Below are 232,961 nucleotides of genomic sequence, written 5' to 3' on the forward strand. Positions count from 1 at the left end.
TTGATATCGGCAGCTCTGGGCCCCTCTTCAGGGTTTGGAGGTAAGGGGAGTGAATTGGAACAGTTGCCTTCATCACCATGCCACCCACTACCAACTTTGGAAATACTCCCTAGGTACAGGGCCATGGTCAGCCTGGGGAAGGAAGGGGAGAAGAGGTGGGCCATCTGACCAACTGAGGAGGAAAGCAGTCTTTTGAGTGGCCGCTGGGTGGCGCTCATGTCTGCTGAGGATGGTACTGATCAAGCATCAAACCCAGCAATTCTCAAACTTGCTCTGGCGACATGATCACCTGGGGACTTTTCAAAACAGACTGCAGCCTCCCCAGAGTTTCTCATCAGAAGGTCTGGGGTCAACGATTTGCATTTCCAGCAAGTCCCTAGGAGGTGCTGATGCTGCTGGTCCTAAAACCACTGCTTTGGGCCATATCATAAAGGAAGACCTACTACCTTCTTTCAGATGTCACACCCCCAGGGTTCAAAAGCCCAGCAGGCTGTCTGGCTTGAGTTCCACCTGCTGCAGCCTGCGACTGTTCCCACTTGATCCGTTGGAAGAGGGTGGGATGAAGCGGCCACTGGTGTCTGTTCACAGCCAACCAGGAAAGCCCCTCTCAGCTCTGCATTCTTGCAGCCCTACCCTGATGGATCTGTGACCTTGGCCATGTTGCAGCAGTGGCCCAGGTACCTGGATCCTCTTCCTGGAGGGGGACTAGTTACATTTACCAGCCTGTTCTCCCACCACCTTCTATGTGCCTTGGGACAGCTCTGCTATATGCTCGTCAACCCCAGCCAGAGCACAGTACCCAGCTCCGTAGTATTCTAGGCCTCCCATGATCCCTGTCTCCTTCCCACCTAGGCAACACCAGTCCCACACCCTGCCCTCTGCCCCGAGCAAGTGCCACTAGTAATTCTAAGCAGCCCAGTGTTTGGAGGCCACTTGGGCTCCTGGAACCAGGTGGCCCATGAATGTGGGTTACCAGAATATTCTAGAAACAGAGAAGTTGCCTTAACTTACTGCTTATAGGGAAGCGATAAGTATGCCTCTTTCCTTAGCTGATTTCGCTGGAAACCCAGCTTCATGTACCACAGGGCTTGACAATAAAGGAATTGTATTAAGGACTATGTTCTGCTGATCTGTCTTTTGCTCCTGTAAGGGAATCCCAGGCTATTGGCTCACCAAATGCACTGTGATCCTATAGAAGCCTCCACGCTGGTCATGGCTCCCCTATTAGCAACCCACTGACCCCATTGGTTAGGGTCCTGCTCACCCTGCATCCATCAGCTCTCATCATTTGTTCGTCTGGAAGGACCTCTCCTGCTCACAGGTATCATTAGCTCCTGCTCTGGCTGCAAGTGAGAGCCAGGCTCAAACAAGTGTGTTTGGATTGGGTTCTGCTTAAAGTCTTCCACCTTCCGTCTATTGGTGTTTTCACACCATTCCTACAAGACTTGCCTGCCTGTGTTAAGAAGCCTGCATTTGGCTTCTCCCTGCTCAGACCACACACACTCACCCTCTCTGGCTGTAGCAGGTGCGGAGTGTGGCGGGAGGTCTGGACACAGGGCTCCCTCTGGCTGACTTGCATCCTGGATCCCAAGCCACCTCAATCCAGCGAATCTAATAGACTTTCTCCCCCTGGCACCATCTGATCCATTTCCATCCCCAAATCTAGATTTGGAAACTTCCCCTGCCAGCTTACCTGGCAAAAAGCTGAAAGGAAGTGCATACTTTGTCTTTAATGACATAAAATACTCATTTTCTTTAATTCACTCCTCTTTCTAGAAAATTTGGTTGGTGGGGAACCCAAAGAGTATTTTGGTAATCTGGGCTCAAGGGAATCCCAAGACAGAAGAACTGGGGGGGTGAGGCCCAGGAGGCAGCCAGGAGCCAAACTACTTGCCTGTTTGAACTTGAGGTGGGCCTGGCCACTTGCTATGTAAGCAGATTGAGCCACCTGAGGAAGTCCCCAAGCAAGGACCCACCTTGCAGGGTAGTCTGCTTCCCTGTGTCTCTGGGGCCACTTTGGGCAATGTTCAGTTGTTCCCCGAACAACCACAACAGAGTCCTCTATGGTATGGATGTAAACAGGGAATGGCCAAGCCTAGGACATATTCATGGTCCCATTGGCCTGGGACATCTGCTCACCTCTGCTATCACTGTGTGTGTGTGTGTGTGTGTGTGTGTGTGCACATGATACTTGCACATACACGCACAAGCACACAAACATACCCGAGGAGGGACAAGCGCCACTCCTCCCCCTTCTCTGCTGCAAACAGGCATTGCTGCTGGTGGTTTGCAACCACTGTCTAAACATCCCTAGCAGCCCACGAGGGCCTTGTCAAGGCAGGCAGGCAGCAGGAGGTGGTTGCTGAAGCAACACCAGGCTCCCCTTGGTGGCTGCTGCTGGCCTGTCAGCTGCCACCACTTCCCTGAAGGTGTCAATGCCTCATGGCAGCCCCACGGGCTGGGCTGTCTTTGCTGGGGACCTTGGATTCCACTACTTCCCCACAACTGAAAATAGAGAGGCTGATGGGGTTGCTAGGGTTTGGGTAAGCGTCCCCAGAAGACCCATATGTTAAAATCATGATTGCCAGCTTGTGGCACTACTGGGAGGTGGTGGAACCTGCAGGAGGTGGGGCCTAGTGGGAGGAAGTTAGGTCATTAGGGGTGTGCCCTTGAAGGGGATATTGTGACCCAGGCCTCTTCCTGTCTCTTCTTTGCTCCCCATTGCCAGAAGGTGAGCAGCTTCCTCCACATACACTCCAGCCATGATATACTACCTCACAACAAGCCCAAGCCATGGGGCCAACAGTCTGAAACCAAGAGCCAAAATAAACCTTCCTCCATAGAAGTTTTATAGTTATGGAAAGCTGACTAGCCCAGGGGTGAGGAACAACTTCCATTAGACTTTTGAAATATTGAGAGTAGCTCATGAACCTCTAATTCTGCTTTAAAGAACCCCAAGCTGGGGATTAGAGATCAAATTCAGCGTGTGCTCCCTGAGTGGGACCCTTTCAGGGTCTCTTGCCAGGAAAAAAAAAGAATATATTAAGAACATACTTGGGGGGCTGGGAATTCAAACGGGGGGGGCATGGGGGTCGGGAAGGAAAGGACAAGGGCTTCCCATGTCATTAAGTGATAGAACACAGGCCACTGCTCATGTTGACTGCCTGTTGGAGGGCCCCTGCTCTGGACCTTGGGCCAGGCTAAATCCCACAACTTTGTAACCAGAGGAAAACTCTCTGGGCCACAGGAACCAGCCACAGACTACTGTGCAGTTTTCCTCCCCAGGTTTCTCTCTCTGCTGTGCCCAGGGCTACCAAGGGAAACTGGTCAGTACCCCAGGTTCATCCCAGGGAGCTCTCAGGTCTCTAGAAGTTCCAGGTGGGCAGCTTCGAGCAGGAGACACCTGTGGACCATTATTATTCTTTTGGTTAGCTTAAGCAAACAATCGTCCTTCTCATAGCTGTCTTTAAACACAGCAAAACCCAGATGGCTAAATCAATAGTCTCCCAATCTTCGCTGAATGCTTTAAGAAGAGACCATCACAATGCCAATAATTTTGTGTCCAAAATGACATTTATTTGATTTGTCTTCCCTGTTGCTGCTGTGGGTTATTGAATGCTGCTGCTGAGCCAGCCCAGGGCTGAGCTGAGGCATGGGGAAGCTTGTCCACTCTGCAGTTTAATCCTCTCTCAAAACACCAAACTGCCCTTCCTAGCTTGCTCTCCCTTGTCCCTGGCTTTGGGCCTGGGCGATGATCTTCCTTGGGTCGCACCTTTGGTTTGGGGATCCTGATTCCACCAACTTCTTGCTGAGCACCTATACTGATCCAGGAACTGTCTGGACGCCTACACACATTCTTTTATCTTAGCCTCCCAGCAAATCTGTAAAATAGCATTATCCTCATTTTGCAGATGACAAAACCAAGACAAGTTCAGTGGCTGCTCCAAGGTTCATGTGGACACCAAATGCATGGTGGAAATAAATCTAGCTCTTCCAGTTCCCAGACCGGTGCTCCTGCCGTCCACACCATGGTACATCTCGAACATGAAGTTCGGGCATCCAGACAGCCAAGAAGATCATTTTGGTCAGGAGGAACCTAGACGAGAGTTTATGAAAGCATTTTGGAAGCTGTGAAGCTCAATACAAACAAAAGAAGCGTTTCAGTTATGCCATGCTGGTCTCTGCCACTCTCCTGCGCGTGAGCACCAATACCAGACAGTACAGTCATCTATCTATTTGGTGCAGAGAATTAGTCATCTACCTCTCCAGGGTGAGAGTGTCATGCTGGGTGAATGGCAAGGACACTCCTTCTCCCCCCAGTAAACCTCATTACCTATCAGGGCTAGCTGATTTCCCAGAGTGTCATTCAAATCCATCTCCCAGTGGTTCCATCATTTCTCACCCAAAACATTGCAGCACCCCGTCCCCTCTGCCCACTCTCCACACTGCAGTCAGTCATCTTCCTAAAGGCCAGGGCCAAGCCTATCACACCCTGGCTCACAGCTTCTCAGGCAGCTCCCATTGCTCTCAGCTGGAAGTTCAAGCTCTCTGACCTGGTCTGCAAGGATGAATTCTGGTGAGGGCTGCCCACTGCAGACACGCCCCCTCACCCTGTGCTCAGCCACCACACAGACACTCCTCCTTCCCCTCCTTCCCAGGTTAACTCTTCCATCTTCAGTTCTTAGCTTAGAGGGTACTTTCTCCAGAGGGCATCCCCCCATGCAAGTTGGGGTTGGCTCCTGTCCCCACTGGATTGCTGGCTGTGGTCCAAGGTTGGGCACACATCTTCCACCACTGTATTGTCCGTGCTTGGTGGGTGCTGAGCTATTTGGCAGTCACTCATGATTCATCCTTTCTCACTTGTCTTTGCTGAGCACAGATGCAGGGAGGTTCTCCCACATCTCAAGGGAATGAAGAGGGCAAAACAGGGTTCCCCAGAGTCATCTTAAACCCATCTCCATGGACAGGAGAACCCAGAACCCATCCCAGAAGACTCGAGCATCACCATTAGAAGACCCAAGGAAAACAGAGGCCCGTCTGCTGCCCCACCAGGGCTCCTGCCTTCCATGGCTCTACCAGGGTGTGGTGCTAGAAGAGGATTCAGTGTGTTCCACGGCCCTGTGAGCTACCAGCAGACAGCACACTGTCCCTGCTGGGATGCCCCAGCAGATATGCCCACAGCCTGGAGAGAAAAGCAAGAGCAAGAATTGACTGAGACAAAGTGGCTTCCCTCAGGTCAATTGGTCAGCAGATAATAGCTTTCCTGCCCCCAGCCATAACCAGCTCCTGCTTTTTGGGCCCCCAAATCCTTCTCAAGTCAATCTCCTGGGGAGGCTCTCGGAGACCCCATTCCAGCTGGACTCTTTGAGAGAGGGTCACTCCAGATTCAGGGAACAGTAACTAGAGGCTTTGAAACATAACAGCTGCAGATAAGAGTTCCAAAGACTGGTGTTTGGGGACAATTCTGAAGATGTGACTATTCCCTTGAGAGAGGAGATAAAGGAGTTTGGAGCTGCCCCTCCTCCTATTGCCTTCAGACCTGAGTGCACATTCATGCCTCCTCCTGCCCCCATTCCAGGGACAAGTGACACAGCAATGACCCTGGGCAAGAGCTCAGAGCTGCCTCATCTGTAACTCATCCCTATGGTGTTGACTATGACAACTAAGGAAAGCTGTAAAACAGAACCCCAACCACAGCAGTGGGGGCAGCCCTCCCTGTGGCCATCCTCAGACTGTGATTTCGGGGCTGTCTTGGAGAATGTCTCAGAGCTGCCCTGGAAGGGTTCTTAAGCTCTCTGCACTCTCTAGAAGAGACATCAGGCTCAAAGGAACCCTGAGAGTATCAGAGATGTGCTCCTCGCCCCTCACATGGGGTTGACCACTTCTGGGGAGACAGCCGCTGAGATGAGGCCCTGGTCTCTCATGTGGAGGGCTCAGGCCTCATTTGGACTGACCCCTGATCTAGGCTTGCATATCAGGTCACCCAAGGAGTCAGGATTCCTTAGGTACCCACAGAGGGGACTGAGACCCTTCCCACACCCGTGGGGAACCAGGACCCTGGGAGGGAGATGAGGTCCCCGCTGGGGAAATGTCCTGGATGTCCTAAGACTGGAGTCCGGGGACTCTTGGGGCCCTTCACACCAACCAGTATAATGAACAGATCAGTCACAGCTAGATGAACAAAATGCACCATGAAGAGACAGTCTGCTTGTGCTTTTGACGCGTTACCAATTTTTATTTAAAAACATGCTAAAAACATGGTGCTCAATAAAGCCGGGACCGGGATGAAGGGGACGCACATGTAGGGCACTGCAGGCAGAAAAGTGCATTTGAAACCAACAAGCGTGCACTCCAGGCTCTCCTGTGCTGCCCGGGGACAGCGGGCAGGGTGTGGACAGGAGGCCCACACTCCTCAGAGACACCATTCGAGGCAGGGAGGCCAGGACCCACCCTGGACCACTGCCTCACAGTGGTAGAGAAAAGGGAAATGGGAGAATGGAACACCAGAGGGGTCGCTGGGCTCTGAAGGGCTGAGGGGGAAAGAACAGACCCCAAGCACCTGGCACCCAGCTCCCATCCTGTGCCATGTCCCTGCTAGTTAGCACCTCCACCCGAGGGTGGGCAGGGGGCTGGAGAGGAGGAGACAGCCACTCCATCCGTCTGTCTACTCTGTAGCCACCCAAACCTGGAGGCCTGGCTACCTAGTTCCAAGTCCAACCAGAACACGTGCGAGGGGGTCTGGGGTGTGTTCAGCGACCTTTCCAGGGCGAGGGCCCAAGATGCAGGCCCAGGCTGGTAGGAAGGCTGGTGGCACTGATCCAGCTCAGAGAGCGTGGCTGCGCAGGGGAGACCTGCACCCTGACACCCACCGCCAGCCACCCCAAGGCAGTTCTCAGCCGTGAGTTCACCTCCTCGGCACGATGGCTTCAAGGAAAGGCTGAGTCACATTAGGCATTCCCTTGAAGTCGCCTGCAAACCCTAAGGGACTTTGTGAGTCAGGTCTGTAAATTGCTTGCATCAGACCTAATTGAACTCACTCTGACTTTGGCAAGGGAGGGAATTCACTCGGCGGGATTTGGCCCCAATGAGATCACAGTAGGGAGAAATGGAGAAGACACTGAGCCACCTTCCTGGCCTTCCAGGTAGTGTGGGAACCATTCTGCAGGATGGTCAAGGGCTCAGGAGAACTCCTGCCCTGGCATGGAGACTTCCACCCCACGTAGACTCAGCAACATGAAGGAACAGGTGAGGCAAAAAGGCAGTTTGGGGACTTGTGGACAATGTTTGCACATGGACGGATGAGGAGGGGAGGTCAGTGGGGGGGAGGAGGGACTGCGGCAAAGGCTCCAGAGCAAGAGGCCACCCTGAAGCACTCCAGAAACAAGATTGCCAGGGAGGCTAGACACCCCCTAACATACTAGGCTTTTGCTGTGGATAGTAACAAAAATTAAGAATTGCATTGATAGGCATAAATGAATGAACCCATCCCCACCACCAAAAACATAGGCACCAGGTCTCACTGTGCTCCAACACTCATTGCTGAGTGTCTGCATTTGGGGCCCTAGGGAGGCAGCTGCTGCTCCTTACCAGAACAGGCCAGAGCAGCTCTACTCACGTTGCCCCACACGCCCCAGGACCCACCCCGCTGCGATGTCCATCAGTGCCAGGCTCTTGTCTCAGGGAAGTGGTTTTCACTCTGTCCTACTTACTGAGACCACTCTGTTTTCCACTCCCACCCCCAAAACATGAATCCTAAACACACCAAAAGTCCTGCGCTCCTGGTCCCGATTTCTATGTTAGTGAAGGTGAGTGGAGAGTGACTGGTTGGCTGGTGGCCGTTTCAGCTCTGGGAACAGACAAAGCAGGTGGAGTTTGGTGAGAGATCTAGACAATGAGCAGGGAAAGGCGGCTGCCCACACAAGGCCCCACCCAGTGACATGCCTGGCCCCTAGAGAGCCCCGAGGTGACCTTTTCAAGCTCAGTCCTGTGGATTCTTGAGTTTTTAAACTATAAAACATTAAACAGAGGAGCCCCAGTTCTGGCGGGGATGCCCTGCTATAGCTGAAAACCCGCCTGTTGGTCTCCGCACCCAGGTCTGTGTGTGCCAGGACCGACTGCTCTTTTCCTGGGACCTCTGTGACAAGATCCCCCAACCTCTGGGGTTTTCTGTATCTCATCTCCTTGGGATGATACAAGATGTGGTGGCCACCCACCCCTATGCGGACAGCAATGAATCCCCGAAAGGAGATGAGGGCCCTGGGAGCCACGTGGTCCTGTCCCTCCTCCCCCAGCAAGGCAGTCAGCTGGGATAATCTGGCAGGGACAGTCATGTGTGCCAGTTCAGCCTCCCCCTCCTGATGGGCCTGGGTCCTCTGCCACCATCTGAGCAGCTGACCATGAGGACTGCTTCCCTCTCCTAAGGTAAGTGACAATGAATGTGAGCAGGTTCCTGAACTAGAGGGGTGTGTCTCAGAGTCTGCGGCAGGAATGTCTGTGAAAGTAACAGGGGTTATGGGACCTGGGCATGAGTCGGAAGGGAAGCCACCTAGGCCAGCAGAGGGAGGAAGAAGGCCACACTAAAAACTGCTCACCAGTGAAAAGCACAAGGCTCTGTCAGCTTTGGCCACAGTCTTGGAAAAGCCCTTCACCAGCCACCTACCCAGGAGGACCCCCAGCCCACCCCACCACTGCTCTGGCCTCCCTGGCTCAGTCAGCAAATGCCACTGCCCCTGTGCAGGACGCCCTGTCATGCCCACATGATGCTCCTTTGTCTTTCCTGCCTTTCCTGGGCCCCTATTCACAGATGCCAGGCCTCAGAGGGCCGCATGCTAGCCATCCCCCCTCCTTCCTGGTACATCTCAGGCAGAGCCTGGTGCATCCCACCCAACAGCTTCAGGAGTCTCTGGATGGAAACTGGACGGACGTCCCGTCTCCCCTCCCTTCCCCACCCATAGGAGAAGGAAATTCAAACTGTTAAAGAAATCAACACAGTAAAAAGTTATAAATCAGAAAAGCTAACCCTAAACTTATCTGAGAGATAATATTCCTGAATAATCGTAATCAGAGTAAAATAAAATAAAAAAGTTACGCTGTAAGGTATAAAAAGCCTGGGCAAGATGCTCCAGCGGGCGGCGGTCGGACCCGCCCTGGCCAGCTCTCCGGCTGGGCGGTATGGACGGCAGTGGCCTCCGCAGGGGCAGACTCTCCCCCGGGGGGGGGGGGGGAGACACTCTGCTCCCCACCCCACCTGGGGACAAAGTGTCAGTGTGAGGAAGGCAGCAGGTAGGAACCCATCAGTGCTGGAGACTTCCTCCTTGGCGTCCCCCAGCCCACCCTGTCGTCTTTGGCAAATCGCAGGTGCAGGAATCCAGGTGTCCAGTGCCCCAAGGTCTCTGCGTGCTGCCTCCCACTGGGCCCTCCGCCCTCGGAGAAGTCTGAGGCTGAGGTGGGTGGGCAGGGGGAGGGCAGACTGGGGAGGTGGGGCAGGGATGGCAGTCTGGAGGGCACAGGCAGGGGACGAAGTTCAGATCCTCTTCCCTGGCACAGCATCCGGGTGGGACTGGGCGCCCCCGCCAGCCCGCTCACGCATCATATTTTTTACCCGTCCGGTGGATGTGCTGGAACAGGGTCATGGAGAAGGCCATGCCCAAGATCTGAAAGACAAGGGGAGGGGCTTAGATGGTGGCTCCAGCAGCCCAGGATCTGGCCTCAGCCTTGGGAGCCCTGGGAACGTCACAGGGCACCCAGCACAAGTGGAACTAAACATGCATGTGCTGGGAAATGCTCTGGGGTGAAGAGCCAGCCCAGGTTACCAGGGGACACAGCACAGGGACACACAGGTGGACTCCAGCTCAGCTGCTCAGAGCTCTGCGTACAGAGCCCCTCTGCCACTGCCCCCCTCCACAGATGACACGTCAGAGGCTGGTGTGAAGGCTGAAGGCATGAAGGATCCGACCCTGAATGACTCAGGAGCCAACAAGAACCACGGGGAAAGAGGGAGGTGGTGGCGATGACAGATGAAATTCACACCGAGTCTCATGCTTAGTTCTAGAACACTGGACATGAGGCCTCAGGCAGAGGTGCTTGGGACAATGTTAGTACTTGTTTGTGTCCTTTGACCTCAATCTGAAAGGGGGTGGTGACCTGGACAAGCACAGGAGGAAGAAGGGGGGCAGCTGTGGCTTCCTGGTCACCACATAGTCTGCCACTGCTCAAGTCGTAAAGCTGGTGGCCAGGAGACACTGTGTGTGTCTTCTCTGGCTCGAGTGCAACTAGAAGATCATATCGAACGACACCAACACCAACAGCCTGGTGCCAGCAAGCGCAGAGCGCGATCTTGCTCATCCCACCCCAGCTGGATGACAACTGCTGGATAGAGCCCCGCCGTGCGCCAACAGGTGACTTAATGCCCCCCTCCTCGGGTCAGGTGCAGTAGAGGTGCTCCGTGGCTCCTCGGGACGCCCCTCACCTGCATAATGAGGATGCACATCCCCACGGTGCCCAGCACGTGCTTATTCTCATCAAACCACATCTTCACTTTTTCGTAGCAGCCCTGGGGAGCGAGACGCAGGTGAAGGTCCCGGCATGACATGAGCTCCCCCAGCTCAGCCCCACTTCACTTTCCCTGCCAGGCCCTGTCCTCACCCACACCTCCTGGCCCTCGCTGACCCTCCATTCTGGTCCTCCTTCCTGTGAGCAGCCTCACCCCACCCAAGGTTCCCCCTACAAGGTACACAGCCACAGACCCCCTTCAACCCTTAACCTGGGACTCTCCCAACTTGGGGCCCAGCATGTGTGGGCGAGTGTGTACACACACCCCTGCCTTTTGACTCCACCCTGGTGTCCCCGCCCACTCCCCAGAGAGCCCATCCTTGTGCCTGTGCCCGTCATCCCCGTGCCAGGCCCTGCACCACGTGGCAGACCCCAGGACTCACCGTTTTCCACAGGGGCGTGGTGGCATTTCGCCCACAGCCCTGGGAGTTCTCCATGCAGCAGCGGTCGGGAACTGTGTTCTCCCCCAGGACTGGGTACCAGTCCGTGTAGTCAGTGACCCCACAGCAGTGCATCTGCCCAGCAGAGATGGAAGGAGTGGTGAGAAGCACCCAGCCAGCCCTGCCCACCCAGGCCGTCCCCTGCCTGGGCCAACCCCAACCCCTTGAAGCAGCCGTGCTGAGGTTCAGGTCAGAAGACAAAGGGCCTTCTTCTGGCCCTTCCTTGGGCTGTGGTAGAGCCCTGGGGGAGGCAAGCAACTGTTCCAGTCCCCTGCTCACCCAACAGCACCTCCAGCTCTTTGCTTTGTGGTGCAGACCAACCATCCCAAGTTGGTGGCTCGTAGGTCCACTGGCCAGTTCTCAGGGCTTAAAGTGGGGTGTCGGGAATACTGATTATTTTCCTCTTAGAATCAGAGCTTGTTGCCTGAGCCGAGCACAATCATAGCGGCCAATCCTTGTGAGATAAATCCTACAGTTCACCCCAAAGCCAAGCCACTCCCAGAGCTCCCTCAGGCCTGTCCACTCCTGTGTCCGGGCCCCCTGGCCTCCGTGCTCACCTCCTCATCCCTCTTCTGCTGTATCCCATGGTATAATGCCTGATCCATTTGTTCAGGCAAACGCCACCTGGATAGGTGGCCTGAAGGCCCGGCCACCACCCCGCCTTCCGCTGGCCTTGCCCTCACCTCGGCCTGGATGATGTTCCAGGCGTTCTTGAGCCCCACGTTGTTCTCGGTGTTGTACAGCCGCAGCCCTTCCTTCAGGTCCTTCTTGGCGTTCTCGTTCACCTGGGAGGTGAGCACCGCAGGTTGGAGGGGGCCAGGATACGGTGTCCGTCCCTGACCCGGGCCAGGCCGGCCAGGACTGGGCAGGGGGCTCCCGGGTGGGGGAGGGAAGGCAGCAGGGATGGGGGCAGGGTGCTTGGGCTTCAGTCTGCCCCAGGAGCATCATCACCTGCCACCTCTAGAGCCAGCACTGCCACAGGACGAGGAGAGCAGGCGGCACGCCCCCAACGCCTGCCCAGGACCACCACCCACACCAGCCACTCTGTCCTGACATCTTCCCCACACACTGCCCCACACCCTGGGCAAACAGGGTGGCCGATCAGTCGCTCTGATCTTATGGCCACCTCTCGAGCAAGTACCGTGGCCTCTCTCTCCTCAGCTTTACCAGTGCTATTGGAATAAGAAAGTCCATTTTGTGAGAATTCAAGGACAAGAATTCTTATAAAGAACCAAGAACAGGGCTGACACAGAAATCTCCTCATGCTGTTTCTTTTCCCTTTCACAGATGCAGAACTAAAGAGTTATTGTTCCGAATCCTAATGACACCTGTAACTTTCTGTGTAGTTTGGGCAACTGCTTCCAGAACCAGGAAACAGACATGCATATAGGTATAGGGAGCAGATCAGCAAAAGGGCCTCGAAGCCCAAGAAACCGGCACATGGGTGGCCGCTCTGCAACACCACTGAGAAGATGCTCCAAGTGGCCACAAACCACCCGTCCTCGGAAGGTGGCTGGGGCTCACTCTGGCCATCCTTCTAATCTGAGGTGCTGTCTGAGAGCAGCGGTCTCTCCTGGAAGGTCTCTGGGGATGTAGCTACTCTCTACTGTTAACCCTACTCGACCAGAGTCCCCTGGAAAGTGCCTCCGGTATGGGGGAGCTCCCTGGAGGGCGAGGCAGTCGACTGCCACCCTGGGTAACTTGGGATTCTACTTCTTAAGACTATATACCACATCGAAGTCCCCAACTGGCTCCAAACTCACCTCACCTTCCATCCAGGTCTTTCCTGGCTGCCTTTCCTAACTCCTGGGTCAATTCACTTTCTTCACAGGTAGAATCTGTCTACACTGTCCTCTGGCCAGGGGAAGGACCCTGGCTTGTCCCAGCCCAACCCCTGGGCCGTGACGGCTATGAAATTCTGTTCACCACTCCCTTGCTGGAAGGCTTACCTTGTCCATGTAGACAAAGAAGAGGATGAGCAAAATCAACTCTGCAAGCAGGATGATCAACAGGACGATGAAAAACTGGAAAGAAAAAGTCCAGGCATGGGCACAGGATAATGGTGATGGCCAGGGGCAGGTGCAAATGAGGGACGTGGGAAGGCAGCACCCAGGCAGGGTATCCCAGGTCTGGGAGGGGCCACCTCCTCCCAGGGAAACCCAGAGAGACCGCGAGTCTAAGGGGAGAGGGTCAACTCGGGTCAGGCACAGAACATTCTAGAAGCAATTTCCCTGGGCTCAGGTTGGGCACCCGTTGGCTTATGTTCTAGGTCTTGCCCATTTCTATTGCCCAAGTTCAGGGAGACCTGGAGTTCAGAGGGCTGGGGACAGGGGGCCCAACTCACACTGAGGAGGAGGCACTTGTTTTCCTTGATGGCCCCCAGACAGCCGAGGAAGCCGGTCACCATGACAATGGTTCCTATGGCAATGACTAGGTTGGCTGCAGACAGCGAGGGGAAGCTGGGGGAGAAGGTGGCAAAGTTGCCTTGGGACACGGAGAGCCAGATGCCCACTCCAAGCAGCCCGCAGCCACAGAGCTGGAGAGAAAGGAAAAGCTCATTAGACCCACACTTACACGCCTGTCCCTGGAAATCCAAGGGCTGCATGTCCCCAGCCCTGAGACACAAGACAGGTGAGAGCAGGGCCAGCAGCCAGGTTATGGTCACAGACCCAAAGCACGAGACCTAGATGAATCCCACCAATCCGTGCCTCAGCCTCCCCATTTGGTGAAGGGGATTAGACCAGATTCATGAACCTCATCAGTTCACGCTCAGGATCAAATTAAATAAGACAGAGGCAAAGCAGGCCACAAACACCTCAAAGGTCCTAGATAGAAACAAGCACTGAGGCTGTTCCACTAGATAGAAAAGAGGCCCCACCAGGACAGAGGCCAGGAGAGGGGCATGTGGCCAGGGGAAGCACGTGAGGACTTGTCTCTGCACTGGGAGAGAACGTCGGGGTCTGGTTTCTCAGAAGGAAAACTTGCTGCGGGTATGTCCTGTTGCCCAACCAGAAGAGCCATTTGCCACTGTTCTCAGAAGCCTGAAGAACAAATTTCCCCAGACAGAGGGAGAAAAGCTCTCACGGGGCCAGCTGAGGGGCTGCCGAAGTACAGGAGGTGGGAGTTCACGGCTGCCCTCGGTACCCCTCAAACTAAGCCAGCCACCAGCGTGATGGACCCCAAAACTGACCCTCCTCCCCGCACCTCTGGGCTGTGACAGAAGCCAGCAGCTCCGCCTGGAGAAGCTTCCCTTTCATTGGCGGTAGATCTCAACATCTGCCTCATTATATGCTCCATGTAGCCGATACTCCCCGCTCCCTGCACTGGCTCAGGGGACATGTACTGAGTTTGAGGAGCCAATCAATCTGTCAACCAATCTTCATTATCTACAGCGTGCATCACCCCACACCAGAAAAGCTACAGGCACTTTAGAGACCTGCCTTCCAGGGGCCTCCATTCTGGCTGGAAGGGGGGAATAAAAACACAGCATCTACCACCCTGGGGCAGTACACGCTGGTGCCAAAGAAATGCTACAGGGGTCCAGAGGAGGAGATGAACTTGGGGTAGGATAGAGGGTAAAGAACATTCCACACAAGGAAAATTGTAGATGGTAAGGGCTTGGGAGTCACAGATTTTATACTCAGCTTCAGCCTGTCCTGGCTATAAGATCTCTTGAAAACTTATTGAATTAAAATAATATTACCCTCCTACTGGACTGTTGGGAGAACTCAAGTGAACTAAAGTATGTGAAGTGGCCAATGCCAGGCACCATTTGCTGAGAAGGAATTTACTGAGCATCTACTATGTACCTGGAACTGTACTCATGGCTGTGGCCCCTTGAAGCAAACACAGACCCTGTTTTCAAGTTGTTCTCGTTCAGGGATAAACCACAGATGTGGCCAAGACAAGGTAGTTCACAATCAGGCAAAGAGTCATATGCCCAGGAAAGTGAAGGGAAAGGGCAGCAGTGCCCCTGGGGGACAGCATTTCCTTCACTCATTCAGCCCACAAACCCACACTGGGCACGGAGTTACTAAGTGCTGGCCCTGTCCTACGCACTGGGAAGATGGCAGGAAACAGTCCCAGCACACTCTGCCTTCATGAAGAGATTCCTATGGGGACATAAATACGACACTAGCAAAGAGATGAGTTTTCAATGATATAAACCAGGAAGAGAAATAAGGATGTGAAAGAGTTTGAAAGTCACTGGATACAGGATGGGAAAAGAAGGATCATGGAAAAGGTGGCATGTGAGGAGCAACCCAAAAGAGAGGGAGAGTGAGCCACAGAGACATGTGGAGATGGAATGTTCTAGAAAGGGTACAACAAGTGCAAAGGCTGTACAGGTTGTAAAGAGCCTGGCCAGCCAAGCTGCCAGTGGCTGCAACACAGTAAGTGAGGAGTAAGCACGGTAGGGGACGAAGGAGGCGGGGTGGCCCGGGGACAGATGAGACAGGATCTGGCAGGTAGGTAGATGTGGGTGTTCTCAGCGTGTTCCTGCAGCTGCAGAATGACACCATCTGATTGATGTCTTCAGGTGACTGTGGCTGATGTTCTGAGAAAAGACCCTGGAGGGCAAAGGAGGCAGCCAGAGAGCAAGGAGGAGCTACTGGGGGGGGGGGGGGGGCTAAGAGCAGGTTGTGACATCCCTGGTGGTTCTGGAGGAGCAGTGAGAAACGGTCCAGTGTGACACGGACAGTATTGACAGGACTTGCTGGGCCCTGAAGAATAAGCAAGACTTTGATAAGTGGGGAAACTGAAAGGGGGCCCAGGCCATGCATGGAGGGAAAAATAAGATAGGGGATATCTCCATGTGTTACTAAATCAGAGATGGTTCAAGGAGCCATAGGAGATCAGTTAAGTAAGTTGAACAACTGCCTGGGTCCCCCTCACGGTGGAGAGCAGCCCCAGGTGGAACCAGGTCAAGGTTCCCCAGGAATGCACTTGGCTGAAACCAGGCATCATAGAGCTTTGGAGGGGGCAATGGGTGTCACCACCCTCTATGACCACTAGGTGGCGCTCCAGCCCGGCTCAGAAGCTCTTTGAATTTTCCCTTGACATGTGAAACTTGCATCCAACTTGTCAACTGACTTTCTTCAAATCTGGTCAGTTTCTGTGCTGCCGTCTCAATTTTTCTTTCATTAATCATACCCTGAAAAATTCATGATTTTCAGGTTGAAGATTTATAGCTAAAAGTCAGACACTGGAATGAGAAAGCTGAAAACTGATATAGCAGGCACTTGCCACCAGTAGAACAGCCTGTGAAACAGACTTGACTTTGGGACCCATGGAGTTGCAGGATGCCCCCACCACCCTGCAGATGGAGATGCATAGGTGTCCCAGGCCCCAGAGCCTGGAGGTCCTCGGAGCATAGCCCTTCTGCTCACTGGGAGCTGGCCGGGGGTCCCTTCTGCACCTGAGTCTCCATTTCCCCGGGGTGGCAGGCAGGGACCTGCTGTGATGCCTAGCAGCCCCTCCCTGGGAAACCTCAACAGTTCAGAACTTTCTGGGGACTGGTCATCTCTTTCAATTCGTTCTCCAACTTCACGTTCCACATTCTCTGACGTGTTCTGCAAGCTTCTCAGACACCCTGTCCAGATGCCTCCTACTGGGGGAACAGAGCCAATGCCTTGTCCCCACACCTTGCTTCCCTTCTCACCACGGTCCCACGAGGCCCCAGGCTGAGACCCAGGCAAGATCTGCTGCCTGTGAGTGCAGCAGTCCCTGTCCATAAGCAGCCTGTCCCTAAGTCCTGACAAGCCTCCTCTCACAGCCCTCACGCCTGTTCCCTGCTTCCCATGAAGCCGCACCCCCAGCTCTGGGGCATCGCACACAAATGTCTGTTGCTCAATGAGGCCTGCACGGGGCAAGGTGGTACCACACACATCCCCGCTGCCACACTCCTGTATCTTCAGGGTCTCCTGCTAAAATGAACCCTCTGTCCCCAGTTTTGGAAAACCTAGCACCAGCAGAGCCTCCAGGCAAGAAGAAAACACAAAGATCAGGCCTTAATTTAACAGACAGGGAACCTGCAGGGGGATGGACACATGGCCAGGCTGGAATGGGACTTCGCCTCCTGAGTGTGCGGGCAGGCTCCTACACCGTCTCCTCCCCAGGAGACCTGCGAGCATTTGCTACATCTGGAGAGGTCCCGCGGCACTCCCTGCCTCTGGTTTCTGTTTCTCGGCCCACATAGAGCTGCCTGGATCTTCTTTCCAAATGCCTCTTGCCACACTGCTCCCTGGTGTGACCTTAAGATTCTGTAGCTCTCCAAGGCCCAATTCCTTTAAACTGTGGGATTTAGACTAGATCACTGCTCGGGGCCCTTCCAGCATGATCCCAGCCAAGTCTCAGCCAACTGCTCTCATCCCCTAGGCCAGTGGTTCTCCAGCAAGAGCAGTTGCTCCCAGGGGGGCACGCAGCAGGGCTGGAGACATTTTTGGTTATGCTCCTGGCATGCAGGGGGCAGAGTCCACACATACTGCTAAACACCCACAGTGCTCAGGACAATCCCCCACAGTAAAGAAAGGCCTGGCTCAAATTGTCAATAGAATTCCCCATGCCAGGCACCCCCCACCCCCGGCTGTCAACTCCTTGGGAAGACAGCTGTGGGGAAAGGAGAGCTGGCTAAAGACAGGGCTGGTTCTGAAGGAGATGTCACGACACCCGAAAAGTGCTGGAGGTGTCCAGATGGGGCAGGAGCAGGTGGCTGTGAGCAGGGGGAGCAGTGGACAGCAGAAACAGGTCTGTTGTAGAGTTGGACAGCAAAGCCTGCCCTGGACAGGCGGGAGGTCAAGAGGACAGTACAGGGGACAGGGAGAGGGTGAGGCAGGGGTGGAAGAGGAGAGGAGCAGGGCAGGGAAGTGGCCCCATGTAGAGGGAGCCAAGCACAGGAAGGAGGCACGGCCTGGGGCGGCACATTCCACTCAATGCCAGAAGCTTAGCGGGTGGCATTCGGGAAAATTCCCTTCCCAAACCAGAGGTTTGTCTCAGCTGTGATGACCGGGCTATAATCAAGTCCGAGGCTGGAGAATCTGGGGCGAGGCAGGGTGACTCAGGGAATTGGGACCCAGCCAATGTCAGCAACGACTGGCCCGAGGTCACCAGCCACCCCTGGTGTGGTCCAGGCCTGGCCAGTGCCCTTCTCCAAGCAGGGTCAGGCTTAGGGAACCTTCTGAGCAACAAGCCTCCCCTTCCCCTTGCCCACGTCCCCAACTGAGGCCATTGCAAAATAGCTTCCATTAAGGCTCCAAATAAATCCACATCCAAATCTGAGAAGATAAATTCTACCCTTGCATTTGCCCAGAACCTCTGTGAGGGCCGGGTTTGGTGTCTGTTTTGTTCGTGGTTACATCCCTGTGGCCTTGAACAGCACCTGACTCTTAGCCATGCTGGGCCTCCCCTTTTCCAGAGGTATCCTGTCTCTGGAGCTCGCAAGCCAATGAGACACCCAAGGGTGTCCCTCAGCTCCCTGGGGCCCACCCAACACATGCACAGCAGGTAAACCGAGGCCCAGGCAGGCTGTGTCGGGCTGCAGGCCAGCTCTCCACACGCCCTCACTTATTAAGGCAGTGCTCATCAGCCTCACGTCCCCACAGCCTTTCTCCTCATCTTCAATTTAAATCATATTGATTTGTAGTCTTAATATATGGATCTGCCATGTGTCCTTATGTATGGGCCACCTGGGCACCATTTCTCCAGCAATAGGGCCTGCACACTGTCCTCCCTCCTGACATCTACCCCAACCTGCCTGAGCTCAGGACAGCCACTACCCATATCCTCTCACAGCCCAGTCTCTCACCAGTGTGCAGGTGGCTCCTCCCGGGAATGACCTGGACTGCACATCAGGGGCCCCCAACCTTTGGGTAGACGTGACCCACCCTCACCAAACATGATCCAGGATCCAGGTCCATGGATCATCCATTTTCTTCCACCATAAGGTCCAGAACATGTCTGGAATACTCAACATTTGTTCCATGGATGGATAGATGAAGAGGCAGATGGACAGATGGACAAATGGAAGAGGGTTTAGGTGGGTACAGGACCAGATCTGGACACCTACAACCACTTGAAAACGAAGCCCTCTATGCGTCCGTCCTATCCTCCCAACTAGAACCCCCAGTGCCCCCAAGTTCCTGCCACCCCCCCTCTTCAGCTCCTCACTGGCCTGGGGTGGTGCCTGCTCACTAGGCAGCCCCGTCAGAGCCCTGGGCACCCTCCTGTGCTCACAGGGCCTCGTCAGACAGCAGGCCTGGGGGGCCTGACGTCCCTGGGAACTCCCCAGCTCAGCCCTGCCACCCCTTACACCCTCAGCCCCTGTGTACTTGCAGGAACTTCTCAAACGCCAGCTATCAGCCCTCCCCATTGCTTTCAATGAGCAGGGACAGGCCCAGAGTTTAATGGCATTTAATAAATTAGTAGATATGGAAAATAAAAGAAAACCAAACCGGCTTTAATTTCACAGCTCGACGTGCTGTCTGATAACGAACCGCCCCACCCAGGGAGAGGCCAACCTGCCAAGAGCGTCGCTGCAGAGGGCGAGAGACCATCTATCAGCTCCAGGAGAGGGGCTGCTACTTTGTATTTCAGACGGCCCCTGCCTCCAGGGGCCCCGGCCGCTCATTCATTCTCAAAGCCATAAAGGGAGACACAGGCGGGACTGGGAATGAGGGGAGAGCAGGATCCTGCTTCCAATTCTGCACGGAGGGAAATGAAGGGACAAAGTCACAGATATGGCTTTGCCAAAGTCACCCAGCAGGCAGGAGGGTCACAGCTCTGCAGAGCGGGCGGTAACCATGCTGGGCACCCAGGTCTCAGTGTTGGCCATCTGACGAGCACCCCTTCCTCTTTATTGCATAACCCTGCTCAAGAATTCTTTCTACTAACTCAAGAACCCACTTCCCTGAGGCTAACGGGCATCCATCCTCATTTTGCCCAAGAAGCTCACCAAGAGGCAAGTGGGACAGGCCTTTAAATATTTGACGATGTGTATCTAACGACGTTCTTTCCCAAGTCTCCTCCTAGCCCATTTAAGGGCTTTTACATCTTTCACCTCTGAGTCACCCTCCACTATTCATCTCTCTCTCAAACTGAAAGTCAGACTCCAGCTACAGGAAGACCAGCTCAAGAGTACCAAGATACCACTCTACCCTCCCACACTCTGAGCTCTATACTTCTCCTAATCCAGCCTAAGCCCCATCAGCTTGGCTGGTAGCCACGGCTGTTTTCTCACACTGTTCACACATAATTTAAAGCCAAGTGGCATTATTCCTTGGTCATTCTCTTTGGGACCCTTTTTTTTTTCTCTCTCTCTCAAAGTCTTCACAACGATACTTCTCAGCTCCCAATTCACCAGCTTATAGGTGACAGGGAGATCACACCCATATTTCTGAGCCTAATTTTCCTCCAAATAAACATGACGTAAAGCATTTGCATATCTACAACCCAGTTACATTTGATTATTCCAGAATGGGATTACTCTCTTAAATAAGATGGCCTAAGAGACAACACTGAAACGCTGTCAGAGGCTAGGGACAGTGTCAGGAGCTACCCATCTCTGTGCTCTTACGACCCCTGAATCGTAGGATCTGAGGGGGCCAGTTCTCTCCAGCAAGCTCTGTCACCCTTCCCCAGTTCACCCAGAGCCCCCATCAGCCAACAGGGATGCCCAGGAGACTCCACTGAAAGCCCAGGAGCATGGGGGGTGAGGAGCGCAGGGCAAGGGGGCTCCTTAAGGTGGAGGACAGCTCCTGGCCACCCTCTACCGCGCTCAGGCCCTGGGAAGAGGGGCCCATGTCCAGTCAATCAGCAGCAGTCCCGGCTGCTCGAAGGGCTTGGTGTCCTCTCGTCCAGGGAGGGGCAAGCTGCCTGGGCCGGAGCACGTCCCATCTTTCTGGCCTCAGCACAGGGCATCTGCCCTTCTGAGGGCCTCACTCCACCTCAGTGTCTCTGGACTCTAGGGAGGCCCAGCCCTGAGGGCAGGAGACTTGGGCCTCAAAGCCCGGGCAGGGGGCTGAGAAACGCCGGTCCCTGTAGAGTGAGGCCTGGCGCTGTCCTCACACAGCTCACCCTCTGCCTGGGGGAAAGGGGAGGAGGTCAACGGAGCCACAGTGCTCACCCCACGCCCCGCAACCCCCACACCCCCAGGCCTCTGAACCCCCACATCGGACAGCAGCAGGCCCCAGGACAAGTGTCTCAGGAGACAGCTTCTCTCCACCTTCTCCAACTGACCCACAGGCCTGCGCCCTGGGGGGGGCCTGAAAAGGGAGGTGGAGGCAAGATCTGAAGCCCTCCGAGGGCCCACGTGGGGCTGAGGCTGAGGGACGGCCCCAGAAGGACCACAAGATGACGTGTGGCCAGGATGCCAGAGAGCAGTGGATGATACAGCGCACCTGCCAGCCTCGTAAAGGAGGAGCGATCATTCACCAGTCCATAAACATCGACTGCCGCCGCCACAGCCCGCCAGGGCAGAACCACGCTCCCCTCCCGACCGTCCCACACGTGACGCCTGGTGTGCAAATGTGACTGGGCTCAGTGGGTGTAGAGAAGGCACAAAGGGGCACACTGTGACTCCATAGTCCCAAGCTCCTCTCGACCCATTCAGCTCTGCCCACGGCTGTCAGTAGGAGGCTGTGGCCTGTGGACTCCGAGATTCGGCTTCAGGCCCTGATGGACCAAGCGAGCAACAGGACCCAGCTGGTTCCCGTCCTGACTTGAGAAGTCAGTGACTGACATTGTCAGGGCAGGCACGGGGAAGAACATCCCAAGAGGGAGGGTGACGATCGCGATCAGACCCTCCATGGGAGGCCCGTGTCCTCATAGCTAGTCCCAGGACTGCCCTGTGCTGGACAGTGGGATGATGATGACCCTGGACACACATTTTCTCTACCCTCTGGAACTTGTCAACACTCAACAGGAAATGGCCCAGAATTCAGGCCATCCCAGCCCAGAGTCTGATGCAAAGGGGGTGCCCTCCCTGCTGAAGTGGAATGGGGAGGGGGGCAGATATGCAGCTCTCACCGTCCAGCCCCCAGGGGCCATGGCTGCCAGAGTTCCTGTGCCTGGTGAGGACACAGCCTCGGGCCACAGCACGAAGCACTGTCCCAACTCCCAAGGTCGCCGTGAAGTGGGAGGGAAGCACCAAGGACTCAAGAGAGCTCATCAGAGGGGTCTGGAGAACGGGTTTTTCAATCACCATGATCATTTTTTTTCTCCTCCCTGCATTTGTTTTATTTTGAGTGTCTGGGGAGAGAGGCTTTCCTGACATCAAAGCTCAGAGAACTCTGCAGCCAGGGCTGCCGGGGGAGACAGGGATGGGCTGAAGAAACCAGCCTTCAAGGACCACATGAAAACCGGCCGCCACTGGGCTCTCCCCAGGAAGGCAGAACCGCCAGCAGCCCAGCTCTAAGGACCTGGCACCCAGGGGAGCAGTGAGGTGCTAGGCAGCCCTGGCAAGTCACTAGACCTTCCTAAGTTTTCCTCTGTTGAGAGCGAGGAGAGTGCCGGGATGTCGCACAGCAGTGGGACACTTGCCCAGCGCTGGTGAGGTCCCAGATTCCATCCCCAGCATTGCGAAAAGCAAAGAGTGAGGGAGAGAAAAGCACCTCCCCAGCACTTGGGAACACTGAGGGCAAACAGGATCACGCCCACCATGTCCTTTACGTTCCTCAGAATGCACTACTGCACCAGGTACTGCACTTTTATTCAAGCTTCTGGAAGCGGGGACAGGACAAGGATGCCTTGAATTCACATTACATAGTTCTGCAAAGAGCTCAAGTCGTCTGGAGACTATAACTCATCCTTCAGGTCAGGAATGGTGATGGGATGGGATTGGGGACACTCTCCTGTCTGGGGAAAGTTGTTCCCCCCTCCCAGACATGAGAAGTCATACAACAAAGACACTTTGTCCCTGAGTGCCTTCATTCTACTGTTCATTCCAACTATCAGAGGGGAGCCCTTTAATAATCCAACTTGGCGCTGGGCGTGGTGGCACATCCCTGAAATCCCAGTGGCTGGGGAGGCTGAGGTTCCTGGATCATTAATTCAAAGCCAGCCTTAGCAAAAGTGAGGTGCTAAGCAACTCAGTGAGACCCTGTCTCTAAATAAAATATAAAATATTTAGTGGTCAAGTGCTCCCCAGTTCAATCCCTGGTACCCTAAAAATAAATAATACTGCAACACGGGCCATCTTCCTCAGCCCACATTACACATACAGATATGGGGAAAGACTGTGGTTGACAACCAAGTCCATCTCTGTCCCCAAGACAGCCACCCACACACTCTTGCTCTAACCCTTTGACGTGGCTAACACAGGCTTTGCCTTCTCTCTAGGGATCTGATACCCACAGCCTGATTATCTGCACTGCCAGCCAGGAGCTGTGTCCACCCACGCCAGGATTTTGGCATTCCTGACATGCTTTGTAGGGGACACAGGCCAGTTAAGTTCAGGTCTCTCTGCCAGAGATGGTCTCAGCACCAACTTAAGTAACAACCTGAGATCCTTCCCTGTCTGTGCCAAGCTCTGCCTACCTCCTGGTGCTCCTGACAGAGGGGAGACAGGGGCCCGCCCTCTGCTTTTCAATATGTGCACCCCAGTGCAGGTCACCTGCCTGGAAGCTGCCCATCTGCGGTGTCACTAGGCACACTCATTCAAGGTCACAGAGCTCTCCACAAGTAGCCATGCCTTGCTCGCAGCACCCAAGGCCAGACACCATCTTCAGCCCACCCTGCCCTGCTGCTGCACGGGGTGAACTCAGGCGCTCTCAAGGACGGACTGCGCCAGCCTGGCTCTGCTGCTGCTGCGCCTCTGGTGCCCACCGAATCCTCTCAACCCACGGAGGGGCTATTTTGGATCCCCATTTAGAGATGAGAGAAGAAAAGCACAGAGATGTTACGTGGTGAAGAAACCCAGGAAGTCTGACTTCAGCAGCCGCGTTCTTGCCCCTCACTCGACACGGCAGAGACCCTCGTCATCCCCTGGCTTTTTCTCAAATATGCCAGAAAAGTGTCATCAGGACGTGGCCCTACTTTGAGAAAGGAAGGCTAGCTGTGGTGTACCACCCATAAGCAGGCCTCGGGCCTGGACAGTCACAGGAGTCTCCCAGCCTAGTAGGACAGTAGGAGGTCTAGTCTAATCTGGTTTAGTAGTTTAAAGTCACAAAGACCAGTAGGACAGCATAAGACAAGCACTGCTCGTGACAAAGGTGGTAATGATGCAGTGGTGCCGAGGGTGGTGACGAGGCTGACACTTCTCTCTGAGTCAGGTGCTGTGACAAACCCTTTCCACAAATGCCATGGAAAGCAGTTACTATTATTTTCCCCATTTCACAAATGAGGACACTAAGGATCAGAGAAGTTGAATGTGTCACCTAAGCTCACGCGTGGAGTTGGCAGAGCGGGATTTTAATCCAGTTTGCTGGGACCCTGAATCTAATGATAATAACCTCCATGGGTCTCCTACAGCCCTGGAAAAATTCAAAACCACACTGGAGTAAACATTTTCCACAATTTTCTACCTCAGTATGAGTCGAGGGAGGTGGGGAGCCAGAAGCACAGGCCCAGAGTGAGGGAGAAGCAAGTGGCGGGGCCCTGCAAGGGGGGCTTGCCTGGGGGGCCTGGCACCACAGTGTGGGTCCAGGGGGACAAGGGACACATGCTGGATGCAGGGCACCTGGAGGGAAAAGGACAAGTGTCGGGGTCCAGGCTACAGGAAGGGTGTGGACAGGGGGTGCATGTGTAGGGGGTGGAGATGACCCAGACTAGGTGGTCCCCCCACTTTGCTGACTGTGCAGAGTTATGAAAATCACTGGTGGTACCTCTGCAAGAAGAAACAAGAAGGAACAAAAGAAAATAGTGTGGAGTTTCCCTTTTTGCTCCTCTATCTCTACAAACAGAAGCGCGTGTGCAAATGACAACCATCCGTTGCCATTTGTCTTCCAGAGAGTACTTCCACAAACGCTATCTCTGCAAATGGCCACAACGATCTTACAAGGAGTTGTTATCCCGTGTTATGGATGAGGAGCCCAGAGCCCAGCAGAGCCCAGCCTTGATCTCCATGATACCTAGAGCTGGCAGACAGGGCAGGCAAGGACATTACAAATAGTCACAGGGACACAGAGTGTCAGAGGAAGGAAGGCACAGAAGCATCTCAAAGGTTTCCTACTTTTTGGAAAGGGATACAGGGACAGCCTGCTTAGGCGCCTGCCTCACAGGGAGATGTCTGCGCTGAGCTCAGCCCCTGGTGGCTGCTGCAGCCCAGGAGGCTGTGCGATGGGGTCTCCCCTGGGAACACACAAGTGAGCTGGACCTACTAGACTAAGAGGCACCACAGTGTAGAACATGGGTCAATTCTGGACTATGGGTCAGAGACGGCCATGAACAACTCTGGCCTCAAGCCAGGTAGACCTGGTTCAAGTCCCCGCCCAGGCTCCTCATTTACCGGCTGGGGGATTCTCTAGTGCTTATTTTTTAAATGAGGGTTTAATGGTTCCTACCACACAGAGTTGTAGTCAGAATTAAATGAGATTCATGAAAATAAACTTCCTAGCATGGTGCCTTGTACACAGCCATAAATGGGAGCCATTATTAGTATTTATGGCCTACCGTCGTCATTCACCCAGGTGACGGAGACCAGGCAGAGCAGCTGTAAGCCAGTGGCGGAGAGGGGCAGGAAGGTGCTGCTGGGTTGGACCCCCGGGGCTTTCCCAGCCCCAAGCCCATGCACCACGTGGCCAGGGGCTGGCCTCCCTGAGCCCTGGTCACCCGAGCAAAGGCAGCACGCACCCACCCAGACAGGCTTGACTCACTGCCGGCCTCCCGGTCCCCAGCCACCCATCTCCGGGAGGCAGCTCGCTTTCCCGATTTGCAGCAGGCTTTCTTTTGGCAGGGAGCTGCTGCCGTCTGTGCTCTGGACCGTAAAACAAGTTTTCATCAATAAATTAAGATAAGCCGAAAGCCAGCTCCAGAGGAGGCGGGCTGAGGCAGGCAGGCTGGGGGGCAGGCGGGAGAAAAGTCACTCTGTGACCCAGAAGGGACCATTGTGAATCCCAAGCCAGACTGGTGTTTCCCACCCCTTCTTGCTGGATCCCAGGTGTCCGAATGGAGCAGGGCTTCTCAGGGAGGGAGAGATTCAGCAAGGCACTGTTACATCCTGGGAGCCACGAGCAGTGACAGGTAAAGGCCAGTCCTCAGCAATGCTCGGGGCCACCATCATGATCTAGATTCTGTGTTAGACAAACTAACTCATTCGGACATTTGCCTGCCCAATTACTGACACTATAAAACCTCCTCTAAGAGTAAAAATGTTCTCAGAGTACCTGGCCCCTCCTCACTGAGAACCCCCATTCCTCCAAGTGCACCTTCCACACCTGGGCCTCCAGATCTTGCAGCCTCTCTCCTCCCCAGGGCACTCTCCTCCACTTCCTCCCCAACCCTACTTCCTCCCCAGCCCTGGGGCCCTCAAGGCCCAGCACAAACCCTGGCTCCTCCCAACCAACAGTCTCTACCCATCACCCTGGAAACTTCTCCCACCTGGCGAGGGCTGACCTTTGCAGGGTACGTGCTTTGTCTGCAGATGGCTGCAGCGGGCAGGAGCCCCCCTCAGACTTCTCCATGCACAATGCTGGGCACAGAGTGGCCTCCTTTGGATAGAGCCAAATATCCACCTCAGGAGCACCCATGAAGGAGGGAAGGGGGTCAGCAGAGCAAAGCAAGCAACAGGGCACCCCCTCACCCCACACGTTAGCGCACAACCTCCTCAGGCCCTGACACCCTAAGCAGGCAGCGGCATATGGCAGGAGAAGGGCCATCTGTCTGTCCACCACCACACGCAGTGAAGAGCACATCTTGCATATGTTTATGAGTTAACAGACAGGTCAGCCTTCAGGTAAAGGAGCGTAAAGAAGCCCAGTAAGCACAGCACACAAACCAGATGCCATCCATCAGCTGCGTAACCTGGGGCACATCAACAGGCCCTCTGAGCCCCCATCTATAAAACACAGGTCAACCAGTAACGCCCAAAGCCCTTTCCAGTGCTAAGATCCTCTGCCTTCACTCCCCTGACTCCATCCTGGCGGTGAGACAGGAAAGGTAAGACAGCTGCCATCAGCCCAGGTTACAGGCAGGCAGGCTGAGGCCCCCAGAGTAAGTGACTTGCCCTCAGAACTGGGAGGCTGGAACCGGGCCCCGCTGCCATCGGAATAGTGGTCCCACTTTTCTCAGGGATGAAGGAAGGAAATGGTATCCACCAGGCACCAGGTGAGCCAGCCTGAGCCATGCCAAGTCATTTACCTCAACCCCAGGTCAGATGACATCATGATGCAAGTCCCTCGGCTAAGGAAACGAAGACTCAAAAAATCAACTTGCTTAGTATCCCACGGTCAAGGTCTGACACCACAGATTGGCCGCCTGAGGCCCTGACGATCTAAATATACAGAGAGGGAAGATGGTAGGTTTCAGGCCACAATGACATTAAATCAAGACTGCTAATTATACCCCAACCTGGAGATAAATCAGAATTGACTGCTGCTGAGCCCAAGCACTTCCCATACCAAGCGAAGTCATGTGAGCCCATGTGAAATCCAGTGTAGGCTGGGGGAGACTCAGGGGACCCCAGGCTCTGAGGCAGAGCCCAACTTCTCCCTCCTCTACCCCAGCCCCACAGCAAGGATAATTGCTCCCATCACCACAGCCTGAAGGGGGGAAACGATGCCATTTTATAAAGGGTAACAGGGCGTTGGGGGTGGGTGACCTACACGTTAAATTGCGAGCTGGCAGGAGAAGCTGAGAACAAAGTTCAGTGAACGGAACAGAAACATATTGACAATAGCAAAAAGAAACAATTACTACGCATTTTTTCATATGAGATCTGAAGAATAAATTTGCTCTTGCTTTTGCTTATTCAACAGAAACGGAGGAAGGAAAAAAAAAGGAGGGGGGGGCAGTAGCCGGAGAGACGAGGAGGACGCGGCAGAGTGCAGACGCTTGCACTTTGTGGCCCAGCATTTCCCCTCAGCTCTCAAAAGAGAGTGTTTTTTGAGATGCAGACAGGCAAAGGAGTCCAAAGAAGCAACATTGAACGTGGAGGGACTTAGGGTGCTGCCTCCCGGTACCCACACAAACTAACAGGGGGCGGTGCCATGCCCACCCATTTGGCAGCTTGAGATCTCTGGAAGTAGAAATTACTTCTTAAAAAGAGGTTTTACTTGGAGATGGTACCTTCAAAATTCCTGGCACCAGCTGCTCCACGGAGCTAGCACCTGGCTTCATTTCAGGAAAACTCTGACCTCCTTTGCAAAAGCAAACCTCCAAGGTAATCCTACAGAATTCTGCCTTTTCTGCAGAAGGCATCTCACCAAGATCCAGAAACCCACCACCACCCAGAAGGACAGAGAGGGCAGGAGCCCCTTCGGTGGGAGGTGGTGGAATTGCACACCAAGGTCTTAGGCAGTCATGCGGAGCACCGTGTCATCAGCCTGTGGAAGCTGGAGATCCCAGGACATAGGTCAGGATCTTGTCACCTGCACCAGGTACACGTCCCTGAGGACACCTCAAGTCTCCGTTTCTCAGCTCATCAGGAGGATGGTAATGATGGTTTCCTAGTGTGCCCCCATGGCTTCTCAAGTCAAAACACCCAAGACACTCTGCACCCAAAGTACTTCCTTCCCATGTATCACATGCACCCTGAATGGCATCCTCTGAATCAAGTGTCTGTCCTCATCTCCTGAAAACGTGCTTCTCCTATCACGGCCCCTCTCTCAGGGCTGCGTCTCTTGATCTGTTCTTCTACCTGAGAATTGAAACTTGGACCTGGGACCAGTAAAGAAAGTCCACACTCTGGACTCAACACCTGGGCTCTGAATCCCAGCTCCACCCCGACCAGAAGTAATTTTGTATCACTTGGCCTGAATCCCATCTGTAGAATGGGAATCACAATGCTGCGACACCCAAAATGCATTCAGTACTTCCCCAGAAGGTTGTAGTGAAGAACCAATGGGAGCAAATGTCTAAGGCTCTTAAAACAAGAATACGGCATAACACAGAACAAGCACTCATAAACCTACCGACATCGTGAGTGTCAACCTTCCACAGCCCACGCCCCTCCAGTCCTAGCCTGTGGCCCTGCAGACATCCTGGGCCCCTCCTTCCTCTCCACTCCCACATGCATCTCTGGTTCCATCCCTTTGGCTGAACACTGGAAAGGCGTCCCTGTTGGTGACCCCACCTCCTCTCTGCTACGGCCACAATCCAAACACTCTGTGCCGTATATGTCACACCTCACCTTTCAAGATCCCAGAGGCCCAATCGCCCACAGGATGTGGCTGGAGCTCCTCAGCGTGGTGTTCATTCAAGACTTTCAACAGGCTCATTTTCCTTGAGTTTGCCTCCATATCCTACAGTCAGTACCTGTCCTGGGCATGCACGCCCCGTCTCTGGGCCTGTGCTCCCTCCTCTATTCCTCTCTACAGCACGCCCTTCCTTCCACTCCCACCACTCAGCAATGCCTGTCACTGCTCTGAGGCCTATCACCTCCACTTCCTGCCCCCAGGGCATCCGATACCCTCCGCACAGGCACTTAACACATCTTGCCTGCTGATGTTGGGCTTGTTGGACTTGCGCCTCTCTGCAGGCAGGACCATGTCTTGCTGACTTGCTTCTCCTACAGTGCCTCACACAGAGCAGGCTCCCAAAAGACAGTTTCAAGCGGAACTGTATGTTCACAAGAAGGCAAATCACAGTGGCTTGGGACTATGGATGGTACAACCAGCCCATACCTGGAACCCTGAGGAAAAGGCCCCTTACATGCTGCCGAGAATCATTAGAGTCAAGCACGTCCCAATTTTCTTTTTTAACTTTTTTATTTGTTATTTTTTGATATACATCACAGTAGAATGTATTTTGACATATGTACATGGAGTATAACTTCCTGTTCTTGTGGTGGTACATGTGGAGTTACACTGGACATGTGTTCATATATGAACATAGGAAAGTTATGTCTGTTTCATTCCACTGTCTCTCCTATTCCGATTCCCCCTCCATTCTCTTCATTCCCCTTTTTCGAATCCAATAAACTTCTATTCTCCCCGCCACACACACACACTTATTGTGTGTTAGAATCTGCATATCAGAGAGCCCATTCAGCCTTTGGTTTTTGGGGATTGGCTTATTTCACTTAGCACAATAGTCTTCAGATCCATCCATTTCCCGGCAAATACCAAATTTTCATTATTTTTTATGGCTGAGTAATATTCTATTGTGTGTGTGTGTACACATACATATATATCACATTTTATCTATCCATTCTTCTGTTGAAGGGCATCTAGGTTTGTTCCTAGGTTTGTTTGTGAACTGAACAGCTATCAACATTGATGTGGCTATATCACTATAGTATGCTTGTTTTAAGTCCTTTGGGTATATGTTGAGGAGTGGGAAGCAAGTCCCACTTCTATGAACACCAAGGACATCAGAATTCTCCTCTGGTACAAAACAAACAAGAAGTTGTTTTATCAATGGGAACAAATCCCCACCCCCACCCCCAGGTGTGTGATAATGAGGGCTGCTGAGGGGCTTCCTCCAGGTAACTCAGATGCGCAATCCTGCTTTCTTTCCCTAGTTATTTATTAAGCACAAGCTATGCCAAGAACCAGGACTAGCAGCACTGGGCAGTCAAAGTGTTCTGAGGGAGCTGACGCTGTGGGACAAAAGTGGGACAGCGTGACTCTGTGCTGCAGTCTCATGCAGTCACTTGCCAACTTTTCATCTCCATTTGGATGTCCTACACGCCTTTTTTTTTTTTTTTTTGGTGTTGTTACCTTTTAGGGTAGATCCTTCCATTCTTCTTTGGCATATGTATATATACATGCGCACACACCACATACTCATTCAACATGATTATTTTACTTACTGGGAGTTATACCCTAATATTATTGTGCCATCTTCTTTTTAAACTTAACTATGGGCCTTCAGCATTTTCTTCTAGGATTCATCTTACAACTGTGTTTTACACGGGGTTCACAGGCATCTTAGGATGACGGGGTTCACAACAGGAATCTCTGTGCTCAAGCCACAGGGAGCCTAAGAGTCATCAGCAATGCTTCCCGCTCCTCACACCCCACCTCATCCATCAGGAAGGGCTTCCAGCTCTGACTCTAAGTCCCACCTCCAGTGGCTATGGTTTGGAGGGACAGCATGTAGACCAAATCCCAAGCCCCTTTCTGTGGCCTAGGAACCCTGGCCTCTGCCTTCCTGGCTCCTCCCTGCTGTGTCCCACCCACTGGCCTGTTAGGTCCCGAGGCACACCACACTATCTGCACCCATTGTTTCCTCTGTCCAGAATCTTCTTCTGGTAATCACCTGTTCATGAGGGAGCCATATGGTTGATTCTTTGGTTTCTGTTTTACTGTACTGGGGATTGAGACCAGAGGTGCTCCACCACCGGGCTACATCCTTTCTTGTTTTTTGTTTTTTGAGATTGCTTCTAAGTTACCAAGCCTGGCCTTGAACTTGCAATCCTCCTACCTCAGACTCCCAAGTAGCTAAGGTTCCAGGTGTGCCCCACTGCAACTGGTGGATGGCTCATGTTATCCTTTAAGTTTCCCTTGCTTCTTCCCACCCATTTATTTATTGTTGTCTGTCTTCCCTGCTGACTGTGAGCACTGTGGGAGCTGATTCTTGACTTAGTCCTTGTCTCCCTAGGGTGCTGCACTGGGCCAGCCCATAGTATAGACTCAATAAATATCTGAAAGAGGACAGTAGGATGGAGGAGGCCAGAACCTGGAAATCTTCTGTTCTGGGGAACTTTCCTCTAAAGCACACAGTTTTAGTGTCACACACAAATATTTGACAACCAACCCCATCATGCACAATTATAATGCACCAATTAAAACTACGGAAAAATAAAACTTAAAAAATAATAAAAACAGAAACAATTAAAAAGTGCCATTTAACCTGTGTGGACTGACTTTCTAGCACATCACCTAGATCCCAGGACAGGTAGCAGGGATCAGAGCTACAACGGAGAGAAAATGCTGAAGGATATGAAAAGCTCTAGCCACAAGGAATGAGAAGCACATGGGCTAGGAGCCAAGGGGATCCAAACCACAGCTCTTGTGTGCAACCTTAGGAAAGTGAATGAAAAAAAAAAAAAAGTCACTTAACCTCTCTATGCCTAATTCCTCAATTACAAAATTAGAATCAGCCCCAAACTCATGAGCTGAATGAGCATAGTGCCTGGTATAGTGGACGTTCAGGAAAAAACAGCATTTTTTCAAGGAATGCTGGAAGCTCCGGCCACACTCTCTTTCTAATCAAAGTAGTCTGTCCTCTGGCTCCCCAGGTGCTGGTCTGCCTAGGTGTCACCATCACTTCCATGTCAGCCACCTTCACCTCAGCATCTCACCTAAGAACAAGAGGCACTGGGGGGGTGTGGTGGCACTGCTGGGGGCTCTGGGAGGAGCCTACCATGTTGCCCACTAAGATCGTGAATGCATTTGAACCAAGATTCTGCTGGCAGTTCCCAAGGGAGAACTGGCCCCAGATGGACCTGTCACTCTCAACCATGGCCGGGGGTGGGGATGGGCAGGCACCTGGGAGCAGGCACCTGGCACAGGGGCAGGCCATGGTTACTCAAGGCATCTTGGGTTCTACAGTTATCCCAAGCTCCTTACAGCCTTGGTGGGAAGGAAAAGAGAGGAGTCCTCCGTATCACCTGACATCTTTTTTTTTAATATTTATTTTTTAGTTGTAGTTGGAAACAATACCTTTATTGATTCATTTTTCTGTGGTGCTGAGGCTCAAACCCCGGGCCTTGCACGTGCTAGGTGAGCGTTCTACAGCTAAGTCACAACCAGGTGTGCCCCACTGCAACTGGTGACCTCAAACACAACACAGCTACTAAAAACACCCCCACTTATTGCTCCCTGAAGATGACAAGCTACTGCCCAGGCCAGAGATGCTCACTGTGGTCTCCCTCCTTCCAGCCACTAAGGGTCTGCTCTTTCCTCCCCCACATCCAAGAAGCAGAAGCTAGGGTGATTTTGAGTCCCAGAATAAAACTCTCGGTGGGGAGGACATGTCCCCATCCCACAGAACTCAGTCACAAAATGAACCTTGCCTTTCTGAACCCCTAAAGTCTGTAGGCTGGAACACCCGGAGGCCGGCTCAGCCCACACCTGGATCAAGCCACACATACACATGGCTCAACTCCCAACTAGCTGTGGAGACCCCTGGACTTGTCAACCCCATTCCCACACCTCTCTACCTCTCAGTTATTTTTTCTAGAACTGCTTTTACCATGCTATTCTCATGCTGAGAGGCTTCAATGGCTCTCAGTGCCCATGTGGGGAGCCCAAATCTCCATGAGCCTCAAAGTCCTCGATGAGCCTCAAAGTCCTCCTCCCTGAGCCTCAAAGTCCTCCATAAGCAGCTTCTTCATCTCCCAGCAGAGCTCAATGTGAACCATTTCACTCCAGCAAAATAAGGAGGGGAGGTTTTCAGGCCCCTGTTCACACCAAGCCTGCGTCTGACCCACCCTGCCGGATGGGTCAAGCTGCTCCACCTTCTGCGGCACCTTTCTCTGGTAAAGAGCCAAAGGAGCCGAAGGAAGGGATCTGACCCTCTCCATCTCTGGGCACCTGCAGCATAAGCCCTCTGCCCTGAGTATCCTGAGTCATCACACTCGGTGGCTAGGAAGATGCCGTCCCAGTAAGTGAGAAGGGCAGGAGAATGGGGACAGACAGCAGGCTGCCACAGGGAACCTGCTGAGATGCCATCAAAAAGGGAGACAGGAGGGAGCAGCAGAGGGGCCGGGCTTTAATAGGAGAGCTTGTTGGGCATAATTTATTCCCACAGTGTCTCCGCGGGTTTCAGCTAGTTGAGTTTATAATGGAACAAGCAGTCAGTGTTGTTCTTGGATGCTGCGGCTCCGTGACGGGGGAGTGCATGCTGCAGAGATGCGGCCATAAAGCAGGGGATGGCCCGTGGGGGCCACGACACTCCACGGGGACCAGGTTTTACAGCCCTGGAAAGAGGAGGTTCCAAGAAACCCATGAGCATGGCCTATAAATCTCAGCAGGAAGTAGAGCAGGATCCTGTACTGGGGGGCGGGGAGGGAATGGGGTGAGACAGAGGAGAAAATCAGGCCAAGACCCCAGGGCACTGAGGAAAAGCAGCAGAAAACTGCCCCCATGGCTACCCGAGGCCCCTAGGAAAGTACAGGGCTAGACACCCATCCAGACCCTCTGCAGAGAGGGTAAGACATCATGCCACCAGCAGGCTGGGGTGGCACAGGAGAGGCCAAAGCTGAGGGATGCGGAGAGGGAGCTCTCCACTGTTGCTCACAGGCCTGGAGAACAGCACTAGTCACTGGAAGCCTGGTGGAGAAGGGTGTCCCAACTCCTCAGACCATGGGGGGGCTTGCAAGGGGAGGAAAAGGAAGTCCGAGCCTTCGATGCTGCCTGCCTGGCACCTTCCACCAACTCATGCTCACACTCAACAAGGCCATGTTCTCCCTGGGTCTCGGCAACTCTCCAGGGAATACCAGCTACCTTCTTCACTAGCTCCAGGGCTGTCCCAGAGGGTCCTCCCGGGGGAATGGCACTGTCAGGGAAGTGGCCCATAGCAGACTCCACTGTATTTCTGGAGCCAGCCCTCCCTCATGACCACCTCAAGGTCTGGCTTCACGATGGCTTCTGCCCTGCTTTAGGCCATGCGGGATACCCCTAACGCTGGGATTTTTCGGCAGTCCTCCTGAAAGAGTGAATCTGGCCTCCAAAGTCAAGATCAGGGGCGCCGCTGGGGAGCTTATCTGACCTCCTGAAGGGATTAGCGCCCGGCTCAAGAAATTCGAATCAGCCAACAAGGCCGAATTTAACCTCGTCCATCCTCCCAACCCCAGCCAGGGCACTCCAAAAATCGACAATTACGCTAGAGGCAGCTCTCACTGAAGCCCGTCATCAGCTATTTATAAGCCACCCACCTTCTTCGGGGAACCGGACACCTCCCATCTCATCACGGTGCTGGTGCCTAGAGCCAGATATGTGGCCTTGGCCTCGGGGACTCTACGGCACTGGGCGCTCCTGCACAGGGCTCCTGCAGGAGTTGCCTTCCCCAGATCCTGTCATCTCTGATGCATGGAGAGCCAGGCTCAGCAGGGTCTTACCTTTTCAGGGTGTCTCCTTATGAAGACCCAGAGCCTGTTACCATATGGCGTTCAGCTCCTCCAGCTTTTCTACCAGCTTAGTGCTGGGTCTCAGGATAGGGTACCCCCAGCCCCTTCCAGCTGTACCTCTCCCCACAGCTCTCCTCCACCTCCTCCGCTCCTAATAGATCCTGGCTCCTGGCGACCCAATAAATCTAAAGATAAATGCAGGACTGCAAAAGGATCAGGAGTGAGAACATTGATGTAAATGGAGGGCGGGGCTAGTCTGAGCATCTGGAGTGGCCCCCACCATCTGCAAACAAGGTGGGTGAACAGCTAACAGCCCCAGCTCCAAGGACACACCAGGCAAGAGACAGATTGTGCATCAGCTCAAAGAAACTGACCAGCATACATCCTGACAACTAGCACCTCTCACATCAAAGATACAAAGGGTGCCCAGCTTAGTTTCTAAATGATCCACCCATTCCCTCCAGTGGCCTCCATCTCCCCGACTTGCGAGGAGTCTAAGAATTCCCACCACTGCCAAACCATCCAGGGTTTGTTTATTGGCCTGCACAAAGACTTCACCTGAAATCTGTCTGTCTAAGAGACACTTGCCTTATCCTCAGGACAACCAAGGAGAAAAAGGTACGAGGGCTTCCCGGTTACCAAGCTAGACACCCAGGAAGTTAGTTTTGAAAATCAGTCACCCTCCTGCTACCCAAAAAAAGTGAAATCTCATTGATGGTTCCAAGAAATGGACACAGACCTGGCGATGACCTCCGATATCAGCTCATAATGGCCACATTCCTTTGGGGTGGCATGGGGACAATCTCATGAACATGGTGGCAAAGGGCTGAGTGGGGAGAAAGTGCTAGAGAAGTTTAATAATAGAGCTGGGTTGGCCTCGGCCCATTTCCTTTTTCAGTTGCCCTGATGGGCTGCTCCCATTACGCGATGGGGCTGGTGGCAGGGCAAGTCAGCTGCTGGAGATTCAAACCCGGGTCAGCCCGGGGACCGTGTCTCCTGAGGCCACCTCTGTGAAGGGTCTGCCTGCCACAGTCAGATGAGGCCCATGCACAGCCCATTCAGCTTGCCTAACACAGCCTCTATAAAAAGCCCAGCGCTGAGGGACAGAGCCAGGCCGGAAGCCCCAAGGTTGACTGTCCCCGTACACATCAGCCCTCCAGCCCGGCCACGTGCCTTGCTCCTCATTGTCTCTCCTGACTGTAGACTGCTATTTTGGGTTCTGGGGGACAAAGGGGAGCTGATGGCTGCAGCAGGAAGCCCACAGGGTGGGCAGGTTGGTGTCAAAGCAGCTCTCCTGGCCTCGGGGCAGCTGCTGCTCTCTGTCCAACCTCTCCTCCCAGTCCCCTGGAAACCAACAAATACAATTCACTCAACAGTCAAACCACGCATGTCCGCGAAGCACCCACCCCACGCAGTAGTTACTAATGACAGAGAAATGGTCCTGTGAGATACGTGATACGTGCTTGTCATCATTCATGGATCATTCACAGACACAAATGGGTGGGACAGGGGAGAGCGCGGCTGCAAGCAGGGCCCCCGGGCACCCGGGTTCATCTGTGACTCGCCTCCCACATCTGTTAAATGGGTTCACCAGTAAAATCCTCCTCAAGGTCATCACAAAGCTAAAGTATGTTATACACAAGAAGTACCCGAAATCACGTCTGGTACTTAGTAACTGTTCTGCAAGTGATAAATACTGTCACTATCATCCTCTTTGTCACTGACATTATCATCATCATCATCAGTATGGACAAGAGAGAACACAGAAAACATTTATTGAGGCTGAGTTTTTGGTGAAGAAACTTGTTGAACTTGTAGCCTAGGGCCTGCACCTGGACACAGGGCTGGTTTAGAAGGCACTTGTGAGCCTGACCCAGGGAAGGAGCAGGGCTAGGCACCGGCGTCCGGTTACCCACGGACTCGCAGGGGCTTCTCCCTCGCTTCTCCACACCTCTAGCAAGGACTCCCTCTGCATTTAGGCTTGTAATCTTGGATGTGGGACAGAAGGAACAAGGTCAAGGAGAAGGGCCTCTAAAAACTGGGAAAGAAACTGGGGTCCCAAATAGTAAGCACCTGGTCCAAAGTGAGCCCCACCGAGGCAGGGTCTCAAAGGGAATTGCTACCATCACCCACATTTAACAGAATGAGGCCTGAGCTCTAGGTACCGGGTTGAGGGTTCCACTGTATTATTCCACTTCAACTCACGCCAGTCCTAGGAGCAGGCACTGTTACCCAAGAGTCACTATGGGGCCACCCTGGATGACATCTGAGCCCTTCACTCCCCTGTTGATGGGCATCAGAATCTCCTGAGTAGCTTTTCCACATTGCAGATACCAGGTCCCACACTGGACTACAATGCATCTGGGTCCCCAGAGCCATACCCACACCTGCTGGGGTTTCTAAGAGTCCCACAGGCGATGGGACATCCAGCCAGCAGGGCGCTCCACTGGGCCAACACGTGGCAGACGGAAACACTCTGAAGGTCAGGCTGCCTCCGGGACCTGACATGCTGCAGCCCTTTCCCCACACCATCTTCAGAACAAACACCTTGTCATTGTGACCACCAACATCCTACCTCCAATGACTGGCTCCTGGGAGAAGTGGCCAGCTCCCAGTCCCCACCTGTCACCCTGGGGACCTTCAATGAAGGGTACCATGTTCTACTAGACTTCATCCTGGGAAGATCGGTGGCCTGTGTTCTCTGAGCTTTGGTGTCACTGCACAAACCCCATTTCAGGGTGTTCTGCAGACTGCACGGCCGGCAGCAGGTACCGGTCCCCGCCACCCATGATCCCACTGCATCCTCAGTGCCACCTGTGAGGTGGGCATCTTCATCAACCCCACTTACTCGGAGTTGAGGAAGCTGTCCCAGTGAGAAGCTTGGCAAGTCAGGCCCAGATCTAAGACCTCTAGCACCAGGCTGCCCTGCAGCCCCGAGACTCACTCTCGCACTGCTCACTGAGCCAGCAGAGCTGGGCCTGACCAAACAGCCTGCGTGGCCTTCCCGCCCCCCGCCGCCTGTTTTTATTTGGTTTTCTTAAGAACTGGTGTCTGTTTGGTGTCTGGACTTGCAGCAAGTGAACCATCCCCTGAAGTCCCAGGAGCACCTCTGAGAGGCGGGCCAGGGCACCGTGAGCCCATTTTCTAGAGGGTGGAGGAGACCCCCACACACCACCCCACAGCAATTTCCTGGGAGAATGGCACAAACCAGGTCTCCCAAAGCCAGTTCAGGATTCGCCATATAATTGTTAAACCCTTCTCCCAGACGACCCTGAGATTGCCCCAATGCCTACCCACCCACCCTCCCTACAAGATGGGTATCTGTTGGCTCTTGGGGGGAGAGAGTAGCAAGACCCCAGCAAGCAAGTAGGGTCGGTAGCTCAGCCCGAAAGGCACCTCGCTCCGCTCCCTTCAGTTTAAAATAGGCCACAAGGATGCCTGCCAATGCTCTTGGCAAACAGCAGGGTTATATTTCTGGCTCCACACCGTGGAACGCTGGACCGGGGAAGGCTTCCCAGACCAACAGCTGACTCCGGCTGTGACGACAAGCCGTCCTGAGTCGGCCCAGGCCCAGCTCGCGCCCTGCGTGTGTAAGTAGGAGGGGTTCTGTCCCCACCCCAGCACTCCAGGAGCACAGGGACAGCTATATAAGGACATGGGGCTGGGGGGAGCCCAGGGGCTGGGGTTTCTCCCAGGCCCTGGCCAGGGCTCCCGCTCTCGCAGGCATGCGCACACACCTGCTGCGGATGAACATTCCTGCGTGCCATTCCCTGGCCTGGAATGGGCTTCCCCCTCTCGCTGCCATCACAATACCCTCCAGACACAGAGCTGGCCTCACCTGCTGCAGAAGCTGGGCCAGGGGCTCCACTCCTTTCCAGTCACACTGGCACCAGAGGGCATGGGAATCTTGGTGCCCACGAGGAACTGGTATGGGAACTGGAGGCGTTGGCCCGAGAGGCCTCCGCACATGTCAAGGAACACGGGGACAGGTTTTAAATGCGGGAAGAACTGCTGTAGTTCAGTGGCTACGCTCATTCCATGAGGCTCTGAAGGGCAGAACAGGGACCAAGTGGTAAAACCAAAAGATAAAAGGCAATCTTTCAACCTCACTCACCCAGACTCCAAAGCTGAGCAGGTCTCTGCCCCTGGGAATCTGAGAAGAAAACCCAGGACCCTCTGCCAGGACCTCTGCTCTGGGGAGGGGCTGTCCCATGAGCTACTGTGGTCCAGCCACTTTCTGCTCTATGCTTCTGTGTCTCGACATGAGCTCCCTTGGAGCAGGGCCCCTCCCAGGCGTTCTCCCATCCCACTCTGAACCCAAGCATGGTGCCAACTGGCTGCGCAGTCCTCCAGGGGCCGATAGCTGGAGGTCCCGGTCAGCGGTGGGAGACCCCAGGCAGCCAAGAGTGTCCCACTGTCCTGTGGTCCTTCTGTCCTTAAAACTAAAGGTGTCCTTTGCAAGAAAAGCACGTCCTCCCTCACGGATGTCTAGAAACCCACCAAAAGGTGAACAGTGGTTCTCTCTGGATAGCAGCACTGTGAGAGATTTTAACTTATGCTATTTTTATACCTCTTTGTTCTTCCCAATATTCTGCAATGACTACATACTAGTTTTATATCAAAAATAAACTTTATTTTTAAAGAATCCACTTATTTCTCCCCTTTCAGGCACGCCTGTCATTTGTCAAGATCAGCACTCAGAGCCCTCCAGCCTGCCCCCCACCCTTTCAACACCCTGTACACTCACACACACCAGGGAGAAGGTGGCAACACAAGGCATTTCATTTCTAGAGCAAGTCACTGCTGGGAAGGTAACGGCCCTTGGTTTCTTTGTGCTGGTCAGGTACTGGACCCTGAGGACAGGGTATGGCACCCAGTGGTGCATACTGAATGCTCACTCTCTTTCTTACTGGTCCCTGCTATTGTTTTTCATACCACCAAGCCTCCCTAACCATCTCCAAAGACAGCCTTCAATCTTTCAAATTCTGCAATCACCCAGGAACCCCCCACAGCAGGAAGCCCACAGTCAGGAAGTCCTTCTGAACTCGAACTTGGGAGTGGGTGGTGCTAGATCAAAGCACGGTGGGAGGGGGTGGGGGAGATGAGGCAGAAAGGAAAGGGAGGCTGAGAGGAGATGTAAGAGCCCCTGAAACCGAGCATGGGCCATCCCCACGCGCCACCTCTTCACCTCGGTCCAACCTGAGTGCCCCCTGCCAGGCTCCAAGCCCCTTCTCCAGGGCAGGGTGACATGCCTGTCACAGCCATTAGCCTGGCTGTTCCCCAGGCCTGGCAGCCTACAATCAGCTCAGAAGTCCAAGGGCCAAGCTCTGCATACCTCTCACGATGCATCACAGCACCAAGAAAGGGTTCGGTGTCAAAGATGTGGTGTCCTGAGCCAGCAGCCAGGGATGGTCACTACCCATGGCTGCTGAGAAGCTGACCTCAGCACGGGCAGGCTGCGCTGCGGGTGGGCGTGGCGACAGAGCTTCTTGTGGCTTCTCTGTGCAGTGGGAAGGCTTTCCTATGTGCGTGGAAATGGCACTGCCCTCAGGCGGCTCCATCTCTAACTGGGGAAACTCCCACGCTCGTGAAACACCAGATTCCCAAAAGACGGGTGAAAAAGTGAGACATGAGGGTGACTCCCAAAGAGCCATGAGCTCCACTCCAGAAAAGCAGGGCTGACAGGGGACTGGATCAAAGCCCGAGAGATCATGAAGGACAACGGTGCCAACACAGACCCATCTAGCAGACCCTGCAAGAGAACCTCAGGCATCCCTTGAAGCAGAAAGAATCATGTGAGGGAAAAACAAAGGGCAGCTCACTTTAAGCATCGGGCACAGGCAGAGCTCATTACCATGCAGGGTGGCACCAGATCAAAACACGAGGAAGATCAGGAGAACGCAGGGAAGGGCACGGATGAGAGGACCACAGGGGGCCACAGGGCCTGCAGTGGCGCTGGTGCACACTGACCTTCACAGATGGCCCTGTGGGAGACGACCCACCATCAGGGCTTTGCCAACCTGGTGAGGGGAGTCCTAATCCCTTCAAAGAATTAAAGACATGGTCATTTCTCCTTATTTAAAATGAAAACCTGAGGCTGGCGTGGAGCTCGGTGGTAGAGCACTTGCCATGCCAGAGCCCTGGGTTACATTCCCAGAACCACAAAAACAAAATAAAAAATAAAAGTGGCATGTTTTAAGCCCGCCCCACCTCTGGGCTTGGTAAGAGGACAGTGGCTGTCGCCAGCACTGATCCCGACACAGGGTGAGGAAAAATACGTGCAGGACGGGAGTCCAACACCAGGGTTCAGGTCCCAACTCTGCCTCCGACTGGAGGTTCGAGTACACTAAACAGCTTCTGGGGCTGTTTCCACTTTCCTAAAACAGAGAGCTGGATGTCACCCCTATCAGGTTGACCAGGGATTAAACCAAACAACATATGTGAACCCTGGGATAGTGCCTGTCAGACGGAGGTGCTGGGTACCTAGCTGCTCACCTGGTGAGTAAGTTAGGTATGAATTCTGCCTTCAGGAATGTGGCGCACCCCCAAACAACCAAGGTGTGAGCGAACAGTGTTCAGGATTGCAGGAGAGTGGTAGAGCAAAAGAGGGCCTTGGAGGTTCCACCCTGAGCCGCTCAGGAATTTTTGTGGAAGGGCATTTGAGATAAAGTTTTTAAGAAAGCAGGTGGGCCTGTCACATGCACTGATAACTGGTCTGGAAGGAATCATGGTCCACACAGGAAGGAAGTAGGGCAGGAAGAGAATCAGAGCACTTCCTGTGGGTCACACTGAACACTCACTGACAGGTTAGAACAGGGATCAGGGAGGAGGACTTGATGGGTCTTCAGGGTGCCTGGAGTCATCCAGAAAGGGAATGGAGGGGCTGGGATTGTGGCTCAGAAGTAGAGAATTCGCCTCGCATGCGAGAGGCGCTGGGTTCAATCCTCACACCACATAAAAATAAACAAACAAAACAAAGGTATTGTGTCCAACTACAACTAAAAAAATAATAAAAGAAAGTGAATGGATTCCAGGCCCGGTGGCACATACCTGTAATCCCATGACTCCAGAGCCTACCGCATGAGGATCGTGAGTTGAAAGCCAGCCTCAGCAATGGCGAGGCACTACGCAACTCAGTGAGACCCTGTCTCTAAATAAATGTAAAATAAGGTTGGGAATGTGGCTCAGTGATGGAGTGCCCCTGAGTTCAATCCCTGGTAACCTCCCCAAAAACAGAAAAGAAAAAGAAAGCAAATGGAAGTCGGAGGGTCAGGTGACACAGATGGAGACACATGAACTCTGCTGGCTTCTGCATGGCTGAGGCCCTGGGAGGGAAAATCTGGCAGTTTCATGGCAAGTGAATGAAGAGGAACTGGGAACAGAGAGGTCAAGGAAGAAAAGGGCAGGCTGTGAATGAGCCCTGACCTAGGAAATGGCAGCAAAAAGGGACAGATGGGATGGGGAGGGGCTGAGAGAGGTTCCAGCCTGGGAGCTGGGCAGGTGCAGAGACCCATTACCAAACCAATAACAGAGGACAAAGGGGGCTTTTGAGGCAAGAGATGAAACACATTTGAAGGTCCAGTGGAGATGCACATGGAGACACAGGGATACGGCTGGAGACATAGTGAGGGAGCATCCTTCCCTGGTTCAGCCACACACTATGTCACCTCCAAGTCAAATCCTCTGAGAATGGGGGTGCAGCCAAACTGTGGCTTAATCATACTACGCCTCAGTATTATCATTCAAAACCTGAATGAACTATGCCATCACACAGGATCACTGTCAGGAGCAAATGTCATGGATGTGATAATGCTCAGGAAACTACAAAAGCACTTTTAAATTAAGATGCTATCATCAGAACAGAGCTGAACCAACAGGCTGGACAAGGACAGAGAGAGGAGCAAGTGAGGGCAGGGGACCAGAGAGAGAATCTGCTGGAATACGAGGTCCAGGGCAAGCAGCCTCCTGGGGAAGGTAGAAAGAAAGATGCAAAACCAGAGCACATCTCAAAAGTCAAAGGAAAGCACAGCTTCCCCAAGAAAGGGCTATGGGAAGTGACACGCACCTGCGCTGCCTGCCCTCCCCAGCACTAGCCAATGTCCGTCCCCCAGGCATGGCTCCTCCAAATACGGCCAGAAAGGTAATGGATCCCACTACAATCAGAAAGGTGAGTGGGTGTGAGCCATGGAGGGAATTCTGGAAGGTAATGAGGGGTGTGAGTGTCCATGTGAGGGTGAGCTCATCCAAATCCCCAGGGGACAACCATCCCCATGAGAGGCAGTCAGGAAGCCATTAGCTCCCTGATTAAAATGAAGTGACTGTTGTTCTAATCCAGAGAGGTCAGGAGAATCTATTGAAGAGGGGCAGGCCGACAGGCAGTCTGTCATTTGATTAAGATGCAGTCTTCTAATCCATCACTCGCCATGCGCTGCTGCGCTCCCCCACAGGCACGCACGCAGGGCTGGCACAGACAGCCAGAGCCGACAGGCAGGGGGTCTGCAGGTAGGCAGGGGTCAGCTGGGGGCATTTCTGCAGGAAGTAAAGGAACTTCTCTTTGCACCCCATGAGTCAAGGAGCCCAGCAGTGGGAAAACAAATAGCCCAGAGTGATGTCAACAGGGGAAGCGGCAAGCATATCCTGCACCTGGAGATCAATGGAGAAGGGCTGGCTTAAACCCAGCACCGGGGCTTACCACAGTCGGCACCTTAGGGGGGAGCCTGTCCTCAAAGCCAGTGACGAACAAAGAAGAAAAATGACCGTGGGGATGAAGTGAGACTGACCTGCAGACAAGATCACATCTGCTCAGTGGCTACCATATTGGGGGACTCTGCAGACTGGAAAAGCCCATTTCAACTGAGGTGTCCACCTGCCTGGTGAGCCCCTGAGGAGGCTCTTACCTGCTGTTTTGGTCTGACACCCTCTGAGGACTCCTGTGGTTTCTCTCGCCCTGAAGACTTAGAGAATCAGAAGCAGAAAGGACCACCGAGAGTCTTCGGGGCCCATGGCCTGTCCCCACGATGGCCTACACTCCAAGCCTCACAGGTGGTTGGTGAGCATCACTCTTTCCTTTGGGGACAGGTAGGCCAGGCAAAGTCCATCACTCATAACCAGCAGAAGCTCAATCTCCTCCGACTCTTCCTTTAGTCCATTCTCAGGGCCACTGTCAAATCATTTCTGCTGCAAACTTCATTGCTCAGGGACAGGCCCAGGACAAGCTCACAGGCATCTCCAAGATGGCTTCTCCATAAACTCAATGACCTTTCCTGCAGTGAACATTTACTGAGCACTGTCTATGTTCCCAAGTCAGCTGCTCCTCTTGTCTGCTCCAGACAGAGCCATGCGCTTCCTTCTGCCAGTTCACCCAGGCCGCGCTCCCCAGAGTACTCAGTATCCTGAGAACCAGGAACACCCTGCAGAACACCTAGCTGGAAGCCACCCCACCTCACCCGGAAACCACTGTCCACAGAAGGGGAACAGGCACAGCTTGTCCCCTGGCCTTAGGAAGAAATGAAGGCTCAAGGCAGTGCTTGCCGCCAGCCCCAGGGGAACAGTCCATCCTGGCAGGATGGCCAGGAGGTACTTGGAGAGGGGAGCTGGGGAAGATGCCAGGTTGTTCTGAACAGCCACCAATTCGGTTTCTCTCTGCCCTACCCCAAATGAGGCTATTATTAGGGCCAGGCATGGCAGGATCACGACCAGGAACAATGTGGACACGCTGACCCAGAGAACATATGTGGATGGACCAGGATACTGTTCCCTGGCACTGCCAGGAGAATGGGCATGGAATCCCATACTTTTCAAGTGGAAAATTCTGCCAGATATCCATCTGCTTCCTTTCTCCCCACTGTAGGGAACAGCCTCATGGGAAAGTGGTACTCAAGCCCTTCTACCACAGGCAGCCACAGTCCTCCTGACCTCAGCATGGCTGCCATAGCCCTGAAGGCGAGGTGCTGTCCACGGCCCCACAGTCAGAGGACAGTAGAGGAGGCAGTCTCAGTGCTTGATATACATCTAAGAAGGTTGCCCAAGTCTATCCAGCAAAGACCCCAGTGCTGAAACTAGAGACCCTCCACCAACTCAAAAATGCACAAATAAGTTGCAGAATGGGTCTTGGAGCTGACTCTGCATCATGGGCCTGCCAGCCACACCTAGGTGTTGGGAGCAAAGGCTGCTTAGGGGTTAGGAGATGCAGCCTGAGCCCCCTCCATCCCTTTCTTTTGACCACTGTGGCTCTAAGTCTACCAACCTACAGCAAGGCAGAGAGGACAGGGTCAGGCAGCCCTTTCCCTACTCGGTTTTCAGGTTGCCAGGAATACCAGAGAGGTATTCCAAGGTCATATGGCAAATCAAGGGCAAACCCTGCCCCTGCCTTGCTCCTTTTCCCTCCAGCACATCTAGGCTGCCCCTCAACTCACTTCTATCCTTTGGAAGCATGTGTAAAAGATTTGAGAAAAAGAAAACTGAAAACCTTCTCTCCTGAGTCAAAAGTCACATTTTTAGGGTGAAGCCCAGAACAGTTCCCAGTACATCCTTCCTGTGCCCCTGGGAGAAGCCTGTGAGCCGGAACTATGCTTGGCACCTTGCTGGTCTGTTCCACCGGCTGGCAGGTGCAAGAAACGTGCCTTGGTCCAGGCATCTGCTCACTTGCTTGGCTGCCCCAGGATGGTCCGATCAGAGTGGTGCCGAGTTCCAGAACCAGGCGCTGCCAGCGGAAAGCAGAGGAACGGCGCCCTCTGGGGCTGGAAAAGAGCACGGGTGGCACCTGGGGACTCCATTTTCCTCGTCTTAGCACCTGCATGAGTCAGGTTACAGCACACAGATCCGCTGTCTCCAAAAGCCTACTCTGAGGAACTGCAGGACCTTTGGAAAGACCTGGATGCCCAGGGTTGAGAAATGAAGGCAAAGCAGAGGGAGGCCTGGCACGAGCAGGTAGATGACCGGCCACAGATAGTCCTGGGGGCTGCAAGGCAAAGCTGGGTCCAGTGTCCTCGGAAGGAACAGGGGAGGGAAGAACCCTGCTAGGAGGCCCCTCAGGGCTCCCGACTCTCATAGAGAGAAGAAGGTTCCAGAATCTGGCTGCGCAGTACAAACCAGTACAAATGGAGTAGACCACACAACCTCTCTTCTCGGCCTTGGCTCCAGCAGGATCTGGCTCCCACTAGCCTTTTTCCCCCATTACCCGGGCTCTCACACCCATGACTAAAGAGGCTATCAACCACATGGTCCCCTTTAGGGGGTGGCTCAAGGCTCACCATCTGGTGGGAACGGCTGCCACTGATGCTCACTGTCTGCCTGTGGCTTAGGGTCCCATGGGATGTGGGGGGTGGGGCTCAAAAGTGCGTTCTCCCAAAGCCAGCCCTGCCAGGCTACTCCTCAGGGGACCCAGCACGTGCTGCCAGCTGCCTCTCTTGCCCCATATGTGTACCTCATGCGGGGGGGGGGGGGGGGGGGCTAAAACACGGCCTGGGGGCTGTATCTGGTGGAGTGTAAAGACCTAGCCTCCTACCAGGGGGGCACAGAGTTAGCAGACACAGCCTCCACCCCACACACCTCCCAAGACATCCACAGGCTTGGAGAGAGGGTGAGGGGCTCCGGAGGGTCCAGAGGAAAAGGGAGGCTCAGTTCACGTATCCATGGGCCCAGGGTCCATGCAGCTGACAGCGTCTTGGAGAGCAGGCAAGAGTCTGGGTCAAGAAGACTGAGTCCCAAATGGCTGCGAGTAAACTGTTGGTGTCAAAAAGAGCATCGCATGAGCAGCTGTCACCTTGGAGGAAACTACTCAGTACTAAGCACCTCCAATGGTGCCTGCTCCTAAGGCTAACGCCCAGGGGAACAGTCCACAGCAGGCAGGCTGCAGGACACAGCCTTACCCCAGGGCCAGGCCCCAGGAGCTTATGCGTGAAGACAAGGCCAGGCTGCGAAGCCCCGGTTCCTGGGAGTGCAGAACTGGTGCAGGTCGGGGTAGAGGAGCCCCAGCATGGCTGGCAGCACAATCCTACAAGTCTTCTCAGAGGCAGCGGACTCAGCTCAGTCAACTGCATGTCGTGGACAAGCAGGCCAGGCTCTCCAGCTGTCTGACAGCCAGAATCCAAGGAGACAGGAAATCAATAGGGTCCTCACTTGCCTCCTTGGCCAGACCTGGGCAGGGCCAGCTGGTGGAGAGGGAGCTGGGGGAGCGGGGACAGAGGCAGGGGCCTAATGCCTGGTGCTGTTCCGGCTGGCTGGACCCTCACTGAGGCTTCTTTGGTTGAGATCTGGGCCCACGCTAAGCTGCTTAGCCAACAACCCTCTCTCACAGCTCAGGGTCAGCCTTGAGGGAATGCAGGGCAGCACAGCCACCACCAACTCCTGAGAAAACCTGAGCAAGCCACTTAGCCTCTGAGAGCCTCTTTACACGCAAAACAAAGGACTGCAGCAGTCCCTGCCCCAGGGCTGGTGGTGGGAATTCAATGGAGTAGCTCCAAGCTCTGCCAATGCAGGTGAGGATGGGTGGAATCATGGGTTCCACCTGGAGATGCAGAACTCAACCACTGCATTGTAACTTGGGCACAAACTCAGGCACAAGAAAGGAGATGGGAACACTCTGGAAAAGGATGACACATCCCTATTTGTTAGAGCCAGAGTCTCAGCACGTTGCCAGGCTGGTCCCAATTCCTGGGCTCAAGTAGTCTCCTGTCTCGGCTGCCCCAGTAGCTGGGACTACAGGCATGTGCCACCACACTCAGCATGGGTGATTTTTTCTACATTGGGTTTTAAGGACCAACAGTGATATCCTTCCTGCCCCGAACCCTAAACACACTACTCACCCACACCCCAATTTTCTCAGGGGATTCAGAGGCTGAGCTAGGTAGGAGGCCTGGGGACTAGCTGTTTGGATGCCTGCTGCAGAGTCTCAAATGGTAAAAAAATGTGTGCAGGGTATGGGCTGCAGCCACCACAGATATGTGAAGCCAGCAGTCTATGTGCCCAAAACCCCATGAGAACAGGACCAGGCCTTGAAGGGACATTGGAGACCATAGATAGAGTCACGGACACTAAAGCCCAGAGAGGAGAGGGCATAGCTCACCCCAAACACCAGGGCACACTCAGGGCAGGGCTGGCACTCCCCAATACAGCAAGCTGCCCCTCCGCCCAGGACGCGAATTACACCTGGTGGCAGCTGGAGCCCCTCGTGCCTCCATTACAACCCCCACACAGGGGCCTGTGCTGTGCTGTGAATTGGGGAACAGAGAAGGGTGGGGGCCTGGCTGGGCTGTCCCCATGTCTGGGCTGCTGGTGGGCCTCGCTAGTTGGTGGCTGAGAATCTGTGGTCCCTGCTAGAGGTGAGGGCAGGAGGGAAGCCGAGTGCTGAGGGGAAGACTGGCAGGCATCCCAGAGCTCCAGGCACCCGGCAGAAGCCATGCCAAGACTCAGCCGTGCCCACTCCAATCGAGAGGGGCAGGTGGCAGATGCCCTTCCACACTGCAGGCAGGGCCCTCTGTGCCATCTCCAGCCCCACCCCAGCTCATGGCTTCGCGTGAGCGACTTCCCAACTGCTCAGACCAGCTACCTGTGCAAGAGTCTCCCTGCCTCCTGAGAACTGTTCTGCGGGGGGAAGTTCTAGAATCACACCACTCCTGCGGGCTGAGGAAGGCTTCAGAGGCCCCTGAAGCTGTCCTTGGGAACACCCGAGGTGGCAGGGAGGAGGCAAGAAGGATAGACAGCTCCCAGGATTAGCTGACCCTGCCCACAAGGGGCAGGAGGAGCTCTAGAATTGAGGGAAAGTGGGTAACTTCTCTCCTCCTCCAGGGTCCATGGCCCCCCACCTGCTGGAGCCCCGACTCCTAAGCAGCTCCCTGGCAAGGCCAGTGAGGAGGGGGCAGGGGAGATGACTTTGCCCTCCACGGATCATCAGCCAGGACACAGTCCAACTAGCCACATTCCTTTCTATACTGAGCAGAGTGACACACCACAGCCCCAGGCTGGCAGTGTCCTGCCCACCTCCCCAGCCCTCCTGGGCAAGGCTAGACCTCCACCCAAGGTCAGGGCCTATCCCAGGCCAAAAGCCCACACCCACCACACTGGTCACAACCGGGGTGAAGGCATCCAGGAATTCCAGGGCTCCTGAGGGCCACCTCCCATCCCAGCTGACAGAGAAAACACCAGGGCAGAAGGAAAGTGCCTGTCTGAGCAATGCAGGCCACTGTCAAAATGCAGGGCCACCAAGGAAGGGCCACCTAGTCTGACCATCTTCCAGTCCTTCTATGTATACGCAGTCATACAAAACTCAGGAACATACCATATTCTAGATTTCCTCCTTAAAAATGGCACCATGGGGTGGTAGCTACGTGACTCTATCTCAGTTCCCCCTTATCTTTAGGGGACACATTCCAAGACCCCCAGTGGATGCCTAAAACCTTAGATAGCACCTGTGGGTACTGTTTTTCCCTAGGGTGAAGTTTATTTCATAAATCAGGCGGGATAAGAGATGAACAACAATGATATTAAAACTACTCTGACAATATGCTAGTAAAAGCCACGTGAACCCTCTCTCTCAAAGCATCTTCATTCCTTGCTATCCTACAGTAACACTTTTGGATGCGGCTGGCACACAGGTAACACACCTGGAGAACAAAGGGAGAGACAGGGGGAGCACCAGACACCAGAAAGTCAACCTCACGTACAACAGACGAGGTGGTGAACACTGTGCCCAAGTCATTTAATACGTTCCCAGATACATGTCATGCTTTATTTAACTGCTGTCCTAATGCAGTACAATTAAATGGCTCTTAACTCTCCTTTATTCTAAACTGCTCTTTAATGAGCACCCTAACACAGGGCATACGTGATAGCATTTCCGACTCTTCCCTTAGAATGAGGCTTGAAGGTACAATTCTTACCAGAGCAGGTACAAGTCTTAGGAGCATGTTGAAGGGTCCTGCTGCCCTCAGGAGAGCTGCTTTCCACAAAGGTACTGACACCTCAACACTGCCCCCAGCACTGCATTACAATTACCAGCTTTTAGAAATCCCCCGTGCACTCTCGAGCGTGTAACTCGTGGTAGAGCATGCACTTAGGATGCACGAGGCCCTGGATCCACCCCCAGTTCACAACAGACCTAAAAATAATCATCTCTGTGCATTTGAAAAGCAGGGAAATAGCATACTATTTATGTCATACTTTGGGTTTCTCTGATTACTAGTGATGTTCTGCATTCTTCCTCATGTTTGTTGATCAGTAATATGTCTTCTTACACAAACCTAATTACAGCAGCATCCAGCAAACCACAATTCTCAAACGTCCAAGCCATTTTAGTGCTATATTATGATACACAAAATACATCACAGGAATTAATATTGTGCTTGTATTTTACAGCACAGTAGATAGGCTGGAATGGCGCAAGGAACACCAGATTTGAAGTCACACAGCCCTGAGTTAAACATCTACCCCCTCATGTACCAACTGTGTGACCTAGGGAAAGTGACTTAACCTCTCTTATCCTGGATGTCACCTGCTGTGGATCTGTAAAATGGACTGACAACAGTAACTACCTTCCAGGGTCCCCCCCATGAAATCAGGGTGGGTGGTACCAGTAGGCCCTTGGCCATGAGCGCTCAGCTGCAGTGCCCAATGAGAGGCGACGATGGCCCCCTGAGTGGCCCCACGTACAAAGCTCCTACCCTGAGAGACAGGACAGAAGAGGCAGACGCAGGACTGGCCTGTGTTGTGACAATGCTAACTCACAGCGGGGCATGAGGAGAGTCTTCCCACTGGGTCCACTTTACCAAGAGGGCCCATCCTGTGGGGGCAGAGGATGGGACCCATGGCCTGGCTTTTCCTCCCCCAGGGGACCAGAAAAAGACTCAGCACCCCCATGAGCTTCCCAAGGCAGCAGGAGGCTGGGCGGGTCATCTCCACGGAGAGGTTCCCAGCCCTGGGTAGAGGCTTCAGTCCTAGAGGAAGACAGCGGCAGGAAGGAGAGAGGCTGCGGGGATCCCGGTGTCCCACCAGGGAGAGGCTGGCGTGCAGGAGGAGGCTGGCCGCGGCCACGGGAGAGGAGAGCCGTTGAAGTCAACCAGGAGGCCAGCCGCCATGCGCTGGCCCCCCTTCTCAGAGGCTGACACAGGGGGCACATCTTGCTCCAACATGAGAACAAAGACTCAGGGCCAGGAAGCCTGGAGCCTTGGCTCCCACTGCTGCCCCACCCCCAGGAACAGCAAAGGGGAAAGATGAGGGTCCCTCGGATGTCAGCGTACCCTTTAAACAGGAAGCAAGCCTTTCCATGTCCAGGGAGGCCCCTCCCCCAGTCAGAACCTAGCCTACCCCCAAAGCCACAAAGGGGCCAGGAGGAAGAGCCATCAGTCACCCTGCCTGTCATACCACCACCAAGAGTGGGAGATCAACACTGAAGCCAGGGCTTCAGACCTGGTTTCAAATCCTGGTTTCCTCATTACCCAGCTGGAGGAGCTCAGGCAAGTTACCTAACCTCTCTGAGCCTTTGTTCCACACACCTACAACATGGGAATGAGGACAGAATTCTCCCCACTGAATTGGTGAGGTTGAGTGAGGTGAGGCAGGTGTGATGCCTGGAATGTTCAACCCCCTCCCCAGCCGGCAGGAAGGAAGCACACACTCAGTAAGAGCCATCGCTGGTGTGGCCCTAGGGGACTGGGCTGTGACTCCTCGTGTCACTTCCAAGGGACCAGAGTCCTCCAGGACTGCTCCCCCGCTGGCCCCACATTCTGGTCCAAGCCTGCAGTGGGGCCTTCTGACTCCAAATGTGCCCCTTCAGAGTTCTAAAAGGAGCATGCGCAAGGCCTTGGGTGCAGTCCCCAGCACTACAGAGAAAGATCCCTGAAAGAAGCTAAGGGTGAAATAAAACCCTCCAGAAGGGAGAGGGGGTGAGAGGAGACGACATCGAGGAGCCGTCGAATGCCAGCAAACCGGTGACAGTTACACAAGGCCTATGGCACAGTCTCTACTCAGGTGCATGTTTTAAAATCTCAACAATAAAACGTTAGAAGGGGGAAAGGCATGAGAAGGACAGCACCGACCTGCCCGGCCCCACCTGCCCACCCCCTCCTGGTACCTAGGGTCCTGGGGAGGCCACTCTGCCCACTCTCGAGTCGGCTCTTTTGCCTTGGATTCCATTTCACGACCTTCAAATCCCCGGGGCTCTCCTCACAGCTCAGCTCCTGCCTTATCTCCTCATCTGCCCCCTTCCCATCTGACCCGGCAGAAGCTCCAGTGACCGGGTCTCCTAGGTTTCCGTTCCAGCCATGCTGTCTGCACTGACCTCTGGGTAACCCTCCCAGTTCTGACCAAAGCAAGCTCAGGGCAGCCGGCGAGGAGGTCTTCAGAAGCCACCATGGCTGCTACTTCTAAAGCCAAAGAAGAGCCCCCTCTCCAGACCTGGGTGCCAGTTCCCAGCGCAGCAGCACAGCAGAGCGCAAAAACCAGGTGACGGCCTGGCACGCGCTCCCCACCCACAGGGGCCGGGCAGCGGAAGACCAAGGCAGCAGTGACCTCATGACTGAGGATCACGACAAGACCCCAGAGCAGGAGGTGCTGCTTCTCAGGAGTTCCTGGAGTGAGGGGGCAGCATTTGCAGGCAGGCCCTGACTTGGGCAGGGGCTATGTCCAGGTCCCCAGGAGGATGGGAACGCAGAGCCCTGGCCCCTCTCTTCCTACCCCAGCACCCAGGGCTGGGGCTCTCCCCTCTTTCCCATAGGGAAGGGGATGAGCTTGCTCTGCTCCCAGGCAGCAGAAGCTAGGACCAGGAGACGAACGGGAGCTCTCGGGTCTGAGTCCCGCCAGGCCAGGGGCCTACGGGAAAATCTCCTACTTCTTTTTGACGCTGAGAAGACAGTCACCTGACCCTCCTTCAGGAAGAGTCATGCCCTCGACGAAACCAGCAAGAAAACAAAACAAGAAACACCTTGGGGATGGAGGCTTGATGGGCCTCGCGGTCCAGCCCCACAATCCACCAACATTTTCTGGGCACAGCAGCAGGCCCACTGGCCACTAGCAGCTGAGTGCACATGGCACATCTGCTCTGCTGTCAAATGCCTCAGCTAACTTCTCTCAAAGGGCCCTCAAAGTAGGGTGGTGTCCTCTTCATCCCACTTTTTCACGTGGGAAAATGAGGGCATGTGACTTAACCCCCAGAGCAGAGAATAAAGGATGGTTGGTGGGGGACGGAGACCCAGGAGTCCCAGCTCCCAGGTAGGGCTCTACACATGAGACAGGAGGAGCAGCCCTGGGGCTCAGTTTTCCTAGCCAGCAAAGGGGAAGCCAGCCCTGATAACTCAATGACATTCACAAAGGGCACCGTGGGAACAGACCAAAGCCACAAACCACAATTCAGTACAAAGCAAGCTGGCCCGGCAGCTGCAGGATGCTCCACCCCACGTGTCCTGGGGTGGGGCAGGACAAAACCATGAGAGTGCCCAGGGAGGAATGTGTCATGCCACACTGATGGTTGAGCTCAGCAGAGGCCAGGACAGGATGCAGACTGAGGACCAGGGGGCCAAGCTCAGCTCAGTTGGCTGCTTCCGACCACGACCCTCAGGCAGCTCATTCGGCTTCCCCAAACCTCAATTTTCTTACCTGTAAACAGGGAGAATGCATCTCCTTTGCAGGAGAGATAAAAGTGCTTTGTAAACTGTGAGCAGCATGAAAAACCAAGGGAATATTCTAGTCTTCCTCTTGAAGATAGGAGAGAGAAGAAGTGGGGAGAGAGAGGGAAGATGAGAGGAGGCTCCCGAGGATCCGCGATGAGGCGGAGATGAGACGCTGAGACCCAACCTGCTGGCTTCGGAGCCGAGCCTTTTCATCATCGCAGAAAACCCAACCTGCACAAATGTATGCCGAGTTCATAAACATGATTAAAATGGTTGTTTGCAAAATCCATACCAGAGGAACGAGCTGCAGATGGCGGCTGTGACGCCCTTCCGCTTCGGGCAACAGCTGGCTGTGTGGACACAGGGACAGCTGGAGGGAGGCGTGCTAGAGCTCATTTTTGGCCTGGGAAGGTGGGGGGGGGGGGGATGCAGACCCTGCCATCTTTTCACGTGGGAAGGGGAGACTTCCCAAAGTCGAACCCCTGAGCCATAAATCTGCCCTTTGCCCCAGAGACGTCAACGCGGTTTTCAACCAGCCCAACCAGGAGGGCAGCCATGCTCAGAGGGGGAACAGTAGGGCTCAGTCCAATTCTGAGACTGTCCTTAGGGAGCAAGGAGGGAAGGGACCCAGCAGGGCCATATCTGAGTTCTCTCTCAGCCAGAGGGACCTCCTGTTCTGAGGCCAACAGGTAACCCTGGCCTCAGGAGAAAGAAGACGCAGGTACCAGAACCTTCTCTCACCCTCACAGAGTGCTTTGGAGGGCACCTATCAGGCGAGTGGGCATCGCCTGGCTGATCTTGAGCCATCAGGAGGCAGAAGCCCAGGACTACATGTGTCACTGACTTTCTACTAGAGCAGCCAACTCAGGACACATTTTAAATGTGACAAAAGGGACAATGTTGATCCCTAAGCTCTGGGCCTAAATTCAAGCTGACCCCTCTCTTTCGTTATATTTTGCTGCTTCAACCCCTTCTCTCCCCTGGCCACATCCCACCCAAGCTTCAGCTGAGCCCCACCTTCTCCAGGAAGCCCTCACCAATGACCCGTCCACAGCTGGGGCCTCCCTACAAATACTCAGACGGTACCACCCACTGCCTCAACTGCTACCCAGCCACTCCACATATCTGTCCAGGTCTGTCTGACAATCAGGTACTCCCTGGGGCAGGGCCACAGCTGTGTGACACTTCTCAAAGGTTCCCAAAGCAAGAGGAACCCAGAGAGCCCCGGATGATAACATCCAGGGTGGGAGCGGAGCTTGCAGAGCTCCTCACAAACATGCAGAATGAGCCGTGCCCCTTCTCCTGCGGGCCTGGAGAAGTGTCATCAGCCTGCCACCAAAATATACCAACGCCTGGGTGTGGAGATACTGCCCAGCCAATGCTGGGGAGCACAGAATGGGCTGAGTAGTCTCTTCTCTACTCCCACCCCCATTTTTTCTGGGCCCAGCAAGCTCCAACTAAACTCTTAGTAAATACCAAAGGGCTGTGAAATTCAGACCCAGCCAACATATGCCAGCCGTTCTGCACTGATTATCTTATTTAATAGGGGACAAACACAGCTACCTGGACAAGCACAGGCCCCAGAGACAGGCACTGGTGTGCAGCCTGGGGCAAGTTACCAAACCTCTCTGAGCTTCAGCTGCTTCTTGTGCAAAATGGCAGGTCTACCGCTTCTCTCTCTAGTTTGCTTCTGAAATAAGGTGTACAAAGTGTTGACCAAGTGTCTGGCACTCTCAGAAAGAACTAGATAAATGATAATTAGCATTATATGCTTATACCAATCCCTTGGGTACTACTGTCTTCTCTCTGCCAATGAGGGTGAAGCTCAGAGATGTAGACAGCTGGCTCAGAGTCATAGAGCCGCTGCCTGGGGGCAGGATGGGGGATTCAAGGCTGGGTCTGCTGACTTCGGGCATACGGTTCTTCACAACACAGAGGACACAAAAGGGGCAGAGAGGGCAGCCAAGCATGTCCTCAGCTCTGGGGAGACTGGCAGTCTCAAGTCACAGGGACAGAGTAGCTGTGGGACTATGGGTCGGGTATCTCCTTCCCAGATTCAGCAGCCCCACCCCCACCCCGATGAATCCTGGAACATGAGTCTGCATTTGAGAGGAGTGGATGGTATCCCCCAGATTAAGTCCTACTGCCAAAGTCCCCCAAAGCTAGTCAGATTGGTGCCTGTCTTCGCCACGCAGGCAAACTAAACAGGCACATTGGCCTCCAAAATTTCTATTCCCTGGAAAAACCATGGTCTTCAAAATACTGACTGCAGGGCCAGCAATCGTCAGGAAGTGGGGAGACGAGATGCCGGGGCATTTTCCAAACTTAGTAGGTAGAGAAAAGCATACACATGTGCCCATCACACTCAGTCTTGTGACTGAGACCCTGTTTACATGGGCCTCAAGGGAGCCAGGGACTTTCACAAGCATGACCTCCTTTGATCTGTAGGACTGCCCTGAGAAGGGTGGACTTTTGTCCCATTTTACACATGAGGAAGCTGAGATGACATCAGCCAGTCTTTTCAGCGTCACACAACTAGCAAAGAAAATGCTAGGACTGACGTAAAGCCCCGGTCTCGTGCTTCGGGCCAGCACTCTCTCCACTACAAGTCTGGCCTCTCATTTGTTCACTGACCCTTCACTCCACACACCCCTTCATTCACTCATCTCTATTTGTTTCTTAAACTGCGACAGCTCATGGCCTCCATCACTACCTCTCCTGCTACCTGAGAAAACCTGGGAAGCAATCATGATATTTTTCTTTTCTCCCAGAACTGCCAGAATGCAGCCCTCTGCAGGCCCCCTGAGCAGCCTCAGCGACTCACCCTGGAGGAAGCCCGGAGAGCAGCACAGACTGTTCCACACTCCGCTCACACTGCAGCCCCTCCACAGGACAATGCAGCTAAAAGCGGTTTTTTTTTTTTTTTTTTTTTTTAGATATCTGAGCCTCCCAGAAATCTGGCTCTCAGCGTGTTATTTTAGGAGAGGCAAAGAATGGGAAAGATGATAAAGTAGCCCTCACCCAGCTCAAAGGAAGGTGCACTTAGTCAATTAATGGTGGTATTTACTGAGCATCCACTCCGGTGCCCAGGGCTATAGGGCAGGGGTAGGTAGGAGGAAACCACAAAAGAGGAGGAAACAAAGGTTCCTTGAGGGGCAATGGTCTGGTTGAGGGCAGGAGGCAGGCACTTGTAGAAGAGCAGCTCAGGCAGGAAGCACCCCAGCCCATCTGCAATACAGATGTTAAGTACACCTGAGAAATGCAGGAAGACAAGGGGCCTTCTAAAAACGGAGACAAACAAAATTTCATTCAGATCATGGAATTTAAGTTAGATATCAAAAGATGGCCAGGATTTAAATCTGTGATGGTACAGAAAGGAATTACCCCTGTACTCCCAGCAGCTTGGGAGGCTGAAGCAGGAGGATCACAAGTTCAAAGCCAACCTCAGCAACGTAGCAAGGCCCTAAGCAATTTAGAGACCCTGTCTCTAAATAAAATATTTAAAAGGGCTGGGAGTGTAGCTCAGTGGTTAAGTGCCCCTGGGTTCAGTCCCTGGTACCTAAAAAAAATATAAAAGAAGGAAATGGGAATTACCTGTACTACCTTCTCAACACCACAGCTAATAGCAAAAGCTTGGCTTGATCCCTCCTTCCCAGATCTTAGCTAAATATTTCATCTTTGTCATAGGCCCTGGGCCAAGGTTCCAGGATGGGAAAGAGAGCAATAAATTATATCTGTGAGAACATCCCAGCCCTTGACACATGGGCTCACGCACACTCCATTTGTCCCCACTGTTGTGAAGTGACAACGCTAGGGCCTCAGAGCTGAGGGTGCTGGAAGGAACCTGGCTCTTGCTACTCAGCTTTGGAACTATCCCCAGCAGAGACCTGGCCAGGATAGCACAGCCTCTCTAGCCCACAACCTCAGAGAAAGGCACTCCCCAGTCAGCCCAACCAGAACAGCTCTCATCTTTGAGATCTGATGTATTTCTTAAAAGATGAAACTCTCTCTGCCCCATGACCAGCAATTTTGCTCCTAGGTATATGCCCTAGAGAAAATTCTAATTGTGCACAGAGAAAATGGACATGGTCAAGAACCTGATCATGAGAGCTGGGTGGGGTGGGCCATCCTTCCTCACGTGAGAAAGTCAGCCATGGAGAAGTAAAAGGACACTTGTTTCTGGGTGGCTCTGGGGGCCAGATCGAGGGCCAAGAGGAAAGAACTTCCTATAGCTCTGATGTCCCCAGATGGAGTGGGCAGCCTTAGGAGGCAGAGAGTGTCCACCTGCCTGTGACCACGTGGAAGAGCTGAAGCTAGGCATCCTCCATCGTCAGGGCGAGGGCCAGGGCCATGAGAGACCATGTGACCACTCCAAAAGCCAAGGGACTGGACACATCAGCATCACCTGGGGATCCCATTGAACAAACAGATCCCAACTCCACTCCCGACAGAGGACTCCCCCTCTGAGGGTGGGAACCTCAAGTGTCTGGCTCTGCAAGCTCCCCAGGTGATTCTGGTCTATAGTGAGGCTCAAAGCCACCAGATTTGGTGTTCTTTAAGTTTTCTCCTAGTTCACGAGCCAATGGAGGGGAGTTGGGGGAAAGAAGAGACGCTTCAGGGCAGGGAACTTGCTTCCCCTGGTTCCCAGTTACCCTGATGATACCACTCAAATCCTCCTTGCTCTGCTCTCACCCCATTTCCTTTCTTATCTCTTGGTGAAAACAAACAAACAAGGCTGCAGTTATTGGAAGGATTTTCAGAAATAAGTTAATCTCATGGTAAAAAAAGAAAAACAAGGGCTGGGGCTGTAGCTCAGAGGTAGAGCACTTGCCTAGCATGTGTGAAGCACTGGGTTTGATCCTCAGCACCACATTAAACAATAAATAGATAAAATAAAGGCATTGTGTCCATCTACAACTAAAAAAAAAAATTTTAAAAAAAAGAAAAGAAAAACAAATCTGATCACGGAAGCCAGAGATCAGGAGAGAAAATATTTTCAAAGAAAATCACTCATTTCCCAAGACTGACATCACAGGTCCAAGGAATAGTCCCTGGTTTGTGAGGGCACCCTGATAGCTAGAAAGTCTGGCCTTGGCCGACAGTCCCTGGCCTCCATCCCACTTCACCAGGAAGAGATACTGTGGTCAAGGATCATGTTTGCTGTCCGCGGGCCCAGACGAATCCTATCAAAAAGTCCAGAAATGCAGCTCGTGACCAGGCAGAACTGGCTTCTGGTGGAGCTGTGACTGAGGCCCTGCAGACTTCCAGTCCCTCCCATGGCACCCCCTGATTAGGCTGCTGTGTGCATAATAAGCGAGGGGCTCCTGGGGAGAGGGGAGAGGCCGCCCTGGCCTGAGACAGTCCCAGGCACAGGGAACATGGTGCAGTCACAGAGTAGCCAACTCCACTGGCTGGGTACCACATGACAGCGGGTGAGGAGGCAGTGGTGGGAGGAGTCCTGGAGGCCACGGGGCCCCCAAAGTGAAAGGCCCTGCCCAGTGCCAACAAGAAACCGGAGCCGGGAGATCATCTGAAGACGCCGCCTGCCTGCGCCCTGGAGCGAACCCCTTCCAGGCTCCAAAGTGAACATCTGCCACACTGGCCCAGGGACAGCCAGTTCCACGTGAATTTCCACCCCACCCCACCCCCTCCCTCCAGCCTCTGTCCATTGAGGTCTTCAGGGTGGGCTGGCATGGGGGACAGGTAGGTCAGCTGGGATGCGTGGATTTGGCTACTGCTCCCTCCCAGCCCTCACCCAAGGCATCCCTGCCTAGTGAAGTGGGGCTGAGGCCAGAGACTATCTGGGCCAAGGACAGAGCCAGGCCCTGCCTAGAAGAGCCTGTCCACATGGGCTCCCCATCTCAGTGCAGGTTTGGTGTCTGCAGGGGTGCCAGCAGGACCTGGGTCTCCTGCCTGGAGAAATTCTAAGGGCCGAATGCATTGTTGGGAATCTAAGGCCCCCAGAGCAGCAGCAATGTCTGGCTCGAGGTCACAGAGCCAGGGAACCTGGGCCTGCCCCACTTCCCTTCATTCTCCTCTCCTGCTCACATTTCTGCACCTGCTGTTCTGTGGCCTTCTGCGAGGATAAGAGGCTCCACAGGAGAAAGAGAGAAAGAACGCACGGCATTCCCTGAAGAGAAATTAAAATTATTTTTAAAAAACCACAATCCTTACACACCCAGGCGTGCACTCTTGACTAAGCACTGCTCCCAATTACAGGCATCTTTCACTTGCCAGGCAGGAGGTTTATGTAGGTCATGCTGGGCTCTTGACAGCACAATCCCCATGCCCCAATCTCTCAACCTCCAGACAGAGAGGACCCACAGATCTTCAATGTAGTGGGGCCTCCAGAGGGGATCAGGAAAGCCCCATGGACGCCTGAAGGGGCTCCCAGGTGACCAAAGAGCTGGCAAGTCTTCCAAGAGTTTCCTTGGGGAAACTGAGGTTCAACAGCAGACACAGAACATAAGAGAGAACCAGAATGTAGTGGAGACGGAAGGAGAGGGTCAGGGCAGTTAGTGGGGACAGGCCAGGGTGGACTCATGCCCACTAGTTCCCAGGGCAGCCTGGGGGAAACCTGAGGCGTGAGGCAGAGTCTCTATGGGCTTAGGAATCCCCCCTCCATCCCGAGTCTCTAAGACCAGATCCCAAAGGGTCGAAGGGCATTCAGTAAGCACCTATTCTTGCAGAGACAAGTGACATGTTCTCTTAGAATATTAGTTTCAGGGCAAAAATTGGAAGGTTCTGGTGGGTGCTACCCTACCATCGAAAAAAGCCACCTGTTGGCAGTAGGGAAAAGAAAAGAGGAGAGGGAAAAGCCTTGAGATAGTTCACAGACCAAAGCTCCCGAGGGAGGGAAGCTTAGCTGCAGAACTATAGCTCAGAACCACGGCTATCCAACCACTCTCCCAGATGAGCACCAGGAAGGCTTGGAAACTAAACCTGCCTCCTGGACTCCAAAAATGTCCACCCTCTTAGACAATCTGTGATGCCTGTGACCTATGCTGAGTCTCTCAAGCATCTCCCACCAAAGTCCAAGCAGGCTCTGAGCCAGTCTCAGGGAGGGACAAGTGGTGAGGATGTTTTCATGGCCCAAGCAGTCCACAGATTCTCAGCCCCACAGAGATAAATACCAGCCAGATGACAGGAGGAGAGGAAAAGATGGGGGAATAAACAAAGAAAAAGATCCACATACTGCTCCATATTGTCCGTGTCTCCTGCCCAGGGAACAAACCCTGGATCCTCCTCAAATATAAGAAGTCAACGTACCCAGCCCAAGGGAGCCGCAGCTGCCTCTGACAGCCTGCTCCACTGCAGGGGGTGGGGTGGCTTGAGGAGGTCAAGTTGATGCAGCAGATGAAGACCCTTCCTGAGCAGTCAATGGCACAGGCCAGGTAGCCTCTCAGGAAGGGGCTTCGTCTGCATATAGCCCCAACTGTACCTGGCAGGAGCAAGGCCTGCCCCCCCAGCCCGCTCTGAGTCCAGCTAAAGGCAGGAGGGACCCAGCACAGAGCTCCACCTCCATAAACCAGCCCAGGCCCTGGGCCCAGGGCTTTCCGTCTAGCCAGTGCCCTCGACTGCATAGACAGGTCCTGGTGAAAGTCACTTGCCAGAGAGCCCCAAAAGGTTAGGTCAGAGGTAAGAGAAGCGGTCTGACCACTGGAGGAAGTGGATGGGACCGGCTGGGGAAAGCTAACCAGGTGCCGAAACATGAGCGAAACCAGCTGCAACTCCTTCTCCAGTCTCCAGCTTGGGTCAGAACCTGTAGAGCAAGGGCTGCACAGGCTGGGCCGTTCACAGACCAATGCACACTCTAGGGCCAACCAGGAAGGAAGGCTGGTGAGACCCCTGATCCCACAGGCCTTGGGTGTGAGATGTGATCAGCTCCTGCCTCCTGCACCCACAGAACCTGAGGATGCCCTGTGTAGTGGGCTGAATGGTGACTCCAAGGACAGGTCCACTGACCCCTGGAGCCGTGGGTGGTCCCTTATATGGAAAAGAATGTTTGCAGGTATAAGTTAAAGAACTCAAGGCAAGAAGATCATGCTGGATGGCTTGGGTGGCCCCTAAATGCCATTATGAATGTCCTCAAAGGAGAAAGGAGAGGGAGACAGATGCACAGAGGATAAAGTCATGGGATCAAAGAGGCAGAGACCAGGTGACAAGGCCACAAATCAAGAAATGCCATCATCTACCAGAAGCAAGAAAGGGTCCTCTCCTAGAGCCTCTGAGGGAAGCATGGCCCTGCAGACGCCTCAACTTCAGATTTCTAGCTCCCCAACCATGAGAGAATCCATTTCTGTTGTTTTTAGCCACAAAATTGTGGTGAAGTGTTAAGCAGTCCTGGGAAACCCACACACCCTTGAGTGAGCGATGGCCAGTTTCCTCCAAGAAAACTGATGCTTGGGCACCAGTTCATGCCCCAACTGAGAAGGGAGCAGACGGGTGCCACTCCGTGGTCCAGCAGCAGCAAGATCTTGGTACTGAGCCAGAACCACTCCCTGTTGGGTCTGCCCGTCAACAGGGACACCTTTTCCTGAGAGCATCCACCCCAGGAAGTGAGAAGGTAGGATCAGGAGGTGGGAAGCACATGGCCAATGAAACCCAGTGCTTGGGAGAGTCTGGGAGCTTCCTCTTGTTACTGTGTAGCCTCATTACCCAAGACCCCAGAGGTGTTGGAGACTATATTGGTGGATAAAATGGAGACTATACAAGTGCTATGTCACAAGTTGATTGTAAGAATATTTTTTAAATGCATGTTAAACATTTAATAGTGCCTGGCACATAGTAATTGCTCAATAAATAGTGGCTATCTTTGCTATGTCCTTGAAAGGAGCCATAAGGCTCAAATGAGGAATGTGTATGAAGGTGTTTTCCAAACCAGGAAGCACCCCACAAATGCTAGTCATTGTTAGATCCTTATTATAACCTCAGCGGAAGTCAGGCTTTTCACCACCTCAGCCCACATGAGCAGAACCAACTGTCCCTGTTTACTAAGATCCCAAGGGCCTGCCAATGGACCTCCTCCTGTCTTCAGGTGTCCCAAAGGTGCTAGGCCCCAGCTGCAAATGAACACCCAAGTCCCTTGCCTTACATAGGTCTGGCACAAGTAAGACACAGATCAGCTGCAGCAAGACGCCAGGGGACAGGTGGTGTAAAACTCCACAGCCCAGCACGCAAGCCAGCCCGCCACATGAAACTCATTTGTGTGAACACCTGTCCATGTCCTTATTTCCTACTCCTAGATACCTGGGCTCCGTGGTCCTGCTGATGGCACTAACTTGCTGCTCTCCAGACACTTGGCACGTGTCACCCTCACCTGGGGGTCTCCCCACAGCACAGCTCTGCCTCTTAGCACCTGCTGTAGGTGTCTCGGGGATGTCAAGGGGGCACAGACTATGGGAACCATGCACAAGATGGGCTGCCCCAGAGCTCTCAGAAGCCAGCCCCCATAGAGAGGTTGAGGCGGTTTTCCAAAGCCTGCCCCCAGCAGCATAAATCATCCCAGGCTGTGCACATTCCTGGGGGACACATTCAGCCCAGGACACATGCGTGGCAGATGACTTCTAAAGCTGCTCTGTGGCTCTGAGTGTCCCTGTGTTGGTTGAAACTGCTGCTGGCTTCAGCTCCTGCATTTAATTTTTCACCACTAAACAATCCCTCGGATTTGCCCACTGTGCTGTTTGCTGCCAGCGTCCAGGGACTCAGATACTACACGCTACAGGGTTGGGTGAGAGGCCTGGGGGACAAGGACTCAACTGTGGCCTCTGCTGATTCTTTTAGCTGGGAATTCAGCCTGGTCACAGACTCTCTGATAAGCATAGGAGGGGGAGACACTCCCTTCTACTTCCCTGGACTTCAGAAAACCACTCAGCCCTTACCTTCCCACTAATGTGAAGGGGAGGGGGCTGTTTTCCTACCTCTTTTAAGCTCCGGAACAAGCATGAGTCAGGCAACATGTAGGGATGCATTGCTCATCTTCCCATGAGGATGCAACCACGGGCCAACATCCCACAGGGACCAGTCTTGGTTGGCAGCTGCCTGAAAACTGCCCCCAGTCCAGTGCCTGCAAGCATGATTCCTGTTCTGCTCAAAAGCAGTCAAACTTGACCTTGAGTGTGCCGACCTTCCCCTGCAGGGGCACTGGTCCCTGAAGTCTTCACTTCTAAAAAGATGTGGCAAGTGCTGCTGAGCCCAGGACTAGCTGCTCCTGTGTGTGCATGGCTGACAGTAAGTCCTCTTGAGCCCCATTGCCAGGTCCCCTAAGCAGGCCTGGAGGTGGCAAGAGCCCAGAGACACCAGAAGAAAGAGCCAGCCCTAGCCTGAAGTCACTCACCTCGCTCACCTGGGGTCAGATAAAGCATGGCCAGAGTCCTCAACTCTAGGCAGGGTGTCTCTCCTGGGTACTGTTATAGCTTCTCATGTTTACCTCCAACATAGCTTTGCCACACCAGGTCAGGATGACTGATTCCTTGTCTGCCTCTTCCCACTGGAATGGAAGCTCCCCGACCACAGAGGCTGAGTGCCCTCTGAGTATCTGTACCCCAGAGAGCAGCAGCACTGACTTTAGTGAGAGAGAGAGTGAAGCTCTCACCACCCCCGGGGTGAGCACCAACCACTTCCCGTGACCGCCTGGCAACCCTGACCACAGCTCTGCTCCCCACAGCAGCCCACCCCACAAGATGGACTTGCTTTCACCAGACAGGAAGCGTACCACTGAAGCGAAGCTGACAGAACTGGGGAATCTGTCAGGGGGCCTGCGCTGACGTCAAACCGGACTCGACAGCTGTCATTTCCCCAGCCCATCACACGGCCATCCTGGCACAATCCTGTGTCTGGCTGTGAGCAGACGCTCAGCCTCGTCTGTGATCCCCCGGCTGCTCGGAGACATTGCTGGGAGCCTGCTCCCCCTGGGCACAGCCTCCTCGGACAAGAGGCCAGGGACAGCTCCTCCCCAGCCAGGCTGCTAGGACTACAGCCCTCGGTAGGGGGCTGGCCTGACTTCCAAGCCTCTGCCACCAACCTGTTGTGATTTCTTGGGCAAGTCCCTTTCCTTCCCTGGGTCCCAGCTTCCTCGGTGTGAGTGGGAGGGACAGATTCACTGTGCTCCACACACTCCCCTGAGGACCACTCATCTCTGAGCTCCGACTGTGCTTCACCAGCTTATGAAGGTGCCCAGTGCACTGTCCTCGGCCAGGGTCTGCTGCCCAGTAGAAAGCCTTGCTGTCCCATCCATAAGTCACAAGGAGTCCCAAGGGGAACCAGAAGTCACAACAGGACTGTGTCACCTGGTGCCTCCCATATGAAGAGACAGAGGGGCCAGCTTCCCGCATCACAGCTAACAAGTAGGCGGGTCGGGTCTGAAGAAGTTGGGGATTCTTGTTAGAAAAAAGGAGGAACGTCCACATCCTGCTTATCAATTGGGGCGAAATTCTTTTATAAAGCATTGATTAAGACGGGTCCCACCTAAAGCGGCACAGATCCATCTGGACATAGAGAAACAGACGAGGTAGCAGTTTTTGACCCTGGCTACACATAGGAATTCCCCAGGGAGTTCTTCGATGCCCAGAACGCACCCCACACCAATTAAACCAGAATATCTGAAGATGGAAGCCAGCATCCATATTTTGTTTTAAATCTACCACGTGACTTCAATGTGCGGAGAAGACTGAAAGCCATCCAGATGCCTGGCTGCCCATCAGCCCCTAGGCTAATCACTCTCTAACAAGCTACGGCTCCTGCTGCCGCCCCAACCTCGCGGAATCGGCACTCAGCCTTGAAACATGCCCAGTCCCATTTTCTCATCAGGGCTTGACCCAGTGCCCGGAGTAGTGTTCCTCTCCCCATTTTACAGGTGAGGAGATGATGACTGATGGTAGGAACTGCTGGGGAGACAGGTCTGTACCTGGGGAGCTGGTCTCAGATTCATTTTCTTACTGTAAGGCAAGGCAGACACACAGACAAGCCAGAGCATGGGCACACTGACCACTATGGCACTGTGGGTGGCTCTGAAGCCTGTTCCCCTGGCCCAGAGCATGGTCTCGGCAAACTGCAGAGGAAACAGTCCATAGAAACCAGGTTTGGAGCAGGCCAAGAAACAAACGAGGGCCCTGCCCCACAACTCCACAGGACTTCAACACGACAGCTCCCAGCCTACTCCTGACAAGTTCATTTGTGACAATCTCCATCCAGGGCTGGCCATGCTGGAGAAGGCCTTGGCAGCGAGCTACATTCAAATCAGCCGGGTAAAGGGCACGGAATTTCACTGTAATTGGTCATGTTTGTTCCAAGGATGACGACTATAGCGCATTTCTCATGTTAATGTCGTCCAACTACCCGTGTACTGCAATTACTCCGCATCGATTTTAAAGCCGACTTAGCACAATAGCGACTTCTAATTTGTAAGCAAAACCTCGGCGACATAAATCAAACTGTTAGAGGCAACGCCACTGCCGCATGCTAATGGAGAGTTAATAGACAGGGGAGGGCAGCTAGGGCACTGGGCTTCCTGCAGGTTGTCACCTGCCCCATGGACTGGCACTCCCCTGCCCACATTCCACTCCTCAGCCTGGGTCTGATGGGCACTTTCTGGTGGTGACTTCCCAGATTTGATGGCCCCAGCTGTGATTGACAGCCCCCTCCAATGTAGACCAAATCCCACAGTGAGGCAGTGAGGACAGAGGTCAGCTGGTCCTGCCTCCCAGCATGCAGCCTGGGGGATGATTTAAAGAAAGAGCTCTAAATCGTAGGAGGAGGATCAGAGAGGCCGGCACTGGTGAACCTCAGTCTCTGGTCCTGACTGCCAATTCATATTTATTGAGGACCCACTGGAAAAAGGGCCCTGCATTAGCTATGCCCTTGGCAGGAACATGGGCCTAGGAAGCCAGGACATGAAATGAGCTATCCATCACCCGAGTCCACCCATGATCTAATCAGCATCACCTCTGGGCACAGCGGGCTCAGGAAAGGCAGCCAGGTTTAGGGAATAGATGGGAGGCTGAGGGCCAAGACCCCTGTGTGTCCATCCAGATGCAGCTCCACGGAGGCTGGGGTTGGCCTATTTGCCTGGCAAAGGAAAACCTTGGGCCTGGGGACTTGTGCTGACAAATGCCCAGGAAGTACTTGTTACACCCCTGCCTTCTGGTCCAATCTGAGCAGGGTTTTCAAGCTGCCAGCTGCTGCTGCTCCTGACTCTGGAAGTACAATTCCACACCCCAAACCATACCCAGCCTCACCAGGACAGGCAAGGCCCCGCACGCAGGAAATGGAGATCTCCACTCACATGCCCCCTCATAGGACACTGAGATAGCCCCTCCCTTCCACACCCTGGCAGGGCCAAGCTCAATGCTGCCCCTGGAGCATGGTAAAGCTCAATAAATGTTGAAAGAATTTTGAGGAAAGATAGTACAGAACTCTACACAGTTCTAAGCAGAGTACCCAAGGCAGCCTCTCATTGTCTTTCCAGTACACATTCACTCAGTCTTCCTTAAACAGCATGTTTTATGACACCAAAAAAGGGTTTGATTAGGTAATAGGATATCTTTTAATACTGCCCTTTAACACACACACACACACACACACACAAACTGGCTTAATATGTCAAGGTACACTAGCCATGACAATTCCACCTTTGTCCTTCCCAGCATAAGTAGGTATCTGAATGAATGAATGAATGAATGAGTAGAATGAGTAAAGGACAGGGTGTGAACCTAGGTAGCAGCCCCAACAGAACTGTCCTACCAACCACCTACGATCAAAAGAACTGTGTCTTTCTCAGCTGTGTCCTCATAGTGGCAACTAGGCCCACAAACCTGTGGCTTCTCTCCCCTCCTCCACCCCCAAGAGCCAACAGACTTGCAAAGGTCAGCCGGATGCCGAGTCTCCAGGGCTTTCCTGTCACAGGACTGTAAAAGGCAACTTGAAATATCTCTCCACATCTTTGGAAAAGATCAACGGCTGAAGGATGGCTCCAGAGTCATCACCATCTCACAGGAAAAAGGCCAATGTGTTCCTCATCCAAGACCTGTGATGGGCAGGAACCTGTCCTTCCAAGGGAAGAACCCAGAAATGGCAGCCATTCTTAGCCCTGCCTTCCCACCTGGGAGCCCCCCTGCTGGGCAGCTCTCCTCAACAGGAAAGGAAGTGGGTCTCATATGACACTGAGATAGCCCCCCTGCCCACCAGCAGAATCAGCCCCACCGGCCAGGGGAGCAGGGCTACGTCTCCAGGCTTGGGTCCTCCTGGCAGTTTCAGGAAAACACATTAATAACCAATTCCTCTGCAGACTTCTCCCATGCCTCCACCTCCCAGAAAATGTCTCAGGTTCAGCTCGACACATGTCACCTCTGCCTGCTCCAAAGAAGCCCCTCAACCAACATCTGCTGAGCTCTGTGCCTCAAACAGTCCTGCTGGAGAGACTGGAAGTGAGCGTCAGCCTCTGGGGTCCCATCTGGGAACTTGCAGCTTCCAGCCAGGTGCTTGCCAGCACCAGACCTACTGCAGGACATTGGGGATGAGGCCGAGCATCTTGCTGACCCCAAGAATGCTTTACTCTTTGGTGCTTTGCCAGCCTGGGACAGAAAAAGACAAAAGTGGTGGTTAGGAGAACAGAAAGCAAACACAAGATAGCACAGGTAGCATGCTTAGACCAGGGTGAGCACAGGTGAGCTCTCAGCATCAGCAGCTGCCATAGGTAACTATTATTAAGGTCTCTTTCAAGGAACTTCAAGATTCATTCCTTTTACCATCCCTTCCCCCTTTCCTTCATTCCTCCTGGCTTATCCGAATCCCCATGCCACAGACAAATCCGTGTAGTCTTCAAATGGATCTCGTGTTACCCAGCTGTCTGTCTGGTTGAGTCTTTTGCTCCTGACATGAGAGGCACTGACATCCCCCCACCATCCTCACAGATGGCCCATCTTGGCCAGGTGGCCAACAGCACTGGGCAGTGGGGACGGGCACTGTGGCTGAGTAGACACAGCTCCCTCACCAGGTGCTACTCAATGGAGACAAACTCATCATCATGACAAATGAAGGCAGCAGCTAGCCTTCCTCCAGTGCCATGCTGGGACATGTCCTGCATGTCCACAGCAACCCCGCAGGTGGGATGCATGTCACAGTCACTGTTCATAGGAGGAAACAAACTAAGCAGAGAGGTTAAGCACACCTGCTCCATCACACAGCCAAGAGTGGCACACGCCAAGGCTGTCGGGTGCCAAGTGCACACTACGCTATCCAGCCTCCCCAGCCTGTGACAGGAGGGAAGAGCCACCTGCAAAATCCTTGTCCCTGGCACGTCACTCTCCATTAGGACTTTTGTATCACAACATCACAGACACCACAGAAATCAGACATTCAACAAGGGTGGCCGTCTGGCTGGCTGAATGGTCCTGACAGCCAACAGGTCCACTGGGGCTCCCCATTCTTCCTGAGCCCTCTTTTGGGGGTTCCAGCTGTAGTGTGGGGGATGGACTGCCAGAGGCTGAAGGAAGAAAAGAAATATCAGGTTGTTTTTTTTTAATGACCCAGATTCTACCCAGATGCATTTGTTATTGGCAGCGCAGAGCCAATGGAGCTAGGAACTCGGCAGCTGGTGATGTCTTAATCACTGTGGACAGGGAGGGAGAGGGGGCCTGAGGTGCCCGAGCAGGCAGGCGCACCACCCAGTACCACCACCTGAGGCGCCCGCACTGGCCGCCCGGCCCCTGGCAGTGTCTCTCCCTGCCCTTTCTGCTTTTTCCTCCCCTCTTCCTCCTGCCCACTCCCAGGTCCGGCTTTTATCTTTCACTCCATCGCTGCCAAGGCACCGAGTAGAACGGCCAGTTGGAAGGCTGGGGAGTGTGGGCCCAAGGCAGCCCCCCACCCCACCCCTGCCAGGTCAGGGCTCTCTGGCTAATGCAAGCCCCAGGGGCCTCCTCCTGCCCCTCCTTTAGAAAACTCAGCAAGAGGTTTCAAATCTGGTTTAAGCATGCAGTCCCCAGTGAGCCTCCTAAAAGCCTAAAACACCCCACCTTGGATTCCTCCCCCACCTCCGGGCCGGCGGCTGTGATCTCCAAGCACTCAGTGGCTGTGAGCTCATTCCTCATCTGTCCTTCTCTCCCGGCCCTGAAGGAAGCTGGGGGAGGGGTGGGAGGTCCAGAATGCCTCCTGTGAGGAGAAACCAAAACAAAGCCTAGAGAAGACAGAGCCCCACCAAGGAAGCGGAGACTAGGAACAGAATGCAGGCACCCACACCCTAAGTCTCAACACATGTTCCCTTGCTGTCCTGCCAAGCGGGGCTGTGCCACCCTAGCAGGTACCATCTGCCCCTGCAAAACTCACACACCTGATGGTGCCTGCCAACGAGCCAAAACCTCTTCAGGCAGTGCTTCCATGATTCCTTGGGCCAACCTAGAAAGTATTATTTATCATCCCATTTTGTAGATTATGAGGTCAAGGCTCTAAGAGTAGAGCACAGTGTCAGTCCATTTTTTCACTACAGTAGCAAAATACCTGAAGCCAGCTAACTTTATTTTTAAAAAGAAGTTTAATCTGCTCGCAGTTCTGGAGGCTCAAGGGCAAGGTGCCAGCACTGGTCCTGCTCTGCTGAGGCCCTCATGGTGGATGGCACCACAATGGTAGAAGCTCATATGGAAATAAAGACATCACGTCTCCAAACAAGAAGTGAGAGAGAGACTCAGAGATTGGGCTTGCTCTTAGGAGGGCTCAGGGGTTCCACGAGGGCTACCTTATTTCCTTCTGAGGGTAGCTCCCCCATGACCTATAAACCTTCCACTCAGCCTTAAGTTCAGGTTCTTAAGGGCTCCACACCATCTCTGAGCACTGCCACTCTATGGAACAAGTTCCCAATATGTGACACTCAAGCTGTATCCCACCCTCACAAGCCCCTTGCTCTGCAGTACCCAGGGTCAGCAGTGAAGCCAAGAACCCAACCCTCCCTCTGGCTCCAGAGCAGGGCTTTTCCCATAATATGACCTTGCACTGCCCCAGACAGCTAGAGAAGCCCTGGGAGCAGGTAGGGGTGTGTTGCCAGGTGCTGGGGTGCAGGACCACAGGGATGCAGGAGGGAGACCGCTGAAGCCAGGGGAATTCGATGCCTGGAGTTCTGGCTTTCTTCTCCCCCTGGGCCCAAATGAAAACTGTCTCTTAATTTCCTGGGAAAGTGAAGGGGAAAGAAATATGCCCGCACAGATGCAGGGGAAGGTCTGGAGTGACCCCCATCACTCCTCTCAAAGACCAGGCTGTCACCCAAACTAGGGCCCCACTGCTGCCTCAAGGACCCGGGCCTCTAGAAATCATGCTCCTGGCACATCAGAGGAGACGGGGTAGCTCATTCCAGGTGAGGCTAGCAGGGTCTTCCCCGTGGAGCACCCACAGCGACACACAAACATCAAAGACTGGTCACCTGATGTTGGTCACCCGACTGTGAGCTCTAACCCCAACCCAGGGACCCCAGGCTGCATTCACGCCTCAGACCCTGGCAACCAAGGTCAGAGGCATCAGCCCCAGGGTCCAGCAAAGGCTGCTGTCCTAAACACAGTGCAGCAGAGAACACAGAAGGGACAGAGTCATGAATAAGGAATTGAAACACCAAAAAGAAAGAGAAAACAAAGTGACTAACTCCAGGAAGTGGAACGGCAAGGCCAAGGCCATCTGCTGAGAAGCTGCTTGCTGTTCTTCTACCCCATGCCCCTCTCCCCCAGCCCCTCCTCCACCTGCCCATTTTGGGTCCTCAGCGTCTGCCAGGGCAGTGGGCCGTGGGGTAGTGGCCTGGCCTAGCCTTTCACAAGGGCCTAGGAAGCCTATAAGAGGCCCTGGAGAGGAACCTCAGAGATCACTAAAAGAGCCAAGGGGGTCTGTAACTAATGGCAGGGTCAGGGCCTTGAGAAGGGAGGTTCCTACTTCCCCAAGATGCCTGTCATTCTGTAGAAAAGCCAGCCCAGGTGTCAGGCTGGGACAGCTGATGCACCCTAGGGATCCACATGGCCGGAGGTGGAAGCCAGAACCACCTCCTGACCACCCAAAGATGAATGGTTCCCGTGGTTTGCCAGGGTGACTCTGGGTCCTGTGGGCTCCACGACAGCCAACCAGGTCTATTCCTGTGAGACCTGGACTTCCCTCTCTGTAACTAAGTTTTTCTAAAAGCAAAAGTTAGGCCATGAACCCTCCAGGAAACTTCCCTGCAAAGAAGATGAGTCTTAAGATTCTTCACGGGCCCCAGAGATGGTGTAAAACCCTGGTCCCTGGGAAGACTGAGCTGGAAAAGCTCTCCAGCTCCTCCCATCCAGCCCCTGGCTCCAGGCAGGTCCCCTTGCACCAGCCTGACCAATGAGTGCCCAGCATGGATTTGGGTATTTTCTGGGGGAATGAAAAAGAGATATGGCTTCACAGTGACGTGAGAGCCCCACTCAATGTCCTGTCCCAAGAGCCTGTCTCTGCTTCTTGATGGTTAAAGCAGAAACCAGCCAGAGGATAATCCGCCTGGCTCTAGTATCCCCCCAGGGCAGATAAACAAAAGCAAGCAAATTTGTTCCAATGCCTGTCAATCAAAGCACCAGACATCCACACTGGGAGATCATCCCATTCAGACTGGGGCTGTGATGGGGGCAGGGAAGACCCTGATCACTAACTGAGGTTACTTCCCTGCCCTGGATCATAGGAAGGAGCTGAGGCCAGGCACCACCCAGAAAGGAGCAGGGCCAAGGGATAGAGATAATGGGTCAGCTGTGGGGAACATGCCACCTTGGTACCTGAGGGGTTTTCATGGTCATCTGGTAAACCCCCACACAAAAGGAAGGAATGCCAGACAGAAGCAGTCCTGCAGAATCTGCACTGGGCCAACCCATATTCTCCCCTCTGACAGAACCCTGTGCCCGGCCCACCACAGACCCTGGGAATGTGAGAAGGGTGAGGCCCTCCCACCATCACACTCCCTGGGTAGCCCAGGAGTGGGGTTCCCTGGCCTGTCACACCCTACAGGTGCCTCAGGAGACAAAGGCTGGAAGCACGATCACAGGCTTGGTTGGCTGCCAAGGAACAAGACTCCAAAGCTCTAGGACCTTTCAGACACTGGGAGGAGGAAAGGTTGTGACCTAACAGACAAAGAACCTGAAGCCACGGAGAGACCGAGCTCCTGATTCACATAAACAGAGTCCTTAAGTAGACGTGCAGAGAAGTTTCACGAACACCACCTCATGGTACGCTCCTGACAACTCTCCCACACTGGTCAGGCAAGTTCTAAGACTAGTGTCCCACTCTGCAGGCCAGAAGCTGAATTCCAAGGTCCTCACAGGAAGCAATGGTGGTGCTGGAGGACAGGCTCAGGCGCTCTCCCCACGCCCACCTTCCTTGAGACCACGTCAGAAAAAGGACGGAGGCAGGCTCTGAGGGGAAAGGAGATGCCACCAGCCACCGTGAAGAAAGAGACAGGGGACGGGGCCTCGAGATGAAACACCACCACCTGTGAGCGGGGTGGCAGGGGTGGCAGGGAGGGCAGAACCGTTCCTGAATCACATCAGAAGGCCACCCTGCGGGGGAGGCAGCCTGGTTTTGAGCCATGAGTTTAGTGGAGGATTTTTGTTTTGTGTTTTTGGGGGGGAGGGGGTTGTTTTCTAAAAGGTGGCAGCTGGACTATGAGCCAAAGCCAGGGGATGAGGGAGGCAGATGTCACTTGCCCCACTTGGGCTGCCCTAGATACAAGTGGGTGGTTAAGAGGGCAAAGGCAGAGGCGGGAGGCCATGCAGTGTGAAAAGCAGCTCCGCCACTCAGGGGGCTTGGGGAAAGCAGGGGGGGAGGAGGAAGCCCTTCCTAAGGGTGACTGCCAGGGAAGGGGGGGGGGCACTGAAACCGTCATAATTAAGGCTTCTAACAATAGGAAGGAGCCTCCACAGTTCTGTGTGTCAAACAAGGTGCCGAGCTGCTCTCCCAGTGAAGCTGCTTAATAAGGCAGCCCGCCCCCTCATTACCTGCTCGGCAGGCATGACAGCCCTCCTAGGCAGGGGAGGTGGGGGCAGGGGGAAGCCAACCAACTGTGGCTGCTGCGGAGTCCCCATCTCCTACTCAGCCCAGAAACAACTCTGGTTCCTTTCTAGCCCAGGTGGGATCTGGAGTAATAGGAAGATCCTCTCCCTGCCACTAGACAAGGACACCAAGATCCAGGAGTCATGAGCCTTCAGGGGTATGTCCACCGAGAACCCTGGAGCTCCTGTGCTCAGATCCAGGTCAGTGACAGTGGCTGCTCCCTCTCAGCTATGAGCTCCAGGGACCACAGAATCCAGGGCAGCTTCTGATGTTCAGGCCGTGAGTTCCAGTACCCCCAGGACACCATCCTGTCCAGTAGGTCCTTCTCTCACCCAGGGCCTCAGTCTCCCTACCTATGAGACGTGAAGGAATCGTCCCTAGATCAGCTTTCCACCAAAGCTGCCATGAAAGGAAGAGGACTGAGCATCTCGAACATCAGCTCCTCAAAGCCACAAAGGAAGCCAATGACCCAGGAAAGGCACAGAACGTCACTACTCCACCAACTGACAGAGGCTGGACCAGTCTACCACTTTTCCAGATGTGGAAACAGAGACTCAGAAGGAAGGGACTTGCTCGAGTCACACAGCCAGTCACACACCAGAGACAAGAAGCCAAGTCTCTGGACCCGTCCGTGGCGCATCTCCATTCTGCCTCTTTGATCCCAAGTACAACTGAGAGTGAACTGGTGACTCCAATCCTTCTAGGGAGGAAATGCTGGTTAAGGGGCTAAGCACCCAGGACCTCACATGCTGTTGGAGTGGTGCCCAGACCCAACCTGCCCCACCCATCCCCTACAGGTTGGGAGCTGTCTCCATTTAGGAAAGAAGGGAGAAAAGGAATCAGCAATGCTGAGAATCTTGTCAATATTCCTCCCACAGTTCCTGATTCAGACCGGCAGCCCTCTACGTGTGGCTTTTGTGAAACATGCACTTTTCACAGAGACTCCCCTCCTCCCAGCAGGCAGACTGAGAAAGGGGCCCCCAAAGGGGGCTGGGAGGGGAGGGGAGGGGGGAGGGGGGAGGGGAGCTGGGGCCTCCCCAAGCTCTCTGTAGCTGCCATAAATGGTAACAAATGGAGCACCTTGCACACACAGCTCCTCTGAGAGCATCCATCTTCCTTCCCCCAACCTCCTCAACAACCTGGCCTCGAGCCCCAGGGACCAGTCACATAAGGTGTCCTAAATGGCTCAGACATCACAGAGCTCCTGCCCACAGCCCAGGCTCATGGGTCTGACAAGCTGCCACTCTGATTTGGGTCTGAAGGGCCCCTGCCAACAAGCAGGGGTGCCTCCCTTGAAAGTGGGGGCCGTCAGGCTGCAGGACACACCTGACCTCAATGTATGGAGCTCTGAAGGTTCACGACCTTCCCAAAAGCAACTGTGGCTTCCTGCGGATAGACCCCCGAGACTACCAGCCCTGGCCGGTCACCAGGCTCCCGGAGATCTTCCCCACCTGGCACCTGCAAGACTCTTCTCAAGAGGATCCAAAGAGCCATTCCTAAAAGGGTCTTCTCCAACCAGTCAGTTGCTCCATCCCCGGAATTCCCTGCACGCCACAGATCTGGTTCTTTGTGCTGGCCCCTTTCTCTGACTTCGGGCCTCTCCTCATTGTTCTGTGGGAGAAATATGCCTCCCCCTCTTCCATCCTTCCCATTCCCTCTCACCTGATGTGCCTCCTGCCTTCTCCCAAACTGTATGTCTTCCTCCCTCTAGACCCTGTAGCCCTCTCCTCTCTGCCCTCCAGACGCCCAGCAGAACCTGCCTCTTCCACACAGCCTGTTCCCCACACAAGGCAGAGGGTAGGTGCTGGACAGGGACACTCAGCCCTCCCTCCGAGGTTAGGCAAGAGCAATCAGATCCGTGCCTGGTGCTCACCTGCACCTGCTCTCCTCTGTCCACACGCTCACCTCAGGGTACCTCGCTCATTCATCAGGCCTGCACGGTGACGACAGTGAACATGAACATGAAGTCACTGACAGGCAGCTGGTCCTGTTCCCCTGTTCCAAGTTCTGGCCTGGCTGACTTCAGACTCCCCTTCCCCCTGTGCCTGGAGGGCTGCCTCTCATCCTCTCCACCGGGCTGATCCTACTCCTCTGTGTCAAGTCACAGCCTTTCATTGTTGTCTTCGCCCTCACTTCCAAAAGGACTTACAGAGACTTCCATTAGCAGGATCATCAAGATAAGATACAATGAGTCAGACATTCCTGATTAGAACTATTAGTAGAGAGAAAACTTAGTATGAGCTCCCGGAAGCCAAGGCAAACAGGGAAACGTGGTGGGCTGTAGAGCAACAGGCACTGGTGTGAGTGCCTCCTAAGTGTGAGCTGTAGTGCTTAGGAACTCTCACCTGAGTTACCCCTGCTGCCTTATGATGCTGGGTGAAGAATCCAAGGATCAGATTGTGAGAACCTCAGGAAGAAGCACTAACCCTGGTCTGACCAACTGCAAACCGGGGCACTTTCTGGTAGGCTACACTGCTTTCCCCAATACTTAGGTGGAAAAGATTGGATACTTCCAATCTTAACTGGAATACAGAGACAATGAGTTCTCATCCTCTGTTAGTGCACCCCAGGCACACATCAGGACTCATGGGTTGATCACTGAGGACACTTTTCTTGGAATTCAGTCTCTGGAGTAAGGAACACTGAAAAACTACAGGGTAGGAGTGAAATGAGGCATCCACCACCAGGGGGCAATGGTTAGTCCAGCCAGGAAGCAATCCCCAGGCTGACACTAGGGAAGGGTGTGGAGTAGGTGCTGATACCCTAGGATCCATTATCATGGTTTGCCAAGAGCCACCCTGAAAGGTGTCCTGGTTTGGGGGACCCTGGAAACCCTGTCCCAAGTGACTCAAACATAATAACCCAGCCAGATGCGGAGTACAGATGAGAGGGAGCACAGACACTGTGTGTCTCACAGGAACAGTCAGGGATGGTGGTTCAAGACAACAGAGCTGTAGCATGGCCAGGAAGCCACTGCTCTACCTCCTGGGCCTCAGGGATGCTCAAGAGGAGGTGGGGAAGATACACCTATGAGGAGAAACAGACATCGGCAGCCCGATGTCACCTGGCCTCGGTGGGCGAATCACTTCAGCAGACATCAGTTGTTCTTGCCGGCCTAGCTGCCTGCCCCTTCCCTGGGTATCAGCACTGCCAATCTTTCCCCCACGCAGAAAGCCTAGTCCTGCCAATTGAGCTGCTCTGCTCACCCCTGGCCAAGGGCAGGCAAGTGACCCAGATAGACCTTCTCTCCTGGGAAGCCAACTCTTGAGCAGTGAGCTTCAGGGGCCAAAAGTAGCAGGAGCCGAAGCATCCCAACAGAGTCAGAGTCCAAGTGGTAGAAGTCTTCACACCCCATATCTGGATCCCCTAGGCAGCCCTGGCTCCTGCCTCCGCTGTGGCCTGTTGCTCAATCTTGTCTGTGTGTCCTTCACAGATAGAAAACACACAGTTACCAAAACAGGGGTGTCAGTACCAAAAGAAGGGGAAAGAAGGCTGGATCAGAAAAACAAGAGATCTGAAATGTGTTACACCCCATGAAATGCCCAACAACCCTGCTGAAATTTATTCATAGATAAATCAGTAGATGTAAACCTGCTTTTCTAATTCAACCAAGGTTGGTATGTGGTGCCTGCAATCTAAGAGCCAGAATCAATCCAAGGAAACAGGTTGCTTAAAAAGAGGATGACAGCTATGCCCGAGAGCCACACGCACATGGAGGGAAAATACCTAAACATACACACATACATATTTATACTGTGAATATGTTTTCAATACTTTATGTACCTACATATGATAACATATATGATGTTTATATGCACATACACATTTACATGTAAGTTCTATTTTGGGCTAAATGTTAGTGTCCCTCCCACCAAAAAAAAAAAAAAAATTCAACCACTGCATTCCTAACCCCCAATAAGATAGTATTAGAGGGCAAGGCCATTGAAAGGTGACTAGGAGGCCTCTCAGCGTCACCAGTTGCTGTGTGTGCGCAGAGAACCGAGCTAGCTCACAATAAACACCTCTTTGCAGCTTAAAAAAAAAAAAAAGAAAGAAAGAAAGGTGATTGGGACATGAGGGGAGAACCCTCATGAATGGAATCAGTGTCCTTATAAAAAGGACTCTGGAGAACTCTCTTGCATTTTCCATTACATGAGAATACAAGAAAGAAGAGGGCAGTCTGCAGCTGGATGAAGGCCCTCACCAGAACCCAACCATGCTGGCACCTTGATCTCAGACTTCCGGCCTCCAGAACTGTGAGAAGAAAGTTCCTGTTGTTTATAAGCCTCCTGGTCTATGGTACAGCTGTGTTGCAGCAGCATGAATGGAAGCGAATACTGTGTCTATATACACATGTGTACACACACAGATAGAACCACATGCACACACATCTGTGTCTTTGTATGGGTGTGTCTCTGGGTACACGCCTGGGGGGGGGGGGGCTCTGAGACCTCACAACCTGGGGTGCCTCAGGGGAAACTGCAAGAGTGGAACCAGACCAGGGGGAGGAAAAGAGACCCACCTCAAGCACTTCTTCTTCCCTCCATATCACCCAAAGAACCTCCACACACAGACCACCTGGCCCTGAGCCCTTCCTTTTGGTTTTGTCTGCAAACATGTCTACACTGTGACCACAGGACCCCTACCCCCAGAAGGATGAGCAGTAGACCAAAGAACATACCACCCACCACCCTTCCACATAAGCACGGGTCACCAGGAGTCCGTAGCATGTGACTGAACAGGATTTTATTGGGGGCTCTGTGCCGGTCCGGCTGGCAGTCCCTCCACACCTGGCCTCATTCTCTGACACAGAGAGAAACGAACTCCAGTCCTGCCTCTCATTTCCTTTTCTGCCTAAGGATGAATCTAATCTTACTTTCCTCTTTTGTCTTTCCTTTCATGGACTCTTCCCACCCCTTTCTGAGAACAGAATCATTTTTCTGAACAGTCTACTTAATTTTAACTCCCCACAGAAAGGGAAACTGAGGCACAGCCTGACAAACAGACTTCTCCACATCATTAATAATCATGGTGTGTCAAAGTAATCAGGACCAGTACCAAAGGCCTACCTGGAGCCAGATTCCAGGAGAGGAGGTCAGCCCCATGGCCAGATGGCCAAACTCCATGGGTCCTCAGCACCTCTAAAAATGCAGTGGATGGAGACAGCCGTATTTCCCAGAACCCCCAGGGAGAGTGCTGTTCATGGGTAGACAGAATTCACTGATGAATCTCTAGGGGACAGACCCAGGAGGGTCTTTCTAGAACAAAGATAGATGTCATAAAGCTGCTTTCCAGGACAGTAAGTATGGGTAGTTGCAGCATCCTGTTAGGCTAAGGAGAATATATGCTCCTTCCCCACAGCATGAATCCTCTCCTTCACCTAGACCTGCAAGAGTTAAAGAATATCACCTGGAAGGGTGCCTGCCCAAGTCCCTGAGCTTATCCCACATTCTGTTCAGTTCACAGTCCACCTATAAATCCATGCACATTTACTGAGCACATACTATGAGCAAGCCAGGCAGAGATGATAAGGCACTCCACTCCCTCCTCTGCTCACGGCCTTGGGTGGGGATGACTTTGAGAGCCGCTATCTTCATCTACACAGCAGATACCACTGACTGCCTGAGGGGGCCATGAAGATTTAAAGCTTAGAAGATGCTAGCAGAGGGGCAACCAAGAAACAAAAATATAAACAATATATAAAAGACCCCATGGTTATAAAAGTAAACCCTGCCATATGAGCTACGTAGAGCTAAAATCATCAACAGAGCGATATGCAGGGCCATGCTGTTGAAAGGCTGAAAAAACAGTATTTTTTCATTTGGGGTATACACATAAAAAAACACCCAAGTAGCTCATGGGCCTTCATGAACGCAACTGATCACCCACTGAACTGAAAACATCCCTGAAGACCACAGATGGCTACTTTTTAACTAACTTCCATTTGAGGCTGGGGCTGGGAGAAAGAAGGCACAAATTGTCAACTGAGTCATATCCACATACACATAACCACGTTATGCTCTACTAGAAACACAGATCCCAAAGCAGCATAATAAAAAGTTAACAGAGGAGGAGCGCTGGTCAGGATGACTTCCCAGAGAAGATCACAGAAAGAATACTGGCTTTGGGGCTCAGCTGACCTGGGTTCAAATTTCAGCTCTGCCACTTTCTAGCTCAGTGACTTGGAGCAAGATCCCTCACTTTTGCAAGCTCCTTCTTCTCAGAGGCAGAGTGACAATCACCTCTTATCCTCATCTGGGAGACCAGATGAGGTCATCTAGGACAACACCCCACACAGTGCCCAACTATTTGCTAGTGTCATTCTCCATCACCACACTGTGACAAGGAATGGCTGCAGGTCCATATTCTGCGTACAGAGCACAGCTGAACCCTGGAGGACAGTGAGGTAGGCAAGGACAGAAGATCAGGATTCTCTACATAGCAAAATATGTCAGACCTTCATAGAGAACATGATAAAACTCTAGAGAAAGACATTAAAGAAGGTCTAATACATACAGAAGTATACAGTGTTCATGGACAGAAACACATGAGTGGAATACAATTTGTATTCGTGAATAAACACAAAGATGGCAATTTTCCCAGAGTTAATCAATAGATTCAATGAAAGGCCAATTAATTAAAATACCAACAGTGTTAGAGGGGAGGGGACTGATTGATTTTTGGTGAATATTCCAACTGATTCCAGAATTTATACTATAGAATAAAAGGCTAAGAACAGTCAAATACTCTTGAAAAACACCATGAGAGTTTCTGCCCTACCAGATATTGAGACTTAATACTTGGAAAGTGTAGTAACTAAGACAGCAATTATTATTGCCTGGCACCCAAACAGACAGCTATCCCAATGAAAAGACTCAGGCACACGTGGAAACACAGGCAGCATCACAGACCTACAGGGAAAAGGCCGTACAGGTGGCTGATGAAGTGAGGACAACTGATACTTACATGGGAAAAGGAAACCAAGGCCCTATCCCATTTCATACACAAATAACAGTTTCAGATATTAAGGACTTTAGTCTTAAGAGAAAAACTTTCAGAAATAAATATAAAAACGGATCCTTATTTATTTATTCATTCAATAGTTTACAAATGCTTATTATGCTGTAGCAAGCACTACCCTATTACCAGTATATAAAGACATCCGTGAAATATGTATTTCTTAAATAATACATGAAAGTATGATCTAACAAAGAGAAGAAACTGATAAAATTGACTATATTACAACAATCAATTTCTGTTATCAAAAGACTCTCTGAAGAAAGTGGACAGACAAAATGAACTCGAAGCTACAAACTGTATTTGAAGGCTGGTGGGTGTACCTCAGTGGTAGAGCTGTTATCTAATAGGTACAAAGCCCTGCATTCAGTCCCCAAGCACCAAAATAAATAAATATGTTTAATTGACAAGAGGTTAGTATCCAAAACATAAATAAAACCCTAAAAATTAAGAGGAAAAGGCAAACAACAGAAAAATTGACAAAAGATGTAATCAGGCATTCACAAAAGAAGAAAGAATGGTTAATAAATATTTGGAAAGAGGTTCACTAGTAAACAGAGAAGCCCCAATTAAAGACATTATAATAGATCATTTCACACCCACTATATTGGATAATGCCCCAAATTTTTCATTTCAATTGACACTCCACTGGTAAAATGTTTGTTGATACATCCACACTGGAAAACAACTTGACCTTATCTAGCAAAGCTGAGAAGCACACATCCTAAAGACCAGCAATGCCATTCCTTACTATATACCTAGAGCAGCACTTCTCAAAATATGGTCCATGGAAATGCTGACAAACATTTTTAGCAATTTGCTATGGTTAGAGTATCCCAGGATGTTGACCAGTTGATTCATTCAGGTGTCACTGAGCTCAGTGAGTTCTTCAGGAGAGTCACATGTGATCTGAGCTGTGAACTCATCATGCACAGCAGAACCACCCCTGAGAACTGGAAATTTCAAAAGTTGGTCCCTCACCAAAGGGACTTCCTGAGTCACTGGCCTAGAGAAATTCTGGGATAGGTCCAGCAAAAGACCTAAAAAAGAATGTTCACCAGAGCATTGTTGGAAAAGAGGAAACAGCCCAAATGCTCATAACTAGAACACACTGCAGCCCGTTCACATCATGGAATACTACAGAGCAGGAAAAATGAATGTGCTACGGTCACATCTACCAAAGTGAACGGAGCAAGAAATACAAAGTTGAATTTTTTTTTAATATATTTGGAATAATTCTATCTATTTCAAGTTTAAAAACAGGCCAAACCAAATAATGTGGCACTTAAGGATGCCTACCTATGTGAAATATACTTCACACAGAATTCAAGGGTGATGATTCGCCCTGGGGGCTCACACTGGGGATGTGCTCAAGGAAAGACACATGGAGGCTTATGAGTACATGGAATGTTCTATTTCATAAGCAGGGTAATGGGTATATGTCCATTTAACTATTATTTAAATCACATGAGTTTATATGTGTTTCACAAACTGGAAACCCTTGACATAACTGTATTCTGGCTGGTGAAGTAGCCTGCACCTGAGTTCTGTATGTCCTGTTCTGTATGTCCTGTCTCTTGCTCAGCCCCAATCACAGACCAAGAGGCTCAACAGAGCCCAGCATCTTCAGGGACACAGTATGCCAGGAAGTCCCTGGGGACCCGACAATGTGACCACAGTCCAGCTGGTCCAATCCTGGCCTCTCTCATTATACCAAGTAGGTCAGCTACAGAGAGAGCTACAGAGAAGTGTAGAACATGGCAGATGCAGCTGCCAGTCCTAGGATCAGAGACCACTCTCCCCCTTGCTTCCTATCTCCTCCCTCCCTGGACTTCCCTGCTTCCCCAGTTCTTTTCTTTCTTTATTTTATTTTTTTTTGGGGGGGGGGATAGATAGAACTGGAGACTGAACCCAGAGGCACTTTACCACTGAGCTACATCCTCAGTTCTTTTTATTTTTGAGGCAAGGTCTTGCTATGCTGAGGCTGGCCTTGAATTTGTTATCCTCCTGCCTCAGCCTCGAAAGTTGCTGGGAATAGAGGTGTGCACCACTGCACCTGTCTCTGCTTTTCCATTCTCCCTAAGACCAGATGTTCAGAACAACCCCTGGTCCCAGAATTACTTGGGCCTCTTTTAAGGCTCCAAAACCCTATCCAGAATTGTTATTCCAAGGTCCATGCTCCAGCCCCTGGGCACCCAACTGCCTGTTCACATGGGCTCACTATGAGAACTGCAAGAAAGCTAAGTGCAGCTACTGCACGTGGAAGCTAAAGCATGGAGCAGCACATGTTCAGAATGCCCTCATGTGAGCCTCATCAGAGCCCTGCGGAAAAGTTGGTACAGGCACAGATAAGGAAACCCAGGTGCCCACAGTTAGGGCACAACTTCTGCACAGGGCTTCATTCCTGGGACTCCCTCTGAGTGAGTCAAGGGGCAGGAGGTTGTGGAATCTGTTCTCATAAGAAGCTGCTTGGTCAATAGGAATGTGCACCCTAGTGAGGAACCCCTAAAGCAGACAGAAAGCTCTCAAAGGCAGAAGAATTGTCTCCCTTCTCCTAGGACCGTCACCCACCCACCATCATCACTAATACAGTGTCTCCTACATGGCAACGATGCAACTGCCCAAGGCCAGGCAGAAGATCTAAGATCCCAGAGTCCCCCCCTTCCCACACTTCTCCAAGTCCCCTGAGAGCATCTGAAGCTGGCTGGGACCCATGGGAAGATAAGACAGACCCCATTGGGAGTGAACCAGGGACTCACTAAGTTAGTAGAGATTTCAGATCCCCCAGAAGTCCCATGGCTAGTGAGACAAAGAGCAGGACCTGGAAGCAAGATCTCGACCTTGTGCTGTTCCCCCAGCTGCAGATCTGCTCACCCGCCTGACCGTGTGCCATTTTTAACATCCCTGCCAGGATCAGCCCCCAACCCCCCACCACGTCTGCTGGCAGATTAGCTTTCAAATGTGAGCAGGGACAAAGCTGGCTCAGAAGACTTAACTCTGCCCGATGGGTTTAGCCCGGCTTCAAAGCTTCCTAACTGGAACCAAATAAGCGGGCATATCGCAGCTGGAAGGGAGAGGCCGGAAAGGGGGAGAAAACAGGGCATCTCTCTAAAGCTGGATTACCTACAGCAACAGCTTGCAGCCTGAGTGACACAGCAAGACCTGTCATGGTGGTCAACGCCAGAAAAACAAGCTAGTCATTTCCTAGGAGCCCCGAGACCCACTAGAGAGCCTCCCCAGGCCCTGGCACATACCCTCCCGCAAGCCAGTACCCTGCCAACTTCAGAGCCCATCCCAACCAATCAATCCCATCTGATGGGCCCCTTTGCTTCTCTGTATTCAGCCCACTTCCAGTGTGCGGGGGTCCTGCCCCTCCCATCAGGCTGCTGGCTCCCTCTTGACACAGACTCTAGGTTGACTTGCTCTCCATCTCTCTCCACCCTTCTCAGTTTCCTGGACCCTTAGTCTCATTGAATCAGCAAACTTTTATTCATCCTTCAACTCCAAATGTCACTTGCTCTACTTTGATATCTGTGTCCCACACCTATTGGGCAGTATTCATCTATTAAGTAGCCCTACTAAGCATCTACCACTCAGAACTATAATTATTTCTTTATGTGGCCAACTCCTCCATAGAACTCTGAATGGCTCAGTGGCCTGACTTACAGCAGGCACTCAATAAATGCACACAGTACATACTGGCCACAGAGAATCCATTAGTCCTTTCAACAGAAGAAAAACAGAAAAGCCACAGTTCACTGACTCTTGTTTTCCTAAACCACAAGGGGAAAAGAAACTGACGCTCTTTTTTTCCTTCCCTTTCTTTCTGGTGGGAGTCAACACTTCAGAGAGGAAGCTTCAGAGAGTAACCAGGTAGCGCTGGAGAGGGGAAAGGTTGAGTGGAGTCAGGCAATCAGGAAGCTGCACCCAGGCCTGCTGCTGCTCACCCTGAACGCTAGGGAAGCAGGAGGTGCCCCCTTGCACACTGGCCTCTCCCTGGCAGCCCTGTGTTCAAATGCTAAGTGCAAGACAGGCCAGATGACCTCTCCATTCCACAACTTCCTGGCACGAGAAAACTGATCTGCCCTAAGTGAGCCCAGTCGGCCCCTGTCCTCACCAACTGGAGGCTCCTGCGCACGCAGCGGGCATTCAGCAAATAGTTGCAGCGTGAGTGAATGGACTCAATTGGGACCCCAACACCCTTGTAAGCCACAGAAGGCTAGGGCCACAGAGCCCGCGGCCAAGTTCAGCCAAGGGCAGCCAGGCACACAGGGGTAGAAGTAGCGAAGGGCGAGGCCACTCCGCTCAGAGTGGAGGTCAGCGGTGTTTTCTGCGCTCTCGCTGCCAGGCCAGGTGGCAGAGCCAGGGGCCCTTCTCCCAAGGTGGAAGGAGTTGCTCAGCCCATTTCAGCTGGGGCTTTCTCTCTCCTCTCTTCTCTTCCTCCCCACCCCCTCTTGACTGACACCAATGCTGGCTCTGACATGATTTAAAAATAGATATTAAGACAAGGAAGTTTAATTTTTAATGCTTTGGAAAGGAAGTGAACACAGAGCTGGCATTCTCTCATGGGCCCCATCCAGGGGTCTCTCAGGGTATGTGCCAGGCCCTTCATCTTGTTCCCTTGCTCCCCAGCACAGCCAGGCCTGACCCACCCTGAGGACTGTCTTGCAGCAGTCCTCTAAGAGGCCAGCCTCCGTCTCTCCATCTGAGCCTCTAACTGCCTCCTGCTCCCAGGTCCAGGCTCATCTCTGCTGCTGAGAAAGGCCAGGTGGGGCCGGCAGGGGCCAGGTCTGAACTTGTACTCTCTGCTGGGACCCCTCAAACCCACTCGTTACCAGAAGATACCCCACACACTCCCTGCGACACTCCAGACCACCCAGTGTGGAGCCCACAGAAGCCCTGATGAGCCAGCCACGTCAGTGCGGAAAACACGCCACCAAGGCTGCTGGAGAGCCCTGACAATGCCTGCTCCCAACGCCAGTGAACGGTCGGAGAGAAGCCTGACCCCACTTAAGGGAGGCTAATCAGGGCCTGTCCCGGCACCCTGCCCGTGGCAGCCCGTGCCAGCCTTGCCCCTGCCCCAGCAGGCACACTGACCGCTGTCTCCTCCACTAATTGGCCTTTATTAAGGGAGCCATCCACAAGGAATAGCTTTCCAGTGGGGCCAGAATGTCACTGTCTGCCAGCCATGATTTAAAGTGATGGGACAGCTCTGCTGGCAAGCACGAAAAATGACCGTTACACTGAGTGGCAATTATGGCAGCCACCTACCTTCACCCCTCCAGAGCAGACAGCAACTCGATTTGGGTTGCGAGAAGCTGGGCCGGGATCATGATTGGCTGTCCCAAGAAAAGGGACACAGGCCCCAGCACTCAGAGGTGCCTTTTGCAGCTTATCCCTATACTCACTCTCTCCTCGACTCACAATCAAAGTCTCCTTGGCTTTCCTGGAGAAGCTTAATTTCACTTAATCTCTAGCTGGAATATTCTATCAGACAGCCATGCAAGGACCCAAGAAAGATGGGGGACAAAAGGGATAAAGAGGAAAGGGGACTCAGACCCCCTCCTCTACTCTCACCATCTGTATCAGGCCCTCAGAAATGCTGCCCTCCTGGGTGCCCCAAACTCCCACAGTGCACTGGGCTGCCAAAGTGGCCAGCACTGTCTGGCTGAAGTCAGCAGTGCCTGGACCCCCACCAGCAGGCAGGCGCCCAGCAGCCCGGGAGGTACCTGCCCTTTTCTTAGTAAGGAGGAGGAGGAGCACAGCTGTACAGCTCCTCCTCAACCTGCCCCCAGTGATGTCACCCAGGCCCTCACCAATGCTAACACCCTGCAAGCTCCACCCAGTGGTGAGGAAGCAAGCACTCACAGACTGTGAGAAGGCTGCCTTATATGCTTCACCTCTCCTCCGCCCAGGAACCTTCCCAGTGCTGGGAGGAGGCAGGGGCGTGGCCCAGTGGGGGTCTGGAGAACTACCAGATGGCTTTGGGATCTATGGGAAGAACTCTTGTCTATTGATCGCAGGTCTCAAGTTCAACCCTAATGTCTCAGAAATGCCTCCTTTTGGGATCTGAGCCATGAGACTAAAACCAGTGATGCTACAGAATTCCTACCAACTGCTCCTGGTCCTGCTGGGCTGGGCTTAACCATCCCTCTCCTTCAGCAGGTCCTGTTCTCTGGCCCCCAAGGATGTGTGCTCTGCGGCAGCAGAAGAGAACTCCCAGGGACCCTGATACATCCACACACTGCCAGCCTTTGATGCTTTCTGCTTTCATTCAGTTCTTTCCTCTGATCTTTCCCCTCACTAACTACAAGAAATCTTCACTTGAGGAGGCAAGTGACCCACCTTCCCCAAATCCTGGCCAATGTCCTGCTCCACCTGCCCCTCCATCCCCCAACAAACACTGGCAAACACTTAGATACACAAGCATTCATTTCTCCTCTGCTAAATTTCCCATCTTTCCTGAGATCTAAGCCTTATTTATCATCTCACATGCTCCTAGCATAGAAGAACTGGGTCTTTGAGACTCAATTTTCCCAGCTTGAGTCATGGGAATTCTGAATATATCAAGTAATCAAAAAAGTCAGGGACCAGGGGGGAGCAACTCCTTGCCTGGTAAGAGAACATAGTCGGCATCTTCTAATTAGGACGAGACAGCAAGTTCTCTCACTATAGATCATAAAGGAAGGACGTTTCATCAACTAGCTCATTAACTGCTGCCAAGCTTTTAAGGGAAGATGGAAAGAATCACTTGTCACCCCACAGCTAAGCTAGGAGAGACTTTATTACAGGCAAGTTTGATACCTAACTTCTCATCCCTATTAAGTGAGACTTGGAATTCCTACCTCATAAAAACATGTTGGAGATTCACAGCTACATCTTCCCATTTATTCACATCCAAATATATCACGAGTACCTACTATGTGCAGGTCACAGGCCAGGGTACTAGTTTGCTAGGAGGTCCCCAAGTCAAGTTGGAATCATGCTGAAGGAACCACAAGCGGATATACCATCTGCGGCCAGAAGGTGGCGGGGTGGGGGTGGGGGTGGGGAGGCACAGCGCGGAGTGGAGAGTTACTGGCCAAATGCACGGAGCATCCCCACAGGGTTAAGTGTTAATATGTGTAAGGTGAGACAAAACAGAAAAGTGGGTTATAGCTATGAAAAAGGACAGAAGAAAGCTGTGAACAACAAAGGACAGCATTCTGATGGACCCAGGATTCATGGAAATACACACTAGTGCTTGGCTGGCACAGATGTTGGCAAACAAGTCAAAGGACCAAAAGGCACTTGCCCACAAGGCAGCTACAAAGTCATTCTTGACATTCCAATGGTTCTCACCACCAGAAAAATAATTAGAATCGCTGCCCTAGCTTCCATAGAATCCTAACCACAGGACAGGTAGCATCCTTCCTAATAACAGTTGGGGTGGCCGGAGGTCCTAGCCCATAGACACATCTGAGGAAACCCAATTTAAGTAATATTAGACAATTCTCTCTAGAAAAGAAACAGGTGCCTCCTCTGCCCCAGGATGTCACATAGTTAATGAGATGAGATGAGGGCAGTGAGGAAGACCATTGTAACAGCCCTCTCTGGACTGGAAAGGAAGCCCAGATTTTAAAGAAGAGAGTGAGTTGCCCAAGGTCACACAAGAAGCTAACAAAGAACCAATATCAAAATCTTGTCTTCTTCCTTCAAAACCCAGAGTGTTCCCTTCTGTGAGAGAAGTCACCCACCCTACACACACTTCTCAAAAAGTTTTCCAGCTAAAGTAGGTCAGTCTATACAAAAGCTGAGCCCCAGTGAACAACTACTTCTACTCAACCTCACTCAGAATGACTTTTTCCTGTCCCCAGCTCTCCTCTTGGACCATGCACAGGCAAGCAGCTGACAGCCTCCAGCGGGCAGGACAGAGCCTGGGGCTGAGCCAAACATCTGTGCTGACTATAGTCTGGCCTCTGGTGAAGAAAGGCAGAGGCAGCAGTTAGGATGAAAGGAACAGTTAGAGATGAATTTAAGTTTTCATCTAATTTGCCTAACTAGTACTTCTTGTGCACACATGTACTTTAGTATCCCACAGAGGACAGAGAACGATTTCGAGACACCCCATCTACTGACAGTTTCTCTAGAAAATAGTCTCACCAAGGACAGGAGCACCACTTTCTCCCTTTGTTCCTTCCAGTCCCCGGGGGCGCTCAGAGCCTGGGAATGCTTTACCAGTCTGCCCTCTGCCCAGTCCACTGCAATCCCTCAAAAGCAGCGAGTCACCCATGGCAGCATGCCCCCAGCCCTCCCTTCCCACACCAGCCCCAACTCAACCTGGGATAGGGGCTCCTCCTCCTCTTCCTAGGATTCACTGAAAAGAATGGGACCTCTACACTCCCATCTTTCCTGCTCCCAAAAAAAAATGCTGCAGATTGAATTCTTGTGCATTCTGGAGTGATACAAGAAGAAACTCTGAAAACCACTCTCACCTGTGCTATCTCCAATGCAGGGTCACAGCTGTTAAAATTTCTGACCCCACACCCACTGCTGCAGGTTCCCTGGGCTCAAGCACTTCCAGCATGGATTTTCTTATTGAGAATTAAGTAGTGGCAAACTTTGCCAGCCTCCTAGGAGTACAGCAAGTCTCTCCTAGAACACAGGCAAGTTGGAGCCCTCGTCAGCCACCAATGAGAGGGAGAGAGGAAGAAAAAGATGCATGAAAGGGGGTGGGGGACAATTTTTTTTTTAAAGCACTTACCGTTGTGCAGACAGGGGAGCAATGCAGCACGGAGGAGAAAGCGGGTATTCACGCTATGATAAGCAAAGAGGAGGAGAGGAGGGCAAAGGGAGGAATCAACGCAAGGACTTACCCAGAATATCAAATTGAAGAGGAACATCATGTACTTCAAGCAGCAGAGGCAGCCCCTGGCCATGTTGCACTTCTTAAATTCTAGGAGGAACACAAAGGACAGGTCCAGGTAAAACACCACGTACTTGCTGCCTTTGGGTGCATTGTACTTGTCGGTCTTAACGCCGGCCTCCGCGCGGCTCTGGCCCCGGGAGCCCGCGGTGCCGTAGAAGGCGCCGGCCGTGAAGCCGCGGCCAAACGGACGACCGGAGGTGGACGGCTTGCCAAAGTCCGAGTCCTTGCTGTCCAAAGATGGACTCCGGTGAATCGAAGAATCCTCGCTACTCGACTTCTCCATGCTCGCGTCGTTCCCAGGGGGCGCGAGGAGCGGGGGGCATCGCTCCCAGAGTGGGACGGAAGGGGCGCCCAAGTCGGGCGCGGGCTGCAGGCAGGCTGGCGAGCCTGCGGAGCTTTGCACGCCCCCTCTCTGCACCCGGCGCACTCCCGGACGAAACCTGCTCCCGGGGGCCGCTGCTTATGGGACGGCACCCCGCTCCCGGCCGGCTGGCCCGGGAGGGCTCTGCGGCACTGCACGGTTCTATCTATGCGCGCTCTCGAACGCTCTCCGGGAACCGGTTCGCCTGCGTAACTTGGCCTCTTAGGGGAGGCTGTAATTTGATTTCTCTTTCCAGAGCGACAGCACGCCTCCCGGCTGCACCCACCGCTCCACGCGAGGCCGAAGGGCGCCGAGATCCAGGCTCCCTGGGCACACCTCTCCTAGTCCAGTCCCAGCCCTGAGCCCGAGCACTTTGCAGGCGCTCGGCCTCCTCTAGCTCCACGACTTTGCGGAGCTGCTGCCGGCCCTGGGCTTCCCGGGCACAACGGCAGGCAGTGCCTAGGGATCCGCCGCAGCTGCAACCGCTGGGCTTTCCCTGCGAAATCCCAGCCCCGACTCCAGACTCCGAAATCGCCTGGAGCCCCCTCCCCGGATCCTCAGCCCCACCCCCTGCTTTGCATTTGACCAATGGGCATGAGGCCTGCCTGGCTCCGTTTGGAGAGCCACCCCCCCCCCCCAATGACACAATATCTTTAATAGGATTAGCGTTCTGCTGTGTGCCTATACAAGTGCGCTGCGAACCCTCGCTAAATGTCAAGGGCTCTGCAGCTGGGGGTGAACCAGAACCTTCATCGGAAAGCGCTGGCATCTTTAACTCAAGAAAGAGGGCGGCGAGAGAAGGGGGATGGCTGGAGGCACCAATGACCCAAAGAAGCCGAAGGAAAGGTCTGGGGAGAAGCACTGGAGAGGGCACGAAATGTGGCCACTGTCAAGCTGGCCGCCGCCTCCTGCAAACACCGGAGCCGGTCGGCCTGGGGCACATGTTCTCCTGGCTCTATCTACTCATACGCCTCCCCCCCACACACACACACACACACCACACATACACACACGCGCGCGCACACACACACACACACACACCACGCTTTTGCACACGTGGGGCTGGCTAGAGCGGACAGGGAGAAGAGATCGCAGGGTAGGCAAGAGGTGTGGGAAAGCGTTTGGGGGCCTCCGCGGGTGCGCCGCCCTCCCCGCCCCCTCTGCGCGCACACGTACGCGCGGCTCCGCGAGGCTCCTGCAGCTGCGCGAACCCCCGCCCCCGCATTCCCGGGTGGGACGCCGCGCCACTGGGGCTCTGGCTGGGTTCTAAGGGGCAGGTGGCAGAAGTGGGGTCCTGCCTTGCTCCCCGCAGCCTGCCTATACCAAGAGTGAAGCAATGTAGGAGTACTCATAGACATAGGCTGGGTCCTCTCAGAGTAGCGAGGAGTGCATGAAAGGAGGTGGTCAGAGAAACAGCAGGAGGAATGCGCTTGCCGAGGGTTTCAGACGGACCACAGCAACACTTTATTGTCTGGAAAAACACTGCGACTAGGGCAGCTTCCCTTAGGCTCATGTAGAAGTCTTCATTGATATCCTGTGACCACCACAGTTTGCAAATGATGGAGACTAGAAGGCTTGAGGGGCGGGGATCCCATCCCTCTTCTTCCACCATCCTTGTAGCTCCGCAAGAGAACTGACGGTACTACTAGAGCAGGAGCTAAGTTTAAATGGGCTCTGAAACCCCAGACCTTACTCTGGGCTTGGTTTCTGGGAGGCACTGCACAGAGATGGCTGGATGGAAGCCTCCATACCCTACTTGAGGTTGGGTGTGAAATGCCCAGCCTTGCATCCTCCCAGGCATTTATTCCACACCAGATACTGTGTGCTAAGCACCAGGGGCAAGCCCCTGAGGAAACATACAAGATGTGCCCCTGCCCTTCAGGGGCCCACAATCCAGTCACAAAGACAGGAGGGTATTAATCACCCAGCAGATGGGCAGAACTGAGCTGGCCATGGCTGCAGGGTAAAGGAGATATGAATTCCATCCAGAGGGACTTCAAAACCCTCATCACAGTTCACCAAAGTGACTCTGTACTAGAATCTGCACCAGGCAGACCTGCATCCTAGAGGTGAAAGCTGTCAGATTCTGAGGGCAGCTCAGCCTCTTTAAAGGAGCCTGCAAGGTTTTACTTGTCTGAGCTTCTTCCCAACACAAGTGGGAATAAAGCCTACTGTGTATTGCAGCCTCCAGTAAAGTGCTCTCTCCTGCTCAGCACAGTGGTCCTGTGGATGCTATCTACAGATGAAGGGGCAGGTGTTTAACTGGCTCCGACTGAACACCACTCAATTGGAATGGCTAACACCTTTTGTCCTCTTCTGCTTCACCTGGCAGGCCCACTACAGAGGGGCTCATGGCTGTCACTTGATTCTCACAATGTTACTTCCTGGGTTCAGGGAAAGATTGTTTGCCAGCTAGACTAGGAATCAGGAGACTGCCATTCCCTTCCAGCTCATCCTAACTATGTTATCAAGGACAAGGTAATCTGCCTTTCTGCATTGCCATTTCCTCCTTGTCAATCAAGAGCCTCCTGCAGGTGTTGTGTGAAGGGAGCTGGTGGTGGTGATTCATTTACTCATTTAATCCTCGTTACAACCATACCAGATAGGTGTGGTTATTAACCCATTTTACAGACAGGAAACTGTGTAATTTCAAACAAAGAGGGTATGCCCTGGACACCAAGAAGGTGCTGTTATGACCTGGGCATGGAGCCACTTGGTGTTACCAAGCGTCCTACCAAGCTGGCCCCCTCTACTTTCTAATTGCTTTCCAGTTCTCTCATCCCCAATTCACACCTGGGTTCAGCTGGAACAGTCTCCTGATTGCCCCTGGATTGTTCCACCTTCGTGTCTGATCAAAAATGAATGTGTGCCAGGCGCGGTGGCACATGCCTGTAATCCCAGCAGTTCAGGAGACTGAAGCAGGAGAATCAAAAGTTCAAAGCCAGCTTCAACATTTAGCAAGACCCTAAGTAACTCAGCGAGACCCTGTCTCTAAATAAAATACAGAAAGGGCTGAGGATGTAGCTCAGTGGTTAAGCACCCCTGGGTTCAATCCCTGGTACCAAAAAAAAAAAAAAAAAAAGAATATGTGCCACTGTTTCCTTATAAGCTTAAGGGCCTGAGGGCCAGAAGACAGGGAGACAACAGGCAGAAGAAGCTGTTCAATGTCAACAGTTCTGCTCCCTCCTGGTCACACTTGTCAAAGCCACATTCAAGTCCCACTTGTCAGTTTTTGAACAGAGCTACAGTTAAGTCCCATCAGGACACTGGCATAGTCACTATCAGAATAATAAGAGCAACTTTGGTTAAGTCCTTATATGTACCAGAAGCCAAGTTTCCCTCATAGTGACTTATTTACTCATTTAATCCTCATTACAACCATACAAGATAGGTGTGGTTATTAACCCATTTTACAGACAAGGAGACTGTGTGATTTCAGACAAATCATGTGCTATACTCTCTTGGACTTTAAACACATTTCCTGCCCTTGGAAATCTTCCCAGCCTAACAGAATCTTAAAGCACAATGGGGAACCTGAATTAGTGTGCCCTGATCCAAGTTCATTATTTGAAAGAGCCCTGAGTAAGGAGCCAAAGGGAGAGAAGAAATGAATGGGGCAGTATGTCTGGACTGCTAATCAGTGGAGGTGAGCAACCATGGAGATGGCCTGAGAAATCTTAAAGAGGATAGAAGGACCAAAGGATGCAGGTAAATGGAGTGTGGAAGACAGGGAGCAAGTCCTGTCTGAGGACAAGGCTGTAGAGGAGTGTCTGAAAGTCAGGCTTAGCTAGAACACAACCCACCTCCACCCCATCCCCATGAACAGACCATTCATAGATGGCAGATTGTTCACTGTGAGCAGGACACTGAGCAAGGACCCACCAGGAGAAAGGAGGCAAACCAGCTAAAGAGACCAGTCTCCTTCCCCGACTCCACACATACCTAGAGAAGCCCCAAACAGTGATCCACAGTGCACTCACACAGAAGGACAAGCAAGGAGCTGTTCTGTGGCCCTGCCTTTGGAGAAGGACATTCTAAAGTGGGTGGGCACAGGAAGAAAGAGGGACAGAGGACACTCTAGAAAGGATTAGGTGTGGTCCATTCAGCAGGCCTGAATGAAATGGGAGAATATGCCTGTGAATCAACTTGAGCTAGTTTACAAGGTCTTGCAAGATGCATGCAAAGTCTAGACTGCATCCTGCAGTTCCTTCCCAAGCAGTAAAGGAATGTCATCACACCAGGGCCCTAAAGAGATGGGCTGACAACGGGATAAGGCAAGGCAAGGCAAGGGATAGACAGGCAGGTTTCAAGGGTTGCCACAGTTCCTTAGACATGGGGTACAGAAGGACCAACCAGGTAGAAACTGTGATGTGAGACACCATCTCTCCTGTCCTCTCCCATTCCTCCACAGCCCACCAGGCCCAGGAGGGCCAGAAGGCACAGGCAGCCTTGCGGGTTTCTTCAAGCATTTGAACAAGGCAGACCTACTTGGCTTTTTTTTTTTTTTAACAAAAAAAAAAAGTGAAGCAAGTACAGAATTCTCAGAGGGGAGGAAGAAAAGTGAATGTGTGAAATCAACATGCAACATCTCTGCTAACTGGCAACCAGGGAGCTGCAGGCTTCCAAGTAAATGCCAAGCTCTCTGTGCCTCTCCCTGAATTTCTGGGGCTTCAGAGTAAGACAGAGCTCAGTCTTTGGTCCTTCCCTCATCCACACACAGTCTCAGCCAAGGGGCCAGTCCAGTCTCAGCCAAGGGGCCAGTCCAGATCCCCAGGCTGACCTGTGCTGAAGGTCCTGTATGTAGCATGTATAGCTTGCAAGGCTTCTCACATCCCCAAGACTCAAACAAGGCAAGCTGCCCCCACCGGGCTGGAGTTAGATGACTCCCAAAGTTCAACCTGCTATGCAAAGGAACGTTTGAGATAGGCCACCGCAGGAGGACCAGGGAGAGTTACTCACCTTGCTCCAGTGTTTAAACTCTAAACTTGGGATCTTCTTTGGCTATATAGGAAATGCTTTCAGTGCTGAACAAACCACTCAGGAATGGGGCCAAAGGGGAAGAAGGATGAGGAAGATGAGGTCCCTAGGAGGGGCCACCTCCCAGAGGTTTACAAGACGGACTAATAAGAAGTGGATGGTGGCAGGGGCCACTCTCCTATTTGCTAAGGAAATGAAATGGCTAGGACACTGATTCAGAATGGTTGGTAACAATGACAAGTGAAGGAGTCAGGGTAGAGAAGAACAAAAGGTACTTTTGGGGAGCATGGGGGGTTTTTGAGGAGGGGTGGTGTTTTTTGTTTTCTGTTTTTTAGTTTCTGAGATCAGTGAAGAAAACCATCAAAGCTTGGTTTAATGGGAGGGTGAACAATTTGAGGGAGGGATGGACTGCTCAGGGTACATGATAAAGGGTTCTAGGGACCTCCTCTCCTGGAGAGAGGTAGCTCCTTCATCCTCTTCAGCACTTAATTAGACTGCAATGACAGTGCACCCACCTGTCTCTGCTGTGGTCCCTGGGCTTTAGAAAGATGGCCAGGATTCCCCCGCACCCCTAGTGCCTGTCACAGTAACCACCAATGGCAGGTGTTGGAGAGGAGAAAGAAAGACCACTATGCCTAAGCCTTATGTTCTCCTCAAGGACAGCTTGAGAGTCCCAACTTCATTCCCTAAAGAATGGGACCCAAGCCAGAATCTATGGAATTGTTCCTAGAAAGCAGACATCTGAGGGCATCAGAAACTGATGAGGAAGCCCAGGAAATGTAAATGCCTGGCACATAACAGAATGCAAATGCCGTGAGGTCGACCAATTTGTTTTCAGCCACATCCACAGCACATGTCATAACCTGGAATTGATGGATAAATGGACAGATGAACAAATAAACAAATGTATGGATCCAGAGAGCCATTTTTGGAGGAAAAGTTGGGCAAGATAGAAGGGTGGAAAATAAGAAGACTGAGATATGAGCAAGACAGAGGACAAGGCTGCTTCTGGACCCCTGCCCATTCCGGTGGGCTGAACCTTGTGGAAGGGCTCCAAGGGCAGGACAGCAGGGGCACCTCTGCCTACCACTCAGTCCCTGGGAACTTGGGCAAATGCCCTAGTGTTGTGTCACATCTCAAAGTCCCCAGAGCAAAGCTGCCTCCTGGCTGTGGCCAGCCCCCATCAGAAGCTATTGAGAAGGTGTGGCTATATACCGGCACCCACCTGGGACAGGTGAACATGCTGGTCAGAGCAGGCACTAGTGCCTCTGGTTGGGTCAGCAAGCTGCGCTCTGAAGAAACAGGGCCACAGCAATTGACCAGCCATCAGACTTCCAGCCCAGCATGAGTGCTGAAAGGGTGGCTTCCACACCAAGAGGAGCCAGGCAAGAGGTGTGGATAGACTGCCACAGAGTTAATCTCAGGACCCTGAAATCAGCTCCACATGCCCTAGTGACTGCGATCAGCTGGCCCCATATGCCTCCATGCCTTCACAGATCCCACCCATACCACCATCCTGCACAACCACAGTGAATAGAGCTCCGGCAAAACAGCAGGATAGACACACTCCAGCCTAGACCTAGAGTGAGTTACCCAACTGCTGGGTAACCTAGGATGTCATATCTGTATTTCTTTGTCTATAAAATGGAGATGATAATACATGCCTTCCCAAGGGGTATGTAAAAAATTAGAGATTAGAAGTTATGAATGTAACACACATAGCACAAAGTCTGGACAGTAGAAATTGTCTAATGAATTGAGGCACCATTATCACTGTCAACAACAATAATTAGTATGATAAATAGGGTCTCCAACTCATTACAACCTGGTTGAACAGAGAAAGAAACACAATAACCCATAATGTCCTGTGGCCCATTTTAAGGGTGAATGCCACGGTGCTTCCTCCTCTGCATGCTGATACCTGCACGTCTACTACTCTGCTCATCCCTGAGTTCTCAGGAGTTCACAAAGGTCTCTTCTGGTCTCCTGGCGAACCCCCTATGACAAAATGAAATCCCCCTCCCAGCCATGATATGCCTTTTTCTCCCACAAACTCATCACAGTTTGAAAGTACATGTTTCTCTGAGTGACAATCTGTGTCTGATTCTGCCCCTAGACCATCAGCAGCAGGATTGATCTGTCTTTGTCACCACTGTATACCCACTGCCAGAACCATGCCTGGTCTACAGGGCAACCCAAGAAACACTTGATGAACAAGTGAACAGGAGCTCAAGGAGGAAGTGTGCACAGCAGGCCCGAGTCACCAGGAAGGGCTAGAGGGCCTTCGGGTTTATAGGGTCACCTCTAGCCACCTAAGGAACAAAGCCTTAGGATGTAATTTCCTGTGGGATCCATAGTTCCTTAAGAACAAAGCAAGGAGGGGACTAGTTGGTCCTGTAAGGACCCTTGAGCCCTGAGCTTCCCACCTTATAAAATGGGGCCTGACTTAGGTCTTGGAGATGTGTAGGGAGGACAGGGGAAGTGCATCCTCGGAGGGGAAGAGTCAAGCAAAGTGGGGAGTGCAGAAGAAGGCCTGGGCTGTCTGGGAAGTGCAGACAAAATGAAACTGCACAGAAAGGGCACCTAAAGGAAGGTGGATCTGGAGAAGAGATTACCCTGGTACCGGTTAAAACTGCACAGGTGCGTGCTCACCCCTCCTCCCCCTCAGCTCCACCCACAGCATGTTTATTGGCCAGTGCTCCCAATAAAATGATCCCACATCAAACTCCTCTTCGCCTCCTGGGGCACGTGGCTCCCTTCCCTGAAGCCCCCTTTCCCTACACCCTGACTGGCTAACGTCAACAGTCCAATGGGCGACAGCCTGGCTATAGCCTCCTCCGTGGGTCTCCTTCAGTAACACCCTGAGTTGAACCTGCCATGATGTAGCCTGTTCCCTGACCTCCCCCACCCCAAACTGTGAGCTCACAGAGAGCAAGGACTGTCCATCATCTTTGTCTTCCGAGCACCTGCCATGGTGTGTAGCACACGGGTGCTCTGAAATCTCTACCAGATACATGAAATGACAGTTTTGTGAGGACCTCTGTGGGTGTCCAGTACAAGGTGAAGGCAGCTCTTTAGAAAAACTGAGTGTTGGCTTGGAGCAAGGAGCCTTTCCACAGATAGCAAGAACTGCTACTCCTCTAGGACACTAATCTCTTCCTCCAGCATGTTCCCAGACAGGGGGAGATAACAGAGGCTGAGCTCTGAATAAAGAGCCACCTACCCTATGCTTTCAGGTCCTTTTTTCCAAGAAGGTCCCAAACCAGCCCCATCTTTCATCCCAAGGCCAATCAGTATCCCTGTCAGATCCCCAGAAGGGCCTGGTGTGCGAGGCATTGTGCTGGACCGACAGACATACCTGCACCCACACTCAGTGCCAACACTGAGCCATTCACCCTGGGAAACAGAGGAGAAAGAAAGCATTTGTTATTAGTACTTATCAAGGAGGGCAGGTGGCTTCGGGAGGATGAGATAAGGCAGACCGCCGGGCATAGGGAAGTGTGATGAAGCCTGAGGTTTATTGCCATGCACCAGTGGAAATTTACTGACCCAGCAAATCCAATATTCCTAAACCGCTCCATGGAGGACACCGACTTGCAGGCCGGGACGGCGCTCTCTGACCCAGCATCCAGCCTGCCTGTGAAGCCAGCAATGCAGCTGGGCCCCTTCTGCTGATTTTAGGAGCTGCTACCAGCTGCCTCCCCTTCCCTCTCTACCTCCACTGAGCCTGGGCATGTCAGGTTTGGCACTGGAGCCACCCTGGGGAAGGACAGAGCATAAGTAGCACTCAACAATGCTCTAAAGTTAAGAAAGTGCCCCGATTGCACCCTGCTCCGAAGCCGTCAGAGGATGGGAACGTGTGTGAGTTCTACCCAGGTTGATGGACTTGGGGAGTCTGGATGGGTGGTCAGGGGACAAATGTTCTGGGTGTCTTATGACTCACAAGTCTCACAATGCCTAAGTCACTTGGGATCTCTGACCCTTCTTGGGTCACTGTAAAATGAGGCAGGGCACCAGCCATCTCCTGATTCTGCCCTGCTTTCCTCCTCTCATTTGTGGCTTGTCGTATCATTCAAGATACCTCCAGCTGAAGGGGACCTCCTGAAAGCACCCCATCCACCCCAAACCTGGAGATATCTTTGCTCATCTCCAGGTCACAACCATGCCCTTTTATAAGCAATTTGGGCTACCAAAACTCTTAGAATTCTAGAAAGTTCTTTCCAAAGTCTCTCTTAGGCGACTCGGGTAGAGGTTCATTCCTACTGTAACCTAATTGTATATGATGTGTACCCAGCCACAGTTCACCAAACCACACTTCCCCAACACGGACCCAGAATACAGAGGCCATGCACACATGCCACCTGAAGTCAGAGCATGTGCATGTTCCCTGTCACAGGCTCCTTCCCTGTGACTGCCTCCTGCCTGCCAGTCTCCTTACTCCCTGCACTCCCCCTTCCCCATCCTCCTTCTCATTCATTCTGCCATATGCTGCCACCATTACTGTCCCAAGAAATGCCACATTGCCTCCTTCATCACCTCAAAATCCTCCCTGGCTGCCTGTGGATTTAAACAACAACACTCAAGCTTGCTATTCGAGACCTTCATTGAACATTGTTAGCCTTATTTCCACAAACCCCTGACCTGCGCCCTGTGCTTTGAGCAATCCAAGCTCCCCGGTGAATGCCCCCACTTCTGTGGCTCCGTACTCTGGCTCATGCACTGCCCATCCCCTCAGTGGTGTCCCCCACAAATCTCTGCCTTTAGAGACTCATCTCAAATGCCACATCCTCCATGAAGGATCCCCAACACTAAAAAGCCCTCTTCTTGTTCTGAACCTCTCTTTTAGCCACCAATTTTACTCTGCATTGTTATCACAGATATTTTCGTGAATGTCTTTTCTTTATACAAGAGCCACAGAATCTCCACACAGGAGGAACTCACCAGCCCAGCCTGATGATAGGTGATGGACACTTAAGAATACAAGATCACCTCAACACATGTGTGAGATGCCCCCCAACAATGCCCTCTGCCTAACTGGTAGGCACTCACCTTGATGGATCCCCACCTTTTGTCCTCTTCTAGGGAGTCCCTCTCTAGGGTCACCTACCAGATTCATCCATGTACCAAAACCACAGGGCAACCCAGATCCAGCATGAAGTTCAGAGAATATGGCTGGACTCTGTGAGGCCCAGCATGTCTGGGTGGCCTTGGCTACTCATCCCCCCACCTCTGGCCCCAAAAGGTGCTTCCACATTCCAGCCTGGCTGGGTGTCAGGCACACTTGTTCCTCCCCTCCCTCACACTGCTGCCAGAGGAAATGCCAGCCTGCAGCCACAGAGGGTCAGACAAAGCACAAGCAAGCACTGAGCTTCCTGCTCCCTTCCTATACCTCCAAGGCCTGAGGCAGAGCAGCACCCTGGCCTAGCCTCCATCCTTCCAAAAATGCAGAGTCTACCTCCCTACCCGGTTTGCATCTTAAAGGAGTAAGCACAAGGCAAACGCACCCAGACTGCAAGATCCAGGCAGAATGAAGAGCTGGGAGCCCCACTCCAGCTGTGTCACCTGGGAAGGAGACTTACAGCTCTCTGAGCACAGGACACTAGTGCTGAATGAATGAATGAGCACACTTCCATTTCCTCATCTGCAAAATGGCATTAGGTGTGATAGTGAGGGCCAGTAAGACAATGTCTGTGGAACTACTCTATCAAATGCAAGGTACTATCCTTGGAACCTTCCATACACACACACACACACTCCAGCCAGCCAGTACATTCATAGGTGTTCAATCAAAGGACACCCACACTGACTAATGGATGACTGTGGTGCTCCTTAGTACCCGCTCTGAGCCCTGTCTTGGTTCGCCACAGTGGATGTTACCAAGGAACATTCTGCTCCATCTGCATTTTAGGAACAACAAGATGAACGAGCAGCAGTTCAAGTGCACCTGGGTGTGGTACAGATTGTGAGTGCTCAGAGGTCTGGCCTTTGGGGAAGGCTGCTTGGAGAAGGTGGGGTAGGGGTTAGGCTTGCACAGTATCCTACCAAGAGGTAGGCAGAGGAGTCCTGAGCGAGCAAAGACATGTTCCTTGTGACTCCTTTAGCTTTTTCCAAGGGGTCTTCAGGCTTAGGATCACATCTGATCCTCACCACAACCTACAAGGTAAGCAGGGAAGGTATCCCAGTTTATAAATGAGAAACAGAAGCCCAAAGAGAGAAGAGGGCTGATTCAGGCTGGACATGGAATCTACCTCTCCAAGACTTTCAAAACAGAGATCATTCCCTACACTTAGCTTTATCTGAGACTAGAGCTGTACCCTGCTTTTATGTATGAAGCTGATCCCTACTGAGACACACACATACCCATCTTGCAGGCTTAGAGGGTTTCTTAAAGAAAGAGAGAGAGATTATGCATTAGAATTACCCAGTCAGGACAACAAGGGAATTCAGTCCCACCCTGAGACTGAAGCCCTGTCAATCCTGAAAGATAGACAAGTGGCCCACTGCCCATCCAACACTAACCTTCTTCACCACCTATCCAGTGTCGTCCGTAGGCTCCTTCTAACTTCATATAGCATGATCGCAAAATGAGAGGAAACAGAGGCCCTACCCTCCAGAATCATTGCCATCACCAGGTATGGAGGAGACACATTAGCAGAGGGCTGGTAAATGTTTAACCACCAGCTGTCCAGGGGGAAGCCCTGATTTGTAGTGCTTGCCAATGGCCACAGTGTAAATACTCCCACCATGGCCAATTTCAAGCTGCTGATGGCTTAGCAGCCAGCTGGCCAATTCTCCGATTATTTACTAATAGGCTCTCAAGAGGCTGTTCAAGTAGACTCCAGCAAACCACTGTAACAAACCCATCTCTTTTTTTTTTCTAATAATAATTTCTAAAAATATATTTTTAGTTGTTGACAGACATTTATTTTATTTATTTATATGTGAGGCTGAGAATTGAACCCCAGTGCCTCACACTTGCTAGGCAAGCATTCTACCACTGAGTTACAACTCCAGTCCCAAACCCATCCCTTGCCTCCAAAAGAAACTGAGAGTCAACCCAGCACCACTCTGTCCCCTCTTCTCCAGCAGTAAAAGTTTTAGTGTTTAAGGTTTGAGGAATAGCAATGAAGGCTGGACCAAGCACAGAGGGATAAGAATGTGACAGCCTTTATCTGGTTCCCTGGTATCTCCTCGTGGGAAGCCTAATAACCAGAGAAAGGTAGCTGAAACTAGCTCCTGTACTGCAGTGATCCCATCACAGGAGTCACACCAGGCTCCTGCTCTGCACAAAATCCTCTAATGCTTCCCATCACTCTCAGAGTGAAAGAAAAAGTGCTTATAAAAATTTGCACAAGCTAGCTAGATTCAGTGGCACTGTAATCCCAAAGCCTCGGGAGGCTGAGGCAGGAGGACTACAAATTCAAAGCCAGCTTTAGCAATGTAGCAAGACAGTATACAACTTTGCGAGACCCGGTCTCTAAATAAAAATATTTAAAATGGACTGGGGATGTGGCTCAGTGGTTCAATCTAGGGTTCAATCTCTGGGATCAGAAAAGAAAAAAAAAGAATTTGCACAATTTACACATACATACCAGACCCACTCGCTCTCTCCACTCCAGCCACATCATCCTCCATGCTGTTTCTTACACTACAGCCTTTACTTTGGCTGTTCCATCTTCTTGGAACATTCTTCCACTACATCTCTGCATTGCCAACTCTCTCCTCCTTTAAGCCTTCGCTCAAATGTCATCTCAATGAGGCCTTCCCTGACCAGATTGTTTAAAATTGTAGCTCCCTCGGCACACTCAATCTCCCTTACACTCTTCTGCTTTTTCCATAGCTGGTATTTCCAATATACAATACAATTTATGTTTTCATTACATTGATTGTTTATGATGTCTCCACCCATGAGAACTGAGCTTTATGAGGACAGGGATTTTGATCAACTTCACTCATTGCTGTTTTCCCGTGGCCAAGATCAGAGCTTTACACATGGTCGGTGTTCAATAGATATTTTTGAATGACTGAATGAGTGCCTGGAGCTGGTCTCCGCCAAAGCCATGTTGGCTTCCCAGGAGCAGGCAGCTGGGGCATGAGGGAGTCCAGTGGTTAGTGCCTACCTAGCTGGGACTCCAGGTGCCTGTGTTCTGGGCCTGCCCTGCCACCTGTGACCTGGCACAGCTGCACCTGCATCCCAACTCTGCACTTCGTTTTCTCTCTTCATTTAGACTGTAATGGGACCCCCACATAGCTAACCCTGGGCAGTACCAAGGGCCAAGGCAGAGGCCAAACAGGACACCAAGTCCAAAGGCCTCTGAGCTCTACAGTAGGAGGCTCTGAGGTCAGATCCAAAGCATTCCCCTAAAAGATGTCGTAAAGGCACCAGCCACACCTGAACCCCCAACCACATTGATTCCTCAAACCCCAGCTCTGGGTCTAGAAGAAAACGCTGTCCACTCCAGTGGTTAGTGTCAGCAGAGCCCCATCGCCGGGTGGTTGCCCCATAATGCCTCAGATGGGCTCCCCACATGCACAACGGCCAGCTCACACTGCTATTTTAAGCTCCATGGGCCAGCTGTAGCACGTAGCCACAGCGGGCTAGCGGCCCGGGAGGAGGTAGAGACACTAACTCAGTAAGGAGTGCTGACCTGGGGACCTCCCAGAGGCGGGGACTGGTCATCCCCTTAACACCAGCCCTTCTCTGCAGGGACTGGAAACTCCCAATCCACACCCTCAAACTTCCAGGCCATGGGGAAAGTGAGTCAGGAGCTTCACTGGGCACGCCCAGATTCCATTTCTGAAAGTGACCCCCTGAATCTCTACGGCAAAATGACTCCTAGCCCCACCCTGCCAACCCCTAGAAATTCCAACAAAGCAAGAGCTAGCTAAGAACCCATCTTCCAGGTCCTAACAACATGAGAGACAACAGAAGTGCAGGCTAAAGAGAGGAGTTAAGTAGCTGTTATCTGAGAGTGGCTTCTCCATGGAACCCCTGCCCACTTCCTCTCTGCCCTCCAGGACTGTGGACTGTGCTAGGTACACAGCCACACTCAGCAAAGACTTGTTGATTATGTGACTGTTTCTAAATGCATAGAAATCAACTATGACAAAAGTGGACTAGAGGTCACCTACTCTTTATTACTTTGATCATTATCATCATCTACATTTCTACTGCATCACTGAACCCAAAACTGAAAATAAAGACCATAGAACCAAGAAACCAACAGAACTTAAAAACAAAATCCTGCCATCCATGGAGATCTACTACAGGACAACTCCAGTAAGAAAGTTATTCTGTACTTTCCTTGAACTGAGCCCCCTAAAGTTGTGCAATATGGCATCCCTGTTCCAAACCACCTTTTCACCATGGGACATCCGAGCAACCAGGAGCTGGCTTGAGAAAGGATGCAAAGGACAGGAACTATTAGTCTAGCTACTCCTACACCCAACCTCATGCTGCAGGACATCAGCAAAACCACCCAGGACACACACCTGGGATGACAAGCAGCATCCTGCAGCTCTAATTGCCCCGTTTAAGCAATATCAGCTTGGAGTAAGGGAAAAGGAGAGCCAGAAGTGCTATGATTAGGGAACTTGAGACCTCTCTCCTTGCTACCCATCTAGTTCAAAACAGAAGCAGCCACCCAGACCTTAAAGAAATAGATCCACTACCAGGAGGTATAATTATTGGATTTTCCTGTTGGAGAGAGGATCCCAGAAGCTAAGGGCCTTCAGAGATCCTTTGGTGCACTTTTTCCTTTCTTTCTTTGGCTTCAATCAATCCAGACACTCCTCTGAGCCTTTGTTGCAAAGGCAATGACAACATCCTGCATTTATAGAAAAATATATGTTGTTGAGGGCCACCGCTTAGAAGGCTGCTGACTGATCTAACTGGCTCTTCCTTCACTACTCAATTAGCGGCTAATGTCCCTCCACTCCAGCAAGCCTGCCACAACCACAGTCTCTTAGGCAGAAGGTTCTTATGGCCACCCTTCAGTTCATCTTCTGAAGATGTATTTGCAAACAATTACCAAAGTGACCCTGTCATTAGTCTGAAATCACACCAGCTGGGCAGATGACCCTGGCCTAAACCCCCACCCTGTCTAGAGAAGGGACATATTTGCCAAAGTCACTCTGCTCAGCCCAAGGCTCGCTCACAGATAGAGATGTAGGTAGAGAAAGGGAAGGAAGAGAAGAACCAAAGGGTGACATCACTCCAAAGGTGATGTTCTTCAGGGCACCAAGGGGCCCCACCCTCCCAGAAGCCTTCTCTGGCCACTTGGCCACTGTGGTCTCTCCCTCTCACGCAGATCCTGAGTGCAGCACTGCAGGGCTCTGCCTTTGATTAGGTTGTGCACCCTCTAACCCCCGAAAGCTGGGGTCCCCACACGTTCCTGCCATCAGCCCCCAGACAGCTTTCAGCCTCTCCTCAGAGATCGTCTGTCTCCATTCTGTTTCTGCCTCCGCTCTTGTCTGGCTGGCCGAGCCTCGGGGAGGGCTACGTGGCTTCACACTCAGCTCCCCACCAGCCTGTCCCAATTCTAGGCTTCAAATTAGCTTGCCTTCCCTTGGCATGGAGGCTCCTCGGGCTGATGGCCCAGTTACAGATCCCCACCTCCTCCCAGCCCAGCACACCTCCTTCCTGCTCTCCCCCTCACTGTCCTCTGTCACACTGACTCAGCCTGGACACCATTTGAGTAGACACCATTTGTCTTTGCAAATGGACCGTCAGCTGTAGAGAAAAAGGGTGCTCACTCATCAAAAATCTCCTTTAGAACCTACCACATCCTAGTCAGGTGACAGTGACTCAGTGAGCACTGATGAATGGGTGGTTGGGCAGGTGGGCGAGTGGGTGGCTGGATGGATGGATAGATGGATAGAGGGAGAGATGGAAGGATGGAGGGATGATGGATGAATAGAGGGAGGGATGGAGGGATGGACAGAGGGAGGGAGAGAGGGATGGGTGGAGAAATCTAGCATAGCCAAACATTCTGGTGGTAACTAGCATAAATAAAAAGAAGAGTGGGGAGCGGAAAAGTAATAGAAAAGAAGAGACTTATTCACACAAGGCAAAGAACAAGGCCGTGGCTCAGAGGGCCACAGACCACAGGGAGCCTGGGGGTGCACCACAGCACTCTTGTGCCCCAGCCCACCAAGCCTCTATCAGGAACCAGGAAGAGTAAACAAGCAGTTTCCATCAGCAAAGCATCTCCCAAGCTGAAAGTCTGTCTGATCTGGATGAATTACTTGAGTCATCAACTTCCCTAATCTGCCCCCAAGCCCTCCTTCAGAAAGGGGCCCAGAGCCCCTTTCTGCCTGGCAGGAAGGGCTGGGAGATCAGGGAGCAAGAACCTCTGTTCCTCAGGACAGAAAGTCCAGTCTACCCCACATCACACACAGACCCCCCAAAGACTTCTAAGCCCCCTCATGGCCCTCCAAGACACAAAGGTTCCAGCACACAAATACACATACACACACACAAACACACACAAACACACACACAGGCACTCGCACCAACTATGGCAACATCCCTCAGTCGGCCTGGCTTCTGGCTGTGGCTTATCTTGAGCTCAGTCACCCATGCGACATCAAAGAAAGCCTGACAAATTCAGCAGCAGGTGGAAAGAATCTGGGAGAAAGACCAAAGCAAACTGCTAGGGGCAGACAGACAGTGCAGGACAGAGGGAGGGAGGAGGTACAGGAGATGTGGTCAGAAGAAGCTGGTTTGGGTCCCAGTTCTGTTGTCTCTTAGGAATGATGTAACTTTGGGCACTGAACCTCTGGAGCTTCAGTTTCCCCATCTGCAAACTGGGCACAAAACCTGCCTCCCTACTGGACCATCCTAGGATGAAATGAGCTCATTCAGCCACTTATGTCCAATCTCCTCCCCTCTGCAGAAATCCTCTGAGTAGTAGCCGCAAGAGTAACAATCACACCCTGTAGCACAAGGCTCTTCCTTCCTGAGACCCCACCTGCCTGTCTCTACTTTCCACCTTAGTGACACGGAGGGGGAAGACGTGGGTCCAATCCCCACAGCAGCACGCAACTCCCAGCTCTTCCCCTTGATGTGTTAACTTCTGTGCACCTCAGTTTCTCCATCTGAATGATGACTACCATAAACACCCAACAGCGTACAGTTTATGATCTACATGCATACAGTGCCTGATTCAGTACCTGGCACACAGTACACTTAATAAACAGTACAGAATATTTCTTTTAATTATCATCGTCATCATGATCCTGGCTAATGGAATTAGTTCTTCCCTCCGGAGCTGTAAAGCAGAGGCCTGATTCCTCTCCCAGGTGCCAGCCTCTCACACAGAAGGAGACAGCATCACATGTCCCAGCATTCGCTCCTCCCCAAGCAAACATTCACACTTCTCTCCATGGATACTCACACGCAGCTACAGATCCTCTGCCACCCTGCCCACCCCCCTCCTTGCCTTTCCCAGTCTGTCAATGCTCTCCCTAAAATACATGGCCTGAACCCCTTCATCTGACCCATGCAGCACCCAGCACCCACCAGAACATCCAGTATACTGGAGGTGCACAGAAACACCTGGTGACCAAGTAGTCAATGAATGAGCTGAGCGCTCTATTTCATGGAATCTAAAACTGCAAAAGGCAACAGGCTGTGACATCTCTTGGTCTGGACGCTATGTTTCCATCTCTGACTCCCTTCACCATGCACCAGACCATGTTGGCAGACACAGACCCAGAGCAGCCAGAACCACCAGGGTCTCTTGCATCCTAAAGTCTGAGCCATCTTAAGTCACAGCTCTCCTTTTGATGTTTCTGCAGTTTTCTAATCCTATGTGTAGGACTATCATAATGAGTGGAAACATTTGCCCCATTACCATTCAACTTGATAGTTTTGCTTCATTATTACTATGCATTTGTGTTTAAAGATCTGATTCTAGCGTCTAATGTTTTGGTAAATTCTTTCTCTCAACATTCAGAAGATCACAGAAATTTTATGCTGAAATGCAAATTTAATGCCCTCCTTGGCCAAATGAGGAAACTGAGGTCCAGAGTATCAAAGTAAGATGCCCAACGACACATGCAATTTTGTGGCAGAACTGAGATTTGAGCCCTGGGTCCCTCCCCTTCAGCCCAAAAGACTAATACTAATTCTGTAAAATCCAGCATTTTAATATCTATTCTCTTCAGTCCTCATAAAGACCCTGTAAGAAAGACATGCCTTCCCGAGTGCACAGATGAAAGAAAGGAAAGTTCCAGTAACTCATCTTAGGCCAGGCAGACTCAGCATGTCACCAAGCTGGGAAGAGACCTGCTCTGTCATTCTGGAAGCCCTGCCCTAGGCCTTCTGTCTAAAAGCCAAAGAACATGGGACACCTCTAACCAGATGTTCAACAGAAATGCCCCCCAACAGATCTCAATCTAAATTCCTTTTCTTCCCTTCCCATTTCTCCTCCAGTATTTTCTACTCTGTTAATAGCATGACCACTAATGTGGTCACTTAAACTAGAAACCTAGAGGGATTTCCCAGCCTCCTTCTATTCCCAGACTCCGTTTTGCCCCACAGATCTGAGCAAGTCTCCATGCCTAGAGTCCATCTATCACCCTCTCATAATGCCATTTCCTTGGCCAGGTCCTCAATCTATCTCCTTTGGACTATTACAAAACCTCCTTCCTGCTCTCCCCACAATCCCTCTCACTTTCTGAACACCTTCTACCATATTTGTACTTGCAATCATCTTTTTAAAATAAAGTTGGTCTTATGTTGCTTCAACTTAAAATCTTACTGGTTTTATTCCACATTATTTTAAAGAATACAAAAGTATTTTCCCACAACCTGGCAGGCTCCTCCACTAAGCTCCTGTGCATCCTGCAAGACCCAACTCAATCCTCACCTCCTCTTCTTTTGGTTCCTCCCTCCTGACTTCCTTCTGGTTAGCCTTGCAGTGCCCCCGGGATAGCACTTCTCACACTGTATTTCCTTCGTGTGCCTTTTGATCCCTTTTCAAAGGGAGCTCCCTGAGCAGGACATGGCATCTCTGAATCTCCAGCTCTTGGTCATGAATTTGCTAATTCATTCAATTTGTTAATTTACTAAACCCTAAAAACACTCAATGAATATTGTTGAATAATTCAGCAAATTCACAAATCAGGGCTCTGTTTATATTTATTATGAAAAGTAGTCCTCTGCTAACCTAAGTAAAAGTTCATTTTAGAAGGAGCATGTAAAGATACTTAAAGGGTCCCAATAAAGGATGCATGAAATCCAAGCTTCTGGGTTGATTGGTACTTCGTTTGGAGGTATCAATGACAATAAAGAAGGGGAAAATCCAATTTCAAGAAATAAAGAGTCTGAGTTATAATAGATGTCAGTGTGACTATGACCCAAGTGAATTCATCTGATAATTGTTTCCATTTGCTTTAATCTGTAGCAACTCCCAAATGGATGCTTTTCAAACCACAGGTTGTGACCCAATCGTAGGTTATGAAATTAGTTGGGTCAGCAGTGTATTTTTAAAAATAGAACAAATGAAAGCATTTGGATTTATGGCAAGCCCAATTCCCCTGGGCATTTCCTAGTGCCCCATGAACAAACTGTGGCCCCCAACCACAGCCTGGTCTATGCCCATAGGCTACTAGTACTGAAGTGGTTTGCACAGAGGGAGGGAAGGAAGAAGCGAAGATCAAACAACAAAAAAAATTACAACTTACTCACACAATAAAAAGTTATGCATCATCCATGAGACATTTTCTCAGGTGTAGCTGTGTGTGCATATTCATGTTATCATGAAGTTTAACAAACAAGCCCCCAGGTCTTTAGTAGGGACGTGATAGCCTACAGAGTCTAACTGTGCCCGTGAGAATATGCACTTTTGAGGCATGAAATTTAAAGCTGGTTACTTTCTATTGGAGGCCACACCTGGCCAGGAAGGTTTACCCAGCTGCAGGAAATATACTTGGATTCACTCTTCAAGACGGAAATGTGCTTAATGGATGCCAAAAAGTTACGTGGACCATGAGAAGAGACAAATTGAGTCTTGTCAGTTTGGAAATGTGTCCCTCGGGCATTTGATCTGATGACATCATCCACTGGGCAGAACTCTGGCTAGGAATTTGGACTTAAGGTACTTGCCTGCAAAATGGGGAGAACAGTGCCCAAAATCTTGAATGTGCAATATATAACATAGACTTTTTATTTGTGTATTCATTATGTGATTGCTGGAACAAATCAAAATTGTTTTTTAAAAAAATGCATGAAGTTAGCTTGGTATAGAACTATACCCTCGTAATCTATTAAATTAGAGAAAACAAATTTTTCATTGAGCCAGTATTTTACCCATGACAAATTCTACTCAGTTGTTTGTCTCATGTGTCTGTAGTAGATACCACCTTCTACTGGTTTCTTCAAAACAGAAGGGAAACATCGTGCCCTCATGCATCTAAAGTCTGTGCAGGGAACATGAGGCCCCATCTCCTGTTTCATTCCGGGCAGAATGAGAGGAATGGGCTCAAAATGCAACAGGAAGCCTGCAGAATGGAGCTGTTAAAGACAGAACAGTTGACCCAAGCAGGTGCTAGCTACCCCCCTGGGCCAGTTAAGCCCACCCCACCTGGAGTCAGCGCCAGGCCGGGTGTCAGGGTGTGTAATGTGCCCTGCATGGCTGCTCATGGTCCCATCCTTCCTAGATGACTTTGGGAGGTGCCTTCCTGTCTGCGGCATCCATGGTTCCAGGATGAGAGAGGACGATGGCTGTGGGGTTGCCACAAACAATCAGATCTCCCCCAGGCCCCGTGGCCTATTTCCAGCTCCTGCTAGTTCCTGTCTAATGCCAGCGTCATCGGAGGAATCCAGGGCATCCTGGGCCCAGCATTGTTCAAATCATGCATTCCTCTTCATAAAAAGCTACTGAATAACTCTCATTCCTCTGCTCTCCCAGGAGAAACCACATCAGAGGATAAGCAACCAGATCCTTCTGTGTGGTGGAGACAAAGGGGGACAGCGGGCGGGAGCCATAGGGCATCTCCAATGTTGTCCATCAGGTCCCCTGTGACGGACATACAGACATGTCAAGAAGGCTTGCCTGCCCCTACCCATTGGCTAAACCCACCCTCCAAACACAATGGCCAAGAGGAAGTGTGAGAGGCCAGAGTCCCACCTGCACCCTCAACCTAGACACATGGCTTTCTTTTATGTGTGTATAGTGACACTGGGAATTAAACTCAGGGCACTCAACCACTGAGCACCATCCCCAGTCCAATTTTGTATTTTATTTAGAGACAGGGTCTCACTGAATTGCTTAGCACCTCATTAAACTGCTGAGGCTGGCTTTAACTCGCCATCCTCCTGCTTCCTCCTCCTGAGTAGCTGGGATTATAGGCCTGTGCCATCATGCCCGGCCTGGACACACGGTTTTCTAAATGTCACCGTTTCTACACCCCCATCCTTCTAATTCTTTGTGAGAATTGCAACTAAACTCCGGGAAGGGAAGAAAAGAACCAGAGTTCAGGGAGAGTCTCCTAAATGTCAGGCACGGGGTTAGTGACAAAGACCTCTATCTCTAAGGGTGAGCAGCCACAGCTAAAGACAGAAACGCAAATGGAGAGAAAACAGGCAACAAACATTATGCTAAGCACTGTAGGGAGAAGGGGACAGCCAGGGAAGGACGGGGAAAGGTCAGGAGAAAAGATCAGAAGGACAGAGGTAAGAAGAGCACAGAGGGAAGGGCCGGCGTGGCCCCGCCTGACCAGCGCCACCATGTTCCAACTCCACATCCTGCATCACCCACCTGTCCTCTGGCCCACCACACCAACCAGGGAGGGGGCTCCCTTTGAACCCTTTCTGTGATGAGGGATTTTACCCCTTTTCTTCTTAGTTGTGAAAACCATGAGAACGCTGAAAGTCAAGGATTTTACAGATAACTGAACCTCCATTGTTTACTCATCAGGTTAGTTTTAAATTTTTTTTTTCTAATTAAACAAGGTTCCCCAGTGCTGGAAAGAGTGTGGCCCATCTCCTCAGGTCTGCACCTCCCTGCACCTCTTCTTGGTGGTTCCTAAGGGACCTCCCCTTCTCCTCATCTGGCCCTTTCCATCCAGGGTCCTCTTCATGCAAATGCTGGTTATCTTTCCAACATTCAGTTCTGTTTATTTCACTTCCTGCCAAAGCACTTCGACAGCTCCAGTTTCAAGCAAAAGTCTGGTGTGTGGTGGGAATTCTGCAGGCCCAATGGACACAATTCTCAGTCAAGTGGTGGAGTGCAGGGTGGCAGGGGGATGTAAAGACAAGCTTTTCTTGGGATTTTTCTCTAGAGAAGTGATAGCTTCTCTACTGTGACCAAGAGTCCAAGCCACCAAGCGAAAAAAATGGCTTAGTGGTAGTGAAGTTACTCAACTGCTTATTCTTTGTATGTGTGTATGTAGTTCTGGGAACCGAACCCAGGACCTTATGCATGCTAGGCAAACACTCTACCACAGAGCCATATCCCCAGCCCTCAACTACTTATTCTCTTAACCTTTTATTGTGCTTGGATCAAGAAACAAAATATTTTAATCAATCAACAGGTGTTGACTGGGCACCCTCGAAGGAGGCCAGCAGAAGGGGGCAGGCATGGTTTGTGGACATTACAATCCCCTGGTGTACTTAACTCAGGTAACAGCGATGAGATGCCTGGTTCATACCAGCTGCTTGCAGTTGGCAGGAAGGATACACTTCCTCATGTCTTTGCACATACATCCTGGAAGGAATGTAGGCCCTGCTCTGGGGCACTCTTAGTTCTCTGGGAAGCCTCTTTTTTTTTCCCCCAATCCAGGCAAAATTAAACATTCTCTCCTACACTTTCAAAGCTCTCCATATTAAGACTCTCATTGTATATTGCTGAGAATCTTGATGCTGAGACTGGAGAGCAGAGAGGAATGGGGGTGGTTATTCTTCATCTGTGAATTCCAGAACCTAGAACAGTGCCTGAATCACAGCAGGTGATACAGGAATGAATAAGTAAGTGGACAAACAGGTGCGTGTGAGAAGCTCTCCAGGCAGTGAAGGCCCACAGAGGTGAAGGCTGGGACAAACCCCCATCCCGAGGTTCTTTAGACCCTCCAAGGCTCAGATGGGTAGCATACATTCCAGAAAGGAGAAAGGAGCAGGATGCAAGTCTAAGCATTGCCTGGGTGCCAGCATGGGTCTGTTTAATATGCAGCGTGCAGATCCCCAGAAATCAATGCTCATTTTTAAAACACTGCTGCCCAGAGCCACCCTCTCTGCTTGAGTCCAGGGTCGGTGTTAAGTATCTTTCTATTTATAAAGCAACTCGCCGCAGCGCTGCAGTGTGGTCCCACACGCAGCCATGGAGGTGGGGCACAGTGGGAGAAACTGAGGCTGCAAAGCCAGACACCAGAGATACTGGGTGTTTCTGCACCAGGGAGAGTCCCTTGTGAGAGGGGCTCTTCCCCAGTGCTGGGCCCTCTCACTAGAGGCTCCGACCTGCTGAAAAGTGCAGTTCTCTCTGGGCTTCTGTGATGTGCTGAGCTCAGCCAGATAGGTTGGGTCTTTCAATGTGGTTCTCTTAAGTGCTTAGGGGAATGAGCCCAGAGAGACAGAAAGGTAGATCCGTCTGTCTTTCCACGTGCAGGCTCTGACCTTCCCAGCATGCACTGGCTCTGGGTCTCACCCCTTCTCCAAGGCAGCCACTCTCCAGCTCTGAGGCCATCCCAGTCTGCCGGGCACCCGCCTGGGTGTCAACCTCCCATTCCTTCTGTCTCTCTGTCTCACCCTTCTGGACGGCCAGAAGCCCAGACACCCTGAGGCCTCCAAGGCCAGAACAGATTCATTGATCTTGAGTTCCTCCAATTCTGGCATCACCCCCCGGAGAGGGGCTTCCCCTGCTCCGAGGGGCTTCCCCTGCTCCGAGGTCCCTCAAACCAGTCTATCACACATGCTGTCCCCAGCTTCATGAGCAGCGGCCATATTTACAGAGCACAGTAGACGTCAAAGGCCTTCACATCACACCAGGCCCAAAGCTGGTTTTTGCTGCCAGTCCTCCTAGCCACCTCCTTCGAAAACCAGGAGGGAAAGACAAGAAGGCAGCCACCTGATGCCACCAGAACAGGAGGTTGCCTGAATCTTGGTCATATCCATGAAAACCATGCCAAGCAACCAGGTGCTGGGCCTGCGACAGGAGACCTGTGCCCAGCACAGCATCGGGGGCCGCCTCCTCCCTAACGGAATCACAGAAGGCAGAATCAGAAGGCAACCTAGAAGTCAGCCAGGCATACACCCTCGGTACAAATGAGGGGGAAATGAGGTTCCAGAGGGGGAAACAACCACGGTCACCCAGCCAGGGAGTAAGTAACAAGACAAATAGGAAAACCCCGTTTCCTGTTGCCCTGGTCCATATGCTTCCCACTATGCTCCACTCACTCAGCATTTATCAGGCAGAGACCTGCCAGGCGCTATACTTGGCATATGGACTCAATTTAAGACATAATTGGTCCCTGTTTTCAAGCAGCTTATAATTTAAGGAGGAAAAGGGACAGGGTAAGGTAAGAAGGAAAAAGGGCAGGAGGGAGATTTCAAACAAACAAAAAATTTAACAAACTCTTTAAACAGCTCAAGATGTGCAACCCTCCACGATACCAGGAAGGGCACAGAGGAAGTGGCTCCTTCCAGCTGGGAGGCACCTTGCTGGACTATGGTGAGGGGCAGTCTACCTGGCACCAAGAAGAAAGAGCACCCCAGGGAGAGCAAGTGGCATGGGCAAGGCACGGAGGACCAGAAGTGGGTGGCAGACTCACAAAAGCACAAGAAGAGCAGCATGGCTGTCACAGACAGCTTGTGAGGCCAGAGGGCAGGGCTGCAGACACACGGAGTCTTCGCTGCCCCCAAGGCAACAAGGAACAGCTGGGCTTCTCCACCGGGCCAGGCGAGGGTCCTCCGCACACCAAGCACAGGAATCAGGTCAGTGAGCATGCCACTTCATAGGACGGCAAAGGACTAGTTAGGATAACCAGGTCAGTGAGCACAACCGCTCCGTAGGACAGCACAGGCCCAGTTAAGAAGCTCTTGTAACAGCAAGTACCTGGACTGGGAAGGCAGGATCTAGAGCTGACATGGAGGTGGGACAACAGAATCTGAACGTGGGGGGTCAAGAGGATCGGCAGAGAATGCCTCCTACGTTCCTGGAGGCAGGGAGGGCCCAGCAGGGTGGTAACATCTCTCACAGGGATCATCCTCTTCCTTTAATAGATGCGCCTGCCTGGTGCAGTTAGTTACCTTTCCATGGCTACCTGCCTGAGACAGCTTCGTATTCCCCACAGGTTCAATCAATACCTAAAGCTGACACTGATCACAAAGCAAGCAGGCTTCCCAAGCTGAATAACACCTTCCTAAGTGACAGCGCTGATGGATCTGGTACAAGAGTGGGTCACAGTCACACAACTGGCCCGTCTAACTGCTAACTCAAGCCCGTCTCCCAATCTTCATCTCTAGACAGTGATTCTCAACAGAAGTGGGCAGCAGGAAGCCGCAAGCCAGGGCCGCAGAAGGCAAGTGAAGACCCTCAAGGTTAGACTCCCATGACGAGGACTCTGCACACCAGGGCAGGCTCACAAACTGCTCTGAAGTTCTCCAGGTGACCAGAAGGCTTGTGGCAGACTAAGACCTCCCCAATTTTTATACCCTCTCATTCTAAAAGAAACAGGTCAGCAAAGCCAGGCAGTGGTCCATAGCTAGGAATGGCCACAGAGGGGAGGCCTGACCCTGTCCGTGCTGACTCCCGAGGCTGGCTCCAGAGCTGAGAGAGAAGACAGAGCAAAGCCTGCGTCGGGAGCACTGCACGGCCGCCTGCAGCAGCAGCACCCTGAGAGCAGAGGCTGGGCTGGGGCGGGGCACTGTGATGGATGGATCTTGCTTTGCTGGCTGCTACCAGAGGGCCAGGGAGGAAGAGGAGAAATGAAAAGGCTGGGAGATATTTTCCCTATGATTTGTGCTGCTCGAGATGCCCTGTAGCAATATTTATCCTGCAGCTCTGTCCCACTTTCGTTTATTATCCAGCTTAGCCTGAGTTATCACAGCCAGGACGGGACCCATAAACTAGCCACCTGACACCTTTGGGACCGCACACCGTATTTTAAAATCTCCAAGAGCAGCTTTGACCCTCGAGGGAAATTTAAAGAAAGAGGTGCACCCCTCATGCCCTGGGGACCATGGCCACTCTGGAAGCAGACACATTCCCAGATTTTCAGCCCAGAACCTGAACTATCCACACCGTCCTTGTCTGTATCGAGTCATCATCTGGCCACTGCAGGGCCTTAAGGCACAGTTTTCAAAGGCCCAGGACATTTCTGGGTTGGAATTTTAATCATCTTTCAATAGCAATTCATTAAAATGTTTGCCAGTAAATAAATGAATGAATGCTGAATTTACTGGACATCTTCTATTACAGCCAGCCCACCATACCTATGGGCTCCACATCTGCAGATGCAACCAACCTCAGATCAAAAAAAAGAGATTTGAAAAGAAAACACTGCATCTGTACTGAACCTGTAGACTTTTTCTTCTTATCATTTTCCCTACACAATAAAATATAATGACTATTTATACAGCATTTACATTGTAGCAGGTACTAAAAGTAACCTAGAATAACGAACAGTATATGGGAGGACTGTATAGGGTATATGCAAATACTAGACCATTTTACTCAAGGGACTTGAACATCTGTAGCTTTGGTGTCTGAGGCAGGGCCTGGAACCAATTCCATGTGGACACTGAGGGACAACTATGTATATTAGATCTGTGCTGGGCAAAGGTTAAAAGTGTAAGACCAAGTCCTCAATGATTCTATCAATGGGATCAATTCCTAGAGACACACAGGATGTATAACTCGCAATACAGAAAGGAAAGAATGGGCCTGATGGGGTAAGGGGAGGGGACAATAGGGGCTATCAGGTTACCCTGGGTCAGGGGACTCTGGAGATAAGTGTTGGCATCAAGGAAAACGTGACAAGAAGGTGAACAGTAATTCCCAGACTGATAGCAAAGAGTTTCTAAAGATCATGAATTCTATGACTGTTATGGTTAGATATGAGATGTTCCTGAAAAGGTCACGTGTGAGACTACACAAGAAACTTTAGAGTGAAATGATTGTTATGGAAGCCTGAATCTAATCAGTGCATTAATCCAGTAGTGTGGGCAGGTAGGGTGTGGCTGGAGAAGGTGGGTCACTAGGGACGTGCCTTTGGGGTATATATTTTGTCTCTGGTGAACAGAGCTCTCTATACTTCCTTATGGCTATGTCCTGAGCTGCCTTCCTCCTCCACACTCTTCCACCATGATGTTCTGCATCACCCTGGGCCAAGAGCAATGGAGTTGCCATCTAGGGACTGAGACCTCTGAAACCATGAACAACAAATAAACTTTTCCTCCTTTAAAACTGTTCTTCTCCCCCTTCAAAATATCAATGAAATTCTTTACAGAACTAGAAAAAAAACAGTCCTAAAATTAATTTGGAAGAATAAAAGACCCAGAACAGCCAAAGCTAATTTTAAGCCAAAAAAGCAAAGCTGGAGGCATCACAATACCTGACTTCAAATTAAAGTACAGAGCTATAGTAACAAAAACTGCATGGCACTGGCATCAAAAAACAGACACATAAGCCAATGGTACAGAAGACACAGAGACAAAACCCACACAATACAGTCATCTGATTCTTGACAAAGGTGCCAAAAACATACACAGGAGAAAAGACAGTCTTTTTAATAAATGGTGCTGAGACAACTGGTTATTCACATGTAGAAGAATAAAACTAGACCCTTATATCTCACATCCTGCACAAAACTCAAAATGGATCAAAGACCTCAGAATTAGACCAAAAATTAACAACTCCTAGAAGAAAACATAGGATCAACACTCTAGCTTTTAGGTAGGGGCAACAACTTTCTCAAAAGAACCTTTAAATAGCTCAGGAAATAATGCCAAGAGTTAGTTAATAAATGGGATGGCATCAGATTAAAAAGCTCTGCACAGCAAAGGAAATAATTAAGAATGTGAAGAGAGAACTTACAGAATGGTAGAAAATCTTTGCTAGTTACTCTTCTGACAGAGGATTAATATCTAGAATATATAAAGAGCTCAAAAAACTTAACATCAAAAAACCATATATAATCCAATTAATAAATGGACAAATGAATCAAACAGATACTTTACAGAAGAAGAAATACAAATATATGAAAAAATGTTCAACATCATTAGCAATTAGGGAAATGCAAATCAAAACTACACTAAGATTTCATCTCACGCCAGTCAGAATGGCAATTATCAAGAATACAAACAATAATAAATGCTGGAAAGGATGTGGAGAAAAAGGAACAATTTTACACTGTTCATGTTATACAACCACTATGGAAATCAACATGGAAGTTCCTCAAAACATTGAGCATGGAACCACCATATGACCCTGCTATACCAATTCCTCAATATTTATTCTAAAGAATTAAGGTCATCACACTACAGTGATACATGCATACCCACGTTTACAGCAGCACAATTCACAATAGCCCAACTACAGAACCAGCCTAGGTGTCCACCAATAGATGAATAAATAAAGAAAATGTGAGATGTGTATGTGTATATGTATGTGTGTGTCTATAATATATATATATATATATATTAATTTTATATATCCATATATACATAGATAGATAGATAGATAAAATCAAATTTTGCTCAGCCATAAAGAAAATTTAGATCATGTCATTTCCAAGAAAATGGGTGGAACTTGAGACCATTATGTTAAGCAAAATAAGTCAAACTCAGAAGGTCAAGGGTCACAGGTTTTCTCTCTTGTGTGGAATATAGAAACGAAAAAGGGGGGAAAAAAGGTGAAAGGACAGGGATCTCCTGAAAATCCAAGGGAGACGAATAGAGGCAAGGGATCAGGGGGCAGGAGGAGGGATATTAGCCAAACTATATTGTTATATTGCATGCACGTGACTATGTACAAATAAATCCCATCATTAAGCACAACTCTAACACACCCATAAAAAACATGGAAAAAATAAAAATTGTTCTTGTGTGGTCTTCTGGTTACAAGCAACAAAAAACCTGACTAAAACAATGATCTAGTTACACAGCTTACAGGAGTGCACCAAAGTAGAAGGAAAAAAAGACAAGTCCTCATCCTTAATAGAGCTTCATTCTGATTTGAGGACACAGTGGCAACAATAAAGTGGGGTGTGTGTGTGTGTGTGTGTGTGTGTGTGTGTGTGTGAGGGGGGTGGGGTGGAGAGAGAGAGAAGGGCTAGGTAGAATACTGAAGAGGGATAGGGGAACAGGAAGGAATCTGGGGGCAGGGGAGCTACTGTGTGCAGGTCAGGGAAGGTCTGAGCAGGGCAGCGGCAGGGAGACAGTGATGAGGAATGGTGGCTGGGACCAGGGCTGCTGCAGGAGGAGGAGGAAGACGAGGATCGATGCTGGTGGATCTCAAGGAAACAGCCTGGGAGGAGATTCCAGGCACGCTTTTGTACACTAAGAGGTCTATTAGTCATCCAAGTGGAGCTGTGGATCCAGTGATTTTATGAGCCAAAGAACTTTTGAAATGAAGTGGCTTTAAGGAATGTTAACCCCAGAGTCCTGACCCAGCAGGTGATGATGTGACGGTGGGGCTGGAAACCTTCTTGGCAGCTCCCCAGCAGGTGCCACTGACACACTGACCTTTCTGCTCTGCTCAGGGGTCTGTGTCATCGTCCCCACTATCTGACTGGTTTGGTTGGGGGGCGGGACCTGACCTATGCAGCTGTCCCACTCTACAGAGCAGGACTCTGAGGCCAGGAGAAGCCAGACCACCTGCCCAAGGCTACTCGCCAGCTGGAAGCAGAGCTGAAATGGGTGATTTCTTCCATATGCCCCACAGATCCCTCAAATTAGATTCGTTCTCAGCAACAACAACAAGGAAAAAAGGAAACACTGCTTCTAAAATTTTTTCTTAAAAGTTGCCTTTGAAGTCTGAGGATTTTTTTCCTCAGCAATGTATGTTACAGGCAAAATCCAAGCTGGACACAGATAGGTACGTCTGATGCAGGAATGTAGGTTTGGGATAGAAAGCTGGAGTAACTGCAAAGTTTGTTTCCATAAAAGAGAAGGAAAATACTGAGCCAATACATGGACCAATGTGGATATGTCAGAAGGCTCTGGAATATTCCCTGCAAACACTATAAACAAGATAAATGGAGAAAAAATTCAGATTTAAATGACATTTATTGAGCACCTTCTACTTCCCGGCTGTTCTTCTGCTGCATTCAATCCTCACAGCAACCCTGCCAGACAGGTATTATTATTCCCAGATGAAGGATGTGGAACTTGGAAAAGTAAAGGGACTTGCTCAAGGTCATAGCAGCTAGAAAACAGCAGAGACGGAGTTCAGGACATCCCTCACCCCACCCCAGCCCCAAACATCCTGACTTCTAACTGAGATCCCTCTCCCCTGCCACGCTGCCTCAGGGAAATGAAGGAAGAAGGGGCCCCATCAGGTCCAAGGGGCTGGTGAATGTGACTCAGGAAACAGAACCCATCTCCAGGCTCCCTGGAATCCTTCACCTCCTCCCTGCCCCAGGACAGCCAGAAGTCACCCTGTCCACCATGATAGCTCACAGGGCCATCTTCATCCTCCCTTCAAATACTGTTCAAAACTGCCTCCTCTATCAAGTCTTCCAAACTCCCTGGCTCACTTGGCTCGACCTCCTCCAAGCTCATGGGCTTGGAAGCACCTACCGAGCACCTGGGTTTCATCCTGCAGACCCTCAACCCTCAGATCTGCAGCCCTTCTCAACTGTAATTCCACACATCCTCACTGATGCCTGTGGCTCTGAGTTCTGAAAATGATGTCACATTGCTGTTAAACAGCACACTGCCATCCTCCTGGGCTGCCATACTGTCACCTCACGTGGTCTTTATCGTCATTGGGGGTGGCAGGAAGGGAAGGTATGCATACTGCTATGGGACAACTGAAGAGATACGGAGGTGCTATGCTTTGGATAAGTGTCCCACAAAGACCCAGACATCGATGCTTGGTCGTCAGCCCGTGGTGCTCTTGGGAGATGGTGGAGCCTTTAGGAGGTGGGGCCTCATGGGAGGAACTTGGGTCACTGGAGGGTGCCCTGAAAGGGATATTAGGACCCTGCCCATCTCTCTCTCTCTCTCTCTCTCTCTCTCTCTCTCTCTCTCTCTCTCTCTCCTTCCCAGCCACCGTGAGGTACAAAGGTTTCCTCTGCCATGTGCCCCCCAATGATGTGCTGCCTTGCCACCATCCCAAAGGCAATGAAACCGACTTACCATGGACTAAAACCTCCAAAACTCTGAGCCAAAATAAATCTCTTTCCTTATTAAGTTGATTATCTCAGATATTTTGTTAAAATAACACAAGGCAGACTAACATAGAAGAATGAAGGATTTTTCCAAGGACATCAGGCTAATTAATATCGGAACCAGAACTAAAAATCAGAGCTTCTCTTTCCACTAGACCACAGAAACTCCCTCTCTCCGCCCCAACTTCCCAGAGCAGGGACTTCCACTCCTCCTTCCAGAGGAAAAGTCAACTGGACCTTCCGGCAGCCTTGAGGCCAAATTACCCCCAGCTACCTGAAACAGAGTGGGCACCTTCTGCACATTAAGGGGAAAACAGCACTTTACAGAGAAAGAAGGCAGCCATGTGCCTAGGCCTTTGCCCCTCTCCAGTGTTACAAGTCTAGAAGCTGCAATGGTTGGTGAAGTCTCCCGTGTAGGTAGAAAGAAAGCCAGCTTCCTCTTCTCTGACGACACTCCATAAAACGTCCTAAACAGGGAGCCTGTTGCCAGAGGATCTGGACCAAGAGAAATGACAAGATAAGCATGCATACACTTCATGTTCCGGCTCCGTTGAATGCCACATGAGATCACCACCTTATATTTCTCTACTACCTTCCTCCTGAGTCACATCCAAACCTGAGCTCATCCATCTGTACACCAACGCTGGCCAGGAGAGGAGGTGGGACTGTCGACACACCGCATCTTATTCATTTGGCCAGTAAGCTCTTTACTGATAGAGACGCACAGAGACAGAGGGGGCAGGGAGTCGCCTTGTCTTCCCAGAGAGATGGGGAAGAGGATTTTGAGGCTTACCAAATCCTTCCCACTCAGAACCCAATTCCTCCCCAACCCTATAATCTCTCTTGAGACATCAATCAGCAAAGAGATTGGATGCAGCCATTCACGAGCAAGTATTAATGTATCAGCAGACAGAAAGGAGGGGGGGGGGGGCGTGTGGAGAGGTATAGGAGGAAAGAGACAGAAAATAAATATGTGATTCCCAGGCTCTGGCAGCTCCCACTATGTGACATCCTCTGACTACCCCTTATATCCTCTTATTAGACTGGGTCCTGAATTTGTTACTTGGGCTGGACACTGAACAGCTTCAGGCAGGCCCCAGTCCTGTTTCCCCTGCAGCACCTGGCACAGGCTGGGAACTCATCCATGTTGGCTCCCCTCTTGGTCTTGAATTGGAAGAAGCATAAAGAAGAAGGATAGAGGGGAAATTTTGATGAATACCTTATCAACTAAATCGGTTTGAAGCATCTGAAAGAAGTTGATAGAGCGTAAAGGGTTGAGGACTTTTCTGATGATACAGAGAAAATGGTTCTTTGCCAAGGATGGTCAGTGCAACCCCTGCCTGTCAGGGAACTAAGCTCAAGGGTGTGGTGGGTTCTCCAAGCCTGTATGTCCAGAATCATTTTTTTGGTGCGTAGTATGTGATATGAGGGCTGCCTCCTGCTACTGCTCTGCCCCTGGACTCCAGGTCATGCCTCCATCCTCAAAAGCCTGAAATCCTGGCCTACAGAATCAGACCCAGAGCTCCCAAAGAAGCCAGTGGGATGGGGATAAGGCTGGTCGGTACACAATGCCCCAGACAAGGACTCCACAGATCCAGTGGGGGTACCCTCACCAGAGTGATGCCAGCTAAGGCCCTGGAGGAAACTCAGTCAGCCCTGGTCTCTGCACTCCAGGTCAGCAGTCAAATCTGTCCCCTGGCAGCACCTAGCTCCTGCCATCCAAGTCATAAAGGAGCTCAGAGGAGGCCATGCTCACAGCATGGCGGCAGCAGCTACTTGAACACGGAACCAGACAGAGGTTTTAGAGGACTGTGCCCCAAATCCAGTCTATCATGGCCCCCACATCCACCCAGCCCATCTCTATCCCTCTCAGGCTGAACCTTGGGTGGATCCCACCACTAGCTTTTCCTGAGCACCTACGTGAATAACACTATCCTGACCATTAAGGGGGAAGAGAGATGCCAAAGTACAAACGATATAACCCCAACCTCCAGAGGCTTCCAGTTTTTCTCTGTTCTACCAATCAATACTACACTCAAGTTACATGTTTATCATCCTTAAAAATACATCTCTGTGTCTTCACTGACTGGCAGAGTAGATAGATCCCTCAATGAAAGGGCTAAAAACCCCAATCTACGCTCAAAATCCCATTCCTGCTATTCAACATCACTTGTTCATTAGCAAAATAAAATGAAATCCATGGTGAGATACCACTATGTAGTCACCAGAAATGGCTAAACCAAAAACAGCAGAAAATGCCAAACAATGGGATGAACATGGGCCACCCAGAACTTTCATATACTGCTACTGGGAGTACAACCTGGTATAATTGCTTTGAAAAACTGATGATATCTTCAACAGTGGAATGCTGTACACCCATATTTTATGTCTCAGTAATTTCACTTTTTGCTGTAAACCAACAGAAATTAGCTTTGATGAAAAAGTATATTGAACATCCATAGACGCATTACTTTAATCAAAACCTGGGGCTGGGAATACAACATAGTGTCAGAGCACTTGCCTAGCAAGTGTGAGGCCCTGGATTCAATCCTTAGCACCACACAAAAAATTAAAAAGTAACCCAAATCTGGAAACTACCAAAATATCTACAACAGTTCAAAGGTTAAATTGATTATAGTACAGACCCATGGTAAAACACTATGCATCACTGAAAATTAATAAACTACCAGGCCAGGTGCAGTAGTGCATGCCTCCAATCCCAGTGGCTTAGGAGGCTGAGACAAAGAGGATTGCAAGCTCGAAGCCAGCCTCAGCAACTTATCAAGACCCTAAGCAACTCAGTAGGGCCACTCAGCAAGACCCTGTCTCTAAATAAAATATTTTTTTTAAAGGGTGGAACCGGGAGCAGTGGCACATCCCTGAATCTTAGTGGCTCAGGAAGCTGAGGCAGGAGGAATTTAAGTTCCAAGCCAGCCTCAGCAAAAGCAAGGCTGCAAGCAATTCAGTAAGACCCTGTCTCTAAATAAAATACAAAACAGGGCTGGGGATGTGGCTCAGTGGTTGAGTGCCCCTGAGTTCAATCCCTGATACCAAAAAAAAAAAAAAAAAGCTGGGGATGTGGCTCAGTGGTTAAGTACTCCTAGGTTCAATCCCCAGTACAATAAAAAAAAATTTTTAATAAACTTCTGCCACTTGCAGAATGGATGAATCTCATTTTTTTAAATGTTCTTTTTTTAAAAAAAAAATTTTTAGTCATAGATGGACACAATACCTTTATTTATTTTTATGTGGTGCTGAAGATCAACCCAGTGTCTCACAAAGCACTCTACCACCGAGCTACAACCTAGGTGAACCCAATGCCTCACACATGCTAGGCAAGCGCTCCACCACTGAGCTATTATAGCCCCAGCCCTAAATGTTCTTTTTGAAGCAAGACACAACAAAGAACACACTGTATGATCTCACTTATGTGAAGTTCAAAAACTAATCTATGCTATTAGATGCCAGGATAGAGGTTACCCTTGATCTAGAAAAACTGGAAACCGGTATGAGGATGAGGATGACTTTGGAGGTGCTGGTAACACTGTTTCTTAATCTGGCCCCATGGATGTGTTCCCTTTACAAAAATTCATTGAGTGCTATATTTTTGAATGCATGTTGTATTTCAATAGGAGGTTAGAACAATTTTCTGTTTCTGTCCATCGACTCACTCCTGTAGGCCTTTCAAGAAAGGAACAAAGTTGTTTATGTAAAATAAATCACTGATCATCAGTATATGTAGTACTAGTGTTTTTTCATCTCCAAAACGAATCATATGAGATGATCTCTAAGGAACATCCAGCTCTCGATAGTGTAATGCTTTGATCCTATTCTTAGTAAAACCTCATTAATCAGTAATAAGAAATCCTTCCCAAATTAGTGAAAAGTGCAAAATATGGAACATTTGTTTAAGGAAAAGCAGTGTTACAGCTTTCAAGAACTAAGAGCATTACAAATTAAAATCTAAATGTCTGCTAAATTGAAGCTAATGAAAAAAGTACGATATAGTTTAAGCTGACACTTCTGAAATTGCCTTGAATATTATTGAAATCCTGCATCCTGTCCACGGTAGGTCTTTATTTCAATCATTTTCATCCAGCGGAGTTATGAAGGCCAAATTACTACACCTGCTGTATTATAAGTGACCAAATTAGAGCATTTTGAGGGTCACACTAAGATGTCTGTCGGTCCAACACCCTGGCCACTTCAACCCCAGCCCTAATAGACTGAAGTGTTCAGCAAAGCGGAGCCCAGCAGGAGCCCCAGGGTTGATCCCACTCCTTAAGGACTGTCCTTTGCATGAGGCTGCCTTGGAACATGACCGACACACAGATTACTTAGGAGACTTAAGACACCCCTGGGAGCTCGACAACACCAATGATGGCAGTGGATTCTAGCAGGCAGCGGGACGGGAGTTCTAGGCGCCATCATAAATAAAACCTCTGCCCAGTGGCTAAGCTCACGGGCGCCTCACAAATACACACACAGATCGACTGCAGCTCCCTAGAAGCCTTGGAAGCTGACAAACACAGGCGCCTCCTCCCTGACTGTCCCCCGCCCCAATCACGGCTCAGCAGGCAACTCTCTTCCAGCCTCAGGGTCTCCTCCTTGCACAGTGGGAGACACGCTCTCGACCCCAGCCAGGCTTCTCAGCGGGGCTTCTCAGCGGTAACAAAGAACCCACTCACTAACACTTGAAATCTTCCTGGACTCCCCTACCAAACAAGAGAGCACGCGGAACAATGACTCAAAGGAAGCAATTTTCCAGAGGTCAAGTTGCAATCCAAAGAGCAACACCTGCCCAAGGAATTGGCATTTCATAAAGTTTACAGAAAAATGAGTGAATGAACCCTGATTCCAAGCGAAGCCCCATTAATCAGGAATAAGACAACCCCTGTGCCCCCACTAACAGTGGGTGAGCAACAGGGGTAGTGACCAAGTGTTTGGCTTGGGAAAGTAATTCGCAGGGTTTACATGCACTAAGGCCTATAGACCTTCATTCCCTCAGAAAAAGAGAGCGGCCCAGTTAGGCCTCCCTTCCCCCAGCCCCGGGCTGTGAGCGAACTCCCCTCCTCCTCCTCCGGGCCCCACCACCTGTCTCTGGACCAAATACAGATCACACAGAGGCATTTCCTGAGCTCTGCAAGCTCGCTGACCCGGGAGGTTAATCCTACCCTTCTATGGCCAGGCTACAAGATGATGAGACTCCCTCCAGTGAGGGACCACGGAATCCTAGAATTTCAGGGCTTTAAGAGATCTGAGAAACCAGTCAGTTCAAGGCTCCAAAATGTCCAGGTCACAAAGCAGTCACAAAGCAGAAACGGAAAGGCCAGCATTCAGGGTTTGGTCCTCTGGCACTTGGCCCAAGGCGCTGTACTAGACCTAAGACGCCATGCAGGGCCCATTGCAGGTGGAGAGCAGAGGGCTGTATGGAGAAGGCTGGTCTAGAGGGGAAGAGTGTGTGACTAGAGAGCAGCACCCACTGGGAACAAAGGACAGGGGTGTGCAGTTAAATTTATTTGCCAACCTGCCACTACACACTGCATCCCTGAAGTCACCTAAGGATGATCCTCCAGCACCTTGATCAAAATATGTCTGGGTGTCATTCTCCCCTGGGTGGCCTGGAACAAGTGCAGAGCCAGGGAGAGCAGTTATTCCTATGGGAAGAAAAGAAACCGAGTTCAATAGTGAAGGAGACCACAGAACTGGGGGCAAAATTCTGAAAACGCAACTTTAATTTCGACATGGCAACTACTTATTGAATGTCTGCTATTCCTTTATTGCACAAGTATGCATTAAATACCCACTGTGTGCAGGGCACAGTGGGGCTTCCCAACCAATGACACATGCCACGCAGTGAAAAGTGACTGCCTCTCCTACTGAACAATGATATATCAGCTTCCTTTCAGCTCTGCAGACTGTGTGTTCAAAAAACAGACATAAACACACCTCCCAGGATTGTTTTGCGAGGCAAAGGTGAAAATTCATATGCAAGTACATAGGACAAAGACAGCCCCATGTTAGTATACAGCTGTCATGGTTGCCTTTCTCCCCTTTTCTTCCATTAGGGACTTACCCAAGGAGAACTACAGCCCCAGCACTGTAAAGGTAAAATTTCTAAGCTGATTCTAAGCTGCAAGAGTCTGAGTTAAAGTGTAAAAGATTGGGCATTGTAAAGTTTCTAAATTGAAAGGCTTGGGCTAAAAATAATAATAATAGGCCAGGTATTGTTAAAATTCCTCTGCTACCCCCGGAACCTGTAACCTCTGTAGCTGTTAGAACAATACCTGAACTGCCCAGTAAATATTTCCATTGATTCCCTGGTTGTTTATTAGCTAAGGGCTCCAAATAGCTCAGACGTAGGCATTGCAGGACCTAAACCAATCAGTTTGAATGTGTACCCCACTTAGGAGCACCAATCACCCCTGTCCAATCTGTTCCCGCCAATGTATGCACTAATCATGGCTCAGGGTTGTTGTTCAATTTTCCCGCGCCTAAAGATGATTTGTTCTGATGTATGCAAAGCCCCCCACCCTCTCCAAAAAGTGTACTTAAGCTCTGCTTGACCTCTGCTCTGGGCTCTGGGCTGCTCTCCCTTCCTGAGTGAGCCTTGAGCCCCAGCATGCTGGTTCAATAAAACTTCCCCCCCTGCAATTGCATGAGGCTGGTCTCTTGTGTGGTCTCTCGCTCCGACGCTCCGCCGGACCCTTACAGCACCAATGTCCTTCCCCAGAGGACTTCCGTGCCTTTCCTCCCACTGGCCCTTCTCCCCAATTCAACCCCAACCTCCAAGCCAGGAACTGTGGCAGGGGAGGGTGTCAGGCTGCAAAGATGGGAGAAGAGGGAAGAGCTGCCTCATAAATTGGAGGTAAGAGCCCAGGCAGGGCATTAATGATAACAGGTGAGTCTCTAATATCCATAGGCAGCAGCTAGCACCAGAGATTTTCTGTATCCTCCAGGGCAGAGCAAGGGATTACCAGCGATGTGTTATCAGCTCCAATTCTTCCTGCCAGGAGTCAAGTATAATACCTCAGTAACACGGTCATGTTGATGCTAGCCACACAGAGATATGCAAATTATACACAGAGCACAGGGAGCGCACACTGACATCTGCTTCCTACTCCAGGATGCAAAACTCAGAAAAATTCTCTGGGCAGCAAAGAACACACCTGGGAGGCAGAGGCCCAAGAGTAACAATCTGCAACCTAGGCTCAGCAGTTTAAAGACTTTATTGGCGCAAACCACCATTCTTGGTATGGCAGAAGGAAATGGAGGAAAACGCAAAATGAGAGTGTCACAGTTTCTAGCCACACATGGTATCTAGGTTCTAGGGTTAAGGTACGCACATGAACACTGCACCAAAGTGTGGCAAGTGGCAAAACAGAGGACAACACAAAAGATAGAGAAGATGAAAAGAAGAGACCATCATGTTCAATTATGGGGCTTCTTAGCTATTTCACTGCTGTGATGAAAGGACCTGACCAGAATTGTAGAGGAGGAAAAGTTTATTTAGGGGCTCATAGTTTCAGAAGTCTCAGTCCATAAATGGCTGGCTCTATTCCTCGAGGCTAAGTGAGGCAGAAGAGTGTGGCAGAAGGAAACAGCTTGCGTGATGATGAGGAAGCAGAGAGAGACTCCACTCTCCAGATGCAAATATATACCCCAAAGCCACGCCCCCAGTTCCCATCTCTTGCAGCCACACCCCACCTGCCTCCAGTCACCACCTAGTTAATCCCATCAGGGATTAATTCACTGATTAGGTTAAGGCTATAACCCAATCATTTCTCCTCCAAACCTTCTTACATTGTCTCACACGTGAGCTTTTGGGGGACAACTCACATCCAAACCATAACAGCGAGACATTCACACTGGCCCTTAAGTGGCTGGTAGGGCTTTTTAAGGACAGCCAGGGGCTGACTGGGGAATGAGGTGAAGGAACAGCTTGAGCTCAAGGGAGAAAAGCATCCACCCATCAGTTCACAGTTGTCAGGCAGTTCCTAGGTGCTGAGGACAGCAACAAAGAGTTTGAACAAGCATGGGAATGCTCAGAATAGACGTGGGGTGGGGTGGGGGGCATTGAAAGGGATGCCATGGAAGAAGCTTGAAGAAGAGAGATCAACCATTGCCTTCCCAGACCCCGCCTCCCGTCATACACAAAGGTCAACATGGGAAGGAAGGAGAAGTCCCTGACCTCTGCGATCCTGACGCCCTCACATGGTTGCCCTACCAAGCAGGGTACACAGTGCCCAGACACCTGCCTCAGCTCTTTGGAGGGGATGGAGCTTTAAGCCTCCACCCAGGAAGCCTGGGAGAGAAGTGCGACATGTAGCCTAGAGCCTGGTATAGCCATAACTTGTCTCTCTAACTTCCCTTAAATCTACCCAAGGGACCTATTAGCTCTGCTGAGAAAGTGCTGAGGGGAAAGAAAACGGTCCTCCTCTGGCCCTAAAGCAGGGATGGATTAAAGGAGCCAGAAAGCTGAAAATTCTCTCTTTACTTTTGTCCCCATTCATTACCTCTGGTCTCAGCTGTCACATCATCCCCACAGCTGACAGAGCAGGAGTACTTACATGGGCCCATCCACTGGACTCTGGGACCCTCAGGCGCCTCTCCAGGTAGAAGGAAGTTGACAAGCTCCCAGCTGTGGTTCACTAGGACACCTCTGCTATGACGGAAGCCCATGTCTCTTGTTCTGACTTTCACCATCACCCCAATCCATTATTCAACCTCCAGCTGCACACAGCACCACTCTGGGAGTAGTGAAGAGCAAGTAAAACAAACATAGAACTAAAAAATCTCAACACAAGAGCGCAAGAGGGACTGAGGGCTGCACGTTGCAGGTGGGACAAGAACATTTTCTCCAAGCAAGCCCCCCACTAGGCCCTCCCCATACTCCTTCTGAGGTGGTAAGTTCCAGGGGCTCCAGATGTTCTTTAAGATCCCATTCACTTCAACAAACAGTGCTGGGGCACCGTCATATCCACATGCAACAAATGAAGTTGGACCCCCTACCTCACACCATACGCAACAACTAACTCAAAATGGACCACAGACCTAAATGTTGGGACGTAAACTATATAACTCTTAGAAGAAAACATAGGACTAACTCTGTGATCTTGGGTTAGGCAATGGTGTCTTGGATAATAATCCAAAATTGCAAGTGATGAAAGAAAATATGGTTAAATTGGGCTTTATCAAAATAAAAAATTCTTATGCTACAAATAAAACCTCTGAAAGTAAAACCCATAGAATATGAGAAAATATTTGCAAATCATATCTCTATTAAAGGGCTTATAACCAGAATATATAGAGTTCTTCAGATTCAATTTAAAAAACCTCAATTTTAAAATGGGCAAAGTATATGAATAAACATTTTCTCCAAAGAACATATACAACAAGGATGTGGGAAAAAAGGCACACTTATACATTGATGGTAGGACTGCAAATTGGTGCAGCCATTATGGAAAGCAGTATGGAGAATCCTTGGAAAACTGGGAATGAAACCACCATTTGACCCAGTTATACCACTCCTTGGTCTATACCCAAAGGACTTAAAAACAGCATATACAGGGATACAGCCACATCAATGTTTATAGCAGCACAATTCACAATAGCTAAACTGTGGAACCAACTTAGATGCCCTTCAGTAGATGAATGGATAAAGAAAATGTGGTATTATATAGATAGATAGATAGATAGATATAGATGTATATATATATATATATATATATATACATATATATATACATGTATATATATATATACATACACACACATAGACATACATACATACATATATATAATCACATTTTCTTTATCAAGGCATTTGCAGGTAAATGGATGGAGTTGGAGAATGTAATACTAAGTGAAGTTAGTCAATCCCAAAAAAACAAATGCCAAATGTTTTCTCTGATTTAAGGATGCTGATTCATAATGGGGTTGGGGGTGGGGGGCATGGATAGGGCAAAGGGGAGGGAGGGGAATGGAGTGGGGATGGGGGTAGGAAAGACAGTGGAATGAGATGGACATCATTACCCTAAATACATATATGAAGACATGAATGACATGACTCTACTTTGTGTACAACCAGAGATATAAAAAATTGTGCTCGTATAATAGGAATTGTAGGGCTGGGATTGTGGCTCAGCAGCAGAGCGTTTGCCTCACATGTATGAGGCACTGGGTTTGATCCTCAGCACCACATAAAAATAAAAAAATAAAATAAAGGTATTGTGTTCATCTTTAACTAAAAAAATATAAATTATAATGCATTCTGCTGACATATATAACAAATTAAAATTTTAAAAATAAATAAAATTTTTTTTAAAAAAGAACATATACAAGTGGCAAATAAGTACATGAATAGATAGATGTTTAACACATTCCTCCTCAAAGAAATGCAAACCAAAACTATGACGAGATACCATTTCATATCCACAAGAGTGGCTCCAAAAAGACTGACAATCAAGTGGGCAAGAATGTGGAGTAATTGGAACTGAATCCTCCATAAACTCCTGGCAGAAATTTAAAATGTGCAGCCACTTAGGAAAACAGTTTGATGGTTCCTCAAAAAGTTAAAACACATGGTTACCACATAACTCAGCAATTCCATTTCTAGGTATATACCCAAGAGAAATGACGACATGTCCACCCAAAAACCTATACACAATTGTTCACTGAAGCATTATTTATAAAAGCCAAAGAACTGAAACAATCCAAATGTCCATCAAGTGATGAATGGATAAACAAGATGTGGCACACACCCATGGAATGAAATATTATTCAGTAACAAAAAGGATATACGCTAAACATGGATGAACCTTGAAATCATTATCTACTAAAAGAAGCCAAATACAAAACACCTCATACTGTGTAGCTCCACTTGCTGGACATGTCCAGAACAGGCCATCCATAGAGAGAGAATGTAGATGAGTGTTGCCCAAGGTTGCGAGTGGGGTGAGGGTTGGAGGGAAATAGGGAATGACTGAGAATGCATATCAGGTTTCTTTTGGGGGTGATAAAAATGTTCAAAGATAGAATAGGGTAAGAGTTACATAACCCTAAACATACTAAAGTCCGTTTGTTGGGGCTGCCTTATCAAAGTGTCACACACTGAGTTGCTTAAACTACAGAAATTTATTTTCTCCTGATTCTGAAGGCAAGGAGTACAAGGTCAAGGTGTGAGCAAGGCCAGTTCCTCCCTGTCTTGGTTTGTAGACAGTTTAGACAGCTGTACCCTCCCTTGGTCTTCACATGGTCCTTCTGTGTGTGGGTCCTGATCTGTTCTTGTAGGGACACTAGTCTCATCAGATGACAGCCCACCCTCATGACCTTAATTACTCCTCTAAAGACTCTATTTCCAATACAGCCACAGTCTGAGATATGTGCAATTAGGATTTCGACATATGAATCTGTGGTGAACAGTCAGTAAAACTGTTCTTAAAAATCTCATCTCAGGGCTGGGGTTGTGGCTCAGTGGTAGAACACTTGCCAAGCACGTGTGAGGCACTGGGTTCGATTCTCGGCACCACATACAAATGAACAAAATAAAAGACCAAATAAAATAACACTAACTTTGTTTAAAAAAAAAAAAAAAAAAACACCTCATCCACAAATCCTAGAGATCAGCTAGCCCAGACCCTCATCTCACAGGTGGGGACTGAGGCCCAGGAAAAGGAGCTGCATGCTCAAGGTCACAGCTGGTCAGAGGCAGGCTGAGGGCAGAAGGCAGAACTGCCACTTGTCTGGGCTCTTTCTTCTACACTCTCCTGCTGCCTTACCTCTGGGGCCCAGGAACAGAACAGACAATGATAGGAAACATAAGAAAACTTTAAACTTAAAGAGAAAAATGCCTAAAAACTTAGATCATGTGCAATCAAAGTTCCCATGCGCTCCATGGCTTGGGGGCAGGGGGTGCAGACAGCAAGGCTCTGCGGAGGCCCTGGAAGAGACCTGCGCAGTGACAAGTGGAGGGTCCGTGAGCACATTCAACTCTAATTCCATATCTGTCATGTGCCAGGCAAAGTAGGAGCACGTTCCTCTGCAAGATGTGGTTTTTCAGAAGAGTTGGCACTTCAGCTAATCCCTGCAGAATGGGCTGAATGCCACCAGGATGAGGGCTTTCCAAGCAAAAGGGGCCATGTGACCAAAAGCACAAAGGCAGGTAATTTCCAGATCTGTTCAGGAAATAGCAAGTTGGCCGGTACAGTGGAAGCATATGCTTTCTACAAGACACAGTGGGGGATAACAAAGCAAAGGCAGGCTGGGGTCAAACTCTGGGGAGCCTTGCATGCTACACTTAGAAGCATGGCCTACAGATGAGCAACAGGGAGCCACTGAAGGTTCAGGAGCAGGAGAGTGACCTGAGCAGAGGCGTGCTAGGGAAAGGTGGCTCCGCCCACAGCAGTGACAGTGGGATTCCACTTCAACAGTTCTCCTATGATGCATTCACAGGACAAGGAGAATGTTAACACAGAGACCTGCTCCAATGGGAGTCCAGAAAGCGGGAAGCTCCGCTTCTAGGGGCTTGCTTAGATTTATCTCAATTAGGCTTAGTTGAGGAAAGGAAGAAAAGGGAACTCTGTGCCTGGAACTGAAAGGCAGCCAACTCTTGGAGCCCGTGTTGTGATCTCGTGCTGACAGCCCTTCATCTTTCCTTTTCTTTTTCTTTGTAGATAAAGGGAGGGGTAGGAAGGGAAGAAAGACACAATGGAGTTGCTCAGTGAACAAAAGCTCTGGTTCCTTCTCACACTTCATTTTTATCAGGTGTGCTGCTCCGACAGCACCCTATAATCATATCTGAGGCAGGGATGCAGCCCATAACTTACAATTCAGTCGTAAATGCATCCTGGACGGTGGTAGTCCCTGCCTGCCAATGTCTGCCCAGCGTACATCTGATCAGGGGGAAGGAGCGGGCCCAGTGCACACAGAGAAGAGGAGAACATGTCTAAGAAATCGGGGAGCTTGACTCAAGTCCAGGCCAGTCCCCTCATGACCTTGGGCAAGACATGTGACCTCTCATTTCCTTAGTCTGCACTGACAACACACACAGCTGTGGTCGGTCATTCAGTGTCTGGTGTGCTAAGGACCACTGTAGGTTTTTGTGCTTTACAAACACACTAAGAGGTGGTTGTCTCCCCATTTTACACATGGGGAAACTGGGGTTCAGAGGTTAAATAGGTGAGTCAAGGTCATAAGGCTAACCTTGAACCCAGATCTGTTTCAGCAGAACCCATGTTCTTAAATGACACCACTCATACTTGAACTAAGTGGAAATAAGACCTGCTCTGCTCTCCCCTACCTGCTTGCTACGAGGCTCAGAGGGGAGAATCACACTCAGTACTACAAGGGTACTGTCCTCGTCAATGCTGCAGTGCCTCGAGGCCATAAGGTGGTGGCCCTCAAATGGGCTAGACCTCACCTCCACTGGGTCCCTTACCCAGGGTCCTTTTCCTCCACTACTCCACCTTCACTCCTGGGCCCACAGTTGCTTCCTCCAGTCATTGCCAAGAATGCTTGAGGTCCCCGGATTCCATTTGACTCTTAGAAGCCAAGCCCAGGAACCCTTGGTTGCAGTACCACCAGGAAAATGTGGACATCCATCCCCATTAGCACCCTCACTCTTGAGCCCTGGCTCCTGCCTCAGGCCCCTCACCCTCCTGGTCTGGAGGGGATTTTGTGAGCAAAGGCAGGGAAGGACTCTGGTGCAGGGTCCTGCACTGAGCAGGCAGCCTTTCTGGATGGCTATTCACAAGCAGATCTCTGCCCTGTGCCACACAACCCTCCATCCTTCAATTCCACTTTCCCTTCCTCTCGAGGAGCCATCAAATGGCAGAGGTACCTAAGACACGCATCCTGAGGCTGCTGACACAAGCAGGGAGGAGGCAGACCTGTTATTAATGGAGGGAAATTGGACCTGACATTGTCAGTGATCTGAAACCTCCCAGCTGAGAAAAGCTTTGTTTTTTTAATAAATAATAAATAACATGGGGTGTTTATTTCCCTCAAGAGCCGTATTTCTTAAGTATCACTCGCCTCGTACGTCATGGCTGTCATCTGGGGAGACCAAGGAGCAAGGCAGAGTTTTCAAGTCCCTTCTCCTTCCTGAGAAGTTCAAAGCCCATCAGACAGACACCCCTTCATCTTCCCCGCAGCTCTAGGAGAGGGGGGAAAGGAGGGGAGCCTGGCAACTCTGCCTCCAGAGTGCCTGCAATAAATACTTGCTAACTGCCCAAGGGGGACAATTCCCTCATGGTGCAGATGGGAAAACAGAGGAAACGAAATTTACTCAGCACCCACCTAATCCAATCTTCCCAGTTCCAACTCTATGGCTCATACCGCCTCTCAGTCAAGCTACTCTGCTCAGAGGCACTAGGAAAGCCAGGTATGGACTCATTCTGCCAGACAGACACAGACACCCCATCTCATCACTGTGATTAGAAAAGTACATGGAGAATAACAACTTCATAATGTGTCTCACTTAGCTCCAACATCCAGAAAGGAGAAGCCTCCCAATCCGCTAAGTGCAGAGCAGATCAATTATCGCTGCCCAGGCACTTTCGGAGCAGCCTATCTTGTGTCTCACCAGTGTCACTGACCAAATGGTACTTTGTATTTTAATTCTGCATGCAGATCACTTCCCCTACCCCCCACGATTTTTATTAATTTTATGATCCCTGTATCCCTCAAAGTGCCCAGCATGATATCTTGCCCTTAATACACAAAGCAGGGGTCACAAACTGGCATCCCCAGACCAAATCCAGCCCACAGACACATTTTGTTTGTGCTACACCATGCTTTAATTTTTTCTTAATTTTTTGCCAACAGCTAAAAATCAGAAATTCAAACTTCACTTGAAAAAAATGAAAGACTCTGGGAACAAAAAGACTCATGTAGAACACTCAACTGTGACAGTCCACTAACCCTCAAGAAATTCCAGCCAGCTTACATCTGTAGAGGGCGGAGGAAGGTTCTAGAAAATGGGCTCATTGTGATCACGTTCCACCACCCTGATTCCATGTACTGATTACAAGAGGGATCCTAACATCATTGAAAGTCCACAGTGGAGGCAGTTTCTGCTACTCAGACCTGGAGTCCAGATGCTTACAGGACCTGAGTTGCATTTAAGTATTTATTTAAAACAAAAGAATCATGTCTTCCATTTGTACTTAAGCATTAGCTCTTCTTTTGCATAGCCAAATATTTGCAATTATGTTCTACGCTGAGCATTCTGCTGCAAAACAACAACAGGACATAGAGGGTGGGGGGAAGAAGAAGAAAGAGAAAGAGAAGTTCTGGCAATTCCAGGACACATTTTGGTGTGGTGACAGTCAGATGGACTTGAATAGCAGGAGCTGTCAGAGGGGGCTCCTGCTCTTCAATTTCTCTCCGACCCCACCACCCTGTCCCCTACCCCTCATTGGAGTTTGGAGCCTTGCCTCAAGCTGACTATCACTGAATGGATGAGCTATGGTCATTTCAGACTACAAAGTGAGAATGGGTGACCTCTAGACCACTTTCTCTTGCTCTGAGTGGGGTCAGAAATGGGGGGGGGTGCCCTTGGAAATTACTGAATGAGTGAAACAAGGTACCCTCAGTAGAGGCACCTAGGCCAGCAGGCTTCAAAGTCAGAGTCACAGCAAAAATGCAGTTACTGGCCTTTAAAATGGGGCCTCTGCCACCAGACTGACTCAAGGGCAGTTTGTAAGGACAGACGGGACCATGATCTGGTCTAAATCCGGGGCTGCTCTCAGGCACCTGACTTCCGGCTGGTATTTAACAACCCATAATGAGATCTCCCATTACTCTAGGAAAGAATGAAAGAATGCCTGGCTTCTTTAATTGCCCTAAGAAAAGAGCACAAAGACTGGGGGGGGTGGGCGGGGGTAGGGAGAAAGAGAGAGACAGACACACGTACATAGACACATGCAAATATATATTAGTATAATCATCAATGTATATTAATGCAGTTTCCTGCAATTATTATTTAAGTAAGTTAAAACTGTGAACAAACTAGTAGGAAAACTGATAAATACTCAATGATTCCTAGGTAGTCATTTAAAAGTCTAATTTTGATGATTATGTAGCTTGAGGTAGAATATTAAATAAAACAAACAGAATGCAAAATCCTACCTACATTATGACTACAACAATGTAAAAATTATGTTTGCCAGTAAACACAGACCCATGGCATTTTGGAAAATGGAAAGTTGATTTGTCGCAATGACAGTTGTGAGGTCTTTTCCCCCTTATTTTTTTTTTGATTTGTGTTCTTATTATACAGCATTATTCACACAATTGCACTCTGTTAAAATGAGGGGCCACTGGTGACCCTGAAATAAACTCACACAATCCAAGAGCAGGCAGCGATGATGGCTTGGTGGGAGCTGCTTCCTCACTGAGGGCCTTGTGTGACCGGGTCAGGTACAAGGTAGAAGTGTCACCAGCCAATCTGCAGACATGGGAGTTTGCAGAGCATTCAAAGATGGTACCCCCTGCACCCCACCCACCCCTAGGGAAGAAAGCTCAGCGTTTCCCGACGAGCACCGACATCACGTGGTCCTGGTTCCCCACCCATCAATGTATGGGACCCTCTGCAGCTCTGTCATTTACACCGTTGGTCCCAGAGTGCTGGTCTTTTTTAGGTGGACACAGTACCTTTATCTTATTTATTTTTATGTAGTGCTGAGGATCAAACCCAGTGCCTCACAAATGCTAGGCGAGCACTCTACCACTGAGCCAGGACTCCAGATCTTTTGATACAGTCAGTATGAGGAGGAAAGACCGCTGAGAATGATAGGGTCACCTTGTGACACAATAATGTCATAACCTGCCCCCTGGGAGCCCCCAAGACTGTCTTTTACTCATTCATTTTAATACACATTTCATCATGGACATTGCTGGGGCCTTAGAAACTGGAGGGAGAGGCTCCAAAGGATAGAAGGACCATCCCTGGACCTTCCAAATCCCAGTCCACCATGGCTTCAGGCCAGCCCCTTGGTGGAGCCCGGGTGTTGGGGTCATGTGGACACCCAGAAGACCTGACCCCACAGTGGCCTCCTGGGTGACTGGACACTGGGGGCTGTGAAGTGGCAGCTGCTTTAATGTAAACTGTGACTGAGAGCTGGCGCCTGGGAAGACAGAGAAACTTTCCTACTACCTCCAGTTTCCAATATGATCAGACTCCCCAGGGAGAGATTTCCTGCTATGAACTCCCCAGGGGATGAGAGCTAGAGAAGGAAAACACCTCCACAGAGAGCTGTCTGAGCCAAGCGGCCAAATCACACCCCAAATCCAGCAAGCCTCCTATTTGCAGGGAAATGTACTTAGACTTGATGGCTAGGCTTTTTCATTTTCAATTCCAAAGACTGGTTTAGCTTAAGCAAAAAGAAAAAGGAAGGAAGGAGGAAAGCAAGGAGAGAGAAATTTCATTCATTGCTGCCCTACTGTGTTACATACATGGATTTGCGGAAGAGTCCCCAGGAAAGGAAGGCACCCGCCCAACAAGTAAGGGTGGCAAGAAGGCAACCAAGCCAATCAGGTCAGGAAACCATAAGGACATGTGCAGCCCTGGGGCCACCCAACTGGTGGCACCTGCCATGAGGGGAGGTGGTAAGGAAGGGCTAGAGGGGCCAAGAGGGACCAAATGGGAAGGCCGGTGGCAGGCAGGAGGCCCATCCTCCTGTAAGCAATCTCCACCCCAGGGTTATTTCCAGGCACTTTTTCCTGTGAGAAAAGAATGGCAGGAATGCAGCCCAGTCATTACCCAAATCCACCCTAGGATGGGCTCCATGCCCGATTACATACAGTGGGGGGAGCCCTCCGGAGCCTGGAATCAGAAAATCCACTTAATAAATTCACACTGGCAGCCAGAAACTAGTGACATAGGTAATGCAATAGGAGGGCCTCCGTCAAAACCAAATACTCGCAGGCAGGCACACACGTGCACACACACAACACACACATACGCACACGTGTAACCGTACACACACTCCCATGTTCCATAAGCGTGTGACAGAATGCTACAAACCACATGGAGAGGTGGCCAGAAACACTCCTGGATTTTTATAGCTCTTCGGGGACCTGATCTCCAGGAAGTGCTAGCAATTGCAATCCAATTGTGTCCCTGGCTAGAGAAGCCGGCTGGAGACTGGAGACTGTGCACAGGGAGGAAGAACTTCATTGGGAAAAAATGTTGACAGAGTTTAATGTCAAGCGGAAGGACAAAGGCTTGGATGGAGGAGCCTTACTGAGAAATCAGGCATTCTGAGTGCTCCAGCAATTTGCATGGAGCCGTGCAGGGAGTATTGAGTTAAAAGGCACAGGAGGGGGCTGGATCCCCAAGGCCAGGACAGCCTGGGGTAAGGAAGGGGCAGCACGCAGCCTTTCTCCTGCAGTGCCTGGAACTTGGCACAGCCCATAAGTGGGAATTGGCTAAGGTAACCCCCAGCTAGAAGGAGGGCTCTGAAAGACTGAGACATCCCCAAAACACACTCTTCTCCAAAAAAAAATAAAAATAAAATGGTGGAGAAGGAAAATCAGTGCTGACTGAGCACCTAGCATGGGCCAAGCACAGGACGGCTGTAATTTTAAGAACCAGCAGCAACACAGGTATATTAACCTCATGTGGTAGACAAGACACCTGAGAATCAGGGAGTCCCCCAACCTTGGTTACACCTCCAGAGTCCAGATACCCCATGCTCCATTTGAGGTTTGTCATCAGTTTTTCCAAAGTGTATCCTCCTCATTCCAGTCCCCCTCAAAACAACACAGCGACCAACAACAAATACTAGCTCACCAAGGGCTCAAGTCAAGTTGCTTCATCTCTCCGGGCATCAGCTGCCCCTTGTGTAAGGATCAGGGGATGCTTGAGGTACTTACTGAGGTCCCTTTCTGGGGTAAGTAAGCCCCTACCCAACTCAGAGGGACTGAGATGACCGGGGAGTCTGAGACATTCTCTGAACCCCAGATAAACATAAGAGCCCCAGTGAGCCTCTCCAACACCCCACTTTTTGTGCTACATTCTAATAGTAGAATTCCAACAGTACATTCTAACACCTAATAGTAGGTGTTCTTCTCTGTCTCCTTCAGCCTGTACCCCTCTGTCCAGAGCCATGTCTAGCACACCACATTCATTAAACAGCTGGTTGACTGCGTGAATGACCGCTGAATCCATGAATGAGTGGACAAAAGCTCCTCACAGGAAGGCGTGCTTCCAAAAAAGTACCTTCTGAAGATCTGTTCACTGGGAGACTTCCCACAAGTGGGAGAGCTGGACCTTCCCAGCCCAACTCTGCATTAAAATCACCAGCAAAACTTTTCAAAATGCAGATTTCTGCCCCCATTCCCAGATTTTAAGACTCAGAAGATCTGGGATGGGGGCCCAGGAGTCTGAATTATTAAAAAAGCTTCCCAGATGTCTCCAACTCAGAGCCAGGTCTGGAATCACTGATGTCTATTACTTGGCTAACACTCCCTCAGTCCTGCAGTGGGACTGGATGAAGCTAAGAAACAAAAACAAAATAAGTGATTCTCTCCTATGGTCTTTTATATAAAGGGCTCAAGTAACTTCTTAGGCTGTGACACCCACCCACCGCTACCTATTGGAATGAGACAGATGGCAATGTTCCTCTTCTTCTGAGAGCAGGCAAACTGAGACCTGGCCAGCAAAGAGGTCCCTCTTTTCATCTCACCCTTGAGCTCTTGAAGAGGGCAATTCATTAAAACCTTCAAGGACTCCAGTGGGTTTCAGTAGAAAAGAAAGAAAAGGCTAGGTACGCATTTGGCTAGATGATGCCAACACCAGGGTTGGCATCTCTCCACCCCAGGGAGGCTGGAGCAGAACACACAGGTCCTTTGCAGCTCACACACCCAAGTCTGACCCCCACTGAGATGTCAAGCCAGCAGGCCAGAAGGAACAGAGACTCTTCCTCTCCAGCCTTGCCCATCGCCACATCCTGGAGATAGGCGAGGGGCTGCTCATTTATTCATTCATGGAAATTACAGCAACGCTGAGCCGAGCCAAGTCCAGGAGTAGAGTCAGCTGGTGATGAAGGGAGAGTTTAACCATTCCTATTCTTTTCAATCAAAAGTAACTCTCCAACACAGACACATGCTCAGAGGCTGAAGCCGAGCCCCCCAGACCCCACAACTTCCCCAAGAGCCAGGGGGAAGACATCACCCTGAGCCCCCTCCCTCAGCCACCGGAGACAGCTCCTTCGAAGGCAGGAGCTAAAGTTACCCCAGCCAGACACACCCGAGGCCCCTCTTCTCCTCATCCCCCTCCTTCCACCCAGTGTTGGATGAGATTGATGGAGCCGGGACAGCTGCAGCAGTGGGGAGGGGGTTGGAGGTGGACAACAGCTGGACAGAGGGAGGGCCCTTCCCCCACTCGGGCAGAGTCCCAGCCAGAGCTGGAGCGTAAGGAGAGAGACACAGTCTCCTCCACACACGACTCTTTAAGGATGGAATGTAAGCACTCAGCTCCACTTTGACCTTGTTCCTCTGTCCCTCCTGGTCCTCCACAGGCAGGCAGGTGTCTCTGGATTCCACAAATAGCAGGGCCACTCACTCACCAGTATGGAAGGCACCGCAGCAGCAGCCCCCATTCTGTACCCATCCACACCACAGCCCCCACCCACATGGGAATTCAGGCCTCACCACTGCCAGCCACCCCCATGCCTTGGAGGAAGAAGGCCAGGATCCTGACCCCTCCACCCAAGAATGTGGGAAGCAGTACAACACCCCAACAGTGCAGGTGCTACTGAACATCCATGGGTATGGCTTTGTCGCAAATCAAGCTGTGACTCATGACAGATTGGGGACCAAATCCTGGTTCTACTAAAAAGCTGTATGGCTTTGATTTCCAGTTTCTTGGTCTGCAAAATTTGCTTTACAGGACAGGTTTTAGAAGTATAGGGACAATATCCTGGTCCATGACAGACATCCACCACATGCCGGACCTCAGTTTCCTCATTTGCAAAATGACTGGCTGGACTAGAGGGCCTCACAGGTTCCTCCCCTCTAAAATCCACTCTGCCTCTGAGCCAGTAACGCTGGGACGTGTGCCCTTCATTTCTTCTCTCTGAAGGGAATTGCTGCTCAAAATGCCTTCCTGGTTCTGCAGCGCCTCCCAGATAAATGAGGCCCTCACACTTTACCCCTCCTCCTCGGCCACGCAGACCCTGCACTCCACCCCCAAGCGTGCCTAGATGTGCCTCTCAAGGGCAGCCGTGACCTGCCTCCCCACATACACGTACAACAATGAATACAGCTCAGCAATTCCTCACTAAGAACAAATCAGTCACATCACACCTCACGCCAAAAGTGGCCCCCTGGAGTGTGGCGACACTGCCGGTAAAAACTATGGTCCAGAAGGGTACTGTCCAACATGGCAGCCACTATCAGTAGGTGACCATTTACACTTAAGTTTGTATTAATCAAAGATAAACAAAATTTAAAAACTCCTCAGGTGCACTAGCCACCCTTCAAATGCTCGGTAGCCACGTGTGGCTAATGATGACCACACGGTAGGGTGCAGAACAGAGAGCAGTGGGTGTCAAGGCACTGAGCCAACAGATGCTCTCTGTAGGGACAGATCAGGCCCTAGGGGCCCACAATGAACCCAAAGGGGACAGAGAGGAAAGGAGTGGTCACCACCCTGAAAGAGGAAGACACCACCAGGATTCAGGTTCCTGTAGGCTCACCAACCACACCCTTCCATGGGGGTCTCCCTGGCCCCGACACCCAGCAGGATGTACCAGGCAGCTGTCACATCACACTTCATTTTTGGGATGCATGGGACGCCTGTCATTCTCTCCAGCCCTTGGCAGACTCCTGGCCCTTTCTAGCTCAAGGTCTGCACCTTATCCCGGGACAGGGAGCCCTGCTACCCGGCTGCCGCCCCGAAACACCCCCATGCCCCACCTGAGTCTCAGGCTACAATAGGACCTTCAGAGGGCCAGGCCTCCCCTGCTTCCAGCCCAGATGGAAATACCTAGCCACAAACTCAGGCAGAAGGGAAGGAAGAAGCAAAAGGGAGAGAAAACTGGGTTTAATGAAGCACCTACTACATTCAAGGTTCACTTACATTTTCCTATTTGATGTCCAAAAAATGCCACAAGGTAGATGTGGTTAAACCCACTGTCCAGACAAGACTAAGCTCAAGACAGGTGACTTGTGTAAATCAGTATCACATTCTGATGCAAATTCAGAAACACTTGGCTCTGACATTTACACCCCTCAGAGGCCACAGTGTCCTCTGATAAGATATGAAGGAAGACCAGGCATGGTCACTGGAGACCCCTGGGACCCTCCAAAAACCCAGAAGTAGGAGGATCAAGACCGAGGGCATTTTGCATTTCTGGTGAAGAAAGTCCATGGGACACAGCAGGTAAAGAACAAGGAGGGAGGAAAAACAAAACAGAAGAGAGAACCAAAAAGTAAGATCAAGGAAGAGCACAGAGACATCTGAACTTAATTACTTCAGGTGTAATTAATTCTTTGTGCAATTGTTTGTCTAATGCCTGTCTTCCTTAGGCACCATGAAAGCAAAGATGCTGTCTTGTTCACAGTGGTGTTCCTAACACAGTAGGTGCTCAATAAATTTCTGTAAGGAAAGATGAAGGGTGGAAGACAGATGATAGACAGAATGCAAAACACAACATCAAGGAACTAGGGGGAAAGAAAAGTCCCCTTTTCTACTTTTTCAGAGACCACCATATACACAGGGTTTTCCTGACCTCAGCTCCCTGAAGGCCTTCTTGGGGAGAAGTCCAGAAAAAGCAGTCCTCCTCCTATTGGCCCCAGCACCTTGCCCAGCACCCTGGGGCCCTGTCTGCCCCCTTGGACATCAGTTGCAACTCCTAATCATCACAAGCTGTAAATGTAGGCTGGGTCTGGGCAACAGAGAACTGGAAGTTTTTCTGGTGGCAATCTTCCCACTTTTACAGATGATGAGACTGAGTCCAAGAAGAGAGTGGGCTTGGTTGGGCATGCACAGCATCAAAGTGGAGAAAAGTTTCTCATGCCTGTGTCTAAAGGAGCTTAATACCGAAAGACCACCGCCAAGCCCGAGTGCCCCATGGCCTGCTCTCAAGGCCGGCCAGAGCCTGCAGCCCATCTGTCTCTTCCGCCTGCCAAGAGGCCTTCCCTCCCCTGTGCCCATGTTAATGAAGCCCACTGCAGGTGATCTCAGAACATTGCACCAGGGGGAGGTTCTGCTGGCTGTGGCACTAGGCCTTTAATTTCCTATTTCCCAGCCTGACACCCTAATGGTCTGGGCCCTTTCTGCTCTGAGCCCCAGGTGGTCATACATCACCTTGGCTGATGCCAGCCATGCCTTCCCCCAGCCATCTGGACAGAGAAATGAGGAAAGAGCAGGACAGGATGATTCTGGCGGAGAGCATTGCTGGGACACTACGGACACCTGGTCCCTGCCCTGCCCGCCCTCGCTGTGCATGTGCTACTAGGAATCAGGGCCGTGAGCATGTAGCTCTCTCTTTTTCAAGGTCTCAGTATCCCCCTACACAGCTGAGAATCCTCCGCCCCAAAGGCAGTGCGGGTTGTGTTGAGACAAGTGTTCCTTTGCCACCAGGTAAAAAAGAAGGAGAAAATCCATAACCATCCCAGTGAAGCGCCTTCCTATAGGACAGGGCCTCTCACCAATCAAGTTGGTGCATTAACACTGTTGACATAAAAAGGCCATTTCCTGAGTGAGAGCACTGCAAATGAACAGGGCAGAGCAAGGGCACCTGGACTGGCCCATAGAAGCCACCACAGCAGAGCCAAGAGCCAGGCTTAGAGAGGGCTGATTGCAAGAGCCTAAAGGTGACTGCAAGACACTGAGGGCCCCAAGCACAGGGCAAGTGTGGCCTACTGAGGACCTCACTGAACCAGCAGTGAGCCAACATGCCTTCCACCAAAGGACACCTGGGCTGCCACACAAAGTCACGCTGTGGAGGGAGTCCGGGAGCACCTGAGGAATGAATGTGATATGGGATAATAAGGAGGACCCAGCATCACAGCTACGGAACAGCCTCAGTCTAATCATGAAGAGACACCAGACAAACCCAAAGTGAGGCACCATCTGAAAAGTAACTGACAGTAACCTTCAATACTGTCAAGGTCAGGAAAGACAAGGAAAAACCAAGAACTGACATGCTACAGGGGCCTAAGGAAACATGACGTCTAAATGCAGTGCAGGATCCTGGTACAGAAAGAACATTAGGCAGAAAAGAAGTGAATCCAAATAAAGGTTGTAACTTAGTTAATAATAATATACTGATGTTATTCTTGGTTTCCACAATGTAATACTATGTATACCTAGTAAGTTACCAACAACCAAACAAAGCAAGAGAACATGTATGCATGTGTATATAAGTGTACACACAAGTGTAGACATTGCTACCAGGGCACAGAATGAGCATACACATGCATACAGCCTGCACATATAGACATGCTACCAGGGCACAGATGTGTTCACATGTGCATGCTGCCCACATGGATATGTACCAGGACACAGAATGCATGAACACCTGTGTATGCCACACACACAGACATGCTTCCAGGGCCACATGTGCAGCCATGTAAGTTTGTAAGAGAGCATGGTGGGTGGGGTGGGGGTGGGGGAGGCAAAAAGAGGGAGGAAAAATGCCCTTTTGCTGTTTAGGCAGCATGCTGAGCTGCGGATCTGATTTTCACAAAAGGATTACTAGATTACATTCTTTACCACAGGCAGCTGTCCCTGTCAAATAAATAATCACCGCCTTGCATTTCTATATCACCTTTCATCCCCAGCCCTTTCCCCACATCTAGGACCAGCCTGGGAATGGCTTCAGCCCCTCTCAGAAAAGGGTGGAAGGAGAAGCAGGGGAGGGGGCAGCCCGCACAAAGGACACCAGCCTGAACCCACGAGGCTTCAAGAGAGGGAGGCTGGGGGCCAGCCAGAGAAAAGCTCCTCAGTGCCAAGAGGGAAGCCCCCGGTAGGAGCCCTCTGGATGAATAAAGCTGTGGTCATGGAGCAGGGCAGGCAGCAGGCTCCAGGGTGGGCCTCACTGAGCAGCAGCAGGGCGGAGCGATAATCGGTCCTCAGGTGTGAGTGTGTGAAGCTGGCAAGGGCCTTAGGGGCTCAGTGCCTTTGTCTCCTGGTCGGTACAAATGTGCCTATCACACAGGAGGCCTAGGAGCATCCACCCGCACCAAATCTTGCTATTCACCTGCTGGCCAGGTGAGAAAGAGGCAGATGGAGAAAGTGGGCTTTGGGACCTGGTGGAAAATGTAGACACCTATTGGTTCCAAGGACAGAAATTCCAAGTTCTCCCAAGTGGCTGACTGTCACAGGTCTCCTATTGAGCAGCACAGGAAGGGGCCCTTGTATTTAAACCTCAGGTGGCTGTGATGCTATTGCTGCCCAGAGGAAAGGCAAGGGCAGCCAAGAGAGCAGGGTGGGTGTGGGCTGGGGTGGAGCTAAGGATGGGCAGCCCCACCCCAGAGGGAAGCCTCTGGGCCACAGGGCCAATGTTGCCCCAGCAATAAGATATCTGGACCCCACTTCTGGGGTACTAACAGTCTAGTTGGAGAGACAACTGCACACTGAAACATCAGGTCTCAACAGGAAGGCGGGGCAATCATCATCACAAGCCCAGGGTGAATGAGGACCAGGTCAAACGCCACAGGTACTACTGTGAGGGAGGACTCCTGCCGGCCCTGGAAAGATGTGTGGGACTCAGTGGCAGGGACAGGAGGAAGGGAGGCAGGCACCGAGATGAGGAGCATCATCACAGCAAGCCGCAGAGGCAGGCAGACATCCATCACAGCCGTGTTGAGGAACAAGGGGAATGGGCTGGAAGAGCCATCTGAAGCCACCCTGAGAAGGGCCGGGCTGCAGTCTGTGAGTCAGGACACCTGTGTGCCTACAGCTCGGGCACAACTGCACTTAGTCGAGAGGGCTGGGGAAGCCGGGAGGGGAAGGCTTTGGCATCCAGAAGCAAGTTTTAAGTGGACGGGGTGAGAGTTCTTTTTGAACTTCCTCATGACACAGGATATTTGACAGCTGATAGAGACTGGACCCTTCAGTCACCTTGGGTGATACAAAACTCAGACCTCCCCTTTGGCCAGGACCCCTAAAGCCCTTGATCCTCATCAAGCGAATCCCATGGCTCCCCTCTGGCCTCTTGCACAGGAACCCAAAGTCCCCTTTGGGCTCCACTGTGAACCCACCAGTGGACACAGTCATTCCCCACAGCTTCTTTTTGGCATCCCCCACTAAACCCTGAAACTCCATTGGTCCTTCCTCCAAACGCATCCAAATTTCCCTCAAATCTTCCAAATAAAACCCCAAATTTCTCTTTGACCTCCAAATTTCCAATGGTCCTTTCCCAGGAAGTCAGTATGTCCTTTTGCTTTCACCCACAGGACCTCAGAGCTGCTTCGTGCATTTGCCCCCCATAAACCTTGCCCCCGGGTCTCCAACACCTAACCCCCAAACACCCCTATGTCCTCCCACCACAAACTCCTGGCCACGCTTTAACTTCCGATAGCAAACTACAGATCTTCCTCCTTCAAATTCCCCCAACAAAGCCTAAACTCTCCTGGAGCCTTCAACATCCAACATCCCATGCCAATCTAAAATCCCTCCCGCTCTCCATTTGAAAGCCTCAGTTTCCTTTCAGGGACCTTTCTTCACGCTGGGAATGCCAAGGGCAGTACTTGCCAGCCCATCTGAGGCAGATGTCAGGCTTTTTATTTCCCATTTTTCCTGGCCCTGCAGTGTAGGACAGCGATGTTTTACACCACACCTGACTCTTCTTGAGATCTTTAACAACACCCACATTGACCTGTACTCTGTCAATAAGTTTCAGGGGGAAAAAAAAAAACAACAACAGAATTTCCTTGGTTCCAGCAATCAAATTCTAAGACTCCCAGAAGCTGTCCTAGGCAACACCCAACGACCTCAAATGCCATGACATGTCAACTGCCAGGACCACTTCTAAATGCTCACTCTCCATTTTTGGACTCACCTTGCTGCAGATCAAGCCTGGTCCACACCACCCCTGGAGTACCTCTAGCCTCGATAACCCCACTCCAGGCCATCCTGGTGGCTGCTCTGAGATGCCCGCCATGTAAGGCTTTCCCAGGAACATGGGTGACCAAGAGCTACAGTGCTGCAAACAAATTCTACAGCAAGCGACCAGCCAGAGGACCCTATGGTCACTGCATGGGATGATGTGGGTGGGATGATGTGGGTGCTACAGCCCGAGCCCTCGGTGGGTCAGCTGCAGGGACTGGAGACTCACCAGCAGTGAAGGGAGCAAAAAACCTGAGGGGCTGCATGGGGCTGAAGGAATCCCAGGCTGATTACCAGGTCAAGGGCCATACCAAGGAAGGGCAGGAGGTGGGTCAAGCTAGACAACCCCACCATCTCTAAGCTATCCCACCCTAAGAGCCAGGTCCCTGGGAGCAAAGTCCCTCCTGCTGCACAGTAAGGGGACATAGGCACAGTAAGGCTGGCCTCTGAGGAGGTGAGGAAAGGAGGGGAGGGAGGAGGTGTGAACAGAAAAGGAGAAAATCTAATTAAAGCTGGTTCCTGCTCAGCCACCTGCTAAAAACCACAGCTCACCCAAGACTTGGGCGGAAGGATCACTAAAAACACTGCCAAAGATTCCTCTCCTCAGCCTCAGACAGACGAAGGCAGAGAACAGCAAGCAGGGCCTTCCCTAGATCCACACCCCACCCCCAAAGAAAAAGGCCCCAGAAGCTGAAACCTGAGCGGATGCCAAGGGGCAGCAGGAGGCAATTTGCAGCAAGGAAAACTGAGCCCTCCGGCCAGATGTGGGCCCTGGGCAGGGGGCCGGCCAGTGCTAAGCAGCACGCTGTGTAGACTGAGGTACCCCCTCCTCGGGCCCTCTACACCCTGGAGCCCTAGGCTCTGAGCTGGGGAGCAGAGAGCCGATTCCTGGCTCCCCAGAGGAGAGTGGAGGAGGACCTACCCAGCCTGCAGGGCAGGTGGCTCTAGACCAGGAAAGGGCATGGTGAGAGGGATGGAGAGAAAGTGAAGCAAAGGAAGAAGGAGGAAGAGGAAGGAAAAGAAGAAACAGGGGAGGGGAAGGCACAAGAAGAGGTCTGCTTGGCTAGAGCAGGCAGGAGGGGCAGAGCAGGGTGCTGGGGCCTCTTCCACCTGACACATTGGCCCAGCTGAGCTCCTTCCTCTAACATTTGTGAGCCAGCAGGAGACAAAGGGCACTCTCCTTCTCGGCATGGCCTGCCCCTCAAAGCTTCCAGCCCTCCAGGCACGCTCTCCCGCCTGCTCGGCACTGAGGGGCTTCCTCACTCCTAACAGGTAGGCCGGCTTCCCAGCCTCCTGCCAGACCCAGCCCCAGCAGAGGGCCAGACGCTTGGGCAGGGGACAGATGGGTAATCACACCATGAGGCCAGAGGTCAGAGTCCTCCAAACCAGAGTAAAAGCCACTAGGCACTGCCACCTACCATCCATCCACAGATGACAGATGCAGCACCAGGCTGCTGAGAGGAGAGGTGAGGCCCAAGGAGGGGAAGGACCAGCCTCAAGGTCACAAAGCCAGTGAGTGGGACAGCCAGACTCAGATACCTGACTGCCAGCTCTGTGCTCTCCTGCCCCATACCACCTTCTTCAGAGTCCGGGGCCTGTAGGCCCTGGCCAAGGAAACCACACTGCTCCATCTCTTGAGAATCAAGGAGGCTGAGAAAGATGAGGGAAGGAAGTTGAGCCCCCTAAAGAGCCAAATGCAGAAATCCGTGTGACAAGAGGTGGAATTATTTCCCTTGAAAAAAGAAATTAATAAAAAGCCCTCCCTTACCAGACCCCAGGGGTATTTGGCTATAAGCTGATGTAATAGAGAGGAGAGGCCAAGGGGAGAGGAGCCCCCGCCCCCACCCCCAGCAAGCCTACTGCCAGAGCACGACGGGGAAGCTGCAGCTGGAGCTGGGGGCGGGGTGGAGAAGACAGGCCAGGCAGGATGTTGGAGCCTGGGATGGAGTGGAGCCTGCTGTCTGGCTGGAAAGCAGAAGCCTTTGAACCAGTAACCAGGGCTTAGCGCTACCTTAGGGCCCAAACACAGGCCTGGCATGGTTGTGGGGTGCCCAGAGCAGAGCATGTGAGAGGCATCAATGTCTACAATTAAACTTGGAGGATGTGAAGCCAGGTGGGAGGCGGAAAGCAGCGGGCAGGGTCCTGGGATAGTCGGGAGGTCAGGACAAGGACTTGAGCTCCAGAGGCAGATAGCTGGGGTCTTCCAGTGAGAGGGGAATGAAGACCTGGGATGACCCAGGGAGCAGGACCCAGGGACAAGTAGGCAAGGCCAGGGCCCAGCTTCCCATGGACTCCTCCCCCAACTGACCGAGATCTGATGAAGCTGCCATGCCCACACAGGGCCCTGAGTCTGCAGCCCAGATAGAGTGGAGGTGGGGCAGAGGAGCAGGCCCCCAAGAAGGCCCGTCTTGGAGAGGGAAAAAGGATGAAGGAGAGCCCAGAACTATGCCCACTACCAATAAGTAGCCTTGGAAGCTACAGGACCTTGCAGAAACAGGCAAATAAGACACAGGCCCTAACCACAGCAGCCTTCCTGAAGGAAGAGGGCAAGGGAGTGCCAGCCAAAGCCTGCCTGACTCAGATAAGCCCAATACAAGCTCAAGAGGCCAACTCGGTGCCCACCACGCCAGCCCTCCTATGCTCAATGCCTTCATGGTGCAACTGGCCAGTGGAAGGAGATTGATGGACCTGGTAGCTCCACAGAGCAGTGTGGGCCGCTTCTCTAGTCCCACACCAGGAGTAAGTCCCAGCTGACCTTCCCCCACCCCAGTCTCCAGCTTGTGGTACACAATGGTGAGGTGCTCAGAAACGGGGGCAGCAGCAGGTTGACACCTCTTCATTCCAGTCACCATGTTTATCATCCTGTCTTTGAAATGCTGGACACATCCTTAACTCTCTGAGCCTCAAGTTCCTCATCGGTAAAGGGGAGATACTCCAGTACCTGACACAGGGCTGCTGGGATGACTCAGTAAGACCCCCAAAGTTGAGGAAGAACTGAGTGAGCAGGAATGACATACAAGGGCTTGAGAATGACCCTGATGAGAGGCACGTGACTCATCACCGGCCTCTGGTGCCCACCTGTCTGGATTCAAGGCCCTGCTCATCCAGGACCAGCTGTGCACAACAGGATAAGACACTACACCTGGAAGCTGTTGGGAGGCTTAGAGTCCGGAGTCGGTGTCACGCAGTGCTCTGTAAGAGTTTGCTATCATTAGGTATCATTTTTGATGAGGAGCATGTCCTTGTCACAGACTGCTGTCCCTTCATCACCATGCCCATCAATATCACCACAGGCCACCAAGCTGGGGGCACCTGGGGGAATAATCCCACTTTCCTCAGAGACACTGGGTCTCAGCTTCTGGTCCCTTTGCCACATGGGAAACCCAGCCAAGGCCTGGTGATAAACACTTGCCTGACAGAGGGAGCTGTTAAAAAGAGTCTAGGCCACATGGAAGGGTCCTGAAGGGCCACCTTGCAGCCTGGCACAGTATACTGGGGCCACTTCCCAAGAGTACTGAAGGAGATTCAGATTCAGCTCTCAGAGGGCTGGCCCGGCTTCACCCCAGCTCCTACCCATGCTGGACCCAGTGAGAGTGGAATTGGAGTCCCTGGGCCAGCCAAGTGACGGATGATCCACCCAGAGCAAGGGCTTGACTGGACGAAAACCCAATATTCCAAAGAAACTGGTAGGTTGCCTGCTGCCATCTAGTGGCAGGCACACATAAGAGCAGGCAACAAGCTGAAGACGGTCAGCAAGGTCTCTGGACCACGGGCTGCGCACAACCAGGCAGAACCTTGAGTATCAGGAGGATAAAATGGTGCAAAAGGTAACAAAAACCAAAGGCCTATGGGCTACCCTCCCAGGGATCTGGGGAGCACAGTTCACATTGCGGTGGTGCAATGGTCTGCAGCCTCCGGTTGCCCTGCTTGACCTCATGCTGCTCCTTCCTCCCTTCTCGACATGGACGGTTTGCCTGGGCAAACACTGCTGCCTCTCCACACTGCACCACCCTCCCTCACTTTCCACCCTGGGCCGTCATCACTTGATTTTATGTCCATCTTTTCCACCAGACCAGCTCTTAGTTTGTGGTCACATAAACGAGCTGAGCGGCTGGCTCCACAGGCCACACCAAGCAGGGCCTCAGAGCCTCAAATGCTTCCCACCTCCTGTTCTGGAAGCTGCAGGGCCCTAAACAGTCATTTACCATGCCACTGTCCTTGGGCCTCCCTCAGTCCTTCCAGAAGGCCCATCTGTCGGCCGGCTCACCTGTGGGCCTTGGGAACCAGGTGACCTTCCATCACAACAAGGCAACTCGGAGCAGAAGCAAGCAGGTCTCACAGAAACGAGGCTGGTTTTCCTGTCCAATTGGCAGGATAGGCGGAAACAGGAGACCCGGGGTCCAGCCTTGGCTGGCCCCAGCTGGCCATGTCACATGCAAGGCAAGTTTTTTCCCTCTTCAAACCTAAAAATGTCCATGTTTGTACATGAAGGATCATCACTTAATTCAAACTAAAGTGTCCATGACTGATGACAGCTAACGGTACAGTTGTTCCCATAATACACTCGTCTTGAGAGGGTACAAAGTCTCAACTCAGCACTCATTCATTCAATAATAAAAACTGCACTGAGCGGCTGGGGTTGTGGCTCAGTGGCAGAGCACTTGACTATGTGAGGCACTGGGTTAGATCCTAGCACCACATAAAACAAACAAATGAATTAATTAAAGGTATTGTGTCCATCTGCAATTTAAAATATTTTGAAAAAGAAAAACACTGAGCACACATGCTGGGGGCGGGGGGAGACTGCTATTTTTAGCAATGTGACTTGTTTAGCTGTTTCTAGTCACAGCCTGCAGAGGGAGGCCAACGAGAAAGGCCAAGGGCCTGTGACCTGCCCAGAGGCTGAGGCCCAGCAAGATCAGGGCGGCCATCCCTCACATTACGCCTTCTAGGTGCTGTTCCAAGGATCCGCCCCTCCTGACAGACCCAGGAGCTGAGCCTACCTGCAACTGAGGAAACCAAAACCCAGGCAGGTTCCAGCCCTGAACTTGCCAGGAGTTACAACGCCAGTGTCACGTAGGTGTTGCCCCTGGGCAGCCTCTGGCTCTTACCCTTGTGCCATGGTGTGTGATCGCCATTGCCATTCCCTCTCCTCCCTTCACCCATCTAACTTCATGGCACCTGATCCGTGGACACCTCCACCCACCCCACTTGAGGTTCCTGAGCCGCCCCTTACTCAAGACTGTACGCCACAGTTAATCAGCCACCCGAGTGGGAAAAGCCAATGCTGTCCACTTATGCAGCGTCATTTTAGGGCAACCTGAACTCATTTTGTTTGAGATGATCCATCGGATGGTATCATTTATTTTGGAGTTTTGGCAATGAGAAAAGTAAAAATTTTAAAAAGAATAATTGGAAAGAAAAGGTCTGGAAGTTCTGGAAGGACCCAGAATCCACACTAAATTCTACCTGTAATCTCCCCTGGGAAGGACACTAGGGGGTGGGAGATGGGTGGGAATAGGGACTCCTACCTTTTACTCTAGTTCTTTCATGTCATTTGATTTTCTTACAGCAAATACGTTTTCATACAATAGTTGGGTCACTGTTTAAAATAAACCCAGCATTCACACAGACATCCGAACCCTGCCCCTGTAGGAAGGTGCCTGTGGGCTAGGTCTCCAGGACAGAGGCCTGGAGGAGAGGAGGCCTTGGCTTTCTGCAGGGTGGGTGGGGCTCGGTACGGAGGCAGATGGTAAAGTGGTTTCTGGAACACAGGGACGAACTCTCAGCCCCCCAAAATACCTCTTCCATCTGCTCAGTCATGCCTGGAATTCCTTCACTGAGGGACCGGCTTTGATTCCAGTCAGAAATAGGTCTGAAACCATAAACCCACCCGAGAGACACAGAACGATGGCTTCTAGTCACCCTTGGAGGGAACAGGGTGCTGGGAAGCAGGTTCCTATCAGGCCTCCACAGGATCCTGCAGAAGGGCGGGGGGTTCAGGCCCCCAAGATGAGGAAGAGGGTTCGTGCCAGCCTGCAGGGAGGCACCTTGTCACCTGAACAGCGTGGAAGGAGACGGCACAGACCAGGCAGGGAAGGCAAGGCTGAGGGCCACAGCCGCGCGGGGGGAGAATCTGAGTGTGAAGAGCTCCCACAGAGGTGGGCACGGAGGCGCCTGCCAGACTGGATGGGGAAAAGCAGCTTTCTAGAACCAGGGAAGGGGAGGCCCCACACCAGGCTGGACCCAGCCTCGCTGGAGGCCTGCCCAGCAATCTGGGCATTTTAAACAGAATCTAGACAAATGGAGCCCCGTTTTGAGAAATTTGAATAGAGTGGTGGAAAAAGTTTAGAACAGGGCCAAGAGAATGTGGAATGTCAAAGCTGAAGGAGGAGGCTCAGCGCCATCAGCCATCAGGAAATGCAAGTCAAGCCCTAATGAGATGCCACTTCACACCTAGGACAGCCAGGTGTGTGTGAGTGTGTGTGTGAGTGTGTGTGTGTGTGTGTGTGTGTTTCATGGGAAATAACAAGTGTTGGCAAGGAGGTGGAGAAACTGGAACCTGCACACATTGCTGGTGGAAATGAAAAATGGCCCTGCTGCTGGAGAGAAGTCTGGCTCTTCCTCAACATGTAAAACATAGAATTACCAGACCATCCAGCAATCCACTCCTAGCTATATACCCAACAGAACAGAAAACAGGTGTCCAAACAAGAACCTTGTATTGGAGTGTTCACAACAGCTCTATTCATAATAGTCAAAGTCCATCAACAGATAAATAGATAAAATGTTGAACATATACGTGATGGAATATTACTTGGCCATAAAAAGGAAGTACTGTTCCATGCTACAACATGGATGAATAGAAGATATATCCTAAATGAAATAAGCCAAATACAAAAGGTCACATATGGTATGATTGTATGTATGAAGCATCCAGAGAAAGCAAATTCACATACTGACAGCAAATTAGTGGATGTCAGTGGTTGGGGTGGGGGGCTTCGGGATGATAACTAAGGGGCACAGTTTCTATTGGGGAATATTGTGGAGCTAAGTAGTGGTGATGGTTTTACAACACAGTGAATCACTTAATGCCTCTAGACTGAACATTTAAAATGGTTACAATGGTACATTTTATGTATATGTATTGTTATCACAATAAAAAGTCTTTAAAAATGAAGAGGACTTCAGGAGAGGCATGACACCTGGTCAGGCCATCCACTGGGTCAGAGGCCAGGGCTTGTTCTGGAGCTTGTTCTAGAGCCTCCCAGAAGGCAAACTCAAGAACATGGTCACACCATGGCCGACTTCCTCACGCGTGGCCACATGCAGGCACTGCCCCCGAGGGTTTAGAGCATCCAGCATTTTCTCTGAACATCACAACAAACTCATGTGTGGGTGCAAGTAGCACTTTCATTTTCAGGTGGAAAACCTGAGGCTTAGCTCAGGGAGGTAAGGAGCCCACAGTATCTGGTCAGTGGAGAGGCTGAGATTCAAATCTGTGCACCGAGCTGTAGCTCCCAGCTATGGCTATCCTCAAACCAGACACTGGGGTGGGGGGTCGGAGAGACGGAGCTCACCAGGTCCAGTTCTCACAGGCTTGCAGGAGACCCTTGGCCACCTACTGGGTCTTGCAGTGCCTCAGTGTCCTCCTCTCTGAAAACTGGAATAACACCATCAACATTGAAGGCCTACTGAGGCGAAAGATGAGATGATGGGTGTGCCTAGCAGCTCCTGGCACATAAAAGGGGTTCCAGAAATATTCAGTTCCTCCCTCACCCCAAAGTGGAGCAGACTGCCTTAGCAGGTAGACAGGCATGGGGGTGGGGTCCCGCAGAGAGCTACTCAGAAAGGACAAGTCTCAGACAGGGATTGGCCCAGATGACCTTGAAGGTGTGACCCCCGAACTGTGATGTGCCTGTACTCTGAGACCCTTCCCCACGTCTGGGCTTCATAGAGGAGAACAGGAAGTGATTCAAGGGTACTGGGATCCTAAAGGCATCAAGGTTACCAGGAAAGAAAAAAAAGAAAAGGTGTAAAGGAATAGAAGGCTAGGAACAGCAGAAATAAAGTTTGCCAATAAAAATAGAAGGAGCGTCCATTTTTAGAGCGTTCTCAGTGTGCCAGACGCTCTGCTAAGCATTTTACATAGATTATCTCACTGAGTCCTCACATCTCTGGGGGGCAGGCTATTATTAACCCCATCTTCCCAATCAGGATGCTGAAGCTGCAAGAGGTTAAAAGGTCTGTTCAAGGTCACGCAGCTAGGAAGTGTCCACTCTGCCAGTCCTGAGTACCAGTCTCCAGAAATGCCGTCACCTGATTCAGTCACCAGACTTTCAGGGTGAGGCCCTGGCTCCCTCTGCCTGGCTCCTGCCCTCTGTGTTCCGTCACTGGAGGTCTCTGCAGAGCAGATAATCGGCCCCAAGCAACAGAATCCTTCCCCGGCCTCGCTGTGGCCAGGAAGCCGAAGCTAGAAGCTGATGCTAGGAAGAAAATGTGAGAGTCTCTGGTAAATATTTGGGAACTTTCTGTTAAACAGAGAAAAATAAATAGGGGAGCTTCTGTTTTCAGCAGCTCCACCAGTTTTAGGGAGAAACCACGGTCCGCTCATGCTGCTGCCCAACACTGTCAGGGCCTATGGGTGTGCTGCTGTGTGGGCAAGAGGGGCTCGGGTTTCCCATGCTGGTGGGGTATGGCCAGTCACTGGGCACATGGCTGGTGGCACTTGGAGCAGCCTGGGGATGTTCCAGAAGCAGCAAGGAAGTGGCTTTCTGGCATCCCCCTAGCACTACCCTGAAGGAACCACAGGGACGTCATGCTGCCTACAAACCCCCCCAACCCCGTTATCAAGTGCCTGCCACTGATCAGTAGCCCATGCAAGGCAGAGGCCACAGAAAAGCCATCCAAAGAGGGGCCAGTGTCAGGCTCAGGGCCCACATTCTGCCCAAGGGAGGAAGGAGGACACTGGTGGGCAGGGGGAAGGACTCCGCTCTGCCTGGTTCCACCATCCCCCCTCTGAGCCTTGGAACTCCAGTTCATGCAAGAGACCCTGTGATGTTATTCTCCAGCCACTTCCTAGGGAACGATGAGGATGCAAGAGGCAAACTCCAAAAGGATGCAGAGGTCTTACCCTTCTCTTAAGCTGGTATTTGAGGACCGTAATGTATCAGACACTATGGTAAACCTTACATAGAACATCGCATTTGCTTTTCATAACAGCCCGACCAGGGGTTAACCCCATCACCACCATTTCAAAAAAGGACAAATGCAGGGAGCCGTGGCGCACGCCTGTAATCCCAGCAGCTCAGGAGGCTGAGGCAGGAGGATTGAGAGTTCAAGGCCAGCCTCAGCAAAAGTGAGGCGCTAAGCAACTCAGTGAAACCCTGTCTCTAAATAAAATACAAAATAAGGCTGGGGATGTGGCTCAGTGGTTGAGTGCTTCTGAGTTCAATCCCCGGTAGCAAAAAAAAAAAAAAAAAAAGTGGACAAACTGTCAAAGAATTAAGTGACCATGCAATGGAATCAGGAAGCAGAGCCACATGGTCTGACCTCAGAATCCCTCACTTTTAACCAAGATCCTTGACCACTTCCTAAAGCAGACCCTCAGGATCTGGGAAAGAATCATTAAACAGGGCTGGGGTTGTGGCTCAACAGTAGAGTACTAGCCTAGCACCTGCAAGGCCCTGGGTTCCATCCTCAGCACCATATAAAAAAATGAATAAATAAAATAAAGGTATTATGTCCAACGACAACTAAAAAATGAATTTTAAAAAAGAGTCATTAAACATAATTGTTAGCCTCAGAACATTTTCAACCTGATAAGGGAAATGGACAAATGGCCCCAATGCACAGGAATCTACCTGTGAGCTTACAGGTGTTGTGATGGGCATCCATCATTTTTATCACAGTCAGGCACTGAAGAGATGCTGGGAAGGAGAAGAGTGGGACTTTAATTCTAAAATACGAGGGTGCACAACAGCCAAAAGGTAGACACACCCGATGACCAAGGATGGATGGATGGACAGATAGAGGGACAGATGGGTGAACAAACTGGTATACACACACAATGGATTATTATTTAGCAATAAAAATAAAATTCTGACACTTGCTACAACATCAGTGATCCTTGAAGATACTATGCTGAGTGAAATAAGCCAGATACATTGTATGCTTCCACTTCCATGAGGTACCTAGAACAGTCGAACACAGAGACAGAAGTTAGGAAAAATGGTTACAAGGAGTTGAAGGAAGTGGGAGATGAAAGTGATTGTGAATGCTACTCAGTATCGGTTTAGGAAGATGAACTGCTCTGGAGATGAATGGCAGAGACAGCTGAACAATGATGTGAAGGCATTTAATTCCACAGGCCAGTGCACTTAACATGGTACATTTTGTGTTATGTGTATTCCACAACAATAAAAAACAATTTTAAAAGACAAATAATATGCTGGTAGTGATGGTGAAGATCTGCTGGACTTGAACATTTTTTGTCTTTGCCTCATCCAATGATGGACAGAGCGCAGAGTGGTAACCCGGGCAACCTTGGAGTGGGTGGCGTCTGGCTCATCAGAAAGCCAGGAAGGTATTTCCTGAGAGAACGTGGGTACTCAATCTTGTGCTATGGCCTCCGTCAAGATACCTGGGAAACAGGCCCTCTGGGCTTTGAAAGATTATTCCCTACTGAGTTTCAACAGAAACCAGGTGAGAACCAGAAGGAAGGCTGAGGAATCCAACTGGCTGAACTAGAGGAGAGAGGGTGTTCAGGGCACCTGAAATAATGACCACAGAACCATATTCCTGGCTCAGAGGGAACTGGAGGGACCCCTCCTCCAACAATCTTATAAGTATTTTTAGATCAGTAGGATAGCTACTGGTCCCTTAGTATGGACGCACAGCTAAAGAACTAGCTCATCTGATCCCTACAACACACTATAGGTTTCATTTTGGCACCCTACCCATTTTATACAGCAGTGGGGCTCCAGGAAGTCAGGAGGCAGGCTCACAAGTCACCATCCTCATCACCCAGGATCTGAAACTCTCTAATCCAAAACCTAATTTCTTTATTGTTTTTTTAATATCTTTTTAGTTGTAGAGGGACATAATACCTTTATTTATTTTTTTTTTTATTGGGGTGCTGAGTGTTGAACCCAGTGCCTCATACATGATAGGCAAGTGCTCTACCACTGAGCCACAACCCAGCCCAAAACCTATTTTCTTTTTTTATTTGTTCCTTTTAGTTATACATTATAGTAGAATGGATTTTGACATATCATGCATACATGGAGTACAACTTCTCATTCTTGTGGTTGTATATGATGTGGAGTTTCATTGGTTGTGTATTCATACACGAGCATAGGAAAGTTATGTCTGATTCACTCTACCGTCTTTCCCATTCCCCTCCCCCTTCCCTACCCCCATCCCCCACTCCAATCTGGTGAACCTCCACTCCTCCCCATCTTTTTTTGCCTCAGCATCTGCATATCAGAGAGAACATTCAGCCTTTAGTTTTTTGGAACTGGCTTATTTCACATAACACGATAATCTCTAGTTCCATCCATTTACTGGCAAGTGTTATAATTTCATCCTTATTTATGGCTGAGTAATATTGCATTGATGAATTGTCCATTCATCTATTGAAGGGCACCTAGGTTGGTTCCACAACTTAGTTATTGTGAATTGAGCTGCTATGAACATTGATGTGGCCATGTCATTATAGTATGCTGATTTTAAGTCCTTTGGGTATATGCCAAGGAGTGGGATAACTGGGTCAAATGGTGGTTCCAGTCCATGTTTTCTGAATCTCCATATTGCTTTCCAGAATGGCTGCACCAATCTGTAGTCCCACCAGCAATGTATGAATGTGCCTTTTCCCTCACATCCTCACCAACATTTATTGTTACTTGTACTCTTGATAATTATCATTCTGACTGGAATGAGATGGAATCTTAGTGTAGTTTTAATTTGCATTGCTTTAATTGCTAGGATGTTAACATTTTTTCATATATGTGTTGGCCCATAATATTTCTTCTTCTATTAGGAGTCTGTTTAGTTCCTTTACCTATTATTGATTGGGTTATTTGGTTTTTGTTTGTTTGTTTGTTTTGGTGTTAAGTTTTTTGAGTTCTTTTTATATCCTGGGGATTAATGCTCTATCTGAGGTGCAGGTGGCAAAGCTTTTCTCCCATTCTGTAGGCTCTCTCTTCCTGTTCTTGATTGTTTCCTTTGCTGTGAAGAAGCTTTTTAGTTTGATACCATCCTATTAATTGATTCTTAATTTTACTTCTTGCACTTCAAGAGTCTTGTTGAGGAATTCAGTTCCTAAACCAACACGATAGAGATTTGGGCCTACTTTTTCTTCTAGCAGGGTCTCTGGTATAATGCCTAAGTCTTTGATCCACTTTAAGTATTGTGCAGGGTAAGAGTTAGGGGTCTAATTTCATTTTATTACATATGAATTTCCAGTTTTCCCAGCACCATTTGTTAAAGCAACTATCTTTTCTATAATGTATGTTTATGGTACCTTTAACTAGTATGAGATAACTATATTAATGTGGGTTTGACTCTGTGTTTTCTATTCTGTACCATTGGTCTTCATGTCTGCCAAAATCTATTTTCTTAAACACTATAGATATGTTTGCCCTGATTTAAACATATCTATCTACTCTTTTATTTCTATTTTGTGAGACAGGGTCTTGCTATATTTCCCAGGCTGGCCCTGAACTCCTGAGTACAGGCAATCCTCCTTCCTCAGCCTCCCCAGTGGCTGGAACCACAGGGAAGCCCACCTGGCAGCTACCATTTTCTTTGTGCACCTGGATGTGGCTCAGCAGAAAAGCACTTGCCTAACATGTGCAAGGCCCTAGGTTCAATCCCCAGCACCGCAAAAAATAATTATTATGTATATGCCCCCATACATATATACACACATACTCGTATGTCTTCATATGTAAAACCCAGTGCCTCATACATGATAGGCAAGCGCTCTACCACTGAACCACAACCCCAGCCAAAACCTATTTTCTTTTTTTTTTTTATTTGTTCCTTTTAGTTAGTTAGTTAGTTAGTTATTTTTAATACAACACTCCAAGGAAGTGTCTGTTGTTTGGAGTGAATACTGTCATAAAGGCCAGTCAGTATTTATCCAAATAACACGAATTGCGCCCTAAGCACCAGAAGCTATGCCAAGTTCTGATCAATAATCCACAAAACACAGGCTGTTGTTCTGCAGCTAGGATCCCAGGTGTTCTCCAGGCTCACTTGAGGGTCGGCTTCAAGCTCACTGCCCCACAAGGCTGTGAAACAGCCAGTGTCCCACTTGCCCATCCTCCCTGGGAAGCCGGGCCAGCTTGGTACTACCCGACAGGCCACAGCACACAGTGTCACTTTACATGGAGCCATTTAAGGCAGGAGCAGAAAATGTTTCCATCTGACAAAGACCCTATGAACTATAGAGAGGGGAAAATCAATTGGGATCACATGAGTGGAAAGGAGCTTAAATTAGGGCTTTCTGTTAGAGTGAGAAACATGTCTCTTGTCACAGGGTTCGGGAAACACAGCCAATAAAAACAATACATATTTTTTAAAAATCGTCCTTTAGTTGTAAATTTACATCCAATTAAGGGAGAAAGCTGGAGGGGAAGAATGTGTTGGAGAAGGAAAGGAACCGAGAGGCCTCCCTGAACACATCTGTCACCTCTATGGAAGAAAGCTTCAGGCCCTCACTTCACAAGGCGGTGACGTGCCCGCCACGCACTGAACACCCTCGGGCCTCTGAGACTCCCAGGGCACTCCCCATTTCTCTGTTATTACTCACTCAAGAAATTTTAGGAATTATGTAAAAGAAAAATCACTAATAACCACTAACGCCATTAGCATTTCTGAGGCAGTTCCTCTTTCTTCTTCACTTTGTAAAAAAAAAAAAAAAAAAAAAAAAACTAGGAATTATGGTATATACAGCTTACATCTTATAGGATTTGCTTAACATTTTTCAGAAATATTCTTGTGAGTCATTATAAATAAGTTTTGAATGTGATTTTTTTTAAAGGCTGCTCAACAGACCATCAAATGATTCAAAAACTATTTAAATTTATTTTTAACTGATACATAAAAACAAAAATCGTACATATTTATGGGGTACCATGTGATGTTTCGATACATGTATGCATTGTGTAATGTTTAAATCAGGGAAGACATATCTATCTCCTCAAACATTTATCATTTCTTTACAGTGAAAACATTCAAAATTCTTTCTTATGGCTTTTTGAAATATATAATACATTACCATTATCTACAGTCACCTGACATGCAATAGCATACTAGAACTTCTTACGTCTATCTAACTATAACTTAATGTATCCAAATTTACGTACCTAGTTTTCTACTGTTGGACATTTGGTATGCTTACAATTTTTAACTATTGTAAATAATATTGCAATGAAGACATATAAAAACTTCTTCCAAGGAACAGGATTATGAATGAATTTTCTAGGACTCTGGATACAAACTGCCAAAAAATTGTACTAAAAATATTTCTAAGGAATGTTGCATTTTTGCAACTCCAGACATAAATGGCACTACATCTCAGCATTTTCTACATAGACCAGTTGAAATCGTGCTGACAGCTGAATCAGTCCTGTGGGCTAAGAATTCCCCCACTTCTGTTCTGAAGTGTCTTCTGCTGGTTGCTGATCTACCAGCTGAAAATATTCTTCCAAGTTATCAGGCAACTCCACGGTTAACACCAAGCGTACCACAGCTTGTGTCAAGTTCATTAACACCACACCTGTTTCCTCCATCTTGCCGTAAATCAGGGGGCACAGGGGCTGAAGCTTGCTCACCTCTACATCCCCCTCTAACATCTTCCACCCTTTTTGGGGGGAAGTGCTAGTGGCTGAACCTAGGGGTGCTCTGCACTGAATGACATTCCCAGTCCTTTACAGTTTCTATTTGAGACAGGGTCTCACTAAGTTGCTCAGACTTGCCTTGAATTTAAGATTCCCCCATCTCAGCCTCCCAAGTAGCTGGGAACACAAGTGCTTACCACTGCACTCAGCCTCAAACTGTTTTAAATTCTTCCACACTCCCCCTTCTCCTGCGTCCCTCCCTAGGAAGTCATATGTCACAAGACTTTGAAGCAAGAAGGATCTGAGACCTTGGGAAAGCTCCTCACCACCTCCCCACCCCTCCACCACCACCCCCTTTTTTTTTTTTTTTTGCTATCCTGGGGTTTAAACCAGGGACCCTTTACCACTGAGCTATATCTCCTGCCCGTTTTTATTTTTTGAGATAGAGTATCACTAAGTTGCCCACGCTGGCCTTGAACTTGAGATCCTCCTGCCTCAGTCTCCCCAGTTTCTGGGATTATAGGTGGGGCTCCTTACCCTCTTATGCTTCAGCTTTCTCATCCATAAAATAGGGGTAACAATACCTCCTTCTAAGAGTTACTGGAAGGCTTAAGTTAGATAATGCATATACTTAGTAACCATGTCAGGAACCTAGAAAATACACAATAAATGATAGCTTCTTATGAAGAAAAAAAATCATAATACATAACAACAAACCCACCAAAAAATTGCTTAATCCTCTACCACTGGAGGAGATTAAAGACTCACAGCTGTCTCTCTCATCTGACACTCATCCAGCCCTGGATGCCTGTGGAGAGACTCAGAACCTTCAAGTACCATGCCAAACCCCCTGAACCTCAGACCCAGGGCAAGGGAGGGCTGGCAAAGCTGGTTCTGGGACAGTAGGCAGGCAGCTGGTCAGCGTGGAGTCACGGAAGCTCTGGGTCAGCTGTGCACAAAGGAGGGGTGAGAACAAGCTACAGGGAAACCAAACAGAAACAGCCAGAAAGCAGCCCAACCAGAACATGGAGAACATGCAGGAAGGTAGTTCAAGGTGCCATGAGCTCCTCCCCACAAGGAGCAAACAGGTGACTGGTACTGTCAGCGCTCCTTGGCTGACCCCAGCCAAATCTGCTATTGTTCACCGACGATCCTGGAGTTGAGTCACTGCGGCATTGTCCACCCTCTCTATCAGCAGGAAGCAGCTGGAGAGACCAACAGCAAGTGCAGGAAACTTTGGCCTCCACCAGATCCCCTCCCTGTTTGGGAGGCCCAGCATCCTGTCTGCCTGTCCTCCAGGGACCCCTACCCACCCCTGATGCATCCACAATTTGAAGACAAACCCTATTGCCCATTTCCATTTGCCTGGAGAGACACAAGCTCTTTGTGTGGCATTTTGGTGACTTTCCTAGAAGGGAGGTGGGTCTCCTGGATTCCAGTAAATAGAAACCAAGATAAAAGAAAATAGGCAGTAGACAAGAAAACAATTACATTAAATTCATTTGGAAAGGACGGCCCATAGCAAGGAGATAATCTTTTCTCTGGACTGAAAACAAGAGCAAGCTTCTGACCTCCTCACTGCCACAGTATATTGGACAGAACTGAGGTGCACAGCTCTCTGGATGTATAAATGTATATAAATTTGACCTGGCTCTCGATGCTCAGATGGAGCACCCAAAAAATTCTTGCTGAGATTTAGGATCAACTCAAAAAAGCAGCAGGGTGGTTCATAGGTTCGTGTCAGGCAGAACCAAGCCTAGTCTTGCCTGTAACCCTCAGTAGCTGTGTCACTGATAGAGTGTAAGTGCCATCACATCTGTCAATCAAGGTTTGCAAAGTCTAGTACCTACAGGAGCCAGGTGGAAAATATAAGCTTGTGAGGCCACCTGGGTACAAGCACACCTTCCCCTCAAGGTATAAAGACTGAAGGACCAGGAAAGTCCACAGGCCCCACACGATGGTGGAGGCTGAGACTCAGCTCCAGCCAACTGTTGCTGTGGAGCAGTACAGTGTACTGTACTGTGTAGTTCAGTTTGCTTCCAACTTTCCACAGCCCAAATCCCTATTTTTGTGGAAAAAAAAATCTTTCCAGCATTTAAATGTGGGCTCTAAAACACAGCAGCATTAGTTGGGCCAGAACAGAATATATCAGTGACCTGGATAGGACCTAAGAACCAAGATCAGACCTAAGGGCTAAGAGACGGCGACCTAAGTTCTAAACCTTAGGCTCCTCACCTGTACAATGAGAGCAAATAACAGAGCCTCATGTTGGGAGGATCAGGTAGCTTTAGGCTTGTCCAGCACTTCCCACGGCCTGACACACAGAGGGCACTTGATAAATGGCAACTATTAACTTGGGAGAGATGAAAGGGACTTCAGGAAGACCCACTCTAACCTTCCATTCTCCAAAAAGGAAACTTCACTCAGGGGTCCTGAACCATGATTTGCAAAAAAGCCATTGGCAAGAGCTCGGCAGGACCCAGGTCCGCTGACTCCCACCTCTTCCCAATACAGACTGGAAATATCCCCTGTCACTGGGCAGGTGTTCCTCACGAGGGCTGGTCTTCCAACTGTCATGGCCAACTCCGGTTGCCCCCAGGAATGTGTCGTGCACACATTTTTGCCCCTCCTGCAGCATCCACGAGGTGATGGGGGCTCAGTTCATATGATCTGACTGAGTGGCTCCCGTCTCACCCCACATTCTGATTTATACTGAGTGTGTTCTAGGGCCGCACCCTGTGCCAAGCTCACTCTCCTGCCCTATCTCAGTCTGGGCATGAGAGGGGGCAGTGACATCAACAGGTATAAAAGATAAAGAGGGGACAGGGAAGGCCAGAAGGGACATGATTTGTGCCTGGAGCCAGAGTGTGGGCTGGGTAGCTGGGGGAGCTGAGAGTAGGCTGGGAAGAAAGGCTGGGTCCAGGGCAGGCCAAGGAACCCAGGCATGAGTGATGAGGCCCTGCTGGCCTGCGGGTTTCTGCCTCAGGGCAGGTGTCATCAGCCCTCTCTGGGACAGGTCCTGTGGGTTAGCCAGCCAGGTTCTAAAGCACTGAGCTACACTTCCTGAGATGAACCTGAGTACCTCAAGGTTGTGCCCTGGCTTGGCCTGGCTCCTGGCCCCAGGATTCCTGTTTGAACTTGTTCTTACTCAGAGACATCCCACCTGGCTCCTGTAGGTACTAGACTTTGCAAACCTTGATTGACAGGATCTGGAGTTATGGCCTCGGAATTCCTCCTATTCCTCCAAAGCATACATTAAAGCTTACCAATTAACACCAGCTGGAAAGCAAACCTTAGCTGGAAAGAGGCAGCCAGGGAAAGGAAGAACAAATGAGCCCAGGCAACACACTTCCCAAGGAAAGCAATTCAAGTCATAGGACTTTTACAGCCAAAAGGACCTTAGGGACCATCTGGTACAAACCCCTTGCGTTACAGTGAGGAGCAGGGCCCATAAAGGAGTAGACATGCCCAAGGTCACACAGCCAGCTAATGCAGACAGACACCAGACTCCCTGGCCGCTGGCTGCCAGCCTGCGCCCTCTCCAAGGCAGCACTTCCCCGTTTCATCCTTTCAACTAAGAACACTTCCAACACTGCAGCAAAGAATGTGTCACACACCTCACCCCCTCCCCCCAGAAGCTCCCAGAAAATCCACACTAACAAAAGCCCAAGGTCACCACACCTTTTGGCACAGGTTTCTCTCCTGGCTCTCACTGCAGGAGGTAGCTGAAAGAAGGGAGAGAAAGGCTACAAAGAGGAGGGGCATGCACTCCCACAGGGAGTCAGCAGGCTGATGGGAAAACACACACACACACCACGTGGTCAAGTGAGAGGATTTCACAGCAAAGCACTGGGAAGGCAGGGAGTGACAGGGAGCTCCCGCAGGCCTTCCAGGCCTCCAGGTCAGGTCCCCTCCCCTCCTGCAAAGAACAGACTAGGAAACGCCCCAGATCTGCATACCCTCACTCCTAGCTGGCGGAGTTAATGAACTCTGAGCCTTGCCCCTCGTTTATGAAAGAGGTGCCCCGGCACCTGACACATACAAGGTAAAGCATTAACTGCTGGTTATTCGCATCAGTGAGACTTTCTGGCTGATACTTCAAAGGCCCTTTGCCACTGTATAAGCATCCTAAGGACTACGCATAGCACCTTATTCAGCTTGGGGAATATTCATTTATGGACTGATTTTCTAACCAAACATCCCAGTCCCCCTTCACAGTTGGGGGTACAACCAAAATGGCTGCCTTAGCTCCAGGTAGCCCCAGGGCAGTGCTGAGCTCCATTTTCATCTGACCCAGGGTTCTCACCGACAGGATGACCAGTTCCCCAGGCCCTCAGCTCACAACTCCCCCATGCTGCCCATCCCAGTTCTGCCTGGCTTTGTCACCTGCCTGCCATGCTTATTAGTAGATGTCACCTGACCCTATTCAAGTTTTTGGAGGAGTCAGGAGGAAAGGAGGAGGGAAGCGGATGGTAAATGTTTTCTATGGGTTACAGATGAGGAAACTGAAGCAGGGAAATAAGGCCATCCGCTGCCAGGCTGCCAGCCGGTAATCAGCCTAAGGCTGGTTCTCACACAGTGCCTGGGCAGAGGTGATCTAAGAGGGCTAAGGAATCTAAGGGCTGCAGATGCAGCAGGGCAGAGCCCACACAGAAGCTTTCCCATGTTTGTTAATAAGTTCCCTAAAAAAAAAAAAAAAGGCAGAGGAAGGTAATCCAATAGGAAAGATAGATGATCCTCCTCCTCCTCCTCCTCCTCCTCCCCCTCCCCCTCCCCCTTCTCATTACCACCAACTGACAGCTACATAGTGTTTTCCCTATGCCAGGCCAGGTCCAGATGCTTCACAAACTCACCCAATAATATATGAATACCCTGTGAAATAAGTTCTTTATTATCCCCATTTTATAGATAAGAAAAGGGTCCAGGTGCGGTGGCACATGCCTATAATCCCAGTGGCTCGGGAGGTAGAGGCAGGAGGAACTCGAGTTCAAAGCCTGAGACTCAGCAAAAGTGAGGCGCTAAGCAACTCAGTGAGACTCTGTCTCTAAATAAAATACAAAATAGTGCTGGGGATGTGGCTCAGTGGTTGAGTGCCCCTGAGTTCAGTCCCTGGTCTTATCCAATTTGCCCAAGGTCGCATGACTGGGGAATGACAGATCAGGATCTCGACCAGGTGTGTGGTACTGACCACTGTCCTATGCTGCCTCACACCATACAAGCCTCCTCCACCTCCGGGCCACCCTCCGGTCTTCCCAAGCCACAAGACCACAGCCTGCAAACAAACTCTCAGGCCTCTAGGCTCTGGAACCTGGGGCAACTGCCTCCCAAGGTGCTTCCTCCAACTGCAGGAATCTGGCCAGCAGGTGCTGAGGTTAGGGAGGCAGACAAATGCTGCTGGCCTTGGGCTCCAGGCAGCAATGAGGACAGCAGGAGGTCACCAGGCCCCAGTCAAAGGGGATACTCTGTTCCCACTGACTCAGAGTCCCAGAAGAACAGATGGACAGGGGAATTTCTGAATGAGTAACTAACCACAGAAGAATAAAGTCATGTAAATCATCCCAGAACACAGTTAAAATAACATTAGGCATGGGTTTTCAAAAGCTGGCCCGAGGAGGTAGGAAATGCCCTAAACTGTGCTCCTCCGCTGTGGCCTGCCGCAGGGAAGTGCTGGGCCTGGTGTGGGTTTCTGGACTCTTCCTGGTTATAAAATACAAGGTTTTTACCCCATGGGCAGCAGATGAGGGATTGCTAAACACACTTGGATTTCTCCCACCAACAGGAGAGAGGCCCTAGGATACAAAACCAGACAAATGATCAAACCGATTCCTCTTGTTCTGTTTCTGTTAAAGTGCTTTTATTAATGGGCTGCTTGTCACGATCTCCCTCCAGCAGCTTATGAAACGGAGCCCAAGAAAACATAACAACAGCTCTGCCCTATCAGGATGGGAAGTGACAGTGGGGAAAACTCAAAGCCCTTCCAGCAGGGTGAGCTGTGTTTGCAACGCACATCAGGAAGGCGGGCTGGGCAGCCCCCACTCCCCTGACTGAGCTTGGAAATGGGAGGAGCGGGGACATTGGACAGCCTTAGCTGGTATTTTTGTCATAATTCAGAACAAAGTTCTTTCCTGCTCACACAATTTTCATCCTGCTAGTAAAGTGAAGGTTTGTCTCCCCAAAGGCTTACAACTCATCCTGGCACTTGGTGTGCATATAACACCATCAGGATGTCATCCCACCCCTCAAAGCCACCTCTAGGTCAAGGCCAGGAACAACCAAGAACAGACTGGAGCTTGTCCAAAGGTAGCAACAGGAACGACAGGTCTAGAAATGAAGTTATCTAAGAGACAGCTGAGGGAACTGGAGAGGAGGCGGGTGGGGAACTGTTGTCAAATGCTCGAAGGGTTGTCATGTGCACCAGGGGGCCGGCTGGCTCTCCCAGGCCCTGCTGGAGAGGCATGGCCAAAGAAAGCAAGGCTCCAAAAGGAAGAGCCAAAAACCAGAGCTGCCCAGCAACAGGAGGCAGTTTCCACCAGCGGCAGTGTCCCAGGGCAGTGTCCCAGCGGAGCCTGGCTCCAGAATGGAACCCCGTACCAGGGACAAGGAGAGAAGATGAGCTAGAGGACCCTTACTCCTCTGAGTCTGTCTCAAGCCCTGAGGAGCTGGGGACTACAGAGGGTAGGGCTGTCTATCGCTCTTCAGTATTACCACTTACTAAGCGCTTACCAGGAGCTGGCATTATGCTCAGCCCTGCACAGCCATAAGCCAGCCAAACAGGTACACATCTGTCACATGTAAGTACCCCAAAATTCCTGTTGGATGAATAGAGAAGCAGATTGCCAATATCAAGCCACAGAGCTGGTTTACGAACCCAAATTAGAGCCACCAGGACCTGCATCCTGATCTACTGTACCTCATTGGGGCTACTGCCTGGGTCTTAAGAGACCTGTTAAGATTGTTGGCTTGCAACTAGGTGTAGTGGCATGTGCAAGTAGTCCCAGCTACTGGGGAGGATCACAAGCCCAGGAGTTTAAGACCAGCCTGGGTTAAACATACAGAGATCCCATCTCAATATAATAAGAAGAAGAAGAAAGAAAGAACTGACTGTAACCAAATGCAACCAGGACATCACTAGCAGAAAACAAATTTTGTTTTCCAAATATACCCTAATAAATATGCATTATTTTTAGGAAAGAAAATAGCAAAACTTTTATCTAAATAGTCACGTTCAATCAGAAATGTGTCCATTTAAGAACTGGTTGACCAATCAAAAAGAAAGTGAAAAGGGTTACTCAAAAAATAAAAGTAGCTGGGTCAAATTCCATTCCATTCCCAATTTTCTGAGGAATCTCCATACTATTTTCCATAGTAGTTTCACTAATTTGCAGTCCCACCAGCAATGTATGAGTGTACCTTTTTCACCACATCCTCACCAACATTTATTGTTGCCTGTATTCTTGATGATTGCCATTCTGACTGGAGTGAGATGAAATCTTAGATTAGTTTTGATTTGCATTTCTCTAATTACTAGAGATGTTGAACACTTTTGCATATATTTGTTAAAATCAGCATACTATAGTGACAGCCACATCAATGTTTACAGCAGCTCGATTCACAATAGCTAGACTATGGAACCAATCTAGGAGGCCCTCAACAGATAAATGGATAACAAAAAATGTGGTATAAATGAAATATTACTCAGCTTTAAAGAAGAGTAAAATTATGGAATTTGCCAGTAAATGGTTGGAGTTAGAGACTATCATGCTAAGTGAAATCAGCCAGTCCCACAAAACCAAAGGCTGACTGTTTTCTCAAATATGAGGATGTTAATTCACAATAAGGCAGGGGGTACTAGGGAAGAATAGTGTTACCTTAGATTAGATAGAGGGAAGTGATGGAAGGGGAGAGAAGGGGATGTGAGGATAGGAAAGATAGTAGAATGAAACAGATATTATTACTATATGTATATATGTGACTGCAAGACCAACATAATTCTGCAGAAAACACTCAGAAAAATGATAAATTATCCCATCTATGAGTGCTACATCAAAGTGCATAAATGCATTCTACTGTCATATATAACCAATGAAAACAAATAAAAAGATTAAAAAATACCCAGTGCCACAAAAAATGGAAATTATAAATATAAGTCAAAAGATGGCAACAATTCAAAGATCAGTCAACCAGTAAATGAATGGCATAAACAATAATGTGGTATATCCATTCAATCGAACATTATTTGTCCTTAAGAAGGAAAGAAATTCTGATGGTACATTCTACAACATAGATGAAAATTCTGAAAACATTATGCTAAGTAAAAAGTCAGTCACAAAAGACCACGTCTTGCAGGACCCCACAGATACAAAATGTCCCAAAGAGGAGTATCTATAGAGACAGAGAGTACACTGATGGTTATCTAGGGCTAGGATGGAAAGACAAATTGAGGAGAGGACAGAGTGACTGCTAATAGGATTTCTTTTGGTGGTGATGAAAGCGTTCTCAAGTCGACAGTGATGATGCTCACAAAACTGAGAATATGCTAAAAACCACTGAATTGTATGCTTTAAATGGGCTGATTTTATGGTAGTGAATTACACCTCAATAAAGTGAACCAGTTGGCCTTCTTCATTAATTTTAACAGATTACAGGGAATCTGATAAAGGGCAGAAATTACATAGTTAATTAGGGGAAGCAGCAGCTCACTACTTCTTGCCAGTGTCACTCAACAAATATTTATTAAAAACATGTTATAAGCCATGCTCTGCCTCACCTCAGGGGTCAGCAGTCATGCGCCAAATCCAACCCGCTGCCAATTTTCATATGGCCTGCAAGCCAAGAATGATGTTTATATTTTACAAGACTAAAAAAAAAAAAACCAGAATAATATTTGATGGCATGTGGAAATTATATGAAATTCAAATTTCAATGTCCATAAATAAATATTACTGGAACACAGCCATGCTTATTCATCTATGTATTCTCTATGGCCACTTTTGTGCTCCAAGGGCAGCGCTGAGGAACGGCAACAGAGCCCATACGGTCTGCCAAGCCTAAGATATTTACAATCGGGTCCTTTGCAGACAAAATTTGCCAACCTCTGTGCTAGAGATTAGAGTGTAGCAGAGGGGAAGAGTGAGGAGGAACAGTAGGGTCTCTGTCTCGAGGAGTTAATGACCAGCGAGGAAGACGATGCGGGCCTGAGGACCACACAGTGAGGGTACATCAATGGAGACAAATGCGGCCATGCAGGAAAAATCTTCCAGCCTCTGAGTGCACCAAACAAGACCTGGGCACCTGAAGGACTGGGAGGGAGCCACATTTTCAAAGGCCCTGACGAGGGAGAGAAGTGGCCCACCCAAGAGCCACAAGAAGGCCACCAAGGCCTTCACACAAAGCTTTCACAGCAGCTGGCACTCATTCCCCTGCCAGGCTAAGGTCCTGGAGAATGTGACAGGGGGCTGAGAGCCACCTGAAAGTTGTGTACAACCCTATGCCAGGTGACCTGGGAAGATAGAAGGTGGGAGAATTTATCAACTGAAAAATATGTATTGATCACCCAACAAAGTGTCCATCCCTTTCTTTATCCAGTTCATACACGACACAAAATAAGAAAAAGATGCAACCTTTGGCCAGGCACAGTGACACATGCCTATAATCCCAGAGGCTTGGCAGGAGACTCAGGCAGGAGGATCACGAATTCAAAGTCAGCCTCAGCAACAGAGAGGCGCTAAACAACTCAGTGAGACCCTGACTCTAAATAAAATATAATATAGGGCTGGGGGTGTGGCTCAGTAGCCAAGTGCCCTGAGTTCAATACTTGGTACCAAAAAAAAAAAAAAATGCAAACTTCGGACTTCAAAAAGGAAACAGTAACTTAAAAATACAACCCCAAGTTCTCACAATGGTCTCACACCCCAGCTAGACTTGGGTCCTGCAACTCAAACCTAAGTGCATTTGCCATTGCCAAGGCCTAGAATGTGATTCCCCAGAGTGTCTTCCAAAGGCCCACGTGTTAGAGGCTGGGTCCTCAGTCTGTGGCACTACTGGAGACACAATGACCTCCAGGAAGTAGGAACCCAGTGGAAGGAAGCTTGATGACGGGGGGGGGGGGGGGGGGCATGTCCTTGAGATAATATCTATCTATCTACCTACCTATCTACCTATCTATCCCCCCCCTTTTCCAGCCATCATGAGTAGAGCAGCTTTTGCTCCACCACGTGTTCCCACCATGATGTGCAGCCTCACCACAGGCCCAAAAGCAAGGGAACCAATAGACCACAGACTGAAACCTCTGAAATCATGAGCCAAAGTCAACCTTCTGTCCTTAGAAGTTGATCTATCTCGGGTATTTTGACAGTGATGGAAAGCTAACGCACCAGACGCCCCCAGGACTGTTCCCTCCATCTCTAGAGGCCTCCATCAGGTGTGATTTACTGGGGGACGCACTCCTACCACCACATACTCTTTCTATCATGCTCCTGCATGCCCTATGCCCTGTCCTGCCCCATCACACTTGCCTCCATCTGATGGACATGTGCCTCCTTTTTCCTTGACTCTTTTACTGAAATATAAATTTAATATATAATATTAATAGTAGAAGCTTCATTTTGCTCACTGCTGTATTCTCAGCATGACCTGACACAGAGTCATGTCTCGATAAATATTCATAGAATAAATGCAAACACAAAACACCTAAAGAAAGGTAAAGGCTGAATATCCTTGGTTTGCAACCTTGAACAAGTTACTTCCTACTCAAACTTCTCATCTGTGAATAAATATAATGAAAGTGCCTACTTTGTGGGTAAAAAGGTAAGGAACACAGATTATTGTTATTATCACCTTCTTGTGTTGTGTGGGTCTTCCACATCTACAGGTTTTGCATCTGAGGATTCAACCAATAATGAACCAAAACTAGTCAGAAAAAAAGAAAGATCATGTCTGTACTGAGCATGTGCAGACATTTTTCTTGTCATAATTCCCTCGACAATATAGTATGGCAATTATTTATATTGTATCAGGTACTCTAGGAAATCTAGGGATGATTAAAGTATACAGGAGTATGTGCACAGGCCCTTATATAAGGGACTGGAGCACCCATGGATTTAGTATCTGCAGAGGTTCTGGAAACAATCCCCACAGATGCTAAGAGATGACAGTGTATATCTCATTTAATTCTCATAAAGTCCTATAAAATAACTTTTATTACAAATTCCTTGTAGACAGATAAAGAAACTGAAGCTAAGAGATCCTTGGTAAGTTATCCAAAGTCAAACAAGAAGTAAATGACAGAATTAAAAACCCAACTCGGCAATATCAGACCTCAGGGTCCATGCTCCTTCCTCTATATCCAGCTGCAAAATAAAGTTGTCCAAAGAAGCTAGAGAAAGGGGGCCAGCATCTATTAGAGCAATCAGCATGTTCATGAAGGAGTGGGATTTCAGAGTAGGTTCTAAAGGAGTAAGAGATTCTAATGAGAGGCTAGGGCTGTAGCTCAGTGGTAGAGCACTTGCCTAGCATGGGTGAGGCACTGGGTTCAATCCTCGGCCCCACATAAAAATATGAATAAATAAAATAAAAATATAAAAAAATACATTTTAATAACAACAAAAAAAAAGGATTCTGATGAGCAGAGAATGCAAGAAAGTCATCCTAGGCCCAAGAAAGTGGAGATGGGGCAGGTTTTTCCACAGAAGCCAACATTATCACAACACCAACAAACAAGGACAATAGCAGACGCCTGAGGAGCATCTGATCCAACCATTCATTTTACAGAGCAAGAAACTAGGGTGTAAGGTGACAGAGGAACTGTGAAAGGCTGTATAAGGAGTAACTTATGCCTGTGTTGATGCTTTATTTTTATTCATTTCATTCTTTATAAAAATGTCAAGCAATTGGGCTGGGGGTATAACTCAGTGGTAAGGCACCTGACCCCCAGCAACGACAACAACAATAACAAGAAAAAATAGCAATAACACGTATGTACTATAGCCAGAGAAAACAAGCCAGGATGAGGATAAGGTTAATAGTGTCCCCACCACTAGTCAGAAACAATGTCCAATAGTCTCGTATTTAACAGGTTCAGAGTGACATAAGCCACCGGCCTGCATCCAAGGGCAGAGTCTGAACCTCCTTGAAGTGTACTTGTATTGACATTTTTGTTTCCAAATTGGTTTGTGATTCATTCATTTGTTCGTTCCCTCGTTCTGCCAGCAATTACTGGGACCTTGGATAGAACCTGCACAGTTCCAGGCATGGGGATCCTTGTAATGCACATACATAGCTAAATGAGCTTTCATTCCTTGCCCACAAAGGCTGATGAAAACCATCCAGTGGTCTATTAAAAACAACAAGTGAGGACAACTAAATGCCCCAAGTATGTTCTGGCCAACGCTGGTCTCTGGGAGAGCGCACGTGAGAGAGCTCTGCTCCCACCCGACACCTCACAAAGTTGAGAGCAAAGAGACTTTTTAAGGCAAAAACCCTTGATTTAAAAAAAAAAAAAAAGAAAGAAAGAAAAGCAGAAGGGTTGATGACAGTAACATGATTTTGGAGACTGGAGGGCAGAAGGATGAATGGTAAGTGACACAAAGCTGAATCCTAATCCATCAGCACTCTGAAACCCCCAAAGGCTTAGCATCAGGGGGCACTGCAAACAGGAGGCAGATTAAAAATCTGCTGTAAAAATAGGACTAAATAGGGCTGGGGTTGTGGCTCAATGGTTGAGCACTTGCCAAGCATGCATGAGGCACTGGGTTCAATCCTGGCACCACATAAAAATAAACAAAATAAAGGTATTGTGTCCATCTACAACTAAAAAAAAAAATTTTTAAAAATAGGACTAAATAAAACCATCCATCCATCACTCATCCTCTGTCCCCACTTCCCTCAGCCAGTGTCCCTCCTCCACCCATCATCAGACGAGGAAGTAGCCTTTTTCTATGGACAGCACAAAGCAGGTCTGTGGACTGAGGAAACTGGACACAGGGTTAAGTTGACATGCGGAAGCTAAGACCCTGGCCCACTTCTTCCATTAAGCTTCTGGGCACAGGGAGTCTGTCTTAGACCTTCCAATTAGATTAGAAGAGTCTTCTCTAGGGAATCTCAACAATCTGCAGTACTAACTTGCTAAGTTCATAAATGAACACACCAACCAGAACCCTACATGAGGCCTGGGTCCTCTTTCTTCCTCCCCCTACCCCTCACACACGCACACTGTCTATCTGCCCCTGTCTCTCTCTTTCTCTCACTCACACACACACACTATCTGTCTGCCCCCACACACACCCACACACACACACACTGTCTGTCTGGGCACCCCACAACACACCCACACACACACAGCTTTAATTCACCTTTATTTGTGTGTGTGGTGCTAGGGATTAAACCCAGGGGCATTCCACCACTAAGCTACATTCCTAGCCTTTTTTTTTTTTTTTTTTTTTTTTTTTTTGAGAGACAGGGTCTCACTAAGTTGCCCAGACTGGCCTCAAACTTGAAATCCTCCTGCCTTTGCCTCCTGAGTAGTCGGGATTACAGGTGTGTGCCATTATACCCTCCTTCAGTCACCTTGTTCATGCTTCATTCAAAGGCTAGCAGACTTCCTAGGATCACTAGACTGAAGAAAGTTTGTCACAGGAAAGACTGGAAACACACACACACACACATGTTATAGGAAACAATCAGGATGAATCCTTCCTTCCAAAAATAAGCTACCACTAATATCCTCAGAGACACAGGAGATGATATTGTATCCATGAAACCAAAACAGGCCGCTATAAAAGAAGAAGATTCAGACAACAAAATCTCTTAGAATTAAAAATAGGATAACTAGAATGAAAACCTCAGCAGAAAGCAGGAAGACGAAGGTGGGGGAAAAACTCAAAGAAAAGAAAGAAAATAGAAAATATCATAAAACTATCGAGCCGATCCAGGAGATTTAATATACAAATTCTAGACATTCCAAAGGAGAGGAGAAAATGGAGGGCGTAAATTATCAATGAAGGAATTCAATAAAATCTCCCAGAACTAAACATAATGTGTGCTCCAAGACTGAACAGACAGGTCCACAGGACACCCAACACATGGGGTGAAAACTGAGCCACACCAAGGCATGTCATGTGTGACATTTCAGAATACCAGAGACAGAGACTTTCACATTGGACGCTAGAGAACCCAGAGAGGGAAAACCAGGCCACCTAGAAAGGAGTGAAATGGGAATAGCATTACACTTCCAGACAGTAACCTTTACATGAAAAGTAAACAACGTTTTGCACACATGTGCATACACATGCCAATCCCCGGCTTAGATCTCTTACCAAGCCAGAATATCAATAAAAAGTGAATGCCAAGTTCTTTTTTCAGATTTGCGAGGTTTACAAGCATTAAGAGTACCGATTATGTAGAACTCTACCCCTGTGGCACATCTGTCACAGCAGGCTGCAAATGCAAGATGACTCCCTGTCTCTACCACTAGACTCCAGGGGAGAGACTAGGTCTTACTCAGCTCAGTGCCTCCAGCAAGAGATGCCATGGAATTTCACATGACAAGGACGCTAAGTGCAGGGAGGAGATGTGTAAACAGAATCTTCAAGAATAAGCAAAGATGGTACAGCACAGTGTGGGTGCAGGCAGCAGGAATAGGTGCCAAGGCTCAGGGACCCATCATCATCCAGGGGTTTGCTGACCACAGACAAAAGTCCCAGTCAACATCTGCAACTGAAGCCAGGAAAGCTTGAAGCCATGCTCAAGTAGCACTGGTGATATTACGAATACCTGGGTTCACTTTAATATCCTTTATGGAACAAGGTAATCTACAATAAATAGACTACAACCTGAGTATGAAGCATGGGGACACTGAGGCAGAAGGCTGGCTGTGGGTGTGTCCTAAAGGTCCCCAGAGCAGCCTGGCAGCAACTAGGTGCAGGCCACCATGAAACCAGTGCCCTGTACAGAGATGGGAAGCCAGACATAACAAGAGGATGCGGAGGCTCTGGAAGAAGGGCACTTGAAATATGGCCACTGGGCTGGAACAGAGGGTTCACTGTCCCTGGTCCCACTCTCCCCACCCCCACCCAGAAAAGCCGGAGATTTAAGGCTCTGAAAGATCACAGGACCAGAGAATGGGTGAAGGTCAAACACACTGGGAACAGAATCTAAGTCTTCAGGTTGCCCCCTACCCCTGGAACCCTGTGTAGCCAACCTGGGGGTTTCATGCAGATTTTCACTGGCTGGATCTTGAGGTCAGGAAGGACAGTCGTGGATGAATAATGGTCTGGCCCTTGCACCACCCTTAACTCAAATTTATGGAGGCAGCTTTGTAGAGGGAGCCTCCCCTCCCCTCGCACCTCCCTCTGCTCTCCCCACGGAGGGGCCTCCAGCAGCGCAAGTCTAATTGGATTTCCACAGACCGGGGATGATTTCGTGCTCTGCAGTAGCAGCGGCGATGGCGGTGAGGTTTCTGAAATAGAAGCAGTCAAGGGCCTGTTTGCTTTGCCTCTGTGGCTGGTAACCCAGGGGGACCTGAGCAGCTGAGGAGGACCCTTTTCTTCCTAGAATGAAGCCTTCCGCCCTGCTGATCAACACGCCCTCTCTGCCAGGCCCAGCCTCTGTAGCCACAGGCTGGGCTTTGCCGGTGGCATATATTCTTGGTTGGGAACACACTGGCTGCAGCTGGAGAAGCAGGGCCAGGCAGGGAGCCCTGTGGGAGGTGCGGCCTGCTCGCTTCTGAAACTCTCCCTCCTCCCACCACTAGTTCCCTTCTCTGCTCACAGAACAGACACACTTGACATTTCAGGCAGACAGCACCTCCCAGTCTGAACAGCTCAGAATAGTGAACCACCTGTGTGTCTCTCTGGGTCCTTAGTCTCTCAAAGTTCTCTCTCTTTATTACACAACAGGGGTAAACCGAGGCACAGGGTGGGGCCCAATACTTGCAGGGGCTCCAGTGTCATTGGAAACTCTCATGACCAGTCAGGCAACCACCAGCTGCTGGTGCCTAGCTCTGACATATGCACCCTAGACATCTCACTGTGGGCTTGGGAGGGCATATGCACAGGTGAACTAGGTACACACTTAAGCATGTGTAACAGCCACAGTGAAAGCAGACACATAGCAAGCCCTACGCAAGAGTGTGCACATCAGGTGTGTGTATGTGGGGTAAGGGTAGAAGCCAATAAGGGCGTGTGAGCAGATGTGTGTGAAGAACACATGTGCATGGTATGGTATGGGTAAATGTGTGTGTGAGAGCGGAAACAAGTATGAGGTCATGAGGGTGTAAGTGAGCATGAAGTGTGTGTGTGTGTGTGTAGAGAGAGACAGAGAAAGAGAGAGAGAGAAAGGGGGAGGCGGGAGAGAAAGAGAGAGAGAGAGTGTGTGTGTGTGTGTATAGGTACACACAGAGCAGACCCTGGGCCCCAGGGCCACACTGAGACAGTCGCTGAGTAAGGAGAGCAGGCAAGAAAGATCACTTCCCCAGACTCAGAAGCCAAAGCACATGGTTAATATAAGAGGAACAACCCTAAATCTAGAAGCCCAGCTTCCTACTCCACTTACCTCTGCCCCACCTGCCTGTGCTCCTGGGTTCTCTACCCGAGAGCGCTCCTGGGTTGCTCTACTCTCAGCCTTACTCTCTGACCTCAATTTTTCCACCTGTACCATTTTTTTTAATTTATTTTTTCCCACTCCCCCTCCCCAACCTGTAGCTTCTTTTTTTTTTTTTTTTTAGAGACAAAGAAAAACCCTCCTTCCTTCCTTAGGGAGTGATAAATACAAGGATTACGGAATGACATTCTGAAAGTGATTTGAATAACTTGGAAGAAAGGGGGGAGATAAAATACAGGGCATTTCAGCCCAGACTTTCCTCAGAACTGGGGGAGCTGCCGTCCCCAGGGAGGGTAGGGCTCACCTGCAGAGGTCTCCATCTGCCTGCCGGGGCACTGAGCCCAAGTCGGTAGCAGGAAGCTGGGGTCTCTCAGTAGCAGGCTTGTCTGAGGAGCCAAACACAAGACACAGGGTCCTCGAAGGCCAGAGAGGCTGCTGTCCACAGACGGGGCACAAACTCCACTCCCCAAGCAGCTTCCCCTAATCTGGAAACAATCTGCTCTTCCTTCTACCAAATAAGCAAGTTAAAGAAGGGGGCCTGTCCCTCACCTCCCTCCTGGGTGACCAGCTGAACACCTGAGAGTAGCCAAACAACAGGCTCAGAGGCGGCCTGACCATCACACCCAGATATTTGTTCACTGCTGTTCTCAGCAATCAGTCCCTCTGTCCCTGAAAATATGAGCAATAGTCCAGAGCATGAACTTCGGCATCAGACTGACCTGCGCTGACAGCCAGCTCCACCACCTTTTACTTGTGTTCCTGGATAAAAAAATTTGATTTCTTGAAACTCGGCTTCCTCCTAATTAAAAAAGAGATAAGAGTTGTGAGGATTAAATGAGATGAGCACATAGAGACTCTGCACCATGCCGGACACACAACAAGCACTTGGCAGCAAACAGTCACTATTACATAGCAGCATGGTGACCTGCCCCTCCCCACCCGCCACCGCAGCACTGAGCTGCGGGTGGAATCCAGGCCAGGCTCCGTCCCCCCCCCCCCCCCCCCCCGCCGTCCTCACAGTGACCCTTTTGAAATACAAGGTAACTCTGTCACTCTTTTGCTCAAATTTCTCCAAAGGCGCCAATTTTTCCCACCATAAAAGCTACCACCCTTCAGTTGGCTTTCAAGGCCCCATGTGATCTGAGTCCTGTGACCTTCCCCAGGTCTCTTCACTAAAGTTGGACCTGTCTTGAACAATCTTACAGGCGACTACCTCAAGGCCTGTGCATCTCCTGGTCTCTCTGCCCTGGAATGCACCTTCCTCTGCTATTTCCTTCTTCCACCTCTCCTTCAATGTCCCCCCCTGAGTAAGGCCTTTCACAATCCCTGCCAGTGCCCCATCCTCCCCCACTTCCGTGCTGTTTTACTTCTCTCCATAGCATCTGTCACCATCCAATAAACTACAGTTTTTAATTGCTTATCGTCTAGCTCCTCTACCAAAATAAAAGCTCTTGAGGGCAGGGATTTTTCTGTACACCTGCATCCCCAGAGCCTGGACAATGCCTGGTCCAGAGGAACCCCTTGAACATTTGTGGAAAGGAATGAGTCTTAGGACACCTAGAGTGGACCAAGCAGAGGCTGGCATTGGAAACAAGTCTTTTTGCTTTTAGAAACAAGTCTTAAGCTCCACTTTCCCACTAATAAGTTGCCTGCAATAACAAAAACAGGCCTCATCCTCAGCACTCGAGGTCACTGTCAAGAGGCAGCAATAGTAAGAGGTTGTTTAGGAATATGCTTTGGTGCTTGGCCTGGTGGAAAGCCCTAGAAAAATGGACCATCCCCTTCGGTACCCAGCTGGGAACCAGAGTGCTAAGAGGATACCACAGGAGATCCACTGCCTTGGGGAATCCTGCCGAGTCAGGACGGTCCCTAGATGGGCACTCTGTATCCTATCTACTACTGAATCCTGTGCCCAGGACCTGCCTGCACAATGTAAGTGTTCCAACAAATGTTTGCTAGGAAGCATGAATAAGCAGATCCCATATAGATAGCCACGAAGAGAACAGAAAGATAATTGGTTAAAAGTCCTGAATAAAACATGAGTTGACCTCAAACAGCATGCAGACAATAGCTACCATGGAGAAGACTGACAAAAATAGTGACAATATCAGCCCTCCACACCCATGGGTTGTACATCTGAGGATTCAGCCAAGCATGAACAAGAATTTGGGGGAAAATAAACCTGCTTCTGTACTGAACATGTACAGTCTTTTCTTCTTTTTTTTTTTTTTAAAGAGAGAGTGAGAGAGGAGAGAGAGAATTTTTAATATTTATTTTTTAGTTCTCGGCGGACACAACATCTTTGTTGGTATGTGGTGCTGAGGATCGAACCTGGGCCGCACGCACGCCAGGCGAGCGCGCTACCGCTGAGCCACATCCCCAGCCCCAGTCTTTTCTTCTTGATATTATTCCCTAAACAATATGGGGATGATTCAAAATACACAGGAGGGTGGGCAGAGCCCGTATGCAAACGCTGTGCCAGGGTTTAGTGTCCTCAGGGGGGGTCCTGGAACCAACTCCATAGTGTGGGACGGCTGTTTAGTCACCCCAAGCCAGGTGTTTTCTGGTGCAGACACTAAGGAACTGGTGAAGACAGTCGAGGGGAATGAAGAACGACTTCAGGAAACCTCTTCTCAGTGAATGCATTTCAAGAAGCAGGGAAAGGGCTGGGGTGTGGCTCAGTTGTACAGCACTTGCTCATTAGCTTGATCAAAACCCTGGGTTAATGTCCAACACTGGAAAAAAAAATTAATCTTAAAAAAAGTAGGCCAGTGCTAGAGATTTAGCTCAGGGGCAGAGCACTTGCTTAGCATGCATGAGCATGAGGCCCTAGGTTCGAACCTCAGCATTGCAAAAAAAAAAAAAAAACAGAACACATGGTCAATATTAGCTATAATATTATACCCACTGTCTTTATTATTGTCTTGACACCTTTTTTTTTTCTTTTTAAATTTTTTGGTACCAGGAGTTAAACTCAGGGGTACTCTACCACTAAGCCATATCCCCAGCCCCCTTTTTTTTTTTTTGAGATAGGGTCTCACTAAATTGTCCAAGCTAGACTGAAACTTATAATCCTCCCAAGTCGCTGGATTACAAGCATGCACCACCTTGCCCAACTATCTTGACACCTTCTGATGGAACAAGCTGAACAGTAGAAGTAGGAACACTGGGTTCTAAGACAGGCTCTCTCCGCAGTGGTACGTGGCCTTGGGCGCACAGCTTCACTGCTGAACTTGCCTTTCTCATTCAAAATGTGGATTGGTGAAGTGGGGCACTGTCCCAGTCACCCAGATGCTAGGACTCCCTCTCTGGGTCTTATTTATTCAGTCAACAAATAGCAGCTGGCAGAAGCCTTCCTAGACACGGGGCGTGCAGTAGCAAACACAGGCAGGCCCCTTCTCTTGTTGCTCCCTTGCCAATGGCGCTGACTTTGCGAGCCCACAAACATTCAGACCCATCCCTCAAATAACATGGCCTTCTCCTCTTTGGGGAACAGGACTCTCATCTACAGAGTTTGAAGCCCTTGTTGAGGAACGTACCAAGTCCACTGTCTTCAGGATACTACCAGCTTCCCTGGGAAGTCAGCAGGCCTGACCCCTGAGGGAGCCCTCCCTTCTGCCGCCCCCCCAGAAGCCGTCTTCCCAGTTTGCAGAGAAAGAAACCAAGCTTCTGCTCATGTCAAACTTGTCTGGTGGCCAAGGCTAAGAGACCACAGATTCCCAAGTCCCAAGTTTAAGAGTGTTCCTCTACATCCCTGATGGTGCCTGGCTAGGCCAACCTGAAAGAATTAGGAGTTGTACAACAAGAAGAGTGGCAAGAGCCCAAGACCCCTGGAGGTATAGCCAGGCACCTGCTACCTGGGCAGCTCTCTCTCCTCAGGCCTGCTTTCTGCACAGCCCTTGCCCCAGAGCCCACCCGAATGCAGCTCAGGAGACAACTGCAGAGAGAATGAGTGGGGTAGGCAAGTGCCAGGGATCCCCCTAACAGACAGCTGAGATAGAAAAGTCACCCAGCAAAAGTTCCTTCCACAGACAGGCTGGCAACTACTCTGGGGAAGCATAAGACAAAGCTCCGCTGAGAAGGTCCCTTGGCACATGACACTCCATCCAGAGGTTGACCTCCAGGCTCCTCCTCCAGCCACAGAGCTGCAGACTTGCACCTCCCGGCTGCAAGGGATCCAATTGCAGCTCCCCTCAGCCGTCTTAAAAACTGGAAAAGAGCAGGTGCATGAAGAGCCTCTGGAGCACCACCACTCACTGGACCACCCCCTCCCCACAGAGTGTGACTCACCATCCTAGACCTGGGGGTGACCCCACTTGGGAGCCTCCAGTCCTTGAGGCCCCCAAGAAAGAAGCAAGCCAGAGAAACAAGCAAAGGAGCAGGTCCAGAGCAGAAGCTCCATTCAGGTGATGTTCCTGAGCTCTGCTGTGGCTGGAGCAAGGCTGCAAGTCACAAGGCTTCACCAGGAGGCTCCCAGGCCATGGAGGTGGGAAAGCAATGAGCTAACCAGAGTCCTCCCTCTCTCAAAGGCACTATGTGTCCAGGCAGTGGAGACAATGGAACAAGGCACTTTGGGACCAGCCAAGATCAATGGGGTGCCAGTCAGGCTGCCGCTGCAAAGATAGAGAAAAGCACGGACACCAGCCAGGGGTGGCAGCAGCTAGTCTGCAGGGCACTGAGAAGACACCTGCTTATATAAGGAGGAGGGGTATGTGTAGTTCATTAAAACAAAAGTAAGAAGCACATTGCCAGTGTGTTCTCTGAATGTGTGTGTGTGTGTGTGTGTGTGCGCGCGCGCACACACAAGTCGGGGATGGGAGATTGCAAGGGGAGATGAATCGTGGGTCTCAATGGCAGGAGTAAGATTTAGAGTTGAATAGAATGTATCTAAGAGATTACCTCATGCGCTATCACGTCTAATCTTATAATCCCAAACACAACATCCTTCATCAACAGATATGAGTGTCTGCTTAAATCCTAGCAGCAACAGAAAACTGACTACCTCCCAAGGAACCCATTTCTCTGCTGGATGGCTCTACTGGAAAGCTCTTCCTGGGCCTGCACCCAAATCTGATGATCCCCTAAGACCGCTCGCCCGTAGATTCACTCCCCATCCTACACATGCTGGAAAACCATGATTATGGCCCCTCTCACAGCACTTCATAATTTCCTGACAAAATGAGCATCCCCAAATCCTTAATCGAGTTCCCATGAGTGTGGTTTCACCCTCCTCTAGATAAATTCAAATTTACCATTGAATTAAGAATTATGAAATCCTAATGCTGCAGATGTGGTCTGAACTCTTGAGGTCTGAACCCCACATCTAGGATGGTATTGTTCTTAGAATGCTGGGGGTTCAGTTCAGGGGTGGAGTGCTTGCTTAGCAGGCATGATGCCCAGAACAGAAGATGAAGGAGATGGAGGAGGAGGAGGAGGAGGATGTTGTTGTTAAGTGCCCCAGGAGGGGGAGAAAGAGGAGGGGGAAGAGGAGGGGGAAGAAGAAGGGGAAGAGGAGGGGGAGGACAATAATAAAAAGGAAAAAACTCCTTAGAACCATATGGCATGGTTACCTTATATTTTCTTATACTTGTTCTCATTTATTTATTCCAGCAACATGTATTAGCTACCTACTATATGCCAAGCAATAAGATAGGTACAAGGGATACTGGGGAAAATGCCATACCATCTTTGTGCTAAAGGAAACAGCCAACTTAGATAGATTAAAACAAAATCAGAAAAAAATATGAGATAAAGAACATGCTGCTAATGGGGTCTTTTAGGAGTTTTAACTGAAGGCACCACCCTGGTGGGGAAGGAGGAATCCAGGAAAGGGAGACACGTCAGGTAAGTTAAAGCAATGCAGGGCTCCTGACAACAGCCTTGGTGAAGTAATGGGGTACGGATATTCCCACCCACCTTAAACAACTAATAAACTGGACAGAAGATATGAAACTGCTTTAGATTAGACCCCAGGCCATAGCACTGTGATCCTTGCAAATAAAAGAGGCGAGTCCTACTGAAGCCAGCTGACTGCCTTGGAGGCTACTTCCAGAGGGCAGGTCCAGAGGAGGACTCCAAGTGGAATTCAAAGGTCTCACCAAGAGGAGGAAACAGAAATCAGAGCTCATACAGCTAGGATTTTTAGTGTAAAATGCCAGAAAAGAAGGGTCTGTACAGAAAAAATTCAGAGAGACCTGCAGAAGAGTCCCCTGGAACACCTGACTGATCTGCACACTTGGGGGTGAAACTCCACAAGACCAGGAGAAGAACCACTGAAAAGCAATACACATCTGTGGAGCACACTCAAGTCCTGAAAGAGCTCACATCCCCCTATGAGAGTGAAGAGATCTCAGAGGGCATGGGGTAGAGTCCTCAGAAGGGTGTTGCCTTAGTAGTGAGGCTAAATTAGCCCTAGACTGTAAGTATGAAACTGATCCCAAGTCATTTAAATGCATACCGGAATAAAGTCAAATACTATTTAAAGAAATATAACAAAACCCAACATCCATCAACATCAAATTCATAATGTCTGGCATCCAATCAAAAATTAGCAGGCATTCAGAGAAGCAGAAAAATGGCCTATAACCAGAAGAAAAATCCGTCAGTAGAACACACCCCCAAAATGACAGAGATAATGAAACTAGTAGACAAAGATGGAAAACCAGGTGCTGTAAATATTCCCCATATGCTCAAGGAAGAAGAAAACCAAAACATGATGAGGAGAGACAGAAAATACATCAGAAAGACTCAGATGGTCTATGAAAGACGGGAGACACACTATCTGAAGTGAAAATATTCTGGAAGGGTCTGAATCAGATTAGATACTGCAAAAGAAAAGATCTGTGTAAAAAGGTAACTACAGAAACTATGCAAAATGAAGCTCAGAAAGAAATAAAACTGAAGAAAATTAACAGAGCCTCAGAAACCCATAGGATAATACCAAACGGTCTAATATCCATATAGTTGGCATTCTAAAAGACAGAGGAGCGGGAGTGGAAAAAACCTAAAGAAACAGTGGCTGGCTGGGCATGGTGGCACACACCTGTAATCCCACCAACTCAGGAAGCAGAGGCAGGAGGATCCCAAGTTCAAAGCCGGCCTCAGCAACTCAGCAAGGCATGAAGCAATTTAGTGAGAGCCTGTCTCAAAATTTAAAATTTTAAAAAACAGGGAGAGAGGGGAGGGACTGGGGATGTGGCTCAATGGTTAAATGCCCCAGATTCAAACCCCATTGCCAGTGGGGGAGGGGTGGAACAATAGCTGAACAAATTGTTACATTTGCTGAAACAATGCAAGATGGGGGGTGCATTTCAGCAAAGTAGATCACACCCAAGACAATGAGAAATGAGAGCCTTTGAGAGGGAAAAGGGAAGGGAGAATCACGGATAATATGGCATTACAGAAACAAGGACAAGGTAGATCTAACCGGGGACCAATGAGCCTGGACAGGAGCAGATGGCAGCTCCAGGGAGGCTCTGAAAGCCTCAGTCCTTTGGCCTCACGTGGTAAGCCAACAGGTCAGCTTGTCCTGGAAAAACGCAAATGATTTTTTGAGCCTAATGTCAGACTTTGCAGTTTTCCTAAACAGAAGGATCCAGAGAACAGAAGAGAGGTGGATCCAGCTGTGACCTCTGAGTCTTCAGGCTGCTCTGCCCCCAACCACAAGGACAACCCAAGGAGGGACCCCATGTGGAATAAAAATAGAAGTGACAGAAATATTGTGCCCATCTGAGAAGGTTCCTCTCCCCACAATTCCTGTAATGAGAACTCTTAAACCAGAAAGGATCTCAGGTATCAGAACCCCTCACTTTCCAGTGAAAAAAATCTAAGGCCCAGAGAAGTGACAAGACTTGCCCAAGGCCAGTCAGGGTCCTGACTCCCATGGACTGCTCTTTCCACCGACTCCACCTGTTACAGCACCACAGTGCTCTGGCACTCCATGCCGCTCTGGACAACATCATTGTCTGTGTGTGTCTACCTGTCTCTACAGGCCCACTGGAGCTCCTTAAGGAAAGGCCCAGCATCAATGAGCTCCGGAATTGCCATGGAGTAGGTGTTCAATACAGTCCCTCTCATGTGCACTGAGCCAAAGGTGATTGTCCACCTGACTCTGGGGAAGGGAGGAAGAAATGAGGTCTTTCTGAAGATTTGAGACCAGAGCTGTGTCTACTCAGTCGTCTGCCAGAGGACAGAGAAACAGAGACAGGCACAGCAATACAGAGAGGACCCACTAACTCCACTCTAAGGTTGTTACCAGGCAACTCCTCAAGAGGCAAGGATGGGGGTGGGGGTGCTGACATTCCTCTGGCCTCTAAATCCTGCTTCCCTTATCAGATTGGCCCTAAGCCACAGCACTGTGCTTGCCACCCCCTCCTCCAGGCAGGCGCAGGGGAGGAAGAGGAAATGAACTTGAACTTTCCTTCTTCCCCCTCCCCCAATACAGGCTCTGGGTTGGGCAACACTTCTTCCCAGAGGTTAAGAATGAGTAAATTCTTGGGCTATTCCTGGAGTCTCGATTTTTATCATCCTTCCATTCTGGTCAATTCTCAAAGGCCAGAGGCCAAGAATGCCAGAGAGATCTGAGCCGGCCCACCAAACCTAAAATAACCCCACACGTGCCTCTCTCAAGTCCTCATGGATTTGGCCATTTGGGGTGCATGTTTTCTTACAAAGCTGCCCACAGGCCCTGTGATGTCCCCTCTCACACAGGAAAGAGAGCTCTGAGGTACTCTTGGGGTTGCTGAGGAAGGTGGGAGCAGGTATGGATGTGGCAGAGGGATAGAGGAGATAGAAAGCAGATCAGGACTAGGACACCTGGCTCCAAGTTCCTCTGCTCACCTGCCCAGAGATCCCAAGAAAACCAGCCTCAGTTTCCTCAGGCATGAGACTTCCAAGCAGCTGCCTCCTCTTCCCTCAACTTCCTCTCCACCTCCTTTGGGTAAGAAGGCATAATTCTCCACTCCCAGAGCTGAGGACACTTTCATAAAGAACTCCAGACCTACAGAGATCCCTGCCTCCTCCCCAGAGACATCTCAAACCCTGTGATTATGAAGATGGATGGTGAAGCCAAGCAAGCACTGCGTCCTGGGGAAAGAGATGCCCTCAGGGACACAATTCTTTTTAGATCCTATGTGTAGTATTCCTTCATTCAAAAAGTATCTGAGAGGTTGGAGGTGCAGCTCAGTGATGGAGCACACGCCTAGCATGCACCAGGCCCTGGGTTCAATCCCCAGAACACACACACACACACACACACACACACACACACACACACACACACACACTGTCCACCAGGTGCCAGGCAATGAGAAAACAGGAAAAGCATCAGAGAAGAGATACTCAAGGCCTCTGTTCTTTAGAAGGAATAGAGACCACAAGAGAGACTTAGGCAAGACATTAGAAATACTCCTACCCCTCTTGGAAAGGCAATCTCTAGCCTAATGGGAAAGCTAATAAATAAACAGAAAATAAAACAGTGATTACCAGATCCTGGGAAAGGTGGTTACCAGGCACAGGGTACCGCTGGATAGGAGGACTAATTCCTAATGTTCTCTAGCACAGTCGGGGAACCAGGGTGGACAACAATTAATTGAATATTTCAAAAAAGCTAATAGAGAGGATTCTGAATATTCCTAAAACAAAGAAATGATAAAAGTCTGACATCATACATGTGTCAATTTCCCTGATCTGATCATTATATATATATGACAGACATATTGAAGTGTCCCACTGTACTCCATAAATATGTAGAATTACTATGTATCAATTAAAAATAAAAGTGTAGCTCAGTGGTACAGCATGGGCTTAGTATGCTCAGGACCCTGGGTTTTTAAGGAGAAGGAAAGAAACTCTGGTGCCATCAGAAAATGCCAGTGAAGTTTACAAAAGTCCTGAGCCCAGGAGTCAGCTCTGTTTGTCATGCTGGGGAGTGAGGAAGGTGGAGATGGCTGCAGGGTCTCAGAAACACCAGGGGCCACAGAGAAGGCTAGCACCCCTGGGTTTAGAATGTGGCAACACTGAGGCTTTAGTTCCTGATGCAAATCACGACTATATTAAAGACATTCAGTAAAAGCACCAATACCGCCAAGCAGTACCTTCTGAAGTGTTCCTTTAAAGCTGCCCCATCTGCCCCACGAAGGCCCATGAGCATTTCCTGGCAGTAACTGGCAAGCTCTGGAAGGAGGTGAGGAACCCCTGTAGCTACTCCATTGAAATTTTGCAGAATAAAAAGCTTTGGGAACTAGAGGCAAACTGGGCAAGATAAGGAAGGAAGCCAGGAGTCTGGGGGTGACCCACTCCTCCTGTGAACCCCATCTTTAAAATGCCTTGCAAGGCTGCTGCCACGGCTGGAAACAGACTGCCTTCCTACGAGGTGGTGGCATTTCAAGAGAAGACTCCTGAGGAACAGACTCCAGAAGAAAGAGCACCGAATAGCAGACTTTCAGCCAGCTCCAGACTGTGATTTGGCCCAGGAAGTTTCTTTCCAGATCTGAAACTCTCTGCCTTCTTCCTACCTTCATCCACAAATATTCGAGGGCTTCCTTGGGTCAGGCAATCTTCTAATGAGGATCTGCTAGATCCCTAGTCCATCCTCTCCAACAGACACTAATGGTTGAGTTGCGGGTGGCATTAGGCAGCATTCCCTGTTCACCTTCTGCAACTGACTCCATCCCCACTGCCCTGAAGGTGCACAGAGATGGAGCATCCCTCATGTGTGAGCTGGAGACTGCCTTTCCGATCTTCTTCCTCGCACTAACCCACAGCCAGAGTCAGAGCACAAAGCTCAGCACACATGGTTTAAACAGCACCTGCTACCCACTAACGGAGAAAGGCCATGCGTGCTAGAGTCACCTTGCACCTCTTCCCTTGCCCAGAATCAGGGGCTCATAACTCAAGAGCCATCAGGTGAAGGGCAAATCCCACCCCCACCCAACCAGATAGCATATGAACCTAAGAAACCAGGTTGTCAGCCTGTCCCCCAGAACTGGGGACAATTCTATGGCTTCCCAATTTGACATAAGTATGTCCTACAATCAATATTACTATCCCAGAGGTGAGCACCCAGCAGGAGTATTCACGGGGAAGACAAGGTATATGGTTCAGGTCCTCCAACCCCAAGACTCTGAATGCTTCTCACGTGCTTCATGTTCATCTGAATATCAGGATGTGAGCTCCTGGGAAGAAGAGACCCACTCTGCCTGATCTTTTCCAAACTGCAATGCCTGGGCCAAGAGCAGGCTCAAAGCACCCATTAATTCACCCAGCCCTGGTATTTCTAACTTCCCTCTCAGTGACCACAGTATGGTCCCTCTGGGAAAGCCACACCCATATTCCAAAGATGCTGCCTCTGCTGCCATGTCCTTAAAGAGCAGTACTCAGAGCCCAAGGCATAGTCCAGTGAGCATCCTCAGGGGAAGAAAGACCATCCTTATCCTTAAGGGACCTCCAAATTTGTCAAACAACTTTGACTTATTTGGATAAGCAGTGGGTAAGGTGGACAATGGAACTGGGTACCATCATTCTTTATGTCCATTAAGATGTGACTTTTCTGGGCAGTAAGACTCCCCAGGTGGGTCAAGGCAGGCATCTCCTTTGAATTTTACATAGAGGGCTCTGTCTGTATGTATAGCAATTTTTCCCCAAGTACTTGGGATTGAACCCAGGACCCTTCATCACTGAACTACATCCCCAGTCCTTTTAAGGTTTTCACTTTGAGACAGGGTCAAAGTTGTCTGGGTTGACCTCAAACTCTATCCTCCTGCCTCAGCCTCCTCAGTCACTAGGATTTCAGGTGTGCACCACCATGTCCCACTATCTGTAACAATCTTACCCCTTCCTGCATGGCTTGCTGCCTTCAGAGCCCACTCCTGGGTGCCAGAGATGCTGTGGGAATAAGCCTTATAAGGAAACAAGAGAACTAGATAAAACAGTCAGTAGCCACAAACAGAAAGGGTTGACGACTTAGCCAATCCTGCATTTGGCTAAAGCTCTCTTATTGCACAGAGCACCTAGGCCAAAAGCTGTGTCAGCCTTTAAGCAATCAAAGTGTTCAATAACTATTTGCTGATTAACCAACATTATGTTCTTTCAGCATGCTGAAGTTTGACCCATCCTCATAGCCATGGAGAACCAGAAATAATGGGGAGATAGAGCAGAGAAGTTAAGAATCAAAGAGGGTCTCCTGGGTCTCTGCTTATGAGGAGTTGACCTATCATCCTCAAACTAGCAAACTCTCATTTGGAGCAGGCTGAGGACCTCCATCCAGATTTTCCAATTGCTTGGCCAAAAGGAGCTGCTGAAGTTTCTGGTCTTGCCAGATTGCTCAAAGGTTTGCAGAGTCAGCTTCGCATGTTTGCATCATCATTGAGCACTGTAAATATGAAGCCTCTAAGCTGATTAGATATCATTAACCCTGCAGTAAGAGCACCATGCTGACATCCCCAAGTCACCCAGATGCATCAGGGACATTCCTGAGTGTGGCACCAGGCCACACTCCCTCCTGTTCAACAGTTTTCACCAACTCCCTTGCTGAGCTACATCAGGCCTCCCACAGTGGGATCATGGAGGAGGAGGTGAAGAAAGAGAATGGCCAAGAGGCTGTGCCATGGGGTGCAGAATGCTTAACGCCACAAAGCATTTCTTTTCCAAAAGATGCTGAAAGGGAGCAGGGAGAAAATAAAACACTTTGGGTTTTCAAATGTGAAAGCCCACTTTGGTTTGTTCTAATTTGATGAATGCACAAACCACCAGGCAGATGACAGGCAAAAGAACACTCCTGTGCTAGGAGAGTGTTTTCCATCAGGTCCAGTGAGCAGGGTGGGGGTGGCTGTTTGATGAATGACCAGAGCCAGGGAGAACTTCTCCATCAGCAGCTCCCCGACAGCATCCTCAAAACTGGGACTTAGGGATTTATTAATGCCCCATTTCTCACTCTTTTCCTGCTTCCTCCTGCCTTCGGGCCATTGGTGACATTTCACAGACAGGGAAGAGCTACCAAGGAAGACCATGAAAAGAGAAAATTATAAAAATGAACACCTTGCGGGAAGTCAAAAGATCAAGTCCACCATGAGTTCCTGAGAAGAAAAAGGTAACGTGCATCTCACAGACCCAGGCACTCCTGTTCTACGTGTGAGGCTCCTAGGGGGTGGGAGGGAAGCCTGGAGCACAGCAGGTGCAGTATTTGTTGGCAAATCAATGAGTGGAATTCCAGCAGTGGCCAGCTATCTGTGTGAAAGGTCTGTCACTTACAGACTCATATTTTTCAAAAATGCCATGAAAGTTAGCAGGGGTACCAAGAAGCCAAGCTCTTGGCTCTTTGCTTTCAGAGGCCAGGAAGATTCAACTTAGATGGTTCAAGGAGACCTAGGGCCACAGACGCTATTACAAAGTCTAAACCTCTGCTGGCACTAGCCCTATACACACACAGAAAATCTACCTCAAACAGCACTTCCAACCAACATGAAAAGTGAGTGTCCTGGCCAGGCATGGTGTTGCACGCTGGTAATCCCAGCAGCTTGGGAGGCTGAGGTAGGAGCATCACAAGTTCAAAGCCAAACTCAGCAACTTTAGCAAGACCCTGTCACAAAATAAAAAATAAAAAGGGCTGGGGATGTGACTCAGTGGTTAAGTACTCCTGGGTTCAATCCCTGATACAAAAAAAAGTAAGTACCCTACCCTTGCCAATATCTATGGTTGGCCTATCTGGGGTGGAGTAGGCTGGGAAGAAAGGGGGATTACAGTTTTCCTAAAACCTGTGGGGGCTATTTGCAAAGATTCCAGTTCTCGGACATCTGGGCAAGAGAGGGGTTGCACATCCATCCCCTCTCATCCCTGAACACACACCCTTGGATATGGCATGGCCATTCTGCCACCAGAGGAGCTATCTCTTCCACCCCTGGAGCTCCACTGGTCCTGAGATTTGCTTTGGCCAGCAGTAGATGGATACTGTGTTTGGGAGGTTTTCAAGTCCAGACCTTACAAGAAGATGATTCCGTTTTCTCCTAAAAGGCTAGCGTCCTTGACAGTAAAAAGCCAGAAGGGGGGAAAAGGCCCGCTGACTCTCTTGCACCATCCAGTCCCTGCAGAGCCACTAGCTGACTGTTACTGCAGTAATGAGCTCAGGAGTGACCAGCTGAGCCCAGACTAAAGGTGAGCAAATGAAAGCCACAGCATAGCGGGCAAATGAAATGGAGAGTATATGAATCCACTAAATTATGGGGTGCTCTGTTGTGCTGCATAGATTACTGATTTTAAAAACCCATTCAGCAAGTCTAGGTGGCCACTGAAAAGAATAGGTCATTCTCATGTGGAAGGATGACTAAAGAAGTTGAAGAAGAAGAAGTCCAATACAATTCTATCTGCAGACATTGAGAACATAACTAGGTGGGTGGCTAGATGCTCGTTTAGCATTAAAATATCTGAAATGAATAGAAACCAAAGTATTAACAGCGATTATCTCTGAAGGGCAGGATTATGGGAGATTTTCCTTTCTATAATTTATGTAACATTTGAATATTAAAATGAGTTTTATTTTTGTAACAGAAAGATGCTTTTTAAAAAAATTCATGTTTCCCAAAACATCCCTTTTTCATCCTCATTCCCCTGCTCCCCACTGCCAGCCTCCTGAACCTAAGCTGCTCCAGGAAGCATTCAAGGTACCCGCGATCAAGGACCCCACATTCTGTCCAGCCATACCTCTCACTCTTTACCTGGGCTTATGCTCCCATCCCTGCAACCCCAACCTCAGATTTTCACCCCTCAAAATGCAACCAGGCAAAGAGCCCCTTTCCTTCACCTCCCCAAATCCCAGCCCTCCCTCTGGGCTCTGATCTGTCTCCCCTGAGTTCCTCTACAGATCCTCAGAAACAATTCCACTGCCCTTGCCCTTGACTGAACAGTGGCCTGTGTTATTCTCCCTGCACTGCCAGTACAGACCACTCCTTACAGAAACCCGCTAACCAGCCACCACCATCCCCAGCTTCTCTAACAGTGTCAGAGGCAGAGCCAAGTCAGGTAGTTCCAAACCCTCTTCCCTCTCTGCCCCTGCACAACCTGGACAAGGTGAGGACCCCACCCCAACCTGGACCTTCCTCCCCTCACCCACCCACCTCCAGCAGCAAAGCGCAGAGAGTCAGTGTGAATGGCTGTTAATTTAGAGTGACTCACCCCATGGCTGATGCTGTAAGCACTCCGCCTCCCCACCCGCTGGATCCACGTGCTGCATCCACACATACATACATAATGGTCAAACAGATCCACACTCTGGCTTCAAACCTAATTGCCTTCCTGGGGGACACAACAGCTCTTCCTCACTCAGGTCCCTGCAATCTACACATTCAGTTTTTAAACAAAGCTGTTTAGAATCTCCTAGGATTAAGATGAGTGGAAAATTGCAAGCCCAGACCTCTACCTCATTTTCTCTAAAACAAAACATGTCACTCTGCATGCTCGCACACCCAGAAACACACTCTATTCAAATCCCACCAGTCATCCTACCCCTCAGAGCCCTGCTATATATGGGGTTTGACCCAGAAGGGGCCTGGGGCTCTCTGAGGCAGGATATGCTCCCTCTATCCCGGGCACCTCCCTCTCCAGGGTTTATTGGGAGCTTGAGACCCCCAAGCCTCAGTCTCTATGCTGTGGCAGGTACAAGGGGAGAAGCCTTAGGCAGGGCTGCCAGGCGCCATGCCCACTGAGGGGACTTCACATCACAGGTATACACTGACCTACTGAGTAGGCACAGGAGGGCCTCTCCACTGAGTTCCAGAAGAATGCAGGAGAACTCCCACCCACACAAACCCATGTGGGCACACCCAGTCACACACACGCTAGGACAGGCACACATGTACTCACCTACACACACAGGTATGCCCACACCCTGTTTCAACCTTGTTCTGGACATATCCCCCAAGATCACTCCTCTGCCTGTCTATGGTTCCCAGAGGCCTTCTCCTTCACTTTCTTTTTAATGTTTATTTTTTTAGTTATTGGTGGACACAATATCTTTATTTTATATTTATGTGGTGCTGAGGATCGAACCCAGTGCCTCACGCATACAGGTGAGCGTTCTACCACTGAGCCACAACCCCAGCCCCTTCTCTTTCACTTTGAACCTGACGTGCTCCCCTCGTTGGAAATGGAAGCAGCATAGACTATATGTGCTGACAGCAGCATGTGCACCCTATAATTGAGGGACATGTACATGCAAGTATACACACAGCTGGGGCCACAGCCCACCAGGGTTCTAGAAGCCTGTCCCAAGCAGAGGTAGACATTATTCTAATTGTACAATAATATATTTATTTTAATTTTTGTTTTTAACCTGAGGAAAGGCCATTTTCCAAATCTGCACAAAGATGCTATACAAGTTACTAAGAACCTTACCAAGATCCTGCACCAAAGACCTCAGGCTCCTCCAGTCCTTCCACAGTGACAGCCAAGCCTTCCCAACAAGTGGGGGAATCCTAGGAGGTACCTACCAAGCTTCCTGAATCTTCAGACCCCTTGGACTGTTTTCCACACAATCCTGTTCCTATCACAAGATCAAATGCTGACCATTGAGAGTAGAGACAGTCACAAGACTCTCAGAAAGCAAGCAAGTGTCCAAAACAGAATCCATTTCCAGCCATCCACCGCATAGGCGATGAGAGGGAGAAGAGAAGGCAGGAGGGGTGTGGTAATCTCAAAAGTGCAGACAATATTAAACAAGGAATAGTTCCCCAAAATCTATATTGGGTCCCAAGGTGTCAACTGAACCACTCAGGGGTGTGACAATGGCTCCCAAGGTCAACAGAAGAACTCCTCCTCTGCCTCCCACTCTCAGAGCCCCAGGCTGGTTCCAGATGAGTTTTTAGTTGTTTGTTGGTCTCTCTGAACTACACCCAGGCACTTTCTCTTTTCATGATGCTGTGGCTACAACCAAAATTGGAGTTATTAACCTATAGGGCTGGAGTCCAGCCATGGAGCCTTCCAACTCATAACTGCACTGGCAGGGGCAGGAGGCAGAGAGTTCAAATGAAAGTAGCCGCACCAATGAGGCATCTTTACAGAGATGGTGTGGCCATCTCTGTAAACAACCTCTGTGCACCCTTTCATCAGAAATCAGGCCACCGGGTTTACTCATTAACCTCTTTCGTCGGCTATCTACCTCTAGACCAGAGGCAGAAAAGGCATTAGCTGGAGGAAGATGTATCAGGATACTCCAGAACTGGAAGCCAAAACCCAGGCATGTTCTACCTCCAAAACAACCTACAGCAGAGCTAAAAGGGTCCTTGGCCATGAATCACCCAACCTCCCATTTGCAGGTAAGGAAACAGGACTGAAGAAAGCAATTAATTTGCAAAGGTCACCTCCAGTGAGAGGAAGGAACAGAAGCCAGGATGAGAGCCTCCCTCTCCAGGGCTGGTCATGATTCCAGAGGCCCACAGCATGACAAGAAATGGCCAAACCAAAGCCATGAGAGAGGATAAACTTCCTGTCTGCAAAGTCCTTACTCAGGTCTCTTTCACTCTAGCTTCAACACAGACTGCAGAACCAAGACAGTCATCTGGCTAGAAACGGTGTGATGTCAGAGGCTGTCTGTCTCTGCAAGGACACACAGGCCTCCTGGGCGGCTCCCCACCAAGTTCTGTCTGGCAGGGCCCACCAGCAGCAGACCCCACAGGATCTGTGATGAGGCAAGAGGTGCTGCACACAGAAGGACCACCGTTCTCTTGTCCTCAGGTCCCTCCTTCTCTGCCACCTGACTGTCACCAGACTGTGTGTTCTTGGCCTAAGCCCATGTGCCAGGCTCCACTGCTCAGTCCAACTATAGGCGGTGCCCCAAATCCCAGAGCTGTGCGAATGAAAGTGGACACCCATGCAGGTCCCAGGAGGGAGGAAGACTCAAAATGAGAGCTCACACATTCCTGCACAGGCAGGCCTGGGGAGGGCCCTGCAGCGGATTCCCAGGGGCTGAGGAGAACGAACCCAATTCTGTAAAAGGCCAGGCACAGAAACTGGGTTGGAATCCCTGCTCACCTAACACAGGAAAAACTGTAAAATGCAAGAGAATGACAGCTACCACACAGGACTCTGATGACAGTGAAATGAGATTTAAATCACAATGTCATATAATTACACTGAATTCACCGTGAACATTCGTAAAGTGTCTAAAAACTGGACCGATGACAAACATAAATAAGTACAAAGCATGGTGGGACAATAAGAAGTACAGGGCCACTCTTGGGCCACCAAATAATCCCTGCTGGAACTCAGTCAGGGGGCTCTTTAGGCAAAATAAGCCACCAGTCAGTACCATTCAGTTCCCCTCTTTCTCCACCAACCACACTGCTGGGTTCACGGAAGGTAAGAGATTACAAATCACCCAGCAGGGAGAAGCCACAGGATAAAATGTACATAAATTAAAACATAAAAAGGCCCAGATCTGTAAGCAGCTCCTCCAGGGAGCCTGAATCAGCACCATCCACAGGGGCTGCCAGTAGCTCCAGCCTGCTAGCTCAGCAGGGGCATCGATGCACAAGGGCTGGGAACAAAGACACGCCATCAGCAAGACCCCAGGAGCCTGGAGGAGCAGAGAGGGGGCACTCCTGCAGCAGGGCGCAAAGAGGAATGGAGACACACAGGACTGGCCTGGACTCCCACAGCTTCGTTCCTGGCCTGCTGGTGAGAGGCCAAGCCACCCTGGCTCCCCAGCCTGTGGGGAGGAGACAGGAAGCAGGAAGTTAAAAGCCTCTCCTGCTTCCCTAAGCTTCCTCCACACAATTGGGGTGGCCAAGAAAGGAACGAAGGGTACTCTCAATGGTCAATCAGAAACAGTGGAGCTCCAAAGCCCACTTTAAAAACCTTATAAATTCCCAGTCAGGAGCAAGGGCAGAGGAACATCTAGAAAATGTCAGCATCTTATTCTATCCTTCAACCCACAGTTAAAGGGCAAGAAAAACTGACTTCAGTTTATAACACACAGATTTTCAGAGACCCCGGCACACAATGGACCCAGGCTGATACTGACCTTTGTTGTATTTTCTGTAAACACCTTGGCCCCAGAGTATTCCTGCAGGAAAATTAAAAAAAAAAAAAAAATTGTATCACCACTTTGCTATGAAGTCACTCTAGGGTGAATTCTAGAGCAATGGCCACTCTTTGGGGCAGCAGTCTCTCACCAAGACCCCATTGATTCAACAACTGGAAAAGACCAAAAATGGCAAACAGATTCCAGCTGTGGTGCAATTCCACTCAGCTGGTGGTGGGTGCCTAAAGCAATATGAGCAGAACCCGAACCCTGGCTCAGTAGGAAAGACAGCTGCAATAGATTAGTGATGTCTGCTATGGGCTGCTATGGGCAGTTATAGAAGTAACAGTATCCACATTACATATATATAGTCCCTGAGGTAGACCCCAGGCATCTAATGATATAACATTCTGACCACTCAAAAGAGACCCGAAGATTCAAGATACATAAAAGTGTGTTAACTTCCATGAGACATCGGCTTGATCAACATACACTATGAGGCTGATATAATGGGATGGGCCACTGTGTTGTTTTCCTCCCTACCACATCCAAAGCTACTTTTAATAGCACAGTAGAAAGTAGTGCAAAATGACCGTCAAATGGGAGATAAAACTGCAACAGAAGTTGGAAGGGCAGTTAACTTGGAGTGTGAGGATATATATACAGGAAACACTTGACTCTTCACAGAAACATGACTCCGGAGAAAGCCAAGCCTGTGTGCAAATATTGCTGTGGATGCAAGTGTGGGATTCTGGAAGGTGCAAGGCTTGTTTCTTGAGAAGGTCAGGGGTCCACATTGCCTAGTCTGTGCCTCACAGCAGGGAGTACAGTGAGAACATCAGAAAATCCATGAGCTGGAGGGACTCAGAATTTAGTTGGAGAAATAATGCCCCATGGAAACAGCAAACAGCATCACATTTTTCACAATCACCCAGCTCAGAAGCAGTTTCAAAGTTCCTTTGTGGCCTCATCTGATCAATTCACAAACGGTCTTGGGTCATGCAGGGTCATTCCCTCCTCACCATCTTTCATGGCTGCCCATGAAAGATGGTTCCCCTCTTCTCAGATTCAGAAGAAGAAGAAGAAGAGGTTCAGAGAAGAGGTTCCCCTCTTCTCAGATTCAGGTCTCCCGGTCCTTAAGACCAGGCCTGCTTCTGTAACTCCTACTCAAAACCTGCACAGATTCCAGGCCCCTCCCCGAAGGTTGACCAGCCCAGTGCCTAAATTTCTCTTGAATGAATGAATGAATGGACAGATGAAACTCTTTGGCTGGACATTTGAAGTCACACACAATATAACCTCTATCTACCTATCGAGTCCTTTCTCCAATGGCTTCCCTCCACACAATCCACACACTGGCCCCACTGGGCTACTCATACACCCAAACACCTTCCCAGTGCCTATCCTCAGGCTGATCCTTCCTCCCTCTGCCCAAACTCAAGCCTCCCTTCAGCACTGGCATCCACCACAACCTGTTGCATAAAGTGCTCCTTCTCAATCGGGGTCACTGATCCACATTTAAACCCACTTGACACTCTTCTCTCAGAAGTTACTCACTTCGTACTCTAAACTGTCATTTTCAAACCCCTTTCCTAGCCCCTTCCTGGATTACACACCCATGAAGACAAGGACCTTTATCTTTTTTCTTTTTGCATCATCAGAACTTTGCACAGAGCCAGGATGTGCTAACACACACCTGTAATTCAGCTGCTCAGGAGGCTGAGGCTGGAAAATCACAAATTCAAAGTCAGCTTGAACAACTTAGAGAGACCCTGTCTCAAAATAGACAATAAAAAGGGCTGCGGACACATTTGTAATTACAGAGACTTGGGAGGCTGAGGCAGGAGGATCGCAATTTGTGGGCTAGCCTTGGCAACTTAGCGAGGACCTCAGCCACTGAGCAAGACACTCGTTTGAAATAAAAAATTTGAAAAAAAAAAAAAAGGCTGGGAATGTAGCTCAGCTCAGCTCAGTGGTAGAGCACTCCTGGGTTCAACACCCAGTATGGGAAAAAAAAAAAGAGCTTAGCAAAACTCTTTTATATACATATATCACACACGTTAAGCATTTGAAAAATTCACTGAAGAATCACCCAAGGCAAAGTCTGAAAGCCAACAGTCAGGCAAGGGTAGAAAATGCCATAGAAATTCCAAAGAAAAAGGCTCATTTGGGATGGGTGGCCAGGGAAGGCTGAAAAGAGCTATCCCTGCATAGAACCTTGAAGGACGGAAAGGAAGGTATGGGGAGAGCATTTCAGGAAAGTGAAGAGTATGGACTAAAGGACAAAAAGGAAAGAACAAAGCATGTTTGGAAGATCAGTCTGGCTAGACCCAAGGGTTTCCTAGAGGGAGAAGAGTGGGAGAGGAGCTAGAAGGCAGGCTGGGGCTAGAGGAGAAGGATGCTGACTGCCGGGCTAAGGCATCTGGACCAGATCCATTCCCCCTTAGTCAGTGGGGATGACGACCACAGCAAGCCTGGGGCTCAATGGGAAAAGAAAAGAAGTCTTGTCCTCTCTTGTTCCAAGCATATTAGTCGAGTCTCCCCAGTTAGGTTATAAATAACAGCCTCCATTTACTGCACACCTGCTGTGTATGAGGCCCTAAGCTACATGCTTCACATACATTATCTCATTGCTCCTTCCCACAGTCCTGAGAACTTGGTATTGTTATCCTTAGTTTGTAAACTGGAAGCTGAGACCAAAAGAGGTGATGGCCCATGCCAAAGGCCTTACCTACTCACTCATTTGCTTCATAGTCCTGGCGTGGAGGTTACAGAGCCAGAGATGCAGGAGGGCACTCCTGTCAGTTAGCCTGGGCCCAAGGGCTACCCATTGATGCTGGCTGCCTCTCTACAACTCCCTTTATTAATCACTTAAGGGCAGCACATATTAAGCATACAGTGGAATCTTAATAAGCACACCACACTGAACACAGAATGGTGGTTGCCAGGACCTCGGAGGAGTGGGAAACAGGGAATTGTTTTTTAATGGACAGAGTTTCAGTTTTGCAAGATGAAAAGTTCTGGAGATCTGTTGTGCAATAATGTGTGTTCTTTTTGGGGGGAGGGTACCAGGGATTGAACTCAAGGGAACTGGACCACTGAGCCACACTCTCAGCCCTATTTTGTATTTTATTTAGAGACAGGGTCTGGCTAAGTTGTTTAGCGCCTTGGTTTTTGCTCCACCCACCCAGCTTTACATGTGTTCTCAATGCTACTGAACTGTTGTACCTTAGAGCCCTTAAAAAAAGGTTAAGATGGACTGAGTGTGGTGGCACAGGCCTGTACTCCCAGTGACTTGCGAGGCTGAGGCAGGAGGATCCCAAGTTCAAGATCAGCCTCAGCAACAGCAAGGCCCTAAGCAATTTAGTGAGAACTTGACTCAAAATTTAAAAAAAAAAAAAAAAAAAAGGTTAAGATGGTACATTTTACGTTGTGTTTTCTGCCATAATTAAAAGCCTAATGTAAATAAAACACATTTAATTGTTTGTCTGGCTGCTGATAACATACTATTAATTATGTGATGCTGGAAGAGACCCTAGAAACATTTTAACTCAATATTCCTCTAAATCAAAGAGTTGGAAAGGGGAGGTAGACTGCCCAAGGTTGCACAAATAGAGCTAAGACAAGGCTCAATACAGAAGTAGGAAAGAGGGGCGCATGGCATGAGGGGTCAGAAGCCATGAGTTCAAGTTTTGCTTCTCTCTTAATGAGTTTTTTGACCTTAGAGAAGTTTATTCCCTCTAAGCCTCATTTTTATAACCTATGAGAAGGCAACTAAAATAACATACTTCACAAGGATATGTATGAATCAAATAAAATTAAATACAGCTAATGTGCAGTGAATATACTGGCCAACTATAAATGACTTTATAAACACTCATTATTCTTATTAATATGAAATCTCTGTTCACAGATTTAAAGAGCCCTACCAGAAGATTAAAACCTGATAAGTCAAACAAACAAAAACCCCACTCCATTCTGGAACACTTTCAACAGTTCATGGCCTTGTGCATTAGCAGGTCTTCCACGAGTGAGAGTAGAACTGAATTATACCTCAGGTTCTGTGCACCCGGATCCTCTTCCCCCTCTTACATTCAACCTACATACAGCCCAGATATATCAGCCATGCTGAGACCAGGCTGAGGGTAGGAAGCTGGGGTAACTGTCTGCCTCTCTGGCTGCATTCCTCAGCTAAATATAAATGATTTGTCCAGTCCATTGTTTGAAATCATCCATAATCCCTCTCCTCCCCTCCCCATTCATCATGATGGCTGACTGCACATCTTTATAGCAAAAATATACATACAAAACCTTCACCCCAGCTATTTTTAGTAAAGAAAAGGGAAGTGTCAGGTACACATGGGTCAGAGCATGAGTCCCTAGTCTCCACTAATCTAGGAAAGCTTCCTGGAGGAGGAAATGCCTGAGTTGCCCCAGTGAAGGGGACAGCTGCAGGTCAGAAAGGCACTGTCATAACAAATCAAGAAATTTGGTTCCCTGAACAGAGCCTAGAAAGCTGCTGCTTTCTTATCCCACTTTAGAGGGAGATGAGGAGGAAAGGTCGGGTACCCAAGAGATCCCATATTACCCCAAGACTGTCAACTTCCCTAGATGCTATAGACATTCCGGGAAAGATGCAGGAAAAAAAATAGAGCAACACATTAAAGACAGAGATCCCAAATTCTAGTTCCAACATGCACAACTACAAATACTGGTCTCATAAGCTAGTGGCTTATTTGGACTTTTTTTTTAACCACAAGAAAGTTTTTAAAAGTCCCAAACTTGAGTGCACAGATGGGCTGCATCTAGGACTTAGGAACGTGCCAAAGCCCTGTCACTCTGAGTGCCGATCTGCCAGCAGTGGCCCAAGGAGTGATTGGGGGTCCCCAGGAAGCTGCAGGCAGTATCCCAACCTGCCCAAAAGGTCCTGGCCCTCTCTATGCGCCCTGTATGAACTGTCAAGCCAGTCTACTGGACCCTTGACAGCTCCGAGGGTGTCCCTTTCTGCTGCATCCTACGAACCTCCCATCCCTTCCCCTGGGCTTCCGTTGTCCACTCTCCTGCAACCCCATTCTCGAAGGTCTTCCTCCGAGCCTCTCCCTCGGCAGACTCCTGTCGGCTGAGTGACTGGGCTCCGCACGCACCTTCCCGCCCCCCTCTCGCGGCGCCTGCCCCATTCCTCCTCCTCTCGCCCCACTGTCGCCCAGCCCACACCGCCTCCCCAGAGTACCGCCTCCTCGGGACGCCCCCAGCCGCGTCCCCCCTCTCGGGACCGGGTGGGAGGCTGGCCTGTCCAGCCGGGCACCAACCCGAGCCCCCGCAACTTTGCGCCTCGGGAGCCTCGCGCCGCCGCCCGCCGCCCGGCCGCACTCACCGCGCTCGCCGGAATGTGGCTCCCGGCTCGGCTCGATCTCCCGCACCACCGCCGCCGCCGCCAGCGGAAACGGGGGGCGGGGCCAGAGCGGGGGCGGGGCCTTCCCGGGAACGCCGAGGCCGCGGGCGGGGCGGGGCCAGCCGAGGGGCCGGAGAGCGCCGTGGGAAGAGTGCGCCGCGCTCGCCCGGAGCCGCGGCTAGGGCCAGGCGGAGGGCGCCCCGGAAAGCACGGAGTCGAGAGCGGCCACCGGAGCCCGCTCCTCCACCACCCCGTCCAGGTCCCCAGCCTTAGAGCTGGAAGGAGGCCAGGCCCGGCCAGGAGCGCCTCCCTCTGCGGGCTCCGGAAGACTCCCTCCGCACCCCGCCGCCCGGATTCCCCGACCGGCCGCTCCCCCGAGGTGTTACTACGGCGCCTCCCCCTGCCCGGATCGGGCCTGGCCGCGCCCTGGCCCGGGTTGGGGAGAGGGAGGGCAAGGCCTGCTAGGTGGCGCTCCTGGGCTCCGCGCCCACACAACACCCCGAGGCCGCCTGGGCCAGGGGCTCAGCTTTCCCGCTCGTGCCAGTCTGTCTGGCCTCACCACCCCCACCCCACACCAAAGAAATCCTCCCCTGGTATTTCGGGCGCACTATTTGAGGTGTTGACAACGCGGGTGTGTATTAGATACTGCCCCGAGATACCCTGTTGGAGGAGCCGCTGCCTCCCCAGGAGCTAGAGGCCTCCAAGTGTTGGTAAAGGGCACCGTGGGCCCGGAGGGGCCGGAGTGAAGCTGGAGAAACTCAAGTTTGACATCTCGGGCCTCGCGCTTCCTATTGGCTTTCCCAGGCCTGCATTCCTGAAGCCAGAGGCCTAAATTTGCACCAAAGTGACCACTAAAACCGTCATCTTTCATCATTGTTGTCATTGACAATCTAATTTGTGCTTCCACTTGCATGAGTGTGATTTGAGACTTACTTATTTATTTGTTTGTTTGTTTATTTATTTATTTATTTATTTATTTGAGATAGGAGATCTTGCTGTTTTCCAGCCTAGTCTTGAGCTCCTGGGCTCAAGTGATCCTCCCATCACAGCTTCCCAAGTAGAGACTACAGGCATTGACCACCAGTCCACTTGAGACAAACCTTTAAAAACCTGCTATAATCTCAAGGGACTCCTTTTGCTTTCTCCTAATTATACTGGCAGTTTCCACTCATCTACTGAGCTTCCCTCCACAACAGTCTTGTTTTTGACTATTAGACTTAACCCATCATCTGTCCACTTCTGATTCCCCTTTTCCACCAAAAGAAATATTCTACTTCTTTAAAAAAAAAAAAACAACAACAACTTTGCTTGACACCCCATATGCATAAAACCTTGCCAGGCTAACCCCACATTGCCAACTCTGCCCACCTTCCAAAAGAGGAAACTGGCTCAGGCAGAAGACTTGATACTGATGTCTACCAGTGAGTGATCAAACTGTAAAAACAGTGGAGGCAGCCCGGTGAGGGAGCAAACATGGGTCTGTAAAAACAGACAGCTGTCCAAATCCTGGCTCTGCCTCTTACAGTTACGGGCTGTGACTGCGCTGGGCCTCAGTCTCCTCACCTCTGAAATGGGGCATAATAATAGAACACCTGCAGGGTTGATGGGCTGACCAAAATGATGGAGGCAACAACACAACACTTGATGCCAAGTGAATACTCCAAAAAATGATAGCATCCTTCTGCCCTTTACAGGAAGATAAACAAATCTGAAATGATAGAATGATGGAGTCTTAAGAAGTGAAAGGATCCTTAGAAGATTCTCCAAGAGCGATTACCCAGACATGGAAGATTCAGTACCTGCAGGGTAAACCTGAGGAAAAAAGAGCCATAAAGGACAAGAGATTGTTCAGAATAAAGAGGCCAAGGTGACTTATAGTCTATGAGGCAGACATATGCTATTCAAATCCACTGTGGACAAAACTCAAATAAACCTGCCAATGAAACAAGACACTTTTAGAGAAAGAATTCCCAAAAGCACAAGATCACAATTTACTGGGTCAGCCTTCTGAAAAATGTTGCTGAGTTCCCATTTTGCAGATCCTAAAAAAATTCTGAAGGATAACCATATATTAGATTAGATATGGGTAAGGTGACTACATCCAGGTTCTTGAGCCACAACCCATTTACTCCTCTTGTCCTGGTATAGTTATTAACAGTGCCCTTTTCACTTTCAGAATATACTGGTTTGGACAATAAATTATATGCCACTTTAACTATGACCACAGGCAAAACTCCAAAGGGCTCCTTCCAGCCTTGAATGCCAGAAACTCTGCTGGCATTTCTGGATCCCCAAGGATTTTGAAAGATAGTGTGTCAGTTTATCCCCTTGAAATCACCAAATCAAATCAAAAATGATAAAAAGCAAAAAGTAAACTTTCAGCCAGCCACCCTGTCAAGCTTCGGTGACAGTGGCTGCTGAATGGTGACACCTAGTGAGTAGAATTGGAACTGCAGGAGCCTGGGTTTCAGGGAATGCTTCACTTTCCGCCACAGATTTCCAGAGAGCAACAGCTAACATCTACCAAGTACTTATGTGCCAGGCATGGTCCTAAGCATGTCATGCTTTAATTCGTTGATCCTCACACTCCACAAGGTAGGTACAGTCTTCATTCATTATACAGATGAGGAGATTGAGGTTCAGGACGAGGTAATTTTTCTTAGGTTATTTAGGCACTAGATAGTTAAGCTATTATTCCAGAGTGTCTGGCCTGCACACATAACTGCTACTCTATTCCATGTTTAGTGATGTGCAAAGTTACATTAGTGGTATCTTCCACCAACTCTGACACAGAGAAGAGGCAAAGGTAGGTAGAGAAGCAGAATGTAACAGGAGTTCTATTCCCATGTCTACCAGTAAAGAAGGAACAGTTTCTGCATCTATAAAAACATGACATTAAAACAGACAAGAAAACATATAAACCATCCATTAAATGTACAGTGAATCTGCTCTGTGTGTGGGTGTTGCAGGGAATGGACCCCAGGCCTCATATATGCTAAGCAAGTGCTCTACTACTAAGTTACACCCCCAGCCCAGTGTTACTATTTTTAGCTTCTAAACCTAGTAACTCTGCCTTTGTTATTGACTTGCTATAAAGTATGGACTAAATCAAAGGCAGGCAAACTTTGTCAGTAAAAGGACAGATATTAGCCAGGTATAGTAGCACATGCCTATAATACAGCTACTTGGAAGACTGAGACAGGAGGATGGCAAAATTGAGGCCAGCCTGAGCAACGTAGCACGACCCTATCTCAAAATAAAACTTAAAAGCCTGGAAATGTAGTTCTGAGGTAGTATGTCCCTAGTTTCAATCCTTAGCACCACAAAAATAAATAAATAAAAATAAAAAATAAGATCAAATAATGAATATTTCAGACTTCATAGCTATACACTCTCTGACTCAACTACTCAACTCTGCCATGGGAGCACAAAGGTAGCCATAGCAATACAAATATGAATAAGCATGACTGTGTTCCAATAAAACTTTATTTACAAAAAAAATCAGATCACAATTTGCCAAGCCCTGAACTGAGAGGAGTATCTTTTCAAGTTGGAGCCTGCAAACTCCTGGCTATCTTCAGATGTGTTGTTGGGGTGAGGTGGCCTGGGTCCAATTTTGCAAGTGTAAAACATAGATAAAGACTGATCAAAAGCATTGAGCATAATGAGTACCAGCAATTCTGTGAGTGGGTGTATGCAGGTGCACATGTGTGTGACCCAAGATGAGCTGGTGCCTTCAGAAAGCACACACCTAAGTGGGGCTTGAAGCTTCCTAGGTTTTGCAAGGTCTTGGTCAGAACTGTCTGAAGAAATGCAGATTCTATGTCTGGGTTTGCTGGTGATCAGCATGTACTCTGTAAAGTCAGAGATGCACATTGTGAAATCAAACAGAAAATACAGAGGCCAAGGAAAGCAGAACACCCCTGAAGAAAGCCTTCAGCTAAGGCAAAGCCGTTGACATTCCTCCACCTATGCAAAAACACATGGTAACTATTTGAGTATCTGTGTGTGTGCACGCACATGCGTGGACACATACCCGCTATCTGAACATGTGGGTAGCAACTGAGGAATTTGCATGGTTGGTTGGAATCAATAAATGTAACCGTAATAACCAAATCAGCTATATGGGTATCAACTTTCTTATTGATCTTAGAATATTCCTATATACTTATCAAGGGCAATTCCATGGTTTAAATCACATTGTAGATTCTGCCCTGTGAATCAAAACCACATATTAAATGACTGACCAGTTAAAAAAAGCAGGAAACCCAAACTTGAACTTGTCACAGCATAGAACTTGCCTCTGGACCACAGGAGTTGTGGGGGAGCACCTTGGGACAAAGAATCCCATAGGCAATTGAGTATTCCAGGCTAAGGATTTATATATATATACATATATATCTCCTAAAACAAGAAATCGGTGAAGTATTTCAAGTACAAAAGTGACATGATCAGATTCACATTCTGAACCTATGGCTCTGGCTATAGTGTAGAGAACAAATCTGAGGAGTCAGGGGTTAAAAATTAAATATAGGAGACTTTAGCAGTAAACTAGGCATGAGATGACATCAGATTGACCATGGTGAAGAAGGAGACTTCTGAAAAGACCTGAGAGATTTTAAAGGTGAAATTTACATATATCAGCAATATGTATGTAAAAGAAGACTAGGGAAAAGTGATGTCAAGAATGACTCAGGTTTCTGGTCAGACTAAGAAGACAGCTGGTGGGGTCATTCTCTGAGATAGGAAACAGTGACAGAGGACTAGATTTTAAGAGGACAATGGTGAGTTCAAGGAACATGAGAGCTAATAAGTGTCTACCTGATACAGTAAATTGAAGGTCAGTAAGGATGTTGGCAAGAATCGTTTCTTTGATATGATGAGGCAGAAGTGATCCTGGAAAGAGTTGGAAAGGTTACTCCACCTGAGAAATGGAGATGATGAGACAATTCTTTGAAGAAAATTGGCTAAGCTCTGCATGATGGCACAGGCCTATAATCCCAGATACCTGGGAGGCTGAGGCTGAGCAACATAGTGAGAACGTCTCAAAAAAGAAAGGAAGGGGGTTGGGGCTGTAGCTCAGTGACAGAGTGCTTTCCTAGCATGTTTGGAGGCACTGGGTTTGATCCTCAGCACCACATCAAAATAAAATAAATAAAATAAAGACATTCTGTCCATCTACAACTACAAAAAAAAAAAAAAGTTTAAAAAAAAAGTAAGGGAGGGGAATAAAATTGGCCATAGGTGGAAAGCACATACAACAGATAACTAAAGGAGAGTGTAGAACAAGAGATGGTTCGGGGAATTTAAATGGAGAAAATTGAGCCTGTTAAAACCTTATGAGGTTGCTGGGGTTGTGGCTCAGTGGTACAGTGCTTGCTTGTCATGTGTGAGACACTAGGTTCGATTCTCAGCACCACATATAAAAAAATAAACAAAGATCCGTAGACAACTAAAAAAAAATTTTAAAGAAAAAAAATAAAAACCTTATGGGACCTGGTGCCATGGGGCATCCCTGTAATCTCAGCAGCTCAGGAGGTTGAGGCAAGAGGATCACCAGTTCGAGGCCAGACTCAGCAACTTAGTGAGATTGTGTCTCAAAATAAATTTTTAAAAGGGCTGAGGTTGTAGCTCAGTAGTAAAGTGACCCTGGGTTCAATCCCCAGTACCCGCTCCCCCGACCCACATACACACTATCAACATTTATTAATAAATAAATAAAGCCTCATAAGAAGAAGTTTAATTCTAGTATGGAAGAATCAGTTACTAACCAATCAACTCTCCCACAGAAAATGTCTACAAACTCTGGGCAAAACACAAAAGTAACAAACAAGAAACCCACCTCAGGACCCTGGAGAGTGAGCCCAGGGAGGCAGATTTGGGGCAGGATTCATAGAGTGAAAGAAGCACCTGGAGGAAGGTGGGTTCATATCTTTGTGGATTTTCCCTGTGTTGGCTGGAGTCCTGGAACACAATAGCTGGAATTCCAGCAGAAAGCCACTGTTTAGGACCAGAGGGTGGAGCCCAGACCAACCAAGGTTACCAAAGAATGAGAGATAAATCCTGGAAAGGAAAAAGCCAGAAAAGAGGAACCCAGCATTCTCTGCCTGCGTCTCTGACAGATGCCTGTCCCACACGTGAGCAGGGAAAACCAGAGGCAGCCCAAAACTGAGGCACACTACAGGTAATACATGGTCTGCAGTTTGAATTTAACCAAGTTAATTGCTGCGAAAAGAAAAAATACCAACACTTTTGGAGGAATAAAATAAAATCCAGAGCCAGACAGGGTGGTGCAAAACTGTAATTCCACCAACTAGCAAGCTGAGGCAGGACGATCTCAAGTTCAGGCCAGCCTCAGTATCTTAGCGAGATCCTTGGCAACTTAGACCTGGCTCAAAAGCAAAAATAAAAAGGACTGGATTGTGGTTCCATGGTAAAAAGCCCCTCGGTTCAATCCCTGATAGTAAATAAATAAATAAAATCTAGAGTCTTTTCACCAAACCTCCAAATAGTCAATATGTGATCCCAAATTTCTTAGCATACAAAGAACCAGAAAAATGTGACCATTCTCAAGGGAAAGACAAACAATAAAGGCCAATTCCAAGACACTTCAAATGTTGGAAATATCTGACAAGGATTTACAAGAAGCTATTATAGCTCCAGGATAGACAGAAAAATACATCTGTAAAGAATGAACAGATAGGAAAACACAGAGGAAAAACAGGGGAAGAAAGAGAGAGAGAGAAATGGAAAATTTAGAACTAAAATAACTAGAATAAAAAATTTAAGAGCTGGGGTTGTGGGTCAGTGATACAGCACTCACCTAGCACGTGTGAGGCACTGTGAAGCACTGGGTTCAATCCTCAGCTCTACATACAAATGAAATTCAGAAATTGTGTGCCGCCTACAATTAAAAAATAAATATATTTTTTAATTTACTGGATGAACTTAATGACCATTCACTGAAGATCTAGTGTAAAGAGTAAATGAACTTGAAGAGAGATGAGCAGACTTCACTCAATTTGAAAGAGAGAGAAGATTAGAAGGAAAAAGGGAGAAAAGTGCCTCAGGACCTATGGGACAATATCAAAATGTCTAGTGCATGAGTAATTGGAGTTCGGGAAAGAATAGAAAGAGGAAACAAGACAGAGAAAAAAAGAAATATATATATTCAAAAGCTTAGGGGGAAGAGCCATTCAGGAGGGAGAGTTGATATATGGAAAGGTAAGAGATCACAAATAGCAAAATTTTCTATGGAGGGTGGGAAGGAATGGAATTCAGTGTGAGCTTAGATATTTGACTAAGGCTGAAAACACAATACCACCTGCATTGATTGCAACAGGAGGGGAAAGAAGGATAACACTGGAGCAAACATAGGAGAACTGATATGTCCTAGGTGGAAATTTTCATTTGATGGCTTCTATTTTCCTTATAAAAAAGAGAGAATGAGAGACAAGGTCACCTGCTACAGGTAGAGATGTGAAGGAAGGGCCAGAGATTTGAGGAGATTGTCAGAGATTCGAAATAACCACTTGGGAGACTGAGTTAATTGTAGACACTTAACAGGGCTTCCTAGACATACCGAGGGCCCGTCTAAACCTAGTCACTGAATGTTATGTGGAACCAATATTCCCCATTGTGCGACTTTCCCAGGCTGCCTCGGTGCAGAGTGACAGTGGATGGCTGGGGCCAGCTGCAGTTGGGATTTGTTCGATGGTATAACACAGTGGCAAAAGGTCAAGGTTAGGGTATTACCAAGACTGTTATAGACATAGAATCTAAGCTCAACAAGAAGAGAAGGAAGTAAACAAGAGAATCGATGGTGTGGAGACCCCCAAACCAGAGGTGCTGATGCAGGGGGCTGGGGGCAGGGACTGTTGCAATAACAGTAGTGGAACAAACCAACTGCAGGGAAAGGAGGTGGCAGTCAGAGTAGGAAGGGGTTTGACTTGATGGTTTGGGAGCAGAAGAATTTCCAATGATGTTAAAGACCAAACTGTGACTGTGGAAGTGGACGGTTTCCAGACAGTAGACATGGTGTTTGGGGGGACATAAATCATGAAACTGAGAGTCCAGTTGGACTGTTGGAAAGTTCACCCAATCCAGCGCTGAATTTGCCTAGATCCACAGCTGTGCACAGATATAGAAAAGGATGAGACACAGCTACAGAAATGTTTGAAAAGAGGTTGAGGTTGTGGCTCAGTGGTAGAGCATTCACTTAACATGCATGAGGTACTGGGTTCGATCCTCAGCACCACATAAAAACAATTGTGGTATAAAGGTGTATTAAGAATTGTAATGCAAAAAAAGTAATAATAATAAGAGAGATCATGTATAATGGCATAATTTGGTGTGAACATACTTTATATACAGAGTTACGAAAAATTGTGCTGTGAATGGATAATTAGGATTGTAATGCATTCCACTATTGTCATGTATGTAAGAAATAAAAAATAAATAAAGATACTGTATCCACCTAAAACAAAAAAATAAATAAATATTAAAAAAGAAGAAATGTTTGAAGAGCAAAACTCCAGGACTCCAGTCCTAACAGAGGCTCTTGGGAAGGGGAGAGGGTGTCATGGCCACATGATAGACACTAGGACAAATGGTCTGAAGGCAATGGGAAGTAAGGAGGACAATGACCCTACCTGCCGTTTTTAAGCTATGACATGGAGGAAAACCAGACTCCCATGGGAGAGCTTGAAAGAATATAGTGTCTGTAGGTTTATTGCTTACCTATTGTCACATAACAAATTCACAACTCAAAACCATACTTATTTAATGTCTCATAGTCTCTGTGAGTCAGTGCCATCCTGGCCTACCTGGGACATCTGCTCAGGCTCTTACAAAGTTGTAGTCAAGGTACTGACCATTCTTCCACCTAGAAGCTTCACTGGAAGGACTCCATTTCTGAGCCCACTTGGGCAGCAGCAGGATTCATTGCTTACAGGTTGGATGCTGGAGGGTCCTGGCTTCTTGCTGGCAGCCTCCTGAAGGCTGCCCTTGCTTAGGCACGTGGGCTTCTCCAGGTTGCCTCTTATTTTACCAAGCCAGCAAAGAGTCTCTAGAATGACCCTAATGACAAGCAGGGTCTCATGTAACATAATCATAGGGGACACATCCCACTACCTTTGCCATATTCAATTAGTAGAAGCAGGTGTCTAACCAGACATCGTGGAGCTTGCCTGTAGTTCCAGCACTGGGGAGGCTGAGTCAAGAGGATTTTTTGTTTGTTTGGTACCAGGATTGAACTCAGGGGCACTCAACCACTGAGCCACATCCCCATCCCTTTTTTATTATTTAGAGACAGGGTCTCGTTGAGTTCCTCAGGAACTTGCTAAGTTGCTGAGGTTGGCTTTGAACTTGTGATCCTCCTGCCTCAGCCTCCTGAGCTGCTGAGATTATAGGATTATACCACCCCAACGGGTATTCAAGGGGATTTCTTGAGCCCAGGAGCTCAAGACCAGCCTGGGAAATTTAGTAATAATCTGTCTCAAAAAACAAAAACAAAACAGCAAGTTCCAGAGACACAGGCACACACACTCCAGGGGAGGACACTAGGCAGAGGTGGGAGCCTCTTAGGATTCATCCTCCAAGATAAGAAAGAGGAGATAGGGGTGTTTGCCAGTTGCCATAGGCAGTATGGTGGGCAGGGAAGGAATCCAGAGAGAGTGAGAACTGGGTCAGGGCAAGGAAGTACTGAGCACTTGAGGACTAGGACTTAGTACAGGATGGTACAGTGACAGGAGAAGGGCTTGGGCTGGGGAAGAAGTTGATGGAAATTGGGTTCTCTCCTTTTCTGTGCCATACATACTATGAAAAAGAAACCTGCTTGCTTATAAAAAAAAAAAAAAAGGTGCATTAAATAGGTTAGTTTTGTTAGCTATGTATTGATTCTATGCCCTCCAAAACCTGGCTTTTTTAAGGAGCAGATGTTTAAAGTGCATACACAGGGACCGTCTGAGAGGAATCCTGAAGATAACAGCAAGAAATGAAATGACAGCTCCAATCTCCAGTCTGAGATACGGAGGAGAGTCTGAAAACGGAGATTGCTCCTGGAGAGGGGAGCCAGCCAACGCTGACACTTTGAAATTGGAATCAAAGCCTGGTGAATTCAACAGAGTGGGGTGAAATGAAATTGTGTGACTGTCGATAAAATGACCAGAGGGTGATGGTGGATAAGACATAAAAAGATTCAAAAGTGCAGCCCTGGCCAGGGAGTCTGGGATCTAAGTGAATATCTATCTATTTATGTCATAGAAAAGTTCATTAATATTGTCACTAAAATGTACAGAGGCTGGGGCTGTAGCTCAGTGGTAGACCCCTTGTCTGGGATCTGCAAGGGTCTGAGTTTGATCCCAGCACCGCAAAACAAGGGGCAGACTTGGGGTGGAAGCTGATGGAAATGGGGTTCTCTCCTTTTTCTCTGCCATACAGACTATGAGAAAAATGAACACAAAATGAAAAATTCCTAAGGCAGGATAATATTTCAGAGGACTTAATAGAGGGGCTGGGGCTGTTTCTCAGTGGTAGATCACTTGCCTAGTATGTGTGAGGCCCTGGGTTCGATCCTCAGCACTGCATAAAAATAAATAAATCAATAAAGATATCGTATCCATCTACAACTAAAAATAAATAAATAAATGAAATTAAACAAAAGCATGCTGTCCATCTACAATGACAAAAAAATATTAAACAACAACAACAACAAAAAGGACTTCCTAGAGCTGGAGTCAAATCACACACAACAATGCAAACTCATTTCCCAGCTTTCTCCCAAGATTAGACTAGAAGTGGTGATCCCTGCCTTTGGTTCTCATGTGGATAATGTGATTCCCATGACAAGTGCCCAGATATTGGTCCCTAATAGCATTCACCACTTAAAGATACAAGGTCTCTTTGGAGAGCAGCTGATTCCATTTCTTAGCACAAGAAAAATCAAAGTAAATCTGCTAGCTGATGCCAGAAGCACGTGAGAATCTAAAGATTTTTGAGGTAGTGTTAAAAGGAAAAGGGACACAGCCAAAAACAAAACAGAAAAAGCAAAGCTGAAACTATCTGGGTATCAAAAATAAAACAAAAATTTTGCAAAAATCCTGAGTCTGTAATGACAACAAAGATGGGTTACTCTAAAAAGGGGCATGTTTGAGTTCCCCAAAATGTCCACTGTTCAAATAATATACATACCTGTGTTAATCAGTTTTCCATTACTGTAACAATTACCTGAGATAAATCAATTAATAAAGAAGAAAGTTTTATTTGGCCTCAACATTTTGAGGTTTCAGTCTATGACCAATTGGCCACATTGCTTCTGGACCTGTAGCAGTACATCATGGTGGCAGTGTGTGTCAGAAAGCCTGTTTACCACATGACCAGGACTCAAAAGCAGAAAGACTGGAGTCCCACAAAGCCCCTGAGAGCTTGCTACCAAAGGCCTAAACTTCCCATTAGGCCGCACTTCTTAAACAGCACTAACCCCACCACTCTGGGGAACAAGCCTTTAATGCATAGGCCTCTGGGGACATTCCAGATAAATACAATAATAATACCATAGTTAAGTACAGTGTTTTGTTTGTTTGTTTGTTATGCAGTACTAGAGATTGAACCCAGGGGCTCTTTACAACTTGGCTATATCCCCAGCCCTTCTTATTTTTTTTTTAAGACAAGATCTTGCTAAATTGCCCAATCTAGCCTCCAGCTTGCAATCCTCCTGCCTCAGCCTCCTGAATCACTGGGATTATTGTGGGCCACTGTGCCCAGCCATAGCCAAGCTTTGTTTAATTATTAAGCTGTGAATTTCTGAATTTCTGGTACCTGTAGTCTGCAATGAGATTTAAGGGACACCCAGATTTAAGAGATGAACTGGGCTGCATTAAAAAAGAAGTGGCAGGCTGCGTGTGCTGGTATATACCTGTAATCCCAGTGATTTGGGAGGCTGAGGCTGGGGATAGCAAGTTCTAGGCCTCAGAAACTTAGTGAGGCCCTCAGCAACTTAGCAAGACTCTGTCTCAAAATAAAAATATATAAAGGGCTAGGATGTGGCTCAGTGGCTGAGCACCCCTGGGTTCAATACCTGTCACACACACACAAAAAGAAGTGGCAGGCAAAATTGACCAGTGGAAGCTGAGCCCACTCTTAACTGCCAGGCACACCCAGACCCTGTTCCCATACTCAGTGTCCAGTCTCCAAGTGATTCCCTAAACTGGAATTTATGACTCTAATCTGGAACCAAATTCCTAAACCCTAAATTTGTTTGGGGGGCAGGGTGGTTCTGGGGATCCAACACTGGTCCTCACACACACTAAGAGTGTGCTCTACCACTGAGCTATACCCCATGCCTCTAAATCTTAAATTTAGGCTGATTGCTTAAATAAAATATAAAGATGATGAATGACCCAGATGTATAGATAGGTTTAAGGTTTTCAATACAGTACTGAAGGAGGTGATTTGTATAGTATCTGCTGTTTGTTTGTTTGTTTGTTTTTAAGTTGAGATAAAATTCACATAAGATTCACCATTCACCATTAGCTGGAAAATTTTTTGATCTGCTTTTTAAAATACTAGAAAAGTATAAAAGCATGTGACAGGAGACTTAGGATGTTAATTTATTATTTAGATAGATTAAGTTTGATGGTTATATATGTAAACAAATCTAATGAAATCTATAAACTAAGATCATGTTTTGTGAATAATTTCTAAATTCTTAGTATTAAATGCTTAGTGTCTAAGATTTTGTTAGATGTAAGTCGGCCTTAGATGTCAGATGTGAGATGTTTGAGGTGCTCAATTATGGTTTAAACAGTCTAAGATAATTTAATTAATCAAGCTGGTAATATTAAATGTTTAGAGAATTCATGATCGAATTGAGCATTAATCAAAGAAAAGTGAAAGAGATTTAACATAAAAACACTAGCCTGACCCGGCCACCATGGCACACCTCTGTAATCCCAGCGGCTCAGGAGGCTGAGGCAGGAGGATCAAAAGTTCAAAGCCAGCCTCACTGGTTCAGTGGTTGAGTGCCCCCTGAGTATAATCCCCAGTCCCCCCCCCCAAAAAAAATACTAGTTTGAAGAACAAAGAAACAAGATACATACGTTGAACTTAATAAAACTAGTCCTTAAAAGTTACATCTTCAATAAATTGAAAAAAATACTGAAAATATACAAGTAACTTCAATCAATTTTCTATACATAAAAGTTCCTATTAGGGGCTGGGGTTATAGCTCAGCGGTAGAGTGCTTGCCTCGCACATGTGAGGCACTGGGTTCGATCCTCAGCACCACAAAAAAATAAATAAAATAAAGATATTGTGTCCATATTTTTAAAAGTCTTTTTAAAAATAGTTCCATTCAGACATTAAAAATTCAATTGACAGTGACTTAGTAGTTTGTTTGTTCCTTTGTTTTATTTTTGGTACCAACGATTCAACCCAAGGGTTCTTACCCACTGAACCATATCCCCAACCCTTTGTAATATTTTATTTTGAGGTAGGGTCTTGCTCAATTGCTTAGGGTCTCAGTAAGTTGCTGAGGCTGGCTTTGAACTCGAGATCCCTCTGCCTCAGCATCCCCAGCTGCTGGAATTACAGGCCTATGCCACCACACCCAGCTGATTTATATTGGCTTAGTTTCTAAGCCAATATAAAAGTATAGACTTGGGGTGGAAAGTGTGGCTCAGTGGAAGGAGGCTTACCTAGCATGTGTAAGGCCCTGGGTTCCATCCCCAACTCCCATCCCCCAAAAAGTATAGAATGATATTTATTTGTTGAAACTTTGACAGTTGGAAAGATTGCAAATCAAATTAAAAGAAAGAAAGTGTCTCTTTGGAATATAATTTTGTGTATTCAACTTTATTGGTATTTTGTGTAAAGAGAAAAGTAATCAGTTTTTTTTTTTTAATAATTCTGCTCAAATACATACCTTTCCCAGGGAAGGAAGTGCTGTGTGTCTACCCCAACCCCCTTCTCATCTCCAAGAAAGGGGAATAACCCTGGATTGATAAGCTCAGACTGAGGGACAGAGCTTTACTCTGCACTTGGTCAAAAAGTCCAGTCCTGCTGCTTACCAGACTCCAGTGAAATAGAAATAGAAATCGACTGCACACTGGGATTTCACCAGGCTGGGGTGGGCGGGGTGAGAGTTTGCCTGTCCAGTGAGTTCCAGGATGGTGCCCTGCTGCTGTCTGGAGCCCACTCTGAGGCCAGAAGCAGTGCTCTTCACATGTGACCCTCTGGCATGGGCTGCCTCCCTCCCTGCCCCACTTACAGCTCAAGGGCAGGGACTTTGGATGTCTTCACTGCTGCATCCTCAGCAGCTAGAACAGTGCCAGATGCTTCCCAGGGGCTCAGGAAGGGTTTCCAGGATGAAAGCAGCTCGTCTGGGTGCTGAGCATTCACGCCAGCACCAGACTGGAGCTCTGCAGTGGTGTCCAAGTCCTAGGGGGAAAGACAGTGCCTTGCTAACCCTCCTCAGTACTCCTCCCTCACAGGAGGGGTACCTGGGGCCTTGGGCAGGACTCAGGTCTTCCTGTGCCCCTTGCCGTAATCCCACCTCAACGCCACTGTCATCTCTGGCCTTATCATGGGATTCCGCAGAGCCCCAGACCAGAGAGTGTCCCTCATGGAAGGCCATGGGTGGACATAAAATCAGAGGAGGGGACACTGCAGAGGGCTAACGAACAAAATCTGGAGGCCCATAAAGCCACAAGGGGAATGTGACTAGTTGCCAAACCAGAGAGAGCAGAAGCAAATATCAAAGCCAGGGAGCACAGCCAGGAATCCCAGATCCAGGGAGATGAGAGAACAAGCAAGTGGGCAGATTATAACTGGGGAGGGGCCGGGGCTCCCTGGGGCAGGCATCTGAGGCTTGCTTTAATCTGCCTCCAGGGGTGGGGCGGGAGTGGGTCAGGCAAGATTAAAGGGGGCCATGGGTGGGCTGGACAGAATGGTATTTTCTGGGGGTTCTTACTTTGCCAGAGCTGAACACTGGGGGGTCTCAGAAGCCTGGAGGCTGACTTCAAGCCCAGCTTCCACATGCCGGCTGAGTCACCTTGAGCAAGTTTCTTAAAAGGAACCTCACCTTCGCTTGCTGTCAGGACGGTGCAGACCCTGCCTAAGCAGCTCAAGTGAGAAATCTGCACATCCCCAGCCATCTCCAAATGATACTTGGCATCTACCAGCCACGGAGGGTCTGCGTCAGGACTGGTGGGGATTTCGAGAAAGGAGTTGGAAAGAAGTCAGCAAAAGTAGTTACTGAAGAAGAAAAGCAGGATGAGAGGACCGTGCCAAATCCCGCTGTTCCCAGCCCGGCCTCTGAGGAGGGGGACGGCAAAGAGAAGCAGATCCCTTTGATACCAAGAAAGCATTTCTATGGTCACAAGACACTCAGCAGACTCCGGCTGAACATCTGATGACTCCCGATTACTTCTAAAAACGGGACGGCTGGCTGGCCAGCGGGCAGGCCCACTCCCCCCCCGCAGTGGGGTGGCTGTCTAATGTTTACTTCCCTTTATTCACAATCTCCTGTGCCCCATGTCACCCCTGCAGAAATAAAACTGTTTTACCCTAAAGATGAGAAACCATGGATTGTCTCACCAAAAAATATTTTCTACCTTCTTTCCCATAGGGCAGGAGAGTGGAACCCAGGGCTCATGCACGCGAGACAAGCACTCAACCACTGAGCCACCCTCCAGCCTCCAAAAGGTTTTCTTCTTACTTTCAGGACTGTCCAGGATCTTGGGGGCCAGCTCTCCACTCCCCCACCCAGCATCAGGCAGACTCAGCCTGTTCACAACCTGCCCTCCACCGGCTCTCACAAGCACTGCCTGAGAGTCAGAGGTCCAGGCTGAAGAAGACCTGGAGCTTAGTAATCAGGTAACACAAGGCAGTGATTTCTTTGTGCCTCCGTTTCTTCACCTGTGTGAAAAGAATGTCTGTGGTATCCCAGCAAAACTGCATATGCCACGCAACAAAGTGGATTTGAAAGTGCTTTGTAAACTGAAAAGTGCTGTCCAGAGTTGGGGGTGATGCACACCTGTAATCCCAGTGAAGTCTGAGGTGGAAGACTCACAAGTTCAAAGCCAGCCTCAGCAAATTAGCCAGGCCCAAAGCAACTTAGTGAAACACTGTCTCAAAATAAAAAATCAAAAGGGCTGGGAATGTGGCTCAGTGGTAAAACACCACTGGATTCAATACCCAGTACTGTGTGTGTGTGTGTGTGTGTGTGTGTGTTAGGGGTTGCTTTTTTTTTTTTTTAGTTTTATTATTATCACAGCTGTTCATGCCTTAAATGTTATGCCTCTGAATTGTTGCCAGATCCTATGATGGGTACTGGTTAGAATTAAGTTTGCTAATTACAGAAAATCAAAGTAAAAGTAACAAAAAACAAGAGAGGAGTTAATTTTTCTCTCATGTGAAATCTGTCTGGAGCTTTATGGTACTCCATGGTATAAAGGACTCAAGAGCTTTTTTTAATATTCATTTTTTAGGTGTAGTTGGATACAGTGCCTTTGTTTTATTTATTTATTTTTATGTAGTGCTGAGGATGGAACCCAGGGCCTCGCACAAGTCAAGAGCTTTTTTATTGTATTGATTTACCGTGGGTAGCTTCCATTGCTAAGGTCATGATCCAAAAATGGCCACACAAAATCCAGGCATTACATCACATTCCAATCAACCCCTGAAGAGTAAAGAAGAGTATGCCTCCTCCCTTTCAAGACACTTCTGGAAATTGCATTTCTGCTTTCTTCCAATGGCTGAACTTAGTCCCGTGACCACATCTAAGAGCGCTGTGATTTTCAATCTGTGTGACCATGTGCTCAGCTAAAAATAGAGGATCTTATCACCCAGAAGAAGGGAAAACCAGGGAGTTTCTATCACATGTGGACCCTTCTCCATTGTTGTTTTAATCTTGTCAGTAGCATTTGACCTCTCTTCCTATAAACTGTTTTGTATACCACTGAGAACAAAAACATGCTCTCTTGGGTTGCGGCTATAGCTCAGTTGGTAGAAGGCCCTGAGTTTGCTCTCCAGCACCAAACAAACAAACAAACAAACAAACAAAAAACACACACTCTCTCTCTCTTGCTTTTCCTCTCTCTCTTGCTTTTCCTCCTCCTATTTTCTATCCATAAATATTTAAATGTCCCAACAGGATCCTGGCATCACTTTCTCTTCTCTGGCCATACTCTCCTCTCCTCCTAAGTAATCTCATTTACTCCCAAGAATTTAAATGCCACTCTGGATGCCAGAGAATCCCAAATCTAGCCCTCATGGCTCGCCTTAGTTCCAGGGTTGTATGTCCAGCTGCTGTTTGTAATCTCCACTTGGGCGACTCAATCTTTACTCCTCATCTCCATCCACAGACTTGTTCCTCTTGGTAAATGGCACCAGTGAATTGAACCAGGAATGTTGGAATTGGTCTTAATTCCTTACTTTCTTCTACTTCTCCCTCCAAGTTCTCAGGGAGTCATGGTGCGTCTGCCTGGACAATTCTCAGGGTCATCTGCTTTCTTCCACCTGCACCACTGCACTTCTGCACCAGCACCAGCACCAGCACGTCTCTCGTGGAACTGACGCAGCAGCCTCATCCAGTCTCCCCTCATCCATTCCTGCCCTCCCATAGCCCAGCTCCACAGCAGCGAGCACAGTAGTCTAAGTAAGTGAATTAAAGATGGTGGATTCAGCCAGGCACAGTGGCACATGCCTGTAATCCCAGCGGCTTGGGAGGCTGAGGCAGGAGGATCACAGGTTTCAAGCCAGCCTCAGCAACTTAGTTAGGCTGTAAGCAACCTAATGAGACCCTGTCTCTAAATAAAAAAATAAAAAGGACTGGGGATGGCTTAGTGGTTAAGCACCTTTGGGTCCAATCCCCAGTATGAAAAACAAACAAGATGGTGGAGCCAACACATATGTACTCTGTGCCCTCTTGCAACATTTCTGAGATGACCATAAAGGGGCTATTTGTTTGTTTGGTATACACCGTTCATTTATTAGTGAACATCCCTCCAAAATCAGAAACAATATTTTTTAAAAAAATGATGGCACTACTTGGTCAAGCAGAACTGGCAACTTTCATTTTTTAAAAAAAGTACAAATCTGGGCTGGGGCTGTGGCTCAGAGGTAGAGCACTTGCCTAGCACACACGAGGCCCTGGGTTTGATCCTCAGCACCACATAAAAATAAATAAATAAATAAAATAAACGCATTGTGTCCAACTACACCTTAAAAATAAATGTTTTTAAAAAGTACAAATCTGTTAAAAATTTCAATCAGTGTGGGAGACCAACCTCACAGGTGACTGAGTTAACTCCCCTGCTGGGCCATGTGGCACCCATACTGCTAGACTGCCCTGCTCTTCTAGGGTTTGAATGACTGTGTCTTCGTGCCCAGGTGTGTCTTGCTACAGCCCCATGGGTGGAGCTATGCTCTCCTGTTCCTTTGTAATAGAACCCCTTGCCCTGTTTAGGATAGAATCTTCCATGGAAGTGCCTGTGTGTGTCCCCTTCTCTTACTGTGTCCTTGGGTGTGGCCTACCAGGTGTCAGTCAACCTTCTGACAGTGGACATCATGAAGACACTCAGCCCCCTGAAACCTGACCCCTTGCCTCATTTGAATAGCTTCTCCTCAATAAAAGGGGTCAGCACGTGCTCTCGCGAGCTCTCTCTCTTCCTGCAGACCCTTAAGGTCAGAGGAGCCGTCACAGCGACCCCAAAGAAAAAGGTATTTGTGTCTCTTGTGTGGTTATTTTGTGCAGCCCAGTTAGCCCAGTTTACCTGGAGTGACCCCTGAGCCTTTTAGTCGCAAACAGAAACCCGGCAAATCAGTATACATATATATGTAAAATATAACATACTAGTTATGTTCAATGCTACAACCCAATGTGAATCCAACAGAATGGGAAAAACCACACATTTAAGCTTTAGGAACCATTTTTTTTCTCTATATATTAACATTTTTCTCAAATAGATACATGGGAAAAAATGAGGTAACTTTAAAATATGCAAGGAACAGGGCTCCCTAAAATACACACACACACACACCACACACACACACACACACCACACACCACACACACACACACACCACACACCACACACACACCACACACCGAACACACACACACTCCCCACACACACCACACACCACACACACACACACACCCCACACAGAACACACACACACTCCCCACACACACCACACACCACACACACACACCAAATACACACACCCCACACAGAACACACATACATACACACATACCACACACCACACACAGAACACACACACACCACACACAGAACACACACACCACACACACACACCACACACACCACACACATACACCACACACACAGAACACACACACACCACACACACACCAACACACACCACACACAGAACACACATACCACACACACACCACACACACACTACACACACACCAACACACACCACACACACCACACACACACACACACACCACACACACACACCCCACACAGAACACACACACTCCCCATACACACCACACACCACACACACACCAAACACACACACCCCACACAGAACACACATACATACACACATACCACACACACACCACACACAGAGCACACACACCACACACACACACACATCACAGACACACACCACACACCACACACACACACTCACACAGAACACAGCCCCTGGGCCCAGCCAGGCTGGGGGAGGTGCCCACTGTCGTGCCTAGGCCAGAAGTTGGAAAATAAAGGAGTGAACAATGCCAAGCCCCCCACACCCCCTCCCCAGAAAATCATCAGTAACACGGCATCTATAGTAAGGTCGGCAAATCACAAACATCCTAAATAACTGTTCGATCCATCTTTTTTAAATGATGAGTGAAATAATAATAATCATAACGTGGTGTGCTCCCGCCGGTCCCGACAGCTGCGGTTGGAATCGTCGCTGGGGCCGCCCACAGTGGCCAGCGGTTCCGCCCACCCCGCAATGGCCAGGGTTTGGGGAAGGAGACGGGTTTTGGAAGGGGGGTTCCTTGAGTGAAGCCTGTGGTTTTCGACCTTACTATAGATGTAGAAGTGTCACCTGGAGTTATGTACAGTGAGACTTGGGGCTCTCCACGGGGAACACACCACACACACACACACACACACACACACACCCGCTGATAGGTCCCACTGCAGGCTGGGGAGGGTGGGGGCGGGAGCCAGGGCAGCTGTGCAGAGGTCCAGGTGGCTGGAGCATCCCGGAGGCACAGGTGCCTGGGGCTGCCTGCTCTGTGTGCCGACCCACCGGTCATTCAGGGCAGCAGCCCAGCAGAGGATAAGAGGAAAGCAACAGAATCCAAGAAGGTGGGGAGCTCCCAGACCCCACAGGGCTTCCTCCAGACCTGGAGGGCGGGGCTCAAGCTAAGAGATTTTTTTTTTTTTTAAGGAGAAATCCTAAAGGACTAAGGAGGTAATCATGACAACACTTCAGAAGCTGGAAAGGAAATGGTTGTGTTGAGTTAGAAGACCTAAGAAAGCTGATGCCCAACCCGGAGAAAGACAAAAAGGAACACCGTTCATGCCCCTCAACTCCAAGAAGCCAAGAACTGGGAGCACCAAGTGTCTCTGAAAATGGAGGTCGTCGGATATGGTGGTGATCAGAAGGCTGAGGCAGGAGGATCACAAGTTGGAGGGCTGCCTAGGCAACTTAGTGAGACCCTGTCTATAAATAAAAAATGAATTAATTTAAAAAGGGGCTGGGGATATAGCTCATTGGTGGATCACCCTGAGTTCATTCCCCACTATCATCCAGCCCCAGTCCCCAAATAAAAGGGAATGGAGGCAACATTGGGGCTCAGGATGGGAGGGTGGGTTGGGGATGTAATTCAATGATGGAGCACTGGCTAGCATGCACCGGGCCTTGGGTTCCATCCCTACCACTACCACCACCAAAAAAAAAAAAAAAAGGGACGGTTGATCAAATTAAGTTCAAGAAGAGAGAGAGAGAGAGACTCCCCAATCCTTGCCTCCCCACAATGCAGCTGGGGAATTGCTCCTCTCCAGCTCAGATGGAAACCAAAAGTTCTCACTCTTTTTTATTTTTTTTTTATTATTATTTTTTGTACCAGAGATTGAAACCAGGAGCCACTCAGCCACTGAGCTACATTCTCAACCCTTTTTGTGTTTTGAGACAGGGTATCACTAAGTTGCTGAGGCTCTCTTTGGACTTGTGATCCTCCTGCCTCAGCCTCCTGAGGCACTGGGATTACAGGGGTGTGCTTGCCATACCCAGCTCAGAAGTTCTCTTCTTGGAAGAGGGTACCATGGAGCATCTCTGGGTTGGGGGATACCAGGAACAGCTGAACACAAGAGTTCTGGTGCAGAACACAGAGGGGTTAGTGAAGGTTTCCATGTAGAGTGGAGATATTCCCAGCTCCTGCATTTGATTCCCAGAATGCTGGCAGCCAGAGAGCAAGCAGTTGGAGAAACACTTTCCATGGATCTGATCAGGCCAGAAAAACATACCCTAAAGAAACTCGCTTCCTAAATTAAGACCCTGACTGAGGGCCACAGAATGCAAGTCTCCCGTCAGCTTTCAGTTTCCACTCCTACATTTAGGCAGACAAGCAAGGGCTTCTGAGGCAAACCTCTAACATGGGCCACCAAGACCAAAGCTAACCAAGAGAAAAGCAACTGGGAGGAAACAGACCAGGATGGGTAAAAAATTCCTCCCTGGATTAGAGCTGTGGCTCAGTGGTAGAGCACTTGCCTGGCATGTGTGAGGTACTGGGTTTGATCCTTAGCACTACATATAAATAAATAAAGTTAAAAAAAATTAAGAATTCCTCCCTAAAGTCATACTGTCCTCAAGTTGCTGAGTGAAGATGTCCTCTCTTTGGCTGACTCTGGCCCTCTTTCCACCACTTGAACATGTTCTTTCCCACCACAGCCTGAAGTTCTAGGGCTCCACTTCCCCAGATCTTGACTCAGAAAGGCCTTGGATGACCACCCACTCTGTGAAGCCCTCTACTGTGGTTTGGATGTGGTTTGTCCCCACCAAAATTCATGCTGGGCCTTTGTGCCTTCTATAGTTTGGGTCAGGAATGTCCCCCAGTGTTAAAGGTATTAAAGGCTTGGTCTTCAGCTTGGCACTATGGAGAGGTGGTGGAACCTTTAAGAGGTGGAGCCTAGTGGGAGATTTTAGGTCATTGGGGGTGTGCCCTCAAAGAGAATTGTGGGACCTGGTCTCCTTCTCTTTTGAATCCAGGGCACAAGGTGAATGGGCCTTCTCCACCTTGCACTCCTGCCGTGATGTACTTGGCTGCCACAGGCCCAAGGTAACAAGGCTAATTGGTCATGGACTGAAACCTCTGAAAACAGGAGCCCCCCAAAAAATTTTCATCTTTTAAAATTGGCTACCTCAAGGGCTGGTTTGTGGTTGAATGGTAGAGCACTTGCCTAGCACATGTGAGGCATTGGGTTCAAGCCTCAGCACCACATAGAAATAAATGTAAAATAAAAGTGTGTTCATCTATAACTAAAATAACTTTTTTTTAAATTGGGTATCTCAGATATTTTGTAAATTAACAGAGCTGACCAACACAGTCCCCAGTGTAATGGTGTTGAGAGGCTGTGGGGCTTCCAAAGGCATTTGAGAGCCAGGTGTGGTGGTGCACACCTGTAACCCCAGCTGTTACTCAGGACACTGAAGCAGGAGGATCACAAGTTCAAGGCCAGCTTGAGCAACTTAGCAGGTTCCTGTCTCAAAATAAAAAATGAAAAGGGCTGTGGATGTAGTTCCGGGTAGAGTGCCTTTGGGTTCAATCCTCAGTAACCAAAAGCAAACAAAAAGATGTGTTTGGAGTCATGAAGGATCTGCTCTCATGAAGTGAGTAATGGTTTTTTGCCAAAGAAATGGGGTATTTCAGATATTTTGTAAATTATCTTGGGAGTTTGGCCCCATTTTTGTCTCTTCCACACATGCCCACACCCCACTCTTACCTGCACTCCTGCTATGTGGTGCCATACACCATGTTACAATGCAATGGGAGGTCCTTGCCAGATGCAGCTGCCTGATATTGAACTTTTCTGCCTTTAGAACCATAAGCTTCACAGCCCTCTTGCTTTATAAATTACCCAGATTCTAGCTTTCTGTTATAGCAATGAAGACCTGGTGCAGGCGAGGGAAATGAGTTCCTCTTGGTGGAATGGGCTGACTGCGGAATAAAAGCTAAGAAAGAGAAAACCATGAAAAAAAAAAAACACAGAACACAGAAAGTAATTTTAAAAAGCAGGGGCAGGGCAGGCTAGCCCATCTCAGGGATTGAGCTCCCACACTAAAAAGAGCAAAAAGCAAAAACCAAAAACAAGATGGAGCCTGTGCTCTCTTTTATTTATATGGGGGAACAGCAAAGATTTTCCATGGAATGTTCTTTGCCAAATAAGGTAAAAGGTGGGCTGTCCAGTTCTCAATGGGTGACGCCCAACCTTGAGCTATGAGAGCGGTCTTCCTAGTAGAGTGGAGACAGAGATCACTTGTATTAAGCAATCCACTGAGTGGGAGGAGCCACAAAATAGTTTGCGATGCCAAACCTAAATCTCCCTGGCTTGATACAGAGTGAAGACCCTCAAGTAATTCACGGATGGCTCCCCGCAAGACACCCCTTCTCATCACTCTCCAACACAAAAATCAAACTTTTTATGTGAAGGGACAAATAGTAAATATTTCAGATGTCATGGGCCATGTACAAATCTCTGCCCCAATCTCTCAGTTCTATGGTTGGAGAGTGAAATGGCTAGAGAAAATATATATGACAAGTGACTGTGGCTGTGAGTACAAAAGGACCGGGATGGATGCAAACTTCATGGATCAGCCAAAACCCTTTATTCAGGAACAGAGTCATGTCTCTAATGGAGCCACTTACTTTTTTTTTTTTTTTTTTTTTTTTTTTTTGTGGTGCTGGGGATGGAACCTGGGCCTTATGCATGCAAGGCAAGCACTCTACCAATTGAGCTATATCCCCAGCCCATATGGAATCACTTTCCTGTTTGAAAATGAGCCACTGAACAAAGGAGGGGACTGGGATTATATAGGTTATTCTGAAAGGTGACTTAATTAATGAGCATGTCAGCTTGGGCACTCAGGTCTGTTCTACTGGCTTTGAAATGGGAGGGAGTCTGGGGTCAGCAGTCAGTCTCTGAGATTTATCTTACTGGACTGGATGGAGGGCCTGGGGTCAGTGGTTGGTATCTGGAAAGGATTTGTTTAGGGAAGGATCAATGCTTTGGACTCTTCCCAGAGACTGTCTTTCTGAGTTTGATGGACACCTCCTCCCCACAGTTTGTTTTATTACTGGGAAAAAAATGTATTCAGAAATGATCAATGCTCTCAATGTATGGGTTTCTTTCTCACTTCCTTCTCCTAGGAATCACTATTTTGGGATTTGTCATATTTGATATCTAATAGTAGTTATATTGCCGTACCACTATTGATGGATAATGAATTTTGTATCATTTTCATGGTCACAAATTATTACTTTCATTGTGATTTTTATTCCACCATTTTAAAATATAAAATCCGCCAGGCTTGGTGGAGTGCTCCTACAGTCTCAGCTACCCAGGAGACAGAGGCAGGAAGTTCACTTGAGCCCAGAGACCTGATCTCAATTTTTTTTTTTTGGATGGGAGTTCAAGATGGCGGGCTAGAGGGAGGCAGCATTCCTGGTTGCTCTGTGACCCAGGATTCAAGCAACAAGTGTACTGCTTCTCTGTGAGATGGATGAGAGAGGGATTTCACTAAAACCCAATAATGGATCGTCAGAGACAGCTTAGAGACTCAGAAATTTGGGAACATTAAATTTGGGTACATTAGAGAAGAAAGACTCCATTGGAGCCCAGCTGATTGCAGTGGTCATGGTGCTAGTTCAGTTCAGAGGGAGGAGAATGCAGAGAAACTTGACGAACAGATTCAGTAAGGAATCTTTCCTGAGATCAGAAAAGCAGCCTGCCCTTAGCTGATCAAGAGGCTACACCATACACGGGTATGTGAAAACTGTTCCATATTTCCCAACTGGCATGGAGACAGGAGCCACCTTGAGGCAGTCATGCTGCAGCTGCTGCTACAGGAGCCAGGAGATCTGAGCAAGACAGCTACATGGTCCTGGCAAGCACTGCCACATGACCTAAATTGTACTTAGCAGAAATGTTGCTGAAAGCTCGGTTCTTGTCCCCAATGTCAATCCAATATGAGGACACATTTTGAGAAAAGGGAAGAAGAAGGTTTATTGCTTTGCTAGCAAAGGAGAAGCACAGGGGACTCCTATCCCAAAGTCTGCCCCTCAGCAGGAACAGGATGCTTTTAAAGAGGTGACTAAAAGGCTACATTCCACATGTCCTCTGTCTGGAGTTGTAATTCACTTGTTAATTTGGGAGATAGAATTTTTTTTTTTTAAAGAGAGAGGAGAGAGAGTGAGAGAGAGAGAGAATTTTTTAAAATATTTATTTCTTTTAGTTATTGGAGGACACAACATCTTTGTTTGTATGTGGTGCTGAGGATCGAACCCGGGCCGCACGCATGCCAGGCGATCTCGCTACTGCTTGAGCCACATCCCCAGCCCCGAGATAGAAATTTTTGAGATCTTCTGGTATCATCCCCAAAGTCTGGATTACTTTGTTCCTGTGGTGGGTGTGTATTCAGGGACAGATAACTCTGCCTAGGATCCAAAAGAAAGGCAATTCCTGTTTCCCCTGAGATTAGTAGGGAGAGATTAGGGAGGAGCAGGGAGAGAAGAAGAGAAAGAAACATGTCCACCTAAAAATGAGTTGCAGTGGCAGGGCAGCAAGGGTTATTTCCAAAACATAAAGTGGACCACTCTTATAGAACAAAATCAAAACAGGCACAGAGAATATTTTATCTAGGGGGATTCAAGTTGGAAAAGTGAAGGCTAGCCCAACTCCCTTTCCCCTTTGAGTCTGGTGCCCCATGTGACCAGATGAAGTGGGTAAGGAATTTGAACAGGCAGGTGTGAATACACTCAGGGACTAAGCCTGGGAATCCTGGGAATCCTGGAAAGACTGTATTTGTGGGCAGCAGGTGGGGCGAAGGATTGGCTTCCCTGACCCACTAGTAGAATCCTAGGGAGACTCCTAGAATCCAGACTCCCAGCAGAGATTAGCAACTGCTGGGCCCTAGGGGTGTGTTGATCTAATCTCTCCAGAGCAGAAACCACCCTGCAAAGCCCCTAATTAGATCTAAGCACCACCTGCAGAAGGCCACTCACAAAACTCAGCAGCTGCCCCACCCTGGGAATGCATCAACTTGGTCCGTGCAGAAAAACTCCAGCTGGCTGTACTTTCCATCCTGTGCTACCTTGTACTGGGGAGAAGAGAAGCTGAAAATTATTTAAACCAGTTTCTGGAAACAGGAAGCATTCAGAACCCCAACTGAATGAACTAAGGAAGTCAGTTCAGACTATGAATGAGAAATTAAATAAAGAGATAGAAATATTGGAGAAAAACCCACAATCTTGAAAATGAAAGGCCCAATAAATAAAATTAAATGGAATAAGTGATTATGAAGAGAATATATAAGAACCCTGGGACAACGTGAAGAGTCCAAATTTAAGAAACTCATTGGCATGGAGGAGGGCTGTGAGATGTGTACTAATGAAATGGATAAACTCTTCAGGGAAATAATAAAAGAAAATTTCCCCAATCTTCATAATGAGATGGAAATCCAGATATAGTATTCATTCAGAGCCCAAAACAGACAAGATCAAAAAAAGAACATCTCCACAATACATTATAAATAAAAACCCCTCACATACATAAAAAGGATAGAATTTTAAAAGCCTAAAGAAAAAAAAATGTCAGGTCACATTTAGAGGCAAGCCAATCAGAATCACTTCTGATTTTTCAGCACAAACTCTACAAACCACTAGAGCTTGGAAGGATGTGATCCAAGTCCTGAAAGAAAATAACTGTCAACCAAGACTGCTGTATCCAGCAAAGCTATCATTCAAAATTGAAGATGAAATAAAAACCTCCCAAGATAAGCAGGACCAAAAATAATTCTTGACTACTAAACCAGCACTACAGAACTTACTTAAAGAAATATTGCAGGGACTGGGGTTGTGACTCAGTGGTAGAGTGCACATGTACCTAGCACATGTGAGACCCTGGGTTCAATACTCAGCACCACATAAAAATAAATAAAATAAAGGTATTGTGTCCAATTACAACTAAAAAATAAATATTAAAAATATTTTTTAAAAAAGAAATATTCCAGAGAAGAAATAAAAAAAACAACCTCAGAGGTGACAGAAGAGTAAATCTCATTTGAAGAGTAGTTAAGTGAATGAGAAACAGGACCAAATTAAACACAATAAATAAATCAAAATGGCAGGAATTAGTAAACATCTCTCTATAATAACATTGAATGTAAATGATCTCAACTCCTTAATTAAAAGATACAGGCTTGGGGGGTGAGGCTGTAGCTCAGTGGTAGAGCACTTGCCCTAGCATGTGTGAGGCGCTAGGTTTGAGCCTCAGCATCATGTAAATAAAGAAAATAAAGGCATTGTGTCCATCTACAACTAAAAAAAAAAAGTGTTAAAAAAAATATAGGCTGGTGGGCTGGGGCTGAGGTTCAGCAGTACCACACTAGCCTGGCATGTGTGAGGTACTGGGTTCGAATCTCAGCACCACATATAAATAAATAAAATAAAGGTCTATCAACAACTAAAAAAAAAATTAAAAAAAAAAAAGATATAGGCTGGCAGAATGAACTAAAAAACAAGACCCAATAATACATTGTTTGCAAGAGATGCACCTTACAGGCAAACACACACACAGGCTTAAAAGTGAAAGGATAGAAATTGATATATCATGTTACTGGAGCCCCAAACAAGCAGGAGTAGCTACTCTCAAAATTGACAAAGCAGATTTTATACCAAAATTAATCAGAAGAGACAAAGAAGATCATTTCATATTGGTAAAAAAAAAAACTATCTAAGAAGATGTAACAATAATAAATATTTATGCCCCAAATGTAGATGCCTCTAATTATATAAAAGAGACACTATTCAAATTGAAGGCCCAGATAGACCCCAGTACAATAATAATGAATGATTTCAACAAACTTCTTTCACCATTAGATAGGTCATCCAGCCATAAACTCAGTAAAGACTCATTGTACCTGAAAAATATTACAAAGCAAATAGATCTAACAGACATTTATAGAATATCTCACCCAACAACAGCTGAATATACTTTCTTCTCAGTGGCTCATGGGACCATCTCCAAAATAGACCATATATTATGCCACACAGCAATTCTCAGCAAATACCAAAAAAAATTGATAGTATTTGTTGTATCTTATCAGATCAAAATGAAATAAAACTAGAAATAAAGGCCTGGGGTTGTGGCTCAGTGTAGAGTGCTCACCTAGAGTGCATGAGGCACTGGGTTCAATCCTCAGCACCACATAAAAATAAATTAAAGATACTGTGTTCACCTAAAACTAAAAAATAAATTAAAAAAAAATTAAAAAGAAATCAACACCAAAAACCCCTACAGAAACTATATAAACACATGGAGATTGAAGAATACAGTTTTGGATGATAACTAGGTGATAGAAGAAATCAAGGGAGAAATTAAATTTTAAAAAAATTCATGAAAGTAATTCTAAGAGGAAAG

At 49.5% G+C, this 232,961-nt stretch overlaps 1 protein-coding gene and 1 non-coding gene across 8 annotated transcripts; one reads left to right on the forward strand and one right to left on the reverse strand.

The window, feature by feature from the left end:
* Positions 1 to 6,223: 6,223 nt before the first annotated feature.
* On the reverse strand, positions 6,224 to 204,328 carry Tspan9 (tetraspanin 9). 7 transcript variants are annotated; one of them, XM_026407252.2, is made up of 11 exons: positions 204,262 to 204,328; positions 198,888 to 198,929; positions 180,598 to 180,677; positions 137,719 to 137,822; positions 89,648 to 89,727; positions 13,336 to 13,527; positions 12,941 to 13,015; positions 11,675 to 11,776; positions 10,935 to 11,066; positions 10,469 to 10,552; positions 6,224 to 9,653 (listed from the first exon to the last, which is right to left on the reverse strand). In XM_026407252.2, the coding sequence occupies exons 5-11, from the start codon at positions 89,708 to 89,710 to the stop codon at positions 9,582 to 9,584; spliced, it is 720 nt and encodes a 239-aa protein (XP_026263037.2). In that variant the 5' UTR covers positions 89,711 to 89,727; positions 137,719 to 137,822; positions 180,598 to 180,677; positions 198,888 to 198,929; positions 204,262 to 204,328; the 3' UTR covers positions 6,224 to 9,581. The 7 variants fall into 7 exon arrangements, with proteins under 7 accessions (XP_026263037.2, XP_026263036.2, XP_026263039.2 ...); XM_026407251.2 differs by lacking the exon at positions 137,719 to 137,822; XM_026407254.2 differs by lacking the exons at positions 137,719 to 137,822; positions 180,598 to 180,677 and having other exon boundaries at positions 204,262 to 204,322.
* LOC113195665 (small nucleolar RNA SNORA42/SNORA80 family) lies at positions 109,549 to 109,679 on the forward strand. The gene has a single exon (XR_003302433.1). It is a non-coding gene; the product is annotated as a small nucleolar RNA SNORA42/SNORA80 family (small nucleolar RNA).
* Positions 204,329 to 232,961: the final 28,633 nt, after the last annotated feature.

This window comes from Urocitellus parryii, chromosome 5, assembly GCF_045843805.1.
Source record: "Urocitellus parryii isolate mUroPar1 chromosome 5, mUroPar1.hap1, whole genome shotgun sequence".
Classification (NCBI taxonomy): Eukaryota; Metazoa; Chordata; class Mammalia; order Rodentia; family Sciuridae; genus Urocitellus; species Urocitellus parryii.

Bases quoted from the DNA above. Each gene is read 5' to 3' on its own strand.
- Tspan9 (XM_026407250.2), bottom strand. From the start codon at position 89,983: ATGGAGAAGTCGAGTAGCGAGGATTCTTCGATTCACCGGAGTCCATCT. The intron at 13,528-89,647 runs GTAAGTCCTTGC...CTTTCTCTCCAG, and splicing joins TCTTCAATTTGATATTCTGG to CTCTGTGGCTGCGGGCTGCT. The intron at 11,067-11,674 runs GTGAGGGCAAGG...TCTGCTGGGCAG, and splicing joins GGAACATCATCCAGGCCGAG to ATGCACTGCTGTGGGGTCAC.